Source organism: Epinephelus lanceolatus, chromosome 12 (assembly GCF_041903045.1).
Source record: "Epinephelus lanceolatus isolate andai-2023 chromosome 12, ASM4190304v1, whole genome shotgun sequence".
NCBI lineage: Eukaryota > Metazoa > Chordata > Actinopteri > Perciformes > Serranidae > Epinephelus > Epinephelus lanceolatus.
The window spans coordinates 23,380,068-23,668,425 of NC_135745.1; the positions used below are offsets into that span (position 1 = coordinate 23,380,068).

The following is a 288,358-nucleotide window of genomic DNA, read 5'->3' on the forward strand; positions in this document are numbered from 1 at the left end:
AACACAAACAAGTGTTCCCAAAGTGCTAATATTGCTCTACGACACTGTGTGATCCTCAGAGTGTAACAAGCATGAACTATGTACTAATTAGTCGGGTTACATTATTTGTTTATAATTTGATGTGCGTGTATTGTTAGAGATCCTCATCTAGTGATTCAACACCTGCAATGGTAGGGAGAGGGAGAGGATCGGTAGGAGGAGAATACTTTTACAAAAATAAGTCAGATTTTTGGTGGAGGTAATTGTACACCAATGATGACATTTATGAGTGTAGACATCAATTTTTGCCAATAAATAACCGAAAACGCTACACAATGTTCCTTTAACTTTTAGACATGGATATTATTATTATACTAACCACATTTTCCAAACAAATATAACATGCTAACGTTATTAGCACAAGCCTGTGGTCTTTTACATTGTATAAATTAGCCTTACAGCTAGCAGACTTTTTCTATTCTACTCTTTGAAACCTGCAACCTCAATGTGTTTTCTTGATTTTTCGACATGGATATTATGTAGTATGAAAAATGACTTGAGTATTAATAAATAATTGTATGAATAAATACAGGTATGGATAAATATGGAAATAAATTAAGACTTTTCCTCTGCTCATATGAAGCCAGGATAAATCACACACAAGACATTTCTGTGGAGGCTTTACTGTCTTCACAATTTATTGTTTCTTATCTGTGAAATAAAAGTAAATAAAAGCTTCCTTGCCACTGAGGGAAATGGTTTCAGCTTACAAAAAAAGACTGGAGGTCTGCTCGTTATGATGTGTAGGTGCACAGCAAGCTAAGGCCTAGGCCTTACCCTACACTGTAGCTTGATGTGCTACAGTTAAAAGAAGAAATGTACGCCAGGGGTAGGGACATATAAGTCTTACTTCTACCTTCTCCTTTTTGGACATTATTATATTTGTCTTGTTTCTTTGTGGTTTTTATTTTTGGTACAAAATAAAGTAATTCATTCATTCCTGTGCTTCTGTGCTGTACAGCTACATGTGTTATCACATGATCTGTTGGGCTACCACCTTTGGTTGTATATATAGAGGTGTGTCTCCTTACCTGGGCTGGTGCCTGAAACGTCACATGTGGTGATACGATTAACACTTCCAAAAGGAGCAGTTTCTGGTGTGCAGATCTGCTTTTGTATTTTTGCAGTTCTGGAGATATTGGGCCTTTCCTAACCGGCACCTACCCATCCCACTCTGTCACAGAGTGTCACTCCCATTTGTAGTCACCTTCACAGCTGAATGAAGCACCCTTTATCAATGTGTAGGGTATAAACACAGCGGAAAGCTTTGGGACAAACTTCCCTCTCTGCGGCAGAAAGTGGAACTGTCGTAACTTTTTGTAACTATGGAGAAAAATAAAGCTTGATCCAACTTTATGTCTTTAATAATAGAGGAAAACAAACTCTCTGCCGTTTTATGTTCTACATATGTATTTGTAGCACTTAAATTTGATCTGTATGTGCTGCTGTTGTTTTTCTTTATTTTTGTATATAATGTTTTTATCATTAACTTGATAGATTCATATAATAGATAAATAAATAGAAATAAAACTTACTCCTAATCTTCTTTGGTAGCATTTCTTTTCTTTTTTGTTAGTTGAGTTATGGTACAGTTCTTGTAAATATACAGCGCTACAATCAAATCAACGTAACACGTTTCTACAGACTAGGAAATTATATATTTTATCCTAAATACAACGTAACCCTTAAGATGTTAACATCTGTTTGACAATAGGACAATAAATGTCTACCTTAGTGTGAGCAGGTTACGTTTGTAAGGGTAGTTACAGAACTTTATTTTCTACAGAGCGTCTTTCCAGGATGAACACAATACGGCGTTGCACATGGTCAGTAACTCGGCTCACTGTCAAAAAGCTTTACAACTCACTTCCACTTCCCACTAGTTGGTTTGGGACGGCACTCAATGTGGCTGACCCTCTGCGTGAACACACAAACGGAGTGACAGTGGGTAGGGAGAGGGCATAGGAGGTGGTTTGGGAAAGGCCCTGGATGCAAGGTCACAGTGACCTTGATCTCTGACCACCAAAATCTAATCGGTTCATCAGAATAAAACGCAATGACTGTCCCAGCTCATTCAGTGAAGAAGTCCTGTTTGCCCTTTCCTTGAAGAGCACCTGACTTGTTTACAGTTTACCTGAACCTGGTGTCTTGACCCAGCGCAGCACCCCAAATTTGTTTTCTCTTAATCAGTTCATCGTTGAGTCCAAGTGTCCAAACGTTTGTGCCAAATTTGAATAAATTCCCAAAGGTGTTCTTGAAATATCGCCACTCTCTTCCCATGAGGAAACCTTTACATTCTTTACCTTTCTAGCCGGACATTTGGTGCTACTCACTTTTATCTAGTACCTCCTTCACACACTCTGTGGGTAAGGGAAGTCTTTAATTTTGTCAAACTAGAAAGAATCAGGTGCATAATGAGGGGCTCGCTGAGGAAACTTTGCATGATGTGGGATCCCTTTTTCGACTATGTACGAGCTTGACTTTCCAGATATTCCTGATAGCATTTAGTGTAAGTTTTATCATCATGCACGATTTTCACATATTTTTATATTTTAATTTTACTACTATGTTGTTTTGTTCTTTGTCTCGTTCTGGGTACTGATTTGGTTTGTAGTCTTTGTCTTGTCTTAGTCCTGTCTTGGGTTGTGTATTGTACCATCAACAATTAGAATCTCAATCATATCACTCATTTTAGTTTAATGCCAAGAAATGGCTTGCTGACACCCAAAGATGTGAACACTAATACACGTAATATTTAACGTGGATTATCTGTAACCATATTATATGTGATGTGTTCTTTGTTATAATAGGATATGGTTTGACTTGTTTTACATGCTTTTATTATTGTTTTTCATTTTTATAGGAAGCCTTTTTACAGCTGGCGAAGGGAGTGCCGATGAAAACTAGTCTTTCAGCTAACTCGGGTGCATTTACAAATGTTTAAAATGTTGATTAATGAACACTGTCCCCTCTTAAATAAATAAATGGACGTACAACTTCAGAACACATTGGCTCCGGCTACGCGGAGGCATAAAAATGTGGAGGGAGGGTTTGCTCTGCTGTGATCAATGATTCTGTGACACAGAGAAATGTTCCGAATAATGTTTATTTTCTTGATATGACACTGGAATCATGATGAACATCTCAGGAAGGGCATTTTCTCTGAGTGGCTTCTGTAACATTTTATGTGCCATGATGCTTTTTTTGTTTGTTGTATCAAGAGACAACAGATTCTATAAAGATGCTAACATTCAAATTCATCAAAGCAGCTGATTGAAAACACGCACACACAAACATACACATACACACATACAGCCACAGTCATACACACTGTAGACCAGTCACATCCACGTCGATCTGAATCTGGCACAGTTTCAGCATTGCACTTGGTCTCGGTCAGCTCACACTAGCTTGAGGACGAGCTTCTTGGTGAGGGTGTACTTGGGCTCTGGCATTTGTTTGTGGGTTGCATATTCTCTTCTGCTGACCTCCCTGTTGACACGAGTCAGCACAGAGAGGACATCATCGTTCTCTGAGCTGCACAGAAAACAGAAGAAACACATTACAGATCATACACCATGTTCAGAGTGTGACATCATAAACTATGTTTCTTTCAAAAACCTCAATAGAAGCGTCCAGTGTCAAAACAGACATCCACAGCGAGTAGACAAAAGGCCCAACAAGCATCATCCTAAACTCTGCGAGGGGGCGTCTCTTACCTTTCTGCTGCCTTCATCAGCTGCCTGCACAGCTCCTGGATGTAGATGGTCCCTTCGTAAATGTGTCGAAAGGACTTGCACTCTTGCACAGTGGCCATGCCCAGCAGGAAGTCAGCATCTGAAGGCACCGTCTCTCCATCCACGCGACCTGCGTCTTCTTCCAGGGGGGTCTGTTTGTCCCAGTTCTCCTGCTGTGGCCTTGGGGGACACGGCACGGATCCTTTCTGGTATTTTAGTCCCTGACACGCCTGGATGAAGAACAATTTGGGCTTTCCTGCCAAGGTGGGAGCTGCCACACCGGTGAAGGGCGAGGTCAGTTCTTGCAAGTACACTGGCTGCTCATCAGTCCCAAAGACATATCCCTTTAATCCATGGGACAGCACGCATACCACCTAAGATCAGGAGCACACGCTTTTTACAAATTGGTATCACTCAATTTAACCTGGATTTTAGATATAATTTCCATGACACTTTATTAATAATACTGAAGTTAAACACGAGATGATTCTGTACACAAGCAATTTACAATTGATCACAGAGGGTTAACTACGCTTTACAAAACAAGGTGTCTGACAGGGCTATGGTAAACATACTGACGGTTTTCCCCCTCGCCGACTCTGCCCTCACCACATCCCCTAACTATGACTTACACCAACTGTATCTATACATTAGTGACTGATATCACAGCTCTGAGGGTGTGTGACGCTGCTCACCAAGGCATCATCGTCCAAAAAATTCCTCGAGCCCAGCTTTTGCAGTTCACGTTTCATGTCTCCTGCAGTCAAGTTGTCGTGTACCACCACAGTGAAGCCAAGGCTGGTGAACAGTGTGCGCAGAGCCTCTGTGTCACATAAAAAAGAGAGACAAACTGAAGTGTGCAGGCACGTGATCATGACGTAAGCGGTAAGTACGAACTCTGAGCAGCCCTGAAGGATGCGGGGTAACTAGTAAATAAACACAGCATAAACAAATCAGATCACATGGTTCAAATCAGGGCTGCACGATTATGATTATTTATCACAATTATTCACTGATTTTAGGAACCAAATATTTTTATTGCACTTTCACATTGAAAGGGATAGTTTGGAGGTTTTTTTGAAGTGGGGTTGTATGAGGTACTTATCCATAGTCAGTGTATATCCTACAGTGATTAGTGGTTGGCATGCTACCAGTTAGAAGAAGCAGGCAGGAATGCCGACATGGAAGCTAATCAATGTATTGCAGCAGAATATATTTTTAACCACCTAAAAAAACTCAATATCAATGAGAGTGTACGCTGTAATGAGAGTACTGTTTCAACGGGGAAACCGTTATAGCATATTTATCGTTTGCCCGTGAAATGCGATTTCATTTATTGAGGCCAATATAACATGCTGAATTGACGTAAAAAAGATGGACTAGCGCCACTGAGGGTGAACGGTGCAGGTGACACAGCAGCGACGAGGGCCATGTATGCTCACCGACAGCCCAACACTGACTGACAGCCAACTGTCGGCTTGGTGTGTCAGGGCACTTAGGAGCAATTTGATTTGCAGTGGGGTTTTCCATGAGCGACGTACGCATTTTGAATATCAATACCACAGTTAATTTTTTGATTGTGTGAAGCCAAAATCGTGATCACGATAAATATTCATCATGCAGCCCTGATTGAAATACAAGAATACATACTCGCATCCTCCTGAGTCCCTCTTCGTTTTCCCAGGTCAGTTCCCGGGAAGTCCTCATTGTTGATGACCACACACAAACCACGTGGGATATGAGTCAGGGCGTAGTACTCAGTCTAAAGGGCACAAGCACATCAAACAGGCATATCATAAACATGAATGGTATACTAAATAAATGAATGAGAGGTGTGTGCGTTTGTGTGAATGGTTTACTGGATCAAGAAGGGAGGAGGACTCCGTCGCTGGTTGTGCATCGGAGCAAACACGTTGGTTATCTGAAGAACAAAAATGGCAAAACATACATCCCTTGTTTGTGTGCGATAAAAATAACAGCATGAGAGTGAGTATGTGCAGCAGTGAGATGGGTGGAAGGCTACTCATCATGGGGGATTATTCAATGGCTGTGTGTTCTATTGAAAGGGAAGTCTTGGGATGGGAGACTTACCGCTGGGCTGGGTCTCAGATATCGACACAACAGGCTGTGATGGCTGTCGGGCACCATTGACCCTCTGTGGGAAGAAAACCAGTGAGTCCCAGTCCTCATTAAACTGGCTCATTATAGGATTAAGTGTACACAAACACAGATTTATACACACACCTGGTGATCCATGCTGACACGTAAAGGTCTTGGGGTTTGATGCTGCTGGGTCCTCCCTGAAAACAGTACAATCATTTCATAAAACTTATTGTAATAAAACATTTAAATGTGCACGTGCCTGTGTGTGCAAGTTTGTCTCATACCTTCCATGTGCTGCTGCACAGTCAGTGCCAGTTGTTGATCCAACTCCAGCAGTACCGCATGCAGCTCCTTGAGATTTGTGTTTGACAGCAAACTTTTTTTCTCCATTTCGGCAAACACATCCAGTGCTGTCTGTAATTAACAGAGAAGACCTGTTTGTGCCTGCAGCTGCATCGCAAATCTTCTATGTGTATATCTGTTTGTTTCTGTGTTGGGCTATAACCAAACTACACATGGTCGCGAGACCCAATGTCACCGCCACAACAAGACTGCAAAGATGTTCTGAAATCTCAGTTAGCCACTTGTTGGCAACAGCCTTTTTTAAGACACGTAGAAGCTTCAGAGTTCACGAGTGGGGTATTTACTGATGTATTTTATGCTGTGGAACAGAATGTGAAAGTATCTCAAGCTTGACCTTATTTCAGGCATCTAACCACAACCCCACTGACTTTGAGACGAGGGAACCGTAAGCGGTAAAACATTAACTCATTTCCAGCTGTGTGTTTCAATACCCATATAACCATACCATATAGTATGGTAATATGGCGGTTGTTGTTTTATGTGAGCTGCTGGACCATTGATTTTCCCTTTGGGCATGAAAAATATTCTATCTAATCTATCTATAAAAAGATTTAGCATGTCCCAACATATAGTAGGTCAAATGCAGTATGCCAAATATACCAGGATGTTCTACTACATCCGGTCCAACTTTGCAGTATGCAAGCCAGCATGCCTGTGGATATTCTCATTCATCCAGGTCATAGTTATCTCAAGGCAATTGAATCGAATGCAACTGGACTTCATTTTGTTTCAGAAGACGTTTCACCTCTTATCCAAGAGGCTTCATCAGTTCACGCTTGTCTGACTAGGCTGGAACTAGTCTGACAAACTGGTGTGGGAGCACCCAGGTATTTAACCTCTGGGGAGGTCTTCACAAGGTGCACATTTCTGTCTTCGAAGGAGGGCCATGCGTTTGTTTAGTGGTTGTTTTGTTTCACCAATGTACAATTTGTGTACATTGGTGAAACAAAACAACCACTAAACAAACGCATGGCCCAACATAGAAGGGCTAACTCGTCAGGGCAAGACTCAGCTGTCTATCTACACCTCAAGGAGAAAGTACACTCCTTCGAAGACAGCAATGTGCACATTTTGGACAGGGAAGACCGGTGGTTTGAAAGAGGTGTAAAAGAAGCCATCTATGTGAAATTGGAAAAGCCATCTCTCAATAGAGGAGGAGGTCTGCGACACCACCTATCCCCCACCTATAATGCTGTCCTTTCATCCTTGCCCAGGAGATTTAACAACTTAACCTCTAAAAACAACGGTCGTTCACAAATGGCCTCATGTGACTCTAACGACTCCAGTGACAACCGTTGCAGCAGGAGTTTCAACGACCGTCATTGACACACCATTGGAGCACTAACGAACCAGTGACATCATTGGCCTTGTGAAGACCTCCCCAGAGGTTAAATACCTGGGTGCTCCCACACCAGTTTGTCAGACTAGTTCCAGCCTAGTCAGACAAGCATGAACTGATGAAGCCTCTTGGATAAGAGGTGAAACGTCTTCTAAGACAAGCCAGCATGTTTTCTGGCTAGTCTGACCCACAATCCTCTGCGCAGCAGATGATATGTCACATCACCTGACCCGCAGGGAGATGACAGTGACGGATGACAGTGTATTCAAGTAAGTGATGATCAGTCAAACAGTACTAATAGAAATATTAATTGATTAAGTGAACTAAATAATCATAAATATTACAAACAATAACAGGACATTACTATAAAAATAAGTCATCACGTGCGCCGCATAATCATGATTTCAATTTTGACCAAAATAATTGTGATTGTGATTTTTTCCATCATCAAGCAGCCCTAGTGGACACCCTAGATTAGTGTCACCAATACATTATCTGACCAAATGTATCCCCTCTGTTCTTGAATTATGACGTTGAATAACAGCCTGTGCCTTCAAGTATGAATTCTTGAGTTATGGCCAAATACATTTTGTGAGTTCAGTGACCTTTGTGCCAAATTCAAGGAAATTCCCTCAAGGCCCTCTTGAGATATCGCGTTCACAAGAATGAGATGTGTGTACATACAGACAACCCATAAATATAATGCCTCAGCGTGGAGGCGTATAGCTAATTTCAATATTCACGACAAATGTACGAGAGGTGAATTTCAATTTCACTCATTTACATTTTTATTTTAAAGTTACGCAGAAGTAAGGGCGGAGCCACTTAGAGTGACAGGCTGTTTGTGAGGTGTCACCATAGTTTGAGTCAGATTCACCCCTCACTCCTCCACAGCTCCAGTCTCTTGTCCAAATATGTTCACTTCTGGCTCCAAAAACAAGATGGTGACAGCTGAAATGCTGAACTCGAGGCTTTAAAATGGTAGTCCACAAACCGACCAACCAAACCAATTATTTTATACAGTCTATGGTTTGAAAGGCGTGTTTTCTTTAAATAGAATAGCCAAAATTAAACCATTTACTATAGCAAGAAACTGTAAAATCAGAAACAATTGTTGGATTATCAAATTTCCAACAGTTCCTGAATGCATTATGTGTTACAAATGCTTTCATCAGGAACAATATGATAGTGATATTTCATCAAAATCACTTTAATCTACATGTTTCAACAAAGTTTTGCCAAAAATAAACTGTCTGCACTGACTAGGGACTCATTTATAAACACTTGTACGCACAGAACAAGGCCTGAAAGAGGCGTAAGCCACTTACCACAAAAGTTGTGATCTATAAAAACAGATTTGACTGGAGAAACTTTGACTGATGATTACAAACATTTCGGAGACAGGAAATTGGCGATGCAGATGGGAGGTGGAGGCCTGATTGTAGAAACTGTTGGCACACACCATTTCTGGCTTTTGTTCGTACGAACATTTTTAGAATGAATCCTACTGTCTTATAAATGAGCCACCAAATCCTGTTAAAATGATTAAACTCTGCACTCCATGGTGCAACTGGGAGGCTATGAATGACTCAGCTGAGACCACAAGTCATGTGAGAAAAATTCAGTGAAACTTTGAACTGCAGGCTGTTTACACAGCGCAGACATGACAGGTTGTAAAAATGAAAACAGTGTGTGCAAACTGGGTTGTAATGAAATAAGGTTTTTAAAATGTGATGGCATGTTGTGTTAAGCGTACATACCTAATGAGAATAATAGTTCAGGTTAATGTCTGCCCTCAGGCCCTTAGCTCTCTGAAAATGTGCCCCCTGGACAATATAGTTGAATAGCCCCCGATTAACTGTGTGTTTAGAGTCATATCATGTTCTTTATTTAAAAGTTAAAACTGAGGTCTACATGTCATAATTTCTTATATAACTCTGGGCGTGGGCATGTGGGTGGGTGTGTTCTTACATCGCATGCCTCAATTTGTCCTCTGCCCACTTTGCTGCTCAACAGAAACTTCATCTTTTCAAGATTTTCCCGCGTCATGTCCTCGTACACTCTGTACAGCATCACCCTGACAGAGAGCAGAGGAGGAGAAAGAGGAGAGGAGAGGGACAGACAAAGAAACAACAAACAAAAGACTAAATATTTGGGGAATAAAACTGTATCGTAATGCTGACGTACTGTTATCTCGTCCAGTTACAGTAGATTTCTTTTTGCCTCTACATGTACCTGTATTGTGACAGCATGGGATAGGCGTCGGTCTCTTCTGGTTGCATGCTGTCTGTCTCCAGCAGGCTCAGGAGATCAGCTCGACGGATAGTTTCCAACAGCTGACGAAGGAAGAAATGATTGTCCAACAGAGCCATTTCTTCAAGTCTCACAAACAGCTTTTTTGCATCAGTGATCTGTTTGAGAACAACAAAGAAACATACAAGCACACCTTTGAGAGGACAAACAGTGAGAGGCAACAAGATGCTGCGACGGTTCAAAACACCGTCGCAAAAACTGTATTTTGAGTTAAAACCAAGTGGTGTTTGGAGTCCCCTTGTTTCCTTTAATAACTTTGTCTCTATGGCTTTGTGAATTTTGCTTGGAAAAGCCTTTAAAAATTCTAATAATCTAACTATGAAGCAAGGAAGGTCTTCCTGATCTGGCATTTTATTTGCGCTTGTCATGGTGTGACTGATGCACATGCGGCTTTGCTTGTTGTGCCAACCTCAGTTTTTTCAATTGTTTTTCATATAATAGGCTATGGCTTGGCAGTATATCAATATTAAACCGTGGGGATGCACGACAACATCAGCGCTTCATCAGTATTGGACAATATTGGCTTTAGAATCAGACTACATGCTTTTTCTGATTGATTGGTTTTTGAATGAATATTACTCTGAAAAGTATTATATTTCATGTCTCCATCTACTGTTGGGCCACCAATATAACAGTATCTTTGTAATATTGATATTGAAGTATTTGTTCGTCCAGACCTATGACAGGCCTACAAACACTGATCCCTGTCTCATAAATGATCAGACTTTGATCCTTGCCTTTTAACATATTTGGACAGTTCATCAGTCATCTCAAGTTTGGTGGAAATGTATTTGCAGGCCCAGTTTTTCTTCTGGTTGCCATTTTAATTTGCTGGCACTGTGTTGTACAACTCCTGGGACTCAGACACCACCATTATCAGCTCCTCCATCTTGTTGTCTTTTTCTTACGTGATACCTGCCCCCTTCTATTAGATCATCCCAAGCAAGGCAGTTATCACCAGAAATTCAACACAATGAACTCTGCACAACATGGCAAAATCTGTGTGCATTCACGTGGGCGGCAGCTGCTTCATACCCTGACCGCCATGTTGAAAAGTGCTTCCCCTATGCCACCTTCCCCTCAGTGAAATAACTGGAGGAGTTACCACACAGTGGTGTGAAAGCAGCTTAAGTTGCCAGAGTGCATAAAAAAAGTGCCAAATGACTGGACAGAGGTCTGAGCTAAGCCCCAAGTGTCCTCAAATCATAGACATGCCCCTGCTGACTGGCCCCTGGCCTCCTGTCACTTTGCCAAAGTGGCCCCAGGGCAGTGCAAGGTGAGTATCCTTGATCTAGACTATTTAATTGTTCTTTATTATCACACTGTTGTTAATATAAGAGGACGAGGGAGATTTTAACACAGAGTGGTTACTACTGTATGTGAATGCATGAATGGGCTCTGCGGCTTTACAATATCGCCCACCTCAGGATTTTTAATGAACTGCAATGAACTTGGGCTTTGTGTACTTGGACTAGCTGCTATGAAACAACATGACCCTCTCTCATTTTTATAATGCCTAGTTATACCTCTGAGGATGTTTTGGTGATTAGGAACTTTCAAATGAAGGTAACTGACATGCTCACAGAGTACACACCAGAAACACCCCTTAGATCATCAAATAAAGGTCTACTCATTGTACCTAAAATCAAGTCTGAATCAGCTCTAAAAACTATAAATGTACCTTTTTTCACAAGTGCACAGTTAGGTTTTCAAGTGTATTTTTATTTGGTTTAGGAATTAGTATTATTATTGTTATTATCCCCCCCCTCCTCTTTTTTAAAGAATAATGATAATAACAGTACCCTCTTATTTTTGTTGTGATGATGTTTTTTTAAATCAGGTCCTGTTTATTTTTAGACTTTATGATATTTCATGTTTGTCTTGTATGACGTATCTTAAGCACACTGAGAACACGCTTGTTGTATGAAATGTGCTATATAAATAAAATTGACATGACTTCTTTTCCTGGGTTATTAAGCTGAACAATGGCCAGAAAAGTGTTTTTTGCAGAACATCATGACGTCACAGTGAAGGTGACCATTGACTTTTTAAAAATAGAATGTCACCACATCATCATTTTATCCTATTAGACTTTTGTGAGAAGAAATATAGGATAATAAAGTACTACATATATAGAAACAAGCAGGACACAGATGTACTATCATTATCATTATTCTAAAAAAAAGGGGAGATAATAACAACAGCAATAATACTACTTCCTAAAATAAATTAAAACACACTTAGAAACCTAACGAAAAACTTGCGAAAAAAAGTTAAGTTTTTAGTTTGCTTTTAAAGAAGATTTGTGAGAATTCTTGAGTTATGGCCAAAAACATGTTTTGTGTGTGACCTTAGCCTTTGACATCCAACCAACAAATTCTAATCACTTCATTCTTGATTCCTTGAGGATGTGTTAATGCCTCTGGTTGCAGCTATCGCCGCCATAGAGGCACAAAAAATGTAAAACCTAAACAAAAATCGTCCACGGCTGCTGGTCAATGAGACATCTCCACTTAGACGTAGGGTAGAGACAAGTGCAAAGGCAACAGTACAAGCTACGTGGTGCTCACCCCCTCCAGACGTTTCTTGTTGACAACATCACGACACAAGAAGCAGAGAGCTGCCACCTCAGAGGACTCCAACTCCTCGTCTATACGGGAAAGCTTCAGCCGGTCCATCACAGACACACTCCCTCCAACACAGGCCTGCTGCTAAGCTCACTGCACACTGGGTAGAGAAAGACAGGCGGTAAAAAGGAAAAGTGAGCATTTGTTGGGGAAACTCAAACAAGTGAAACATTAACATGAGTTTGAATGACCAAAAACCACCTCTACACTTGATGTGGCTGAATATTATAGAGATATTTACTCACACCATAAGTCATAAACATACCAGAGAGTACAGTAAGATAACTTTAAAACTATTGTTAGAGCACTAATTACCTTTAAAATACTTTGAGTTTAAGGTTTAGGTTTAAGACTAAAATGTATTTGTAATTGCTTATTAATGAACACTATATTAAAAGGGTGGGTATAATAAGCTTGAGCTTCAGCATTCACCTTTTCAGTCAGTGTTTAAGCGTGTGATAGCTACAACGGGCCCCAGTGCACGTTATTATGACAGGCCATAAGGCATGCTAGTTACTTGTTATGCACCTTAACTAGCTACTGTATAAACTTACCGTCATATGATTAAATAAAGAGTTGACATCGGATAACACCAAAAGACCCCCATGTTGAAAACTTCATTATCAAATGCGATATTCAAATCATTGTTGCATAATGTATATGACAATATTACCAAAGAAAATGAGGAATTATTCATTTCATTATAGTTTTTTATACCTTATTTATAGTTCATGAAGAGTAAGCATATATTCTATGTTTTATACCATATATTTTAATTTAGACTGCTACTGGCTATTTTACCAAAAAAAGGGGGAAAAGGAAACCATGATGGAGATGGGTCTGCCTTTTCAAATGTATATAAAGCATATGGCACCATTTCTAATTAACTGCATTTTTTTTTTTGAACACAGACATATTTCTAAAGGTGGCAATTTAAAATACTCACAAGAGCCCGTCATCTGCCTAACATATAGTTGGAGGGCCCACTCTCTATGGGCCCCCTCACCCCATGAACCCCAATACAACTACCCTGCTACAATGTCTGTTATTACGCCCCTGATCAAATGCCCTGTTGTTTTTGTTAATGTTTTAAATTGTTAAGACTAAGAATAAAATAATAGAATAAATTACAACTCCTACTACTAACTAGGGCTGGACAATATGAAAATATAAGAGGAGACTATATATCGTCTTAAATTTTGGTTATTGTATCGTGATATGGCATAAATGATGTCTTTTCCCCTTGTTTTAAAGGCTACATTACAGTAAAGTGATGTAAATTTATCAACTTACTAGATTTTTTATTTGTTTTAACACTTGCCTTTACCCACTTAGTCATTATATCCACATTATGGATAATTATTGACCAAAAATCTCAACTTTTTTGTATCACAGAGGGTTTTTGGTCAGAAATATTGTTATGTTGGATTTTGTCTCCCAGTACTTGCATTAATTAAGTGCTTTTGAGGATATATAATATCAATATGTACGTCGTGTATCAAGATATAACTTAAAGACGTATCGCCCAGCCCTATTACTAACGTACTGCCTTTTCCTTATGTTGTTTTGTATTTGCCTTTTGAAAACCACTGTATTATCTGGTACTGAATATATAACATGTACTATTATAACCATTATTATATTAATCTTGTTTTTTAGTCACTGAGTGAAATCCAAGCGCTAAAACCATTGAAATAAAATTACATTACTTTATTTTCATGGCTTAAACGTATTTATGCTGCGGTGACGTCACTGAAAACACCGGCCGTGACGTTTGTTTGACTTCATAAAGTGTTTAAAAAGTTTCAACTTAAGTCTGGACAGCACAACAACGACAACAACACCACTGTAACTTGAGTCAAATTAGTTTAACATTACAAAATGGTCAACAGCCAAACTTCTAGGTTACTCGAGAGACGTTAGGTTACGTCCTTTAAAGTTAGCCAAAGTTGTAACGTTATCAATGAGCAGGAGAGTCAACTTACCCTACGTCCTCGCGTCCAAAAAGCAAAAAAAGGTGCGTCTTCTGTTATTCAGAAGATAATTAATCTTTATAAAGAGCGAAAAAAAATCACAAACTCTTGTCTTAATCGTAGTAGTTCTTCGGTTACCAGTGCGACCGTTTCCTCCTCAACTCCGTGGTTTCGCTTCGAGAAAAATTGAGCGCCATTTTATAGAGACGGCGACTTCCGTTTTGCGACTTCAAAACAAAATCGCACTTCGGATTGTCCGACATGAAGTGGTCCGAGATCGGTCCACGCAATTGTCCCATATCTTGATTTTTCTTATTATGTAACAATTTTCTTAGTATTTCGCTGTCTCCATCTCTTCCTTGTATCTTTTTTTGTAGTTTAACACTTTTATTTTGAAGTCAGACTTACGTTTCTAGCATCCGAGTGGTGTCGGAGAACTCGGAGAAACGAACTCGCAACTGGGAAAAACAAAACCACCTCAAGTCGGAGCAACAACTCGGAAAGTCGGCGCTTGGGATACGAGTTGCCGAGTTAACGTCATATATGCAGAAACAGAAAGTAAATGCTCATTTGATGGTAATAAACTTTATGTTAATTCACATATTGCATGTCATGTGTAGTATGTATCTGCACCTTTTTTGATGGTAATAGGATAATCTTTATGTTAATTCACATATTGCATGTCATGTGTAGTATGTATCTGCACCTTTTTTAATTTGTGTGTGGACAGACATAGTGCTGTCTATATTGTTTGTTTGTCTGTTTGTTAGTAACCCGTTGTCTGTTTTTATCATTGGACCTGGAGTCTGTAAATAAAGGTATATATATATATGGTGTTAGGTTGTTTACATAGGCTAGCTACAGTCTTCTGAAGCTCACTTCCGCAATGCTTGTGTTGTGTATAATGTAAAATGTATTATGCTCATCAAGAGATTCTGGGACCTTATTCCTATTGTGTTTTTGTTCATACATATTAGACTATAAAAAGCATCTTATAAAGAGTAAAAACGTAAATTTAAATGTATAAGCTGTAGTGTGATTTGCAGAGACTGATAACACTGTAAAAATGTCATTATCTGCATCTGTTTTCAAAAATATGTTAAAGCACGAACACCCTAAACAGCTGGGAAAGTCTAAACCTGTTACACTCATATCCTTTTACATTGACTCTTTACCCTTGACTGCTGTAACACTGGAATTTCTCAATTGTGGGATCAATAAAGGTGTATCTTATCTTATCTTATCTTATCTTATCTCACATATGAAACCAGTGTTTAGACTGATGGAATAAATGGAGTTTCGAAGGTTACAAATGTTACTGTATATTACATGTATTTTCTTGTCTTAAATCTAGACAACATGTTAATAAACACATTGTAAAATACATGATGATGTGATTCATGTCCCTATTTTCAAGTGACATCAGTAGTTTTATTGTGGTTAATCTATTGTTTTTTTCTGCTTATGTTTTCTGATTATTGTTTTTTTTCCTGTTTAAAATAGTGCAAATTTAGAAAAAATAGGGATAAAATATAAATAAAATGTGAAATAAAGTAGTATAAGTCATATAAATTTGGGATAGGCTGTTATTGCAAATGTTTTTGTTTTGTTTTGTTTGTTTATGGGGTTTTTTATTATTGTTTTGTAATTTTCCTGTCTTTTATGTTGTATTTTGTTTCTTTTAGCTATGTTTTTTTTAAATTATGTACTTGTTTTACACTATACTGTAATGTTTGCTTGTGTGTGACTAATGGGGATCCAAATAACTGAACTAAATACGTAAATAAATTAACAAAGACATAAAAACATGTTCATATGAATTGTATTTGTATTTTTAATCAGTTTTTGTGACTAAAATTGTGAATCAAAATTAACGTGTTGTCCAGGTGGAGTGACCTAAATTATTTAGAAGAGTTATTTACTTGCATTAGTCATTTAAAGATATTTTTTGTTGTTTTTTGGGGATGTACTGGTGCAACAACAAGTCTGGGACAAAATCACTCTGTAATATAAAACTTCAAACTGTTTCACCATACTCGGATAACAACATGAACCTTCACTGGGATGTTAAACGCTGCGAGCAGTAACGTACAACGCATCCTCTTCACCAGATTACGACTTGAAGGTTCTTGAACACACCAAAGTCGGAAGTGCGAACTCGCAACCTGGGAAGTCGGACCATCCGAGGAGTGCCTGAATGCAGCAGAAGGTATCGAAAGTCGTGGGTCACAGGGTGAAATAATTGTTTCACCATACGCGGAGAGCAATATGAATCCTCATTGGGATGTCAAATGCTCCGAGTAATAACATACAACACCTCCTCTTCACCTACATTACGATTTAGAGGTTCATGAACACACCAAAGTCGGAGGAACGAGCTCGGAAAGTGGGAAGTCGGACCATCCGAGGAGCGCCTGAATGCAGCAGAAGTTATCAAGTCGTGGGTGTCAGGGTTCCTCCAAAACAAAAATGCTATTTATAAAGTGAAAATCACACAGTAAGCATAAAATGAGACTTAAAACATAAAACAGTGCAAGTAAAAAAACGGGGATAAAATATGAATGAAATGTGAAATAAAGCAGTATTATTAGTAATATAAATTTAGGATACACTGTTATTACAAATGAATAAACAGAATGTTAAAACTGGAGGAAATAACTGTTTCACCATACTTGGATAGCAACATGAACCTTCACTGGGATGTTAAAGGCTCTGACCAGTAACATACAATACACCGTCTTCACTCAGATTACGACTTGAAGGTTCTTGAACACACCAAGGTCGGAAGAACGAGCTCGCAAACTGGGAAGTCGGAACATCCGAGAAGCGCATGAATGCAGCAGAAGTTATCTGAGTATCATGGATCTCAGGGTTCCTCCAAAAATGCCAATTATAAAATGAAAATCACACATTGAACATAATATCAGAATTTAAAACATAAAAAGTAGGGACAAAATAGTTCATAATGAGGAACAACTGTGGTAGGTCATACTGGATACTATCTGTAAAATTAAATACCTTTCCAAGAATCCAACATGAATGCCCCAATATTCCTTTCTGTTTTGTCTAGTTTATCTTTCTTCATTTCTTTTCCAAACCGTGAGTTGAATATTGTCTTCTTTTTCTGTTTGTTGAGAAAATCAATAAAAGTAAATGTACATAAAATGTGAAATAAAGTAATATAAGTAGAATAAATTTGGGATAGACTGTGACTGCAAATGAATAAACAGAATGTGAACAGGGATGTAATCAAATGTGTTTGCATATGAGTAAACCACCTCTATCAAGACTAGAGGAAACAAATAGAGTATAGTATGTGTGTATATAGCATGACATATATCACAATCAACTCTAGACAAACTCAGTGCATGGAAAAGTGACATACAAGAACATATTGATGTGACGGATTTGAACGTGGCTTGCTTAAAAGCACAAAAACAGACAAGGTTTAAATTACTTCAGTATAAATGGTAAATGTGCATAACTTCTGTCAAACTTCATCATATGTCTGCCAATATTTCTGATGATTAAATCAAGTGCTTGAATGAGAAAGGTACCATAAAACTTCAATTAATCTAGATCAAATGAATGATTCATCATCAATGTGTTATCTGAAGCCTACATTTTATACAAATAATATTACTACTGGTTTAAATGAATATTTTGACTGTATTTCTCGATCTTTGATAAGCAATAGTTTTGCGTGACATGAATTAAAAGACTGTCCCAAATATAGGTCTGTTGATTTCACTGATTTAAGCTATTATAGCCTGGGCTATTAAATTAAGTTTTACGGTATTCTATTTCACTGTCTGCAGGGGTCAGCAACCTTAACTATCAGAGAGACATTTTTGATCAAAAATAATTTTAAAAAATCTGCCTCGAGCTGCAAAACATATTTGAGCCTTAAGGTAACTCTGTGCATTAAGTCTTAATTAGCCTATGGACATCATTAATCAACACATCCTCACTCCGACCTTGTTACATATCAACGTTTGGTCATGGGCCAGATACTCTGTAGGTACTCTGGGTGTGTTGGTTGTTGACGTTCTGGGACGGAGTGTCAAGTTCTGCCTGTTACATGCATTGTCTTCTTTCAAAATACACTTCAAACATTGCAAATTGTTGTTTTATTTTTCCTCCAACAACAAATACACGTGGTTGGGTGAAGGCAACAAAAGCACTTAGGTTTAGGCAACGCAAACACCGCTCTCCCAGGTGAAAGTCAATGTTTGTTGGACCCAACCGCCACCCCTCCCACCCCACTAGGACTTTCGCCACCTTAACTATCGTTCTTGTCCTACTGCATTTCCCCCTGACGCCGTGCACTGTCAAACTATAATGGCAACCGGCCACGTATCACGTAGACGACTTTTTTCTTCTGTGTCTGACACCGCAAGCCACTGCCAAAGCGCCGGATTTCGATGACTTCGGAGTGAGGATGGGTTGTATTAATAGGTCTAAATGAGCATTCAAAAATATGTTTTACCACAAGATGGCTTCTTTGCAGCGGGCTATTTATGATTATTTGGTACTTCTAACTTTGCAGCATTGGCAGTGAAAGCAAACAAATCTGTCCACACACTATTTAATTCCTTCATTTTCCTCTGAGACTTTGACTCTTATGGTTTTGGCGTCCATAGCCAGCCTAGGTAGGGAGGCTCAAGACTAAACACCACTGTTGAGGTTTGGCAAAATTTAGAGAAAAAGGCGCCAGGTTGAAGACGTGTGACGCCTGATTGCTTTAACTGCTCTGACCAAATACAAATGACAGGGTACCAAAACAAAATTACAAATACTGTTTGAAAGACGCCATTTTATTCAGATCACTTTTGTTTTTTTGGTCACACAGCTCAGGTGAAGTCTCAGGTTTGAAAGTTATTGTTCATCTCCACCATGTTTCATTACATATTATTAGTCACCTGTCACTCAGGAAAAAATACGTAGCCAAATGCAGTTTAAAAAATCCAATATAAAGTTAAAAGGATTAGGGAACAGGAAGCTGTTAAAGTGTGTTTTCAGGGCTTTGTTCTGGAGGACGGCGGGAGGCGAAAGGGAGGAAGTACTCTCTGGCAAACTGGAAAGTGTCCTCTGGTTTCTTCAACAGCAAAAACTGCAGGAAGTCAGATATGAGGGCACGGATCTCTGGATGCCGTCTCAGGTACGAGGCATGGTCCGCCTTCAGCTCCTCCTGCCACAACGAGACATCAACACACATTCATATTCTGTGGTGGCTGTGACGACAAGTACAGTTGAAGAGAGAGGACCAGTGGTCGGACACACAACATGCTCTTAATTGAGAACTGATGCCACGGGCCAAATTAAAAAACTAAATAGAAAATGATTGAAAGAAACAGAAAAAAACATCTTGCAAAAAGGGCACTTATCTAGACAGAGAGCAAAAGGGCAGGTGCTTGAGCATCTGTGCCTGGATATACATAGGATAAAATGTACAGGAGTTCAGGTACAGTCGGTTTGAATCATTGGTTACCTTTCTGTCCACGAACTGGGAGTGCATCTGCATGTCTTCTTCCCAAACTAGAGGAATCTTCTCAAAACCTAACACACACACACACACACACACACAATATATGTAGCTGACTGTTTCATTAGATTAACAGTTTTTATGAGTGTGGGAATCGTTACCTTTCTCCAGCTGTGATGGCAGCTGCAGAAGCCTCATGGTGACTGGTGATCCCACCTGCACTCTGCTGGCCAAGTGCCTGATCACAGAACATACACTGCTCAAATATTAAGTCATATTAACATTTTTTTTACAAAGTGATTTACAAAGCATGGAAGACACAAATGCATGTACTTCTCGCTGAGGATGCAGCCGTGTTGTGAAGGGCACTGTTTTTTAAATTTTCTGTACCCAAAAGCACACCAAAGGGCAAACCACAATCTCAAGGCACACCTGTATTAATATCTGTGCACAATAGCTTCTGGTAAGATAGTATAAGATAGACAGACAGCTCAGATAAAATCAGGATATGCTTTCGGATAGAAGTATGTTTTTAGGAGACTTAAACAAAAACAGTGACAGACAGCCTTACGTGTATCCTTGCCGACAGAAGGTCTACTAATGAAATAAGTTTAAATAAATCTGTGTATTGGAAACACTGGGTTACTGTATGAAGCTGCACGAGGAGGGTGTATCTTAAATCAATCAACAGTTGTGCTGTTTGATCCCTGAGTTGGGCAGAACTGTCCAACAAGTTTAGGAACCTGAATATGTGATGTCATCATTGAGCTTACCCATCAGCCAGGAAGTAGCACTGCCAGGTGGTGGGGCTGTCCTCCACCGAATGAACAATCCTCTCCACCCCAAACACCTCCACAGACTCACCCCCGACCTCCAGCTGCTTCAGGCCCAGCTCGCTCTGACCACAGAGAAACAGATCATAAGAGTTCACTATTTAAACAGCACACAGAATGACCCAGAGGTCTCACTGGCAGAATCACTTACAAAAGTGGTGTGGATGATGTGTAATCCCTGGTCGAAGGAGATGAAGGTCATGTGCTCTGGCATCTTCTTCCTCAGAGCGATCAGGCGCATCAGAAGCAAGTTGGACCCCTCGGTAACCAGTCCTCTCAGGACAGACATGGGATAAGAAACACTCTCCTTCTTCGTCTCCTGTACCCACAATTACACCTTACAGTGACTTCACAACAGCAGGTTTGTTGACATTTTGCAGGGTTAATGTTGGTATGAAATCGTTTTTAACAGTTATCAGAACGATGTTCAGATTACCGCCCCATGCCTCAGCAGACCAGACATGTTTCTCTCACAGTTTACATCCATGTCTGTAAAAACATAGATGCTTCACATGCATCTTCCCCCACCAGCACAGAAGATCTACAGTCAGCACAGTTTCAAGGTGGACGCCCAAGATTAGAGTCACAAATTCAGTATCTGACCAAATGTTTCCACTGCTGTTCCCGAGATATGACGTTGAGTGATCGCCAGAGAAGTGTTTTAACTAGGGGTGTCAAAATAACATGTTAATTCCAATTAATTAATCACAGAAAGAATAATGCATTCTCTTATCCTGTTAGGGGTTGCAGGGGAGCTGGAGCCTATCCCAGACCCAGCTGTCACTGGGCAAGAGGCAGGGTACACCCTGGACAGGTCACCAGACTATCACAGGGCTGACACATAGAGACAGACAACCATTCACACTCACATTCACACCTACGGACAATTTAGAGTCACCAATTAACCTGCATGTCTTTGGACTGTGGGAGGAAGCCAGAGTACCCGGAGAAAACCCACGCTGACACGGGGAGAACATGCAAACTCTGCACAGATGGGCTCCCCCACTCTGGGTTCAAACCAAGAACTGTCTTGCTGTGAGGCGACAATAGTAACCACTGCATCACCATGCTGGAGAAGCTTGAAATATCACCTCAACACAAAACATCTAGCAGCAACTCCCCAGAGCTAGCACAGCCTCTGATGCTAGCGCTTAGCAGCCAGCATTGTCAAGTCACACTCGACCAGGTGTTCAGACGCAAACTGAGTAGAGGAAAGGGGAACAATTGTGTCCAAAATCTGCCAAAATTCATTTGAACTAAAGTTTTTTAAATACTTTCACAGCAAAAAATGATGCATGCAATTATTTTAGATTAATTAATCACCGAGCATGTCAATAATTAGATTCAATTTTTCAAAATTTCTTGTCAGCCCTAGTTTTAATAAAATACTATGATGTCATAGTGAAGTTGACCTTTGACCTTGTGGATATAAAATGCCATCACCTCATGATTTTATCCCATTACATATTTGTGTTAAATTTTGTCATAATTAATGTAAGAATTCTTGAGTTCCTGCCAAAAACATGTTTTGTAAGGTCATAGTGACCTTGACCTCTGACCACCAAAATCAAATCAGTTCATTCTTGAGTCCAGGGGGATGTTTGTGCCAAATTTAAGGAAATTCCCTCAAGGTGTTCTTGAGATATCACGTTCATGAGAATGGGACAGACATGCAGAGATGGTCGCAAGCCGGAGTTGAACCTGCAACCGCTGCAGAGAGGAATCGCCTCAGTGTGTGGGGCACCAGCACTATCCACTACACTACCGACACCCCCTACAGACATTTTTGAGCATAAACCTTTAATTTCCTTCATTCTGGAGATTGTTTGTGCACCAATTTGTGCCTTTTCTGCATCAATTTATGTTATAAATTTCTTTAATTCTGTCAGAATAAAAGTCCTCTGCTACCTTTATTTATCTGGGGGCATGTGCACTTCCCCTGTGTCCCCCCCAAATCTACACCTCTGCTAATGTTGTTTAATCAGTTGATGCCCACTCCATAGTTTCTGCTCTCACCTCGCCGACAGTGGTCACTTTATCGATCACCATCTGCCCGTCACGCTGCACCATGTGATACCTCTTGTCCAAACTGTGGCCCTCGAGCTGAGAAGGGGATTCAGTGAGAGTAAAAACAGACACGTGGTTTAAGAATGAAAATTAGGAGAGTGCCATGATACAAAGTTTTCACTTTCATGTGTGTTAAAGTCAAACAGGATGACCCACCTTGACGTACTCATGGTAATCTTCCTCCAGCACCTCCAGGTCTGTTGTTAGGTAGGCTTAAACGGACAAAGAAAGCAGGACATGAAGATAAACTACACTGTCACAAAACAATGGAGGTATTTACAGCTCCTGTCTCTCCTCACCTGTCACTGTCGTCCCACAGGGGGAGTCATCAATGGCTCCCTGGCTCTGAGCATGCAGCAGCACACAAGGCTGCTGGACTCTACGGGCAAACTCCACCATCACAGTGAACTTCCCCAGGTGTCGGCCGCCCTCTGACACAGTCACCAGAGAGTCTGGAAACACACACTGCAGCAGCTCTGCAGGCTCTGAGAGCAGTAGTGGAGAACATGAACCACAATTAGGGTGTTGGGAGGTAACAGACACTTAACTTTAATGCTTTTTAAAACCTTTTCAAGATAATTTTTAACCAAGTTCAAGACTGATTTCTGGACTAATCATCTTTTTCTTGTTCAAGCATTGCAGTTGGTGCTTCTTTTTAGTCCAAGGAGCTGAGTTCTTCTTCAGTGGATTTCAGATACTGTTCCTACGGATTCATTTTGGATCCGGAGCACCATGGAAGTACCTTTAGAAGCTGTGAGCTTCTGGCTCAAGGACCAGCTGTTCAAGGTTTTTCACATTTGGGACCCTTTTGTGGACTATACTGAAAATGATGGGGCCCAGGCCCTTAGGAGTGGACTGTATGGACTAGCATGGACTGAGGTCTCGTAACACATCTCCATGTAGGTTTATGTGCTCAATATGTCACAATCTCTTCAACATACCTGATTCCCCCTGAGAACTGTGCTGCTGTGAACCTTTACACTTTTATTTATTTTTCTTTCTTTCTTTTTGCTTTGTTTTGTCTGTTGTGATTTTTGTTTATCTCGGTTAGGTCATATTGTTTGATTGATTCTTTGACACACACAAACACACACACACACATATATATATATATATATTTATTTATTTATTTGTTTATTTATCAGGGACAATGCATATTAATGAAAAGTGAACTGTAAATATACCGGAATTAGCCAAAAAGCTAGTTTTCATCCGCAGTCCCTGGCCAGATCTGAGTTGGCAGCCTAAGTAATAAAAAAGTTAGAAGTTTAAAACAATATCATTGCATGCAGTTTAAGATATAATAGATATCAGTGGCGGCTGCTGCTCTTTCAAACAGGAGAAGCTCACTTTAAGTTGACATCATAAAATTTGTCATACTGTAGCGAGGCAGTAACTTATAAAAGGACGATTTAAAACATTTATTACAAGCTAAAGGCTGATGTGTGTCCTCACAACACTTCTCCTTATTCTCTTTCATCTGCTTTTTTATAAAGTCTGTCGTCTCTTACATGACAGGTTCAGTAGAGTGGGCTACACCCCTCGGTAGGGGTCATCTCCTTTCACGATAATACCAGTAGTATTTTTAATATCATAATGAAAAAAACGTCATACTGTTACCCACAGCAACAACAAGCATGGCTGAAAGCGAAATTATTACCGACTCTGCTGTGGTTCCAAAAAGATGAGTAGCTTCAGTAGTGTGGAATAAACTGTGGCGTCCTGAATGTTTTATGAACAGCCCCGGACTTCTCAGACTCTTTTATTGTCTTACTGCTCAGAGGGAACTCATTCAGCGGCTCCTCTGGCAGCAGCACAGCGTCTCTCCCTCTCCTCTCTCGCCGTGAGCACACGGAACTCGGTGTCGTCAAGTGATTTTGTCATAAAGCTTTGGTAATGTAAACCTATGTGACGCTCATGGCTCAACAAAAAAACTACATATATGTGAATGTGTGATAGTTGTGGTATCATAACAGCCTGTCACAGGTTACAGCGTGATGATTAGAGGTGAAATGGCAGAGCATAAAGGTCCAGGTGGAAAAAAACCCAACTCAATCATTTAGGATTTTACTAAAAGAGAAACTCAAGCAAGTCCAGTGGCCTACAATATAGCACCTATGGTCACCATGACCTGGATAACTGAGAATCTTCACCAACATGCGGGTGACTAGTCGAGTAATGGCCCTAATTGATGACTATTCATCGACTAGGAATATTCTTAGCAGGGGGCAGGTCTAGAAGAAAACAACAACAACAACAATTAAACAGTCACAGTCCCCTCCTCTTTCTCCATCTTCCACTCTTGATTCAGTCATCAAAACTCCTGCCATTCATGCATGAACAACCAGCTGCATAAACAAAGAAGAAACAAACAAACAAAAAACATTGCTGAATTGTTGAGAACCCAACCTGAGGTCAATATTGTTAAATTACAGCCTGGCCTGAACCAAACTCGGTGGGTCAGGTTTGGCCTAATTGTGCAGAGAATCAGGGCTGTGACTGGAAATGGGCCCCCTAATGCTGAACAGGTGATTACGGCCCTGGTCTGGGCCAATTCAAGATGTGCCACCAACAGGTGGTGAGCACTAACTCCGCAGATTCTGTCTCCTGTTGACGCTTCAAACCAGCCTACAGAGTTTAGTGACAGACTCACCAACACTGGACATGAACCTGACAGCTTCGTCAGAGGCTTTCGGCTCCTCTTCTTCAGTCCCGGCTGAAGCCCCGGCAGCGGTCTCGTCTTCCAGCAGGGCTTCCATCATTAGCCGGTGTTTAACGGCAGATACTCCCGATGGTTAAATCAGTCCCAGTGTTGTCGGGACAGCTTCATACGAGAGACTTCTGTGGTGACAGCTCGGTTGTTTTTGTTATTTTAACGGCAATAGCCCTTTTAATGAGAAGCTGCGGAGTCTACACAGCCTCTTTTACGATACGGAAGAGAAGACAAGTTGTCATAGCAACGACGCTGCAGTACCGTAAAGACGGTTGTATGTGCGCAGCCGAATGTTATAATTTTAAAATTAAACTACAGTACCGTAACTAATAGGGGTGGCTGATATGGCCCTAAAATAATATCACCATATTTCAGGGTATTTTTGCAATAACAATATTCTTGACAATATGATAAAATAGTAAAAAAAAAAACCCAAAATATTAATAATTTAAGAACATAAAATTGCAACCATAAGTGATCTAGTTTTACAGTTTGCCTTCAAATGTTCAGTAAAAAGTAATCAAAAAATATTTCTAATTTCTTTAGTTAGTACACAACAACATTAACTCAGATTCTGTATACAATATTAATAGTTCAACTAAATAAAATCTACCTCAAATTACACATTTAAACAGCTCCCAAATACAAAAAATGTCCCCTGGGATCTATATATATAAATCAACAGGTGATTTCCTTCTTTTAGCAAAATCCTAAATGATTGAGGTTTTTTTTGTTCCCGTCTGGACCTTTATGCTCTGCCATTTCTCCTCTAATCATCACGCTGTAACCTGTGACAGGCTGTTATGGTACCACAACTATCACACAGTCACATATAGTTTTTGTCATATACTTTTACATTACCAAAGATTTATGACAAAATTACTTGACGACATAGTTGATAAGTCACTAAAAGAGTCTGAGAAGTCCGGGTCTGTTCATAAAACATTCAGGACGCCACAGTTTATTCCACACTACTGAAGCTGCTCCTCCTTTTGGAACCAATGCAGCGTCGCTGATAATTTCACTTTCAGCACAGTACAACATCAGCATGTTAGCAATTTGAAATATGGCGAGGATCACGATATAAATTTTACATATGATGTTAAAAATAATACTGGTATTATCGTAAACAAGATACACCTCTATTCAGATTGCCACCTTGGAAATATACCTGTGTCCAAAGATAAATGATAAAAAGAGAGAATATTATTAATTAAAAAGAGGCAAATCCATCTGCGTCAGTTTTCTTTTTTATTTGTATTTTTTCTTTTTTTTAAATAGCCAGTGGTTATCTAAAAACAAAATGATATGCTTTTTCTTTCTAGGCTATAAAATATATAAATAAACTATGAAAACAATTCTATCAAATGATTAATTTATTACTTTCTTTGATATTTTTGTCAGATATGCTATGCAGTGATGATTGCTGGGTAATATCTACGTTAATGTTGTCCAATGTCAAGTCTCTATTGTCTGTCAAGACAATACATGCACAACAGGCCCTTCTTAATAGTGAGCACTTGGGCCTGTTGTAACTTCCTTACACCACTGAATAATGTGCTTAAATACTCAAAATGTGAAACGGTAAATCTCTCTAAAAAAAAAAAAAAAGAAAAGAAAAAAGAAATAGCTTAGGGAATGGGACTGTACTTTGAGATTGACATTCTTAGTTATATTTACAACATGATCAAAAGTACAGAAAATAAATTGAGAGAACGTTCTAAACTTTCTTTATTCAATCATCATAAAAAGGTACAAAAGGATGGAAGAATACACTTATTATCAAGAATAAAGAACTAAAGCAGTCAAAGAATCAACTATTGGTCTTCCAATGGCCTTCAGGATTTACCTGGTTGAAAATGGGTGAAATAAATAAATACACAAAAGTTTGTTGGCTATGCAAATGTCACTAATATTCTGCATTTAGGGCTTCTGTTTGTAAAAATTTCTGGTGAAACAGTATAAATCCATAAAGCTTTTATTAATAGAGCCTCACTCTGAAGTCATCACAATCCGACACTTGGGCAGTGACCTGCAGCGTCAGAAACCAACGAAAAAAGGCATTGTTGGACGGTGGTGTCAGGGGGAAATGTGGCGGGACAAGGATGAAAGTTAAGGTGGCGAAGGTCCGACTGGGCAGACGGGAGGGGTGGATGGGTCCAACAAACACCGACCTTCACCCGAGAGAGCGGTGTTGGGTGTCCTATAAGATTATAAAGCCAAACCCTGTTCTTTTTTCCTAAACCTGACCATGTGTGGTTGTTGTTGAAGGAAAAAAACGTCAACTCATGGTGTTGTACCAACATAGTGTGTTTATTTTGAAAGATACTGTATGTAAACGTTAAATTTCCTGTGAAATTGAAAGTGTATTTTGAAAGAAGAGAACTTGACACGGTGTCCCAGATCATCAACAGCCAACACACCCAGGGTACCTTGCACGTCGTATGCGGATGTGGAAAGTCCATGACCAAACGTCGATATGTGACAAGGTCGGAGTGAGAATGTGTTGCTTAATGCTGTCTCATAAAAACCTAGACCCTCCAGTGATCCTCATACTTGGAGCAAAAAACAGATTTATTCTGTATTACAAATCAGTGACAATACAAAAGACAATAATTCAGTGAGATGATTTAAAAATATAAAATTTTATAATGATAAAAAAGACAAAAGAGCATGTTTTAAGAAAACCCTTCCCTTGAGTTAATTATCCATCCTTAACTAAAAGATACAGCGTGTGTGTGTTTGCATCATTTTTAGTGATTGACGCTTCAGTTGCAATGTGGGGCCAACACAAGTGTCTTCCTCAGGGTGAACCTCACTTCAGGTATCTGCTTCGCTTTACCAGGTTGACTGCTTCCCTCTTTACGGGCTACCTCATCGTTCACTCGGTGGAGGATGGTGGTAATGTCTTCACTCCTTGAACAAAATACAGAACAATAACATATTACAATCCCTTTCAGGCACATTATGATTAAGTCAAGTGTACAGTATACACTACATGATGACGAGCATATCATTAGATCTACAAAACACTGTGGATATTTCAATCTACAGTTATATAATCAATTCTGAGTTTCACATTTACCTCGGACAGCCTTCCCGCAGCGCCTGACATATGCTCTGGATAAACCAACTCCCATATGTTTTGTGTCTAATTGACGTATGGTCTTCAACAGTGGCAATGGCGACCAGAACATCAGCTTCCTCAGGGATGGACAGTAAGGGAGCATCATCAACCTGCAGATCTTTTAATAACACTCCTCGCTGCATTAGTCCTCCCTGGCAGGCCTGGATCAGGAACACTTTGGGCTTCCCGGTGAGGAGTGACTGATCGGTCGCCTTGAAAGTTCTAGTTATTTGTTTAATGGGGAGGGGCTGCCCATCAATCCCAAAGACGACACCCTTGTGTCCGTGACTGAGAATACAGCAGATGAAGGCATCGCCGTGCTTAGGAGCCTCCTGGAGATCAGTGAATCCGCTGCCAGACCACTCCTGAACACTGAACTCCTGCAGCTGAGAGAGGTCACTCTGGGCAGCAAAGCAATGCAGGGCGCGATCCATCTGGTCTTTGGTTTGGTCTTTACACATCAGCACTCTGAACCCAAGCCAGCTGAAGACCTCCGCCAAACTTTCTGTGAGAAATTTAATAATAATAAAAAAAAAATCCCTGGTTAAAGGAATACTTAGGATGTTTTGAAGTGGAGTTGTATGAGACTTATCCACAGTCTGTGTATCACCTACAGTAGATGGCAGTTTGGAGAAGCAAGCAGGAGTCCAACACGGATGCTAAGCAATCCACTGATGTGGACGGGGTCAGCAGCAAAACCCATTGTAGCCACCTAAAAAAAAGTCCTACCTAAAACCATCCATATCAGTTTGAGTGTGCACTATATTGAGAATATTTTCTGTCAGACAGTGATTTTCAACAAGGAACTGAAGCCATTATATTTCGCTGTCAGTGATTTAACACTGCAAAACCAGTTCAAAATAATGAACAGGGTATATTGGGCCCCCCTAAAGGTTATTTAGGGTGAAATTAAGAGACAGCCCGAATTGCTGGAGGTGTGATGTGAGCGTTGGCACACTCCACCACATGTTGTGGTTCTGCACTGTTGCACAAACATTCTGGTCCGCCGTACATGAGAATATCAAAATGATCCTTAAATCAGACGTGATTCGTTAAAGATCCTTGATGCAACTACATGATAACATACTGCCCTAACCCTTAAAAAAAACATTTAGAAATGTGTCATGTGACACTCAGGGTGCTTTCAGACCTAGAATTGTCTTGCTTTGTTCCGAATCAGGGTCTAATTTTATGACAAAGTTGTATAATTACCAAGAGTTGGTTTGTGTTCTCACGGCAGCATTAACAAGAAGACCAGATATAATGCCTTGAGCGAGAAAGCTGCTCTTGATTGGTCAGAATTTCCATGTGGGAAAAATCCAGGAAGTAAACAAAACATTAAAGAAGAGTACACTTGCAAGATAAATGTGACACTTTCTAATGTCACAATGGAGGGACAGCTACGCAGGTTGATTTTAGCGCTGGTGTCGGACTCCAGACTGGAGGCGTACTGACAGACATCTACTGTTGCTAACACACCGACTATAGATAAGTACTTCATACAACCCCACTTCAAAAAATCTGAACTGTCCATTTAAGCTTTAAACACCAACAAACAGGAAAATAGTGTAAAACTGTGAATTTGTCGACTGTGAAACATACGAGCATCTTTGTCAGTTCCGCTTCTTGATGTGTTATCCATGAAAAACTCGTTGTTTATGATCACACAGAGACCGGTAGGCTGGCTGTTCAACTCATACTGCTCATCCTGAAAACAGGAAACGGTTTGGCACAAACACATAATGAAAAAAACTAACCATTACAATAATTCATGCTCAAAGACTTAAAAATCTAATGAGGTATGACTTTATGACAGAGCTGATACTTTATTTGTTAATACAGGATAATAAGCATGTCTTGTGTCTCTTAAAAACTGAGGTAGGCAGAAATCTGGAAGAGGGCAAAGAAATCCCAGCAGAATTTAAAAATGCATCCTCCTCCTGCAGCTCCCCCCAGCACTGTTTCCAATACACTGATTTATTCAGCTAGTAGTGAACAGCTCATTCACTCAGCCCCTCTTTGCCTGCTCTCTCTCTGTTTAAAGTCCAGTTCAGATTAAAGAGTCACAACGAGATGAAACTGTTTTAGGCCCCGATCACACAGAAAGTGTTTTGCTGGTTGTGAAATGCGAGGCGTGTTGCACTGCCTGCTTTTTTTTTTTTTTTTTTAATTGAATGCCACTATGGGAAAAAAAACAAAAAAAACAACAACGCTTGCTGTGCCTTTTTATTGTTGCCAAGCAACCATGGACTCACCTCCTTATTCTAACCTTCCTCTAACTTTGATTTATTTAATTTAGTTCTTTAATAGTAATTTGTATCTAGTTTCTAAAATGTTGAGGCAGAGGGAAGTTGCTGTAGCTCTGGTTGAGGGTGAGAGGCTGTCAGTAAACAGTTAGCTGGGCACAGGGAAACAGAGATCTGTGTGGGTACATGAGACCCTAAAAAGAAGGTGGATCATGGGGAGTACCACCATTTGGTCCAGGAGCTTCTCCTTCATGATGGCTGTGTCCAGGCATATTTAAGGATGACTCGGGGGCAGTTTGACAACCTGCTGTCTGTCGTCGGGCCGTATAGCTCTGGGTATCCAGCAACAGCTACCACCAGTTTCTCCTCCATTGTTTGCCAACTGTAAACTTGTTATCGTGACTACCACAGAAGGCCTGCCTCTCAAATCACCCGATTAGACAATGGGAAAAACGATGACAAAACAACATCTGTATAAACCTTTTGATGATGTAATAAGAGTGCGACCCACTGCTGGAAGATTTAAAAAGTAGCTATTTGTAGTCAGCAGCTAACTCAAAGAAGAAAAACAGCAGTCGAAAATGTCCGCAAATTGGGAAAAACAATGAGGTCCAGGAGCTCCTTACCCTCTGGCTCCGGTTAGCATAAGGCTAATGTGTTAGCAAGATTTTCTCTCCATTTCTGAAACACTTTGCTGATATTTTTTTCGTTTAGAGTCTCTTTTTTAAGAGTCTGTCTTCCTGTTTTGGGTACCTTTGCAGTGTAGGCAGTTGATGCCAATGCTGGAATAACAACTTTCTCCTCAGGATTCTCCACCATTGGATCAGGCTTTCACTAAAGGGACGCACATCTGCATTTTGAGAACAGACAAAAGGAACGCCCTCTCTCTGCAATGACCTCCCATCAGTTTTCAAAGTTATGTTTAAAGTTTATGATGGGATTATTATGTTGTTATTTATTTATCCTTATTATAGAGTTTATTATGGGTTTTCTTGCCCACTAACCCCCAAATTAAATGCCTGCCTCAGCTTTAACAAAGCCTAATTAAAAACACAGGCTCAAGCATTTGTTATTTCAGCATCAGTTAAAACCCTCACCTCCTTTCGCCTCTTGTTGTCTCGTGGCAGAACATCTGAGGAAATCAGAGGGAAACAGAGTTACACCTCCAAACATAAAACCTCTAAGACTTAATGTGAAACACACAAATGGCTGGCACATGAGTCATATCTATGCCATAACTTAACTTACCACTGTTGTCGTCAACTGAAGCAGCCTGGACAGGCATAGGTAAAAGGCAGGGGTCATTCAGCTGTATGTTCTTCAGCTCCGGGAAAGTTGTTTTAATGTCGTCATCAGTTTGCAGAAGGTTCAGGAAGGCTTGGCAGCTGTCTTCTCCTTTGTTCATGATCTTATCCACCAGCTCAACGACGTGACCCTCTACATCTTCTTTGTTGATGCTTTTAAGGTTGTTGTACTCACGACTAGTTATCAGGTTGTTCTCATGAACTTTGTTGAGGACAAGCCTGTGGTCTCCACACAGAGTCGTCTGGATGGTTGTCTTATTACGTCTCACTGTGTCTTTGGCTGACATGCTGAATCTGACATTGAGGAATAGAGACAAAAAGAACGAGTTTCAGGGGCGAAAATCCCATTTCATAGTTGGGGGGGACAATAAACAGTAAAATTTTAGAGAATAATTCCGGGGGGGGGGACAAGGAAAAAAAGTTGTAGCCTGTCTTTTATACAACATCTTTTACCGCAATTTGACGCTTTAATCTTTTCTCTATCTCTCCAACAGGCAGGCATAGGACCTTTCTTAGCACTGGCTGAGTCCACCTGCACATGTCCAGATTTAAAACAAAATGATTGAAATCAAATTAACATGTACACAACGACAACAGTCAGGTGCGCCGTGCTGTCCAAGGTGCTGAGTGTGTCTGGAGAAGAGCAGGTCTCTGTCTCCCCGTGCGCAGTAGTGTGAATATTTATGCTATTAAGTAAACAGAGAAAACATGTCTCTCATTGTTTAATAGCAGCAAAACAATAAGGCTTCATTCATCAAAGACAGAAACTCTCTCCTTCTCTCCCTCTTTTTCATCTGGCTCAGGTGTGTGGAATGGATCCTTCATCAGTGGCTGGCTGCAGGAGCAAACCGTTTTGTTTGTTTTTTTTCAGGTTTTTTACCGGCAGTGAGATAAACATTTCCTGCAATTAAACTGGTGAACTGGTTTATAAACAGTGTGCTGTGAGATCTGCCACTGCGCACCTCAAAAGTGTGCGTAATAGTCGTGCGTAAAAGCCTGAGCCTGGGGCTTGTTGTAACAGTAAATGGGATGTGTTGTAACTTGTGTAAGTTAAACTGTATCTGTGTGAGTGTACATCTTACCCGGTGATGCACGATGTGGGAAACGGTTCCAGCCACACGCTGCAACTGCTGCCAAGTACTAACGGCTGCTAGCCCTGCCTGTTGGAAAGAGTGTGGGATATACCACTACTAGGAATGGGAGGGGGGGACTAAATCTTTTAAGATTTAAATAGCACATTATTGCGCGATTATAATGAGCACCGCTTACATTGTGCTTTTAATAAATACTACTGCATTGTTCAAAAATTATTAATTGTGTCTCAAATTATTCTAGGGGGGGACAGCTTTACTGAAGGGGGGGTCATGTCCCCCCTGTCCCCACCGGGATTTCTGCCCCTGATGAGTTTAGTAAAGCACACCAGTCAGTGCTGTTTTTTTTTGGTTGATACAAACTGTGAAAGATTTTTGTAACATATTGTGACAGTACGATTAATCATTTTGTACTTTACTCATGAGTAACATAGTAACAGAGTTTTAATAACAGTATTGGTCAACAATACTGACCATTTCGTTACAATGCCATGCTCTGCTGGGAAACCTTTGGTCCTGGCATGGATGCCACTTGAAGCACTTCACTCATCCAAACACCGCTGCGGACCCCACTTCATGGCAATAACACTCCTCGATGGCAGGGCCCCTCCCTCAGCAGAACATGCACCATTCCTCACCACAAACAATTGCCCATGGAACATGACAAAAAGTGCAAGGCATCAACCTGGCCTCCAAATTCCCCAGATCCCAATCTGATCAAGCATCCATGGGACATGCCAGTACCCCACCTAACAACTGACAGGTCTCAAAGGATCCACTGCCAACGCCCCAGTGCCAGACTCCAAAGCACACCCCAGAGGTCCCATGTCCATGCCTTGGCATATCAGAGCCAAGTCCGTACCAAAAAGGCCCCACTTTGGATTGGGGGTACCTCTGGGGTACAGGCACGTCCCACGAATACTCAATCAGATTGGGACCTGGGGCATTTGGAGGCCAGGTCGATGCGTTGAGCTCTCTGTCACATTCTTCAGGCCACTCCTCACTAGCTTTTCTGTGTGGCATGGCGCATTGCTCTGCTTGGGGGGCCATTGCCATCAAGGTGCATTGTTGCCATCAAGGGGGGTGTACTAGGTTCACAGCAGTGTCAAGTGAGTGGTATCCACATGAATACCAGGAGCCAAAAGTTTCCCAGCAGAACATTGCACTGAAACAAAATGGTCAGTGTTATTCACTAACCTGCCAGTGGTTTTAATGCTTTGGCTGATCAGTGTATACATATATTGCATATTGTCCAGCCCTCCAAAAAACTCAATGAGTAGATTCTCATGAACAACCTACTACATGCATATATGCAACACATACAGTTTCTAAATACTTATCCAAATTGTATGCACAACTTAACCGTCATCACTCATCAAGCACGCCTGTATCCAAACAAGTCAACACGTCTTTAACATATAGTTAACTAGCTAGCTGAAATTCCTGCTAATTTGGTTTTGTATTTTGGGATCAGGTCCTTCAAACTGACGTTAGTAACGTTACAGTCTGAGCGGAAGTAAACCATTTCTACGATTATGGCATGATAATTATCACAAGTTAACTTGGAAACTCTCGCACAGCTCCAACAATAATAAAGTGATAATTACATAAAGCTTTAGTCACTTAAGGTCAGAAGTCTTGTCTCCACTTTAGGCGGACTGTACCTGGAAGATCCCGTGTCCTCGTGTCCTCGTGTCCGTCACAGCAGCAGCAGCAGCTTTCGTTTTCAAACCTCGGAGGTCAGAGATCCGTCTGAAGGTTTTGTTTGATACCCGAGGAAACCTGGCGTCTCTGCAGGATTACAAGTAACTTCTACTTAATTCTGCATTCATACACTCAAGTTTTATCTGCCGTGTGCAAGCGATGCCTTGGGTCAGTCAGTTACAGTGAACTGACAATGGACAATGGAGGTGCGTGAGTGTGGTGCTTGACCACCACCTAGTGGAGGAGTGGTGCTATCTTACTGTTGGCTGTGGAGTATTTACAGGAGACAGGAGTCAAAGCGAGCTGGGCTCAATGCTGCCTGTACAGGCTGTTGATGATGAACAGCAACCATGTTCCATGTGAGAAACATAACGTGTAAAATAACCTCCAACCATGTTTATTGTGCTCCTATAAATGAAGCTGTTTTCAGAGAGAAATACGTCTGTCCCTGGTGGTCTAGTGGTTAGGATTCGGCGCTCTCACCGCCGCGGCCCGGGTTCGATTCCCGGTCAGGGAACTTCTTTTTTTTTTTTTTTTTTGGCCTCCGCTGAGCTAGTAAAGTAGCATCACTCAGAGACGCATGTGGCGGCTCCTAAGCCTGTGGTGGTTTTTGAGGACCACATTCTAAGCAGAACCACATGATCACATGGATCCTTTAAAGGGATACGTTGGATTTTTGGCAGTGGTGTTGTATGAGGAACTTATCAACAGTAGGGTACTCTCTACAATAGATGCCGGTTGGCATGCCCCCAGTTTATTTAGCCACCAAAAAAAAATCACTATCAGTTTAAGTGGATGCTGTATTTAGAATACCTTTAATGCTTTAGTATATAGTGTTGCACATTGTAGCGTAATACACATTTTTTATACTTCTAAATTTTACATACTAATTTTATATACTGTAACATAGCGTAACACACATACTGTTATATCTTTATATACATATGTTTATACACTAGACATATAAAGTGTCAAACACTAACATCATTACCTCCGCCAAGGAGGTTATGTTTTCGCGGGTGTTAGTCTGTTTGTCTGTTTGTCTGCAAAATAACTCGAAAAGTTCTGAACGGATTTTCATGAAATTCTCAGGAAAGTTGATAATGGGAGAATAAACAGATGATACAATTTTGGTGGTGATAGGTTGAAGAGAAGTGGATAAAATAATAAAATGGCGGGAATCCAAGCTGGTTGGTGGAGGCCTGCGCTCTCCGAGTGCTCTAGTTTTTAAAATAGTTTTATGTACTTGTGTAAATATATATATATGTAGTGTGTATCAGCCATATCAGTGTTATCAATTTTTATTACAAAGTGTCTGATTTGGTAAAGATCAAAATTTTTAACATTTTAAATAAAGAAATAAAAATAAATAGATATGTAAATTATAAATCAATTTAATATTTAAAAAATAAAAAATTAATTAAAATAAAATAATAATAAAAACCATAATAATAATAATAACTCAAATGTTTCCAGTTTCACAAAAAAAAAACCTACCAGATTTATTATTAAAAGTTATTGACTGAGTCTTGGTGTACTTGTAGCCTACCTTGTGTTTGTGTGTGTGTGTGTGTGTATTTCTCATCAACACATTGCTTTGGACGTAACCAGAAAAGCCGAGTAGCCTACAAAGTGTTTAAAGTGTTTAAAGTGTTTCGATGTTGCGGTGTATGTATGAGAAAATAAAGAAACAGGAAGAACCCCTTTGTTTCCTGAAGCTTTGTACAGTACATGACGTCATGCTTCTTCTTTCCACAGAAATGTGTCTTCAGACAGCACTGACAGTAAGTGACTGTGGAGGAGCAGGCGGAGGTAACAACTTTTGAGTAACGCTATCTACGATCACAGAAATGTAATGTGTAGCTGCTGTAGGAGGATTATTTGTTAGATTATATTTATAAGCAGCTAACACCTGTAATATCTTACCATAGGTTTATCCATTTAGCACTTTTGAGAGAGGGTAGTATAGCTGATTGTGTAGGCTAAATAAAACAAAACACCGCTAACTTTTTCTTGCTTTTCTTTTTAGTGTGTGGAAAAATGTAAAAGCTTTTGTAGGCAGTGGATATGTATATGTTGTTAAAACTCACATTTTAATATAAGCGAGACGAGAATCAAGACTCATTTTAGAGAGCTGTTTGTTTGTTTGTGTTCGATTACCCACTGAGATGTCTTACCAGATGTTGTTCACTAAATTTAGGCTTTTAAAAAGGGGAAGTATAAACAGTCAAGAAATAAGTTAGTGTGGACTGATACGACAGCTTCTTCAACCTACACAACATGCTGTATGCTCAGGAGTGTGTGTTTCTGTATGTGTGAATCCCCCAGGTTGGTAATGGAACTGCTTCCTCTCCATCCAATACTTTGGTCCGGTCTTCTGGTTTTGTGTGCCTCACAAAGTGGTGTGTATCTCTTGACATGACTCTCACACACACACACACACACACACACACACATACTTAATGGATATACATTAATGAATGTTGGACTACAGGTATTACTGTAATGTCGCATCTTTAGAGCACCAGTTTGATTCGTCAAATACTTCTGGCTATCTTGTTTTTATCAGGGTGGTGTTGCAATTTCTGCTTTTCTTGTTTACAGTATTCGAGGAAACCAGCTTCCTGCACCCAGTAAAGGGAAATGACTCAGAAAATGTTGACATATTAAACCAGTGGATCCCAACTGGTGGGTCACAGTCCAGAGGTAGGACGCAATTTTTTTTTAAGTAAAGTGAATTTCTGGTACAGAGCTTTAATTCTGACATGCTGTAGAATGAGTGACTGACAGACAGCTAGTTGACAGAGACAGGAAACTAGCTCTACGACATGGCCAAACGCAAATATGATGCTGACTAAATAAACCTGTGTGGATCGCAAACTAATGACTGAGGAGAAATGTGGACCCCGTGGCTGGTCCAGTTGGGAACCACTGTATTAAGGCCTCGATCACACAGAAAGTGTTTTAGCAGCTGGAGGCGGTCTTTTGTAATTGTTTTTAATGAGAATTCAGCTTTTTGCTCACTATTTTTGCATTGCGACGTGCCTCGCATTTCTGCTCTCTAGGCACCTGGGACCATATTCACAAACTTTCTGAGAATACTCCCACAGAGCTCCTAACTTAGCCTAAAAACTTTTAGTAAGGAGTTTAGGGGTGATGTAGGAAAGTTCTCAGAGGAACTCTGAGCGAGGAAGAGACAGAAACTTGTATCTTAGTGAGGAGGTGTGGTTGACTCTGTTGCTAGGTGTGATGCTTTCTTCTGACAGGTGTGATTGGTTGTCACAGACACACCCCTTTGTGAGCCTGCAAGATGTGGGGACACCCAGTGGAAATGAAATTGACTGCATCACCATATGAGATTGATAGTGTTGTCTGTTAGAGAGAGAGAGAGAGAGAGAGAGTCAGATATGAGAGAGAGAGAAATGGCTACAGGTTGGGGGTTGCAATTCACACATACAGAAAGAGAGAGAGAGGGCGGGTGGTCGAGATAAGTGGGAGGGACAGCAGCTGCTGTCCATGCCTGCAAAAAATATGCCCTATTCATTCAGTGTTTACCCAACACGTTCAATACATGGACATGCAATGACAAATTGTCATTAACTTATTACGTTATAAAAAACGATGAAAATATGGACTTACCCATGTTTAAAATGACCTGGTGAAGTGAAAAAACGAGTACTGACGGGAACAGACGAGTGGAGTCGATGTTTAACCGGCGCAGAGAGCGCAGGAGAAATGCGCTGCCTGTGTGGACAGTCAAGCGCGGCACTAACGCGCTCGGTGTGTCCTTAGCGTTAATTGTAACGCCAACTTATTGAAAAATGTCGGGTTTAAATCGGGCTCAGGCCCATGATTGCAGTTAATTGGACGGGCCAGGCCGGTCTCGGACATAACGTGCACTGGCTTGGGCCGGGTCGGGCTGAATTTTTTGGGCCCGATCTAAGCTCTAGTCTGTTAGTGTGATCACTCTGCTGATGGAAGGTTGAGACAGACCCAAGTCATCACTGCTGCATTGTTTCATGTTTCCAGTTATTCATATAGCCTAATGCTATTTATCAGTCTAGATTGTTTTGGTGTGAGTTGCCGAGCAATGGAGATAACTGCTGTAGAGATGTCTGCCTTCTTTCCAACATAATGGTGTTATATTCTTGTGTGGTGTAAGAATAACGAGTCTCACTTGGTTTCAGTCTTGCATGAAAAAATAGCTGCCGTTTACTTCGCTGTGCCATTTGTACCGCCAACGCAAACACATACACGTAAAGCTCAACAACCCTGACGTAGAACGTTGTGATGTCGTAAAACAGAATAGTGTCTTACTCATACATAACAAATGGAACTGTATGGCACTTGGCTAGTGGTGCTCAAAATGCATGTATTGCTGGCTCACCTAGCACCACTGTGCTAGCTAATGTTAAAGCTCCAGCCTCTTGTCCATGAGTAGATGCAAGGTTCCCTCTGTGCATTGATACAGTTGGCAGGAGTTGTTTGGTAGAAAGAAAATAGTTCCTACATGAAACTGCTCACAACAAGGTCTGTGGATTATCTTGAGTAACCAGGTCATGATTTCTGGAAAGAGACATTGATGTTGAGTTTTTCAGATGTATTTTTTTGGCACTTTGAGCACCACAAGCTGAGTGCCATCTAGTTCCATTATATTGGAGAGAAGACAGACATCTCTACGGCTGATATCTCCAACACTGTGCAACTCACACCAAAACAGTCTAGACTGATAAATAGAACTAAAGAAGAAAAATATGTATTTTGGATTTTGGGGTGAACTGTCTCTTTAAGCATGGTGCACTGCAGAAAAGAAAGTGCAACGTGTTTTAAATTTTGATAGACTGGCACTGATGTTCAGACTGGTCTGCAGGTGACTGTGTGTCAAATGAGAACTTGATGGCTTCTAATTATGTTTTCTCTCGTGCTATAACTCTTCATGTGTGTCCTCTTTTAATAGAGACGGAGGCCAACAGTCAAGATGTCTGCCAGCTGGAAAAGATTCATGGCGATGTGAGAATCAAAATGTTATTTCAACATCCAGAGGCCACACAGGCTCGACAAAAGCTTCCTGCTTTAATGAAGATTACATTTTTGATTTCTATAGTCTGTTCTTTATGTTTGAACTGTTTCAGATATATCCAGAGAGTACTTCAAAGGAGGGACATTATGTAGAGGTGTCTGAGGTGAATGATAATTTTCACTGCCTCCTTTATCCAACAAATACACTGAACTGCTCCTGGTCATTCCACACTCTACAGAAGGACACGCAGCTCTTTGTCCATATCAGGTATTCATATTTTTTAAATGACACATAAAGCTTTGATGAATACTTATTGAAATAAATGTACACTTATAAAACCGGCATTTAAAAATTATAATATAGAGTGTTAATTTCTGTCTCTGTCTTTTCAATCAGTATTTGTGATGATGAGAGAACAGTTTGCTCTCTGAATGCTTCGCCTGGGGAAAGAGTCGGATCGAGTTCCTTACGTCTGCACAAACATGGGAGCAGTGTAATCCTCCACTTTAACTTAACCCTGCACCACGAGTGGACGGTCTACATCTGTGCATACGACATGGACATGATAGGTAACACTCCAAGGCAAACACTGAGTAGTTGCTGAGGTCTTCATGTGAATCATTAAAATTGTGGCTGAGTTGTGGCTGGTTTTGAGGCTCATGCAACCACTGTTCATACTGTGAAGAGTTTTATTACTGTTACTATAAATGAAAGGATGTTTTGCTGCCTCTTGCAGCAGCTGTACTTTAGTTTTTATATGACATACACTTTTAGTAATGAGTGGATCTTCAAGTGTTTATATATATTAATTTCGACCAGATTATGCGAACTACATATATTCTAATCCTCACTCTGAGAAAAAAATAGCAGCGCAGAGCGTTGTTCCTGTGGAGTCCGGCCACACTAAACCCCAGAGCTTGCCTGAGAAGGACAAAATGCACAAACCTGCTATTTTTAAATATCCCATGGAGATAGACTCTCACTGCAGCCTGTTTTATTTTGTTCTGAAAATCTCGGTGTGCAGCCTCATTCTGTGGACGATAAAAGAGGCGCAGACTTCCCTCTGTGTCTACGGTAATGAGGAAATACGGTGAGTTCTGGACAGAGAAGTGAGTGACACCATTCCCGCCCACATGAAAGAGTAGGTTTGTAGTGGAAATGCCAGGGTCTAGGTACCATGTCTGGTAGGTAACTTTTGATTCCAAAGGTACCATACTGAAATGGTTTGGAGTCACCAATCAACCTGCATGTCTTTGGACTGTGGGAGGAAGCCACAGTACCTGAAGAAATCCAAGCTGACTCGGGGAGAACATGTAAACTCTGCACAGAGGGCTCCCCCACCCTAGGTCCAAACCAAAAACCCTCTTGGAGAACCCTGTGAGGTGACAATGCTAATCACTGCAGCACCGTGCCGCTGCTGTTGGATCAGCAAATAGAAAAAGAGACTCCTTGTTGAATGACGCTGTCCAGGATTTAGCCAAGTTTCAGTGAAACAAAGGATATTTCAGTTCCTGATATCCCGTTGGAAACTGATGCAGCACAGATGTGGTCCAGTTTATTTTACAACACCTGTACAATAGCTGGCAGGATGCTGGTTCAGTTGGTGCCCATCTTCTTCACCTTTTCCTTGATGTGTACCGACTCCTTTGCTTTGAAAGGGACAGGTTGAGTTTGTTCAGGCATCTGATCAGAATGCCTCCTGGGCACCTCCTGTTAGTTTTCCTGGCCTGGGAACACCTTGGGATCCCCCTGGAGAAGCTGGAAAATGTTGCTGGGGAGAGGGATGTCTGGGGCACCTTGCTCAGCCTGCTGTCCCCGGCGAACCGGCCAGGCATAAGTGGATGGAAAGGGACAGATGGATGGATGTTTGAACTGACTGATGAGTCACTTTCCTTGTTCTGATAAGTGACGCACAGCCACTCTAACACCAACAACAAAAAGCACCACCAACACTTACTAAACAGACAACTCCTCCCCCTGTCTCTAAGGGCTGAGCCAAGCCACCCCACAGAGGAAACTCATTTTGGCCACCTTTATCCACAATCTCATTCCTTTGGTCACTACCTAGGTTGGTTTTGTTTGCAGTTTTTAATTTCTATTTAATTATTGCCATAATTGAATTAAAACTGGCTTAATAAATCAACTGAAAGACTGAACTTTGAATAAAACAATAGTGAAAGCTCCCCTCTCGCCCCTTCAAGGCATAAAATAGTTTAGTCCATCCTTGCACTTAGATTCTTTTCTATACCCAGAGTGACTGAATTCTTATGCTGCTGGAGCACTAACGTACACCATCATGTCTTTCCACAAAAAAGAAAAATTGGGGTTCCAAAAAGGAGAAGAAAGAAAGCAAACTGACTTTGTTAAAAAAAAAAAAAAAACTTCAAAAGGTGCATGAGATAGACATGTATCAAGAGAGAAAGGGCACCCACAGAGACTGCTTATGCAGGGGACTTAGAATATGGTGCCCCACTCCTGGTTAGTCCACCCGCAGAGATCATAATTTTTTTTTTTTTTTTTTTGGTTTTAACCGAGAAACTGTGGTTTCCTGTGACAGTCCTGTGTACAAAACAGTCAGTCAGATTCCAAGACCTGGACCCTAGCAACTTAGGGTGCTTTCAGACCTAGAGTTGTCTTGCTTTGGTCTGAATCAGGGACTATTTTTTTTTTTTTTACAAAATTGCACAATTGCCTAGAGGTGGTTTGTGTTCTCACTGCAGCATGTACAAGTGGACCAGGTAAAATGCCTGCACCAGGAGGCTGCTCTTGATTGGTCAGAAATTGGCTGGAAAAATCCAGGAAGTAAACAAAATATTGAAGACGCCTGCAAGATAAATGTGACAATTTCTAATGTCACAATGGAGGGACAGCTACACAGGTTGATTTTAGCGCTGGTCATCGTGGACTATATTGCTGTCATTGTTCATTTTAGTCAAACCATACAGTTTGAAAACGAGGCGCGGCTCCAACTAGAAAACAATGTTTTGATGCATTGGATGTGCTGAATGTGCATATTAAGGCAGTACAGGAGGAGGTGCACATTAATAATCCTCCAGGACTGTAACATGCTCATGTTTAACCCAAACAATGTGTCATGCGACTGCAGTTGGTTCGGATCACCTCTTCAAGAAGGTCTCAGCCTGGTTGTTTTGATAAGCACCTGAGTTCAAATGAACCAAACCAAACAGGGCAGGTGTGAAGCACCCGTCGACTGTGGTCACATTACAAGCAAATGTGGTCCAAATCTGATTTGTTGCTCTAATGTGACACAGATCTGATCTTTTTAGAGTAGTGTGGACACAAAAATCCGATATTTTTCCAATCAGACCTGAGCCACTTTCATATGTGTTCTTAAATCTGATACATATCTGATCACTGGCCATGCCATGGCTGTGAGAACGCTCATATTGGAACTCATGTGGGTTTTTTCACCTCATACTTCACTGTGCAGAAGGTGATCACTCACCATACAGTGTCGGAGCGGGCCGTTGAAACCACTGAAGCCATAAAGCTGCTGCAGTAGGCTGCCCTATTCACCAGGCGATAGAGCTCGACTCCCAGATGCTTTCTGACAGGGACAGCTTGCCTACATGCCATGACAGCATTGTAGTGATGGGTTCTTCCTCGGCCAATGCTACATCCTTCCACCAAGTTCCATGAAAATTGGGCCAGCAGTTTTTCTGTAATCCTGCTGACATACAAACAAACCAAACCGAAAACATATCATCCTTGTCGGAGGGAATAAATCAAATATCTCAACAGAAATTGTGATAATCAGGTAAATCAAATATTAAATAAGTAAATGAACTCACAGGACGCACACATCATGGCTGAGGTCAGCCTCAGCCCCTTAAGGCTGAGGCTGGGGACCTTTGTCACTTAAATTAAAACTTTATTCTTATGACATTATGACCCTGCTCTTAAAACCTATAGTTAGGTACATAAATTAATTTGCTAAGCTTAGACTGGAAGTTGTAGAGAGTCCACAGCATCCCTTCAACATGAATGATCAATTATTTAACTAACTTTGTGGTTGTGTGTGTCACAGAGGTCCTGTCTCCACCCCAGAACATCAATGCATCAGTTAAAGATGGAGACCTGTTGGTGACATGGGATCTGCCCCACAGTCGAGCAAACTCTAACCCCTCGTGCTTTGAATACCAGCTGGACATGGGTGACCAGGTACGGTATGTCTGTGTGTATGGATACAGATGTTGATTATTCCATATCACATATACCATTTAGTGCGTTATTTGGTGCACGTAAACAAGACAAAGTTTCCCTGCTTCCCATCACTGCTTCCCTACAGCAGGGTCAGTCTTTTTCTCACTGTTATAATCATTAAAAAGCAAAAGCAGCATGTGTATACATTCAGTAGGCTATATCTTCAGTAGCTAGCTAGCTAACCCTACAGTGAAAACTGTCTGATTTTGGATTTGGAACAGGGAAGAAACGTTTATCTTTTTCCAACCTCTCCAGGTAACGAGTATCATTAATACATGACGTGCCCCAGGCACAACATTTAGCTCCAAATCCACAAAACCAGCCTGAAAATGAAGGAAATCTGAAACGATTGTATTAGAGTCAATGGAGCACAGCTGTGTTGTTGTCAGACTCTGGTCTGAGCCAGCCCAATCCTACGTTATGATTGGCAAGTCTGCAGGGGCGGGACTTAGCAAGGGGTCAATTCTGTCTACAGTCTCCCAGGAAATGAAGGCTCAATTTACGGCACAAAAGAACTGTGTTTCTGTGGTAGTTATCAGCAGCTATCCCCAGTTACCAGAGAGTATCAATGTCAGTTCTTTGCAGTCACTTTCCCCATGAGTAAAAAAGGTGGATGGTGAAACAACCAAAGTAACTAAAAGGAAACAAGAAGGAAGGAGAATTGTTGCAAGGCTCTGAGGATACCACAAAGTGATCCGGTTGTCTTTGCAACAGCGGCGCCAACAATCATACCAATTAGAAACGCAATAGCTGGGAAAAAGTTGAAAACTTGTTTGTTTCCACATTAAGGCAATAACAATAAACATTAAAACTAAATAAGATTGACCTACTCAGTGTTTTCTGCTGAATCTTTATCATTTTAATACAGGAAAGACCCAGAAATGTGACCGAGGGGCTGTCTTATACAGAGCCCAATGCAAATCCTACCTGCACCTACAGTGTGAGGATGAGGGCGAGAAAGAAAAGCGACTGCCAAGAAGCTACTCAATGGAGTGACTGGAGTCACACCGTCAGTAAGTGCCGTTTGTTAAAGTTGTCTCTAATAGTGGTCTAACTAAAGGCTGATGACTTTTTATTTTCTCCATCCATCGGTCGACATCTTTAAGTCTGAGTGCACTGTTATATATTTAGTATAATTTATATGTGTGTGTCTGATTTCAGCGGTAGAACAGTCGATATACAAACTCAACACTGTGGTGATCATCTTAATATCACTTGGAATACCCATGATCCTCCTGGCTGTGCTGCTGCTGGTGCGCTATCAGAGGTATTGTAACTAAAGGGGATTTATACTTGTGCCGCAGACCCTACACTGTAGCCTACAGACGTGGCCTGTGCTGTTGTGAGCATTTAAAGTTGTGTGGTGGTGTGTCTGTGTCACTCTGCAGTTACACCTCCAAAACACTTGCCGGTGGCAGTGTTTCTGTGAAATGACGAAAAGTTTAGTCAATTCAGAACACACATTAAACACACATTAAACATGGCTTAATAGCGATAATTTCAAACACAAGTACACAAATCAGCTTCACTGTAACTCACAGCATTCAGAGACAAAGCACTTGTCTTTATCTGGACACATTTCTCCCACCAATACAACATGCTAATGTTTTTAGCGCAAGCCTATGGCATTTTACATTGTATAAATTAGCCTAGCAGCTAGCAGACTTTTCCTCTATCCACATGAAGCCAGGGACAACAGCAACATTTAACAAAGGTAACGTTACAAAATTCGGCTCAATTACAACTCACAAGGTTCACTGACAAAACAACTTTCTTATACTAAACACATTTTACAAACAAGTATAAGATGCTAACGTTATTAGCACAAGACATTTTACATTGTATAAATTAGCCTAGTGATGAGCAGAGATTTCCTCTGCTCATATGGAGCCAGAATAAATCACACACAAGACTTATAATGCTATTTTTGTGGGGGTTTTATTGACGTTACAATATATTGTTTCTTATCAGTGTAATTTAAGTAAAAAGCTTTGTTTCCACTGAGGGAAATGGTTTCAGCTTACAAAAATAGACAGGAGGTCTGCAACGCTGAGCCTGTAGTTACATTTCTGGGGAGGCGCACGTCAGGCTACGGTGTGGGCTCTACATCAACGCAGAGCCTCACACATGCACACATCTTCTCACAGCCTTCTTATCTCTCTTCACACCTGATTTTTTTGTATCTGCCTAAGATGTTTCTAATCTGGTAACAAACTCTGTTCTCTGTTCAAATGTGAAAGGGCGACAGACAGCAAAAATGACCCTGAAGTCACCAGAGGCGGTTAGATTAAGTGAAAAAACAGAACAGAAAGGAGAAGTGAGAGGTGTGAAAAGGTGGTGGTCTTTTTGCTGAAAAGCCACGGCAAAACATCCACGCTAAACTTCCTTCAGGCTCAAACAGAAATCCCCGTTTGAGTTCCAAAAATAGCCAAACAGGGGAAAAACACAACATAAAGAAAATGCAAAACGAGATAACGGAAGGATGCACTTCTTCTTTCTGTGGCAGTTTCACTTTGACAGACAAAATATTTATCAAAATCACTTAACCGATGCAAATGGCATGAGGATGAGTTTAAAATGTGTACCGACATTTGTGCTTAGAGGAACAGTTCATCCAAAAATAAGACCATTTGTATATCTATTACTGTGTCACTGTAGGCTGTATATAAAGATGGATGACGTGTCTCATAGGGGTGGGCGATATGGCCCTAAAATAACATCACAGTATTTAAGAGGTAGATAGAACAACAGTAACTCAGAGTGAGATTCAGATTCTGTTTACAATATTAATAATTCAACAAAATAAAATCTACCACAAATTACACATTTAAACAGCATCCATATGCAAAAAATGTCCCCTGGGATCTATATATATAAATCAACAGGTGATTCCCTTCTTTTAGTAAAATCCTAAATGACTGAGTTGTTTTTTTTTTCCCACCTGGACCGCGAGCGTCACATAGGTTTACATTACCAAAGGTTTATCACAAAATCACTTGACGACACAGACTCCTGTGTGCGCACTGCGCACGGCGAGAAAGGAGAGGGAGAACGAGGCTGAAGTTGGTACCTTATTCACAGCCTCTTATTGGAATTTTCCAGTCCACCTTAAAAGTGTCATTACACCTGTAGATGGCGGTATTCAGTTGTTTTCCAACTAATTCATGAACTGACGACGCTGAAGTTAGCTTCCGATTCGCCAGCTTCCGATTCGGCACTTAAGGGGAAAGTTAAGGGGAAATTAACTTAATGTGCAGTGCGACTGTTTGTCCACTGATTTTCTGTTTTTTGTGACACTTCTTGATGTGAAAACATTTTAGACATTTTAGGTAAGACATTAACTTTGCCTGACACCCACTATTGTATTTGTGAAACATTTATTTTATTTGTGAAAATGTTAAAGGGGATATTTCACCGTTTTTGTTTTATACCTAGACCTCATTAGACCAGGTCCAGATAAAAAAAAAACCCCACTGTACCTAGACTTGTGAAAATGCAATAAAGACACATTTCCCCATTTTTTCAGCATACAGACCACAATAGACTGGGTCCAGATCAAAAACATCTGTAACCAAGACTTCTCAAATCTGGCCTAGATTATCCTACAGAGGCTAAACGTTCATTCAGACACAGTTTTTGATTTGTGAAACCTTTATTCTATTTGGCAATGGACCTGGTCTAATGAGGTCTAGGTATAAAACAAAAACGGAGAAATATCCCCTTTAACATTTTCACAAATAAAATAAATGTTTCACAAATACAATAGTGGGTGTCAGGCAAAGTTAATGTCTTACCTAAAATGTCTAAAATGTTTTCACATCAAGAAGTGTCACAAAAAACAGACAATCAGTGGACAAACAGTCGCACTGCGCATTAAGTTAATTTCCCCTTAAGTGCCGAATCGGAAGCTAGTTGGAAAACAACTGAATACCGCCATCTAAAGGTGTAATGACACTTTTAAGGTGGACCGGAAAATTCCAATAAGAGGCTGTGAATAAGGTGCCAACTTCAGCCTCGTAGAGGGAGAGACGCTGTGCTGCTGCCAGAGGAGCCGCTGAATGAGTTCCCTCTGAGCAGTAAGACACTAAAAGAGTCTGAGAAGTCCAGGGCTGCTCATCAAACAGTTTATTCCACACTGCTGAAGCTGCTCCTCTGTCTGGAACCACCACGGAGTCTGTAATAGTTTCGCTTTCAGCAATGCTTGTTGTTGCCGTGGGTAACAAGTCAAAATATCGCAAGTATTACAACATGAATTTTTCATTTGATATTAAAAATGATGCTGTTATTATCGTGAACGAGGTGATATGGCACACCCCTAGTCTCTACTGACCCCCCTGTACAAAAATTAAGCCAAAATATCCTGCATACGTCAGCTGCCACCAGTTCTCACCCATTCACCTGTTAGACCCATCGCAAGCAGAGCATTAATTGCAAGCACACCAATTGGCTCACACAGCTGTCAATCATGACGCCACAGCCCCTTTTTATAGCATCAAATAACTAATTAAAACCAAACTCATCACACAAGTAAACATTTGAACAAAAAGCAGCATAACAAAAACTACCTGAAACAACAGAAACCATCAGTGGGGGGAAAAAAATGTATTTTAAGTGTATTTTGAGTTTGCAGTTTGGCCCCTGTCCCATCCTCTAACACAGGGTTTATGATCTATGCTGCTGCCAACCTCCAGGGGGTGATCCAAATATTCTGGCTTCACTTTTGGGGAGCTGTCATGTTGTCCATCTTTATTTTACAGTCCGTAGCCCCTTTTGCACAGAGATGACTCAATAGAGTGCTCCAGGGATGATGTTTTTTTTGTAGGCTAAGGCTGAAGTTAGGGTCGCCCCGGTTCCCTCATCAAAAAGCAGATGGGATTTTTCCATTCCATTTCCAGTCTTTGTTTTTGTTGACGGGCAGTGGTGGCTGGTATGTGATAAAATGTAAGTTTTGAGCCATGACTCCTTCTATTCTGGCTCCCAATAACACAACAAGATGACATTTAAAGACTCCTATGTAGCCTACAGCCCTGTGGTGGAGAGTATCAACCTAACGAGCCCTAAAAGGGTCTTTAGTCCAAGTCTCACTGGATAAATGAGGCTTGGATTATACTGCACGAGTTGTGTGAGAGTTTGTAAACTGATGCTTTGATATAGTTTTGCTGTTGTTTAACGCGGACCCTGTTTACTTCAATTCACAAAGAATGTTCACCTGTCTTGGGTTATCTGTTCTCTGTGGAGGCATGTGAGAAAAACATTCCTTTCTTCAAAAACACAAAGGTAACATGCAGTGACTAACTGACACACAAGTGGTCATTTTGTGGGTGAAGTATTATTTGTGTGTGTTTCAGGGTGTCTGAGGTTCTGTTTCCACCGATTCCTCGCCCCCCACCAAAGTACAAATATTTCCTGGAAAAAAATGACGCATTCAGTGTAAGTACACACTCATATTGCACAAACTGATATCACTCTCTTTACCACTCACCCAACCACAAACACGTGTACAAAGGGTGCCAATGTTTTGTCTTTTTTGTGTGTTGTGTTGTCTTCAGGTCTTCCACCCTGCCCCGTCAGCTGAGCCTGAGATCACAGAGGTGAGAGAAGGAGAGGAGCACACAGAGCAAAAATCTGGAAAAGTCATTATAAAAGCAATATAACGTTTAATGCCATGCACAGGTGCTTTGAATGCATGCAAAGTATGTATAGTTAGAGCTGGGTGATATGGACAAAATTCATATCTCTGTAATTTCAGGCTGAAAGGCGATACATAATATATATAGGCTACATGTTCAGTTGCAAGTAGCAAGCTGATCCACGGCTGAAGGCCCCTGTTAGTGTTACTGCATGTGTTTTTCCACAGCAGGGCAGGTAAAAGAAGTTTATCTGTTGGAGGTGAGCTGTTTGCAAAGGTGCAGTAAGAGCCTGTTGTCTGCAGCTCTTCATCAACATCTCACTGTGGCTGTTTATGATTTTACTTTCCTCGCTGCGGTATTATTACACTTGTCTTAATTGAAGAAAAGCCGCTAATAAAGTTCTGCTAATTCAGTGATAAACACATTTAATTTCCTATAAATTCTTCACAAGAAAAGTCCCTTGTTATTTTGTGTTGTAAAAACTTTTATTGTGAAGCAGCAAAATAAGGAAATGTTGAGTTTTCGAGCAGCAACTTCACATAACTTCTAACACAGCTGGTAGTGAACATGAAACAAAATAAAGCAGATGTCTGAGGTAAAAACAGGACGCAGGAGAGAAACTAAACTCCAAACCACAGAGATTCAGTCAGAAGCTATAAAAGTACTGAAAGACTTTTAAAAACGTCTTTCTCCCTGGTCTCCTGCAGACAGAGATGAGGAGAGTCTCACAACACACGGCTTGTTTGAGGGGGAGAAGGATGGTTGTCAGGAATTGGCTGTGGTCGGTGAGACTTGACTCAGTGTGGCCATAAGTGACAGTGGAAAAGGCCCACAGTATTGTACGTGTGCTGCTGTGGGAATTTCATTCATCTCACAGACTGATTTAGCATTGTTGTGCAAATTAAAGTCTGATGTCGCACTGTAGACAAATAACAGACAGATTTAACAGAGGAGCAGCTCTGTGTCTCTCTTAAGCAGGATTTATACTTGTGCAGCAGACCCTACACACGTGGCCTATGCCGTTGTAAGCATTTACACTTGTGTGGTGGTGTGTCTGTGTCTCTCTGCCATAACACTAGTTGGAGGTGGAGGTTTCTGTGAAGTACTGTAAAGTTTAGTTGATTCAAAACACACATTAAACACGGCTTAATAGAGACAATTTCAAACACAAGTACACAAATCACCTTCACCATAACTCACAGCATTCACAGACAAAGCACTTGTCTTTTGCTGAATACATTTTCCCCACAAATACAACATGCTAATGTTTTTAGCACAAGCCTATGGCATTTTACATTGTACACATTAGCCTAGCGATGGGCGGAGATTTCCTCTGCTCATATGAAGCCAGGATAAATCACACACAGGACTTATAATGCTATTTTAGTGGCTTTTTTGTCTTCACAAATTATTGTTTCTTATCAGTGAAATTAAAGTAAATAAAAGCTTTGTTTCCACTGAGGGAAATGGTTTCAGCTTACAAAAATAAACAGGAGGTCTGCATTGCCGCTACATGTAGTTACATTTCTGGGGAGGTGCGCGTCAGGCTACACTATAGGCTCTACGTCTTTGCAGGGCCTATGCTGTAGGTACGGCATCATTCAACACAAAAGAATAATTTTCACCTTAGTTTAACTAGAGAACTTGTGAGTGAGCGGGCTGGAGCTGTGTGGAGAGTGTGAGAGAGCAGGGGTGCACTCTGGTATACGTTATATATCACAACTTGACCCTATATTGATATAAACAGTGTTATCTAAATCTATATCTTGCTTGAAAATATATTGATATATTGTACATAGTCGTCATATCACCCAGCCCCATGTGTCGGTGTGTATATGTGTGGACATTGTGGTTTTATGTCACTCATGTCTTTTATAGCCTTATTGCTGCTTCAGCACTTTAAATACATTTTTAGAAATGTAAAAGTATACCAACATGACTGCAAAACATACTAAGGATATTATAAAAAAGGCAGATTTTGCTCTGCATAGTCATTGACTTGTGAACTGTTTTGTATTTGACTGAAACAAAGGGTTCAGTTGATGAGTTCGCTCTGCCTGAACTCGCTGGCCCTGAAATGTAGATCGTGTGCTTCTACACAATGTGTACACCTTTTTGCCTTTTTGGGTGTGAAATAAAGTTGAGTGATGCACTATATTTTCACGTGTTTATTTAAAGTCATTTCATTTATTCAACATTTATGTACACAGGGTGGTCCAGTGAGAACACTCTTTACGGGAGCCTAAACAGGACAATAACAGATTAAAAACAGACACAAAAAAAAAAAAAAACACAAAAAGCCAATAATACTCAGACCAGCCTGTCTGGCACCAACAACCATGCCACGTTCAAAGTCACCTAAATTCCCTTTCTTCCCCATTCTGATGCTGGGTTCGAACTTAAGCAGGGTGTCTTGACCATGTCTACATGAGCAGTAGATCAGTAGGAGCTTGTTGTAAGACCCAAAAATGTAGGTCGGGTATCACAGTGAATGAGAAGAACCTTCTGTTGCAAAAATGAATACGTAAAGTCACATGGAGAAAAATGAGTGTAGATCACGAGAGATCACGATCACTGTACCTGAGTATGACTTCCCCATGAAGGCATAAAACTTTTCTGTCTGTTTGTAGAAGAAAAAAAACATCTTAAAGTATGTAAAAATGTCTTTCTTTTGCAGCACAAAAAAAATCATAATGCACACAGATGACCTGGCCACTAGTTTGAAACCCATTTTAGTACTGACAGGCAAACACAGCCTCCCTCGCACGCACAGACGGACCACACATGGTCGAAATAAAACCACAGCAACAGAGATAGTGTGTGATAGCATGTATTTCTACAACAACAACAAAAAAGTTTCCACACTCACTTGGACAACAATTTTAAAAACATTTCAGTGACTTTCATATAACGCCCCGGGGACGGAAAGGGCACCAGTTTGGCGGTATGTGGCCCACATGGGGAAATACTTAACCTACTTGACACTGACATGGTTTGCACAAACTACAGTGGCCTCTTTTTCATATTGTTGTCAAGTAACCTGATTCTAAAGCCACATAAACACTGATTAAAAAAATAAATATAAAACGTCTGACAGACAGAACACAGATTCTTGATGTGCTGCATGTTTCTGCCGTCTTGTTTGTCCACCTGATAAATGGAGTCAGCCGGTGTGCCGGGCTAAAGGCATGGCCTCAATAGACAGAGCGGCCGCTTCTACATGTTTCCATGTAGACAAACTCTGTGGAGGACACCATTGAAAATGTGTTAGAGGTGACTGACTATGTCTTTGATGTACGTCTCTGTGTGTGTTTGTCTATCTGCGTGAGTGTCTGGACCAGATATAACTGTAGTGTAACATAACAAGTGTGTGTGTGTGTGTGTGTGTGTGTGTGTGTGTGTGTGTGTCATACCTTGTCCCAAGCTGGGGTACTGTAGCTGTGTTTTGTACAAAGGGTCTGTGAGGGGGGTTATACTGACATCAGAGGCTGTACCCCTTCTGTAGCTCTCTATCAGTGTTTCCAAGGTCTGAAACCTCTGAAGTCTGACTCCTGAATCCTGCTAATCTCACACACACACACACATACACAAACCATTAATAACATCCTGGTGGGAGTGTACATGTGCATGCAGACGTTCACCCACCTGAAGACCCCAGCCGTCAGTGGAGTGCACGAGCCTGTAGGTGTACACAAACGGTGCTCGTCTGCAAAACACAAAGTATAGTTACGGTATTTCAGTGGTTTGCTGTGAATGTGTAAAATCTGAAACAGCACAAATGTACGTACATGTTGCAATGTGATGATTAAACAGTGTGTACTATTGTTAAAGGGACAGTTCAACCCAAAATAATAAAAAAAAATGCACATTTTTCCTCTGAGCTGTAGTGCTGTTTATTTATCATTGTTTTAGTTTAAGTTGCCACGTGTTGGAGAGATCAGCCGTAGAGATGTCTGCATTCTCTCCAATATAATGGAACTAGACGGCACTAGTGCCAAAAAATACATTTGAAAAACTCAACATCAATGTCTCTTTCCAGAAATCATGACCTGGTTATTCAAGATAATCCACAGACTTTGTTGTGAGCATTTTCATGTAGGAACTATTTTCTTTCTACTGAATTACATCCGCCAATGGTATCACTGTGCAGAAGGAAGCATGCATCTACTCATGGGGAAGAGGCTTGTGACAGTGTGAGATGTAAACATTAATGGTGTCCATTTCGGTTGAGCTGTAACATTAGCTAGCTCGGTGATGCTATGTGAGCTAGCAGTATTGATAGATGAATATTGACAATACTGAAACTGTGTGTCAGTAAGATACCTCACAAATTAAAAATACAAAGTATATTTCATTTAATTAAGGACATTCGTTAAAACCAAAAAGAAGTTTGAAGTGCAAAAAATGCGCAATAGGTGGCTTAAGCGGGATTTAAACTTGTGCCTACACCGTTGTGAGCATTTATACTTGTGCGGTGGTGTGTCTGTGTCACTCTGCAGTTGCACCTCCTAAACACTAGTTGGAGGCGGAGATTTCTGTGAAGTGCTGTAAAGTTTAGTTGATTCAAAACACGCATTAAACACGCATGAAGTAAGGCTTAATAGTGACAATTTCAAACACAAGTACACAAATCAGCTTTAGTATAACTCTCAGCATTCACAGACAAACACTTGTCTTTATCTGGACACATTTTCCCCACAAATACAACATGCTAATGTTTATAGCACAAGCCTATGGCATTTTACATTATATAAATTAGCCTGGCAGCTAGCAGACTTTTCCTCTTATCATATGAAACCAGGAACAACAGCAACATTTAACAAAGGTGATGTTACAATATTCGGCTCCATTATAGCTCACAAGGTTCACTGACAAAACACCTGTTTTATACTAAACACATTTTCCCGAACAAAAATAACTTGGTATGGTTATTAGCACAAGCCTATTAGCCTAGCAGCCAACAGACTTTTCCTCTGCTCATATGAATTCAGGATAAACACACATAAGACTTAAAATGCTATTTTTGTGGAGGCTTTATTGTCTCCACAAATTATTGTTACTTATCTCTGAAACTAAAGTAAATAAAAGCTTTGTTTCCACTGAGGGAAATGGTTTCAGCTTACAAAAATAGACAGGAGGTCTGCTTCGCCACGATGTGTAGTAACATTTCTGGAGAGGTGCACGTCAGGCTACGGCGTTGGCTCAGTGTTGACGCAGAGCCTACGCTGTAGCTACAGCGTCTCTTCAACGCAGAACTATTAATTCTGCCTCAGTTGTAATACCTCGTTACAACTAACCCCACCGGGTGGAAATTTTGTCAAGCCTAGCTAACACCTGTGGGGAGTTGGTTACATAGCTCAAAGTGGTGCTGTGTTTTAGGCAACAAGACAGTTGTTAAGATGACATATGGTGGTGAGTTGGTGAGTTACACGGACAGCTCAGTAATCACAAAACAAGTATGACAAAGAAATGTACTTGTATTGGCTGAAAACACTCTTTGTTACTGAACTCAGCTGAAACATGTCCAATCTCTGTGGAATTTCACAGGTCATTGTTTGGTCGTATTGTGGTCAACTGGCTGGAAGCAAGAAAGGATCGACCCTATGTAACCACATAATAAGTCCATGTAGCAATTAACCTAGGTAGATAGGTTACGCCCAACGCCCCCCTAATGAGTACTTTTACTTTGGTCAGTTTAAGTATTGCTACTGACACTTCAGTATGTGTATCAGCATTAGATTTTGAATGCAGGACTTTTATTAGTAACACAGTATTTGGTCGTTGTGGTATTGCTACTTTTACTAAGTGAAAGATCTAGAAGATTTCTTCTTCTACCACTGTCAGAATATTACTGTGCATGTTCATGTCTACTTTAGTAAAGTGAACACACTGTAGTTTTGGATTTTCAGTTATATTTTATGACGGATTATTTTATTTTTCAAAGCTCACTGCGATAAACAAATGCATTTAGATAAAAAAGTCCTGAGTCGAGGTTAACAAGTCGCAAGTCGAGTCCCACGTGTTCAACTTTGAGTTTCAAGTCCTAAACAAGTCATAATGCACTCTTTACCAAATGAAGGGCCATTTTAACAACACATTAACAATATATTAAAATCATGAATGCTTTTTAAAATCTGTATTTTATTTGTTAAAACAATTTTGTTAAATAAGTGCAGGTGCACTTCATAGCATTTAGCACTTTTAATCAGAATGAAATTTGTATGTTTTTGTCCTGTCTTGTATTTATCTCATCTCACATTGGGAAAATGTTTCCCTTTCCAAATTTGTAAGACATGTTTTATGAGACTACTCTTCACTTAAAGCAACATCAAAGCGATATTGTATATATATATATATATATATATATATACATATATATATGTATGTATGTATACATATATATACATATAAAGAGATTATATATAATCTCTTTATAAAGCACTTTTCAAAATAGTTACAAAGTGCTTTACATGTCAATAATCAAGACAGACTGGACATGAAAACAACAACTTTTAAAAGAACTGATAAAAACACTTTAGCCTATGAAAACAGAGGAAATAATAGACATTTTAAATGAACTTAAAACTCCAGTAAAATCAGGAAAGGCTCTCTGATAAAAGTATGTTTTAAGAATGGACTTAAAAGAGATCACCGACTTGGTAGACCTGATTTCCTCGGGCAGACTGTTCAGAGCCTCGAGGCCCTGACAGCAAACGCTCTGTCCCCTTTAGTGTCAGCCAGGCCTTGTGAAGAGCCTTAAAAGTCATCAGTAATCAGCTGGTTCTGGTTTATATATATATATATATATATATATATATATATATATATATATATATATATATATGTATGTAAGTAAGTCAAAAGGCTCAAGTCCAAGTGAAGTCACAAGTCACTGATGTTAAAGTCCAAGTCCAGCTGCAAGCCTTTTTTGATTTTGTCAAGTCGAGCACAAAGTCATCACATTTATGACTTGAATCTGACTTGAGTCCAGGTCATGTTACTCGAGTGCCCACGTCTGGTACAAAGCTGCCAGGGAGCCAAAGTACGAGAAAAATGACACAGGCGCCTCTAAAAATGTACAAATACTAAATAATAATCACTCAAAATATTGTCATAGAACAATTCAAGGTTGTAATGAATATTTTCACTTTTATACACACAAATACAGCAGAAAAATGTAAGAAACAAAACTACAATACAGTCTATTTACATGTAAACTTATTTTATCCCACCTCTTAAAACACTAGTATTTTATTGTTTTATAAATTTCCTTCAAAAGATGCGTAAAAGCCTCACATCAGCACTTCTGACTGTACTTTGCACAATGTATAAATACATTTATGCTAATATAAATAAAACATGCTTGATAGTGTATTCACCAGTGAAAAGACAGCTTCAGTGAACTGATGAACAAATAAAAGTGCAACATTAGTGAACGAAAAAGAGCCACCTTGGGTCACATTTGTAAAACTCACAACTCACCTCACACACAGACAGTAGGCCCCCTGCATAGTCTCGCTGTCTCTCAGCAGAAAGCTGCCATCGTGTCCAAACCGTTCCAGCAGCCTCTCTGTGGCCTCGCTTCCAATTCTCCCGTAGTAAATAGACCATACCAGCATCCCCTCCCTCTCCATGTTGCCTGCAAGATGGGCACCTGTGTGTGTCGAGGGTTGGTGAGGGTGCAGCAGGCTGCAGCAGCAAACGAGTGTGTGAGAGACTGTCAGGCAGGAAAAGCTCTTCTGGTTTTCACACTTTTCTGTCATGCAGCTGCACCTCGCATGTCTGTGCACTTTGACCAAACCAGAATAATGGCTTTTATCTGCTGAATGTGAAAGTATATTTTTGGCTCCACTTTGCTTTTTACATTTTTACATTTCCTGCTTTGCAAGTCACAAAAGAGAGAAATACTCTCAAAAAATGTGATCAATTGCTCAGTCCCGCTCAAGCATTTTGCCCTCTAATAACGCCTGTATTATGAAATTAAATGAAATATTGTCTGTAAGGCTCTGACAGCAATAGCTTTATCGTACCAGGATGTGGTGCAGACAAACACTATTGGGATTTAATAGCTTTGTGAAAGTGGTTTTTAACAAAGTCTGAACAACTTCCAGCAAACAGAAATGTGCTTACAGCAATGTCCCCCCCACATTAACCACCAGCCAACTCACCCACACATGCACGAAAAAAAAAAGACATCCAACCGAGTTAGTTGTGGTTTGATTTGACGCTGTCAGCAAAGCCAAACAAAGACAAAAAGTATTTCAGAGCATAAATGTTGTTTAAGTGGTTTCATGAAGTCTCAGACTCAGCTAGCAAGAATTCAGGCAGAATTTAAAAACATCCAACATAAGTAGTTCAAACTGAAACTATTAAGTTATGTGAAAATATTATTAAAGGTACAAAAAGTCCTTTTGAAACAGAAGTTAGAGTGTCTTTAGCTTCTGTGCAGTGACATATTTCCCACTAAAGCATCCTACAGACTGAGATTTTAGCAATCATATAAGATCAGTGCGGTTACACTGGGCAACATGGATTTAATAAACCTGGGTACGACATCAAGTTTAATGTATGCAAACTGTACGATGGCAGCACCTACTAAATCGTATGGAGGTTTTTATTGGACCTTTTTATTTGTAACCCACACAAGACAATCTACAAACATGTACCATGATCCACAAATGCTTATACCATTATACAAACTACATTTGTGTTGTTTAAAGTCATATCCACAAAAGTACAGCGTGATTTGCAAATGCACATAACTTACTCTGTAAACACGTACTTAAATTACACATACAAATGTCCAGGTATTACCAACATAAAGAGTTTCGCCATAGCAACTACACATGGAGTCATATTTATACATTTGTGGATCTATTTTTACACGTGAAACTGGATTTGCACATTTGTGGATCGCTTCCTGTGAGTTTGCGGGTCATATGACATTTGTGTCTTCGCATAATTTTGTCCAATTCCTACTGCAGCAGGATCTGTAAAAAAATATATGTGTGAGGTGCAGTTACTTGCCACATCAGCAGGTGGTACCTGTCATGCAGAACAGTCCATTTCAGATCAAATAAAACTACTGATGCATTAATGTGTTTATCACTTTGATGTTGAGGCTGGTAAATGTGGGGCTTTTTTGCAGGTAGCAGGGAAGTCTTTTGTTCGTTATTTTTTTTTATTATTAGTCTGAATCTGCAGTTTGCAGTGGTGGTGGAAGGTAACGAAGTACATTTACTCTCAAGTACTGTACTTAAGTATAACTTTGATGTAATTGTTCTTTGAGTATTTCCATGTTCTGCTACTTTGTTCTTCTCCTCCATGTTCTTTTCTCTACCCTACATTTATTTGATACATTTAAATACTAGTCAAACTACAGATTCACACTCACACTCGTTAACTGCTAACTAACAGATTCATTTTTAAGGAAAAAAAAACAGAAATAGAAGCCTTCATTGACTCTGTGAGCTTTAGGGCTGCATCTCAAAGCAATAACCATTCAGAAATGGTAAAACTATAATGTTTTCCGATGTAAATGTTGCCTTTTATTTTATTTTTTGTTGGCTTTGCTGACAGACAGCCAGCTAGCCACGTTAACATGAGGAAACATAGTGCCCACCATCCAGTCTCCACTGATTAGCTAGCGTTAGCCTTGGTCGCTCTGCAGCACGCATCACCCTGCCTCTCAGTCAGTGATTACCACTAGTTAAACCCATCCAGGTGATGGCATGACATGCTGCAGTACATGGTGGCCACCCTTTGGTCTCTATCCAGGTAGCCATGGTGAGTAAGTGGCTTCATTTTCAGCTGCTAAATCCCTTTGGCACTGTTAACTCTGTTAGCACCACTAGATGTGCTGTCACTGCTAATGGCACTAACAGAGCTAACAGTAGTTAACCATGCTAAAGGGGATTCATGGCTCAAAATTGAGCTGCTTTCTCACCAGGGCATCCTGCAAGGAGACCAGGGCTGTGTCCGAAATCATTCACTCCCTACTCACTACATAGGGAGTTCTATGTAGAGGACTGTAAAGTGAGCTAACCTGCCACATGAAAAAACACTAGGCTCATTCGAGAAGAGCCAGGCCTGCGCAGAATGAGCGCGGCCTCACTCTGAAGTCGTCGAAATCTGGCGCTTCGGCAGTAACTTGTGGCATAAGAAACCAATGAAAACAGGCGTCCTTTTAACATCGGCACAATAAGCGGCTGGTTGTCATTATAGTTTAACGGCGCCCAACAGCATCAGGGGGAAATGCAGCTGGACAAGGACGAAAGTTAACATGGCTATCCAAGTGGAGCAGGCAGGAGGGGTGGTGGATGGGTTGACTTTCACCTGAGAGAGAGCGGTGTTCATGTCCCATAAGATTCCTCTTTTTTCTTAAACCTAACCATGTGTTTTTGTTGTTCAGGGAAAAAAGCGTCAATTGGCGGTGTTGTACCGACATGGTGCATTTACTTTGAAAGAGACTGTATGTAAACGTTAAATTTCCTGTGAAAACAGAAGTTCATTTTGAAAGAAGAGAACATCCAGTCCCAGAACATCAACAACCAACATGACCAGGGTACCTTGCATGTCATATGTGGACATGGAAAGTCCGTGACCAAAACATCAATATGTGACGAGGTCAGACTGAGAGTGTTGGCAGAAACGATCACTGCCGATCGCTGCACAGAGTATGCTGGTTAGATTTGTGTCTGACTTCATCCCTACTTGCTCTGACAATTCTTTTTACAACTAGTCATAATGGTTAACAAAACACCTTGCCAAAGGACTGCAGTTGAAAATTAGCCTAATGACAAACGCTGGCACATTTACAGAGATGTTGATTAATGTGCAATGTCCTTTTAAATGAATAAATTAAATGAAAATGATGTCATGCAAAAGTGAGCAACCATATTCTCACGAGATCGAGTTGGCTGTAGTTTTTGGGCCAGACGCTGCAGTTGCCCTCCACCGACTGCAAAACCCAGGGCGTGATGGGAAACGTCAGGCTCTCACCTTATCTATCCCAGCGAACATTTTTCAGATGGAAAGATGTTTAAATAACATCTATGGTCATTTGAGAACGTTGATTTAATGGTTACATTTACACCATATTTCACTGGGATTTGCAACAGCGAAATGTTTCATCCTCAACAGTGTGCAAATAACTGTCTGTTATCATTTCGGAGCTTAACGAAGGATTCACATCCAAATTTCTCAGTTGAGAGTCATCACCATGATCGATTTTTAAACACCTTTTAAACCTCAAAATGCTATCTAACTTGCAAGCTAGGACTACTGAGTCACCAAACCTTCTGATTTTATTTTGTGCTAACAAAATAAAAGAGGTGTTGGTTTACTTAACACCAAACGTGTGACCACAGTGACGATGAGGGAACCTTTAGGTGCTGGTTGTCTGGATGCACAATCTCCACAGGCTCCGGTAAGATGGGTAATAAATCCAGTCCACACTCATCGACATGCCACTCCTTAATCGTTGGATGTGATGTGGTTACTACAACAGAGGGAATAAACAGAGAACATTTACATTTGTTAATAAAATGCAGCAATAATAAAAATAAACAGTGTGGCATGAAATACACAAGGCAAAAATAATCATTACAAAGATGAATAAATGAGAGTACTGCCCTCATAACTGTAAAGGGAGTGTTAACATGGAGCAATCTTAGAAGTATGGCTTTTTGGTGGGCGGGACTTAGCTGGAGGCAAAACAATTCTCCACAGACATTAAGTAGTGCTAGCTAGCAAGTTCTGTTAGCTTGTTTTAGACAATGGAGGAAGATGATGCGAATGGTGCATTCAGAAATATTCATTCTGAGTGCTGGAGCACACTCTGGCACAAACTGGACTGTTTGTCAATTCGGGGTGCTGTCTGAATGTGCCGTTCAGTTATCCAGAGCACCGCACTCTCAGATTTGCAAAGTGCACTCTGGGCACTCTGTCTGGGGAGATGGAGGAGCAGAACGCCATGTGGAGTGAATGTGTGGTTAACTTAAATGTTTATTAAATAGAAATATAATGCTCCGTTTCTTCGACCAACAGGGCCCTCATTTTAGTGTAGAGCATCAGACTGAATTTACAAACGCACCATGTCAGGTCACTCACTCTGGGACCGTGAGTGTTACTTGAATAAGTAAACACTGACCAACGGGACCAGACTGGCCGACCCGTATGCTCTGACTGACCCGTATGATGTCACAGGAAGCTTTGTGGTCGATTACTATGCCAGTCTTACAAAGGAAGACGACACTTGAACGGTTTCCTCCAGTTTGATTTGCTATCAAAGCTAACATTAGCTAATGCACTAAAAAGTTAGCGTTATGGAGAAATCCAATATTCCTCTTAATACCTCCCCAACTTCTGATGAGGTGGACATGATAAGCCTTAATATACATAACGTCATTCATCCCTACAACAGGAAATACTTTTTCCCTAACCTGATATCACGTGAGTATTTTTGATGATCGCCTCCGTCCAGTCCTTTGGTCTTATCACATTTAAAGTTAACCATCGTTGTCTTTGTTTTTGTTGATGGACAGTGGCGGCTGGTAGCCTATGTGATCAAATTTAAGTTTTGAGCCATGACTCCTTCTATTCTGGCTCCCAATAACACAACAAGATGACATGTGAGGACTCCGATGTAGCCTACAGCCCTGTGGTGGACCAGCTAAGAAACTGACGCCATTGTGACGTCTGCCCATATCCATTACTACTGCGCCAGTGCACTCAGAGGGTAAACTAAATAAGTGCAGGACCGTCCCTTAGCAGACGAGTCAGAGCGCTCACTGTGCTCCTATAACACAGCAGTGTAACTAATTAAACAACATAAAGGATCATATTACAGAGAATGACAGTTACAGTATAATAACGATAAATTCTTATGGACACACCGAATGATAAACCAGGTGCAAAAGACTCCAGACAAAATGCAGCATTGATGAAATCTTGCCATGTGAATTCAGTTAGCAAAAGCCACAGACTTCAGGACTGTGCATGTGGACAGTGAATGTTTAGGACACAGAAATACAGTACATACACACTGGAGTAAAACTGGAGAAGATTTTATTTAGGAAACTGTGACAGTTGACAGAAATATGAATACTCAATTACAGATTCAATCCTCCATTCATTTCACGTATCCTCTTGAGGGTCGCAGTGAGGTTGAAGCCTATCCCAGCTGACATGGGGCAAGGGGCAGGATAAACCCTTGACAGGTCACCAGACTATCACAGGGCTGAGACAACCATTCACGCTCACATTCACACCTGCAGCGGCCAGATACTTCCAAAAAATACCTCAGTATTGTAACAAAGTATTATTACTATGTTACAGCACAACTTGTCATGACGCACCACTATGTTTCCTCAGTAGCCCAGAGTGGACAAACCAAAACAAAGGCTCCAGATAGGGCCATTTGTGTTATCAGCCCCTCCACGATGGGCAGTATCAGAAAAACGCTATTTTTTTTTTTTTCAACATAAAACGAGGAGGCCGAGGACGAGGAGACCTATGTAGATAATTTCCCCTAGTAAAAACCTCCTGAACATCTGGATTTTAGGTAATCAGAGAAAAAAAGTGAGCACACATTAGCAGGTGCTAGGCTAACAGCCATCTCTGAGATGCCTGACGCACGCTCTCTGTCTGCTGGTGGAAATGTGCTCACCTGTGTGTGTGCGCGCGCACCTCGGGGCGCAACCTCACCGTGTGCGATGCAGAGAGCAGAAGAGAATTGTAAACACGCGACGATGTAGAGACAGAAACGACATATTGTCGTGCAAACAAGGGGGGATAATAAAGACATAATGCATAATAAGCTCCTCTTTTTTACCACCTCCTCCTCCTTAGTTTCTGGCCTCCAGTGAGTTGATGGCTTGAAGCTCTGCAGAAAACCTCTCGCCCAGATCTCTGTTGGCCTGCAGGAAACCACCCAGCCTCTTCAGCTGCTCAGCATCCTGAGGAAGAGACAGGGTTGGTCAAAGTCACATGACATCTTTCTTTATATGTGTCATTTATAAGTGAGCAAGTGAACATGGACATATTTGTTCTCCACACCTGCGTCTTTGTATCATCATCAGCACCATGCAGTAACTCCTGCAGACTCTCTCTTAGTAGCTCAGTCTCCCATTGGCTGATTAAGTCGGCGCTCGTCTCCCATTGGCTGACAGAATCCGACTCTAATCCATCCAGGCCAGCAGAGTCAATTCGGTCCAAACCAGAGACACATATTGACAAATCAACGGTCAGCATCTGGACGAACAGAGTACACATGAACACAAAGTGTGGCACAAAACAACACGGATGCAGCTGGGACTTCCAAACACGGGACGCACTTCAGCAGCAGTGGCACACACGCAGACAAACATGCTCACCTCCTCAATCTGTCGTCCAACTGTTGCCATCTCTGGGATGTGGCTCAACTGCTGCACAAGATTTTTCACTGCGGTCTGGTACCGCCTCATCCATTCGTCCGTCACACGCAACTCACAGGAGTGCATCAAGTCGTTCCTAAAACGGATGACCTGGAACCGCACAAATGAAAGAGAACCACACATTATTTTAGACGACAACTTTATAAATTTTTAAAAAAGTGTAAGCTTCTTTCAACCTGTGTATATTAGGGCTGCCCCCACTATGAATTTTCTTAGTCGACCAATAGTTGTCATTTAGGGCCATTAGTCGACTCGTCAAATGTGTAATAACCGCAGGCCACCTTAACAAGCATCGTGTAGCCTATTTACCTGAAATCCTGAGTGCAGAGCTGATCTTCTTCCAGGCGCTGTTTATAAGTGTGTGGGCCTATCAACTGTGGGACAGATGTAAAGCTCTGGGTAGCCCTGCACTAACATGATCAACTTCTCCATATTTATCAGAATGAATATTTACAGAAGAAGAGAAAGATATCTGTCAGCTGTGATTGGTTTGTAACCTGACTCCTGTCTGACTGCCGAGCGTGGCCACTTCCCGTGTTTGTCCAAACAAAAGTAGCATGGCATGCCCATTTAGACAATATGACTATTTACCTCTCTCACAAATTTTGGATCCCCGTAGCAGAAACAGTCGCAGTAGTTGATTAGGTTGAGCAGAGCTGAGGCATCACATTGATCTGCACTCTTCAGTTTCCCCTGACCTCGTGGCATGTAGGCCTGCAGAGCGACAGAGAGAAGAGAGACACCTTCATCAGACTCACACATTCAATCTTCAGATCCTTCTGAGAACTTTCCAGTCTGTTTTAGTGTCATAGCACGATGATGTGTGCTGTTAGTCAGTGTTGGGGGTAACGAATTACAGTAATGTATTACATTTTACCAGTAATGGAGTAACATAACGTTATCGTTCAATTTTCAAATAGCCAACATTCCTTGGGCACACCATGTCCAACAAACACAGCTGTAAGAAAAAACACATGACCAGATCTGAGCTTAAAACAGTGATGCGTCATCAGAATCACTTTATTTTATGTTTCATTTCACATTTTGCATGAAATAAAATATTTTCACTAGAGCTGACAAAGAATTTTCCTAGTCCACCAACAGTCGTCATTTAGGGCCATTAGTCTGAGAAAGAACAGTATAAGTAACATTGTAATGACACTGTTGGCAAAGTGGCTAAAGCCTAGTTCACATTACACGATCGTAATCTTTTGAGTGTTCTGGCGAGTGGCGACCTGTGTGTGCACACCACAAGATTTCTCCACCGAGCCCTCGCCGACAGAGCCCCAGATAACGCGGTGATGTCACCAAACTTGGAGACGACACATCGTAAAGACATGGATATTCTTCCCAGTGTTGAATCAAATCTGCCTGCAGGGCCTGGGTCCAAACACAACGTGCTCCCCGTGATCCTGTGGACACCGCCATTGTTGTTGTTGCTTGCCAGCTTGTCAGTGTTGCCAGATCTTGGGAGAGAAACAAGCAACCAGGGCTATGGAAACAAGCCCAGAAGAAGCGACTATCATGCCTTTAAATAACTTATTAGATGGATATAGAGAAAGGTGACATTTAGAGAGCAAGCCCAAATAAGCAACTCTACTTTAGAAACAAGCCCAAAGTTGCGGCTAATAAGCGGACCTAGCAACCCTGTGGCTTGTCCTTCTCACATTTCTTCCCTCCTCCTGCGTGCTGATGTGGGACGTATCCCGTCTCTCATTGGCCGATGCTCTTTGTCAGTCGTGTCACACTTCTCCAGTTTTCTAGCATGCCAGATGTCCAGTCCCAGTCGCAGACGAGGGGGTGACTTGCTCGTCGGCTTGTTCACACATGATCATGGCAGACTATCTGCCGACTCTCCTCCGACCCAAAGTGGCTCTCAAGATCCTCTGCGACGTCAAAATCTCGGTGAAAATCATGTAATGTGAACTAGGCTTAATGGACACGTAGCTACTTCCATGTTTCAGATGAAACAAAATTTGTGGCCGAAGCCAAAGCCGAATAATATTAAACGCTTGGCCGAATACCGACTATTGTTGTTTAGTTTTCCATTAGTTTTTGCAAATGAACCAGATTAGTGTTGTCACGGTACCAAAATTGGATCCCACTGCACGATATCAGTGAAAATATCATGGTTCTGAGTAGTATCACGATACCACAGCGTAAATGAGGCAGATGTGCCTTTTGTCATTTATAAAAAGATAAATCACTTTTCTATAATACATCAATGATATTTCAATGCAATAAATTACTTACTGACTTATTCATACTTCAAAAACAGCATCAATAAGTGATGAACATAGGGGGGATCAAAATAAAATAAATAAATAAAATAAGAACCAACCAGCCACCCTCCTCCCCTGACAAGAAAAGAACAGTCCCTAAAGTGCGGTGAGGTTTGTGGGCCGTGAACGGCTCGTTTCTCCTCTGACATGTCACATACCTGTGTTTGGCTAGCTCAGCTGTTCAGGTACTTCTGGGCAGTCCACACGCCAAGAAGAGGATATTATTGGAGCCGACTTCTCCATCGTCGGTAAGCCGATGGCCGCCATATTTGACAGGAATACATTACTGTCTGTGTCTGTGACCCCCGTTCAACCCACAATCGGTGGGATTCGCCTTACGTTTCTGCTGCTGGTTGAAATCTGTAGGCTGCTCGCACAGCGTGCTGAATGATTTAAGCATATTTTGCTTGCTCAAAACTATTTTTAGTCACAAATGCGAGTGCAGTGAGAAACGGATCGTCACACTGCTGACATTTTACACCACGCGTCACAGCACACTGTTTGATTGCATTATCAAAACACGCCGCTATTATTCGGCCTTGCTTTTAACTTATTCCACCGAATACCGAATGTGTGTTTTTTGCAATATTCGGCCGAATATATTCGGTTACCGAATATTCGGTGCATCCCTACTCAAAATGATCCCACGCTTTGGATTTCCTGCCTGACATGTTATTAACTAGCCTGTGTAATAACAGCAGGTACCAGCCCTGGAAATTAGTCAGACTCCTGTCTGACTGCTGAGCATGGCCACTTCCTGTGTCTGCCCTTTCAAGTTCAATTCCCACATGGTTCACTCATATAAATTTTGATTTATTTTGACAAGGTGCAGCTCCTTAAAGAGTTTCACATTTTTTGTTTTGTTTTTGCAACTAAAGTTGTTCTCACCAAACACTTTCAGTATGGTACCTTTGGATCCAAAAGTAACCTTTCAGACATGGTGCCTAGACCGTTGGTCCGCTTAGCGTTTCCACCACAAACAGTACTCTAACATGTGGGCTGGGTTGTTGTCACTCACTGCTCCATCCAGCCCCCACTGCATTTCTTCATCACCGGTAACACAGATGGAAGTCTGCACCTCATTTATCGTCCACAGAACGAGGCTGCACGCCGACATTTTCAGAACAAAATAAAACAGGCTGCCATATCCCGACGCTCTGCAATGCTATTTTTTTCTCCAAGGGGAGGATTAAAACGTATTCTGTCACTTAACCCGACCTAAATTAATATTTATAAACGCTTGAAGATCCACTCATTATTAAAAGTGTCTGTCTAAAGTGATGGTCAAAGTTGTCACAGTGAAATTTAAGGTGTGTTGATGGATTACATCTTCACCTCATGCATTGAGTAACATTACAAGTTGATGTTCCACCTTAAAAGTTGCCGGCAGTTGGCCCAGTGAATTAAGTTAGTAAAACATCCTTTCATTTTATAGTTATAGTTTACTAACTAAACTCTCCACAGTATGAACAGTGGTTACATGAGCCTCACAACCAGCCACAGCTCAGCCCTGAGCAGAGTGACGTCCTCTATTGACCAATCAACAGACTGCAGTGTTCACAGCTCCACCTTTTAGTACCAGATCTGTGTGCTAGGTACCCCAACAGAGGGGGGACCAAAAATGGGAATAGTATGGAACTGTTCTATTGGTACCATCCACAACTTTTCACAGTGGAAACAGGAAAAAAGCGTACCGTACTACTTGGTGGAAACAGGGCTTAAGCGACCAATGAAATCTCGCCAACTAATGACGTCTCTGATGGACTAATGTTTGGTCGACTATTAGGGGGCAGGTCTAAATTTTATCAACTAACCAGCATGCATAACAAGAGTTAAAAACCAAGGCTTTTTTCAACTTCAGGACTTCAGCCTTCAGCTCTTAACTTTTTAAACATCAAAGGGTACATTTTAAAAACCTAACACTCAGGGTGGCTCAAAAAAAAATATTTGTGTCTTCAGTGAGGGGATAAGTAAATAAGTCAACAGTCCCTTCCGTGAAGTGAGTGTGTCTTCAGTGGCGTGTACCTTGGCCAGTTCCCAGTGATCAGTCCTCCAGTTGGGAGGGAAACAGTTGTCCCAGTTCACTGTGGCGCCCGGCTGTCTGTGGTGACTCAGGATCTCTATCTGCCACTTTGAACACACCTGGCAGGGTGAGGAAAGCTACACACACACACAAAGTAATGCATCTTATGCAGGAAGTTACAGTGAGAATAAGTGGTAAATATTACAGTGATTAATATAATATAGTCGCAGTAAGCTCATAATAAATGAGTCTCTTTGTGGGCCCACATAAAAGATACAACAGGAGATCCACACTGAAGTGCTGCAGAAACGAAGTTTACAGGCTAATTTCACCTTATTCCCTCTGGGTCTGCATGAAGTCTGACATGGTTTCCGTAGCAGAGGGTTTTTATTGAGCAGATCTCCGTGGAAAGCTCTCATGTTGCGGGCGATGAAGGGATGCAGCCCATCCTTGAGGATGAGCAGACACCGTCCAGCCTTCAGCCAGTTTTTATACTCCCTGTCGTTCAGACGGGTCGCCAGATCCTCATGGACCATGTCGGATTTACTTCCCGATACAAACACCCAACAAAGGGACAAGTCCAGGCGGAATCCTCATGCTTAGCTCCACCCTCTCGGTGCGAACCACACAGCGACCACGAGATGGCGCTGTCTACCTGAGAGACTCCAGGATGTGGCTGGTTACTGCTCCTGCTGGTCCAAGGGAAGTGTCAGGGCTCCGGAGAGCAGGGCTGCAGCTCCATTCAGCAAAGCACAGAGATCCACCTTTTTTAGGAAGATCATCAGTGTGCTGAACTGTTTAAAGACTTTTACCCCTCAGGAAACTGCAGGAGCTGATTAAACGAGCAGTGTGTAAGATTTAGGGGGATTTAGTGGCGTCCAGCTGAGAGGATTGCAGAATTCAACCAGCTGACAGTTAGACGGTTTGAATTCCTTCAGTGTTCATTGTTCAGGAGGTTTTTACTGTCAGCTAAATTATCCGCAGAGGTCTCTTAGGGTGCTTCACACCTGCCCTGTTTGGTTTGGTTCACTCAAACTGAAGTTTGTTTGCCCCCTAAGTGTGGTTCGTTTGGGCAGTTTTGAATACAGCACTCAGGTGCGCACCAGAACAACTGGACCGAGACCACCTCTTCAAGAATGTCTCGGCCTGGTTACAGAGGGGGGGGGGGGGGGGTCCTTCCTCAGGTTGAGAAGTTTAAGTATCTCGGGATCTTGTTCACGAGTGAGGGTAATATGGAGCGGGAGATCTACAGGCGGATTGGGGCGGCGTCAGCAGTGATGCAGGTGCTTAACCGGTCCTTTGTAGTGAAAAGGGAGCTTAGCCAGAAAGCGAAGCTTTCAATTTACCGGTCGATCTACGTTCCAACCCTCACCTATGGTCACTGGCTCTGGGTAGCGACCGAAAGAATGAGATCGTGAGTACAAGCGGCCGAAATGAGTTTCCTCCACAGGGTGGCTGGGCTCAGCCTTAGGGATAGTGCGAGGAGCTCGGACATCCGGGAGGGACTCGGAGTAGAGCTGCTGCTCCTCCACATCGAGAGGAGCCAGTTGAGGTGGTTTGGGCATCTGGTAAGGATGCCTTCCGGACGCCTCCCTTGGGAGGTGTTTCGGGCATGTCCAACCGGGATGAGACCTCGGGGACGCCCCAGGACACACTGGAGGGATTACATCACCCGGCTGGCCTGGGAATGCTTTGGGGTTCCCGTGGAAGAGCTGACGGAAGTGGCTGGGGAGAGGACTGTCTGGGCCTCTTTGCTGAGGCTGCTGCCCCTGCGACCCGGACCTGGATAAGCGGAGGACGATGAGTACGAGTACGAGTACGAGAAAACAAATGAACCCGGTGATTTAAACTTGTAAAAACACAGAGTAAAGAAATTATATGTTAAAAAAAATCTGTCTTTCCATACTGCTCATCACGGAGGGGCTGCTAATCACAGTGGCCAACGCATTGTGGGCTGCTGGAGAAACATCGTAGTGCAACATGGTGATCTCCGTAGACGAGGACCTGCTCCCTACGTAGATATAAGCAGCTCATTCTAACGTAAGGAAAACATGGTTCTTATTGAGCCATTAGCCTTGCACCTGCAAATGAATACTCACCTTTTTTCTCTGATAGCTTAAGATCCAGACGTTCAGGAGGTTTTTACCAGGAATCAAATTATCGACAGAGGTCTCTTCTTCTCCAAAACAAACAACCCAGGTGATTTAAACCATTAAAAATAGAGATGTACCGATACCACTTTTTCCTTCCTGATATCGATTCTGATCCCTGAACCTTAGGCATCTGCCGATACCGAGTACCAATCCAATACCAGCGCGTAAAATAAAAATGGATGGGATATGAATTGTTGTATGTCTCAACTCCTAAAATATTTAGAAATAAATACATAATAGTAGAATGAATGCCATAAAACTTATTATTACTATTATTATTATTATTATTATTATTATTAGCCAGTGTTGACACAGATCAAGACACAGGTTAAAGTGCAGCCACACAATTTGGTAAAAAAGACATTTTAAAGGCTACAGTAGAATGCTTTTTAAACTCCGCTCCATTTCCGTTTTGTTTGCCTGTAGCGTGCGTATGCGTATTGACGTGAGGCATTACGTGGTATTGGATTGGTCATAGGCTGTACTTGCCAATACCCGATACCACATTTTAGGCAGTATCGGAGGCGTTTCCGATACTGGTATCGCTATCGGTACAACTCTAATTAAAAACACTGAAAAAAGCAGTTTCACGTTACAAATCCGTGTTTCTTCAGTGTTGTCTGGCATGTCAGAGATGGTTGTTAGCCTAGCAAAGGGGCTGCTAACTACAGTGGCTGACACAAAAATGCAAATGTCCCTTTCTAGAACCAGTGTTTGGTTTGTCCGTTCTGGGCACCTGTAGAAACATTGTGGTGCAACATGGCGACCTCCATCGATGAGGACCTGCTCCCTATATAGATATAAACAGCTCATTCTAATGTGATGAAAACACAACAAATCTTATTTTCAGGTGATTACACACTAAAGAAAACATACGTATGTTCCACTTCTGCTAACATATCCCCCTAAATCCTACACACTGAACCTTTAACATGCTTCATGTATTTGGTGACAGTAGCTGGTCTTATTTGTTCAATCCAACCAGTAAATATGTCTGTTACTGATATGGAGTCAGGACAGTGACATCAGATTTTAGCATCGAAAACAAAACCTGAACTGTAAAATGAAAGATTGGCATTATTTCCACTGAAAATAATAATAGGCATTTATTTTAAATTCACCTCAAAGGAAATTGTAACACAACTATTCCTCATATTTGAACTTTGAAGAAAAACGTTATGACTCTACATATCTTCAAAACACTGACCGAAATTGTACATTAGCAGTGTGGCGGTACAGGAAACATCGGAGCACGGTGGGTCCAGAAGAGTGACCGTAATCATGCCTCCCCTTCACGCCAAACCAGGGACAAAAAATTTACACTGAAAACCGCCGCCAGTGGTAAAAAAAACTGTTGAAGTAAGAAAAAAGTGCCCCTGAAAAAAGAGCAACATTAAAAGTATCTGAAGATTGTCATGGACAACCAACCCATAATAATAACTATCAGAAAAATACATTTTTAATGCCTCTATTTTATTTTTCAGTGGAACTTTTTTCAGTGTTTTCATTTGTTTCACAGCCAGTACAACTTTTTTTCCAATACCAGTGTCTCAATGCCAATGTTTCCTTTTTCAGTTCAGGTTTTGTTTTCAATGCCAGATTTTAATGTCACTGTCCTGGCTCCATAATACGGCTGCAAACATTAAAGGCTGGCTGATGAACGCTGCAGCTGATGCCTCTTGACTGAAAAAAGAAAGTCTACAGCTTGATTTAGTGGTGCAGGAGTGGATAATGATTAGGAATTAAATGTTTTGAGTTCAGTTGCTTTGATTTTGATCTTTGTTTTTCTTAAACTGTCCATCATGAGTCTGACAATGTTATAGGAGTGCAATGATAAATCAATGGAGTCCTCTTGAGGGATTTTTTTGTCCACTTGGGAGTAGGATGTAAAAACAAGCTGGAAACACACTCTCTTCGTAGTTCTGTTTTTGGTCTCTACCAACTCCTGAGGGAATTATCTGGCTCTTTAAAAGATAAATGCTCCACTATGTTCAGCTACACTGTAAAATATCTGACGGTACATTTACAGTAAATTACTGGCTACAAGTTGCATTACTTTCACTGTGTCATTTTTACAGTAAATTGTTGTAAAATAACTGCTGAATACTGTGATCTCACAGTAGTTATGCCTGGATATTACTGTGATTTAGCAGTATGCTCCCTAGGGCTGCCCCCTAATAGTCGACCAAATGTTAGTCGACCAGAAAGGTCATTAATCGGCAAGATTTCATTGGTTGCTTGGTTGCAGAAAAAAAAGTGCCTTGTCAAAACAAATCAAAACCTGTATGACTGGACCATGTGGGAATTTAATTTGAAAGGACAGACACAGGAAGTGGCCACGCTCAGCAGTCAGACAGGACTCACGTTACAAACCAATCACAGCCGACAGATATCTTTCCCTTCTTGTGTAAATATTCAGTCTGATAAATACGGAGAAGTTGATCATGTTAGTGCAGGGCCACCCAGAGCTTTACATCTGTCCTACAGACGATAGGCCTACACACTTACAAACAACACCTGGAAGAAGATCAGCTCTGCACTCAGGATTCAGGTCAATTGGCTATACAATGCTTGTTAAGGTTGCTTAGCAACCTCAGACACAACCTGCCACTGCAATCTTGAAAGCTGACACAAAAAAGGCACAACAGTAGCACCCAGCGTCCGACCTCGTGGTGTTCAGGTGGTTAAAGACGCACCATGTGTACGGCCCCTAATTTCCAGGGCTGGTACCTGCGGTTATTCCACAGGCTAGTTAATAACATGTCGGGCAGGAAATCCAAAGTGTGGGATCATTTTGAGAAGGTGAAGGACGAACCCAAGGTGATATGTAAACTCATCTTCATTGGTCGACTACAAACATGACGTATCATCTGAAACATGTCAGTAGCTACATGTCCATTAGCCACTTAGCACAATCATTACTGCTTTGCCGACAGCGTCATTAACAGGCGGCTCGCTCAGTGTGTGACGTGTACTTGTAGATAAAATATAGGCCTATATTAATGAAGGTTCATTAGTACGGTTTTGTATTTCTCTGTAATGTAGCACAGTGTTAACAATGTTACTGATATTTTTTCTTTCTCACACCTTCAACTCAAACCATTGTGTTGCCCCGCCCAAATAAATAATTTAATAATTACATTAATATCATAAACATGTGGGCGACTGGGAAAATTCTTAGTCGGGGGCAGCCCTATTTACAGGGTGATAAAAAATGAATATTCCATTAATATTCCTGTTTACATGCAGCTGTGTGTACTCTGTTATGTTGTTTAGCACATCAAATTATGGAAAAGTGGAACGGCAGTCGTGTGCCATTTTGCTTCCTCGCATCAAAATAGGACTTTTTCAAATTTTCCCACCGATGGCGTACTTGTTGGACCGTGCAAACACAGCCTCCCTCTTTCCTTCCCTCAACCACCATCTTGAAAAGGTTGGCATTGCGATACTTATGCAAAATCAAAACATGGTGATGTTCTTCATGTTTAAAAGTAGGTGTGTTTCTCCTTCCGACTTGAAACATGAGCTTTTATTTTGGACATACATCTCTCTTCCCTGCAGCACTGCAAACGTTGACTAGTTGGTTTGCATAATTAAGACTGTTCCTGCTGTACAGGAACCAGTGAAGGGAAACTTTGCTGATATTCAACCAGCTGTTTAAACACCACAGCCTACCTGAGTATTGTTCCTGGATGTACAATTGACAAATCTGCAGCAACTGGGTGATGCTAACATGTTAATATGAACCAAAATCTCTGATGATTGTTTCCAGCATGTTGTTGAATCTATGACACCAAGAATTAAGGCAATTCTGAGTGCACTCTTGTTATTTGATCTGCTCATAGCTACAGTACAGGCCAAAAGTTTGGACACACCTTCTCATTCAATGCGTTTTCTTTATTTTCATGACTATTTACATTGTAGATTCTCACTGAAGACATCAAAACTATGAATGAACACATGTGGAGTTATGTACTTAACAAAAAAAGGTGAAATAACTGAAAACATGTTTTATATTCTAGTTTCTTCAAAATAGCCACCCTTTGCTCTGATTACTGCTTTGCACACTCTTGGCATTCTCTCCATGAGCTTCAAGAGGTAGTCACCTGAAATGGTTTTCCAACAGTCTTGAAGGAGTTCCCAGAGGTGTTTAGCACTTGTTGGCCCCTTTGCCTTCACTCTGCGGTCCAGCTCACCCCAAACCATCTCGATTGGGTTCAGGTCCGGTGACTGTGGAGGCCAGGTCATCTGCCGCAGCACTCCATCACTCTCCTTCTTGGTCAAATAGCCCTTACACAGCCTGGAGGTGTGTTTGGGGTCATTGTCCTGTTGAAAAATAAATGATCGTCCAACTAAACGCAAACCGGATGGGATGGCATGTCGCTGCAGGATGCTGTGGTAGCCATGCTGGTTCAGTGTGCCTTCAATTTTGAATAAATCCCCAACAGTGTCACCAGCAAAACACCCCCACACCATCACACCTCCTCCTCCATGCTTCACAGTGGGAACCAGGCATGTGGAATCCATCCGTTCACCTTTTCTGCGTCTCACAAAGACACGGCGGTTGGAACCAAAGATCTCAAATTTGGACTCATCAGACCAAAGCACAGATTTCCACTGGTCTAATGTCCATTCCTTGTGTTTCTTGGCCCAAACAAATCTCTTCTGCTTGTTGCCTCTCCTTAGCAGTGGTTTCCTAGCAGCTATTTGACCATGAATGCCTGATTGGCGCAGTCTCCTCTTAACAGTTGTTCTAGAGATGGGTCTGCTGCTAGAACTCTGTGTGGCATTCATCTGGTCTCTGATCTGAGCTGCTGTTAACTTGCGATTTCTGAGGCTGGTGACTCGGATGAACTTATCCTCAGAAGCAGAGGTGACTCTTGGTCTTCCTTTCCTGGGTTGGTCCTCATGTGTGCCAGTTTCCTTGTAGCGCTTGATGGTTTTTGCGACTCCACTTGGGGACACATTTAAAGTTTTTGCAATTTTCCGGACTGACTGACCTTCATTTCTTAAAGTAATGATGGCCACTCGTTTTTCTTTAGTTAGCTGATTGGTTCTTGCCATAATATGAATTTTAACAGTTGTCCAATAGGGCTGTCGGCTGTGTATTAACCTGACTTCTGCACAACACAACTGATGGTCCCAACCCCATTGATAAAGCAAGAAATTCCACTAATTAACCCTGATAAGGCACACCTGTGAAGTGGAAACCATTTCAGGTGACTACCTCTTGAAGCTCATGGAGAGAATGCCAAGAGTGTGCAAAGCAGTAATCAGAGCAAAGGGTGGCTATTTTGAAGAAACTAGAATATAAAACATGTTTTCAGTTATTTCACCTTTTTTTGTTAAGTACATAACTCCACATGTGTTCATTCATAGTTTTGATGCCTTCAGTGAGAATCTACAATGTAAATAGTCATGAAAATAAAGAAAACGCATTGAGTGAGAAGGTGTGTCCAAACTTTTGGCCTGTACTGTATATTGCAGCTTCTTTAAGTAAATATTTATCTCATATAAAGCTTATAATACTTGATATTTTGTTTTTTTAGAGGCCTGTACCTGCTGGAGTCTAAGCAGGTCAGATCATCTATACCTTTGTCTGAGCTAACTCTGTATCTGTTTCTATAACCCGCTGGAGTTGGTGCATTGTGCCACCCTGAGGCAGCCCCTTATGAGAGATGGCATCACCAAGCTGCTGCCTCTGCTGTGAAGAGGAGGGTTGGAAAACCCAGAAGAGTCGGGCCAGCAGCTGCATGCACTAACGCCCCTGAGGCTGCTGCTGGAGGTGTTCATCAAGGAGAAGCTGGAGCTTTTTGACAGATTCCATGTATCAACAGAGACTAGGGGTTTGCAGGAGGAGGGAGGCGAGACTAACCTTCTGTTTTTAAGCCTGAGCAGTGTGGACACACAAGCTAAAACACCTCAACTCAACGACAGAAACCCAGGGAAGCTCGGGGGAGCAGCTGGGCTATGTTAAAATTACAGAAATTAAAAACACCATCAGTACATTAAAATGCTTGCACACAGTAAAAGGTATCCCAGAGCAGGTCGGCAAGACGGCAGCTCCTCAACTGCTTATTAATATTCCCAGTGTAGGCGACTATGCAGTAAAACCAAGGGCGTAGGTTTGCATATGGACGGTAGATACATGTCCCTATCAATATTTAACTGAACTCATTGGGGTCGTGCCTATATTCGCACAGCCCTATGTTCCCACAGCCATATGTTCCCACAGCCCTGTGTTCCCACAGCTCTATGTTCCCACATTTCCTTTTTCATAAATTTGTATCAGATTTTATCCCCCTTTCTCCCAATTTGGTAGCCAATTACACCCAACCTATTATCCCCCCCTAACCCTAACCCTTGTGGGAGGATAGGGCTTAAATTGAAGGGAAATGTAGGAACACAAGACCTAATTTTGAAAATGTCCTAGAACTGTGGGAACATAGGGTTTAATTTTGAGAAAAATCTTAGAAATATGGGAACTGTGGGAACATAGGGCTGACCCCAACTCATTCCCATTATCCTCATTATCCTCAACAGTTCTGTGCACCAAATTACAAAACAAACTGTGTCTCAAATTGGTCCAGTGACGGACAGTGCATTTTATTTCAATATGGGACAATTACATATTACGGTAAATTCGGTTGATCGGTTAGTTTGGGTATGCCACCTCTGATGAAGCTCACTGCCGCTTAAACTTTAGGTTGAGTCCCAAACAACGCTCTGCGTCTGTCAGACAGTCTGAAGGGGAAACTACCACACCAGCAGAGCAGAAACGTTATAACTACAGAGCGGGTAGATTTTCTTCTTAAAAACATTATGACTTCGCTCTCATTAAATTACGAGTTTATTTTAGTAATATCACAACTTATTTTTCTCATAATATTATAACTTTCTTTCCTTGACCTCTAAGAGAACACCAGAGGTGAGACCAAGTCATTGTTTTGCTCACTCGCTCACCAATTTGGAACAACCCAGATTTTACAATAAACAGGAAACCATTAAACTTCACATCATGGAAACACAAAGGTATCACACATCTCCACCATATTGTACAGGATTCCAAAATCATCAATTTTCAAGAATTAATCCAGAAATTTGACATTTGTAACAGTCAATATCTCCAATACTTATAGCTTAACACACAAGATCAAACAATTATTATAGATGAATTTTCAAAGATTTCCAGCTCTGTTAAATTACTCTCAAGGATTTATACATTTCTAAACACTACTGACACTTTAATTTTTCTCCCAACCTCAGAGTGGGAACAGGATCTTTCTATCACTCCAAATGCAGATTTCTGGTCTCAAATATGCAAAAATAACTTCACTCACTGCAAAATCCCAAATTTACAACTCATTCAATTTAAGGTTAACCACAGAACACACTACACAGGTGAGAGATTACATAAAATGGGTTTCACTACATCAGATCAATGCACTTATTGCACACAGCACACCACAGACAATTACATGCATGCTCTCTGGCACTGTACACCAATTAGACAATTTTGGACACAAGTCACAGATCACCTATCACATCATTAAAACTACACTGTTCACAGCCCTAGTTGTCGCCAGGAAAACAATCCTCCTAGAAAACAAGAAATCAGCTGAACATCACACACTGGAAGAATCTGTTAATAGATCAAATCACAATAGAAAAAAATGTCTGCATGAATTAATCACAAAAAAAAAGTCATTGTTTTGCAAGTCACAAACCAGCTTATCAAGCAATCAACTGTGGATATACACATATTGTAAATACATATGCTTAGTGGATAACAGCTGGGGATTATCTAAACTCACTTTGGAACAGTTGCTAATCCAGCATAGGCAACAACTGCCGACGCTGCAGAACAACCCGAAAAAGGTATAGGGACTTATAGAAAATGGAATAAGATTAAACAAATCAATGTATGGGGAACACTGGGTTATTGTAAAGACCCTTTTACTGTTAGTAAACAGTATGATGTTTTTAGTGGGCGGGGCTTAGCTGGAGGCAAAAAAATTCTCAAGAGACATTAGTTAGCCCTCGCTAGGAAGTTCTGTTGGCTTGTTTTAGAAAATGGAGGAAGATGATGCGAGTGGTGCATTCAGAAATACTCATTCAGAGTGTCAAAGCGCACTCTGGCACAAACTGGGCTGTTCGTAAATTCAAAGCGCTGTCTGAATGTGCTGTTCTTGGAGTAGCAGAGCGCCGAGCGGAGTGAACGTGTGATTAACTTAACCGTTGGTTAATTCATGTAGAAGTATAACGCTCCGTTTCTTCTTCCTGTCTTCTTTCTCTGTAAAGTGTCAGACTGAATTTACGAACAGGTCACTCACTCTCCTGGACCACGGGTGTTATTACTTGAATAAGTAGGCTAAACACTGACCAATGGGACCAGACTGGCCGACCCGTATGCTCTCACTCAGTGGATGGATGATGTCACAGGAAGCTTTGTGGTTGATTACTATGCCAATCTTACAAAGGAGGACCACACTTGAGTGGTATCCTTTGTTTCGTTTTGCTAACGAAGCTAACGTTAGCTAATGCGCTAAAAAGTTAGCATTACGGAGAAATCCAATATTCCTCTTAATACCTCCCCAACTTCTGATGAGGTGGACATGATAACCCTTAATATACATAACGTTATCCATCCCTACAACAGGAAATACTTTTCCCCTAACCTGATATGAAGTGTGCGCTGCACATGTGAGCATTTTTGATGATCGCCTCCATCCAGTCCTTTCGTCTTATCTCATTTAACCATATTTGTCTTTGTTTTTGTTGACGGGCAGTGGCGGCTGGTATGTGATAAAATGTAAGTTTTGAGTCATGACTCCTTCTATTCTGGCTCCCAATAACACAACAAGACGACATTTTAAGACTCGTCGTGTTTTGCCTCCAGCTAACAAACTGACGTCATTGTGACGTCAGCCCTAAAAGGTCTATGGAGAGCACCCATATGACCATGGTAGTCTAGTGGGAAGAGCTTAGCACAAAGAGGGTAACTGTGTGTTCACACCAAACGCGATGGACGCGATGTCATCGCCCGTAACGCGAGTATCGCGTCGCTTGATCACAAATGTCACCTTTTTGATCATCGCTTCATCGCTTCAATCGCGATGACGCAACCCTCCTCCTGCAATTTTCTTCACCTCCTGCCATGGCTGAGTTAATTACCGTAGCTGCTCTTTATTTGTTGTGGACATCTGATTTGGATCGGAGACCTAAACGCCGCCATGTCTGGGTTCACAATATCCTCCAGAAGCTCACACAGCTGGGTGAATATCATCACCTCCTGCAAGAGCTGCGTCTGGATGACGGTCGTTTCCAGCGGTACTTCAGGCTGACGCTGGCCCAGTATGAGGACCTGTTGGCCCGTATCGGTGCGAGGATCTCCCGCCTGGACACCAACTACAGGCGCTCCATCCCAGCTGCGGAGCGCCTGTCCATCTGTCTCCGGTTAGTTGCTTATAATTTCTTTATGAAAATGGACGCTGATTGGATGTCGCAGCACAGCATCACACGATGTCGCTTGAAAAGTTCAAATTTTTCAACTTCAAGCGACACACGCGATGAGGCGATGGACGCGTCATCGCTTCATCGCGTCGCTCTTATCGCCTGAAACGCGTCGCCAGAAGCGACATCACGTGTCATCGCGTCATTTGCATTGATTTTGAATGGAAACTTGTGGCGTTCATCGCATCCATCGCGTTTGGTGTGAACGCACAGTAAGGCTGCTGGAGGAGGGTGTTCCAGGTTTCAGCCAACCCCAGCTTTCTGTTTTTATATTTCGCCACTTACGCTGTCTCCTATTGTAACACTATACGCTATTGTAGTTATGAGGGGAGACAAAAGAGTGAGGAGGTCTGAAAAAAAACCCCTCAATAATACTGAATTTTTTATTTGCCTGTGTGTGTTCTTTGTTTGCTCTCTGATTGACTTCCTTCTGCCCAGTGCATTCTGGGATACGCTCTTGTTCCTATGACCCCAACTCTTGGAATAATGATGAAATGATAGAAGAAAGAAAGGTAGGTAGAGTACGTCCCCATTCTGTTTTTTTTTTTTTTTTTTCTGTGACCGGTTTAAACGTTGTACGGGATAATAGGCTCGGAAATGCAGCTGAGGTGAGCAGAAACAGTCACAGGATCCCCAATTAAAACATATTACATTACAATTATGAAAATGAAAAGACGTTTGTGTTGTATCAAATAATTTCATCTTTACATGAAAATTTAATTAGTCTTTTAGGATGCATAGAGAAAAACAAATATCCCTCTATCTTTGTAATTGGATCTCTATGGATTTGATGATAGTTAAAGTAGATTAGACGCCCTGGAGTATGTGTGTGTGTGTGTGTGTGTGTGTGTGTGTGTGCATAAATGAGTCCTGCTCAGCAGTCAGTCGAGGGGACACAACAATATTAATGTGGGTGTGTGTGCTCGCAGGTATGTACGGGCGTGTGCTAGCTTCTATATAAATACATATGCATTGCGTGCATGTGTTGGCGTGTGTGTGTGTGTGTGCGCCCATGATCCCAGCAGGGTGTTTTTTTAAGCAGAGGAGATCAAAGAGACATTAGTATTCTGAAATAAATCACATGCTCAGGCCTCACTGTGTGGGTCCCCAAACACATACACAGGAGACACACACTCTCTCTCTGTGTCTCATTCTCTCCGTCTCCTCCCTTCTCTTTCCCCCACCATCTCTCTCTTCAAAAGACCCCACCACCACCGCCGCCGCCGCCACCCCTTCCCTCCACCCTTCCTCCCTCCTCTCCCCGGCCCCTAGCGGCCTTCAGAGCTATCTGCTTACTGGCTCTGAATCCTTTGTTACATCCTTTCAGTTTCTCACGTTCCAACTTGAGCCCCGTCTCCTCCCTCCGTCTGCAAATAAGCAGGAAAATGCTTTGTCAGAGAAAACTGTTGTTCATCGCTGAAGAAGTCAGAAACGCAAAGTAGGGGTTTTTGACAAGTATATCCTTAGGGAGAGACCTCTCATTCTCTCCCCTCTCTCCATCTTCCTGCTTTTCTTCCCCCCTCCATCTTTCACACCTTTCTTTCAGTCTCTTCCTCCAACTTCCAACCTCAGCAGCAGAATGATTCCTGGTTATTTTTTTTCCTTGTGTTTTTGGCACTTGAATATCTTTTTTGGGGACGTGTGAGCACTTCTTAAGGGGCTTTCACACCGATGCGCGGTAACTCGCTGCCTCCAGTCATTTCAATGAGGGTAGGGCGACAGAGGGGAGGCAGTTTCAAATGTGTCGGTCAGGGAATGAAGCGGTTGCTGCCCGTGTGCACCACACAGATTTTACTATGCAGGGCTGAGTCCACCGTGTTGAACTTCTGGTGGTTGCTGCCTGGCTTTGCAACGGGCATCACCGAATCAGAAAGAAGACAGACGGAGGAGCTGATAATTTTGGTGTCTGAATACCTGGAGTTATGGTGTTAGCAAATTATAAGGACAACCAAAAGAAAAACTGGGCCTGGAATTTCAACACACTCCCACTCTGACCTCGTCACATATCGATGTTTGGTCATGGACTTTCCATGTCCACATATGAGGTACAAGGTACCCTGGGTGCATTTGTTGTTGACGTTCTGGCAATGAATATTGCGGAGGGCGTGGCTTATCACATAAAGGTGTATAACATCTCAAGGGTTTCACCGACCACCACACAACTTTGTAGGCATATGACCACACATAATCTGAGGGGACCCCTCCATTATTGACCCCATCAAACAAAATGGGGGCGCTAGAGAGCTAATTTCTTATCTAGGCCTAACCGCCATATCGATTTTTACTAAACTTGGTAGATATGTAGAACAGGATGCCTCAAGGTGACTGGAGAAATGTGACTCTAATTGGCAACTGGGTGGTGCTATAACAACAGAAAAATGCTTAAAAATGGCTAAAATGCGACCGATCGCTGTGGCTCCCCCTGTGGCCCAATGTTTGTTTTTTTTCTTCTAATTTTTGGTATGACTAAGTCATGGTATGGTATGCTGTACATAATCACAGAAACTATCAGTGTGTCATTCTGTCTGTCCCACGTTTTTCTACTCGCTGACGTGGTCAATCTATGTGAAACTGCACATAGGCATTGAGGATTGGCACAGGCAGAAGGTGACGAAGCTACTTTTTACCAAAATTACACTATTAGTATATTCTTTTACAAAGTCGCTTTTAATTGAATTGTATGCATTCACCCCACAAGTTACTGCGCACACGCGTTGATATACTTATCCATCTCAAACGGACATCAGCTGTAACTGAGCAATCGTACTATCAAATTCACAAAAACTCTGTCTGAATACATTGCTCTTCTTAATGGGTTCAGTTGACTATTTAATCTGCAATTTCCTATGACCTGTATCCCAAACACACACCATGTGAAACTGTACGTGGGCAACTGTGCACTCAATGGGTATGGACTAGTTTTTTTAATCGATTGGCAGCCCTAGTTATTACAGATATTTGTTTTTACCCAAAAACAAGCATGGATCAACTATTAATGAGACCACTGCATTCTCTGTTTCTCTGAAGAGCTCTAATTTGACTTCTCCGCTGTTGGCTTCTCCATCCTCTCTTTCCAGCCTGTATAATATGACACAACCACTGATGTCGTCACGGCTTGCACTTCAGGTTGAGAAAAATCTGCTTTTTTTTTTTTTTTTGGTTCTAGCCGAGAACCAACTTGTCAGGTTCTGAACCAATTTATTTTTTATCAAAATGCTCTGAACGGTTCAAAATGGTGCAGAAACCAGAACAGAGCTGGTTCCACGTTGGCTGAAAAGCACTATCAGTCTCAAGTTGTGAAGTAAATGTTCTGCCGGGCAGCCGGACTTCACTTTGTTCTGAAAAATGGCTTTTGCCGGCGGGAGAAAGAGGGGGAATGGAGGATGGGAAGTGAAAGGAAAAGGAGAAAAATGTTTGACAGGGTACAGCTGGGAGAGGAAGAAGCTCATTTTTAGCCACAGAATTAGAATGAGTAGAACATAAATGCCCCCTGTGGCTCCTTGACAGTTGCAATATCCATGAGATTCAGGGTTTTCTTTGTGCTTTGTTGTCTGTGTGTGTGTGTGTGTGTGTGTGGGCATGTGGGCACGTGTGTGGGATGGATAAGTTTAGGCCAATGTGTACATGCATGTACTTATTTATGTGCGTGCATGTATCTGTGTGTGTCTACTTGTGTGTGTGTCATTTTGATAGCCACCCACATGAATATGCAGATCAGTTTTAGAGAGCGTATGTGCTCAGCATTAAAGCCCACTCTCCACTGCTGACCCAATTTCACACTGCAGTGTATGTGTGTGTGTGTGTGTGTGTGTGTGTGTGTGTGTGTGTGTGAGTGTATGCGCACACTTGCTTATCAATGCATTTCGCCAAGCTTGGAAAAACCGTGTGGTTAAGACGGAGGGGTGTGTGTAGGTGTGTGTGTGTGAGTTGGCCTATGAGTGTTTGTGGTGTTTATGAGGCGAAAAACACATGTGATAAGTCTCATCCAACACACACACATCCACAGTTGGCTGTGAATAAAAAAACATTAATACACGCTGACCAAACCACACGCCTCTACAACCTGAACCACATTCTCGCTCCATCTTCCTATCTCTTTTATTTCCCACACACAGTGGTTTGTGTAGTGGTAGCGCCGGCCCCACTTTGACCTAAGCCTTTTAAATTTAATATTGTTTTACCTACTTTTTAGTGCTTTAGAGAAAGTAAAAATTAAAGGAGCTGTATGCAACATTCAGAGCATTACTTTTTGCATTAATACTAGCAAACACCAATCTGCTGTGTAAAGATACAGTGGAGTAATGGCATCCTGAGCAGAGAATGAAATCATGCTACCTTTTTGTGTGTTGTAATTGACCTTTCCGCTAAGCCCCGCCCCTTTGTGATGGTCCGACAAGCTGTCAGAGTAAGCATGGAGTCCACACTGTAACTAACTGCACTTCCTGAAGAAATATTATCATATTGTTGTAAAAATGAAAGAGTGATTCCAGAGAGAAGCAGACAGAGGGGTCTACAGTCTGTGTTTGAAGGATATATCCAGGATGTCAAACTGACTCAGCAGCAACAACAGGTTAAAAAGACAAAGATAGTTAGAAGCTAAAGCCGAACTATAGGCTACAGATCACAGTGTAAAAGTGAACCACCACATCACTGCTGATCGCCACAGAAGACAATGAATATAAAGGGAAACTTCACTGATATTGAACCAGCTGTGTGGCATCGCAGTGTGTGCAGATGAACAGTGTTTGGCTTCAGCACGTGCTGCTGCCAGCACCCAGACCTCTGCCGCAGAACGGGCAGGGCTCTCCAGGGGAAGTCAAACAGCATTCATCTACACACACTGCGATGACACACAGCTGGTTGAATATCAGCAAAGTTTCCCTGCTTCCCTTCACTGGTTCCTGTACAGCAGGGTCGGTCTTTGTTTCACTGTTATAATCATTAAAAAGCAAAAGCAGCATGTGTATACATTCAGTAGGCTATATCTTCAGTAGCTAGCTAGCTAACCCTACACTTTTCAGGGTTTGATTTTGGTTTTGGAGCAAGAAACGTGTATCTTTTTCCAACCTCTCCAGGTAACGAGTGTCATTAATACATGACATGCCCCAGGCACAAAATTTAGCTCCAAATCCACAAAACCAGCCTGAAAATGAAGGAAATCTGAAACGACTGCATTAGAGTCAGTGGAGCACAACTGTGTTGTTCTTGGACGGCCCAGTGCTACGTTATGATTGGCCAGTCTACGTCTGGGGGTGGGACTTAGCAAAGGGTCAATTCAACTCCTATTTAAAACCTCCTGAACTATGAAGAAATCCTAACCTGGAGTTCACACTTAGCATATGGGAGAAGTTTCAGCTGGTTGCAATCTGCAATCCACACCGCTAGATGCCAATACAGGAAAGGAAAGGAAAATTCAAAATAATATATCTTCTTTGTCCGGCCTATTTCTCCTAGAGAACCCTAACCCTTTTTAAATTCAACTCCTGAGAAATGGCTTTCCACTTGTCTCAGCCGGATCCAAATTTAACATCTCAAAATCTCACTGCAGTAATCTTTATTTGTCTGATATAATCAGCTCTTAAGATAATACCGAGATCCAAAAGAAAACTTGATTGGCTTATAAATGAGCCGGCACAATTTCAGAAATTAGTCTCAGCGATCAAATTTAAGTCTCAGCGATGTGTATTTTATCTTTTCTCAGAGTTGAGAAACCTCTGAGCACAGCTAAAGAACACTATCCCCACTGGAAAACAGCGAGTGATCACTACAAAACACATGCCTAAAAAGACCACTTTTCATGGCACTATCCCCGCTGGAAAAATAGTGATGGGTCACTACAAAACATCCGCACTGCTGCCTAAAAATACGCTGGAAAAAGAGCAATCCCTCTGTAAAAATCAAACGCTTTTCGGGGCACTATCCCCGCCGGAAAAACAGCGATGGGTCGCTAAAACACACCCACGTTTCCTGCCTTAAAATGTCTATGTTAAAAAAACTGCTTTTCATGGCACTATCCCTGCTGGATAAACACTGAAAGGAAGCAAAAAACAACATACGTTTGATGCCTAAAAAGATGGTGGAAATGCAGCAATGTTATGGTAAAAAAATAACCACTTTTTGGGGCACCATGCCGAAAATGACAGTTTTCCTTTAAGCAAAAATTGCAAGACATGTATTTTGAAGCCACAAAATGACATGCAGATTCAGGACTGATGTTCCTTCAAAGATGTGTGACTTTGGTGACCTGTGTTTTAAATCTTATCACCGTGAACAAAAAACAACAACCGTCAGCAGCTGCTCCAATTGTCCCTAGAAATGTGTTTACATGGGCTAAAATCCATTGGTGGTTAAATGATGTGAAATGTAACGACTTTATCTGTTTTTTAAATTCGGGTGCTTATTGAGTTACAACAGACTTGATATCAACAGACCTCCATGTTGTCAACTCAGCAGTGCCAGTCAGCAGAACCATCCAAGACGAACCGGCAGTTGGTTGAGCCACCAGTAGATGGAGACCTTGAGAAGAGGGAGGCCCAGTGGCAGAGCTGAGGTAATGGCTCTCTGGTCTATTGTTCCCTGTCTTCATCCTCACCCTCCACCCTCTCCTTCTGCCTTCCAGTCTAACTCCCCCACTCCTGGACTTCAAAGGAAAGGAAGGAACTAGAAAATAAGGTGAATTAATTTTGCCTGCCCCCCCGCAACCCAACCCATGCCTACATGTTGCAGCGGATATGCTTTTTAATTGCTTGTGCTAAATACATAACCTATTTTTGTATCCTTTACAAAAGCCTAAATGATGATCTGGGTAGAATCTATGCAAATGCTACAAGACCTCATAAAACATTAACATTACCTTGTATAAGCAAAGCACCTTGAAAACAAGTTGGACACTGTGAAGTGCGCCTCGGCCAGCGTATGGCTTAATGAGATCTGGCACCCACTGCTGCAAACTCTGACAGACATTCCTCGGCATCTTTAACCCTCAACCCAGAAGCCTCGGTGCAGACTGAACTCTGTGAAGTAGATCAATGGGAGGATTATCGCAGGACCAAGATGCCAGTTATAGAGCAGCTCTGTGCTGCCTCAGTGAGGGGAGAAGATTGAGAGGCTTTCCTTTGATCTTGTGCTGGCGCATCTGAGAGGGCCCGCTGCTGATGATAATGATGCTGAGGCCCGTTGCAGAGAGCCAGGCTGGGGCTCGGCCCCGCTCTTGCTCCCATTCCTGTAGTGGCGACATAAAAGGCTGGCCTGTGGAGGGTTGGACGGGACAAACGGATTTAGTCGGATGGATTGTGGATTCATGTGAATTTATCCCAACAAATGTTTTTTTTTCTTTTTTCGCTTCCTGGAGAGGAATGTTATTGATGCAACAGTGGTGTGTGCGTGTGTGTGTGTGTGCTCCAGTTGTTTCCTCCATCACATTAGATCCAGCTGAACACCTCTGTCCTCTCTCAAGGACACCCCTCCCTCCTGTACGTCTCCATCCCTCAGTTTCTGTCTCCGTCTCTCTCTCTCTCTCTCTCTCTCTCTCTGTCTGTCTCTCTCTCTCTCTCTCTCCCACACACACACACACACACACGCACACACACACACACGTACACACTTCACACACACTCACACTTTCTCCTCTCTCACTCTGTGTGACAGGCCACGGTGCTGGAGATGGCTGCTGACATTCTGGACAGTAAAAGGCTTAAGGTGGAACATGTGTGTGTGTGTGTGTGTGTGTGTGTGTCTGTGTCTGTATGTCTGTGTGTGTCTGTGTGTCTCAGGCAGATAGACGAACCTCACAATTCTCCCTTCAGTGTATCTCTACATCTTATCTGAGTGAATGCTGATGTCACACACAGAACCTCCGACAAAACACCGGCGCTGGTGCCTGATTCTTCACTGCTGCCGTCATTTCACTGACTTACTTTTTTAGTTTCTGTTTGACCGTTTGCCAGAGCTCAATGATTATGATAATAGGATGTGAGGTCAATAATCTCTTAATTAGTGCTAAATGGGAATTAGATTAGGCTTTTGTTCATTTCAGAAACAGCTCTAGTTAACCAGATTAGCGCAGTGCGGATTAGGCCTGGGACGAGGACAGGCCTCAGGTCACAGCAACCCAATCGCCAAAGGAAATGGTTGGCATGTATGTTTCTGCAAGCCACCGATACTTTACATTTGCACGTTTTTATGGAGCAATTATGCTGAAACTTTACGTTTCGCTGTGGTTAACGTGTTGGTAGGTTTAGGGCACAAAAGCCACTTGGTTGTAGTTAGGAAAGAATCATGTTGTGGCCTTAACATACCTGGATTTGTGGGCACCATCCCTGCAGGAAATGCAGCAATGTCTCTGTAAAAGACAACTGCTTTATGTGGCACTATCCCATTTGGAAAAACAGCGATGGATCCCTTCAAACACCCATGTTTGTGGCTAAAAAGCTGCTGGAAAAACAGCGACGAGTTGCTACAGCACACCCACATTTGGTGCCTTAAAAGATGCAGGAAACGCATCAATATTTCTGTAAAAAAACAACTGCTTTTCATTTCACTATTCCTGCTGGAAAATGAGCGACAGGTCACCACAGAACACCATTTGTTGCCTAAAAAGATGCTGGAAAGACAGCAATTTCTCAACAACAAACAACTGTGTTTCATGCAACTCTTCCGGCAGGAAAGACAGCAATGTCTCCATAAAACACAACCCTTTTTGATGGCATTATCCCTGCTGGAAAACAGCGATGGGTCACTACAAAACACCCACATTTGGTGCCTAGAAAGACACTGGAAACATGGTAATATCTCTGTAAAAGAACTGCTTTTCATGGTACGATCTCCGCTGGAAAAACACTGACAGGAAGCAAAAAATAACAGAGATTTGGTGCCTAAAAAAGTGCTGGAAAAAGAGCAATCTCACTGTAAAAAACAACTTTCCGGGGCACTATCACTGCTGGGAAAACAGCGATGGGTTGCTAAAACACATCCATGTTTCCTACCTTAAAAATCTGGTGTAAACAAATGTTTCAGTAAAAAAAACCTGGCACTATCCCTGCTGGAAAACAACAATGGCTCACTACAAAACACCCATGTTTGGTGCCTAAAAACATGCTAGAAACACGCCCATACATCTGTAAAAAGAACTACTTTTCTTGGCATTATCCCTGCTTGAAAAAACACTGACAAGACGCAAAAAACAACATATGTTTGGTGCCTAAAAAGGTGGTGGAAACGCAGCAATGTTGCCGTAAAAAACAACTGTTTTTCATGCCATTATTCTCGCTAGGAAACAGCAACGGGTCACTACAAAACACCCAGGTTTGGTGCCTAAAAATACACTGGAAAAAGAGCAATCTGTCTGCTGGAAAAACAGCAATAGGCACACCCATGTTTCCTGCCTAAAAAATGGTGTAAACACAGCATGTCTCCGTAACAAAAACAGCTTTTCATGGCACTATCCCCGCTGGAAAAACAGCGACGGGATGCTTTAACACACTACTGTTTGGTGTCTAAAAAGATGGTGGAAATGCAGCAATGTTGTGGTGAAAAAACAACCACCTTTCATGGCACTAACCCCCCTGGAAAAACAGCGATGGGTCCCTGCAAAACACTTACGTTTGATGCCTTAAAAGACACTGAAAACAGAGCAATCTCTCTGTAAAAAAACAACCACTTTTCGGGGCACTATCCCCGCTGGAAAAACAGCGATGGGTTGCTAAAACAGATCCACGTTTAGTGCCTAAAAAGACGCTGGAAATAACAATGACAAAGTCAGCATATATACTACGTTACTTCAGAAATGTTGATATGATACATACAAAAAGTGCCAATGTAACATATTCGTGGTTTGCAGATATGTACAACGCCAACATTTTCTTTTAACGACTAAGTGACTGACAGTCAGGTTTGATGAAAGGATGGCCTGTTGGACAACAGAGTACTAGTAGCTCAAAAAAAGACACGTTGACGATGCACAGAGTCTCATTGTTTGTGAAGATAAGTTTTCATTGGTGTTGTGTGTTATGATCTCAGACTAACACCCGTCTAACACCTCTCTCACACACAGTCACGCTCTCCTCCAGTGTTCTGTTATTTCTTTACTCTCCTCTCTCGGTCTCATCCCTTTGCTCCAAAAGAGCTTTTCTGTTCAGCTGACCTCCTATCCACTTCATTTGATGGGCCCCCGCTAAGAGGACTCCATCCCCTCTCTCTTTCTCCCTTTCCCTCTTCTTCCTCCCTCTCACTCCCCCTTTTCTCACCATCTTTGCTCCCTCTCTCTCATCATCGTCCTCCCCGCCTTCCTTCCCTCGCTACCCCCGTCTATTCTGTGGCCCAGTGTGGGTGGCTGAGTTTAATGAATTCTCTTTTCTCTCTGCAGCCAGGCGCTGATTTCTGATTGTGAAGAGGTGTGCGTGCGTCGTGAGTGTGTGTGTGTGTGTGTGTGTGTGTGAATGAGTGAAGAGCACATGCGCACGCACACACACACATACACACACACACACACACGCTCACATATTTTACTTACTCACTTTCACTGCCACGACTGTGATCATTTTATCAGTCTAAATAAATCTCGGCCTTTATCCCGATCAAGGCTTCAGGTTGCACTTCCTCTTTCTTAAAGGAGAAAGTCGCCGACTGTCAGCTTTAAAATAAATTTGCCCCGGGATGTGTCTGTTGTTGTTGTTGTGAACACTACCTGCTGTCTCCTGAAGCCAGAAACATGAGTCAAGAGTCTGTTTTGTCCTCCGCCTGTGATGTCTTACTAATGCACAGGAAAACAGAAAACAGTAAATGACTGCAGGAAGTGTCTGAGACGAGACCGCGGATGATTTTCAGTTGACCAGATTCAGTTATGTTGAGCATAAATAATAAATGTAAAGGTTGTTTGGTTGACCAGATTTCATACAGGCATCTATGACATGTGCACAAAGTCAATGTACCATTTTGTTCCAATGAAACATCCACAACATGCAAGCTTTACGTCAGAGACATGTTCTCAGACTATGTAGGATTGTCATGCTGCGGTGACCTGTCATACACAGCTGTGACTGCAAATACAGTAAGGTAACATGATGATGCTAGTCTTTACGGGTTCATCTGCAGTACGAACGTGTTTGCACTTGAGTACTTCTGGCCGTGCAGACTGGTTTCCATTACCAGAATAGACAAACCGAAACACTGGCTCTAGATAGCACCATTTGCGTTTGTCACACTTTGTCGGCAATCTTAGTTAGCAGCCTCTTTGCAATGATTTTTTTTTTTTTTTTACGTTTAACTGCTTTTTTCAGTGTTTTTTCCTGTTTAAATCACCAAATCGGTTTGTTTTGAAGAGAAGGAGACCTCTGCGGCTTCCGGTAAAAACCTCCTGAACGTCTGGATCTGAAGTTATCAAAGGAAAAAAGGTGAGCACACATTTGCAGGTGCCAGGCTGAGGGTCGTTTTCTACATGCCAAACAGCGGCAGAGAAACATTAGCCATTTGTACGCAGACATCACACTATAGGGCTGCTACGAAGTCCCTTGTTTTGCATGTTTACACTGAACCGAACAACAGTGGCATCATGCTGCCCCAGGGTGTGATTTTAAATAGTATGCCGGCATCATAGAGGCAAAAGAGACATGATGGGCATGACATGTAGCACAACTGCATCGGCCTCTAGTGTGACATATAATATACGCGTTAGTAGCACTGTCCAAACAATAACAATGGCATTAACATGGCAATAACAATCATTTACTGTCCCTGTTATATGGCGGGTAAGGAGCTCCCGGACCTCATTGTTTTCTCAATTTTCAGAGATTTTCAGCTGCTGTTCATCTTCTTTGTGTTAGCCACTAACTGTTATCGGCTACTTTTTAAATCTCCGGCGGTTGGTCGCACGCATAACACACTGTCAAAACACCAAACTGGGGCTGCCCATGATCCATGTAACACAGCAATTCTGGGCTCTAGTGTTACGTAAACATATGTGTTGGCAGTGCTTTCTAAAAAACAACAATGGCGTTAATATGGCAATAACAATCATTTAGCATCTTTGTTTTATGATGGCTGATCTCGTCCTCTGCTCGGAGGGTAAGGAGCTTCTAGACCTTATGGTTTTCCAAATTTGTCACACTGTTCTTTTCCTCGAGTTAGCTGCTAACTGCTATCAGTTACTATTTAAATCTTTTGGCGATGGGTCACACGCATAGCACGTCATTGTATTGTCACACTTGTGCCACTCCTGTCCTGCCGGCTGTCCCTTTTATACAGCCATGGTTGTGGCTCTGTTACTACCGCTGATGCTGGCTTAAAGGCGAGAAAACTCTGTTCCCCCATTCTGCAATTGGACGCTTATAGAGAACAACAAGGTGGCATAATGGCGTGAAATTCCCGCCTTGAAGAAGCAGTGTAAAAGGGGCTACAGATTTCTAACTTGAAACTGATTTATTCCATTTTTTTTCACCAGTTTAAATCACTGGTTATGTTTGTTTAGGAGAGGAAGGGACCTCTGTGAATAACTCAGCTCCTGGTGAAAACCTCCGGAACAATGAACACTGAAGGAATTCTAACCAGGAGAAGTTTAAGGTTTTTGCAATCTGCAGTCCTCACTGCTAGACAATACAACATCTCCTTAGATCTCAGACATTGCTCCTTCAACATGAAAAGATATTAAGGCTCATTTTTACTCCCTTTACGTATGAAAATAGATGTGTCTGTTTCAAACGTAAGTGTCACTGCCCTCATACTTCCATATGTCGACGTTTGGTCATGGACTTTCCATGTCAACATACGACGTGCAAGGTTCCCTGGGCGCGTTGGTTGTTCACATTCTGGGACGCTGTGTCACCTTCAGCCTGTTACATGCATTGTTTGTTTCAAAATACACTTCCATTTTCTAAAGAAATTTACAGTTTGCATGCAGTCTCTTTCAAAATAAATGCATGTTGGTCCAACAACAACAACCAAGAACTGGATTTGGCTTTATATTCAAACAGGAAGTAAACACCAGTTTCCCAGGTGAAGGTCAGTGGTTGCTGGTCCCATCCACCACCCCTGCTATCCACCCTACTCTGACTCTTCACCCCCTTAACTTTGTTCTTCTTCATCCTGCAGCTAAACGATAACGGCGACTGGTCATGTATCACGTCGACGTTAAAGGACCCCTTTTTTTTGTCTGTGTCTGACACTAAAATTCACTGCCAAGCATAAGTTTTCAACGACTTCAGCGTGAGACTGGGTTGCACGATGGCAACGATACAACCAAAAGATGACACTAGAGGGTGGAGTCAAACGTTTCACACAACAACAAACGAGACAATGGTGTAGTAGGTCGTAACATTGTACCTTGAAACGGAGACAGTGCTGTACATGGCAGTGGTCTGTGCTGGCATGAAATACATCTCAACATGGGGACGGAGAATTCTTTTCACTGTCTTTACTTTATGTTAATGTATATCACAGATTCGTTCTGTTCCGCCTTTAATTACAATTCCTTGTCTGTCATCTCCAACGGTCGTATCTTGCTGCCTCCACAATCTGTGGTGGTGCTGCACTGTTTCATCCATAGAAGTAAGCTTTCAGAAAATGTGCATAAAAATGGACGGAAGGATCGTTGGTTCAATTCCCTGCACTGGCCAGTCAAATATGGCAAAATGCCCAACTTACTGTGACTGTGGCTGTGTTACAGCACCAAAAGGTAAATCTACGGTATTAAACTGAGGCAGAACTTTGCTGTGAAAGTGTGCGGTGCTCAATCAACTTTCCAAATAAACGTGAAAAGTAGACTTTGTAAACTGGGTTGCATTCCCCTTTTCATGCCAAACGCCAGACATCAAAAGGATGAAACAATCCTCCCTCGGATCTGAGCAGCGACTCTGAAAAGTGGATCATCTCCACATCTCCACATCTCCACATCTGTCTGAGGTCACCGCTGGGGAGCAGGTGTTGCTGTCTCTGTGCCGCCTGCTGATTGGACGGACGGATTAGCTGCTTAACGAGGTGAATTTGTTTTAATCTGATAATTGTCTCGGCGATGAAAACATATTCAGTAATTCTCTGTGGCCTCTGTTTTTCTGTCCTCCTGATTAAAGACACTTTCATTCTGGCACACACTCACAAATAATGGAACAGTTGTTGTTATGACCAGAAGACAATGCTCTGAGGTGCACTGGCGCACACACACACACACACACACACATGCACACTCAGACACACACACAGTCCCCAGTGTGTAGCCCCCCTGTGGTATGGTAATGAGCTGCTAATCTCTCTGGTTTACACAGCCAGAATGTGTGTGTGTGTGTTTGTGTGTGCGCATTAAGGTGCAGTGTGGAAAAGCCTGAGGAATTCTCTTAGGCCGTCAACCTTCTGCTCTCACTTGGGCGCAGGCTGTCAACACATTAAATAGTTGAATCTATGTGTGTGTGTGTGTGACGGAGCGAGAGAAATAGAAAGTGAAAACTCGACAATAATACACTGCAAAGGCGAAAAAGAGAGAAAAGGAAGAAATTAGGGTAGAGACAGAACGGCAACAGTATGGATCAGGCAGCACTGGCGCATTTGTTTACTTCCCTTGTAAATGTACGCTTCCTTCATCTGATCTGTAAATCCAGACTCTCCTCTAACTCTCTCTTCTGTGTTCTTTTTTTGTGTTTTGATGCTGCATTGCACGCATTTGTGTGTGTGTGTGTGTGTTTATTTATTATGCCGAAGTCACATCACTAATTAGTCCCTGGGAGAAGCCCGAGGCCATTTGCAAAATCCCACTGATTAAAAACAAGTCCAAATCCAACCTTGTGTCGCATACACACACTCAGACACACAGAGGCGCATATACAATTTGCACTCACACATCCACACAGCCATGTATGCTGAGGAAAGCTACTTACTGTCAAGGCTGGAACACATGTGGGCGAGTGTTTTTGCCAAGCAGAGCTCGTGCATGCATGTTGAACGGCTGTTGAACGGGTGTTAGAGAGCTGTCAGTCGCTAAGGCCAGTTTAATATTTAAACTCGCCGTCTAAAGTTATCATACCCCAGGGTGGCTCCTGTCCTGTCACACAGGAAACACACACACACACACACACACACACAGACACACACTCGGACGCTCAAAGCCTTCAGGAGCTCCAGCTTGTCACAAATCACACTCAAGATGTCAAGGGCATCGTGCATTAGCAAGTGTGACAGACGGAGGCAGAGAGGGTGAGAGACAGACACATACAAGGCAGAATAAGAGATATTTGTATCTTCATTTTGAATTATATTTACATTTTTGCACCTTGCACAACCTGCTTCAGCCAAAAAACATTAAAGTTCCACCAATTAATCCTATTTAAATTTTAATTCGAGCAAAACAGGGAGAGCGGATGGATGTGATGGATGGAGACTGGAAGGAGGAGAAGGAGGAGATAGTGACAGCATGGGGAGGAGGAGGAGGAGGAGGAGGAAGGAGTGAGGCACAATCCCGGCAGGAAACGCAGCAACGTCTCGGTAAATAACAACTGCTGTTTGTGCCACAATCCCGGGTGAAAAGACAGTGACAAGTTGCTACAAAACACAACACATTTGATGCCTAATAAGTCGCTGGAAACACAAAGTCTTGGTGAGAAACAACCGCTTTTGGTGCTACAATCCCGGCAGGAAATGCAACAATGTCTCAGTAAATAACAGCTGCTGTTTGTGACACTATCCTGGGTTAAAAAACGCACATTTAGTGCCCAATAAGTCGCTGGAAACACAAAGTCTTGGTAGGAAACAACTGCTTTTAGTGCTACTATCCTGGCAGGAAATGCAGCAATGTCTCGGTATAAGACAAACTCTTTTCATGCCATTATCCCGGCTTGATGGCAGCAATGGCTTGCCACAAAACATTTAGTGGCTAAAAATCCGCTGGAAACACAACGTCTCGGTAAAGAACAACCGCTTTTCGTTCCTCTTTCTCGTCAGGTAACGCAGCAATGTCTCTGTAAAACACAACTGCTTTTTTGTGCTTCTATGTTTGGCAGAAAATGCAACAACATCTTGTTTAAAAAATGCCAATACTGGCAAGAAATGCAGCAATGTCTTAATAAAAAAACAACTGCTTTTCATGCAAATATCCTGGCAGGAAATGCAACAATGTCTCTGTAAAATACAACCGCTTTTTTCATGCCACTATCCCAACAGGACACACAATGATGTTTCTGTAAAAATGCAGCAATGTCTCAGTAAAAAATGCCCACTTTTCATGCCACTATCCCCGCAGGAGATGCAGCAACGTCTCGGTAAAATATGACCACTTTTCATACCACTATCTTGGCAAAAATGCAGCAATGTCTTTGTAAAAAATGCCCACTTTTCATGCCAGTATCCCGGCAGGAAAGGCAGCTACATCTCATTAAAAAACAATCATTGCTGGTGCCATTATCTTGGCAGGAAATGCGGCAACATCTTGGTAATTAACTGCTTTTCGTGCTACTATCCCAGATGAAAAAACAGTGAGTTCCTGCACATTTGGTGCCTAATAAGCCACTGGATACTGTGAAAAACCAATCACTTTTTGCTCCACTATCTCAGCAGGAAATGCAGCATGTCTCTGTAAAAAAAAACCTCTGCTTTTTGTGCTTTTATCCCGGCTGGAAAAACAGCTATGGGTTGCTACAAAACACTCATGTTTGGAGTCTAAAAAGCTGCTGGAAACCGCAATTTCTCTATAAAAACTGTTTTTCGTGCTATTATGTATTATGTATTATGTATCTTGTTAAAAAAACGACTGCTTTTCGTGCAACTATCCTGGCAGGAAACGCAGCACTTTCTCTGTAAAATACAATCACTTTTTTCATGCCACTATCCCAGCAGGAGATGCAATGATGTCTCTGTAAACTGCAGCAACGCCTCAGGAAAAAAACGTCCACTTTTCGCACCATTATTCTGGCAGGATATGCAGCTACATACCAATAAAAAACAACCACTGTTCATGCCAGTATTTTGGCAGGATACATAGTAACATGTTAAATAACAACTGCTTTTCGCGACACTATCCCGGTTGAAAAAACAGTGACATGTTGCAACAAAACACCCATGTATGGTGCCTAATAAGCCGCTGGAAACACAATTTTGTTTCAGTAAAAAACATCCATTTTCATGCTACAATCCCCGCATGACATGCAGTGATGTGACTGTAAAAGGCAGCAATGTCAAAAAAAACCCATCCACTTTTCATACCACTATCTTGGCAGGAAACGCGGTGATATCTCTGTAAGAGGCAACAACACTGTCATGCCACTATCCGGGCAGGAAACGCAACAATGTCTTGGTAAATAACAACTGCTTTTCCTGCCACTATGCAGGGTGAAAAGACAGTGACAAGTTGCTGTAAAACGCCACCCATTTGGTGCCTAGTAAGCTGCTGGAAACACAACGTCTCCGTAAAAACCAACTGCTGTTCATGCTACTATCTGGGCAGGAAATGCAGCAACACCTTGGTATAAAACGACTGTTTTTTGTGCCACTATCTTGGCAGGAAACGTGGTGATATCTCTGTAAGAGGCAACAACATTGTTGTGCCACTATCCGGGCAGGAAATGCGGCTACATCTTAGTAAAAAAACAACCACTGTCTGTGCCACTATCTTTGCAGGAAACACAAAAATGTCTCTGTAAAAAAACATCCACTTTGTGTTTCTATCCTGGCAGAAAACCCCAAAAAGTCTTGGTAAAAAAAAAAAACAACCACTTTTCATGCAGTTATCCCGGCTGGAAAAAACAGTGATAGGTCGCTATATTTTTCATGGCCTATCCCAGCTAGAAACACAATGATGAGTCGTGACGAAACACCTATTCTTAGTGCCTAAAAGACCGCTAACACAGCAATTAGTCACTAAAAAACATCTATTTTTGTTGTTTGTTGGTTGCGAACAGTGGTCTGTGGCTTGGCAGGCGTCCCACATAGGTGACACACCATCCACCACCTCCTCCACCTCCAGATGACAAAGTCAGCTCATGTACTACGCCACTTTTGAGCGGATGGATGTGATGGATGGAGACTGGAAGGAGGAGAAGAGAAGAGAAGGAGGAGATAGTGACAGCGTGGGGAGAAGGAGGAGGGAGTGAGGGATGATGGGAGACGTAGCGAGGAGGAGGAGGGAGATAGTGATAAATTGCTTTGAACTTTAATGGATGTCTCAGATGCTCCTCTAGTGATGTGTTCGGACAATACACAACATTACTGGCACACGTGAGGGCTGATTGTAGCTGACAGCCAAAGAGGCCTGTCCCCATCGACCTCCAACACACACACACACACGCACACACACACACACACACTCGTGCACACATGCTGCACCATAGCTTTCCAAAAAGTCAGCTAGAGGAAGAAGGCAGGGAAGCAACTTCTGAGCAGAAAGTGCAGACGAGAGGGGCTGAACAGATGAGCTGTGGGTGAGGGAGAGGAAGGGAAGAAGGAGAAGAAGTCCAGAGGGAGAAGCAGAGGAGGAGGAGGAGAGGCTGGGAGGAAGAGCAGCGAGCAGGGGAAGGTGTTATTGCCATATGGTCAGGGTTGGGTTCAGACAAATAAAATGTTGCCTTCTCTCCACAATGGTTAACTACACACAAATGAATCACTAATGGAGCTCTCATTCACGGCGACAAACCCATAGACACACTCATGCGTGCACACACACACAATGGCAGACATGTGAATGAAACTTGGAGACATTCACACAGAAGGAGTAATAAATGTCGACGGAGGTGGGCGGGCGGTTTGGGGAGTATGGAGGGTTGTTTGTGAGGTTCGAGCAATGTATGTGTGTGTGTGTGTGTGTGTGTGTGTGTGTGTGCGGAGGAGTGTATCGTTGGAACCGCCCCTCTTCCCTTCCACCCGGCTGCCTCTCTGTGAGTGTGTTAGTGTGTGTGTGCAGGCCCGTCTTTGTGTGCTCTTGAATGGGGGGTTTGTCCCTCAATCTGTGCCCCTCTACTTTGCCAGATTTCTAATGATTTTCCAATGATGATTTAGTTGTGTGTGTGAGTGTGTGTGTGTGTGTGTGTGTGTGTGTGAGTGTGTCCAAAGGCTCACTCAGCCCCTCTCCCTCCGTTCTCCGCCCAGTTATTCTTCACGGTGTCGCTTTTTGGTTCTTTCTCTCCTGAGAATGTTTCTCACTGCAACACTAACACTACTGTAGGACCAATTAGAAACCACACTGATGTCACACAGCGGAAGTATTGGTTTTATTTCTTTGGTTATATTATATTTTGTGTATGTCGTGGCTATTTTATGTTGCATGGTTTTACATGTTGTTTTAAAAAAAATATTACTATGCTTTGTTTTGTTTGCATGCTTTTAATTTGAAATTACATATTGCTTGTTTCAATGTGTTTTACTTCCTGCCGCTAGATACGTGACCTGATCACCCCCTGCACCTGCACCTGTTCGGGTTTTTACCTTTATTTATTTATTTTTTTACATTTTTGTATAGACCTTTCCTTTAACCAGCGAGACACAAAGACTTAGACACAGACCTTTTAAGGGTGCTTTCACACCTGCCCTGCTTGGTATGGTTCAATTTAACTCACGTTTGTTTGCTCCCTAAGTGCGGTTCGTTTGGGCAGGTGTGAACACAGCAATCACACTCAGGTGTGCACCAAAACAACTGGACCGAGACCTTCTTGAAGAGGTGGTCTCGGTCCGGTTACAAACGAACGTGTTCAGGCCTCGATCTGAACCAACTGCAGTCACATGACACATTGTTTGAGTTAAACATGAGCATGTTACAGTCCTGGAGGATTATTAATGTGCACCTCCTCCTGTACTGCCTTAATATGCACATTCAGCACATCCAATGCATCAAAACATTGTTTTCTAGTTGGAGCCGCGCCTCGTTTTCAAACTGTATGGTTTGACTAAAATGAACAATGACAGCAATATAGTCCACGATGACCAGCGCTTAAATCAACCTGCGTAGTTGTCCCTCCATTGTGACATTAGAAAGCGTCACATTTATCTTGCAAGTGTACTCTTCTTCAACGTTTGGTTTACTTCCTGGATTTTTCACACATGGAAATTCTGACCAATCAAGAGCAGCTTTCTCGCACAAGGCATTTGATCTGGTCCGCTTGTAAATGCTGCTGTGAGAACACGAACCAACTCTAGGCAATTATGCAACTTTGTAACAACATTAGTCTCTGATTCGGACCAAAGCAAGACAACTCTAGGTCTGAAAGCACCATAAGTGACTTTATTCCTAAAAATGGCCGAGCGACAAATTTAGCAACTTATTCTCAACATCAGGGTGAAAGCAATAAATGTATTTGTTTATCTTATACTGTGATTCATTCCCTTGCACACTGCGTAGAATAATCACAGTCCACTGCTCCTCTGCTATGCTGAGTCGCTCCCCCACGCAGGTACAGGCTGGGCTTGGGGCATCAATATCACGCTCCAAGTTTGGACAGACAGACGAGAACCAGCACGGTTAGGTCATTTCAGAAGGTCACACAGGCCCTGTTTAGACCTGGTATTAACATCCCATCTTTGCAAGAGTACCCAAACCAGTCACTACTGCATTTCTAGTAACCAAAGAAGTAACAGAGGTTCAGTGGTGGACGCATTACTGCTGCTCTGTGTCTCGTTTTTAACAGAGTCTCGGCCAGACAGCAGCAGAGAGTGACAGCAGTTGGCGAGGCCGTGCCACGAGGTCAGCGTCCTGCAGCCAAGTGATAGTTGAGCCTGTTTCCAATTTAAGGACATTTTATTTTTTCTTTTATGAGTATTGTTGAAGGACTGTTTTAATCTTGCCCTTCTTAGGATATCTAATCCCTTTAAAGTTTTTTTTTCTGATTTATTTATTAATAAATGTATAATTTATTCATAAATTATTGTCATTTTAACTTGATTTTAAGTCGTCACTCCTTAATTATCCAGTGTTGCTCTCCACCCAGTTACACCCTTATTACATTTATCTATCCATCAATCTATCTGTCTGTCTGTCTGTCTATCTGAATAAAACAAAAAGTTTTTCCATTTCCAGCTCCTTTATAAATGCTAAAGCCCAGTTGCTACAAATTGTGTGTACAGCACTTTGTGTTCCTGCTGATCATTTCCCAAAGTTTACAGTAAGATTTGAGATTAATTTCCTACCTTCCCCACAGCTGTTGTTTTCCATTCATTTCAGATGGAATTCAGCTTGCTTAGGCTTACCAGCTTAAGATAGGTAAGTTACCACAGAGAACATTTTGGCTGTTTCAGACTGCAGGCAAATTAGATCTTTAAGACAGACTTCCTTGACTGTTATGGCTGATTTATAGTGATGCATATACTCTACATAGAGCCTAAGACGTAGCCTATGCAAATGACCTACGTTGTTGTGAGCATTTGTACATGGTCAGTGGTGTGTCTGTGTCACAAACCAGCCCGTTTTCACTCTCAACTCGTCAAACACTGGCGTTTGCCAGCCATATCTGTGTCAGACATAGACTTACAGAGGCACCTTTCGTAGCGGGCAACAACCCAACTCATCAAATGACGCTTTTAAAGGACATCAGTGTCAGACACAGATGCACAGATGCACAGACGCACCTCCATAAGTGGTATGAGCCAAACAATGTTCTTTTTCTTAACCTAACCACATGCTTTTGTTGCCTAAACCTAAGAAAATAAACCTAAAGTTGAAGTATTTTACCTGTGCTGTAAGTTTTATTTGAAAAGGCAAAACACATGTAACAAGGGTGTCTTGGCCAAAATGTTGCGTTTGAACACACTGCAAAGACTACAGCCGATGGCCAACTAGCTCACATTCTCACTCCAACCTCGTCACATATTGACAAGTGGTCATGGACTTTCCACATCCAAATACAGTGTGAAAGGTACCCTGGGTGTGTTGGTTGTTGACGTTCTGGGACAACGTGTCAACTTCTGCCTGTTACATGTGTTGTCTTCTTTCAAAATACACTTCTGTTTTCACAGGAAATGTACAGTTTGCATACAGTCTCTGTCAAAACAAACGCACTATGTCAGTACAACACTGCAAATTGACGTTTTTTTCCTTCAACACACGCACATGGTTAGGCTTAGAAATAAAGAACAGGGTTTGACTTTAAAATCTTACAGGAACTGAAAGTCGATGGTTGTTGGACCCATCCACCACAACTCCCGCCCACCCTACTCTGACTTTCACCACCTTCATTTTCTTTGTTGTCCTGCTGCATTTCCCCCTGATGCTGGCAGGCACCACTGAACAATAACAGGGACCAGCCACGTATCATGCCTATGTTAAAGAATGGACAACTTCAGTGTGAGACTGGATTGGTTCTGCGCCTGTGTGAGAGGAAATACCTCTCCATAGCAGCAGGAGGAGGTCATCTGTATTTGTCACTCAAAAAGGGAAACCAGAAGACCGACAGGACAGATTCAAGATGCTAGTTGGCCAATTAGCACAAAACAACACAATCCGATGTTTAACGAACAAATGTTATCTAACGTGCTCTAGTGAACAATTACGCAACTAATTATGAGGTGTTTCTACTAAAGAGCTCAACTGCAAAAAAAGAAGAAAACTCAGTCTCACTCCCTCTTGACTTAAGTGGTCTGTTTACTTTCCTCACTTCCTTTTCTCTTTGTGTGTGCTGAACTGAACTGCCAATCAGAGTGATTTCATTCACTGAAGGGCTCTAATGTCTCTGATGCCAATTCAATCTGCTGACCTTCTGATTGACACCTCACTTGAACCAATGGGAGCCTACATGTCCTCTCCACAGCCTTCAATAGCCAACAAGAGCATCTGTTGCAAAGAAGGGTCTCTGTTTTCAGTCTATAGATCCAGCCAATAGCAAGCAGTTGGTTTAATGACTGCTTCTTATAGCCAATGAAATTCAACTGGGATATATGCATTTTGGGCAGTTTTTTGTCAACATAGACCATTATAAATATAAATAAATAATAAACAGATGGTTCTTCTATTGTCTTAAGGGGAACAACTCAGTTCCTGTTGTGTTTTCTAGTAAGCTCCTAAATAGACATTTATGCCTTTGTTGATTTGTTTTTTTCTCACAATCACACATTTAGTAGATTTTTTAACTCCATTTTTTGAAAAGTACCTGGACAAAACCTCAGAAAAACACGTGGGAAATGCATATTTTCTGAGATACTGTTATCTACTTTGAATTTGGACCAGGTGAGGTGTCATGCTATGGTGCCATTGTGTTTTCCGGCTAATAAGTCTCAGTTCTAGTCATCTGCAGCATCTGTTTTCAAGAAGCAAAAAAAAACTTATTTCAGCATGTTTAAACTTCTCTTACTTAATGAGAGTAGCACTTACAGTGATTCTGACTGTTGGGGGAAAAACTTCAGAGCGTTACCTTTCAAATGAGGCCATGTATGTCCATGTGCTAAAAACGGGACAACAGCTTTCAATTTGTGTTAGGGCTGCCTTAGATAGGCGTTTTAGATGGGTTTTACAGGAATGGGAAGAGGCCAACTCCAGAAAACTTTGAAAGTTGATTCTTTATACGAGAAGGAATTGAGGGTAGGATGGTAGAAAATCTGAAAACTTGTGGCGTCATTCAGAAACTGGTCAGTAGCCATGAAATGTTTATGCAGATTGTAGTTAACAGAATAAAACATAGTACAGCCCTTCATTGGGATACATGAATTGACAGTGGACATCTCTGTGGTTCTGTTAAGTAGGTCAAAACTTCTTTTTTTTTTTACCAAACAGCAGATAAGACAACTTCGAGAAGTCAAGGCAAGACATTAGTCGAGACAGAGGTGGCAGACGAACCCCCAAAGCCTCCAAATGTTTAGTCCACGTGAATAGAGGATGAGCGCAGAGAGCGTGTATCAGTCTGAACAAGAGCCTGAATATTTTAGCGTAAGACAATGGGGATATATTTGCATTAATGTTTCATAACTGTACGTTTATCAAGGCGTGAAGGCCCCCATGTGGGCTTGCGCGTGCACGCAGGCGGGCGCACACCCACCGCCCCTGTTTTAATGTTTGATGAAGGTTTGAGGTTTGAGGAGGGAGGTGTTGTGTGGTTGTTTATGCCTCGATGCATCCTCTTTGGGTTTATTCACAGGAGGGTGACCTGTGAGCTCCAACGTGTGGCAGGCATCTCAGTGTGTGTGTGTGTCAAAGTGTGTGTGTATGGGAGGGGGCTTTTGGGGGGCCATGGGAGCCATAAAAGATTCAGCCCCACTGGCTGTATTGTTGTGGAGATAACAAATGTTTCCATTTAGTGATCATGCATGAGTTATAACTCACAGGACGTTGCTTATGCTGTTTGGGTGTGTACGTGTGGATTTGTGATGCTTTCACAGCCTCCATATAGCTAACGAGTGGTCAGACCCCGGCGAGATGAACACAACACAGTTAGAGCAGTGTGTAGTGTGAGTACAAAAGAGCTGTTCGTGCCGCGGTGAGGTTTTTTATGCCTCAGGTGAGCACACAGAGACATTTCTGCTAAAGAGAGCTCTGTCCAATTCTTCAGCTCTGTTCTCCACACACAGATGGACGGACACAGACAGGCAGATAAAACACACACACACACACACACACACACACACAGAGCTCTATTATGCAGTAGACCTCTCCATCCAATTGATCACAGGCATGAATTTCAGAACAAAAGGGAAATATTCCACCTCAAAGAGCAGAGAATTTCTAACAGAATGCCTAAGCGCGGCTCACTGTCCTCACCGTATACTTCTAAAGCCTTTGTACCACTGAATGAGTTATAAAGTGTGAAACAATGTGTGTGCGTGTGTGTGAGCGCGCGCACTTCGACAAGGGTAAGCCGCTGAGCACTTCAAACCAAGGGCCTAATCAGCACCCCATAGCCCACCCACACAACCTCTCGCTGTATCCCTCTCCTCTGCTCATCTTATTTTCATTCCCTCTCCCCCTCCTACAGACTTGCCTCTGCACTCTTCCGCTCTCCCCTCTTTCCAGCCCTCTTTCTCTCCCCTTCCCCTCTTCCTGCTCGTCCCCCGAGATGGCAGGGGCGGCGATGGTGGGGGTGATGGAAGGGTGTGTGTAAGGGGAGAGGAGGGGAGGAGGAGGGGCGACGACTCCTGGGAATGTTGGGCACAGCGCGAGCACAGCTTCGAGGTCAGCTGAGTGCTTTCCCCGTCCTGGTGGTGATGTTGGAGGGTGAGGACACGCCGGGCTGATCTAGGATCTGTGTCCCTGGGGAGCAGGCGGTGACAAGGCCGCTGGCGAATGCTATGACGCTGCTGAAATATTAAAGCTAATGGGATCGTAGAGCTGCGTGCTGCATATGTGTGTTTGTGTGTGTGTGTGTGTGTGTGTGTGTGTGTGTGTGTGTGTGTGTGTGTCAGTGTGAGCGTGTGTTGCTCATAAGTTGCAGCTACTTGAAGTGAAGTGGAGTGAACAAAGTGGAATGGAGATGGATAATGCATTACACTCTAAACAATGGCACGGAAGAGAGAGTTTGGGCCGTAATAGAACAAAACCTACTTCTGAGTGTGAAAAATGGTGGAGGAGAGGAGAGGAGAGGAGAGGAGAGGAGAGGAGAGGTATGGGAGTGATGAGAGGCGAAAAGAAGAGAGAAGAGGAGATGGAAAGTGAGGAGAGAAGGAAAAGTGGAGGATATAGGATGAGAGGACACAAGTGGAGGAGAGACGGAGCGGAGAGATAGAAGGAAAGGAGAGGAGGGGAGATAGGAGGTGAGGAGAGGAGGGAGAGAAGATAGGATGAGAAGAAACATGAAGAGGGAAGATAGAGGAGAGGAAGGGAGAAAGAGAAGAGGAGAGGAAGAGGGGAGACAGGAGGAGAGGACAGAGGAGAAGAAAGAAGAGGAGAAAAGACGAGATAGGGTGAAAGGAAAGGAGGAGAGATAGGAAGTGAGGAAAAATATAGGAAGAGAGGGGATGAAAGGAGAGAGGAGGAGATAGGGAGAGAGGAGAGGATATAGGATGGGAGGAGAGCAGATAGGTAAGGGAAGGGAGAGGAGATTGTATGAGAGGAGAGGAGAGGAGAGGAGGGAAGATAAGAGGTGAGGAAAACAGAGAGGAAAGGAGATGGGAAGTGAGACAAGAAGGAAAGGTGGAGGATATAGGATGAGAGGAAACGAACAGAGATGAGATAGAGAGAGAGGAGATAGAAAGAAAGGAGAGGAGGGGAGATAGGAGGTGAGAAGAGAAGGGAGAAAAGATAGGATGAGGAGAAATGGGAGGAGGGAAAATAGAAGAGAGGAAGGGAGAAAGAAGAGAGGAAGGGGAAGATAGGAGGAGAGGACAGAGGAAAAGAAAGAAGAGGAGAAAAGATAGGCAAGGTGAAAGGAAAGGAGGAGAATTGAGAAGTGAGGAAAATGGATAGGATGAGAGGTGATGAAAGGAGAGAGGAGAGGAGATAGGATGATAGGAGAGGAGGGGAGGTAGGGAGAGACAAGAAGAAATAGGTAAAGGAAAGGAGAGGAGGTGAGGTAGAGAGAATGTAGAATGGAAGATGACAGGTGAGGAAAGCAGAGAGGAGGGGAGATGGGAAGTGAGGAGAGAAGGAAAGGTGGAGAATATAGGATGAGAGGAAATGAGCAAAGGGGAGACAGGGAGAGGAGAGATTGAAGGAAAGGAGAGGAGGGGAGATAGGAGGTGAGTAGAGAAGGGAGAGAGGATGGGATCAGAAGAAACAAGAGGAGGGAAAATTGAGGAGAGGAAGGGAAGGGAGAAAGACAAGAAGAGAAGAGGGGCCATAGGAGGTGAGGACAGAGGAAAGGACAGAAGAGAAGAAAAGACGAGACAGGGTGAAAGGAAAGGAGGAGAGATAGGAAGTTAGGAAAAAAGATAGGAAGGGAGGGGATAGAAGATGAGAGGAGAGGAGATAGGGAGAGAGGAGATAGGATGATAGGAGAGAAAAGGAGGGGAGTTAGGGAGAGACAAGAGGAGATAGGAATGGAGGAGATAGGTAAGGGAAGGGAGAGGAGATAGGATGAGAGGAAAGGAGAGGAGGGAAGATAAGAGATGAGAAAAGCAGAAAGGAGAGGAGATAGGAAATGAGGCGAGAAGAAAAGGTGGAGGATATAGGATGGGAGGAAACAAGCGGAGGGGAGACAGGGAGAAAGGAGATAGAAGGAAAGGAGAGGAAGGGAGATAGGAGGTGAGGAGAGAAGGAAGAGAAGAAATGAGGAAGGGAGAATAAATAATACATAAATAAATAATAAAAGGAAAGAAAGAAAGAGGAGAGGAAGGGAGACAGGAAGAGAAGAAAAGAGGGGATATGGGAACTGAGGAAATGAGATAGGAAGAGAGAGAGGAAAGGATAAGAGGAAACAAGAGGAAAGGAGGAGAGGAAAGGACACAAGAACAGAGGAGAGGACAGCAGATGTAGGGTGAAAACAGAGGAGGGGAGACTGGAACTTAGGAAAGGAGATAAGAAGAGAGATGGGAGGAAAGAAGAGAGAAAGGAAGACAGGTGAGGGAAGGGTGAGAGGAAACAAGAGGAAAGGAAACAGGAAGAGAGGAAAGGAGATGAAAACAGAGGAGGGGAGGGTAGATGTAGGGTGAGGAAAGGAGATAGGAAGAGAGGAAATGAGTGAAGAACAGAGGAGAAGAAGGGAGATGTAGGGTGAAAGCAGAGGTGGGGAGACAGGAAGGGAGAAAGGAGAGGATATTAGAAGGAAACAGGAAGAGAGGATAGAAGACAAGAAAAGAGGGGGGCAGATGTAGGGTGAAAGCAGAGGAGGGGAGATAGCAACTCAGAAAAGGAGAGGAGAAAGGACGAGAGGTGAGGAAAGGATAAGAGGAAAGGAAGAGAGGAAAGGAGACAAGAACAGAGGAGAAGAGTGGAGATGTAGGGTCAAGGCAGATGAGGGGAGACAGCAACTGAGGAAATGAGATAGGAAGAGATGGGAGGAAAGGAGAGGATATAGGAAGTGAGGAAAGAGAAGGAAACAGGAAGCGAATAAGGAGACAGGAAAAGAGGAGAAAAGGGGAGATGTAGGGTGAAGGCAACTAGGATGAGATAGGAGGAAAGGAGAGGAGAAAGGAAGACAGATGAGGGAAGGATGAGAGGACCCAAGAAGAAAGGAAACAGGAAGTGAGGAAAGGAGACAAATACAGAGGAGAAGAGGGCAGATGTAGGGAGAAAGCAGAGGAGGGGAGATAACAACTTAGGAAAAAGGAGATGGGAAGAGAGGGGAGGCAAGGAAAGGAGAGGATATAGCAGGAGAGGAAAAAGAAGGAAACAGCAAGAGAGGAAATGAGAAATGAGAAAGGAAGAGAGGAAAGAGAAGGAAAGGACAAGAAACAAGAGAGGAGAAAATAGGAAGAGGCGAGAGTAGCACATAAAAATTAGAAAAAATGAGAGACTGTTAAGATCCCTCAGCTGCCAATAAGTATGCACGCACACGCACACACTCACACACACTCACATGCACACGCACACAGCGGCTTGAAGCTATCACACACATCGCCTGGAGCACAATACAGCTCGTTAGTGTGGGTACATGCTCGAAATGAGTCCCTCTCCCTCTCTCAACCCCTCCATCTCTCAAGCAGTTGTCAATGTTATTATTTCCAAATGAATACACACAAATGTAGTACACTGTCTGACAGAATGTGCTATAAATACACTCCGTGTGCCGTATGACAAACACACTGAGTGAGACGGAGGGAGACAGTGCCACGCTGCAAAACACAAAACTCTATGATGCTATATGTTTGAGGGAGGGAGGACATGAGCAACAATTAAAAATACGGTACAGTCGCTTGTGTGTGTGCGTGTCAGCGTATGAACATGTGTGTGTGTTAGAAAACACCCACAGCAAAACTTGCTCATGTGAGACCTGAGAGAGGCGTGTTGAAATCAGTGTTGCTGTGTGCAGCTCGTGGGCATGCGGTTAAATTATGGATTTCAGCTCACTGTCTCTGTCACTCCCTCACACACACACACACACACACACACACACACACACACACACACACACACACACACACACGAGCTCACACAGAAGGCGGATGTGGGATCTCGTTGCTGTAAGATATAGACAGAGCGCTGTTTTATCACAACGACTGTGATGTTAATTAAAATCAGACAGACATTCGCAAAGAAATAAGTTGAGCTCATTTCCATTCTGTGTGAGAGCGGGAAAGTAGGCCACGCTTTGGAGGCGCGCCACCTTCGCTGTCCTACGGATGAGAAATGACTGACAAGCCGGCGGAGGAGAGGAGAGGATGGGAGTGGAGAGGAGAGGAGGAGAGAAGAGGAGAAGGAGACGGCCTCCCTTGTTTGTTATCCCCCTGACAATCCACACAAACAGCCGACTGCCAATGTGTCACACACTCTGGTCGTCACCTATCAAGGCTCCACAAGCCAGATGTGGGCCACAGCCTCGACTGTTGCTAATTCTTCCCGCCGCGCCTCATTCTCAGACTCAGCAGCCCCTCTTACACTGCCTCTTCAAGGCGGATAAGTCACACTGTTATTCCGTCTCGCTGTTCTTTATAAACGGTACAATCGCAGAATCGGGGGACGAAGTTGTCTCACATTAGAGCCGGCAGCATCGGTAGTAACAGCGCTGAATTGACGTCTGTGTAAAGGGGACAGCTGACAGGGCAGCAAGGGTCTCACGTTTTGACGACGTGTTATGTGCGTGACCCACCACCGGGAGATTTGAAAAGCAGCCAGCAGCAGTTAGCAGCTAACTCAAAGAAGAATAGTGGCTGCAAATGTCCACCATATAGCAGAGATGGTACATGATTAGCAGTTAGCAGCTAACTCAAAGAAGAACAGCAGCCAAAAATGTCCACAAAGGAGATGGAGGGGACAGGGTTGTCTTGAGTATAGGCTGGCAGCAGAGGTAGCAATAGCTCTGAATCGATGTCTGAGTAAAAGGGACAGCCGACAGGATGGGACCATGGACGGGACGGGTGTGATGTTTTGATGACATGTTATGTGTGTGACCTACTGCAGGTAGATTTAAAAAGCAGCTTGCAGCAGTTAGCAGCTAACTCAAAGAAGAAGAACAGCAGCTGAAAATGTCCACAATTTGGGAAAACAATTAGGTCCCAGAGCTCCTTACCCTCCAAGCAGAGGATAAGATCAGCTGCCATAAAACAGGGACTGTAAATGACTGTTATTGCCAGGTTAATGCCATTGTTATTGTTTATAAAGCGCTGCTGATGCATATGTTATATGTCACACTAGAGGCTGAAGATGTTGTGTTACATGTCACGCCTGAGAACCACCCTTTTGCCCCAATATGGTCACTTATGGCTCCCAAAAAGAAACAAGATGGTGACGAAAAGCAGCTGAACTCGAGGCATCAAAACGTTTTTCACAAACCAGTGAGTGACGTCACGATGGCTACGTCCATTATTTTAACAGTCCGTGATCATGCCCTCCATGCCTCTTTTGCTTCTGTGTTGTCGGCATGCTGTCTAAAATCACACACTGGAGCAGTAAGATGGTGTTACTGTATTCGGTTCTGTGTAAAAATGCAAAGGCAGCATAAAAAAGGGACTCTGTAGCAGCCCTACAGTGGGATCTCTGTGTTAAAAGGGTTTGTGTCTCCTCACACGAGGCCCGCTGACTTGTCTAATGGATATGAACGCTGCTGCTCAACCCTGATGGCACTCTGTCTCTGGTAAAACACTGGCACACATTAAAACTCTGCGTGAGGCGCTGCTGTCGTCCCTCGACTTGGTCACACGAGCTCATTTGCATAAGCTGCCTTTTATTTAAACGACACGCATACATGTAACCACCTACAGCAACCGCGCATATGCACACGCAAGCCTCCCATCAGCCCTCAGGGAGACACACACACACACACACACACACACACGCATACACCTAATTTCCCAAAACCCACCCCTACGTGCCTGCTGAGATGCAAGGATTTAAGGGAATTTGCCTGCCAAGGGGAATCGTGCTGGATTTCATCATTCAAATATGTTATTCTGACGCCTTAGGACAATTTGCCGTGTATTAGTGAGCGTTCACTACTCGTCTCCAGTGCCAGAAACAAGATAGAAAAGTTTTCCGCTCCCGTGCATCCGTGAATTCACACTGAAAATAAAGTGGAAAAGGTCACTCTGGCAACATGACAGAGGGTTTCTTTTTTCCTGCAGATAACAGTTCTGGTTCAGAAGTGATAGATGATGTAAATTTCATTCAGATGAAAAGATACTCCATTATTCCACCCAGTTTCTATCTCCTGTGCTTTATCAAGGAATTGGCCTCGGGAGGTTTACCGGTCACTCTTTTTGTACCAGAAGCACTTTCTATAGTTTCTGGATTCAGCAGAGAGACTTTCATATTCACACAGCTTTGACTGCAGGTCAGTGAGAATCAGTGTGAATCTGGGATTTAGGCGAATTGTTCCTCTTTGAGATGCATTTTATAGCTGGAACCAGTGCTGGAAAGTAACATGACATTCAGTACTCCTAATACTTTAGTGCTCCTTCCTCCAACAACTAACACACGTGGTTGGGTTTTAGGAAAAAAGAACAGGGTTTGGCTTTAGAATCTTATGGGACGCAAACACCGCTCTCCCAGGTGAAAGTCATGTTTGTTGGACCCCTCCACCACCCCTCCTCTTCGGACTTTCGTCGCCTTAACTTTCATTCTTGTCTCGTCGCATTTCCCCCTGACGTTGCCCAGTGTCATTAAACTATAATGGCAACCTGCTGCATATCATGTTGATGTTAAAGCATGCCTTTTTTTGTCAGTGTCTGATGCTGCAAGTCACTGCCCAAGCGCCGGATTTCGACAACTGCAGAGTGAGACCAGGTTGCCCACTCTCTTTGGGCCCCCTCCCTCAACTGCCCTGCCTGCACTGTCTATATTTACACCCCTGAATGTAACATATCCATGTTTTGCAGAAATGTGCAGTGATTTTTCTTTACTTATTTATTTTTGAGCGATTGGGTTGGAAATATGCCTCAGTGGATTTTTGGTTAAAGTTCTGTCCTCTGTGTGATTGGTCAGACCTAATGAATGCGTGTTATTTGGGCACCCACATCACTGAACTGCAGGACACTTTTGTTTAGAGAAGCACATTCCCATCATTTCTTAAATAAAGCTGCCCCTAACTGTTGTCATCACTGTTGCCTCTCCTTATTTATGACTTTGTTACCACATGTGGATACCGCTGGTTGTGATGAAACACTAGTAATGTTTGAGATAAGTTATAAAACCATGACTTATTATGTCAAATCACTTTAGAGGAGATGTTTATTTCTCTCATTCCTTCTTAATGTATTCACTTCCTGAATGGATCTGCACACTGACATCATGATGCCAGTCCTTCCAGAAGACCATGCATTGCTGTCCGGCCAATAGCAGACGTTTCATCTGTCTCGTTAGAGTCTCAGTTCATAAGACTTGGCTGGTTAGCCCGGTGCAGTCCGCGGGGGTTTGCGGCGACAATACAACTCCCGCTGCTCGGACCCATTCGGCACCGTTTAGCGAGGAAAACTCTCTGATGGCTTTTGTCTAGTATGGACTAATGGTAGAAAGGCTCAGCACGACGCTCCTTTGATGCTTTTGATGCGCCTCATTAACAGTTTAAATTTACACCTGCCTCATGCATTCCTGCGGGATCCCTCCTCCTCACATGTGAATGGGAATGTTTGCTCTGTATAACGAGCCTCCGGAACATCTCAGTCTCTGATGTCTTAATGGAGTCGCACTTATTGGTTTTAGACATATTTTGCATGTATATGTGATTCCTGGTTGTCCATTTGGAGCAATGTGTGCGCCTCAATAATGCAAACAGTCTATAATATTCCCGCAGAGGCTTCTGATGTGATATTTAACAGCAGTGACTGTGTTTTCTGTCCTCCCTGACCCGCAGCATCCCTCTCATATTATAATTTAATAGAGTTTAGGTTTGAGGAGGTTAATTAGACTTGATTGATCCAGATACACTGAGCCGCAACTAGCCTAAAGTGATAGTTTCACATTGGCCCACGCTTAAGAATTCAACCCAAATGGGAACCCGGGCTGTGGGTTCACTGCTGGGAGCTATTATCCTTAGTTAATAAATGCAAACATTTGTTCCTGATGGCTCACTTAACCTCTTAATTTATGTATGACCACCAGAGCCCTATTCAGCGGAGAGCCATCGGTCAAGCAGGCCTTCACAGAAAGGCACCACATGGCCTCTTTCCCTCTTTCATCTCGGCTGTAATCACTGCGTGTTTCACGCAACAACGAGCGCCGCTGCGCAGCCAGAGCCGGCGCGCAAACGCGCCTAATTGTCCTGCGTATTGACAAGCCGGTTCCGGTGTATTACTGATTTTCCACCGCTTCGTGACGGAGCTGTGCCTGAGTTTGGGACATCTGTGGGGGGTCAGGGGTGAGGGCAGCCCCGGAGCTGCGTCCATCTGCCCAACAAATACCCACGTCTTCAGACACAAGCCTGCTAAACACCTCTAATAGCCTGTATAACATTTGCATTATTAGGCCCTAATGAGCGAGCCGACATGAACAGAGAATAAGCCTATTTAGTTATCAATGAAATACCGCCTATAATAAATGATTGCTACAGAGTGAGATGAAAATAATGACACAGTGCAAATTTCTCCCCATTATCGTGGCTCAGAGCTCTATAGCCTGAGTGGCTTTCTTTGTGCAATCAAAGGATATCAAGCTGAATCTAGGACACAGACATGAAACAGCAACTTCTAGATGGTTTCCTAATCCTCTAATCTTTTTTAGGAGGACAACTCTGAGATGTGTCCTTAAACTCAGGCTGTGGATTTTTTTTAATATTCAGTGCCTCTGCCTTCTGGAATAAGAGCTGCTCTTAAAAATATAACTGAATATGAAAAATATATACACTGGCCCCACTCTCACACTCTACATATATTATTATGGCTGTATAAATGCTATGAGTGAGTGACCTACATTGTTTCAATGTTGAATTGATGAAAATAATTAAAAATGTAAGTTTTATCTGAAGAACATGCACATGTAAAGAGATCTCACATCCCAATCACCAGAAAAAAATTAACAAAGAACAGTGTACGTTGTCCCACTGCACCTGATATCAAGGTGAAGTTGCTCACCTTGATATCAGATGTTGGAGCCCGGCTGGTCACAGATCACAGTGAGATGTTTTCAGCTCACTGTGACCGCCTCTGTTTCCTTACTGCAACATTTAAAACTGATCTGCTGACCCTATAGACCCTTTTAGGGCTGAAGTCACAAAGGTGTCATTGTATTAGCTGGAGGCAAAACACGACTCTCCACCACAGGGCAGCTACATAGGAGTGTCATCTTGTTGTGTTAGTGGGAGCCAGAATAGAAGGAGTCATGGCTCAAAACTTAAATTTCATCACAGCTGCCACTGCCCGTCAACAAAAACAACTAGGCTATGGTTAAATGTGATAAGACGAAAGGACTGGACGGAGGCGATCATCAAAAATGCTCACATGTGCAGCGCACACTTCAAATCAGTTTAGGGAAAAAGTATTTCCTGTTGTTGGGATGAATAACGTTAGGCTATGTGTATTAAGGGTTAAAGTTAGGGTAGGGTAATAGGAATGGTTACATCTCAGATAAGGATAAGTGTAATGGGTAGGCTACAACACGTTACTTACGCTAATGCTAAGTTAGCAATTAGCGAACATTAGCTATGAAGTATTAAGCTAAAAGAAAGGTGGTTAAGGTTAGGGTAAGGGTAATGGGAAAGGCTACATCTTGTTACTTACGCTAATGCTAAGTTAGTGATAAGCTTACGTTAGCTATGAAGTATCATGATAAAAAAGAGGTGGTTATAAGGTTAGGACAAGGATAAGTGTAATGGGAAGGCTACATCTCGTTACTTATGCTAATGCTAAGTTAGGAATTAGGCTACCTAACATTAGCTATGATGTATTATGTTAAAACAGAGGTTATTAAGATTAGGATAAGGGTAGTAGGAAATGCTACATCTCATTACTTGCACTAATGCTAAGTTAGCAATTACCTAATGTTAGCTATGAAGTATTACATTGAAAGAGGTGATTAAGGTTAGGGTAAGGGGTATGGGAAGACTACATCTTGTTACTTACGCTAATGCTAAGTTAGTGAGTAGCTATTGTTACATCTCATAACATATAAAGTGAATCACATCTTCATGTATTATGTATTATGAATTATAAATTGGATTATTGCTACATTTGGTCTAATTTTTTCACTACAGTGTAACAGGGTTCAGATAGCTGGGTTTTGTGCTAGTGGTGGGCGAGGTTTGAAGGGGCGTGTCGTGTACGCTACAGGTGGAATGCGTCTGCAGCTACACATCTCAGAATTAATGGCAGAGCTGAAATCTCAGCACTTGACGTCATTCAGTCATTGTTTTTGATCACCACCTCCAGCTGAAGTATTACAGCTCCTTTGTGCTACAGTGTGGGAACTAATACACCTGCTGTACTTTTCACTTCATGGTATCAGATATCAATCTGGGTGTCTGCAGTGATGTAACCAACTGGATTAGATCATTTAAGGACAAGCTGTACAACTTCAAATCCTGCAGGGTTTTTTATGTAGTCCATTACGTACACTCCCCTCCTAATATAGTCCGCTCAGCTGTGGTGAGATCCAGGTTTTGAAGGACCTGCATGGCCCCTGTACCCCAGCCAACCCCACCCACCAAACACAAACAAAAGGGCCCTTGCTCTGGCGGAACGAACCGAGTTTGGCCCACTCATTGCGTTTGTTAGCCCCACAGAGACCCTGAATATAGAACAGCTATTCTATCTAATGAGGCAGAACTTCATGGCTCCCTCTATAAAACTTTGTGAGCCTTCTGTTCTCTGGCAACAAAGCCTGAATTTTTTAAAGTTTCACCCATTTTTTTTCCCCCTAGTGACACACAAACTGTTAAGATGAATCGAACGCGGGCTTTTTCCTCTTGGTGACGCGAGACAAGTGTTGCAAACAAAGATGACTATGTGGAGAAATAGGGCGCTTAGACGGGAGGAGCGATCAAGAATAACGCCTCCGCAGGGAGAGCTTTGATGACACGGGGTTGTAGTTTTATGAAATAGCCTACATTTGGCTTTGTGTCGAGGGTCTGTGAGGAATAGTGAGTGAGGATGTTTTCCTCCACTTTTTATATTCTAATCTATGAAGATACTTCCCAGACCCAATACTAATTTGACTGTTTCTCATTTATTGTGAGCAAAGATAATTGGGTGTTGCCTGCTGTGTGTGTTAGTGTGCCTGCAAGGATCTCTGTGTTTACATAGCTTGTTTTTTTCTCTTTGATGGCAACGGAGGCCCAAAATGTAGCACTCTAACAGCGTTTCATAACGATGCCACTTGAATTTATAGTCCTGCGAGCATAAGCCTTTTCATTTCAGCTTTTCATAACACAAGCGTGAAGTCAAAAAGGTTCTCTCTGGATGGAGAGCCCATCAAAGATTTAACATCACATTTAGGGACTGTACAAAAATTATTTTGGTGGTGAGGTGGGCTGAACCTCATAAAATAAACTTCGAACTGCAACATGATGTCAAAATAACATACAACTTGTTAAATCCTACACCCTGATTTAAACCTTGATATCTTCAGGATATCTTGGGGCTGGCTGTTCTCATGCACTCTTCATATGTACACAGATGAAAAGTAATGTGCCAGGAATTTGTATATAACCAGCCCATTCTCATTCTGAATGTGTCAAATACCTCTGCTTTGTCAGTGATTCCGATGTCAGACACCCACGCCAAAACCCACCTTTCGCGGTGGTGTGACACGCCTCTGGTCGGCTGGACGGCACCTGTCATGACAGTATGATAAGTGGATGGGTGGCATCAGTTAAGAACATGGCCAGATGGCACCTGGATAGGATAGGACAGGATAGGATTCACTTTATTAATCTTTAAAGGGGAAACTGGTTTGCCACAGTAAACAAAAAGACATACACAGTATGTAGACAAAGACATCGACACAATCCACACATTAGATCACTTCAGGCAGAGGCATTGAATGGAGGTAGTTCCACTGCGACAACAATAACAGGGACAGTAAAAACCAATAGAGCTAATAAGTGAAAGTGCAATGTGCCAAAATGTGCCTGTCATAGTGAATTGACAGACCACTGGATGACGTCAGTTTGAAATGCGACAACGTAACATAAGGAGCTGGCATGTCCCTGTGGGGTGGGCAGGAGGAGGGACGGATGGCTCCAACAAAGCCTGGAATTTTCACCCGGGAGGCTGGTGTTTGCTTCCTGTATGAATGTAGAGCCAAACTATGACGTTTTTTTTTCCTAAACATAACCACGTGTTTTTGTTGCACAAGGAAATAAACATAAATACGAGGTGTCTGATGGACGTTATAAGTTTATTTTAAAATAAGACTGTATGCATCGACGATTTTGAAAAGACACATTTTATGTAACAAACATACATTGACATGTCGTCTCGGTACGTCAATAACAAATGCAGGAGGATACCCAGCGTGTAGTATGTAGACGTGAGTAACACTGACAAAACAGCGATATTTGACAAGTTGGGATGAGAATGTGTGGATATAACGTAAAGTTAAAGTTCCACTGATTATCACACACCTGAGTGTGTGAAATTTCTTCTCCGCATTTGACCCATCCCCTGAGGGAGCGGTGAGCAGCAGCGGTGCTGCAGTCGGGAATCATGTGGTGATCTAACCCCCCAATTCCAACCCCTGATGCTGAGTGCCAAGCAGGGAGGCAATGGGTCCCATTTTTATAGTCTTTGGTATGACCCGGCCGGGAATTGAACCCACGACCTCCCAGTCTCAAGGCAGACTCTCTACCACTAGGCCACTAAGCTGGTAACCCATGTAACCAAGAAGGCAGCGATCATGTGATGAATGCGCTGATGGGAGGAAAGAAGGAAGTAGTATTAAGAGTGAAAGTCAGGTTGGGGCAGCTGATGGGTCAAACAAACCAAGTGAACTTTCAGTTATTTTAAGCTGCATCACCACCATGTTTCTACTCCCTAACCTAACCTACATAACTTTACGTTAAATATGTAACATGATGACACCCAACCAGGATTCTTTTCCTAATCCTAACCTTGCTAGAAGGGGTGCTAAATCGTTAATCAGGGTGTTAAGTTGTTAAATATTATGTGAACCACTGTATGAGGATATGTTACTTGGGGAGTACTGTCATATATCAGTAGCATGTGGTCCTTCGCAGTTTCAGTTTCAGTTGTTACCCTGCAGTTGTAACTGTAAAAACATCAATTAGTCAATCAGTTTTATTTATAAAGCCCAATATCACAAATCACAGTTTGTTTCACAGGGCTTTACAGCATATCACATCCAATGAAACATGCAATGACTAATGCAAAAGTGCTGCCTACAATCTTTGTTTGTGTACCAAAGAGTGTACTTTTCTTTGCCCGATGGCGGTGTTTAAATGTTCAGATATTATTGGCCATCACCAGAAATGTTCTGGATCTGAGGGGGAAAACTTTACACCAAAGAAATGTTGCCAGATTGGTCAATTTTCTGTCCAATTCAGCGACTAAGGGCCCTAATCACACCAACATAAGTTGCTAGAAACAGGAAACCATTGAAACCCTGAAACCTTTAGCCCTTTTTACACAAGGATCATGCTGCAGGGCCACTACAAAGTCCCTTCTTTATGCTGTCTTTGCATTTTTAGCAGCATCACACCGCTGCCTTGTGTGATTTGACCAGCAAAGTTGCAGGTGACACCATCAGCCGGCTTGAGTGGAGCTCAGACCAGCCAGTTCACACTGATGCAACTCTTCTCTGCAACGTTCTACAATGGTTTCTTCCCATCACAAATCTTTGGTCCGAACTGGGCTGAAGAGATAAATAAACAGAAGTAACCACTGTAAGGTTCTCACTTTCTACTGTTTACTAACCTGCTTTCTGGCTTGTCCATGACATTGAATGAGACAATGAAAAAAATCTGGTGGGTATATGTTTATATTTTATCAGAACTGCTTAGTTTTCCTGTCTGATCTGAGTTTTCAGAGAGCAAGAGAGAGGAGCGGCTTGTGTCCTCTGTACAAATGAATGTTGTCTTTTCAAAGTCAATATTTATGTGGTTATTAAGTATATTACAAAAAGAAGGCTGAAATAAAATATATATTTAGAGCTAAAAAACAAACTAAAGATCTAATCCCAGATCATTTATGTACAGTCCCTTTGTAAAACTGGTGTGAACGATTTGTCTTTATAAATATTCAAATGCTCAAATGGCACAACTTACAACATCCAAAGCTCTATTTGTGGTTGACTAAACTTTGATTAAAACCTCATAACTCCAAGCTCTCAATTTGGTGTCAATCCATCAAGTGTCATTTATTTGCACCCCACATTTGCCACATAAAGTGCAATTCAAAGTGCGCTGACAACAAACAGCATGTGAGGCGTGAGGACTTTGACACACCAGATCAGAGGGAACCACATCTGTGCTCCCTCTCACACGGATATGCCTACTCATAAGCTGTCATGCAGCGGAAGGTCTCAAGTGGCTCGCTTCAGTGGCGTCTCATTCCGGGCGGAGCGCGACTCATCCAGGAGAGATCTGAAAGATGATTTTGTCCTTTAGTAGATAGCCTACTTTGGTGCGCAGATTGTCTTTGCAGCTTCGCCTCATTAGCCCTCTCATGGCCTGCATGAACAATCAAGGCTGGGCTGCTGAAATATTGATTAGCTCTATAGTGAGCGGGGAGATGTTTTTTGGTGTGGGGCGTTTTGGTGCATATAGACTATTTGTTGAATATAGTTATTTGTCTTCAGTGGCTGTTTACTCCTGAGGGAAAACAATGCCTTCCCTTCAAAGTCTTGCTGGCACATGCAGAGAGGACACACTGATCGCATAATGCTGTGGTTGTGTGCACGTGTGCTGCAGCCTGCCTTCTGTATGTGTGTGTGGAGCCTGTGTACTGTATGAGTGGGTGTGCATGGTGTCCCCTCATATTTTGCATTGTTTTATATGAGACATGTGCTGTAACGTTCAAAGAGAATTATATAGTATTGTTTATGGAGGGTGACTCCATAAACAGGGGAGCTTTAATGCTCTGTGAGAGAGGAACCGCACCGCCGAGTTTACTGCCAGCTGGACTTGTGTTACCTGTACAATCCTCTTTAGTCACATTAATATAGCCCCGCGCCATGCTCTAAATAGCACTGCGGGGACTTGAAACAGCACGAAAAAGTCGAGAAATCGAGAGAGAAATGGGAAAAGGTAAGATGGAAGAGGAGTGGGAGAGGAGATAAGAGAGAGGAATTACAAAGTAAGTGAGAGTGGGAGTTCTGTTGCCTATCAAATAGGCAAGTTTAAGAAGCGTTTCCACCTTGGCTGCTAATGCACTCGGTGATTGTCTTGTGTGACTCACAGAGTCTATAAAGTAGGTTAGTGGGTTATTGCTTAAAGTTAAAGAGCTAATAAGCCTTAAAATGTTTTTTTCTTCATGACGGGGAGTAAAGAAGCCTGTCGCAAAGTTTGTCTGTGATGATGAAATGTGTCATTAAAAATAAAGTGCTGTAGACCCACACAGCATAAACACTACTTATTTGTTTGCTAGACTGCAGATGAAAATCTTTGATCTCATCAGGAGCACTTTATGTGTCTGATCAGTATAAAGGAGGTGTTTGAGCAGAGCAGCGCCTTCTGTTGTGACAAATGTAGCAGTTCACAGCCTTTTCAAACGGAGGCTCTGACACCAGAGCAGAAATTCAGCAGAGAGTGAAAGCCTGGTCGCCAGAAGAAAATGTTGGCGTTGTACATTTCTGAAAACCATGTATATATTTGTATGTTTCAAACATATCATATAAACATTTCTAAGATGATGTAATATATGACCTGACTTTGTCATTGGGAGGTGGAGGTGGTGGATGGCATGTCACCTAGACAAGAAGCCTGCCAAGCTGTAGACAGACAACAGATCTGGTTGTTTTTTAGTCAGTCACTGTTGTGTTTCCAGCAGCTTTCAGCCCCCAGACATGGCCGTTTCTCAGGGATCCGCCACTGCTTTTCCAGCTGCTTTTCAGGCATCAAACATGGTCTTTTTGGCAACCTGTCCCTGCTTTTCCACAAGGGATAGTACCATGAAAATCAGTTGTTTTTTAAGCAGGTCACCGCTGTGTTTCCAGCAGCTTTCAGCCCCCAAACATGGGCGTTTTTCAGGGACCTGTCACTGCTTTTTCAGTCGCTTTTTAGGCACCAAAGGTGGGTTTTTTTGGCGACCTGTCTCTGTTTTTCCACCGGGGGCGGTCTTAGGGCTGCTGTGAACCTGTGCCTACTTAGGGCAACAAAAAAGTTTTTCATGGGTGCGTCGGTACAATGGACAACCAAGAAAGGATGGCAAGAGAAATACCTGCACACCAATTCAACTGGACTGGACGGCCACAAAAAAAGGTTAACAGGCTGAGATCAATCCCAAAAAAATGTCAATTTATTCAGAACATCCTTGCACAAAAAGAAGGCTGTTAATGAGCTAACAGGTTACTTCCTTTAATTCAGTTGCCTGTGTTGCTTACATTTTGTGAATCTGAGTATTGTTATTCTGATAAAATTTGGTTATACATTATATACAGTCAGACTGTCGTTATGACTCTCGTTTAATTAAATATTTCAAAACATGCCACGTGCCTGGCAGGTCAACATCTTCATTTGTGTGTTGCCATGTAATATTGGTCCTGTTTTTGACCCAGTAATGTTCAAAGTGCATATTCCAAACTACTGGATTACAAAAATGGACAAAATTAGCCGCTCCACCATGGTTACAGGTAGTTTCTGTCAGGTTTCTATCCATCCATAAAGAAATGCACTTCCTTGTGATGGACACTAGAGGTATCATCCATATATTTAAGGATCTATGAACATCAGTCACATATGTAAGTGGAAACAGGGCGTAAGCATAAATGAGGCCTTAGTGCTGCTTGTTAGCATGCTAACATTTGATAATTAATACTAAACACAAGGTATAATCAAAGCTGTCATATGTTTTTCAGGTTTTTGATCATAAGTAACAAATAAAAAATTGGCCATCGGATGACGCGTAAAGGAATTACCAAAGTTATTACAGTTCTTCCTGAGTCCATCTGTGGAGCTGCAACTCTCCTCCTCAAAGTAGTCTACTGACATAGAGGGACCACGAGGTGCATGAACTAGACACCTGGTCTCTCCAAAGTTATCAAAAACCGGCGTTTGGTTAGTGATTACTAGCGTCAGACACTGACGAAAAAGCCGAGACAACAACATAAATTAAGGTGGCGGAAGTCTGAGTCGAGGAGGTGTGTGATGGATGGGTCCAACAATCGACTTTAATGCAAGGGGCCAGTGTTCACTTCACGTATGAATGTAAAGCCAAACCCTGTTTTTTTCCTAAACCCAACCACATGCATTTGTTGTTGAAGGAAACAACGTCAATTTGCAGTGTTGTACCAACGTAGTTCATTTATTCTGACAGAGACTGTGTGCAAACTGTACGTTTCCTGTGAAAAAGAAGTGTATTTTGAAAACAGACAATGCATGTAACAGGCTGAAGTTACCACAGCGTCCCAGAACGTCAACAACCAACACACAAAGAGTACCTTGCACGTCATATCTGGACGTGGAAAGTCCATGACCAAATGTTGATATGTGACGAGGTTGGAGTGAGAATGTGTTTAATGAGACAGAATACTTTTGTCATATGAATGTTAGCATTACATATATTGTGCTGTTTTACCGGAATTTGTCTCAAATGTGAGGAAAGTGAGCTGAATGTTCAAAATATCACAGCTAGAAAACTTTAATCAGATGTAGCACTCCTAATCTTGTTGTATATTCTTCTTACTATGAAGCCTTTCTATTAACCACATTTTTACATTAAGAGTCGGAAAAACCTGGGACATGTCTGTTCAAGATCTGATGACTCAACATCCACTAGTTGTTGATATGCATGACTGAAAAACTTTTACTGTTCAGTGACTGCCTCTCACTTGTCAGCTCTAAATAACTGTGTGTGATGGAGCTGATCTGTTTGCAGAGCAGCTGTTAAGAAGTGTTCCTTTAATACTCTTACATAAACACTGATCTGATGCTCACAACTGAGCTGCATATTCATCTTTCATGCGGTGATGCAGAGCGTTACGCCTCTGTTACGGCTGTGTCTACAAGATTACTAATTTCTCATCACCAGGCTGTTAAGTGAGCCATTTGGCCAGGACAAGTCTTCCCTATAGATCCCTGTGAGCCTCACACAACGTCCCATTGATTGATGAATTATCACAGGCTCTTATGGCGACCAACCTGCTTTGGGCTACATCAAATGCAGCTCATCTGCATGCTGGGGGATTTTTCTTTTTTGTAAGCACATGGAAGCGCATGCAAGTGGAGAGAAGAAGGGGAGACATAACTTCACATGAGTGATACGCAGACGCCTGCCATTCCCTTCCTCCATGCTTCTCTTAACTCATCCACCCCCATCTGTTCATCCAAAGCACGGCACAATCTGGCGCAACCATCAGGTGTGCGCACAGAGCCCCTCCTCCAGCCGTTCCTCACCTCACGCACTAACTTTTACATCCTGTTTGTCTTCACCCCAACGAAATAAGGAGAAACCTCTGCCACACCGAGGCAGGGGCCACACTTGGTAACGTGTAACTCCCCTATATATGGTCCCTTTATTCAGGCCTGATGTGTGAATCTTTATGTGCGCTCCTCCTGACCTCCCCTGAATCGCGCTCCAGAATGCCAGTGATGGAAAACAGCTCCAGACAAAAGCGGATGAGACTCAAAAGCAGTGAAAGGAAGAATGAGAGGGGAGGTGGGAGGAGTTTGAAGGGAAACGATCCTGCGAGCTTTTAAATCATCATTGAAAAGTCATTAGAAAGCTGGCGGGGCCGGGCGGAGACGGCCGCACAGATTGCGCGCTCCCGAGCACAATACCGGTAATGAAGTGGAAGCTAAGAGGGAGTGTCCCAGCACAGATTTCTTTGCACTGGTTACTCCACTGGCCCTAAAGTTTCCCCACAATCTGTGTGTGGGGTGTAAAAAGCTGCATTCATGAGATGTTAACCGCTTTGTTTGTCGGGAGGAATTTATTCAAAGTGTTGCAGCTATCAGCGACAGATGGGCTGGAGGGTGATGGATCGGAGCAGAAGTTAACTAAAGGAAAAAGAGATGGAGAAAAGAGAATAAATGTTTAATGTAACTGGACGTTATCAATCTGGTGGCGTTCTGGTGCCAGTCCGTGCCTGCTGCTCCATTCAGATCTGCCTCACTGCGGTTCACTGCCTGTTGCACCATTACATGTGCACTATTGGTCCCCTGCTGGCGCAATCAGCATGCAAAGTGCTCTACCAACATGTCTGTTCAATCTGGCATCAACAATTGTGTTGTTTGCCTTAAAACAAGCATATTTACACTGCAGTTTGGTGTGTTTTGTTGTCTTTATTATTCTTCTATTGTGAAAAATTCCATTTAGATATTAAGGTTTAAATTGGGCTGACCAATTCTGTCAATTAAACACTTACACTCACCGGCCACTTTATTAGGTACACCGTGCGTGTACCAGGTTGGACCCGCTTTTAAATTCTTGGTGGCAAAGATTCAACGAGGTGCTGGAAACATTCCTCAGAGATTTTGGTCCATATCGACATGATAGCATCACACAGTTGCTGCAGATTTGTCGGCTGCACATCCATGATGTGAATCTCCCGTTCCACCACATCCCAAAGGTGCTCTATTGGATTGAGATCTGGTGACTGTGGAGGCCATTGGAGTACAGTGAACTCATTGTCATGTTCAAGAAACCAGTTTGAGATGATTTGAGCTTTTACACTGTGGTCATAAAGGGATGGAGTCAGCAACAATACTCAGGTAGGCTGTGGCGTTTAAACCAGGCTCAGTTGGTACTAAGGGGCCCAAAGTGTGCCAAGAAAATATCCCCCACACCATTACACCACCACCAGCAGCCTGAACCGTTGATACTGCTATGCATGCTCACCTTTTTTTTCCCTGATAACTGAAGGTCTGCTCACAATTTTTCAGGTCCAGATGTTGAAGAGGCTTTTACCGGGAGCTTAATTATCTGCAGAGGTCTCTTCCTCTCCAAACAAACGGACCAGGGGATTCAAACCTGTAAAGACACAGAATAAAGCAGCTTCATGTTACAAATCAGTGTTTCTCTGATGCTGTTTGGCACATCGAAGCCAGGCAGCTAGCCCAGCTCCTGCTAATCTGTGCTCACATTTTTTCTCTGATAACTTAAGATAGAGATGTTCAGGAAGTTTTTACCAAGAGCTGAATATTCTGCTGAGGCAACACATTCTCACTCCGACCTTGTCAGATATCAACGTTTGGTCATGGACTTTTAACATCCAGATATGATGTGAAAGGTACCCTGGGTGTGTTGGTTGTTGATGTTCTGGGACGCCGTGTCAAGTTCTGCCTGTTACATGCATTGTCTTCTTTCAGTTTTCACAGGAAATTTACAGTTTGCATACAGTCTCTTTCAAAATAAACACACTACTTCGGTACAACACTGGTTACATTTTGCCAACACACACACGTGGTTGGGTTTAGGAAAAAAGAACAGGATTTGGTTTTCCAATCTTACAAGACGTGAACACCGCCCTCTTGGGTGAAGGTTGGTGTTTGTTGGACCCACCTACCACCCCGTCCACCCGCCTTACTCTCACTTTTGCCGCCTAAACTTTCATTCTTGTCCTGCCGTGTTTCCCCCTGGTGCCGCCGAGTGCCATTAAACTATAACAGCAGCTGGCCACGTATCATGCCAAGGTTAAAGGAGAGCTTTTGACATCAGAGTCTGATGTTGCAAGTCACTGCCCAAGCACCGGTTTTCGACGACTTCTGAGTGAGACCGGGTTGGCAGAGGTCTCCTCCTCTCCAAATCAAACAGACCCGGTGATTTAAATCAGTAAAAACACTGAATAAAGCAGCTTCATGTTAAAAAAATCAGTGTTTTCTGATGCTCAAATCATGAAGCAGCTTCTAACTACGGTGGCAGATACAAAAATGCAAATGCCCCGGCCCCTATCTAAAGCCAGTGTTTGGTTTGTCCATTCTGGGCTACTGTAGAAACATGGCAGTGCAACATGAAGATATCTGTAGAGGAGGACCTGCTCTCTATGTAGATATACACAGCTCATTCTAAGGTAGCAAAAACACAGTAATTCTTATTTTCAGGTGATTACACTAAAGAAAACACGTTTAATATTATATTCCATTTCTGCCAATATATCCCCATAAGTCCTTCACACTGGGTCTTTATTTTCCTGCATTTTCTGTATTAATTTATGATGTAAATGTCTTAAATGTGATCAAAACAAAAGTTTCATGTTTGTATTTGATGCACATGTTAAAATAAAAAATACTGAGGGGATATGCACCTCCTGAAATCTACACATTTGACTCTGGGAATGGCTTTTTTTTAATACAAGGTGAAAGAGGTTCAGCCCACTCACCAACTTAATAACTGTCATACAGTCCCTTATAGAGACGCATAGAACCAACGTTTAGCTTTATAAGAAATAACATTATATGTAGGCTACAATTCAAGTGGATATTTCACTGTGAAATGACCTTAACAGAAGTGCAGTCCTCAGGGTCTCAGACAACAGCCTTTATGTTTCCTCTAAAGTCCACACAAAGAAGCCTAATTAACGTGCACACCACTTAATCATGCCTTCAATTTTCGCCAAGAGTTCAGGAATAATAGGCCTACAGGTTGAATGCGTGCGTCACGTCTAGTGCGCTCCTGTCTTAAAGACCTCCATACAGGGGCCGTGACACAAGTTTCTCAAGTGTTGCACTCCGGAGCTGATGGGCGCATTCACTTCTAATCATTTCCATCAATAGTGTAGAGGATGAGGCCATTACCCAGACGAGCCCTGGAGTGCGGTGCTCCGGTGGAGAGGCGATAATTGGATAATTAGTGCGGGGAACCAATTAGGACTCTGTGCTTGTGATGGCACGCGAGTTAAGCAAAGGTTAGCAGAGAGGGGGGAAGGTGGGGGATGGGGGTGAATTCAGTGCTCTGATCGATTATCTTAGACACCCCCCTCCTCTCCTATCCCTCCTTTCTCACCCTCCTGCTCCCTCTCCTTCCACCACCGCTTATCTGCTGGACAAAAGACACCAAATCGCCTATTTCCATCTCAATGAGTTAAGCCCCAACGAGAGGCAGGGATCGGGCGACCGGCTTCAGACCCCAAAATACCCGGCGATCACTAGAGCAAATGGGAGCACAATGGAAGAAGAGAAGAAAGAAAGGAGGGGAGGGGGGAGCTCTAAAGATATATTTATATACGTTAAAGAAAATGCTAATAAGTCCCGTGAAGAATAGAAGGGATTTTGGAGACTCTCTCTAATTCTGCTATTGTTGAACTCGCGTGCAGACGGGCGAGATGGACACGGTGGTCACGTGAGAGAATTATTTTTTTTAGGTGTGTGTGTGTCCTTCAAATGACAGCTTTGCTTTAAGGAGTAAGGAGTCTGTCTAATGCACGCGCACACGCACGTGCAGGGGAGTTTAATCCGCGAGGCGAGACTCAACAGTGTAATTTGCTTTTGATTGCTGTGTCTCTCAGTGTGTGTGTGTTTGTGTGTGTGTGTGAGAGAGAGAGAGAGAGAAAATGCAGAGCGGTGTTAGAGGCCTGTGTGCTCTAAACACATACAGTCAGGTCCATAATTATTTGGACAATGATACAGTTGTCGTCATTTTGGCTCTGTACACCACCACAATGGGTTTTAAATGAAACAATGAATACCTACTTAAAGTGCAGACTCTCAGCTTTCATTTAAGGCTTTTTTCAAAAATGTAGTATGAACCGTGTAGGAATTACAACCATTTCTTCACACAGTCCCCCAACTTTAAGGGCTCATAAGTATTTGGACAAACTAACATAATCATCAATTAAACAGTCAGTTTTAATACTTGGCTGCAAATCCTTTACAGTCAATGACTGCCTGAAGTGTTGGACACATAGGCATCATCAGATGCTGGGTTTCTTCCCTGGTGATGCTCTGCCAGCCCTTTACTGCAGCCGTCTGCACTTCCTGCTTGTGTTTTGGGTGTTTTGCCCTCAGTTTTGGCTTCAGCAAGAGAAACGCATGCTCAGTTGGATTCAGGTCAGATGATATGACTTGGCCGTTGCAGAACATTCCACTTCTTTGCCTTAAAAATGTCTTTGGTTGCTTTTGCAATATGCTTCAGGTAAATGTCCATCTGCACTGTGAAGCATCGTCCAATGAGTTTTGAAGCATTTGGTTGAATCTGAGCCGATAATGTAGCCCCAAACACTTCAGCTTTCATCCTGCTGCTCTTGTCAGCAGTCACATCATCAATAAATACAAGAGAACCAGTTCCACTGGCAGCCATACATGGCCATGACATAACAGTACCTCCACCATGCTTCACTGATGAGGTGCTGTGCTTTGGATCATGAGCAGTTCCTTCCCTTCTTCCTTCTCTTGTCTTCCCATCATTCTGGTAGTTGATCTTTGTTTTATCTGTCCATAGTATGCTGTTCCACAACTGTACAGGCTTTTTAGATGGTTTTTTGACAAACTCTAATCTGGCCTTCCATTTTTAAGGCTAACCAATGGTTTACATCTTGTGATAAACCCTCTGTATTTATTCTAGTGAAGTCTTGTCTTGCTTACAAGAGCAGCAGGATGAAAGCTGAAGTGTTTGGGGCTACATTATCTGCTCAGATTCAACTAAATGCTTCAAAACTCATTGGACGATGCTTCACAGTGCAGATGGACATTGACCTGAAGCATACTGCAAAAGCAACGAAAGTCATTTTTAAGGCAAAGAAGTGGAATGTTCTGCAATGGCCAAGTCATATCATCTGACCTGAATCCAATTGAACATGTGTTTCTCTTGCTGAAGCCAAAACTGAGGGCAAAACACCCAAAACACAAGCAGGAAGTGCAGACGGCTACAGTAAAGGGCTGGCAGAGCATCACCAGGGAAGAAACCCAGCATCTGATGATGCCTATGTGTCCAACACTTCAGGCAGTCATTGACTGTAAAGGATTTGCAACCAAGTATTAAAACTGACTGTTTAATTGATGATTATGTTAGTTTGTCCAAATACTTATGAGCCCTTAAAGTCGGGGGACTGTGTGAAGAAATGGTTGTAATTCCTACATGGTTCATACTACATTTTTGAAAAAAGCCTTAAATGAAAGCTGAGAGTCTGCACTTTAAGTAGGTATTCATTGTTTCATTTAAAACCCATTGTGGTGGTGTACAGAGCCAAAATGACGACAACTGTATCATTGTCCAAATAATTATGGACCTGACTGTACAGAAATGAGAATAAACAGGACGGTTCTCACACGGCCACACAGTGAGCACATTATGATGTCTGAGGTGCAGTGGAGGCTCTCTTCAGCTGGGACACACTGATCTTCTGGATCAGCTGATACAAATTCATCAGTTCTATATTACATATCAGTTATAACCTTTAATAAGAGCACAATTTCAGGGTTGACAGGCTGTGAAAAATGTCTGGTGCATATTTCCAAATGCCCATAACACAGTTATAAATGTATATATTTTCAGATCATTTTAAGTGGGGTTGTATGAGGAACTTATCCACAGTTAGTCAGTACATTTACATGTAACAGGGTCCATTGTGCAGCAGTAGCAAGGTCAGATGTGCATTTGTTATATTAAGTATTGTAATGGCACAAAACTAGTTTCAGTCATTATCACCTGACACGCTCAGGCCTCCATAGTCAGTATGTGGAACCTCTGACACTCAGTTTCTGTATCCCTACGTTCACCTTTGGGGGTACCCCACCTATGAAGGGGTGTCTCCCGCCTTATCTCTCCCCTTTCACTAGCCATGTTTCCATCAGCCTGTTTAGATGCGCATCTAGAAGTATGGCATCAGAAAATTATGATGGAAACGCCAAAATTCGAATTAAAATCCCCTGATTCGCATAAACTAAAATACGCTCGCTCTGGTCGGGTTTTGGTTGATTCGAAAAAATGCTGACTCGCAAAACAGGGAATGGAAACAGTTATGTTCGAATTAAGTCTGACGTAGTGCAGCTCTCTCCATGGTGATATCCACACTCCAGGTTGGGGAGGCGGTAATGCATTTACAAGCTGGTTGCCAACCGCCAGAAAACGTAGAAGAAGAAGAATGCAAGACTTGTTTTGTTTCCGGTTCTGCGGAAAACTCGCGCGAGTTCGTAGTTTTCACCAAAGTCCGTACATTTAATGGAAACACACAGGATTCATATTTCTTTTAATGCGCATTTCCCATGCTGAAGTTAAAGGACGGCTTTTGTTCGTCGGTGTGTGACGCCGAAAGCCACTGCCCAAGTGCCGGATTTCGACGGCTGTGGAGTGAGACTGGGCTCCATGGTTATGTTTTGCCACCACTCACATGGTTGGATTGAGGACAAAATAACAGGGTTTGGCTTTACAATCTTACTGGAAGCGAACATCGGCCTCATGAGTTAAAGTCGGTGGTTGTTGGACCCATCCACACCCCTCCTGCCTGCCCTACTTGGACTTTCGCTGCCTTAACTTTACTTCTTATACCATTTCAATGCTGCCCCCATCCACAGCAGTACATTGCTCAGGTTCGGTGTTGATACTCCTGTCTGCTTCTCCAAACTGGGGGCCTGCCGACTGCCATACTGTAGGTAATACACTGATGATGGAAAAGTATCTCATACAACATCACTTCAAAAAGTCCTAAAATGTCCCTTTAAAAACGTGGACTGTGGGTAAATTATTAAACTCTCCTCTTGAGTTAGATAGAAACTGCAACATCCTCCAACAACAAAAATGTTTTTAATCGTCAATTTAAATTGTAATGTCTGAACAGGAGTTCTAATACTAATAAAACTTTAATCATCTGTCTTTTAAGTGCAACATAATGAACCATCCTGCAGGTTTTGATGTAACTATTATTGCAAATGAGGGCTGAAATAACATGTAAATGCAGGAGGAGAAAAAGGGACCCTCCCTTTCTCTAATGGATCATAACTGATCTATAAAGTTAGATTTATTAACCATTAATAACCCCATTAGTTATAACATATAAACCCTTGATTAGTGGTACCAATATTTCTGACAGTTCAGCTGTGATGTCTTTAATTAATCACAGGATGGTGTCTTCTTATTGCCGAGGACAGCCCTGACTGTGTCTAACTATGCAAGCTGCCTGACTAGATGTTGTCCATTCAGGTGTCTCCTATTTGACTTTCTGTGGCAGATGGGTTCTTTATAGAACATGCCAACTGATATTAGCTTCTACTGCAAGGCAAGTGTTGCCCCCGAAAGGCTGTGTGTGAGTGTGTGTGTGTGTGTGTGTGTGTGTGTGTGTGTGTGTGTGAGGGGGAGGGAGGGGTGAGTGAGGGAGAGAGGGAAAGAGTGAAAGAGAGTCCAATGGGAAGAATGAGAAAATCTCTTAAAGAGCCGTGACGGGGCCCCGGTTGCTCTCTAAATGTATTTTAATAGGAGGGACCCTGATGTCCAGGGCAATTCATCTCCCATCTCCCTCTAATGAAAGGAGTCGTGGCCGGGGCTGGGGCAGGTCTGGGGGAGGAGGGGGGGAGGGATGGTACAAAGGCTGCATGTGGCTTTGCCTCATTATGCTGCAGTTAGACGGAGGGCTGCATGGAGGCAGCGGGGGTTAGGGTCCCCACAGACCAGCTCAGGGGCCACAATACCGGCATGGACGGCTGCAAAGGGAGACCCTGCCATGCCATTATCCCGCCGCTGCTAACGAGGGCTTCATACGCCTTTGATATAATCTCACTATTGAAATCCTGATAAATCCCCCCTGCGTTTACAGCCAAATCCCATTTGTAACGGGTTCGTGGAAGACTGTGTGAGTGCGTGCGTGCGTGACCGCCTGTGAGTGTGTGCGTCGACTTCACCTGCGCCTCTCTGTTCTGGCAGGCGAGGCCACGGAGAGTCGCATGTTAAACCGGGGCCGTTACACCGGCTTTAATTAAAAAATCCCCCCCTCTCTCAGTCTCTCTCTTGCGCACAAGACATCTCGTGAGCCGATCTGAGCTGAGACCGAATTAGAATAAAATCAATGTTTAAGTGGATATAGTCCTCTTCTAGCCTCAGATATGATCTGATAGGCAAACAATTACTGGATTACAACACACTGGGGGGATGAATAATAGAAGACAGAGCAAATTTATGGAATTTATTAATGAGAATAAAATGAGCAATAAAACGACGCTATTACCACCAGTTACACCACATTCTTTGAATCCCCGGCCCAGTCATTATTCAGCATGTTAAGCTGTCTCAGCATTATGGGTCCATCACAAGTGCATTATATGAAATCTTATCTGTCTGGGTGAGTGGATGAGGGCGCGCTGAGGCTGCACAGAAGGACAAATGGCGTCATATTTGAGCATGCATGAAGTTATTTTGCAATCAGAGGTGGAGAGGTCACCTCAGCCTGACTGCTTTTACGCCACAGGACACGCGCGTGGGGATGCAACCGAGCAGTGTTTAAGCATAAATCTCTTTACACTGAGAAGTACGCCTATATATGGTATCCTGAACAGACACTCCTATTCAAATGCTTTGTCCTCTAGCTCAGGGACACTGCGCATCTCTCCCGGTGCGCAGACTCATTTAACAGCCCGAGGAACATAAACAAGCAACGGAAACTATAGCTGTATTAAATCAAGCCGCGCGTTTAGCCCACATATTGGGTGCCAAGTTTCTCCGCACAGTCCAGGAATCTCTAAACAGGGTTTAGAGGTCTTTCAGAAGTCCCCCTTTTTTCCCCCTCTCAAAGCCCGGATTGGTCACAGTGCGGCTCATTTGCATGCCTCGCCGTATAAACCCTCCTGCAGACACTGCAGCCCTCTTGCGCTGAGAGAGCAGCACACCTCCAGTAGAGAGAGAGAGAGAGAGAAAGCGGAGCGCATCCAGAGTGCGCATTGAAAGACATATGGAATATTTATTACTGGCTTTTTATACAAAATAAACAACCCCGGAGAGTCGTGGACAACCGGGGAGAAGCAGCTTTTTTGTTTTAACTTTAACTCGGACTCAGAGAGGACAGTTTGCTGAATTTCAGATTATTTTGGAGTGAAGGTGTCAAGATGGGAGAAATAGGGTGGAACGGGCTGTTGGTGCTAGTGTGCGTCTCTTTGGCGAGCCTGGCTGCTGTCACACAAGGAAAGACGGTGAAATATCAGACATTTGAGGAAGACGCACCGGGGACAGTGATTGGAAACTTGGCCAAGGACATCGCCTCCTCTGTCTCCTCCTCGGGGGGCTCCAGGACCAATTTCAGGATGATGAAACAGTTCAACTCCTCTTTCATCCGGCTGAGGGAGAGCGACGGGCAGCTGACCATCGGGGAGAGGATAGACAGGGAGCGGATCTGCAAACACACCCTGCACTGCCTCATCGCTTTCGACGTGGTCAGCTTCTCCAAAGAGCAGTTCAAACTCATTCACGTCGAGGTGGAGGTCAAGGACATCAACGACAACTCCCCCGAGTTCCCCCGGAAAGAGTCGAGTCTGGACATCTCCGAGAACACAGCGGTGGGCACGCGGATCCCGCTGGACTTTGCCGTGGATGAGGATGTTGGGGTGAACTACATCCAAAGCTACCAGATCTCCGTCAACAGCCACTTTTCGATTGACGTGCTCAGCAGGGCCGACGGGGTTAAATATGCGGAGCTGGTGCTCATGAAGGAGCTGGACCGGGAGACGCAGGCTTCTTACGCGCTGGAGCTGGTCGCCATGGACGGTGGCAACCCGTCCCGCACCGGAACAACGCGCATCAACGTCAAGGTGAAAGACTATAACGACAACAGCCCGGTGTTCGACAGGAACAGCTTCTCCGTGGACCTGCCCGAGGACGCGCCGGTAGGCTTCCTCCTGCTGGACCTGAACGCGGAGGATCCGGACGAGGGGCTGAACGGTGAGGTGGTGTACGGGTTCGGTAACCAGGTGCCCACAGAAATACGGCAACTCTTCAGAGTGGACAGGAAGACCGGACGGCTCACACTGGAGAGCCCGATTGACTTTGAAAGTAAGAACACGTACGAGTTTGACGTCCAGGCCACCGATCTGGGTCCGAACCCGAGCCCGGCCATCTGTAAGATCGTAGTGCAGGTGCAGGACGTTAACGACAACGCACCGGAGATCTCCATCACTCCTATGACGTCCATAACGGCGGGGATAGCGTACATCACCGAGGCGGCGGCCAGAGAGAGTTTCGTGGCTCTGGTCAGCACCTCGGACAGAGACTCTGGCGCTAACGGGCAGGTGCACTGCACGCTGTACGGACACGACCACTTCAGACTGCAGCAGGCGTACGAGGACAGCTTCATGATTGTGAGCACCAGCCCGTTAGACCGGGAGAAAATCCCTGAGTATAACCTCACAGTGGTGGCGGAGGATCTGGGCTCCCCTCCCTTCAGGACCATCACTCAGTACACCATCAGACTGACAGATGAGAACGACAACGCTCCGGTGTTCAGTAAACCGGTGTATGAGGTGTCCGTGGTGGAGAACAACGCACCTGGCGCGTACATCACCACCGTGGTGGCGCGGGACATGGACATGGGGTCAAACGGGAAGGTCAGCTACAAACTGGCGGACACATACTTCATGGGCTCCCCCATTTCCACATTCGTGTCTCTGGACCCCGCCAGCGGCTCACTTTACGCGCTCCGGAGCTTCAACTATGAGGTGGTGAAGCAGCTGGAGCTCCGGATCACGGCCAGTGACGGCGGGTCCCCGCCCCTGTCCGGCAGCGCTAACGTCTATGTGAGGATAGTGGACCAGAATGATAACGCGCCGGTCATCACTCAGCCGCCTCTCAATAACGGCTCCGCTGAAGTGCTCCTGCCCCGGGACGCACCGACCGGCTACGTCATCACCCGGGTGGAGGCGCGGGATGCGGACGATGGCGTAAACGCAGAGCTGTCCTACGGGCTGGCCACCGGTGAACCCTCCGTGTTCTCCGTTAACAAAGCCACCGGGGAGATCTACCTCAACCAGGTGCTCAGCCACGACGTGGACGAAACTCTGAGCGTGACCGTGACGGTGAGTGACAACGGGAGGCCCGCGCTCACCTCCACCGCCACGCTCCACTTCCTCATCATCGCGGGCTCCCCGCCGAGCGACAGGACAGTGTACCAGTCCGGCAGCGGGGACGAGGTGCACGCGCAGTGGGACCTGTCCGTGGTGATTATCGTTGTCCTGGCGGGGAGCTGCACGCTCCTGCTGCTCGCCATCATCCTCATCGCCACCACCTGCAACCGGCGCAAGCGGGACAAAAGCGGAGAGGACAGTGACTCGTACGGGGAGAAGGGCACGCTGGAGAGGGGCAGGACCCACGTGGCGGACAACCCGCTCCTGCCTCTGCACGGCGCCGGCGCGGGAGCCGGGTTTGACGGACACTCGTACAGCAGCCAGCCCGGCGGGTTCACCTCTGCTCACCCGGGGGGCAGCGACATGTGTTCGGCCTCAGAGGACGGCAGCGAGGTGCCCTGTGTGTATGACTCAGACAGCAACAGCAAGCCTCGAGGGAATAAACACGAGGTGAGCTGCACCTTTGTGCTCGAGAGGGGTGGGGAGGGGAGGCGTGGGGTGGCGCACAACAATGAGTAATCTGCGATGAGTTCATCCAGCAGACGCTAACCTCTGTTTTCTTTCTCTCCTCTCTCCTCCTGCAGGGATACTCCACTCTGCCTGGCTATGGCAACGGCAAAGAGGCGGTGAGGCCCATCACCATCTGGAAGGGGAACTCATACACCACCATCTCTGCCAGGGATCCAGCCTTCAGTGGCAAAGACAGCGGCAAAGGGGACAGTGACTTCAATGACAGTGACAGTGATGTCAGTGGGGACACTGGGCTGAAGAAAGATGGAGCAGTGGTTCCTCCAATGGGCGGCCAAAATGGTAAGACTAACACATATGAGAATATCAATCAGTGTCATGCTGTGGTTCCAAATCTAACTCTATCCCCTCCTCTATCTACAGCTCTGTGGGCGTGCACCAGTGAATGTAAGGTCCTGGGTCACTCAGATCGCTGCTGGAGCCCCTCAGCAGTAAGAGCCAACGCAGCACCATCTCCGGCCCCCACCCTCTCCTCCTTCAGCAGCCTCTCCAAGACGGCCTCTCTGCCCCGGGACCCCCACCGCAGGGACAACTACTACCAGGCCCACATCCCCAAAACAGTGGGTCTGCAGAGCGTGTACGAGAAGGTGCTGCACAGAGAGTACGACTACGTTCTGGTCACCCCACCCAGGCCTGTGAGGGTGCAGGAGATCAGCGATATAACCATCCCTGTCTACACCCCCACCCCAACACACTGTCCCAACGATGACGTCTAAAAACACACGCACACACCTAAAGCTCAAAGAAATGTATAGTGTATTCAAAGTTTTAATTTATGATTCATTGACAATGAGAAAACTGTTGAAGTTATTTGTTGCTGTGGGGAGTGTGCATATATCAGTTTATATCCTAATATTTGTGTGTGTTTTTGTTTTATTGTAAGAGCCACATTTGATGGCCAGTCAATCACTTTGAGACATTTTGTTGGACATGATGTGTAACATATGCAAGTTTTGTACATAGAGAGATTATATATTTTTTATAAAAGTAATAATTAAGCAAAGATATGTACATATGAATTGTAATTATTGAACTTTACGCACGCTGACTATTTAAAAATGGCCCCAGAAACTGTGCAGTTGGAGGGCCGGTGACCCACAATGTATCAAGTTGATAACGATGTATGGAGTTATTTGAATGCAATAAGTAATTGTACAGATTTTTTTTAAATCATCACGATATTCTGAGGGAAAATAAACTTTGAAATACTGTTCTGAACATGCGAGTGACGCGTCTGTGCTTTAAGCTTTAAGATCCATCCAGGTGAGGTGAGCAGGGTGTTAAAGTGAAAGCCTTGCAGGAACATCAGTCAGGCCAGTCGCTAGTAAAAGCCAACAGGCGTCGCTGTTATTGCAGCAGTGAGGTCCTGTCCTTGCAGCCCACCATAGAAGGTCAGTTTAGCTTTTTTTTCCCTTTTGTGAATACGATTTTGTTGGTGAGCTGCCAGAGCAGACGCCAAGGTTTTCTAGCAAATCACTCTCACACCTCATGCATATCAAGAGCGAACACCTTCAGAGTTATTCTTTCTCATTTTCATGGACGTAATAAGTGCCTAAGACCTGCATGTTAATACAGAAATTAAAGATATGCTCAGCAGGTTTCCATTACATAAATCATTACCACCTGAAATGTGCGCACAGTAGAAACATAATGAGATGCGTAAAGGCGCGTTTACTGCTCGTCTCCAAAGCGAGTTTACAAGCATCAGTCTAACAGCCTAACAACCTAAGTTTGATAGACAACCAAACTCAGCTGATTTCTGTCAAAGAACAAGAAGTCCTTGTGAGCAAACCCTCCTGCTATCCTGTCAGGATGTTTTTTGTCTATCTGCCAAATGCGCACGCTGAGTCCCTTACGTAATCCCCCCCATTATCATTCATGGGTTCAGGGCATTTTTCATAACAGCAAAGCGGCTCTGGACTCGGATAAAGAAGATATGGAGGAATAAGGCCCCAGTCTGTCCAACAAGCTGCCGCGTTTACACACTGTCATGTAAATATAGCGTCTGCGAGCTGGAGAAAACACGCGACATTCCGCCAGAGTCACCTTTGACCTGCAGCAGACTGAGGAGGCATTGAGAGAGAGGAGGGAGGGAGAGGAGGAGGAGGGGTGTGCGCTGGGGTGATCTGAGGAGACAGCCTTACCTTTCCTTCATCATCTGCTTAATTGCTGTAAAGTCCACACACAGATGTTGCCATAAAGCTTAATCCAATCACTCCTGATGGGCGGACCGTTCTTTTCACAGTATCGGTTCCTTTGAGTTGATTCATGCAAACATATCGAGCCTTTTTGAGTTTTGATACTTTTTGCAAGATACAAAATCAGTTTCACCTTGAGCTCTGTTACGGTACATAAACGTTCAACAGCGAGAGCAGCCTGCCCCCACAAAACTTCTCTTCAATGCATTATCAGTCATCATGTATAAACATCCTGCTTGTATGTAGATAGGCTAGTTAAGCTCAGGATGTGTTTTACCACCCCGTTCTCATTTGGAAGTCGTCAAATGCCACCACTTTGTCAGACACCAACGCCAAAAGCCACATTTTGCGGTGGTATGATACGCCAGTGGCAGCATCAGTTTGTAACACAGACGGACAGAACCATTCCGGGTGTTAATATCAGCCTCGTCTCATTACAAAGTCGTCGCATACCGCTGCTTTGTCATTAATTTTGGCGTCAGAAGCCAAGGCCAAAAGCCACCTTTTGCAGTGGTATGATACACGGGGGGTGGTGTCAGTTTGTAACGTAGATGGACAGAACCTTTCGGGGTGTTATGATCAGCCCGTTTTCATTCTGACGTCGTTGAATACCACTGCTTTGTCAGCAATTTCTGTGTCAGACACCAATGTCAAAAGCCACCTTTGCGATATGCCACCCAGCAGGTTTGTAACATGGCCAGACAAAACCTTTTGGGCAGTTATGAGCAGGCCATTTTCATTCCAAAGTCATCGAATACGCTGCTTTGTCATTGATTATGGCGTCAGAAACAAATACCAAAAGCCACCTTTTGCAGTGGTATGTTGCCGATGGCGTCAGTTTATAACACAGACAGACCAAGCCTTTCAGGTTGATATGATCAGCCCAATTTTGTTGCAAAGTCGTCAAATACCACTGCTTTGTCAGCAATTTTGGCGTCAGTGCGATATGCCACCCAGCAGGTTTGTAACATGGCCAGACAAAACCTTTTGGGCAGTTATGAGCAGGCCATTTTCATTCCAAAGTCATCGAATACGCTGCTTTGTCATTGATTATGGCGTCAGAAACAAATACCAAAAGCCACCTTTTGCAGTGGTATGTTGCCGATGGCGTCAGTTTATAACACAGACAGACTAAGCCTTTCAGGTTGATATGATCAGCCCAATTTTGTTGCAAAGTCGTCAAATACCACTGCTTCGTCAGCAATTTTGGCATCAGAAGTCAACGCCAAAAGCCACCTTTTGCAGTGGTATGATACACGGGGGCAGTGTCAGTTTGTAACGCAGATGGACAGAACCTTTCGGGGTGTTATGATCAGCCTGTTCTCATTCCGACGTCGTTGAATACCACTGCTTTGTCAGCAATTTCTGTGTCAGACACCAATGTCAAAAGCCACCTTTGGCGGCAGTGCGATATGCCACCCAGCAGGTTTGTAACGTGGCCAGACAAAACCTTTCAGGCACTTATGAGCAGGCCATTTTCATTCCAAAGTCATCGAATACCGCTGTGTTGTCATTGATTTTGGCCTCAGAAACAAATGCCAAAAGCCACCTTTTGCGGTGGTATGTTGCTGGTGGCGTCAGTTTATAACACAGACAGACAGAACCTTTCAGGTTGATATGATCAGCCCAATTTCATTGCAAAGTCGTCAATTACCACTGCTTTGTCAGCAATTTCGGCGTCAGACACCTGATGCATAAAGCCACCTTTCGCAGGGATATGATACACAGCCAAGCGGTGTCAGTATGTGACGTGGCTGGACTTAACCTTATGCAGCGTTATGATATGCTGCCGGTTGGCCGGACTGCACCTGTCATGGTAGCATGATATGGTGTCAGGTTGAAACGCCGTCAGCCCATTGGAAACCACTGGTCTAATTTACTAGATTCTCACTTGTTCATTCACTGCCGCTGTTACAGCACATCAGGGATTAATGAGCACTCAGGTGTTAGACAGGCTGACCCTGTACACACCATACACTTAAAAGATTCATTCAAAAATACTAGTTCGTCCATTTTCGCCCATCACTCCAAATTACATTCTGAGGATCATAGCAGGAATCAAACTCATGAACTTCAAAGAGAAAACATGATGAAAGAAAGATTAACTTTAACTTTAAATGAGAGGTTTCTCATAATGCGGTGATCTCCACCTGGATTTAACTTTAATTTATCATTTTAAGTCACAAAACTTGGAAAGGTTCAACAGTTTCAACACTACAGCGTCAAACACGACCCTCCTGTGTGAGAGAGCAGGAGTGACCATCCTCCTCCTCCTCCTCCTCCTCTTCCTCAGGAGGGAGGGAGAGGAGTTAGTGGACTGACTGGGGTTCCCTCAGGTGTTTGGCTCCAGTCATGGCCGGGAGCTCAGAGAAAGTACCGATCGCCTCGGCGGGACCGGAGGACCTGCAGCACTTCATGCCCCCGGTGAGTTTTCATAAAGATCAATATGGAGATCAATATCATAAAACACGGTCTGTGGATGCCAGTCAGAGGCCACCTCCGTTATTGGCCTACAACCCACTCCAGTGTGAAGTTGTGTTCATGGACATGTTGTCATATTTTTTGGGGGGTATGTTTGTTTTACCGTGCAGGCCTACTCCGCTGTGGCCGTGAAGCCCGCCGCCACCGGCCGCCTCCTGAAGGCCGGGATCGCGGTGCTCATCGCCGGGGCCCTGCTGCTGCTGCTGGGGGCAGTCGGAGCTTTCTACTTCTGGAACAACAACGAGAAACACGTAGGACAAATATTTTACTGTTTCTTTTACTTACACGGCAAAAAAAGTTTTCTTTAGGGACTGTGCGTAAATTATCACGGAGGGAGGAGAGGCCGTCATTTCTCTTTATATTTATTGAAGGGTAGATTGAAAGGCATATAAGCACAGAGCAAAAATAACCACAGACAAATGCACATAGTAAGGCACATGAGCAAAAACAAGATATAAGCACTGTTAATGAAACAATGACATTAACCATACAACCAAAACAGTACAGCTGAAGATAGGCTGCACTTTTTGGGGGGAGAACCGTGGAGGGTGTTTTTAGTTTAATCTCATCCTAAGTTTAGATTTTCTTTCAGCCTTCTTTTGCAATATTAACAGCTACGGTTACATCAAAAAGTCAACAGTCACTTGGTTCATAAAGGTGCCACATGCAGAGGAGAACAGTTCTGACACTGCGTCAGACAAGTTCTGTCAAGATATTGCTAATAAATTATTCACAGGAAACAATAACATCAAGGAAGGCCTTACTTTTTTTTTTTTTAGAAAGTCAAAGATAAGGTTTCAGGACACAGTTTCTCATTTCATCTTGAATCTTATGCCGAGATGCTTCTGTTGGTTGTACATGTGCATCTACTTTTTATAGAATTGTTTTTCTGTCTGTTTTTGAAGGCATATAGATTTTGTGCTATATGTTCTTTGTTGTTTGCTTGTGTTGTTTTTGATGAGTAATAATGTCCTTTTTAAAAATGTATTTAAATAGAGGAAGACTCTAAATGAGGCTTTCAGGCTTGCTTCCTCTCTTGCACTGTAAAAACTGTCTTTCTAATGTTCAACAGCTGAATCAACGTCGTACACCACGGCTGAATCTCTGGTGAATTATGTTTTGATTGTGAAAGATGAATCAGCTTGATTTTGCAGTGTTGTTTCGTGAACTGTAATTGCTTCAAAGTTGATTCAACGCTGAAACAGAGCTGATTTATAAGAGGGTTGTTAACCTTTCTACAACCATCAGAATACAACTGACATAGTCTGAAGGTCGGTTGTGTGCCAGCTGGGTTGTATATTGGGTAAATAAACTAATAACACAGCCCTGCTCAACTACAACAATAACTTCCGTACAGTCCCTTAGCACCTTTCAATCAAAAATCAAATCTAATGCAGGCTGATCTGCTCGATATATACATATACATATATATTTTTTTTGTTTCACTTTACTTGCACAACTTTTCCAACATGAGCGTCACTGCTGCAGCAGAAAACACACTTGCACCCGCTTATATTAATGAAGAAATCCTTCAAACAAACTGTTTAGTTGTACCATTTTTAACTTTTTTGAATTTAAAGGAGACTCCAGAGTAAAGTAGTTTCTCCAAGATGGGTTTTTTTTTTGCAGTGTAAGCAAGAAGTAAAATGTAAATTAAACACCCAGTTCCATGGTGCAGTCTGCTTGGTGAATGGAGGCGTTGTGTGTGTGGTGTGTGTTGGAGGATCCTGGCAGGGTGCAGAGGGGTGGAGGAGGGTGGGTGTGGGGGCTGTTTGGTCCGGCTGATGCTCCAGGGGCAAGAGGTGGAGGAGACGAGAGGGTAAAAGCAGCTTTCTGAGTGTTTTTTTTTCCAATATAAAGTTAGAAAATGCCATTAAGACGTGATGAAACGGCTGTGTAGAGGGGTCATCGTCACCTGGAGCTGTACAGATTGTGTTCTTGTGATCAAGTTTGAATCAAAGTGTGTGTCTGAAAGAGAAATCCAGAAAAGAGAGGCTGTATGTGTGAGATTGGAGAGGGAGGGTGAGGAGGAGTGTTGAAAGAGAGGAGGCCGGGGGGTGGGGTGACTCTCAGGGCTCTCATACCTTACATGCCACTCTGAAACTGTGTGTGTGTGCGTGTATGGTTGCAGGTCTACAATGTCCACTACAGCATGAGCATCAACGGCAAAGTGGAGGAGGGTACAATGGAGATCGACTCGGCCAACAACATGGAGAGATTCAGCATGGGCAGCGGGGCCGACGAGGCCGTGGAGGTCCACGACTTTGAGATTGTGAGTTGAATGTAATAATGTAAAACATCAGGATGGTTCTGGCGAATCTCGTCGACACACTGATCATCGCCATTCAGAACAAGTCAATCAGATTTGTTGGAACTTTAAAGACCCTTGTGGGAGATTGGCTTGCTGCAGACATCTTATCTTGCTTTGGGCCAATCAGTGTCAAGATGCATCGTCCCTCCAATTTTCATTAAACGCAGACTGGTGGTTTTTGACCTTTAATTATTGCACCCCAATCAGGCCAATCAGACTACTGAAGCAGCAGTTTTGGCCTTTTAACTATTAAAATTTTGACCTTTAATCACAGTGTCCCCGTGAGTGTAATTTTTAAAATCTAGAACATAAGGCAGCAGCGTCGCCCAGAAATGTCTTCAGAATCAGCCGCGATATTACATTTGATGTTCACACCTATAGTCCCAGATACCTCCAGAGTGCTGAGGACAACACCTGGAGCAGCACTGAGTTCTAACCTCCAGTATTTTATGTCTTCCCGACCTCTCCAGGGGATCACAGGGATCCGGTTTTCAGGAGGAGAGAAGTGCTACATAAAGACCCAAGTGAAGGCTCGACTGCCTGACGTGGAGACTCTCAACAAGGACTCGATGACATTTGACCTGGTGGGTTGGTCCTGTCCTAAATGACTGAGTTGTTGTTTTTTCCACCTGGACCTTTATGCTCTGCCATTTCACCTCTAATCATCACACTGTAACCTGTGACAGGCTGTTATGATACCACAACTATCACACAGTCACATATATGTAGTTTTTTGTCGAGCCGCGAGAGTCACGTAGGTTTACATTACCAAAGGCTTATGACAAAATCACTTGACGACACTGACTCCTGTGTGCTCACGGCGAGAGAGGAGAAGGAGAGATGCTGTGCTGCTGCCAGAGGAGCCGCTGAATGAGTTTCGTCTGAGCAGTAAGTCACTAAAAGTCTGAGAAGTCCGGGGCTGTTCATAAAACATTCAGGACGCCACAGTTTATTCCACACTACTGAAGCTGCTCCTCTTTTTGGAACCACCGTGGTGTCAGTAATAATTTCATAATTTCGCCCATTTTTGTTGTTAGCCTGGAAATCCAGACCCAAATGTAGAAAGATTTAGGGTCTGGCTATGAGTAATGCAAAGGGGCGGCACCAAGCATGCATTTGTAGATATCACTGCACGCAACTGGATAACACTACGACCAATCAGAACAATACATGGGGTGACGTATACGCTTAGCTACCAGCGGAGCTAACTGGTAGATTAGACTCTTGCTGTATCCGGTCGGCAAAACAGCAAAAATATCCTTCTTGCAAAGGAAAGACTGGAGCGCCGTCTTCTGTTCTTCTTTTAGAGAAAAAGCCAAGTCTAACTCGTTCATTGTAGCGGCCAAAGCCGTTTCAAACAACTAGTGTTCATCCGTAGCCATTTTGCAATGTTTACTGACTGATTCTGGACTTCGTCGTTGCAGCACGGTCGTCATCTGTTTAGCTCGCCTCTGGCTGGTGATTGGTGCAGCTTGGTTCCAAGGACATGGGTAATGAGCATCATTACTGATTGCCAGAGTGACTCACTAAGCAAATTCAAATTGTGCTCTCGTGAGAACTCTGGATTTCCAGGGAATTTTTTTGTTGCCGTGGGTAACAGTATGATGTCAATATGTCAACAAGTCGACATATCGTGAGTATCACGATATGAATTTTTTATATCATATGAAAAATTATACCGGTATTATCGTGAACGAGATGATATGGTCCCTAATTTTAGAGAGCATAACTATTGGCTGTTGACAACATTCACATCATTTAACTTTGGTCTTTGCACAAACCAAGACTAAAAACTTACCCTAATATTAAACATGTTTGATTTTTTGTCGAAACGTCAACGAAACAGCTCATTCGAAGACAATGATGACAACACAATGATTCTTATTGTCAGGGGATAATAAACTAAAGAAAACATACTCATTATATTATATTCCATTTCTGTCAATATATCCCCCAAAATCCTACACACTGGACCTTTAAGTAGACAGTGAAATCGCTTGAAAAGTTGTTTGGTGTAAAGCCGGCATAAGCCTAATGAAGAAAATCTAAATATTAACTATACCCTATGTTCACAGTTTATTTTGAAAAGACTAAATTCATGTAACAAGCAGAAACTGACACGCTGTTCCTGGCACGTCCAGAACTGACAGTGTCCTAGTCGGACACGTAGGGCCACTGAGCTCCAGTATTTGAGGAGTTGGGAATGAGAATGTTTTGAGGATATACATCAGGGGATATTTCAAACATGGCAACCCAAACATTATTCTTAAAACTGTCTTATTACTGATAAATCTTTAATAAATAAATCTTTAAAAAGCCCATTTAAAGGCAGTAGCTACAACTTATAAACAGTTTACCCACCATTTTCCCTCCTCTGATCTAAAGCCGGCGTATGCTGAGGTATTAGCATGAATCACCCAAGCCAATGATAAACCAGGAACACACGGGTGATTTTTATGTGGGTTCCCACATTGTAACAACTTGGTGGACTGATGTGTGTGTGTGTGTGTGTGTGTGTGTGTGTATTGTTGTCACAACACACCAACACCACCGCCTGTGATTGTTCAATTGAGGCTGTCTGATAATTAAAATCATTTAGCTCTGCATAAGCCTCACATCCACATAAATCCACATCACCAGAATTACCCTCATGATCGCGCACACGCATACACACACACACACACACACAAAATTAATTATCACGCAGGGCTGCTCTTATTGCCTCTCTCTGCCTCATAACAGATCATTTATTTCACGTTTGTGCTTTTGTGTGTGTTTGTGTTATTGCCTCTCTTTGCCTCATAAATGATCGTTTGGCTCACATTTGCGTGTGTGTGTGTATAAGTGTGTGTGTGTGTAGACAGGGAGATGTTGTTGTAATGGTTGCTGCAGGCTGGTCATTTGCTATAATTTAGAGTGATGGCAAATATGGGTTAGATAAGCGCGCACACACACACATATGCGTCGCCATCCAGAGAGAGTGGGTCAGATAAACTCTTATCAGTGGAGCAGTGGAGAAGGACCCCCGCTTTTATTTGTCCCTCCAGCAAATCATTTGAGCTGGGGAAAAAAAACAGCATTTCTGAAAGGTTGGAGGATAACGTTCCCTAAACATGGCTGTGGCTAGTGCGCCGCAGCCCTCAGGAACAAATGCCGCCGGGCAAAATCATCCCTACAGAATTCCCTCTTTTTTTTTTACCTGCAGGCTGTGGATACACAGGATATATGTTTACACAGTCTGGAAACCTCATTAGTTTATCTGCAGAAACCTGCAAATTTAGGCCATCCAATCTCTTCCTCCCTTCAGATCTTGATGAGTCCTGACACTGAGTGTACAGCTAAATGTTAGAGCAAAGGAAATCTGTATACTCAAGCCTCAAGGGCTTCCTTTTTACAACTTGATTTTATGTTGTTTTAAGGAGCATTAACAGCACGGCATTAATGCAGATTAGACTCGGACAAGATGCAGAGACTATGGGCTATTTAAAAGGGAAGGCTAGTAACAAGATCCATAATCAAGTGTGATATTACGCCTTCAGCAGCGTGAGATGTCTCCAGATGCTTTGTTGTGATTGCATCAGCTCTTTTTTGTCATCTAAAGGAGGACGAGGTGATGCCGGCCAAATTTGAGGACGACCTGATCTGGGTGGCGGCTGACACTCCCCTCTCAGACTCCGCCTTCCTCAGCAACAAGATAAAGGACTTGTGTGGAGAGCTGCCAATCTTCTGGCTCCGTCCCACCTACTCAACCAGTAAGCAATCAGCTCATGGTAAAGATAGAAAAATCCAAAGACAAGTGAAAGTAAAACACTCATTTTTCAAGGCTGTGTGAGGTTTTTCTTCCCCCCACAAAACAAAGAGGATATGGGTCAAACGGTCTCTAGAATTTCCATTTAACATCGCAGTTGTTTAAGCCATAGAAAGAAAAACAAGCTTAAAAGAAAAGCAGAAGTCCTTTTGAAGTTTCAGAGCGATTGAGTGTACAATTTTTAGCGTGCTGGGGGGTCAAAAGTTCTCAAAACACAATTTTATTCTACTACATCTGAGGACTTCTAAAACGCTGCCAGAGAAACGGCTGTGCAATCGGGAGCTGTGCCACATTAGTGCCACTCCACTCCTAAATTTGGTCTGCTGTCAAATACTGAGGCTGTGATGTGTGCAGGCGGACAGAGGAAGAGGAGGGCCGCCCCCACCCGCCAGCGCCGCCAAGCAGCCGAGGCCGGGCCCGGAGCCGGGGAGGAGGAAGAGGACGTGGAGGCAGAGTTCAACCCAGAGAACCCTTATCACGTGAGTCACACAGACAAACTCACACACTCTTCTTCTTCTTCTTCTTCTTCACCACGTCCCGCCGCAGCATTTGCGACTGTCCGTTCAGATCTGAGGGATACCTGAGGAGGAGGAGTGTTTCTCGCAGCTGTGCGAGCAGCAGCAGATGCTGGGGTCATGGCGGAGGGGCCCGGATTGTCACTGCAGATCTGAGTGTATGCGTGGGTGTGTTTTCTGTGCATGGGTTTTCTATGAGAGCCTGTCCAAAGCTTTCCTTTCAGGCTGTATGAATAATTCCACACAATCCACCCCCCCTCCCTGTGCGGTGGCCTCTTTGCCCTGCTGAGCACACAGACTCCCATACATACACACCCCCGTGCCCTCCATCCTCACCCCTCATGTTGGGCCCCATTTTCCCTAATTCCCCCGCCTTCCCTCTCTAAGCATCCCCCAACCCCTGCTACACACTCCTGACAACCACAGAGGGGGGTACACAGCAAGCACTGCATTGAAAAAGAAAATATTTGACAACAAAAACCAACATCTGACAACATCCCCTCCTCCCCATCCCGCCTGTCGGAAATCCATTTTTAATTGGTTTGAAAACGAGTCTTCTCTGCTGCTTCAGTATCATACGGCAGAATCAGAGGCACTTCCAAGAGGGGCCATGGGATGTCATGGCCATCCTGATACACCCCACACTTCCCCCCCGTGGTGACAATAAGTGGAGGCTGACATTACTGCCTTTAAGAAGCTGTGGTGTGCTCACTTTGTCAACCCAGTCTCACTCCGAAGTTGTCAAAATCCGGTGCTTGGGCAGTGACTTGTGGCGTCAGACACTGACGAAAAAAGACGTCCTTCAACACTGACATGATACACGGCCGGTCACTGTTACAGTTAACACCACTTAGCAGCATCAGGGGGAAATGTGGCAGGACAAGAACAAGCGTTAATGTGGCAAAAGTCCAAGTAAGGTGGGTGGGTCCAATAAAAACGGACTTTCACCTGGGAGAGCGGTGTTCGTGTCCCATATGATTGTAAAGCCAAACCCTGCCATTTTTTCCTAAACCCAACCACGTGCGTTTGTTGTTGAAGGGAAAAAAAGGTCAATTTACAGTGTTTTACTGACGTAGTGCATATACTTTGAAAGAGTATGTAAACGGTAAATTTCCCGTGGAAACTGAAGTGTATTTTGAAAGAAGACAATACATGTAACAGGCAGAACTTGACACACCCAGGGTACCGTTCACGTCATATCAGACGCGGAAAGTCCATGACCAAACGTCGATATGTGACGAGGTTGGAGTGAGAATGTGTTGATCTTTTAAGCAAGCGAAGGTAGCAGTATCTTGTGAAACTAGACAACCTTCTAACCTTTCTTCATCAAAATTAACACGTGTGCAGATTTTTTTATACACTGGTACACCTGCTAGAAAAAGGCAAGACTCCTTTACCATTGCCACCGTTGGGCCAGAAAAAAGGTTATTAAACAGCAGAAAGCAACATGGAGGCCGGTAAAAATGCTATGTCTTTTCATATGTCTCTTACTTATTCAGTCAATTTGAAACGATGTTTGAGCACTGCTTGGATGGAGATAGAAGTTATTTTGTGGTGGCTTGTCCTTGCATCACACCGGAGTTGTGTCAAAGTCTGTTTCCCCGTCGATATGCCTTTCCCCCTTTCCAAGGCTTACCCAAACCCTTAACCCTAACCCTGACCACCAAGGGGTCACAACACATTAACAACGCTACTGGATTCATTGGTAAAGGGGTTATAATAAGCGTAACTACCTGGGTTTCAATCACTGCCAATCAGAGCTGATCAAAGCTGACAAATACCTGTGACTAACAGTGAAAGCAGCATGGAGGCCAGTGAAAATGTTATGGTAGTTCTCTTTTATACCTCACACTTGTTCAGTCTCTCTTTCAGAGTCAGTGCTGACTAAATTTGGGACAATGTTCGAGTGCTGCTTGGACAGAGACTAGCAGTATTTTGGGACAGTCTGCCATTACATCAAACTGGCCAAGGGGCTTAAATTAGCGTGTTCACCCAGATGTCGTATTTCCATCACTGCAGATCAGAATCGATGGGAGCCAGAGCCGATAAATACCTGTGACTACTGCAGAGTCATTGGACACGCGAGTGAATGCTGATCACAACCTTTCCCACTGTATATAAAAAGACGATATTAGTGGGTGATTGTGGGTTTTTTGTCCCATGAGAAGGGACTTAAGGCATCGATTGGTACCAACCATGTCATGCTATCTTGTTGGGAAAGAGGTTAAATAAACTCCTCAGTTCGACTAAATTTTGACAAAGGAAAACCTGGCATGCCGATTTTGAAAGACGTCCCTTGAACTCTAACCTCAAGATACCTACAGGTACCCACAAGTCTCGCCTTAAGTTGAGTAGGCTTTTTTCCAGTAAATGTTTTGTTCTAGGGCTCTGACTCCAAATTATGCCAGCTGAATCAGATTTGACTGTTCAATACAAATATTCAACTCTTCATAGAGTTTGAGAGTTGGAACCTTTAGTGTCATGGTGACATTCATGCTATATAGTAAACAAGCTAACTGTGCTAATGATATATCGGTAATGTGCAAAACATTTTTTGCCGACACTAGATATCAAACAAAAGCCAGAGACTGAATCGTATTATGTTTCTGTGAGCTGTAAACTCACCACTTCTAAGCAGAAGGCAGAAGGTAACATTATCTCGGAGCCTGACGGGGCAAAGCTTCTCCTCCTCTGGGCAGCTGCCTCTGCATATGCAGCTACCTGAACCTGAAGAGTGCTTACACTGCAGCAGAATCTGGGGACTAAAACGCCACACATATTGGCAAAAAAAACAAAAAAACAAAAAAAACCTAGACTTAAAGCAACCTCACTTGAATGAGGGGTCTCCAACTGATGATTCAAATCCCATTTTTTGGGGACAACCCCATTTCCTTCCTTACAATCACTTAACAGAACGCCACACAAACACTGTGCACACTGACCACTGTCCTATCTGTCTCCTCTCAGAGAGGCCTGGAGGGTGAGCAGGGCAACATGAACATCGACCCCATGCTGGACCACCAGGGTGTTTGCTGCAACGAGTGCCGCCGCAGCTACACCCACTGCCAGAGGATCTGCGAGCCGCTGGGAGGGTACCACCCCTGGCCATACCACTACCGGGGATGCAGGGTGGTTTGTAGAGTTATCATGCCCTGCAACTGGTGGGTGGCGCGCATTCTGGGTCTGGTGTAAACACCCCTGCTCAGCAGGGGGAGATGGAGGGGGAGAAACTAGGGAGGGACAGGGTTGAAAAGAAGAAGGGGAGGTGAAGGGAAAGTTTTAGGGAAGGAAAACGGTGGCTTCTTATTGTCACAGACTGTAGTTAACTATGGGTCTGAGCAGATTCGTACGAAATGAACGGCGTCGGTGTGTGCCCACACATTAGAAATGCATGGTACAGAATCTAGGACAGACATGTTCTCACATGTAAAGGTACGCAGTGGCTGCACACTGCACAGCTTGTCTTATTAATAAAACATACCTGCTATGGATTTAGATCCTTCTGAACTACAGCACAGAGGTTATGATACGCTACACCCATATCAACACACCTGTTTCCACCTGCATTGATTTCAAACATGTAGAACGCCACCTATTTATCTGTAGGAAAAGCAGGTACGCTTGTATTTATAGAGCTGGTTTTTCTTGTCTTTCATTCTTTGCTTGTTGATGTAAATAAATGTATAGGGTGCAACATATTTCAGTAGCTGGCTTAAATAGCACCTGCTGTTTGTTTCACTTGTCATCACTCTAGTGAGAAATATTTTTGACTCCTGTGTTTTAACTCTTTACTTTTCCTATTTTATCTCCACAAGTAGCTCTCATTAAAACAATGTACTGTATGCGCACTCTCTCACAATCTTTCATCTAGATGTACTTTCATCTGCGTTGAAGAAGCTCTCTCAAAGTGCAATATCACTGAATAAACTTTTTTAAGTAACTTTAAAGTGTCACCCCTCCTTTTTGTGTCACTGACCTGATGACTTTATATCCTGTTTGTAAATACATGTTGCTTATTTGGTTTATCTGGGAACAGCCCCTCTTTCTCTCTCATTCACACTCAAAGACAGTTTTCAGTTTTGAGATGTGTCACATCTGCTAGCTGCTCCAAAGGGATGAGCAGAATGAAGTTTCCAGAGTTCTTTAATGTGAGAGTTGCAGCTCTAGAACTCTTTAATGAGACTAAAGACTCTGTAGCCGTCACGCTCCCAGATCTTACCCACGATGCAAAGCGCTTAGCTCCTTTTGATGTCACAGAGCCGCCTCAGGCGGGGGTAGGGGGTAAGGATGGGGGCGGTGTGTTTGTGTGTGTGTGTCAGGGATAGTGGAGGAGTGTGTGTGTGTGTGTGTGTGTGTGTGTTATGAAGCTCAGAGTTCCATCCAGAGCCACAAACGGGCGTTTGATCGTCACGAGAGATGAAACGATGTGTGATGAATTTAACACTTAACTCAGTGTGAGAGGCTTGATGATGCGGTTAGGAAGCTGATCCATATTAATGCTCTCTTGCCGCGGCAGGACGCCCCCTCACTGTTACAGCTGCCGCATATATGTGGTTGGAGAGCTGGGAAGGTGGCTGCTCTCCAGCATCTCCGACTGTAAATCACCACTCCACCGTGGGGCTGAATCCTCGCCTGCTGGCCAAACAACTCGAGGCTCTCCGTCTCGATACCAATCGAACCACGATACGTAAACCACATCCTCAAGCTGTCAGCCGTATCTGAACTGCCTGCGCTCGTATCAGTGATGCCACATTTCATTCCCCCCAGCACATAATCACAGAGCACGGCTCTCTGTCATAATATACTGCTGTTTCTGCATCTGGTGGATCCCTTCCTCGACTCTCCAACCTGTCCAAAACAGTTTCCAGAGACAACAAGCCGTAAAACACGAGGCAAAGTTTGTGAGCCAAACAACAAATCTTTTATTTACACTGAAGCTTGAATCACACTGAGGGAACGACCTGTGCTAAGCCACTGGCTGACATGTCACACGCATCCCAGACAAGTCAGTTTGCAGAGTATTGCTGTTGACTTTTTACTGTGTACAGAAAAAAATGCATAAGCCAAGAAATGTAATCATAGATATCATTTAAACATTTCTCACCTGCTTCTTCTTTTTCACAACTTTACAATTTTATACAAGTGTTGATAATAAGTCATAAAAGGCTCCAGAATACGAAGGCTGTGGGCATTTGAGAGAAAATCAGGAGAGGCAGAGGACAGAGAAGAAGCATTAAAGTTGATTTGGAGCATTTCAGGTCTGTCAGTCTTTTTTTTAATCCAAACTTCCCTTTGAGTCCTTTGGCCTGTAAAAATCAGATAATGTGCATCAATCTGTTCAACAGATTTTTCAAATTAATGTGGTAGTGAGTTATTGCCGAGAGTGGGCCGTGAGTGGTTTGGTCGAATGAAAGTGGGAACGCTGAGGCTCCCTGCACTTGGTGAAAATAGAAGCAACAGCACAACTGAGGGGCTGGGAAGTGGAGGAAGTGGACAACCGCGGAGCCTGCAGGGCATCGAGGACTCCTGTTGGAGTTGAGATGGACAAATGTGCAGAGAGATGATGTCAAACAGAGGAAGGAGAGAGAAAGAGAGAGTTGCTCAGTACTTCTTGAACTCTACGTCGTCTGGTGGGTTCATCTCCACTCTTCTCTTGCCCACATCTATCCAGTTGGTGCTCAGGACTGTACCACCGGACTCCATCTGCACAGGGAGGACAGACAGTGCTGTAGTTACGCAACACCTACTCTCTGCTTAATAAGGCTAAAAAGACAGTGTCATTGATTTAAGAGGTTTTGATTTTGATTGTTTTTATTATTTCATATTAAAGTAAAAGAATTCTGATTTCCATAGGAACTGAACTTCAGGTATAGTCCACACATACCGGCGTTTATCTAAAAAAAGGTTCTTTCTGGGTTCTTCAATTGCTGCGCTGTTAACCCTATGAAACCTGGAGCGAAATCTTTTTTCTTGTGCTGCTTTCAGACGCCTTTTGCAAGTATCTAAACCTTTGAACCTTGAGCAACTTGGTGCCATTTCTTTCAAAAACATGGGAAAAAAGGCAATGAGCAAGTTGGTAGGTCTCGCTCCGGTTGTTTTGGTGCGCACCCGTGTGCGATTGCTGTGTTCACACCTGCCCAGAGGAACCGCATTTAGGGGGCAAACAAACTTGAGTTCCATTGAACCGAACCCAATGGGGCAGGTGTGAAAGCACCTTAGTCAAATAACTCTCCAACAGCTTTTGATGGAAGTGAAAAAATGCAAAAAGTTGAACCCATTCTGAAAATTTTAACGATGGAAGAATGTTTGGGAGTCAATGTTGTGTCAACACAACAAGGTCGTTTTTATTTTTAAGTGCGCAAAAAGTTTGGATGAAAAAAAAACAACAACAACAACAACAACAAAAAAAAACAGACTTAGAGTGCAAAGGCCTTAACTGTACATCTACGTGAAAACATGTTAACTTAGTCCTGATAGCTTGGACCACTGAACAAAATGTCACCTCACAGAAGAAATAAGTGACGTAAAAATGCAGTTTGCATGCGGACAAAAGGACGTATAGAAAAAAGCTATGTTTTCAAATACCCCCGAGTAGGTGTGGACTGTCCTTATTCTCTAGCCTTCTGTTCTGGGTTGTTTAAACCAAATGCATAAATGACATGAATGTTAAAACACCATCAGATTTAGGTTGTATGTTGGAAACAACAACAAAATCATTTATCTAGTGAACTGTTGTACTCGAGCATCATGAGCTCACATTGCTAGTAACACACAATGTTGATTCATCCCAATCATCAATCAACATTTCGTTGCAATCATTATACTCTCATCCTTCAGTGTGCATAAATACACTCTCACGGAAGCTCATTAACTAGATAATCAGTCCACACTACCTGCGTTGGATTCCATCCCTCCATAAAGTGAGCAAGTGTTCACAACTTCCACAAAACAACTGAAGCCTTTCAGAGCATTTTTAGCCACGCTAACGGCACAGACAGTCCATCACTGTGGTTCAGACTGAAATATCTCAACAACTTCTGGATGGAGGATGGAGCCTAGTGACTTAACTGATCTTCTGCCTTTTGTTCTAGTGTGCCCATGAGGTTGATATTTATGGTTTTGGGTGAAACATCTTCACAACAATTGGATGGACTGCCATGAGATATGGTTTACACACTGGTGCCCCCCTCAAATGTGTCCTTAGTGAGTGCAGCGCCAGCAAGTGAGAGCGACATTGTTTTGTGAGTGCATTGTTTTCGACTGGAAATGTCCAAACCGGTTGAGAGCGAGTCTTTCGGACGCCCTGTTTCTGTTTATTGCCCCATCTAATTATCACAGCTGATTCATGACTTTAAAATGAGGAGTTATCTACACAACACCTTCTCATTTCACCACAAAAACCAAAATAAGGTGGCAGCTGGCTGGAGGGAGATCGCCATGGAGCTGAAAGTTTTTGTTAAATGTCTGTCGGCTCCATTGTTTGTCATTTCCAGTAAATATCCCAATATAGTGAAAATGTGGGAAGATAACAAGTACTCACCCGTCTTTTGAGTGGTTATGTCTCCAGTCTGATCTCAAATGCACAGCTGATAGGTACGTCATTTGTTTACATGACGTAACAGAAGTGCATATTTAATGCATTCGTTGCGGACAGAGCGTCGGATGTACAACGATGCAGCACGATAGAATGTAAATCACTTGCTGTTAGGACACGCTTTCAGGATGACCTCGGGTCAGGTCAAAATTTCAATGTGTCCGACACTTAATGAACAGATACCATCAGCCTCAGCTGTACTTTGTGTTTAGTGCTACTTAGCAATTTTAGCATGCTAATACACTGAGCTACAATAGTAATGATGGCATGGATTACACCTGCTTAGCATGAGCATGTTAGCATTGTCCTTGTGAGCATATTAGCATAGCAAATGTTATTAGCATGCTGAAGTTAGCATTTAGCTCAAAATGAATTTTAAGTATTAAATGTTTGTTAGTCCACATGAATAGGTAGTTGGTTAATCAAACAACAAGCTGGGTTAGCATTCATTCTTTCTTTGGAAGTTAGCATGACTGTAGTCAGAACATCCACAATTACAAGAAAAAGATCAAAGTGAAAAAATAGGAAATTTTTGTTATGAAAGCATTTCATTTGTTAATTAAGAGAAGATGCATCTGAGGAACATGCTGCTGCGCTCAATCTCACTGGATCATTGTGCGCAAAATACGGCTGGCTGCTGTGGCACTGTGGTTTAAGTTATTACAAGCAAAAAAGACTTGTCACTAAAGTATAGCTCTTAGTAGAGGTGTAAAACAATAACACGATATGATATTAAATAGGGATGCACGATACTGGATTTTTTGCCGATATCTAATATGCTCATATATAACATACAGATATCGATTCGTCCATTTTTCCCCACCCACATTTAGTGATCATCAAGTCTCTTCTGTAGTAGAACTGACATCATATTATACATGCATACTCTTATCGTGACGTCACACCAGCAGATAGAGACATGAAATACAATACTTTTCAATGTATGTGATATTTATCCAATGTGCAAAATAAGAAAAAGCACGTCGGTCGATTCTGATAGTTCATTTTAAAGCCAATATCGGCTGATACCGATGACATGCCATTATTATAATGTATTCTTTGGACAACAATACAACAGTTGCTACCAGAATACGATTCCGACTTAATTCAATTCAGGGACCTGCAATCGATATAAGATGATTTCATATGACCATTTAACACAGGTTGTTACAGAAAAAGCTGACACCCCTTTCATTTTTGCTTTTGGCAATAAAAGAAAAAACATAAATAGTTAACTAATAACTAATAACTAACTAACTGGTTAAGTTCAGTAAAGTTTACTTGTAACTGTCTTCACTAACACACACACAACTGTTAGGGTTCACAGACAGTCACCATTATTATCTTAAGCTTTTTTACATTGCATAAATTAGCCTAGCAGGCAAGTGGACTTTTCCTCCACTCTTACCTTGACAAATTACCTGTATAATTTATACTTCCTCTTATTTTCAGTTAGTTTAAGGTCACTGCATCGCCTGACAGAACATGCACTTAAAATCGAGAGCAACAAGTTAGCGGAGTGAGATGATCAGCCAGGTTCATTATTTTTCTTGTGTTTTATCTTGTGATGGTATTGTCTACATGCGGCATGTGCTTTTTCCGTTGACCTGTCTTTTCTCTGAAATCCAAATTATTTCCAAACTTCTGATTTATTCCAGAGACGGGAGTAAACATCGTCATCTTCTTTTTTTAGCTACTTGCTATTATCTTTCTAGCGCTAGCACTGTTTGACTGTGACACAAACATGGTTGGGGAATGTAAAAATAATGTCCGACTTACAGATGATATAAGCAGATGTTTTCAATCCGTATCAATGAAACTGGCTCACTGATTAGTGAATAGATACATCAACCGTGATACTTACAAAAGACTTGTTCATGGCTCGCTTGACCTCATCTGAACCATCGCTGTAGATCTGCTGGAAGAGCTTATTGAGCGCTGCATCTCCCTCCAGCTTCTCATTTTTCTCCTCCTCGCTGATGTCAACCACCATCTTGTCCCATTTGCAGGAGTGGTGGGACGATGTCGGGTACTGATCTGCTGGAGAAGTGAAACTGTGTTAAAAAGGCTTCAGTTTATAATAGTTTTAGTCCAGACCAAGTCAAAGGGATTTTAATCTCTTCCTCTCTACAGGGACGTTGGCGTTCTCAGCAGACAGCACTGTCTTTCAAAGGCTGTAGTGGGCTAAAACCAGACTGAAGATGATGGTATCACATGAAAGTAGAAGACGTAAAGAATGCAAGTCATGCTAGCTCCGAAATTAGGCTAAATTTTGGCGAGGGAAAAAAGGGCATGTCCATTTTCACAGGGGTCCATTAACCTCTCACCTCAAGATACCTGAATGGGTTCTGTGGGTACCCAGGAGTCTCCCCTTTGCAGACATGTCCACTTTGTGCCAGTGCCATGAAGTTTTGGGCAAAAACCATGCAGCTTTTTTCACAATGTATTATTTTCACCTATTGTATTTGAATATTTCTGCGTACAGGAGTCCCTAAACAGTCTTGGCATTGCAGACACTGACAGTGAATGGGAAGCTGAGACTCAATGGATTCATCTTCAGGATTCAATGAGCCCAACTGTATTAATAGGTGATGATGTTATCCTCCATAGCAGCCGTTTCATTAGTAGCGAGGCCATGTTTTAAAATGGGACTTCATTGTATAAACTTACTTATTGTGACCTCCAGGATAATCACAGCCTCGAGAAACTAATTGTCACAAACAAGAGACCTTGAGCATTCAGAGGACAGATGAAGGTTTTATGTATTTATTTTTTCCAGTTTTCAGAAAAGAAACACTCACAATCCAATTGCCCAAAAGTTCTTCCAGAAATCTTCAAATGTCAAAGGTTTTTGATATCAAATCACAGCATGGATTTTTCTACAGTGGTCCTCAAGGTCTTGGTGTCTTAGTTTGGTATTTTGGAGGGATTTTCGACCATTTTTATAAATTCTCAAATGGTAGAAAAGGCTCAATTTTAGCGCCAAATGTATGTAACAAATGGTATCAACCCAAAACATGCTGCAACTTAAGAGACATAATTGAGCATGTAAATGGACATTACATAGTTCCATCATAATGTTCTAAGCCCCTACACACTCTAAACTTAAAAGTCTGACAAGACGTCGCTGACCAAAACACATTTACTACACATCTATGACTAGAAAAACTTGACACACTGAGTTGAGCTGCATCTCAAAATATTGTTCAGGTTCCCAGCTCTCAGATGAAGTACACCACTTCTATGGGATCTGAAGACTGAATCATTGTGATCTCACACAACCAACAACAATCACTTCCGGAGATTTATTTCAATTTTGGGGATATGTTAAATTGGCAATATTGTTAATTCTGTTGTCATTTTAAGCTGTAACTGTAACAATTAAAGACCAATAGAGGCAGCGGTAGACCAGCAGCTTCACTGTCTAAGTAAAATGACCCTTTTTGTCAACAGAGTCTGATGGCTCTGGTGGTAAAGCACTGAAAATATTCTAAATAGAGCATACACTTACACTGATTCTGATTTTTTTGGCGGGCCGTATTTTTAATGGCTAAAAACTAGGCATGAGCAAGTACACCATTATCTGTATCTGTGTCTGTATCTGTTTATCCAACTAAGTTATCTGTATCTGTATATGTACTGGAAACAGGAAGAGTTTAGATCAGAGGTGGATGGAGTTAAAATTGAAAGTGGGTGGGACCTAATCTGAAGTTGTTATTATAAGCCTGAAATTGATATGGGTTGATCAGAAGTTGTTATATTTATTATTATTAGAAAACTATTCACATACAACAATCTCGGAATTGAGCTTTAGGTCATTTTTGATCAAGACATTAAACACGGGTACCCAAATGAGGATTTCCCCTCATCAGGAGCACAGATATTGACACATTTTACCCATACAGTACTCGTATTCTTATAAAGTACATTATCTGTACCGGATAATCATTTATTCTGAGTATTCCGCTCAACCCGTCTAAAGACAAAGCAACAGAGGCAGCGATGTTTGATTTTAATCTATGTTGGGCAAGGTTTTTCTACCCAACTTTATTGTACATAAACACTGCAGTTAGGTCTATTCTGTTGCTGTTTTCTCCCCTTACAGATCCCCAGTCCCTCCTAAAAAAGACAACAATGGGCCTATGATAGGGAGAGGTGGAGTAGAGGAGGGTGAAGCAGCTGAGAGTCATTTGGAGAGACGGTAAGCAGAGCTCTTTAATCACACTGAAACAAACAGCTCAATGCTTATGTGAAACAGTACAAATGTTCATAAATGTTTTTCAGTGAGATTTTAATTGAATGCCGTTCATCACCTTGACTTTTATCACCTCATCACACGAATATGTACTAACTGAATTCATTTCTGCTCCCGGATCATCCGACACAGACTCTGACGGATCACATTGTGATTTGATTTCTATATTTTCAGAATGAAGTACGCCCACTGTAATCCCAACAAGAGATGGAGAGCGGGGAATGTAATCCAGACGCAGATTTACATAAATACAGCACCAGACGCACAGTAGACATATTCAGGCCAAGTGTGGACATGCAGCAACATGATCCCATGAAATCAGATGTCAAATATCATGTTTAAATGTAACAGTAGCCCCAGTTATAAGCAGGCACTTATAAACAGGGCGTCCTACAGGCTGAGCTGGTTGCAGGAAAAAGATGGTTTGGCTGCCCACTTAACTTTTACTCCCCCTTCCGCACACACACACACTTACATAAGTAATTAATCCTGTCAGTAATGGGAATGTGTGGGCTAAAATACTGAGTCATATTTCGCTGTCATACCTTTGCCTCTCTCTGTATACTTTTGCCGTCAGACTAATGAAAGACTCTAGCAGGGCTTGACTGCCCACTCATTTTAGTGCAGAACAGACAAACACAGGAGCTTATATTGATCTTTGCAGAGAGGGAGAGAGAAATAAGAAGAGGGTAAGGGAGGCAGAGATGAGAGCAGAGACAGGAGGATAGTTGGGGGGAGAGAGTGTAAATGCAGAAGCTGTGGACTGACTAGGGTTGAAGTGTTTGATGTTGGACTCCTGTCCTTCTCCCTCCAGCTTCTCCCATCTGATGGCATCTGTCTTCTTCATCTTGAACTCCACCTGACAGAAAAGAGGGGCGATAAGAGGGGGGGGAGAAGAAGAGGAGGGAACAAGGGAGATAACAATGTTAAACAAAATGATCTTCTTTGGTGCGCGGGACAAAAATAACGCTTCCATTAGAGTGACATCTTAAAAGTACAGGACATCAGATCATTACTGAGGCCAGAGAGGCTGCCTGTTCAGAGCCGACGTCAACTCAGAACTCAGCCTGCGTGTGTGTGTGTGCGCGTGTTTGTGTGTGTGAGAGAGACATCAGGGATATGCGGGGGCACAGCTCAATCTCGAACCTCACTGACAGACATACTGCACTAACGAGATGCCTGTCAGCCAGAGGGCCAGTGTGAGAGACGGAGCGAGCGGGAGGGAGGGAGGGAGAGGGGGAGATCCTAATTCCACACAGCAGCATCTGATCCAAATCATTACACCAGGAGAACATGGGAGAGGAGGAAAACAATGAGGGGAGAGAGGACATGGACACACGCTTTTAACACTGAGCTGCATTGACAGGGCACATACCAGCGAGACACGCAAGCTGCGGCCCCCCCATCACCCACCCTGCCTCCCATTAACAGTGTGTGCGTTTGATATGCGCACACGTGAAAGACAGCGCTAGTTATGTTGGTGCAATTAAGGAACATTTCTGCTCTGCTGGGCGATGTGATGATTCATTTATGAGGGTGCCAGAGGAGAAGAGGGAACCAAGAGGTAGACAAGGTTAGAGGAGAGGAGGCAGAGAGGCTGAAGTGTGAGTGAAAAAAGCAGATTGAGGGGAAGAAGACAGTATGATCGCTGCTACCTCCTCCACCGAGGTGATGAGCTAGTGCGAGTCGCTGTACACTGATAGATCACTTCGGTGTGTGTCAGCGCTTTCTGCCCCACAAAGGGCCTCGTGCACAGCGAGGCATCTGTGCAGTGTCCGAAATTAACTTTTTGGCTCACCTGCGAAGGGCTGTGAAACTAAAAAAAGACGATCTCTGCTGAGAATACAGGTCACTGCCCGAATAATTCATATTCATCCTTCAAAAGAATATGTCTCCAAACTTTCTGCAAGTTTGATCTGATTCTGTGAAAGAAATGGGAGCTGTGTCCGACAATTTTGGTTACTTTCTGGAAGCAACAATCTGACATTCACACCCACTTCACACTGTGATTAATGAGGTGTGAAGAGGTCAGAAAGTGAGCAGGTTTTGAAATGTACAACTGAGCACAACACTCGGGCCATACATACAATACATTATCATTTTGTGAAAAACTGCAGTTCTTGGAACGGTGACGTGATGCTGGCTCCAATCCCTGCAGACCCCCATGTTAAAATGCCCAACTTTACAGCAGGAATAAACACATTTACAGCCTGGTACAAGAAACAGTTTTGGTCTCTTGAGCCAATTTAAACATTCATGACAGTTGTACGGGGGAGAATTTTTATATAACTCACCCACAGACTCTTCATTAAGGCTTTAAGTTGAGCATAAATAAGGGTGGGACACTTTGAGTGACAGGCTGTCTGCTGACAGTGTCCTTGACCTCTCAGTAAGATCCACAGCTCCAGCCTCTCGCCCAAATATACCAAATACCCAAAAAACCAAGATGGTGACAACTGAAATGCCAAAGTGAGGCTTCAAAATGAGAGTCCACAAACCAGTGGGTGATGTCATGGTAAGTACATCCATCATTTTTACAGTCTATGGTACATGATCATTCACGTAAACTGGGCATGCGTGTGCCGATGTAAACAGGAAGCAGAGAGTGTCTGGCCTGTGGCTGGTTGCTTAGTTACAAAAAATACAAAGGAAGAGGAACAGCAAGTAAGACTTTGCTTGGACCAATGACGAGGTGGAACTGCTACTGAAGACATGTAAAAGGCGGCTAAGGCAGCGGAAAACAGGTTCGGAGTCATTACAAAGGAAATATGGCTACATATCAAATGGCATGGGGTAAAAAAATGACACATTTAAACAGTAACCAAATAGAAAAAAAAATGTATAAATCAATACACAGATGTTGAGTATTGATTGTTTTATTATATATATTAATAAAACTGCAAATACAAATAAAATTTTGGTAGCCTACTAAAATAATAACTACTGCTTTTTCAGTCCACTACACACATTTTGCTGCAGAGTTTCAAACTGACACACGGTCAGCGGCATCTTCAAAAGTCTCCATTTCAGGGGTTCGGAAACACCAGAGTAGTGTGGAAGCTAGGTGTAAATGTAGTAATGGTTGTTGGTTTGACAACATATTAGTGTGAATGCCTTCTAGGTGAGACTACCTGAAAACGTGTGTTGTTATATGCATAGATAAACACATCACGCCCCTCATTTTAACTCGGGGTTTTGATCAGGTGTACACACTGTTGCCTTTCAATGAAGTCAGTCAACATGTGGTAGAGACAAGTTCTTTCGAGCAGAGCCCAGCCTCTACAGTAAGCATATTGTACATATGTTTTGAAGTAACCAAATAATCACTGTAAACACTTACAAAAGTGTGTCTTATTAGTCAATGCCTGTAAAGTGTGAGGTGGGAGAAGTTATTTTGGGAGTCCAGGGTTCAGGAGGTAACACTTGTTCATTGAATTCATTTCATGCAGAGACAATGTTAGGCTACCATCTTTTGGAGCACTTCAAAAGCTTAGATTTGCATCAAACTCTCTTGGCTGAATCATCAGTATGAAAGATGAGATACCATTTTACAAAATATCTGGTTCTCTGATAAAAGTTTAAAGGTAACCCCCAGTGTGTATAAAAATGTAAGGTGAGACGTCTTCATGGTGTGCTTTGGTATAAAACATCCAACTGCCGAGTTTAAACTTCAGTTGCCTTGTTGCTAACGGCGAGCAGAAAGTTAAGTTTGTGTTCATGAAACATTCAGCAACTTAAATCAGTTCACTTTTGGATTTTGGTTCTATTTGGCAACTATGGTGCTGTTTTTTGTTCCTAAATGCAACACTACGGGCAACAGTCACACAACCTAGGTCACGGATCATTTAAATACAGCTTTAAACTAAATAGGAAAGTGCATTTAGGGCGTGTCCAACCACTTCTGCTAGTTAAACAGAGCATAATCTGAGTGAACTTTTTAGTGCAAACTAAAAACTGTAATTATAAACTTGACAGAGGAAACACAACTTAACTTTCAGCTTAAAATAATCAATGAAGTTACGCTGCCCCTCTTGCGTAAACGTGCACAGTGTCTCTCTTAATAGGGAGTCGGACAGCAGCTCTGCTCTGCTCTCTGCTATGTTCACATTTTAGAGATTGTCATTACTATTTTCCTCATGAATGTGGTTTTATTTGACCTACTCCAACCCACCTGCGCCTCCCTGAGTGTGTAACAAGCAGAGTGTATGTGCACTGTGGACCCGTCTATGTAGGCTATCCGAATAATGCGCCCTTTAAATAGCCATAAAATACTGCACCATTCTGACTTAAGTTTTTGTCACTTTCTTCTGACCACTTGCACCTGACCACACTTCATTTTATGACCGACACGCCCATGGGCACACAGATGGGTGTACTCACACAACAGAGGGTGCTGTCCGTCAAAACAGCAACTGCGTTGGTGCGAAACTAGCATTGACAGTTGAGCTGTGTGCTGCTTTGCGCCAGCTCTAACATAGGCCCCTTAAAGTTTAGCTTCTCCCAGTATTATCTGGTATATTGATAATGAAAATAATTGTTGGTTGCAGCCTTCCTACTGTGGCAGTATAGCGCTAAGGCTCATGGGAAACATAGTATTTAGATCACTGTTTACCAACTGGTCCAGCCACGGGGTCCAGATTTCTCCTTAGTCATTAGTTTAAGGTCCACACAATTCAATATATTCAGCGTCATACTCACATTTGGCCATATCATCAAGCTAGTTTGCTGTCTCTGTTAAGTAGCTGTCAGTTAATTGCTCACTCTACAGCAGGAAACAGCGCTTCAAAATAAAAGCTCTGTGCTGGAAATTCACTGTACTTCAAAATAAAGTGTGTTTTTTACAAACATGTTTGCAAATAATTTGCGGCCCATTCAGAATAAACCTGCGAGCCACCTTTGGATCATGACCCACCAGCTGGGAACCACTGATTTAGATCACCTGCCATCACAGACTGATGACAAAACATCTTTTCAGGAATAAAGTTAAACACTGATGCCCACTATACAAACCTATAGTATTGTTGAATTACCCAGAATACATCAGTGTCTCTATGTAGATTTATTAAACCCTGCTCATCAGTTGTGACTGCTGGTGTTTGATTATCTAATTTCAATCGATTTTCTGAGACAGCTCCTCTTGACATGTTAAATAATTGTTATTTCTCTGACGGATGCACCTGCAGTCTGGGCACAGAGGCTCCTAAGAGCTCTGTAAGAGGTCTCGTGGTGCTTTCAAGACTTCAGCGCATATCAAAGTGTTGATTTGCTGACCTGCTCTAATAGCTGACAAATACTGCTAATTGGCGTTCAAACTAATACAGCCTTTGTAGTAGTGCTTGTAATTCTGATTAGAGGAGGCTGATGTCTTTTTTATTATGCATCAGGTTTTTTTTGTGTGTGTGTGTGTGTACCCCTGTGGATAAACAGTTACAGATATTAACTAAAATAATACAGCTATTATTAAGCCAGCAGTTTTCATTTTTAACAAGGCAGCAACTCAACAGCCTTTCTGACTGCTTTCAACTGATTAGTTAATGATCATTAAGGCAGAGGCAAAAGACCCATTTACCCTGCCCATTATTCCACCTACTGTTATTTATAAAAGGCACAATTGCAGAATGGGAGGTCAGAGCTGTCTCACCTTTAAGCCGGGAGCAGAGGTGGTAATTGCACCGAATCAATGTCTGTGTAAAAGGGACAGCTGGCAGGACGGGATGAGTGCGACCCACAGCGGGAGATTTAAAAAAGTAGCTGTTAGTGGCTAACTCAAAGAAGAACAGAGGCTGAAAATGTCCACAAATTGGGGAGACAATGAGGTGCAGGATAGCAGAGGATGAGATTAGCCGCCATATAACAAGAGACGGTGAACGATTGTTATTGCCATGTTGGGCCATTGTTGTCTGTAAAGCGCTGGCGACACCTAACTTATATGTCACACTAGAGGCCGACGCTGTTATCATACATGTCATGCCAGTCACACCTCATTTGCTTCCATGATGCCAGCATGCTGTCTAAATTCACACACTGGAGTGACATGATGCCGCCATCATTTGGTTCTGTGTAAAAATGCAAAGCCAGAGTAAAGAAGGGACTTCATAGTGTCCCTATGGTGCAATCTCTGGTCCTTGTCTGTTCTGAGAATGTAGCCCTTTTTACACAAAGACTTCAGACCAAGCAAATTAAATGTTCTCATCTTAAAATCACCATCCAGTGTTGCAGGTGCTGTTAATTCTCTTTAATGTGTCTGTAGTGTGAAGTGCAGCAGGACTCACGCCGCGGCTCTGTGTGCGCGATTGTATGCGTGCTCCTGGGCCATACAACATTAATCTGCTGCCACATCTGTGTTTCCTGGCTTTTAAGGGACATGGCAGGCCAGGCGCCGCCTGTGTGTCTCTCTGTGTGCGTTTCTGTGTGTGTGACAGGCGAAGAGATGCCTCGTAAAGGGATGTGACAGCAGAGGCACATACAGGGGCCACCACCCACAGGACCCCAGGGGCTGGACTATACAATACTGTGCTACATACACACAGACACACATGTGTGTGCACACACACACACATGCTATTTACAGAGGGGCACAGGGGTCCCATGTCATTTGTCACATGTGTTTTGAGCCATCATCCTCCCTCCGCCCCGCCATGACTCCTCACCCAGCATCTTTGCCTTCTTTCTCCAGATCCCCGCGAATTTCAAAACAAACTCGGCGAGAAAGACGCATAAATGAAATAAATATAAACATTCTCAGACGTTGACAGGCATGAAAATTAAAGAGCGGAGACGCCACTTTAGCTATTTGCCCAAAAGAGATGAGTTTGGAAGTGAATGAACGGGCGAGCGTGGATCCGAAACAGCATGTAGTGTGTTTGCGCGCATGCATCTGGGTGTGTGTGCGTCAGCCGTCTGTTCTGATCAAACACACTGGTGTGTAATTGGCTCCCCGTTGTCGCGGTGACCCCTGCGGTTGGAATGTCTGTCGTGGTGGAGGACAGGAGGAGGTCGCGCTGACGATAATGTGCTACAGACGACACTCACGCACACACTGCAAATACTTTGTGTAAACGGCACAAGTGTGTTGAAAGATTACTGTTCAGCCTCTGTGTGTGTTTGTGTGTGTGCATGTGCATGTGTGTGTACATGCTTGCACACTCACGCCCGGCTTAGCCTGCCCCTGCTAAGTTGTCTTTAAAGACAGCGAGGAGATGAAGCGTAAACATTGTGGAGCGAAGAGTGCAGGGCAGCCTATTACAGAGACAGACAGACCGACATTGGTTGGGAATCAACAGCTCCAAGGCAATGCCTTTTTTTTTTTTTTTTTCCTCAAACGCTCATTAGGGATGCATGCCAATCTGGAGAAACTTGATTTGCTGATGCCGTTGTTCATTTGAATGTTTTTTTCCCCCCAGTGGCTCCTTGGCTTCAGGAAAATGAAACGGCTCCAAAATATTTAAATGAGACACGCATTGAGAGCTGCTCAGTTCGCCGGGGCCTCTCACACTGTCGTGCACGTGTGCAGACACATTTCACCTGTAGAGTTTTTAAAGACTTGTTATGCCTTCTTGAACATTTCAATGCTGCAATTACCAGTGAGGGCTCATGAGCTCGTTGTGTGTGAGTGTGTGTGTGTGTGTGTGTGTGTGTGTGTGTGCGTGCGCGTGTGTGTGTAGGGGCCATGTGTACCGGAGGAGCCCAGTGGACCAGGGAACAGTCAGGGCTTTGTGGGAGAGGAGGTGGGTTTGAACACCCCTGTGTGTGTGTGTGTGTGTGTGTGTGTGTGTGTGTGTGTGTGTGTGTTTGTATGTGTGCAAAACACAGAGACAGACAGAAGGTCTGTGTGAGGGGCCACGGAGAGATTGACCAAACAAAGACAAAGACGATAAATGAGGAAGAAAGAGGAAAAAGACGAGAGACTGTAGAGAGATATGAGAGAGAGTCTAAGGCCATCTTCAGCTGTGGTCTCTCTAAGACTGAGCCCTTGTTTAAGCTGCAACCCACGTGCACCTCTGGTATGCAGTGTCTGCTGTTGCCATGGAAAAGCGAGAAAGTGAGTGAGAGTGAGAGTTTTTTGAGAGGGGGCAGTTTCTGTGCAGGTCAGTCTCCACTCGGCACAGTGTAGCCGCTGGATATAATGCACACAATATAGATGTCAGGTTATGTAACGCCACTAATCAAATTTTTGCCACTGTGGCACCATACAGTGGATATTTTCAGCACCTGTGATCATGTGCTGCCCTTTCGTTCCCCCTGTGGCCTTGCTGTAAAAAAAAAAAAAAAAAACGAGAATAAATATCGTCAGTGCTTTCAGAGGCACTGTGGCTCGACTTGTTTGGAGATGTTAAAACCATAGGATGTTTTTAGCCACTTGATGTAAACCCCTTTTTTTTCTTTATGCTTTTTCATCCATATTACAAAATTATAAATCTAACAGAAAAACATATAGAGCTGGGTATTATTTTGTTTGTTATTAATTCTCCTTCTGTGTCGGAGAAACAAAGAAATCTTCATTACCGTTTTGAAATAATTCAGCCCTTCATTATACTACCTTTGAATTAGGGCTGGGCGATTTAGACAAAAGCTCATATCTCGGTACTATGGCGATCCACGATTTGTATCTCGGTATCTTCTACGAAATGGGCTACATGTTCAGTTGCATGTCAAAGCCACATTTGAGATGTCACAAGCACTTTTATAAAAACAGACTGAGATCAAAATAAAATGCAGAGACAGGGATTTTAGTCCCCTGTTTGAAAACATGCAGCTGCACAATAGTTACACCTCCAATACACTAGTCAGCGGCAGGGTTTCTGTGAAGTGCTGTAAAGATTAGTTGATTCAAAACACACCTAAAACACACATTAAACATGCCTTAATAGCAACAATTTCAAACACAAGTACACAACCCAGCTTCACTGTAACTCACAACATTCACAGACAAAGCACTTGTCTTTATCTGGACACATTTTCCCTACAAATACAACATGTTAATGTTTTTAGCACAAGCCTATGGCATTTAACGTAGTATAAATGAGCCTAGCAGCTAGTGGACTTTCCTCTTCTCATATAAAACCAGGGACAACAACAACATTTAACAGTGTTAAAATTTTGCACCGGTACAAAATTCGTCTCCATTACAGCTCACAAGGTTCACTGACAAAACACCTGTGTTATACTAAACATGTTTTCCAAACAAATATAACATGCTAACATTACTAGCACATGCCTATGGCATTTAACATTGTATAAATTAGCCAAGACTGAATTTTACATTGTACATATGAGCATATGATGGTAATATTATAATTTAACTTGAACAGAACTCAATGCATCATTACGTAACTAAGTGCAACCACCGCCAGGTGTTAGGGGCCGTACACATGACGCGTGTTTTGTGCAACGTTAAATGTAAAATGCTGCTGAAACCCATCCAACAATGTTAATATTCTTTTCCTGTATAATTCTAAATTAAATAGTCAATAGGCCAAATTCACTGAGGCTTTTGTGGCTGTTTAAAATCACTGCAGGCTGCACTTCTGAAATGACATTTATATAATGCACAAGACATTAATAATGTATTTGACTGCATTTACGTCAGTATTTGAGAGGCACGTCAGCTGAATCAATACCATCTTCACTCCGCTCTGCTCATGTAGGTGGCACATGTGTATTTTATGCGTCTTTTTCATCTCCCATAAAGGTCGTCAGTCTCCTGCTGGATTAATTACACAACTACCACTTAAAATTGCCATTGACTAATAAACTTTTTTATTTTTTCTACTGTGGAATTCAGCTTTAGTGGAAGTAAACTTTGTGGAGTCAAGATCACTGTATTATCATAGACTCTGTACTCATAAGCTCCTTTCACACATGCAATCTATTCCTGAAATGTTCAGGTACTTTCCCTGCATGAGTCCATGTGTGAATGGACGCAGGGATCGATACTCGGGAAAATCTGCCAATTTCCAAGCTCAAGACCATTTTAGGGAAATTCCAGTACAGCTGTGTTGTGAATGACAGCAGAGACATTGCAGGGACAGGCAGGTGAAGGGTTACATCCATCTGACAAAAGAAACAATTACAAGAATCCACTGATGATGTATTTGTATTTTTGTCATTATGCGTCGCCGCTGAAACGTTCACTTACAGCCTCTCTTTGGCGTTTGAGCAGCTTTATAAAACTCTTGAACATGAAATGGCTCCTTAATTAGCAAGTTGGCTTTACATAGACGGCATATCTTTTCAATTTCTCCTGACATTGTGTTGTTTGGTTTGTTCACTGCTCCGCGACATGCGTGTTAAGGCCCGAATGTACTCGGGCGGAACATACGCGGAACGGATTCTGCGGAGGTCCGCGCGGACTCAAAGCGGACGTCCGCAAGCCCTGTGCGCGCAAAGCTCAGATTTTACGACCACGCGGACTCCGCTCCGCGCACCAGTGACTGCTCGGCATGTATTTTTCACATCGCGGGGATTTTTCACGGACATTTTTACAGGAACCTACAACGCGGAAGTGCGCTCGACTATGAAAGCCCGAATGACTGCAGACATTCCTCGCGGAGTCTGCTCCGCTTATAGTATGCCCGACTATGCTTGTGTTGAGCGGGCGGAGGCGTTGATCTCCCCCACCCTCCGCTCTCTCACTAAGCAGCCTCCCTTTGTCTCCTCTCACTCAGCCTCGTTCAGCCTCGATCTCGTCAGCATGCTCCACACACGCGCTGTTTCCCCCTCACACCTCGCGGCTGCATCGTCATTTAAAAAAGACATTGTGAAACAACCCTTCTATCGCCGATGGGCGATTGGATCACCTATCGGCACAACCCTACTGATAATGCTACATTGTGAACAACAAATCCATGTTGACATCAGGGGGAGAGCTCATTAATGTTAGCAGCCGAAACTAACAGCTGACGAAGGCTGCATCGAGTTATGCGTTCAAGCTCTCATTGTAACAATAGTATTACACAAAAGGTAAATTATAACATTATCATGATGTGTTCAGTGTAATCTTGTAAAAAGTAGTTCTTCGAGAGAAACTTGAGTGAATACAGTTGTTTAAAGGAGGAATTTGTGGATGTTTTCACAGCAATATAAAATAGAAAAGGAATTATAATATACCATAAAACTCCAATTCATAACCCAGGCTATTATTTGCTTAAATCATATTTGGGACAGGCCTTTAATTCATTTCACACAAAAGTGTTAATCAGCAAAGATCTGTAGAATTTTACAATGCAAGTGTAATGAAATGCTGCCTTGGTTGAAAACCAGTCAAAGATATGCAGTTAAAACGACAAATTCATTTAAAATTGCAATTCATATTTGCATTTTCTTAGCAAATTTGGCCTAATATTGTCAAAATGTCTGATTTACACAAGGAAACCAAGGAAGTATTTTGCCATGCAGTGGTTATAAAAACACTACATTAGGATTAACTACCTGGTTGAAGTGACAATAAGTGGTTAATGGTGGTAAATTATCATTTTACTAACTGAAAATTTCCATTTAAGAGTTTTTGTTCAGTTACTTCTAACAAGATACAGGTACAGATGCTTTGGAAGATTCTGTGTGCCAAAAACTGCAAAGATCACCCCCCACCATCAGAATAATACTTCTTAGGAATTCACAGGATCCCCAGGAACAAAGCAAAGCTTTATGTTGAACTGTATTGGCAAGACCTGAGTGATCGATGGCCAAAAAGACGAATTCCTCCCCCCTTAATGATTAAAAAAACAATCAAAACAACTCACACAAAGACCTGCCTCTTGATCCTCAGGCTAAAACCTGACAGTGGCCTAAACCCTGAATCAGCACACACTCAGCCAGCACACTCATTAGCCAACATCCTCTGTAATACACGCTAATTAGTCTATAGTAAAAAGTGCCCTTCCTACTCATTAGGCCCATAATCACCTTAAATAGTGCTGAGGAACACTCGGCGAGTACAGCTCTAATACATGCGTGTGTGCAGGAGTGAGGATTTGTGCGAATCTCATGTTAGCTGCTCAGATGAACTTCGCTAACGTCTCCACAGGAGCCATAGTGTACACAGCGAGAGTGGATTTTCTCATTTCCACCGCAGCTACAGTAAGCTTTAGCAGCATTAAGGAATTATAGGTAGTGACAGCCTACTTTACAGTGCTTTAAATTATTGAGGAGATTAAGATGTTAATCTCAGAGTGGTAATGATCAGTCACAATTTCAGTGAGCTGCTTAAACTCGCATCGGCGTGGTTTTCTTTTTTCCCTTTTTACTGTTATCTGACATTTGAGTCAATAACACTTTCAACAAAGACACAAAAAATAATCAGTTACTATTGTGCCTGAATACACAGAGATAAAATCATGTCTTTTGATGCTCTACAGCAAAATTGCAGTTCAGAGATTTGAAGCCCTGTCAGAGAAGAGCCACCATTTCTCCAGTGTGCGACATTACCACATCATATTTTCTTTATGGGGACATAAAAAATGTTCCTTGTCATGTTTAATAGTCTGCCACTTTATTGTTGAGAGTAACTACTGGGACGGCAAGGCTACATGTGGTGTTCTCACTGATCCTGAGTGAAAATCTCCTCGACTTTTCATCGACTTTCAAAAACTTAGTTGGAGTACTTCCATGACCCAAAAAAATGCTGTCTCTTCCTTGTTTGTTTATGTTTTTCAGTTCAGAAAAGTTGTAAAGTGGTAAACAGTTTTATATTCCTCTACAGCTGGGCGTGCTGTGAAGAAAAACATCTGAGAGCCACCACTTCACACTACTGTAAGTCTGAAACAGGTTGTGCGGAATAATCCGTAAAATGACCCATTTGTTGAACTCCTTGTTATTTCATGACTCCCCACAGAGGTAGTAACATGTTCCCTGACTCTCCCTCCACTTAAACACACCTCTGAAAACTCAGATATTCCAGAAATTTGACAACTGTGACCGATTGTGTTCTGGCAGTCATGTCATCTGCTTAGTTTGAGGCTGTTTTATCAATTCTAGTTACTATGTGTTGGTCAGTCGTGGTCACTGTGACCTCAGAAAGAGAAAGCAGATTTATTTCACTGTGTGATCCAACATCAGAGAGCGAGCATCACAAAGCTTTGATGTTTCTTTTAGTGTACAATGGACCATTAAACACAAGAGGTGTTGTTGAGAGCATGCGGGTCTGACATGTTTGTTTCTGATTCATGTGTATGTTATCTGTCAGAGTAAAACGTCTATTAAAGATGTCAAAAATCATCTTTAATAATGTATGCCAGAATGTAAAATATGCAAAGGTTTAAATGAGGGATGGGTATGAGTACTCAAGCATTCAAATTAGACATCCTGACCTCCCGCATGTGAATATGACTTTTATATTTTATATTTTTTACCATTTAAATTGGGTAAAATCTTATTTCACCGTAGAACTGCACACATCTTATTGTCTCCTTACCCCGCTGTCGCTCTGACGGTATATCATGAGACAGCAGGAGACTACTGCTGCGGGTGTGTGAGCTCCTTGTGAGTAACACGCACACACACAGGGACAAGGCTAACTGTTAGCATCACACAGCTAACATTACCTTATGGTTATCAACGGATTAAACAACGGAGCTGAGACTTTTCGATGTCAGTGTGAGTTTACGGCTGCAAATGGCTCGGTGTTGGATGGTAACTGCTGCTGCTAGGTTAGCTTGTGCTAACCGGGTAGAAGTTGAACTGACCGGGATGAGAGCGGCTCCGAGATGGTCTTTAAGCACTGGGACTAGTTAAATTCATGGTTTAATACGTTAATTTAAGCCTGGCTGTTCAAAAATTTAATTTCAAATTACACTTTTTTTATGTTTTCAGCCAGTTCAGATTACCATTCTTCAGTCTTACGTTACATTTTCATTCGTAATTCAATACGAGAAATCAAATATGGAAATTACTTCACATCCCAAGCTAAAATAAATATTTCCTTCCTAAAAAATGGACTCCCTGTTGATTTAGATGTTTCAACAACACATGAAGCCAAAGTGCATTGATACCTTGGTGGTGAGGATCTTGAAGTTACACTGTTCAGGGATCACGGGATGCATGAGGTGGAGGTCGAGGTTGTAAGTCCCCCCTGATGCCAGCTGTATCGTGGCAGAGAGCTGAAAAGACAACACACCAGACATTAGACATCACCCCTCATTGGCTGCTAATAAGTTAGGCAGTAAGCAACTAGGGAAACATACAAATATGTAACACAGTCTGATTGAAGATGGTGCCATGATTATAAAGTAAATTATCCTTCCAGGCCGGTCATTTTTGTTCTTGTTAAATAATAATTTAACAATCCCTGTGTTGAAATTGTAGCGTAAGTATTTTAATTTGACTCAAATGTTGTTTTTAGAAAACACAAAAAACAAAGAGAGAGATCAGGAGTGAGGAGGGAATGAAGGTGTCAGCCTGTCCCTGAGAATAATCATCTGATGTGGCTGCTTTGTCGGCCAGGAGTATCCTCGCCCTGTCCCCTTCAGCCACAGAGTGACCAGTGATGAAGGAGGGGTCAGACAGCTCCTAACAGCCTGTCACTCACTGGGACTGGGTAGGTGGGTGGGCGGGTGGCTTGTTGGTTTGGAGGGACATGGACTCGGCTGTGGCCCAAATCCTCACACTCCTTACACACTTGTCACTTGGCAAATGCTGCCCTCAAACAGAAATCACTTGTCCAGACCTTGGTGTTGACCCACTCCACTGAGTCTGAGTCGACAAATTTGTCTGGCATTGCAACGTGAGCCAGTAGTTTCTCAATTTAAATAATAAATTGACCAATGAGCTCTGCGGGGGGACTAATGATTAGCGGGACTAACACCATTGTTAAGTGTCGGCAAGCGATACCGGAACCAATGAGGAGTAAAAACAACAACTGCAACTGCTATAGACAGGTTAGACGCTGCTATCGAGACTGTCCTAAGTTGACATGTCTTCTTAATATTGTCTGACATCATAGTATGTTAACTTTGCCCTGCTCCACTCTAAAAACCCAACAAAACACGTATGTCAGCATGACTAACCAACGGTGTGGACTTAAATCAGCATTAAATACAAGCAGATATGTTTGTTTGTAGTGATTTGTTTGCCCATGGAAATCAGTTGTACCTTTTTTCTCCCAACAAAATTAGCGTGTGTATGCAGGTTTTTTAGACGCAGGAAAACCTCCCCATGAAGTGCGCCAGGCTTTAAAGCCAATTTTCGCCATGGCCAAACAGTATAATTACACCGTCACGTGATGCCCAGCATACATACATTTTACACATTTTTGTGAGCATCACAACCCCTGCAAAATGACTTGTTACACTATCAGGATTTATTCCATTTGGTTTGATAGCATTTTGAAAGTACAGAACAGCTACATGATTCAATCGTTTTATCCCCATTCAAGTTAACAAAGCACTAAACCGGAAGCAGCTGGCTCTGCCGGTGAAGTCTCTAGTGCGCCTGCTCTATGGGATGAACAGTGCAGAAGCAGCACGGATTATATGGGTAATTTTATATGTGGCAGTTGAACCATTTTGACTTCATGCACCACTGAGCAACTCTCACAGGAATGAACCGAGTCTCGCCTCCAACATTGTATCCAGTCCTCTTTATACATTCATCGTTAAAAGAGGTGATAGACTGCTTTTCCACTGATATACAAGTATGCCTTCTTTTTTGCTTTTCAAGTGTGTCATGTTCAACATCACGGATGGGCCAGAAAACAGGTCAGTAAACAGTAAAGCAGCATGGAGGCCAGTGAAAATGTTACGCTGTTTGGACGGAGATGGATGGTATTTTGTGGCAGTCCGTGATTGCATTTTGCAGTAAAATTAGGGTGTCCACCCATGTATCGTATTTTTAGCACTGCCGATCGGAGCTGGAGCCGATAAATACCCCTGACTACTGAAGTCATTTGTCCCTGGACTTATTGTAACCTTTCCCGTTAAATACAAAAGCCAGATGTTCGCAGCTGTTAATGTGTTTTTATGCAGTGGAAAAGGGGCTTTAGAGTGGAGGCAATATCAGACTATAGATGGAGTGTAACAAGTTGACAATTCTGTCTGATATCAGGCGAGAGAAGCACTAAAAACTGCCCACATGAGGAATAACTCACTGTTATCATCTCATCATCAGATCTTTTCACAGAGGAACTTCAACTTGTAATCGTTTGCAATTCAACACCTACCACTTCTCTAAAAGTGGACTTTCTGATTTGGGACCAAATGTATGCAAGAAGTAGTTCACCGGGGATAAAAGCTTAGAAAGTTAGCTAAAGTAGCTTTTGGGCAATTCCACAAAACTATCAAAGCCTTAATATTCATTTCCAGTTGAGTTCCTGCGCCGTCTGTAGGTATACAGCTGCTGCATGCTCAGTCACCAGGGAAAAGAACTGGAACCACTGGCTTTTATCTTTAATTTCTTTTGTATATACTGACCTAGTAAAAAATATATGAACTTCTCTGTACTTCGCACCACAGAGGGAGCTTAACAAGTGACTGTGTGATTCGGAGCAACTGAACTATTTCTTTTGAAATGGGGTAAACTCAGTTTGTTATTCTATTAGAAAAGACAAAGCCGTTCCCTGGGGTGCCCTGCAGTTACCCCTCAGAGAGAGGGAAAGAGGAGTGGAAGGGAGCAAAGCAAAAGAGAAAAAGAAAAAGAAAGAGGGTTGTCCCCAGAGGGCTCTGCAGCTGATCCTAGATCAGTTATGCCTTCTATCTACAGACAATTAGGAGGTTGGAGAAGCTGGGGAGGGTAAATTGTTCTTAGATCTGTACTTTGGGGGCAATGTTAACAAGGCACCACTGGAGGCATAGTTGGGTCCATGGGGAGTGCGTGCGTGTGTGTGTGCATGTATATGTGTGTGTGCGTGTGTGTGAGACCCATCTAATGGGCCCCCCTGAGGAAACACCCGAAAGCCAACCCATCTCTGTTCCACACACACACAAACACACTCTCTTCACTTCAATGCTGCACTTAAGTGTGTGTTTATACCTCTTTTTCCATGAAGTTGACACACACACCATCCTTGGGTACGTTTTTTGCCATGACTGTGACGATGACGTTAGCCTCTGTTTGGTACCAGTCATGTCTGCAAGAAACAAACACAGAACACTGATTAAAAAAGTCTGAAGACATTTTTTTAAACCACCACTACAAATATGAATATCTAAACTTCATGAAACTGAAAACTTCAAGTAATAAAACACAGCTTGTCATTATCAAGTCTCGTCTTTGTACATTGTATTCAAAGTTATACAGAATGGGCCGGCTGAGGCTGAGTTAATCATTATGCTGGTATAATAAATAAAATAAACAAAAAAACAGGTGCCTGGATACGGCATGTTTACATTTATGCACTTACTTCACAGTTGGAGCCGCTGGTGTCTGCTGGGTCATTCAGCCCCCGAGACGGGATGACAATTAGAGAGGCGGATGTGGTGATGAGGCAGAGGGATGAAACAAAAATTAAAAAAAAACACAACAACAAAAATAAGCTTAGTAAGACTCTCTTCTTTGAAACAGGAGCACACATGAAGCTGCTGCTCTCTGCTGATGCTGAGAGCAACAATGCCCCCAGGTGGCCATGCAGAGAAACTCACCCTGTTGGCACCGCTGCTCTGTCTCTTCTCTAGAAAGAGAGGAAAAAATTTAAGCAAGTGGCAGGTGCAAACATTTAATACAGCGCCTTAAGCTCCCTAAATCAATCTCTAGTCTCTAAACTATGATGATGGCAAAGCTAGAAGAACTTAATACGCATTTGTCAGCAAAGAAATTACAGCAGACAGATTCGCCCCCACATAGACAGACACCCAGACACTATCCCATCCTCCACCAGTTTGTTTACTGGTCCATCCACGCCCATTAAAAGCCCTGTGAGCCCAAGCAAGCCTGATCACCGTTTACCAGCATGCTATCATACATTATTCACTGACTTCATTACAGAGAGGGAGAGAGCACAGAGAGGGAAGAGAGATGAGATGACGGGAGGCGTGTTAATGTTGTCTTAATGAGGTCGCGTTTGAAATGGTGAGGAGGGGGGTGTTTGGAGAAAAAGACTGTGTGTCAGAGTTTGTGTACTTTTAAACAAGCAGGGTGCCACATGTGATGAAATAACCAGGTGCCGTGTGTGTGTGTGTGTGTGTGTGTGTGTTGGTTGGTGGTAAACACTGTCACCGGAAGAAACAACTGCTGCTGGTGTGAGCAAGCGCAAGTAGGGTACTTTCAAGTTTTAGTGGGGGGGGTGGTGGTGATGTGCACCCTGGTGTGCGTTTGTCTGTGTGTGTGCACACGCGCCGTCTGCGAGCATGCCTATGAAGGAGCTGGGTCTCATTGGGGGCTTTCAAACATCAGTAGCGTTAACTCTGATGAATCATACCGCTCCCGGGAGTACGTGTGCATGCGGGTGTGAAGCGTGTTTGTCAAAACTCATGCTCTTGTTTACTTGAGATGATCCAGAGGGCCCAGGCATCACCAGAAAACAGAAACACACCACCCAGACATGGCATGCATCTTTTATTGGACTGAGCAGCTCTGCCTAAACACTCACACTGTAGATTCATGGATGTGTGCGAGCTCATTTGTTTGATCAGATGGCCTGATCAGCTCCCTGACTGAGCCATTTAGCTTAGTGTTTGATAGCATGGGGTAAATAGCATATAGAAGTTAGAGGGTAACTGGTAATGGAGTCTATAGCTCTTTCTTTAAAATAAAAAGGCCATAGGTAATACTGTTGACCAATATTCAACATTGAACATTGTCAATATTTTGAAACAGTAACAGGATCAGTGTGTAAGATTTAGTGGCGTATAGTGGTGAGGATTACAGATTGCAACAAGCTGAAATTTCTCCTGCTTAGAATTCCTTCAGTGTTCATCATTCAGGAGGTTTTTTACTGGGAGCTGAAATATTTGCAGAGGTCTCTTCCTTCCCAACGTAAACAGACATGGTGATTAAACCCAGCAAAACCACTGAATGAAGCAGTTTCATGTTACAAATCAGTGTTTCTCTGACGCTGTTTGGCAAGTTGAAGACGAGCCGCTAGCCTAGCACCTGCTTATGTACGCTCGCCTTATTTCTGTGAAAACTTAAGTTCAAGAGATTTTAACCGGGAGCCGAACTTTCTGCGGCGGTCTTGTCCTCTCCAAAACAAAAGAACCGGTGATTTAAACCGCTAATAACTCTCAACAAAGACAGTTTCATGTCCAAAATTTTTTTCCCCCACACTCTTGGTGCAGAGGGGCTTCCACCCACAGTGGCTGACATGAAAACGTGAATCATGAATCTATCTAGAGCCAGTGTTTGGTTTGTCTGTGCTGGGCTACTGTAGAAACATTGTGATCTCCGTCAACGAGGACCTGCTTCCTTTGAAGATATAGATGGCTCATTCTAAGGTTACAAAAATACAACTGCTCTTTTATTCAGGGGATCATACACCAAAGAAAACACTTATGTTCCATCTCTGTCCAAACATCCCCTCATATCCTACACACTGAACCTTTAAATTAAGGACGTTTAGATCTGATGTGGGTCTATAATTTCAGGTTTATTAGGATACTAAGTACCGCTCTAACCTAAAATAAAGACATTACAAAAGTTTCAGTTTAGCTACTTACCTGGCATCATCTCCTCACATCGCCTGATCCAGAGCTCAAATGATTTGTCAGAAACTGTGGAAATCACAGAAAAGAACATTTGTTGTCTTGTTGTCTTAACGGGACAGTTCACCCCAAACAAAAATACATATTTTTCTTCTTACCTGTAGTTCTGTTTATCAGTGTAGATTGTTTTGGTGTGAGTTGCTGAGTATTGGAGATATCAGCTGTAGAGATGTCTGACTTCTCTCCAATATAATGGAACTAGATGGCACTCAGCTTGTGGTGCTACTGCCTAATTTATGGTGGACGGACACACTGACCACATCCTTTTCTCGTGCTCCTGATGTTTTCTCAGGAGAAGTAAGATTAAAATCTGTAGTGTAGTTCAGTAGAAAGAAAATAGTTCCTACATGAAACTGCTCACAACAAGGTCTGTGGATTATCTTGAGTAACCAGGTCATGATTTCTGGAAAGAGACATTGATGTTGAGTTTTTCAAATATATTTTTTGGAGCTTTGAGCACCACAAGCGGAGTGCCATCTAGCTCCATTATATTGGAGAGAAGGCAGACATCTCTACGGCTGATATCTCCAACACTCTGCAACTCACACCAAAACAATCTAGACTGATAAATTAGCCTGGTTCCAGATCATAGACCCCGCCCACTCAACTGAGTAGGCTTGCATTTCTGGTCTGGCATACTGCAATGAATTTGCGATTTATCTCGTCCAAACGATGGAAGGACCAATGAATGCAGGGGGTGGGGGCGGGTCTAGCGATTAGCCAATCAGCGCCACGCTGATGTCAAGCTGTACGCCAGTGGGTAACTGGTGAGGATAGCAACAATGGCGACCGCTACAGATCCTACAGACCACATTAACGATGCTATCGAGGTATGAGATTTATGGATTTAACGGCGATGCAGCTGGGCGTGCACGACGACAGAGACATTTTAAACGGGCAATGCTCGCTTGTTTTCAGCACCCCCGAGGCATGGATACTAATGACGTCAGATTCTGGGTGAGTCGTTGATCTCTACTGATTGGTTAGGGAAAAATCAAATTCCCTCCCCCTTGTAAATCGCCTTCAATGGAAGCATTATCAGACTGAAGGTTCTGGGAGCTTCAGTCTGACACTCAGGCTACTGATAAACAGCTCTACAGGTAAGAGGAAAAATATGCGTTTTTGATTTTGGCATGAACTGTCCCTTTAATTAATATACGTTGATATAAAAAACAAGTTCAATTACAGAATCTAATACAAACATTTGAAGGTGTCAGTGATGTTAATTAAGTCTGAAGTGGTCTGACTCAGCGCTGGAGAAAGCTGCCGTCATGATTTAAATGAGATTAATTTCCAAAGCAAAAACTGCAGAGGATGTGTTTAATACATTACTGGTGGTTAAATCAGCAGCTCATAGACGATGCACATTTTACAGGCAATCATCTCAAAATGTGTTTAAAAATGGATTCAGGCTCTTTTGACAGCGCTGAGTATTTTAGGACCTTGAGATTTTAAAATCTTTTTCATGCAGTCATTTTGATGATCAGTTTGGAGACACTGTAGCAGCAGTAAAAGAAATTAATAGTTGTTGCCATTCTTACATACAAACACACGTAAACACGAGGGCAATATTGTATGATGTATGGACATGACCTCCATCAGTAATTATCATACCTGGCCTAATGGTGTCTAGACTGACAATGGCTACTATAGTTGTGAACAATGTGTAAAGACACCGGCTTCACTAGCTTGCGTGATCTGCACTTGTACCAACACTCACAGTTACTGGTTTAAAATCTTTAAATCCTTATCTGACTTGGAGGAGGGATCCCTTGAGCCAAACCCAGCTCTGACTATTTTTGGTCTTAAAAGCCCAAAATGCACAACAGCTCTTTTGTAACATCATCATGTGGCCTGATGTTACTTAACTGAAAACAAACAAAGACATCAACATATTCAGCCCTGCTGAAGGATGTGTTGCAAAACCTCCAGCTGGAAAAAAGCAACCTTTTGAAATTACTTTAATAAGGCTGCACAAACAACTCTCCCAGAGGACATTTGCAATCTACTTTTAACTTCTTTTCTTGTAGTCTGACATTAATTCACCATTTCTGGACAAAACTATTTCAGAAAATAATCTGCAGATGAACTGATAATGAAGAGAATTGTGAGCTGGAGCCCGACTACAGTATAAAAGACCAATTGAAGCTCAGTGTGAAGAGTGAACTCTGTCATGTCTAAGTACGGCCAATATTCTGGTTCACGTGGATCGACAACATGTGGTCAAATGGAGTTAAATGCATTTGCTTTACCTGATTAACTGAATCCATAATGTCATGTGACTATGATGTAAATAAATGCGTAGTCTTAGGGCGCATTCACACCAGGATAGTCGATTGGTTCGATTGAGCGGGGAATGCCAAAAAATTTCACACCTTCATTTGGTTCGGTTCACTTTCACACTGCACAGGAAGAAGAAAACCCGGCTCACTGATTGGCCAGGACTGAAAACGCAAATCCATCCCCTTCACTCCAGGGCCACACCACCCGCGGAAGCTCCGCGAATAGCCTCGAAGCACCGAGAAGTGAAGCCAGTTTCCTTTTGGTGCCCATGTTAACCGACTGTGTCATCCACACCGGCTGCGCCGCGCAGCTCCGACGGCCCTGCAGTGATCATTTTGGCGTCTGGTCTATTTTCTGTGCGAGCCGCGAGCGAATGTGTCAAGCCAGGCAGTTACCCATGATGGAAAAACAACAGCTGGGAGCAGAATCGCTTGTCGACCGGCGCGGAGAAATGCGCATCTGATGTGAACGGAGGTGCTCCGGCTCGCGCGAGAATTTCGGTGTGCTGCGCTTTGCAGGCAGTGTGGCCCTGGCGTCAGTCGGCAGTCAGCAAATGTGATATATATTCCTCTGACCATATATCAATAAGCACCTGCACTTCCTCACTACTCCACGTCTGCCCATGAGACATTTTCCAACTTTTTCTTTTTTTACTTCTGCTTTTCCCAGTTTGCGCTGTTTTTTTCCCTGCCCAAAATGCACTGCGCTCTACGTCAGTTCCTCTCTTTGGTTCGCTGGATAATCCGTTTGCATGTCCCACAGTAAGCGAACCGCACCCGGGTTCACTTGCAAGTGAACTGAGTCACTCAGTTTTCAAGTGGACCAGGATTCGCTCGTTTGGTCCGCACCAGAGTTCGAATGAGAGTTCACACTACTACAAACAAACCGAACTATCCATGGAAGCGGACCAGGGTAAATTTAAAGTGGACCAAATAGCGCCAGTGTGAATGCATCCTTAATGCAGCAAGATCTGCAGCAAAAAAAGGCGACTGCTAGCATCAACTACGGCATCAAATATAAACAACAAGATCTCCTGTTGTACAAAAATGGACGAGGCAAGGTGGAGTCAAAGAATAACTTGAAGAGTCTAGTACCACAACTACAGCTTTAATTTCAGATATAAAGTGTTTAATAACAAATATTGTATAATATAATATATTGTATTCAATGAGGAGAGTGGAATAGAAGGGACACTGATGCAAACAGCGGTTGGTAGGGAGCAGGATGATGGAAAGTTTGTACTCAAGGTCGAAACAAGCTGTACTCACCATCCAGTTGGTGTCCCTGAGTGAAAGCTGCCTCAGCTGACTCATAGTGGTTCAGGTGGTATTCTGCTATTCTGCAGTTGGGAGAGAAAAACATGCCACATACACTTAGATCAGGCAGGCCTAGAGTTCTGACACATGAAATTTGGATCATGTACCTTGTTAAAGAAGTTAAGTGACTAAAACAATTCTTGTACAGAGAAAAAAGTTGAACTTCTCATCACAAAACTCTTGACGTTGGTCGTAGTGACTCAAAACTTCCCTAACAGGTATAATGTGTTTAACTTTAACAGCAGATGTGATTCTTCCTTATTTATTTATCATGTTATATTATACACACCCTGTTCGCATGAAAGCAAGGGGAAGGCTGGGTTTTAGCTGCTGGGCTTTTTTGGCATCATCAACAGCACCTGCAGAAGGAAAACAACACTATGTTTATCATCCACATTCATTTATCCAGCCTGTACCACTTAAAAAATTAAGATTCATGCATTCCCAAGTTCCTTTAGTGACTGATGGCAGATTACTAATTCAAGGATCTTATAGGAAATGTTCTTTTCCACAGTCTGTACCACAACCACAGTGTTTAGGGGACAACTATGTTATGTTTGTGTATTGTACATTTATATTTCCTGCAAACTAGTGTTAAAAATATCAAGTTATCCATACACATTGCTTCTGAATATTTTCCGCAGCATCGATACACTGGCACCAGCTGTGCTCTCTCTCTCTTACTGTTAGTGTTCACTACAGTCATTCTGCTGTTCTCTGCTACTAACCAAGAAAATAAAAGCTGTCGTTGTCATGTTGCAGACTTGTTATATTTATCTTGAAATTAAAATGGTATCAAATATTGACATTTTTTTCAAGGTATTGCATTGAAGCTAGAAATTCCAGCATCATGACAAAACTACTACAAATGAGCACAATCATACATGTTCACTCAAAATGATTGCATTATCACAAACATGTCTGTCAACGCAGATGTCTGCAGACTTACAGCGGTAGTTTTTGAGAAGTATGTGGGCATAGGCACGCTGGCAATACCACTCAGCGTTTTCAGGGTCTCCTCGCAAGGCTTTATTAAGTTCCTACAAGAAAAGAGATGGAATTTAGAATGGACAGCTCAGAGGGCTGTTGTGACTCAGAGAGTTGTGATAATGATGGAAAAGTTACATAAAAAAAAATCTGACATGTCTGTCTCTTCTGTTTCTACACTGTCAACACCAACCATTATTTTAAGAAAATATATTATTATGGAATTTATTAAGAAAACAGTAGTGGGAAGGCTGGTTTCTTTTCTTTTTCTTCTCCCTCTAGAAATAAGATAAGGCTTGTTGCCAAGTAGGCTTCCACTTACAAGTCATTTGCCTTGGTGTTTGGTGCATAAAACACAAACAAAAGCAACAGTCAAGAACATGCATAAGGCTTAAAAATATTACAATAAAAATACACTATGAAAATGCTATAATAATATGTACAAAATAATTGTTTTACAATAATAAACCTACAGTTTTGTAGAAGATGTGCAAAAAATGAGATATCATGGAGTGTCTACATTACTCACATATGAACTTAGAAAAACTAGAATGAAATATGTTTAAGTATTAACAAGGCAATAAAACTATTAGAGAATTTATTAGAGAATAGTTGAATCTATTGAAGATTACAGTGTACGCTAAATACATGCTGTTAGTCCTAAAAAAACAATTATCACTAATGTTATATCATATTAACACATTATGAATAAGAAAAAGACGTGAACTGTAACAAAGTAATAATACTTAATTACAATACTTAAGTATTTTTGGGAGTATATGTACATAACCTAAGTTCTTATACCTCTCTCAACTTTCACATAGATTCAACTACATTTCCTAAACAAAATGTATACTTTTAGTCAGATAATTTTTTTTTAGTTACTTACTACAAAACAGGGAAGAAAGGGAGGATGGCACAGACAAATTAAGTAATTTGAAAAATTTGCTTATTCACCCTCTGTTAGCATTTCGTATCTAACCTTCTGTGCTTTTATATTTCATATTTTCCAGCGTTCCTTATTTAATACAGTCTTTACTTTTAAGCACCTTCTACAAGAAAAATCTGTACCTGCCCTGGTATCTGTACATACATTTATCTTCAACTGCATTCATATCATTGATAGCAAAGTATTAATTACTCCTGAACTGAACATTACAATAGCTGCAGTGTCAACCACAAATTTGCACGACCATCGTAAGCATATCTACTGTCGTGACAGCTCTCTGTTGTCGTCCTGGGACTCATTTCACTGCTGTGTTTTAATTCTTTTTACCTATTACTTCTATCCATGTGTGTATCTGTGTCTGTGTATGTGTTGTGTAAAAAGCTACTGGGTGCCTTAATTTCCCTCTGGATTAATACAGTATCTATCTATCTATCTATCTATCTGGACAAAACTGGATTTCATTCTTTAAAGCCTCTAAGTTGTGAAGAAGATCTACTTTTTCTTCAAGTGTAAGGTAGGCTCCATTTTAGTTAGTGTACATGTAAGGATGAAATAAAATTTTGATCACTTGCTGTTCCAATAAGAGCATTTACTTGTACTTTCAATACTTAATTACATTCAATAAAACACTACTTTTGATACTTGAGCACAGTAAATATCAGACACTCGACGACTTTTACTCAAGTAACATTCGTCATTCAACATAGTTGACTTTTACTTCTATCAAAGTCATTTTCTTTTAAGATATCTTTACTTTTACACGTGACTTCCAGGTTCTTCATCCACCACTGTTTAGAAATGTTGCTTGTATAATGGTGGTAAAGAACAACAAAATAAATGTGCTGCTAAAGTAAAAACTGTATTGATAGACTGTTAATAATAATACAATGTACAATAAGTTTTGACGCTGTTCTTGCAGAGTAAGGCTAACAGGAAACGTTAGCTAACTCGGCTAGCTAGTTACAGTGTCAAAGTCGGTGCTAACATCGGAAACGTTAACACCACCGAGCAGCTAGTCAGAATAAGTTTAGGCTATTGTGATAAGACAGAGCTACGTGATAATAAGTGTGTGTTCACGGCTAGCTAACGCTAATGTTTACCTCCAGAGCTGTCTGTGGATCCTCGTCAATGACGCTATCGAGGAAGCTGCTGTAGCGAGGGAACAGAGCGACAGTTAAGAAGCTGCTCACACACACAAATGAATGAAACTTTAATAAAAGCTCGTGTATATGTTGCGGTAAACTTGCCGTTCGGCTGCCATGGCTTTGCTGCGGACGTGGATGCTGTTTCTGGAGTGGCAGGAAAGTTCTAGCAAAATGTGGAGACTTCTGGAAACGTGATAGCAGCAGCAGCAGCAGCAGCCACAGCTCGAGCCTAGCAGCAGGCCTGTCAACATCCGGCTACACACAGCACTCACAGCGCCGCAGCGCCATCCGGCGGCTTGGAGGAGTCATGACACGGCAGCTTTATAACACAACACCTCTGAGCTCTCGGGCATGAAAACACACGTGGGTAAAACAGGATTGCCAATGTCGTTGCTAGGCCTGGGCGTCCAAGGCTTCAGCCCCAGATGATTAATGACTAGGCTTGGGTCTAAATAGGCTGTATATAAAAATAATAATGATAAAAATCCCCGGATCTAATCATGTGCCATATTTCATGCATGCACTAAAGTTTTGGGTCCTCTGTGTCATACAAGACAGAGAGTGCACCAATAAACATTTTAATGTTGCAGCTAGTAAAGGTGGAGCTCATTTTAAAGAGTAACTATAAACCACCCAAACCACCTTTTTTGAAAAGCAATGTATTTGGGTATTTAGTACTGTTTTTGACGATTCAGGTTTCAAACCTTGACATTTGAGTGTAAAGAATTTGAATTCTACTTATTGTGTTAAAAATATGCATAGTGACTTCCCTCTACAGGTTGAAATCTGGCTATAGGCTGTTCTGATGCCAAGTGACGTATACGGAGGCAGCTTTGTCAGCAACGAAGCCCCCGTCACCACCCCATCATAAAAGAGCAAAATCTTCTGACTCTGCAGACTGTAGCGAGTAGTGGATTGAGCGGACTAAGAGTCGTGATTGTGTTCCTTGATTTAGCTATAATCCTTATTAGTTAGTTAGTATTTATGAGTTAGTTTTGCAGAATGGGCGGGCACTGTTGCTTTCCCGGCTGCAGAAACACCTCCAGACTACACAGCTTTCCAGTAGACCTAGCATTTAGGCACCAATGGTTGCACGCTTTGTGGCAATCAGACTGTGATCTCTCGCCTGGAGCCAGAGTTTGCAATGATCATTTTTCCAGGGACTGATTTTCAAGTCTGATGGAGGTGGATGTGGGTTTTACCAAAGGACTCATGCTGAAAAGCAAAGCAGTCAGTGCCTAGCGTTGCTCTCCCAGTGTCTACAACACTTTCTATAGGCTACTGCTGGATAGTTTAAACTAGCCCATAACTACACAAATATTTTTAGTTGATTACGTGTTGTATTAATAATCTAAGTTTTAAAGTAACTGTAGCAGAGTCAACCGTACAATATTTTCCTCTGAGATGTAGAGTAAAAGTATAAAGTAGCATAAAATGGTAATACTCAAGTGCAAGCATTGCAAAATTCTTTAAATTTTAATGATGGCAGTTGCAAAATATTCTGTTTCCACTTAATTCTAATTACTAACAACTACTAATATTTTTAACATGACAATTCATATTTAGTCTGGAAAATAAAATATTTTAAAATAAATAAGTAAATAAATAAATAAGTTTTTAAGTGTAAATAAGATGCCAGAGTGTATTAAAAGGCAATAAAATAGAGCTTATTCATAAAAAAAATAAATAATAATAAAAAATTCCAGTGGAGGATCCCTCAGACTCCCCTTCAGAGGCCCACACTTAGCCCCTAATATCCTCAAATCCTAGAAACACCCCTGAGGACTGCCATTCCTTAAATACCACATTTCTTGAACATACATCAATTATTATTATTAATCATTAATTATTTTGGATATGGGTGATTCTTCATCTATCGAGATATTTGCGTCCCTGTCAGAAATAATAAAAACAAAAGCATAGTTCTTTCTTTTTTTTATTTCTTGCACACTTACTTGGCACTAAAAGTTAAAATTAAACAAAAATTAAATGATTATATAGTCATTATTTTTATTATGTACAAAGTGGGCTTTTATTTGTGGCTTTTGTTATATGACCTTTGTCCCTTAGCCAGATTTTAGACATTCGACCCTGCTTAATTTTGAACTTAATATTGATCTAATATTAACGTCAAATACAAATGACACATAAATTAATTACATTTATCAGGTGTTGTAAAATACATTGGTATTTTACGTTATGTTCAGTACCTCCCAAACATGCATTTTCACTTAAAAAAAAAACACAAACAAACAAAAAAAAACTTAGCATGTGAGTCTGACTCTGAGCATAGATGAGTTTCATATAAAGTTTTGGTGAAAATGCATTTGTTTGGGAAGTACTGAGCATAAACCTGGATAAATGAGACAGATTATACTGCTTAAATTCGAGTCTGCAAACGGGTGTTTTGATAGTTTTTCTGTTGTCAAATGCTGTCTTCAGTCAATTAATAAAACAGTATATTGGCATTTTCTGTGGAGGCATGAGAGAAAAACAAGTTTTCTTCACAAATTCAAGGTAACAAGGCATGACTAATTGATTTATAAATGGTACTTCTGTGGGTGAAGCATTCCTTTTTAGAAAAGTAAAAGTATTGGTGATAATAACGTAAAAATACTCCAAAAAGTGCAACTACACTCTCACAAACCCCCCCCCCCCCCACTTTGTCACATTTACGAGGGTGTTTCCACCCCTGCTACTTCACCCACTGACGATGGTAAACTGTGTGCTGTAAAGTAAATGAGTGACGACAGTTTTCACAGAGACAATGACAAAATTAAGTTTATTTCATATAATAGACCATCATCTTTTCAACACCTCCGGACTGCGTGAAAGCAAACACACCAAAATAAGGCAACAGAAACTCCAGCTCTCCCTCTGCTACAAGCTTTCATATCAATATCAGTAAAACTTACAGTATCAACAGACCTCCAGATAAAGCAAAGAGAGGGGATTCCAAATAAATGCTTTACTCATTCATAAAGTGAAATCAGTTTTGCATAGGGCTCCCTGCTGGGGGCGAAGGCACAGAAGCATCTCCTAAACCAAGTTTAGCCTCACAGAAGCCGGCCTAAATCTTACAAACTCAGTTTTCATTTGGAGCGACGTGTGTGAGGCTGAACTAAGATCAACTGAAGAGAAAACACTGAACTCAACATTACTTCATTATAAAAGGGCCAGACGCTTTACTCCTTGCATAGAGTACACAGTCTGTGCGGTAAAACTAATTTTGTGCGAAACCTGAGGGAGAAAATGGCAACAAGGCACAGAGTCAAGCATGTTCACAGACATACAGTATATAACACACAATACATAAAGATATAAAGGCTTCAGAGGTCCATATATGCATTTATATATGTGTAATAAGTAAACAGAGTGAGTGCATAGCAGAGAGGCTAAATAGTAGCAGTGTGAAGACGAGGCAGCTAAATAAAAAAGGCCGTTTCACTGGTGATTGTCGACAAAAGGAAAATCCACCGTGCGGATACATACAACTACAAACAGCAGCAGTGCTCAATTACTATTCTAGAAATAACAGTGATCCCTTGTTTTCAATATTTCACAATACAAACATAATTCAGTAATCTTAAAAAAACAACAATAATAATATGGAATGTTTTCCCTCAATAACCTCGTGATTACCAGGAACACAGGAAGCAGGGACACGATGGACTGAGATCATCAGGCGCTGAGAGAAGAAACGTACAGCAGGCGTAAACATTAGTGCAAAGCCATTTTCAAGGAATGATTCAGCATGTACATAAAAATAAAGAGCGAGAGTGAAGGCAGAGAAGGAGGGCACAGTGTGCTGATCGGGTCATCTGCTCCGTGACGCTGGAGGTGAAGTGTGTCGGCAGAAGGTGCAGAAAGGCTGTGGATTCCAGTGCATGTCTGTCTTGGTTGTCTTGTATGATTACAGGCCAGAGAGAGGCCCTGTTTACACCTGGTGTTAGTATGCATCCTGGGTGATCGGATCACAAGTGGACAGCTCTGAGTGCAGGTGTGAATGCATCCAATGCGTCCTCAATGCATCTTAAGACTGAACGACCACACTGAAGGACGGCCGTCTCAGCTGACGTCTGTTTATCTGAGCAGTTTCCCACACATTTGTGTAATTGTGGCCACGATAACAATATCTGCCGCCATCTACTGATGTTCTATTTTTGGAGCTGGAATGCTCATTAGGAGGGCTGCTGGAATATATACATGCTTCTATTATTCACTGCAGCACACTCTCTGACTGCAGAGCGACTCAGACGGAGCAGCAGAACGCCAGGCGCAGTTAAGTGAAACTTAACCATGCATAGCGCTGGGTCTAAAAGTTTGCTTTCACTCGCCTCTGCAGCAGCTGCTCCTCTCATCCATTGATTTGATCTGCTACGATTGGAGCGACTGACTGATAATCAACCCTGCAATTCAAAAGAAAGATCTCATGAAGAGTTCAGTCTGTGCTGCGTTCACATACCCCGCAGAATTTAGAGAGGGGACACAGAATAATACAAAATGACCCGAGCTCTGATTCTCTGTTCGAGCCCGACTGGGCCTGACTCGATCTGCGGCGTGGGGCCCATCACTGCAAGGCAACTTGGTTGGCAGTGTAGAGCCGTGATCATCTGTTCGCCGCACTGCCATGAAACACTGCACACTAGACATACCAGGGGGCGCAAACCAAACCTGCCCAACCTGTCACACAGCTGTCACAAGACAGACTACTGAAATAACAGCAGGAGGCGAATTTGGAGAAGTGGTACAAGGAAACGTGTCACCCTTAGCTTTTAATAAATGTTTTAACTTAAAAAAAACGTTATAATATATAAAATATATTTTTACAGTAGAAACTCAGGGTTTTAAACTGCTGCCATGAGCTGGGCTCGGGTCACACTTGAACAGGGGCCAGATCAGAGCTCTTTAACAAAAACGCAGTGCTAAAGGACCGTCTCTGGAGCTGCTTTCCTCCTGCCACTGAACAGCCACTTCAATGTCTGCCCAGTTAGCACAAGCTCACATAGCAGCAGCTGTTCAACAGTCGCAACAAACTCACACTGACACCCAAACAACTCAGCCTTGTCATGAACCTGTTAATAACCGTTAGCTGTGTGATGCTAACAGTTAGCCCTGTCACTGTGCGTGCAGCTATGTGGACTCTCAGCAACTGTAGAGGGAAAGGATTCACGTCTTTTCTTATAGAGCGAGGAAGAGAGATCTGATCATAAGGTGTTACTCTAGACGCATGTGCACTTGTCCACTTGTGCTCTGATCACCCAACATGCACGTTAACACCAGGTGTAAACAGGAGAGTGGCAGAAGGCAAAGCACAGGAGCTTTTAAAGTCTCTTGGAAAGTAAACTGCTAAATGCGGTGAGTTTTTGGTTCCTGCCAGTTTCCTGCCGGCTCAGGTGTCAGGGAGGAAGCAGTGATCTAGAATTACTGTTGTTACAAATTCACAATATCATCTAAAATACAAAAATAATCCCAGATCAATACTCCCACTCTGACACACTTGAGAAATGAAGGCCCTGGTGCGCAGAGATTGCCACAGCAATGTGCAGCTCTGTAACTGGTCCTGAGTTGCTGGAGTGTATGTGTATGTGCGTGCGTGTGTGTGTGTGTGTGTGTGTGTGTGTGTGTGTGTGTGTGTGTGTGTTTGGGGTTGACTGGTCCTTTTCTATTGGTCAGAGCCAGTTAGGGGGACCAGCTGCGGAGTCTCCACTTGTGAAGTTTTGTGTCCTGGGTGTGACTTTACATCAGGTATCTCCCGTGCACCCTCACTGTCCACAGCCACCTGAGCGGCGGCCTGCCGCTCACACAGACTCCCCAGCAGCTGAGCTGTTTTGAAGACAGAGGCGTGACCGGCGGGCTGCAGGGACTGGACCTTCTGCAGGTTCTGGAGGGTCCGCAGCATCTCGGCGGACACGATAGGCAAATGCTGCTCCTGGATCAAGCTGGTGCTGGCAGGTCGCAGGACGGTGTCACGCTGGCATGAGGGCCTGGGCGCCGGCCTGGTCCGCTGGGTCGTTGAAGCTCGGACAGAGCTGAATGACATTTTCTTCTGTGGTGGGTGTGACTCTTCCTCCTCCACTGATTGGTCACTAGAAGGTATTGTGCTGTCATCGGAGTCATCACTCACGCCCTCATCGTTGTCGTCGTGATCATCATCGTCCTCCTCTTTGGTGCCATCTCCGTCTGTGATATAGATCATGTCTTTGGGCAGAGAGGTGAACTGGTAGACCAGACGCTGGCCTTCCACCTTATTCAGTATGCCTCTCTGGTAGTAGTACCTGCAAGGACACAGAGGTTAACAAACCACACATCTACACAGATATTGTTCTCAAACACATGAACACATTATGACGGCATTTGCGGTTAGCCTTAGCCGACTCTTTGTTTTGTACCTGAGTGCTCTCCCCATCGTCTCATAATTCATATCTGGCTTGTTCTTGTGTTTGCCCCACAGTCTGGCCACTGCCTTAGAGTTGACCAACTTGAAGATTCCTGCTTGGGGATTAGTCCATTTAATGTAGCGAGGGCAGACCTGTCGGTCTTGCAACAGCTCCATCAGGAACTGCCACAGGTACAGTGTGTTTCCTCCTGAAGCACAAACACAGGAAACGTGATGGAAAAGAAATGAAACAACGTGGAAAATGACTTCTGTAAAAAGTGATCCCCTGTGATTGATACTGGTCTGTGCTGCTGCAGCCTTTACGTCAAGGCTGATTAAAAGTTGTACGTAGGCTCTACATAGTGTCGAGCAGATGCTACTTTACTGTGTTACAGTTACTTCAGGGGCTTTCACATCAGGGACTCGAGCCTGGATCACTTGACCCCAAAGTCCAGTTCCTCTGATTGGTGTGAACACTGGGTACCCTACACCAACACGGTATGCTCACAAACAATATGCTATGACTCACAAACATGTCAAGTTTGTAAAAAACACACTTTATTTTTAAGCACAGTAAATTTCCGGCACAGAGTTGTTATTTTAGAAGTGCCTTTTCCTGCTGTAGAGTGACTAACAGACAGCTAGTTGACAGAGACAGCAAACCAGCTTGACAACATGGCCAAACAAGTACAATGGTGAGTATATTAAACTGTGTAGACCTTGAACTAATAACTAAGGAGAAATCTGGACCCTGTGGCTGAACCAGTTGGGAACCACTGCTCTAAAAGGAGTTTTTAAACAAATACAAAGTTTTAATTTAATACTGATGCCTCTATGTCAGACAGCAATGCAGCCTGCTGCAGACACACACAGATCTGTCTTCTCTGTCGCCTTCGACCTGCATGCAGAGCTTCAGCAGGAGGCGGGGAGCTCCACACACAACATTATCGTGCATCCCTAGTCTGCGGCGTCCTTTTCTACACTGTAGCACAACAAAAATGTCACATAGATGAAGGTGCAAGTGTACTCGGGTACGTAACATTACTAATGTGAAAGCTGAGTGTGCAATACTACTTCTCGTTGTTATATCAGATTTAATGTAACATTGATTAGCAGGCGCAGTCTGTTTCTCTTTCACCATTTCAGTTCATTTTTAGAAACTCTTGTACTTATATTACTCCTACTGTTACTGTATTAGGCACTGGTTTTTACTTTTGCTCCTAGAAAACACCTTTATCTTGTACGTTTGTATATTCTGTCAGATATTTAATACTCTATTGTTATAAAACTGGGCCCAGTGAGTGACCCTGACTTGGGGAACCCACTGGTTGTCTGGTTGGGAATTGTTAAAATTGGGGTTACTCCACCTATTGTTACTGTAATTTGAAGCATTCTCCGGCACAAGAATTTCCTACAGGGTACATAAAGTTGTATTGAACTGAAGTGAACTGAGTGGTAGGTGAATGGAGGGGGAGTAATCGTACTCAGGCGCGGTACAAAATCAATCACACCTAATATGAACACCCTTACTACTCTCTTTGATTTGGTTCATCTTGTCGTAGAAGAAGGAGCAGCCATAAATGTGCAGGACAAAATGCAATGCTACCAAATGGACCAATAACAGGTGTTGCAGTCTGCATTGCTGCAACGTGTGGTTCCATTTCATGCCCGTTAGGCTGCGCCGTAAGATACGCACCTACGGAGGCCTTACAACACAGATTCAATGCAGAAAAATAAGCCGGCCTTTATTCTGGGGGCTTTAAATTCAGACTTGTGCCGTACTGAGAGCGTAACTAGGTCTGACCTAGTGAGATCGCTGACTTTCTGCACTTCTTCAGCCATGAGACCACCACATAAAGTTGTCATTACAGTGACGTACGTTGCCTGTCTCAAGGGAAGGGGCTGAACTAATTTTGTAATGTGTGAAATTACCTTTGTTGTATTTGTCCTTCTTCACTATAATATCTGGGGTGGGAGACTCCGCCCGTCTGTGTCGAGGTTTTCTCCCTGAGTGGTTCGAAATTCAAAGCAGGTAATTTAAAAAGATATTTAACATAATCACTCAATTATTTACAATTACCCATAATTCAGTTTGAGACGAGCTGATAACCCAGAAAGTGACTGACCTCTCTTTTTGGACTGCAGCTGTGCCGCGGGCTTCTTTGTGTGCAGCGAGTGCCACTGTGGCTGGTCGACAGCTCCCACGATGCCCTCCGCTGACACAGTCACCTGGGTAACAGGAGTAGTGATGACATCACCCAGTGATGGCAAGAAGGTCTGGGCTGCGGGGGGGGGGGTAAACAGATTTAATGAAAGAGAACAGTGCTGTGACCACCGTGTCTAAAAATAACATCTCGCAGTCAGACGTGTCCTACATCAAAAAGCGGCGGGGAGGTTTTATCAGGGCATCTTCGCTCTGTTCGCGGGCATGTGAGTGGTGTTAGCTCAGGTGAGTGTGCTTACAGTAGTGTTCCAGCGAGAGGGTGTCAGGACAGTCCATGTTGAGGAGCGAGTCAGCAGCAACAAGTGTCTCCATGGTCTCCTCCTCGCCACTTTCACATTGTTCCACTGCAGATGAGAAGGCAACATACAGGACAGTTTCAGCAGGTGGAGGAGGAGGAAAATCAAACACTCACTGTGAGCACCATAAATGAAAGTGACAACACCTGCCTCTGAATGGCAGATATTTAAGGGACAGAGGACAGTGGAATAAACTTTTGTATCTGACATGCCCCCACAGCCGAATCAGACGGGTTCATGTACCCCCCAAATAGATAGGCTGGGACAGAGTTACTGCTCCGAGTGAAGGAGTTCAAGTATTTGGGTCAAGTTGTTGGAGTCCAAGTAAATGGAGCGTGAGATGGACAGGTGGTTTGGTGCAGCATCAGCAGTGATGTGGGTGTTGAGCCAGAAGGCACCAGTGATGCACCAGTCAATCTACATGTAGACCCTCACCTACGGTCACGAGCTGTAGGTAGTGACCCAAGAGAACGAGAATGTGGATACAAGTGGCTGATGGTGTGCGTCAATTAGGGCTGTCAACGAATATTCTAAATTCGAATTTAAATTCGAATTTGAAAAAAAAAATGGACCTTCGAATGTGAAAATTGATATTCGATTGTGGAGAAAAAAAAACACACCACTGCAGCTGCCCTCTTTGCGAGTGGGTGTTGGCCTGGGCCACTGCACTGAACGCACTGGTGCAGCCGGTGTGGAGGACACAATCGGTTAACATGGGCGCCGAAAGGAAACTGGCTTTGCTTCTTGGCGCTTCGAAGCTATTCGCAGCACTTCCGTGGACAGCGTGGCCTGACGGTGAGAGGGGGGGCGAGTGAGAGGTCCGCGGTCGTTTATAACGTAATGTTATAGACAATGTGTTTTAATGTGTAGGTATGTAAATGTTTCCAAAGACGATTATGTTGAAATAAAAATACCTACAAGTAGTTATGTTTCCTTGTATTAATACATATACAAGTATGTTTCCTTAGTAGTTTACCCTCTTATGGACATAATGTGAAAAAAAAAAATTCGAATGGTTCGAACCTATGATTTATTTTTAAAAGGAATATTTGAACGTCATTTTTGAGCAATTTTGACAGCCCTAGCGTCAACTTATTTTAAGATCCTTGTATTGGTTTATAAAGCTCATAATGGTCTTAGTCCTACGTATTTATCAGATTTGCTTTTATTGTATGAGCCCTCTAGAACCCTCAGGTCTTCTGGTCGTGGCCTTTTAATCATCCCCAATGTTAGAACAAAAACCCACGGTGAGACATCATTTCATGACAATGGTCCACGTATGTCGAACAGCTTTCCTGAGGACCTGAGGGCCACAGAGTGTTGATGTTTTTAAAAGCAAACTCAAGACCTACCTTTTTAGCTTGGCTTTTAATTGAAATTGTCTCTTATTTTTAATTTTTATTTTATTTATCTATTTTTTTTTAAATTTCCTTATCTTTTTAATTATTTATTTGTTTATTATTATTATTGTTTTTGCATATTTATTTTTAGTAATCTGTTTTTCTAGCTGGCATATTCTTCTATTTTGTTACATATTTATTTTAACTTATTTATTGACTGATCTAAAATTGTTTTCTATACTGAGTTTTTATCCTGCCTCTGGTGTTTCCCCTCTCCTCAGTTCCCAGTTTTTTATGAGTTATAAATTTAGTCTTTCCGATTACAGTCTTTGTTTTGTGTGTGTGTGTGTGTGTGTGTGTGTGTGTGTTGGGGCAGTGGGTGGGGGTATTGTTTAATTGTTTTCATTGTGTGAAGCACTTTGTGTTGCATTCTGTTTGTATGAAAGGTGCTATATAAATTAAATTTGATTGATTGACAGATGTGAGTTTCCTCCGTAGGGTGGCTGGGCTCATGTGGAGGGAAATCTGAGTAGAGCCACTGCTCCTACATGTTTGAGGTGGTTCTGGCATCTGATCAGGATGTCTCCTGGGTGCCTCCTGCCCTGGCTCATCCGACTGGTAGGACGCCCAGACCCAGAACACGCTGGAGGGATTACATATCTCATCTAAGATTTGACAGTGGTCTGGTAATTGTCAATGTTTAGTCTCAGGCTTTCTTTTCTTGGTATGTTCGGTCAACTCTGCATTCATACCACAACCCGCTGGAGAGGCTGGACGCTATCTACGCTTATCTATTTCAAATTTTCCACTTCACACGCTCTCATCTGCCAAATAAGCAAAATGAGCTTCATTATTTTATGTTCCAGTAAAAATTCAAAAAATGTTGAACATGTTTGTATCAGAATAAATTATGAAATTAGTGAGAGTATGACTCCAACCAAATTCCTGGGGATACATACTGATGAATCTTTAAGCTTCAAGTGTCATACTGATGAACTGACAAAGATATTGTCCAAATATGTTGCCTTATTTTTCAAGCTGAGGCTTTTCCTTCCACTTAAAGCACTTTTAACCTTATACAAGTCCTGGTCCAAGGTAAATGCTCCTACTGACCCTCTTTCTCATAGGTACAGTCTTCTGGAGCTCACTGAATGTAACATCTTTTATAATGCTTGTATAATGTATAACATTGTATTTATGCTCAACAGCAAACTCTGACCTTATTCCAGCTGAGTTTTCCTCTTATACAACTGACACTACAAAAAAGCATCTTATAAAAGGGTAAAAAACGTACACTTAAAAGTACAAGCTGCAGTGTGGCTTGCAGAGACTGATAACACTGTAAAAAATGTCATTATCTGTTTCTGTTTTCAAAAATATGTTAGAGCACGAACACCCTAAACAGCTGGGAAATTCTTAACTTGTTACACTCATATCCTTTTACACTGTACTGTTATTACCACCTTCCATGTGTCTCTATTTATGTTATCTTACATATGAAACCAGTGTTTAGACTGATGGAATAAATGTCTCCAGTAGTTAACATTAGGGTGGTTAAGTCACAAGGTTTTTGGTTAGTCTTAGGTTTTTTTTTAGGTAATACATTTTACTGTGTGTTACATGCATTTTCTTTTCTTAAATGGAAATAGACAACGTGTTTGTAATAGGGATGCACCGATCAGATATCTGGATCGAATATCGGCCCCGATATCATCAAAATAGATGGATCAGGTAACGGAAAATGCAACCTATACCTGAGGCGATCCTTTCCCTTTAAATCTATTGCGACGTGAACTACATACGTCATGGAGCGAAGGAGATAATCTGCTGTGTGGAGGTATTTCACACTATTTCAACTGCTGTTGCACAATTGTTTATGTTAAAAATAAATAGTTCATCATTGCATTAATCTGTTTCATCTTGTTTCATTTTATCTTAGAAAAGAACTGTGTAGTAATCAATGCATGATGCCTCTAGTCTGTTCTACATGTAAAGGTATATAGCTTTGTAGGTCAACGATGGTATCGGATCGGTATCGCGTATCGGCTGATACTCAAAGCCACAGCATCGGGACCGGTATCGAAACTGAAAACGCTGGATCGGTGCATCTCCAGTTCGTAACCACATTTGTAAAATACAATCTCCTTCATGTCCCTGTTTTCAAGCTTTCGATTGCTTATCAGCGTGTCCCATTTCACATTGCCACTATTTCCTATAAACTGTGCTTTTTAAAAATCTGTTTTTGTGAATAAAACTGTAGATTGATTTGAGTCTGTGGTGCTACAACTGACTCATATTGGTAAGACAGTGACGTGTGGATGGGACACAGTTAGTACAGGTACATAGCCTCAACAGGGTGTGGAAGAAAAGGTGGAACAAAACACAACCATGTTTTTTCATAATCCCCTGTAATGGATGGTCGTAAAAAAAAAACTACTTCATACAGCAAAAAGTGATTAAAAAGTTAAAGAAAGGACAGTGCCCTAATTTCTGCCTTCCACCTCAAAGCAATGTGAATATTATAATATGTACTTATTGTAAAACTAGAGCCTAGAGGGTTTTATATACACAGTTATCACAGAAAGACACCTTTTTTAAAAAAAAAAAAAAAAGGCTACTTTAACTTAAAGATATACTCTGCAGGATATTCCTATATTCCTATGTATAGACTCGTAATCCCTCTTAATCATCACTTATGACTCATTACAAGTGTGTGGCGGTGTGTTTATCTGCAGAGCCTCTGCCTATATTTTCTGTGTTCTGCATGTTTATGAGTGTGTACCCCCACAGCGCTCAGGTGAGGTCGAGGCTTTATAAAAAGGCAGCAACCAGGTGCCAGACTACAACCAGCAGGCTTCCAAGAGACACAGTGCCAAAACAAAATGCAAATATAGCGAGACAGAACGCCAAAATGGGTGACTACGAGTGAATACAGGGCTGGCTTTTATTTTCACACTCGCTAGTGAGCCTGTTTACAGACTGTGAGCTCAGTATTTCAAAATGTATCTCCTCTTAGGTTTAAACTTGACTTTCCAAGCTCCAGTGAAATAGATACTGTTATAGGGTTGCAGCGATACACCAGTTTCAAGGTGTACCGTGATATTAAAATGAACAGTTATCGTACTGTGTACATTTGCTTATCTGTGATATTGAAAAAAGAAATGCAACTGAACAGATAATCTGAACTGTATTTAAATTTTTTTTAAAAGAGAGACTTTTTACATATACTTCCATTATTGGTTTCAAGTTTTAATTACAGTAATACAGTAATAAAACATTTGTTTAACCAAAAATAACCCTTCAATTTTCATTCCTTTAGAGTCATTCTGACTGATAAAGTAATAATAATTCTGTAATACCGTGATACCAAGAAACTGCAATATTTTCTGAGATGGTTACCGTACCATGAAAATATCATACCGCCGTGACCCTTCACTGTTACCACTTTGAAAGGTTTAACACAGCTCTTCTAAATTAGTTTTAGTTCTGATGTTAATCTCGTTTCCATTACACTCCATCTGCTACAATGACATCATTCTGAACTCCATGCAAGGGATGATAATGATCAATCAACGATACGAATGTAATGTAAAATTTAATCAATGAAATACATACAGAAATAAATAATAAATACAATTTGTAGTCTCCTTTTACAGTATAGTGGTCTATTTTGAAAGCATGTTTCATTGACTAATATTGGCAAACACAGAGTGCACATATTTGATGACACGGCGGGCATCTTGGGGTTTAGAAGAAGAACGCAGCACTGACATTGTAAAATCAAGCAGGCAAAGTAAAGCATTGTTCAGTTATATTTTACGTTTCATTTGTCTGGGCCTCTACATCATCATATGTTTCACAGGTTATGTAATGCTCTCAGAGAATATGCAAGATGTTGCTGTGAGCTTTGGTTGAAGAAAAAAAAAATCACATTTGGCATAAACAAAGTGTGTTTTTTTTTTTTTAAATCACAAGTAATAGATTGATCATTAATGTTGCCAATGACTGTTTAAGGAATGTTCTGACAATTTGTAATTCTATTCCAAACTTTGGATGTACACACATTACGTTTTGCATCGACATAGAGCCTACGCCGTAACCTACGCCATAGCCTGACATGCACCTCCCCAGAAATGTAACTACATGTAGCGGCGATGCAGACCTCCTGTCTATTTCTGTAAGCTGAAACCATTTCCCTCAGTGGAAACTAAGCTTTTATTTACTTTAATGTAACAGATAAGAAACAATAAATTACGAAGACAGTAAAGCCTCCACAAAAATAGCATTTCAAGTCTTATGTGTGATTTATCCTGGCTTCATATGAGCAGAGGAAATCTGTGGTTGTCGGTAGGTTAATTTATACATTATACAATGTAAAATGCCATAGGCTTGTGCTAATAACGTTAACATGTTGTATTTGTAAAACGTGTTTAGTATAACACAGTTGTTTTGTCAGTGAACCTTGTGAGTTGTAATGGAGGCAAATTATGTACCGTTACCTTTGTTAAATGTTGCTGTTGTCCCTGGTTTTATATGAGAAAAGGAAAAATCTGCTAGCCGCTAGGCTAATTCATATAATGTAAAATGCCATAGGCCTGTGCTAAAAACATTAGCTTGTTGAATTTGTGGGGAAAATGTGTCCAGCAAAAGACAAATGCTTTGTCTGTGAATGCTGTGAGTTATAGTGAAGCTGATTTGTGTACTTGTGTCTGAAACTGTCTCTATTAAACCATGTTTAATGTGTATTTAATGTGTGTTTTCAACTAAACTTGGAGATGTAACTGCAGAGTGACACAGACACACCACCACACAAGTATAAATGCTCACAACGGCCACATGTGTAGGCTACGGCGTAGGGTCTGCGGCACAAGTCTAAAAATCGCTTAGGACTCAAGGAGTGCTCAAAGAAATATTTGACATGCCTCCACCTTTCTGCACCACACCTCCTCCTCTCATAAATACCGAACAGTCCCTAAGAGAGACTTGTCTGTAGTTTGGGTGAACTGGCCCTTTAATGATCCAAACAGATGATCACATAGGTAATATTTTTTTTTAATATTGGTCTTCACTTCCAAACAGCTAAGATTAAACTACATTTTTTCACTTCCCTGCAGTGCACAGTCAGATAGATAATATCAGTGATGGTTCACTGGCTGTAGAGCTGCCTCCACACAAACAATATAAGCAGCTGTGGGCTTCTGTAATTGATCACATCCATCAGCATACATCTTACCACATGTTTGTCCCCGAGGCCAAATATTATCAGAGGGAAATCTATTGTTTTGTGCCCATTTATTTGTGTGACGTGAGCAGTCTGTGCAGCAGTGAGCTAGTAAACATCTGCTAGCTAACAGCTGTTTGTTTTGGGCTCAAACACTTTGTGCCGCCGAGCAAAGCAGCGAAGCACCTGTCCAAACAAACAGCCCCGTCTAAAGAAACACCGCAGGTAGTCTGCTGTCTCCACAACTGTTGTTAGTCTGGAGTAAATTGTCCATGACTGTCCGGGAGCGCTGTCAGTCACCGTTAACGTTAGCTAAGTTAACCGAGCCTCGCCATGCCCAACTTCAAACTGCTCGCTCTAACCGGGACACAGTGGGAAAAACAACCCGGAAACAGAAACGTAACTTACTTTCAACTCGCAGCACTGGTGAGGAACAAGCCATAGCACATGTGCTGTAGCCCCGAGTGACCACGTCTACATCCTAATATGATTCATTAACGGTCTTTCCCAGGCACAAGCCAGAAATGTTTTGTTTCACTTCCTGAATTTTTGCAGAGGGTGGTCCATGTGCTCGTGCGAGCGGTGCGACTGCGCATGTGCAGGCCTAGGCCTCTGATTCTGGTGGGACTTTGAATTTACTAAAATTGAAATTATATGGAGGATGAAAAATTACACAAGTATCAATAAATAAATACTACATTAAAGTTAAATAAATAAATAGCAAATAAATAAATAAATAGAGTAAATAAATGCTGAAATAAATTAATAAATACACCTACCCAGTTGACACGCAGGCACAGAAGTACACACAGGTATATATAGTTGTATAAATACAGAAATTTAAGAATTTATTTATTTATTTCGTGTTTAAATATCAACTTTTATTAATTTTTTTGTTTACTTATTTATGCATTTATTGATTTATTTCTATATATTTATACATTTATTTATTTATGCATTTATTTGTTTATTCCTATGGTCACTGATACATTTATTTATTTATCCACATATGTATTTATTCCTGGAACTACTTATATATTTATTCATTAATTTCCATATTCATTGTTTTTTCCTGTATGTGAACATTTGTTATTTATTAATTTATTTCAGTATTTATTTACACATGTATTAATTTCTGTATTTATTGATCTTTTCTGTATATATTCATACATTTATTTATTTATTTATTTATTACTGTATTTATTTATACATGTATTTAATTGTTCCAGTATTTATCAGTTTATTTATTATTTTCTATATTTATTTACTTATTTATTCATACAGTTTATTTATTTATTCAGTGATACTTGTCATTTTTCATCCTCCATAAAATAAAACCTTCACAGAACAAAGCTTGGACTGTTTACTTATCATTTGATTGGACTATTGGACAACAGGTGGGCTTCAGTCATGACATGTGAATGGAGCAGGTAAAGAAAGGCTGGAGCGTTTGTGTGTGTGTGTGCGTGTGTGTGTGTGTGTGTGTGTGTGTGTGTGTGTATCTCTGCCTGTGTTGTACACACTGACCTTTGAGCAGCTGCTGGTTATGCTCTGTCTGTGACTGTTCACATGCTAGGCCTGCATAGGAGAGCAGGTGTGGATGTGGAACCTGCTCCACAATCACTGCAGGATACTCTGAGTATCCCCCCAACTGCAAAGAAAATCAGATTAAATCAGGTCAGAATTTCTCTGATTGAAATTTGTTTCACCACACACAACAAAATCCATCACTGCTTGACATTCACTTACCTGTGACATGCTGACGTGGTCACTGGCAAAGTCAAAGATGAGCTCTGACTGTTGCAGCATGGCTGAATATCCCAAACCCACACACAACCTTTAACTGTGTGAAAACAGCATTGCAGCTTTCCTCTGAAGACTATCAATAACTGAAGAGGTCAGATGTGTTTTTTTTCTTTTTGTCCTGACAGATCCAGTTTTTGGAGACAATCCTCAGATGAACAGCACTTGACTGTCAGTGTGAATCAACCAGACAGCTGCCCCCAGGATACTACGAGGCCAGTCTCTGTCCATGCAGCGCAGTTCAACAGTGGAAGAGTGATGCGAGTAAACTAATTGACCAGAGACACAGAGGCGTCACAGGAAACCCGTGTTCACTTGCTCTGCTTCGACTCTCGATGAGGAAGTGGGGGCTGCTAAACTGTCCTGTGGTCTGACTGAACCTGTCAGATAAGAACACAGAGAAACAAGAGCAAATGTGTTAGAGGCAAAACACAAAGTGTGAGTCTCACACCTGCTGCAAATATCAGATGGTAACCAGCTGGACTTTTTAAATAAAAATGTCCAAATAAAGTAAAATGTTGTCACTCTGTTTCGACAGGCAGAGAAAGCTGCACAGCCTGCTTCCCCCTTTCATATATCTTGTTCTTTTGCTCTTATCTTGCTTCTAAAAGAGGCCAAACCAGCAACAGGAAGGAAGCGTTTGCACTGCAATGTGTGCCTGGGCGTGTGTGTGGTATGAGTTGGGGGGAGGCAGCTGGCATTGAACTCGAAACATCATGTCTTTGCACAACGTTCAAGGTTTCAGGGGCGTTACGCTCACATTCCTAACAACATGACTGTGAAAGGGACATTCAGAACAAAACTACAAAACCTACTCCTCTTCTGGACTCCCCCTTATTCTCTCCTCATCGCTTGTTTTTCTTTGCCTCCTCTCTCTTGTCCTCTGGCCATGTTAGTTCCTTTAATCGCTCGGCCCCATTCCCCTGATCATCCCTGCTCCTCTGTTTAAGTAATCCTGAGGTTAAAGTCAAGCATTTTGTGAATTCAGTCTCTTTTGTTGCTGCTTTACACCGGCCTCCCCCTCACAATCGTCAGATTAAAGTTGTAAACACTGTTGGCACACCTGCACTTACCTTCAGCCCTCCTCTGTCAAAGATCACACCAGCATTAAGGTTTTGTGCACAATAGATCTCCCACTGTGAACAAATCGCCTCCAAGGAAATAAATATAATCACTGAGCTCCTACATTTTAATCCCATTAATCCTCAGTTTGGTAGTCTCACAGTTCCTGAGCGCGCTTCTTTGTCTTTATATGTTTGTGTGTATGTGTGTGTGTAATAGAGGCACAACATGTTTGGGTCAGTTATCACACAGGAAGCACAGCTCAGTTAGGAGGCACCGCTTCCTGAGTTCCTGCGCCAAACTGCTGCCAACATCATCTGCCAGCAATGGCCTTCTCATTTTCAACTTCCCTCTGATGTGCACAGTTGTTTGGTGCTCGATGATTCACATAGGACGTGAGTGAAAATGGCGGATAGTTACTTTCTCTGAGCTGTGTTTTAAAGTTAGTGAGGAGAAATGTTCTGCCTTTTTAAAACCATGCTCTGTATGCAGTGTGCAATGCTCAGTTAGAGGAGACATTAGAGCTGAAACTGAAAAATGAGCAGCATCTGTAACAGTTTTCATAATTGATTCATTGTTTCAGTAAGTTTTAAGAATTAATATAAAGAATTCTCTGGTCCCAGCTTTTTAAAACGTGAATATCTGCTGGTTTTCTTAGTCTGTATTGATGGTATGCTGAATATCTTTAGGTCTAGACTGTTGGTTGAACAAATACATTTGAAGATGTCACCTTGGGCGCTTGGAAAATGTGACCATGGAAGAAATTACACAGGCTCAAAGTGTAAGGGAGCCCCTCTGGGTCTCACCTGCAAAATGTCATTCAAGTTGGTCAAAACGTACAGATCAGGAAGAGATTCAAAATGACCACAAAGGAATTACCTCAGAGAAACACTACCATCCACAAAGAGACACAAAAAAACAAAGAAGATACAAAATTACCTGAGAAGGACACAAAACATCCACAAACAGACATGAAATTACCTGTAAGAGACACAAAACCCAAAAAAGATGCACAACTAGAAAGCAATGCAAAACAATGTCACAAAAAAGGCCAAATAACTAAAGAGTGTGCGTCTCTTGCTTCTCTGTGGGGGTGGGTGGGGGCTTTTGCATTGCTGTCTCCAGGGCCCCATTGTCTGATAATCCGCCCCTAAATGTGATGGGCAGTTTTACTATTTCATGAGAAAATAACATGTCTAGGCCAAAACCCACTGGCCTTTATGGCTGGACTGTGTGTTAAACACGAGAAGTCTTTTAATTTGAAACAGGAAGCGGCAGCTTTGATCGGCTATTGTGGTCCAGCCCAAAAATTCATACAAATACTTCTTGAAGTGAAAAACAAGACAGTGAGACGCAGTCACACAGCAGAGGGGAGCTGCTTCCTCTCTGCAGCTGTACCCACTGATCATTTAACACAACCTTCGTCTCTTTCGCTCCACTCAGTACATCCCCACGGGACTAGTGGAGGCTGCAAAGCCATCGCCCACTATCAGAGCCAAGTTCTGCCAATAACGATAGTTTGTAAAATGTCCTGTCGGTGCAGATTAATTGGCCACACCAATTATTTGGTTGACCTCGCGTTATGGGTTGTTAGTAAGGTGGCACACCCGTTCCGACATTGTAACTAGGCTTGTCATGATAATTATGTTATTGACTTATCAAGGTCTGTTCTCGGGGGTCTTTGCTGCTGCTTTCCCTGCCCTCCATGTAGGTACATGGTGGGGGGCAGGGAGGTGTGCTCTCTCTGCCTTACGCAGAATTTATACTTCTGCATCGAATTGATGCCGTACCTACGGTGTAGGCTCTGCGTCAACTCCTTTGGCGAGTCATACCTCGGGATTTAACCAGCTTCGGGAAATCTCTGCTCGTTGCTAGGCTAATTTATGCAATGTAAAATGCCATAGGCTTGTGCTAATAATGGTAGCATGTTTTATTTGTTTGGAAAACATGTTCAGCGTAAGACAGTTGTTTTGTCAGTGAATCTTGTGAGCTGTAATGGAGCCAAATTTAGTGCCGTTACCTTTGTTAATTGTTGTTGTTGTCCTTGGTTTCATATGAGTAGAGGAAATCTCAGCTAGCTGCTAGGCTAATTTAAACAATGTAAAATGCCATAGGCTTGTGCTAAAAACATTAGCATGTTGTATTTGTGGGGAAAATGTGTCCAGATAAAGACAAGTGCTTTGTCTGTGAATGCTGTGAGTTATAGTGAAGCTGATTCGTGTACGTGTGTTTGATAGTCTCTAATAAGCCATGCTTAATTTGTAAAGCACTTTGGGGTTGCACTTCACAGAAACCTCCGCCGCTGACTACTGTTTTGGAGGTGTAACTGCAGAGTGACAAAGACACACCACCGCACAAGTAAATGCTCACAACAGTGTAGGCCATGTGCGTAGGCTATGGTGTAGGGTCTGCATAGAGCTGATGTAAATCCTGCTTTAGGCTTACTGCGTAGGCGTAGGAAAGGCAGAGGTCCCGAAACAGAGCCATTCCACCAAATATAAAACTGCAAATTGGAATAAAGTTTTCTTTGACTACATTGGTCCTGACTGAAATATAAATTCTGTAATAGCGTGATATGTTCTGAGACAGTTATCGTACAGTGAAAATTTCACACCGTTGCAACCGTATTCTGATTTCCTTCCCCATATGTTTATTCTGACTGTCTTTTCATGTGAAGTTGTAGACAGGTTGAAACATAACAGCTACTCTCCACTTAACCTGAAAACCCAGTTCTGGATCTACAGAATGGGAATCATGCCATGCTTCTTTTTTTTTTTTGGAATCAATAAATGTAGCACAGATGACAAAGACTGCTGCATTTGGTGCTTTTTTTTTTCTTTCTTTGAGTGGTAGCTGCCGCTGCCTGCCATTGTGCCATGTGTACATACTGTATGTTCATTGTTAGTGTGCCCTGCAGCCTGCTGCTTCTATAGAGTAACAGCACAGAGCCTTTGTTCATTAGTACTCTGGTCACATAGGTTTGTCTCTGTGGCCTCTGCGCTGGGATCTGAGTCTGTGAAGTGGTTGCCAGGCCCCTGAGGACACTGATAAGCCCCCATAACATTCATTCCCCAGTTTGTGTGTGTGTGTGTGTGTGTGTGTGTGTGTGAGGGAGAGAGCGACCGAGATAGAAAGAGTGCGGCTGTGTTTGACAGAAAGGGGCAGAGAGTGTGTATGTGTGTGTGAACTAGGCCAGGCTGATAACAGTATGGCAAGTGAGGGAGCAGCTGATAAGCTCCTCTTGTTGCTTGCGGTAACCGGGCCTTATTAAATGAACACAGTGAAATGTGGTGTGTGTGTGTGTGTGTGTGTGTGTGGAGAGGAGCAGATTGGGAATCGGGGAATGGTGGAGGTGGTCACAACACACACCTCTGTTTTTACAGCCCCCCTGCTGTGCACATGTATTTGTACTTTAGCTGCCATTAATAGTAAATCATATATTTTTTTTTTACATAACATTTCTGGCAGTGTGTTTAAACTGCGTAAAACTGTCGCACACACACTCCCTGAAAAACACTTTCACTTTCTCTTCAGCACATGTCAAGCAACATACAGTCACCCGGAGAGCTTCTGACACTTTCTTCTGCTGTATGGAGTACTTGTCATGAGACAGAGCAGTGGGCCTGTCCTGTGGAATAATAAGCAGTGGGCTTACCTTGTGTTTACAGCTTGTGTCTGTATGTGGCAGAGCAGCAGCTGCCTGGAGGATCCAGAAGAGGAACGGAAATTGTTCTCATCCCTTTTGGCAAACACAGAACCTTCATCTGCTCACAGACCTGGGATCAGTTTCCCCTCGTGAATCCCCAGTCACCAAGGAAAGTGCCGCACGGGCTTTAGATCACTGTTGATTTTTTTTCTTCTTCCCTTCAGCCCTTGCCAGTTATTGCTTCCTCTTTTTTTTTCCAGAGAACTGCCCCCCCTGTGAGTCCTGATTGGTTACCTGTGTTGTGAGTCAAGGTAACCCATAGTGACCATTGTCAGTGTGGAGCAAATGTAAACACGGGAGTATTTGCAATGTAAAGCAGCAGAGAGCCAAGCAACCGGTCTGCAAACAGCCCAGTGGGTTAGATGAGGGTGGACAGACTGGATGATGATCTCACTAAATATCAGATTAAATCAGCAGGTCAGCTTCAAGTAAACAACAATGGACTTTCAATGTATGACGTTAATATTAACATATGTGAAAAATGTAGACATAGGCTTATATGGACAAACAGGCTGACACACAGGAAGATAGATGCACAAAGTAAAAACAAGGCATCAGTCTTTCTCCAGTCCCTGATGCTCCCTAGTGGCAAAACTCTGCACCAGCACCTCAAAACAAGTTTGATCAGTCTTCTCATGTCCTGTCTCTTTTTTTAAACAAATGACAAATGGAAACTCTTACGTGAAAATCCATCCCACAGTCACAGTGTGGCTCAGCAATACTCGGGGGTCTGGTAAAGGCTATGTGATCGCTGTCTCCTCTGTTTCTTGGAAATCATCAGCTCTCTCATGAGAACGGGGCCCTCTGCAGCCAGCCATGCTGTCTCTGTATACTGTCACTGCTGCATTGCATAACCACTCTGTTTGTGAGCTTTATATAAGAGGAACAAGCTTGCTGTGAATAACTGTCATGTTCACAGAGGCAGGGATGGAAACGGAACATGTAGTGATACAAGTTCTTTGACAAAACACATTAAATATGTTGTTTGCTGTGGTTCGACCTTTATATTCAGCCACACTGAAGAGTGTGAAGTGATCTACTGATGGGTTAAAGGGACACCTCAAATCAAAAATGCATATAGTTCCTCTTACCTGTAGTGCTGTTTATCAGTCTAGATTGTTTTGGTGTGAGTTGCAGAGTGTTGGAGATATCAGCCGTAGAGATGTCTGACTTCTCTCCAATATAATGGAACTAGATGGCACTCAGCTTGTGGTGCTCAAAGCCCCAAAAATAAAAATACAGCGATGTGTCTTTCCAGGAATCATGACCCGATTACTCAAGATAAACCACAGACCCTGTTAGGAGCAGTTTCATGTAGGCAGCGCTGCTGCTGGCCATTTGGGTGCCCCAAGCAGGGGCATAGATATAGACAAGGTGCACTGGGGCCCCTGGGGTGGGGGTGGGGCCCTTGCAAATGATTCAGACTGCCACCTTGGAGATACACTTGTGTTCAAAGTAGAACTCACACTGAATTAAAATGGTGCCATTTATTATAGGCTACATGCCCTCAAATATGCAAACCCATCTCCATCATGATTTCTCTTTTCTATAGTAGCAATCTATAAAAAACTATATGCTTACTCTACATGAACAAGAAAAACTATATATATACAGCTATGCAATGATGATTGTTGGGTAACATGTATGTGGATGTTGCCTCATGTCAAGTCTCGAAATGATCACGTTACAGGACGATACGATACTGTAGCTAGTTTACGCACACAATCTGTCAAGACTGACAAGCTGACAGGTAACAGGAAAGCGGCAGTAAGAAAGGACAAGAGAGAAACGAAAAGGAGGACAAAGTATTAGGGAGCATGCAGCGGGAAAAGCATTCACAGGGACACGTGGTAACTACCTTATGCCACTGGCCCTGAGCATGAAAAATTGGGGGCTCCCAAGTATTTGTGTTTTTTTTCCAAAGCTGGGAGTGCAATCCTCTGAAATAAACTAAGCCAAAAAATGTTTTTCATTATCAATATCACAGCACCTCACAACAAGAGAATCCCTGGTTTGAACCTTGGGATGAGGGAGCCCTTCTGTGCGGAGTTTGCATGTTCTCCCTGTGTCAATGTGTGGGTTTTCTCCAGGTACTCCGGCTTCCTCCCACAGTCCAAAGACATGCAGGTTAACTGGTCACTCTAAATTGCCCGTAGGTGTGAATGTGAGTGTGAATGGTTGTCTGTGTCAGCCCTGTGATAGTCTGGTGACCTGTGAAAACCAGAACTATACAATAACAGTATATATTACACTATAGAGCAGTCATGTCTAAAATCTGACCCACGTACCAATTTTAAAAATATACTATATGTGGCACATTTTGTTGCTTCACCTCAAAATGGCAGGACTATCACATTGTTTGTAGACACACATCAAGAAGGAATAAAACAGCTTGAGCCAATGTGTTTCCATACACAGACAGTAAACAAGCAAACAAAATGGTGACTTAACAGCAGATATTTCCTGCGAAGTAGCAGCCAAGGCCACGGCAAAGAAGCGTAACGTCAACAGAGAAGACCGCTGATTTTAGGAGAGGAGGAACGTTGAATACATTTTTACTGGAAGATGAAACAGCTGCGTTTGTTTGTTTGTTTGTGATTCTTCCTTTTAATAATATATTTGATGCGAGGAAGCAGCTACCCACCATTCAAAAAAAGTTTGGACACCCCTGCTATAGAGCAAACACACAAACACACACAGAGTCATATGTGTACAATCTTCTTCAATAAACCTAAAAGAAGAATATTTTCATTACCAATGTTACCAATATTGTTAAAATAAATACAAATAAATAAGAAAACAGAACTCAGAACATTACTCACATTACAGAAGACGTCGCAAAACTTTACAAACTCTGCATATATGTTCCAACACAGAAGAAAATATTGGACAAATTATGTGCAGAACTGAAATAGTGTAAAGACAACATGGCTGTCAACTCTGTTTTCCAGTTATACCTAATTTATGTAATTGCAAGACTGTTTAGGGACCACAGTATGCAGATATCATTTTAAAAAAAAAAAGCAATGTTTCTTTTTCCCTTGCCAAAATTTAGTGTATCTTTGGAGAGTTATGTTATGTGGCCCCTTTTCTGACATGATAAGTTAACATGGCTGGAACCAGTGGAGGCCTAAGGTCCTTTAAGCCCTGTTTCCACTGAGCAGTATGGTACGGTACAGTTCTGTGTGCTTTTTTTCCATATTCACTGTGAAAAGTTGTGGATGGTATCAATGGAGCTGTTTCTTACTGTCCCCATTTTTGGTCCCCCCTCTGTTGGGGTACCTAGCACACAGATCTGGTACTAAAAGGTGAAGCTGTGAACACTGCAGTCTGTTGATTGGTCAATAGAGGACGTCACTGCGCTCAGGGCAGTTGTGACAGGTTTTGAGGCTCATGAAACTACTGTTCACACCATGGAGATTTTCACTAGTAGACTGTAACTATAAAATGAAAGGATGTTTTGCTGCCTCTTGCAGCAGCTGGAGTCTGAGAAATAAATAACTTAATTCACTGTGCCGACTGCCAGCGACTTTTAAGGTGGAATGTTAACTTGTAATGTTACTCAATGCACGAGTTGACAAGATGAATCCATCAGCACACCTTAAATATTCCACATGACAACTTTGACTATTACTTTAGTTTTTATATGACATACACTTTTAGTAATGAGTGGACCTTTAAGCGTTTATATATTAATTACGACCAGCTTATGTGAACTGCATATATTCTAATCCTCACTCTGAGAAAAAAAAGCGTCGCGGAGCGTAGTTCCTGTGGGCTACGGCAACACTAAACCCATGAGCTTGCCTGAGAAGGACTAAATGCACAAACCCGCTATTTTTAAATATCCCATGGAGAGAGACTCTCACTGCAGCCTGTTCTATTTTGTTCTGAAAATGTTGGCGTGCAACCTCCTTCTGTGGACGATAAACAAGGTGCAGACTGATAAAGGAGGAAATACAGTGAGTGCTGGACAGAGCAGTGAGTGACAACAACCCCGCCCACATTAAGAGTACTGTTTGTGGTGGAAACGCTCAACAGACCAAGGGTCTAGGTACCATGTCTGAAGGGTTACTTTTGGTTCCGAAGGTACCATACTGAAAGTGTTTGGTGGAAACAGGGCTTAAGTTTAATATGATACCTTTGTCTTCACTGTAGCTTTAAAACTGAGCCTGATGCAGCAGGTTTTTTTTATTTGCTAAAAATGAGTCCGTCCCATTTCTCACCTTCAGCTTTGCTGTCATACCTGCTGCTTCTTCACACTGACATGTGTTTTAATGATAAAAATACATCATGTAAATACATGTAACTGGTATTATCAGTGATATAAGTCAGTAAGTAAACTGTTGTGCCAATTTAAAGGTCAACCACAGACTGTGACCTGTTGATGGGTGTAGTTCAGGAAAAAGGTTCCTACATGAAACTGCTCACAACAAGGTCTGTGGATTATCTTGAATACTGAGTGCCATCTAGTTCCATTATACTGGAGAGAAGGCAGACATCTCTAAGGCTGATATCTCCAACACTCTGCAACTCACACCAAAACTAGACTGATAAACAGCACTACAGGTAAGAGGAAAAATATGTATTTTTGATTTTGGGGTGAACATGTGCAAACAACATGCAGATGCATTCATGTACAATGGATTGTGGTGACCTGTTGTACATGAATGCATCTGCACATTGTTTGCACGTTAGATGCTGCATATCAAAGTGAAGTGAGATTTATTACAAACTGTAAAGTCCGCACTCATCATTGTACGGTTTATGCCGGGCCTGGTTGGCCATCTTTGACCTCTCGTAGAATAGAATAGAATAGAATAGAATAGAATAGATCTTTATTGTCATTGTGCAACGAAATTGCAGAGCAAACCCATAGTCTCAGTTACTGGTATTTGTTTATTTATAAAGCCATACTGGGTAAACTCTCTTCATACATCTGTACTCTGATTGAACAGAGATCTGACTGCAGCTACAGTCTGAGATCTAAAGACTTAGTTTTGTTGTCTGTTCCTGTTCCTGCTCGGACTGAGCTGGGAGAAAAAGCTTTAATGTGCTCTGCTCCTCTCACCTGGAATAACCTTCAGAAAGAGTTGAAACTACGTGTTGGTCTCTCTGTTTGATTTTAAAGCTCTCATAAGTACAAGGATGAATGAATCTGTTTGTTCTTGTCATTGTGCGTAGGTGTCCTAATATTTCTACATGTTACTGTGTGTCTTTTGTTTTTTATTGTGTTGTTGTTTGGCTGCAACTTTTTCATGCGCTGCTGTCTTGGCCTGGTCAACCTTGTAAAAGAGACTGTTGATCTCAACAGGACTTACCTGGTTAAATAAATAATGAATAAATAAAAATTCTATAGTCACTTATTTATTACAAAATTAGGTTTTGAGAAACTTAACACCTGCATCTTTCAAATATGTGCAAGGAACAGCATTTCTGAAAAGATTATTCCACCTTTAATCTGATTCATATACATCCCATATCTGTGGGTGGAGATGAGCTGATAAAGCCGAATAAATCAAACCTTGATTCCTTCTCTTCTTTTTGTCGTTTTTCCCCCCGTTTCTGCAACAGCAGGCAGCTTCAGGAATGTGCTGGTTTGGCTCAAAATAAGGTTTACTCCCATAATGTTCTGATAAAGTGCTGGGCCCGCCCTTTGGCAGTCCCATGGGGCCAATAACACACCACTGACCCAAATCAACCACAGAAAAAAACCTTCCATGAACTTTATCAACATAATTAACATAAAAACTTACCAACAGAGGCAGCTGTGAGGCAGAAAGGCCGGCAGTCCCCACGTCAGAGTCCTCCCTCCTCTGCTGCAGGCACAGACGCTTCTACGCACTTCCTCCCCAGACCAGGTACACCTCACTGGGCAGAGCAACAGGAGAGGGAAGAGGGACAACACCTGGAGAACCTACAGCCTTAACAATGTGATAGCATTTGAAATTCATGTACACTCTGTCACCTGTTTTACAGATGTTTGTCTTCTTTCCTTCAACACGGAGATCACAAACAGCATCATTCAAACACCAAATGTGTCATTTAAATTTGATTTAGTTTGGACCCCAAATTAAGGAAAATCAAATGATTCAAACTTCTGTTTACTTGATGTCCCCACACTGCTGCATGACAGTGAATACTGTCCATGTTACTGACCATTCTCTCCTCAAATACCCTTTGATTGTGAGTTTGTTTTCCAGACCAGACAAGTGTAACTAACCCTCGATCATTACTGAACCACAGCCGTGCCATTGGGCTGTAAAACATTTTGGGACTTTTTCGTTGGGTTCTCTGCAGTCTACTCAGTGGTTAGTGTTCAGCTGATATTCCAATATTACTAGCCTTAGACAAACCTTCTGCTTCTATTGTTCAGTTTGAAGAAGAGTTTTGCTAAAGTGACATGCTGCCTGTTAATCCTGGCTTGTTTTAGACATAATTATGCACTTGACAGTGAAACAGGACCCTGTTCGTATTTAAACCTGCACATATTTTGATGCCAAGCTTTCAGTTTCTTTTTCCAGTGACTGCTGAGTTCTTCTTTCTAATTCAACTGTTGCTCAGAGGGATCTTTGTCTCTCAGTTGTCAGTCTGGTTGTGCAGCATTTTGTTCTCCATGTACAAAACAAAACTTCATACAACATAACATCTATTTGTTAAGAAGACTTTCTACAACCTAAAAGCATAAAAGATCATTCAAACATATAGTGTCACCTCTCGGACATCTGACTGGACCCAATCAAGCTTTTGTGACCGGAGATTACAAACTTTAAACCACAGTCTACGTTAAAAAGACAACTTGCACTTTGACCATGGTTCATAAAGGGGAAATTCTCTGTATGCAGGAAACAACAGTTCTGTCTCTGTATCAGGATTTTATTAATATGAACAGTGGCGATGCACATTAAGAGTTCCATTAAGATATTTAAGTTTATACTGAGGTTCACGAGATGTATTCATTAAAAGAAGCAATGTCTAAGATTTTTGGGGATTTAGTGCCATCTAGTGGTGAGGACTGCAGATTGCAGCCAGCTGAAACTTCTCCTGGTTAGAATTCCTTCAGTGTTCAGTGTTCAGGAGGTTTTGACCAGGAGCCAAATTATCCGCAGAGGTCTCTTCCTCTCCAAAACTAACAGACATGGTGATTTAAACCAGCAAAAACACTGAACAAAGCAGTTTCATGCGAAAACACAAAAACAAATTGCCCTCTGAGTCAATAAGTTTACATGACATCAGAGAAAATCAATTTATTGTGCTACTTTGACTAAAACCAGACTTTAAAGAAACATGTAAACATGTTAGTCTGACTGAAATCGTACTTAAGTCGAACTAACGCACCCTGATAATGCGATTGGGAGTCGAATTCCTCCTGCATATACACAGTAAATCAGACGTAAACTGGCCAAGGTGCTCTGAGCATGCTCCACAGTTTCCGCCCTGGGCTTTGACCTGGAAGTCAAAACCATTAAATGTGTAACAACAGGGCGAAATCTAAATCAAGAGCTGTGCACTTTTGGATGGACTATATGTACAGAGCTGTAAAGTTGTCCACCATGATGGTACCCGTTTGCTGCTAGCTAACCATAGCTAACTTGTTTGCCGATTGTTTGGTCTGTGACGTAATAGGTCCACAGGAAAAAGGGCCAATACTAACAAGCTGAAAGGCATACTTCGGTTGATAAATTGATTCCCCTCTTGTGCTTGAATACTGGGACAAGGACAGTAGTCCAATTAAATGGCCTAGTCGAGCTATAAGCGTAGCTCTACTTAACTGTGCATGTAAACGTACGGGTGATTCAGGTGATTACACACAAAAGAAAACATACTCATTATATCATATTCCTTTTCTATATTTAATATCCCTTTAAATCCTACACACTGGACCTTTAAACAAGTTGTACAAATTTAACACATTTGACATGTGGGGACAATAAACAAAAGAGAACTGAAAGAAAACATCAACTACAGTGAGCGGGGCTTTGCTGTTTTACAAAGGTCAACATAAAGTTCGGCCCCCCTTCACCACCCAAATAGTTTTCATATAGCCCCTTAATCGATTCATTGACAGAAAATTTATTGGCAACAATTTTGATTACTTGTTATTTTTTATGAGCAAATGTTAAAAGTTATCTGGTTTTAGCTTATCAAATGTAAATATCTGGTTGTTTCTTTTAGTCTTCTGTGATAGGAAACTCAATATCTTTGGGTTTTGGTCAAATAAAACATGCAGTTTGAAAACGTCGCTGTGGGCTTTGGGAAACTATGACGGGCATTTTCACTTCTTTCTGAGATTTTGTGTCGTAAACAGTGAACCATAAAAATAATTGGCAGATTGACTGGCACTGAAAATAATCGCTATAATACTATGTGTCTGTTTGGAGTATGGCTGTCACACATTTGACGTCACTAACAAACACCTGCACACCTGAAGTAAGCTTCATGTTGATAGTCGTCACATTGCAGTTTTTGGCTCTGACCGCTCAGTGGACTCCGGCCCTGTAGATTTGTAGTCACATTGTTAGTCAAGCAGTAAAGAAGAGGTACAGTAACAGGCCTGAAGGAAAGAAATGCTCCAGAGTCCATGGTACGTCAGTCTGATGAATTCCTTCTGTTGGCTGCGTCTGCTCACCTTCTACTGCTTCTCCTGCCACACCGAGTGTGTGTGTGTGTGTGTGTATGGCGTGTGTTGTCTCTGCATGTGTTCAACTGTGAGACATTTGTACATCTGTGAAAATGAGTGATGAGTCGCATTGTTGTGTCATTTATCAACCATTCCTTGAAGTGTGAAATCAGTGGTGTGTGACCAAAAACAGCTCATCAAATTAGACAAAAATGCAGACAGCATTTTCACACACACGTGCACGTTCGCACGCATATGGACCCCGGTGTCAACACACACTCTCGCATTGATAACAGAGACTTCAGCTCTCATACCTTTTTGTTCTGTGTCCTTAAAGGCAGTGAAGGTCTGAGTTTGAGTTTGGTTCAACATTTTTCCCTTGAAGTATTTCCATGGCTGAACTACACACAGGCAGCAAACACTCACATATAATAAAAGCATGTTTTCTTTGCTCTTCCCAGATGCAAGTGGAAGCTTTGCCCAAATGAAAGCTCTCCTCCTTGTGCTATCAATCCAGAAAACATTTTCTAAAACGAAGGAGGAAGCCAGCAAATCTTGCACATCAAGAACTGTGCGTATGCTTTTGAATTATTTCATTCCTGTCAGATGGAGCGCATTCAGATGAGATAAAAAGAAAGGAGTGAAACTGTAATCTGGATAACAGATAAGCTATGTGTGTCTAAGGTTTATATTTATGTACCTACGCCTGCCATAATAAAAAAAAAAAAAATTACATATGCACCTTAAAGGAGACAGTGCTGCCTGTCAAATATTTGGAAGTAAATTCAAACATCATGTTCGTACAACTGCTGCTAATTGTTCTGAATTCAGTTTACTGGCAAAAATCTGTTGAACAGGCTGTGTAAATATGCAATATGGTGGATTGTTGGAGTAGAAAAACATGAAAGAATGTTTGGAAACAGAGAGCAGAGAGGCCAAATCAGGTCTGTTCAGCAGTGGTGCAGCCAAGAGGAGGCCTAAGGGGCCACAGCCTCCCTAACACAATCTGTGTGGGGCTTTTAATCTTGAGTAGACTTGTTCCCAGTGAGTGTTTTGTACCTTAAGTCCAGTTCAGACCCAAGATTCACGACAAGATGAAACCGTTTTAAAACATTGCAGAGAAAAGTTGCAGTGGTGTGAACTGGCCGGCCACATAGTTTCCAACACACATGAGACCTGTGACTGCAAAATAAGAAACAGCAGTATATCAGTATGTGATTCTTCAATGCTCATATTGACATAGGTTTCAACTAGCCTAAATACATGTACTACAACATCCATCCATCCATCTTCATCCACTTACTTGGGGCTGGGTTGCGGGGGCGGCAGACTAAGCAAGATACCGGTATTTCAGATGTCCCTTTCCACAGTAGCGTTTTCCAGCTCCTCCTGGGGGTTCGCGAGGTGTTCCCAGGCCAGATGGGATATACAATCCTTCCAGCCTGTTATGAGTCTACCCAGGGGCCTCCTACTAGTCGGATGTGCCTGGTAAACCTCTAACGGGAGGCGCCCCAGGAGACACTCTAAACAGATGCCCCAACCACCTCAACTGGCTAAACGTTGTCTGAGCTCCTCACCCTATCTCTGTGGGACAATTCATGGTTTCCATGTCAGCGTAAATGCTGTCATCCACCCATGTCCATGACGGTCCGCATGAGCCCTGTGACAACAGTGTGCAACCCATTTTTTGTGACCATGCGAATTGTTTGCATAGCAAGCGAAACAAATGTGCATACTTCAATCTCTTGTGACAAACTCCATTCAAGTCAGGCACTGCAGACATAGCAGCATCTTCTTAACTTTACCTTTACCCAACGTTGCAATGTTGACAGTAGGAGGAAGGTACGGTCCTTTCCCAGACCTCCCATTACAGCTGGGGGCTGATGCGGGCCCCCAGTTTTGGTATGCTACCTTTGGATCCGAAAGTAATCCTTCAGACATGGTACCTAGACCCTAGGTCCGTTTAGTGTTTCCACCATAAACAGTACACTTAAATGTGGGCGGGGTTGTTGTCACTCACTGCTCCATCTAGCACTCATTGTATTTCCTCATCATGGACCAGCCACAACTCAGCCCTAAGCAGAGTGACCATCTTCTACTGACCAATCATTAGACTGCAGTGTTCACAGCTCCACCTTTTAGTACCAGATCTGTGTGCTAGGTACCCCAACAGAGGGGGGACCAAAAATGGGGACGATACTGAACAGTTCCATTGGTACCATCCACAACTTTTCATAGTGGAAACAGAAAAAAAAAAATGTACCGAACTGAAATGAACTGAACCGGACTGCTCGGTGGAAACAGGGCTTATGCCCAAGCCTCAAGGCTGAGCCCTGCCACGCTACGGAGGAAACTCATTTTGGCCGCGTGTATCTGCGATGTCATTCTTTCAGTCACTACCCAAAACTCATGACCACAGGCGACGGTTGAAATGTAGATGGGCCGATAAATCAAGAGCTTTGTCTTCTGGCTCAGCTCTCTCTTCACCACGAAGGTCCGACGCAACATCCACATCTGCTAATGCCGCACCAAACTTCCTGTCGATCTCATGCGTAATTTTACCCTCAGTCATGAACAAGGCCCTGATAAACTTGAACTCCTTTGCTTGGGGCAGTAAATCAATTATGGCTTTTGGTTTTGGGGTGCCATCCCACAATCTTCAGTGGCCCCCTCCAGCCACCCCTACGAAAAATATCTGGGGGCGCCACTGCTGTTCACACCCCAACCCTTGAGACCCTCAACCCAAACACTATCAGCCCTCCAGTCCTGCCATGTTCCAGCACTTTATGCTGGTGTCTAAAACTGTGGGGAGGAGAAAACAAACTGTGTGCACTGGTATGTGGTCTATTTGAGCATATGTGGTGTCCAAATGTACTGCACATGTTGTATTTGGAGAGACAGTGAGTGTGTGTGTGTGTGTGTGTGTGTGTCTGTATGGGCTGTGAAGGACATGCAGTCTTGGTGTTGTAACAAAGGAAAAGTCCTCGATGAAGCTCTCAGCCGAGCTAACATGATAAGTCTATTAAAAGTTTACAGTGGTTTTTATTGTTAAATGAGGCGCTTTCACTCATTAACCTTTTGGCATCAATCTGCTGCAGGTTTTCATCTCTAATTTCTGGCTCCTAATAGCAATAAAACTGACATTAACTCTCTATAATGGACTGCTGTAGCATTACGTTAGCTTTGGCAGAACTGTGGGGAGTTTTCCTCCATTAACTGTGCTGAAGTCTAGAAAGAAAGTCAAAGTTGCATGTATAACAAGAAAAAGGATGAATGACCGTAAAACTGAATCTGGTCACAGTAAAGAAGGGATAAACTAATAAAAAGATGAACTATCCATTTAAAGCAATAGTTTGACATTTGGGGAAAATGCTTAATTTCTTTCTACGCAAGAATTAGATCAGAAGACTGATAACAAACAAATCTGCCCCCCCAACACCTCTAAAGCTTCCAAATTAACGAATTACATCTAGTTATTTAATCCCCACAAACAATGAAATAAACAAATAAAAAGGGGTCGGCCCTATAATCCCTCATGTTCCCTCTACATTTTGCAAACATATTCCAGTTTGTAATCTCACCCTCCCTTAACTTTTTCTCAGCAGCTGGGAAGCAAAACATGGGACCTTCTTGGGTAACGGTGAGCTGCAGTGTTTATTCACGGACAAACTGTAACCTACACCGCACAGATAGTTTAATTGGTCCTTCACTTTTACGCCTTGAAAAACGCAGACAAGATAGAGCCGGTACAGACAGTCACTTCAGTGTCAGTGAAAGTGTTCTAGTTACGTGAGCACAATGCTGACGTGATGTTTGTGGTCTAAACTCGGGGTGAGTCAAACTAAACAAGAGAATGAAAGAAAACTAAGAGTAAACCGAGAAAATAACTTCTGAACAAATCAGAAGGTCAGCCATAACGTGGTTGCCCATTTCATTACAGGGGTGAAAACATTACCTCATTAGCAATAAGGTCATAAGGGCTGAGTTGAGGAAACATTGAGCTGAGGGTAAAAAAAGGGTTACGGGATCATTGGGCAGAGGGAACAATGGATGAAGAGAACATAGCAATGAGGGAACATTGGCTGAGGGAACACAGGGTTGAAGAAACGTAGGGTTGAGGGAACACTGGGCTGGGGGAACATAAGGCTGAGAGAATGTAAGGTTGAGGGAACATTGTACAGAGGAAAAAAGGATTAAGGGAACATTGGGCCTAGGAAACATAGGATTGAGAGAACATTGTGCTGAGGGAACATTGGGTTAAAGGGTACGTAGGGCTGAGAGAACATTAGGTTAAGTAAACATTGTGCTGAGGAACAAAGGGTTAAGGGAACATGGTGCTGAGGGAACACTGGGCTCAGGGAACACAGGGTTGAGTGAGCATTGGGTTGAGGGAACACAGAGCTGAGGGAACATAGGGCTGAAGGAACACTGGGCTGAGGGAACAAAGGGCTAAGGAAACATTGTACTGAGGGAACATGATGCAAAAGGAACATAGGGCTGAGAAAACAGGGTTGAGGGAATATTCTGCTAAGGGAACATAGGGCTGAGGGAACAGTGGCTTGAGGGAACACAGAGTTGAAGGAATAATGTGCTGAGGGAACATAGGGCTAAGGGAACATTGTGCTAACAACACAAGGCTGAGGGAACACAGGGTTGAGTAAACATTGGGGTGAGGGAACATAGAGTTGAGGGAACACTGGTCTAAGGGAACATAGTGCCGAGAGAACATAAGGTTGAGAGAACATCGGGCTGAGGGAACAAAGGATTAAGGAAACATCGTGCTGAGGGAACAAAGTTCTGAGGGAACATAAGGTTTAAGGCACACTGTACTGAGGGAACAAAGGCTTGAGGGAACACAGACCTGAGAGAAAATAAGGTTGTGGGAACATTGTACTGAGGGAACAGAGGATTGGGAAAACACAGACAAACTTCTGTAGTAATGGGAATTGCCAGTACTAGAAGGTATTTTTTCTTACCATTGGAAAGACCTTAGCAAGCGGTTTCCCCATATGATTGGTAAAGGAAGCAGTGCCTGCAGCCTGTTAGCTTAGCATAGACAGCTACCGTGCTGGTCCAAGTAATGGTCACATATGCCTTCATTTTTTTTGCACAGATTAAATAGCGTTAAGATGGATTAAAAGGTACTGGTTTTGATTTTGTTACCTTTGGACAGTCGTCATGCTAAGCCAGGCTAACTGGCTGCTTGCATTGGTGCAGTTATCGTGCACACATTGCATGGTTTTAATCTTTTCAAGTAATTTCTTGCAGAAAGCACTTGCCCAAAGTTTTGAACTACTCCTTTAATGCCAGTTGACCTACTGAGTCTCTAAGGTGTCAGTGTAAACTCTGTGATATATAGATTACTGCTATTTCTTAACCTACCATAAATCAAGGCTGCCTGGGCCAATAAATGATTTTAATTTCAAACACAAGCTTTGTAGAGCAAAATAAGATATTCTAAATTGACCCTGAGCTAATTACACTTTGATTTATAGACTGTTCAGTATGTAGCTCACTACACATTTACTTTCTTTGCAACTTTCTATGCCTGTTTCTTTTTGTAGTTGAAGATGTGATCTTAGAAGACAATCGGTCTGATGCCAGTATCCACAAGCAGATGCATCAATCCTGTTGGGAGTAGGAAAGGAGGTAATTTAGGAAGGAATGCACTGAATGTGATTCCTTTCACTTAAGTCTGCTTACAGCACTGGGTTTAATTTAATTTCAAACCACACTGAATTGTTTGAAACCATAATGGATGAACAGAGGCAGAGGGGGTTTACTGCGAGGAGTGGAATGCAGGGAGGGAGACGAGGGTAGAGGACGGGGACGAGGTACAGAAACAAGGATAAATAGGCAGATGAAGAGGAGAGAGTGAAGGCGAAGGGGCGTGGATGAAGAGATGAGTTGAGGAGGGGTGGTGAGAGATCACAGGACAGAGAGCTTCTTTGACAGCTAACGTGACATGCGTGACACTGGTTTAGCCTGAAGGAACATTCCCAGGTCAGAGCTGTGTGTGTTTGGAGTGAAGAAGTGAGGAGAAAAATAAAGAGATCACAGTGATGTTCTGTTAGCATTCGCCATCACATGATGCCGCCTGCCGTCACACTTAACTCAAACACACACACACACACACACACACACACAGTCAGACCATGATGACAGGCAAAGCTAGAACATTCACAGTCATAAATGATTATGACCGTATGTCTGAACACATAATTGCTTGAAAATGTGCGATTTTCTTTAAAAAAACAGACACAACTGACCACTTCGTTATCTATTATACTTATTTTTATTATTATTTGCAAAAACAAACTCCTACCTCTTGTCATACCTGCTCAGGTAAGGAGTGAGATTAAGATAATGTGGAGCAACAACAGGTTCTCAACCCAGCTCGTCAAATCTGCCAGTTTGTCAGTGGATTTAAATGTCACAATATGACAAGCTACGTGGCCTCCTGCGTCAGTTTTGGACGCTCAGTGACGTCGTGTCAATTTATGCTTGTTACATATATTGTGTCTTTTCAAAATACACTTCCATTTTCACATGAAATTTACAGTTTCTGCTCGTTACATGAACGCAGTTATTTTCAAACTAAACTTACTATGCAGGTAAAAGACTTTGTTTAGTGAACAAGGGAACAAAAGTCCCTGGTTAGGTTTAGAAAAAACATCATGGCTTGGCCTGAAATAAATATGGTCATCATGTCACGTTACATACATCATGAAACATAAGCCCCATTTCCACCAAACACTTTTGGTATGGTACCTTAAACAAAAAGTAACCCTTCAGATATGGTACCTAGACCCTAGGTCTGTTTAGTGATCCACCGTAAACAGAACTCTTAAATGTGGGCGAGGTTGTTGTCACTCACTGCTCTGTCCAGCACTTGCTGTGTTTCCCAACTCTTCAGCAGTGACACAGATGGAAGTCTGCACCTCATTTATTGTCCACAAAACGAGGTTGCACGCCAACATTTTCAGAACAAAACAGAACAGGCTGCAGTGAGAGTCTCTCTCCATGGGATATTTAAAAATAGCAGGTTTGTGCATTTAGTCCTTCTCAGACAAGCTCGGGGGTTTAGTGTTGCCGTAGTCACAGGATTGACGCTCCGCCATGCTTTTTATTCTCCAAGTGAAACTTAAGGTGTGCTGATGGATTCACGTCGTCAGCTCATGCATTGAGTAACATTACAAGTTAACATTCCACCTTAAAAGTTATTATATTCTCAGACTCCAGCTGCTGTGAAAGGCAGCAAAACATCCTTTCATTTTAAAGATACAGTCTAATAAAACTCTCCACGGTATGAACAGTGGTTACATGAGCCTCAAAACCAGCCACAACTCAGCCCTGAGCAGAGTGACCGTCCTCTATTGACCAATCAACAGACTGCAGTGTTCACAGCTCCACCTTTTAGTACCAAATCTGTGTGCTAGGTACCCCAACAGAGAGGGGACCAAAAACAGGGACAACTTTTCACAGTGGAAACAGAAAAAATGTGTACCGAACTGTACTGTACTGCTTAGGGTTGGGTACCGTTCATAATTGAACCGATACGGTACCGGTACCAAACGGTACCTTATTTCGGTACTTTTTAACCCTATGGGCCCTAGGCCTTTTTGGGGTATTTTTATATTCCTTTATTTTTAAGCTCATATCACAGTCATTATAAAGGCTACATACACATGTTATATTTTGTTTTTTTCAGGTCAATCAGGGCTAACCAGATTTGCCATCATTTCATGTTCTTCTATGTGCCTGTATTTTATATTAATTTTTATATCAATGAAAAAAACAAATCTGTGTGCCTAAATTCTTACATTTTTACATGTATCTCACCATAGCAAGTTGGAAAATGACATATTCTGCCATATCTGAAGAGGGAAGACTCTCTGGAATCTGGCAATATAAGAACCATGATGCTGGGACATTCTGTCACTTCACAGTTGTCCAAAACATGTGGTTTGTGCCAGGCGGACATGATTGCCAGTATTTTTTCATTATTGCAAGAAATTCCATTAACTCATTCACAAGTCAAAAATGTGTTTTATCTGAAAGAAACATGCAATATTTACATCTAAGATCATAGAAAAATAGTCAACCAAGTGCAATGATGTCCTCCAAGATAATATTTGTTTCTCAGTTTCAGTTATATATTGGGGAGACATTTTGGGCATTGGTGGGGGGCACGTGTCCCCCTCAATGTATATGGTGACTACGGCCCTGTCAGCATGCATTAGGCTGCAGTTGTCTGGGTGCGCAAAGGTGAAGTGGCTGGTCTTGTCATACAAAGTTTGATGGAGTGTCAACTGGACAATATGGAGATATTTGCATCTTGAAAGCCGGGCTACACATGTGGATAGACAGGGAGAAACACACGCAAGCCTAAGACGTGGTAAGATACGATATTCCTCACTATATGAAGTGACTGATAACAAGATCTGTATAATGGGTTGTGAAGAAATTCGTCAGGTTTTTATTTTGTAGACAATTGATCTGTATTTATAGCATGATGGGATGACAGCACAATGATGTGTGTGGTCCTGCGCTTTCATGTGATATGCATGGCATTTCTGTGCGAGCCTGCGTTCGTGAGTAATCCATCCAAGAGTAATGTGTGTGCAAAGCTGTATGAAAGCTCTGTTATATCATTTTATTGTAATTTTTCGCTGTGAAAACATTGGATTACCAACAAGTGCTTGGCCTTGTCGGAAAGCTACAATTCTGCTGTTTCCGCTGATATGCGTGGCTTCTCGCTATGACGCACAGTCGCGGAGAAAATCCACAGAGCAGAACGGGTGTGAATTTGGACGCATTATGCGTCGTTCGGGCCCATAGTCTAAACTTCTCAGTTTCAACATTTTATTGAGAACATTTAGGAACAGTGCTGCACGTTAACTTTTGTCTGCACATTGTTTTTGTCGCCATTGTTGCTGAGTCTGAGGTGTGAGTCATGCGCTCTCACTCCGCCTCCACCTCAGGTACCGAAATTTGGCACCGTTTCATTTTAAGTGAATCAGTACTCGGTAGTACCGACGTGAATCGGTACCAAGTACAAAAAGTACCGAGTTTCGGTACCCAACCCTAGTACTGCTTGGTGGAAACAGGGTTATACGTTACCAGTGTAGCATGCTAAACATTCTAGCACTCTACCTTGTTACTGAAATAACTACTGACCTAATGTTTCACACAGGAAATGAACAGTGGGCTCCTTGGTGAACTCCACCTCCCCTGTCACCCATCTTATACGGGCTTTCCTACACCTCATACTATGGTAGCTGACAGAGGCATCAGAACTAGCTGCTGCCCGGTGCGTATCACACTGTCTTAAATAGTGTTTCGGTGTGTTGGTACCTGAGGCCAAGATCCACTGACAAATTGGATGAGTTCCGTTGTCAGAAATAGCTGTATCATACCGCTGTGAAAGCTACCTCAGTATCTGACGCCGAAATCAACGACAAAGCAGTGATATTTGATGAGCTGGGAGTGAGAACGAGTTTGGAGCAGACAGAGTCACAAAATGTATGCCCAACAGGCCCAATACTGAACAATATAATACAATATAGTCACACAGCTGAAATCACACAACATCAGTAGTTCATTAACTAGTGTGAAAATAACACAGAGACGATACATTTAAAGGGACAGTTCACCCCAAAATCAAAAACACATATTTTTTTCTCCCACCTGTCTTCTATTTATCGGTCAAGAGAGTGAGCTGAGTGTTGGAGATCGTATCACCTCCTACTCAGTGATACAGTCTGCAGGTGTAGTTCAGTAGAAAGAAAACAGTTCCTACATGAAACTGCTCACAACAAGGTCTGTGGATTATCTTGAGTAACCAGGTCATGATTTCTGGAAAGAGACGTTGATGTTGAGTTTTTCAAATGTATTTTTTTTAACGCTTTGAGCACCACAAGCTGAGTGCCATCTAGTTCCATTATATTGGAGAGAAGGCAGACATCTCTACGGCTGATATCTCCAACACTCTGCAGCTCACACCAGATCTAGACTGATAAACAGCACTACAGGTAAGAGGAAAAATATGTACTTTTGATTTGGGGGTGAACTGTCCCTTTAAAGGCTCTAATGTAACAAATCGATACATACATATATATAATAAGGAAATATGTAACAAAATAACATAAACAACATCAAACAAGAGCATTAGATTGACTGTTTAAACTCGTCCAGGCTGCTGCAGTATGTGGCAGCAACCTGTGACACAGCGTCACGCTTTTAATATAGTCCGTACAAATCAGAACTTATTGCAGGAATCATTCAAAGTAACATTCAGTATCCAGGCTGCGAGCCTGATGAGCTGTCTTTGCTAATCGACCCTTGACCCCCAATTTTAGAAAGAACACTTTCTCTGAACTTCGCCCCTGCTCGGTTCTCGCTGTCTCTGGCTGCTTCACACACACCTCACACTTGTTATCCAAGGATACAGCTTTACAACTACAACTGGTGCGTATTTCTTCTGTGACAGGGAGAGTGTGCGGCAGTCTGTTATGGCAAGTGCTCAAAGTTTTAGGTTAGAAGGAGCTTCATCTCACTGATTTCCAAAAAGACGTCTGGTAAAAGTTGAAGAAGACTTCATATTATGTTGAAGATAAGGCAAGAAAGGGCACTTATCCTCATTCAGTCATTCATACTTCAATATTTATGTTTCTTTGACATCATAACTCCTCCTCTCTCACCTCTACGCCCCTCCTCAGGCTGTGGTGGACTTGTTGGTCATGCGGGAGTTGCTCTGGTCGGAGGCCCGTTCGGTGACTTTGAGCTTCATGCACGACTGCTTCTCATCCATCAACATCTCAGCCGGCAGGCACCAGCAGCACAGGCACGACTGGAGGAGGGAGAAAAATGGTGAGACAGATTGTGAAGTGTAGAGGCTGAGAGAAATTCATAAGTGTGTGTGCAGTATTCACAGCTAAAAGACAGAAGCAAGTGCTTCCTTCTTCTCTTTTTTGCTGCCTAAAAGATAGTCAGATATCTTTTTCACCACCTGGCTGAGAGATGGATAAACAGATTAATACCACTCTCATGTTTGTCTGTTACGAAGTACGAAGTTGGAGCCAGCATCAGTTAAGCAAAGTTTATGCTTGCGTAGTGTCTTCCATGCAAGGTTCATGCACCAAAAATGACCACATCTGATCATATTTTTCATGTTGAGTGCAGATGCTCCAATTGTGCACCTCATAGTTTTTGTAACTAGGCACCTACTGTGCACGTTCACTTTTCAGTTCAACATGAAAGACAGGCCAAGCAGATTTATAATTATATTCTACATTTTGCCAACAGGTAAATGTTAAGTATGACATAAAATGACTGAATTACAGTTTGGTTTTTTTAAGATTTGTAACATTAGAAATGTGGACTATTACACAGAAAGGCTTCACTCATTTTCACAAAAATAAATTAAAACATGTATAAATGCAATTAAATAAAATGTCTATAGTAGTTAAGACCTCACAAATAATAATAATAATAATAATAATAATAATAATAAATTCAAGTTTAAGACTATTTAATGACTCCTAAGGCCTTATTGTTAAAAATGAATTACAGACATTTTAAGACTTTTTAAGGACCTGTAGACACCCTGGGGTTTTGAAGTATTTATCATCTTTATCATCAACAGCTGCTACCGGTTGTGCTAACTAACTGGAGCTAGCAGCTAACAGCTAACTAGGTTTACAGTACAAGAGGTAGCTGGAATCAAGTGACGTGACCACGGTAAACAAGGAGGCTCCGTGCTCTGAACCAGCGTGAACCAAGTTAGCAACAATCTTTATTATTTTTCACATTGACATTACTGCTTCACTCCCTCCACTGTTTACTTTGCACAATAACAGAATGACTTAAATTACTCAGAGCATAATGCTACAAAGCAACTCAACAAAATAGCTTACACAAGTCCAAAATTCATACTTTCAGGATTTACCATGTGAGCTTCACTCAGTAATCTTCGAGCCCTCTCCTTTTTTGTTTTGTCTCCGTGCAGATCTGATGTTGAGTCATAGAGCTCCAGGTGCACACAGACGGCAACATTGTTTGTTATCACATCATCACATGAATAAGGCCTACTCGCTAAATTTCCAAAACTTTCAACTTGCAAATAACAAATAGAAGAAATTTCGTTTCTTAGTGTCACTCGCGTCGCATCATGCACGTCGCACAGCACAAATTCGCATCTATTTGTGTCTTTGCGTGTAGTGTAGTGTAGTGTGAACACACCATTAGTCAGCGAGCTTTAGAGGTGCTGGTAAGCTAATTTTGTTAAATTCAGACAGAGCCAGGCTAGCTGTTTTCCTCCATTTCCAGTTGTTACGCTAAGCTACGCTAACCAGCTGCTTCATATTAATCGTATAGAAATCAGGTTTTTTTTTAAATGTGTCATTTATCAGCTGGCCGGATTAAAAATGGATAAATGACACGTCAGCAACTCATCGGATGTCACTTCTGAGGAAGACTGGAGTCACAGTTGAAACTATCAAGCAGGTAAAAGAAACATCTTCTACACTTTTTTTGTCTGAAGATAAGAAAATATTGAACAAGTATGGAAATCAGAGCGGTATCAATCCTCTCATTTAACTCTCGGCACAAATAAGTGCATTTCCCACAATGTCAAACTATTCTTACAGATATTTTCACTCTGCACGTGGCATACTGTATGTTAGGCCTAAGTTGCATCTTACCCTGAAGCAGTTCTTGAAGCGCTTGCTGACCATGTAGAGGGCGATTGGGTTGATGCAGGAGTTAACAGAAGCCATGTTGATGCCGATGTAGTCCAACACCAAAAAGAAACTAAAAGGGTTACAGAGACACATTAGTCTTCTACCTCTCCCTTCCTGTCGGGTGATTCATTCTTTTACTAAATCATCTCTAGTCTAGTCTGACATCAATTTTTTTCTTGTGCAATGTGAAACATGTGTTTTCTCCCATACCTGAGCAGTTCGCAGCGGTTCGGATCTTTCTCGTCGTAGATGGTGAGCTTCAGGATACGGCTGAGGTGCAGAGGCAGCCAGCACAGAGCGAAGACCAGAACCAGACAGAACACTGTCTTCGCCACCTCCCTTCGCTGAACACACACAAACACACATAAATCACTGTATGGTTTCTCGTGACAGATTTTGGCTCAGATAGGGACATGGTGAAATCTGAATCACAAAGAAGTCTTACATCATCGGAAACTCTTGGTCTGAAAGGTTTTTTTCAAAAATCAAAACTAATTAAGTAACATTGAAGAGTGTCAAGCTGGGCTGGTGTTAAGTTTGTGGCACAAAGGCTCAACAGTATTTTTATAGCTTTGATTGAACACACTTGTGGATGTATAACTAGTCTAATGTCAAGAAAATAAATGATTCCTTTAGGTCAGATTTGTTTTTTGCGCTTCCTCGTTAATTAAGAAAAATATAATGTTAACTCCAAACACTCGATATGAAGACACTAACGCTAAGAGATGAAAGCCTTTAGCGAACCTGTTTGAGGTGGTCACTGAGAGCGATCTGGACTCCATTTTTCTTCCTCAGCATCTCACAGGTCATCAGGGTGTAGAAAATAGCAGTGCAGACCAACGGCAGGCAGAAATATGCACTGAACAGCCACCAGTCCTTCGCTGATTTGTAGAACTACATAGAGGAAAAAAACGAGAACAGCACTGAGTTACGCACAAGCATCTGCTCCAGAGAGCTTAAAGTTAAAGGTGAAACATTTCAATAGTAAATTTAATGGAGTGTATCCCCAGTCTGACCTGGACCAGAGTGAGGGACTCTGGGGTGTGTCTCAAATTCAGATTCGTTGACTTGCATTTAAAAATCAATTCATCAAAGCACCTCAGTGGAGTTAAAATGTTATTTTAAAGTTGATGCAAGACATGTGAACACACTCGCAGGCGCTGCAGTGTTTTCTTTCAGCCCAGAGAGCGATTACTCCTGTGATACACCTTTTTTTTTTCCTATATGGCAATTTCTGTAAACTCTGTCCAACCCCGATCTAGCCAGGAAGTCTCTCACAGTATGTTAAGTATGCACATATATTCATACTGGAGTCAGCATGTGCCAACATCTGCATCTCCTTGTGTGTCTGTACGTGTCAGTATGTATTATGAGTGCAGGTTTGCAGCGTGCACAGCTGTGTCAACACACAGTTTTTCTCCACATTGATTTATTTGCCTCTGACGGTCTGTGTGTCACAGCTCACCTTCATGAAGTCACCTTTCTGCATGGGGTGCAGCAAACAGATCCTCAAGTGTTCTCCTTTGTAGTCCATGGTGATCATGTCGAAGGCAATTGCCTCTGGCACAGCCAGGATGATGGATAATATCCAGATGAGCGCTATCTCAATGGCCATCCACTTTGGAACTCCGATCCCTTTGATGCGGCTCCATGAGGCCACGGCACGATACCTGGAAGATCCAACTTGTGCACTCAGTCAACCAACAAATAAACATTAAATAAAGGAATAGTTTGTTGTTTTGGGAAATACACATATTCACTTTCTTGCTGAGGGTTGGCTGAGAAGATTGATACCACTTTCATGTCTAAATATGTCTAAAGCCAGCAGCCTATTAGCTTAACTTAGCAAACCAGCACCTCTAAAGCTCACTGAATCCACAACGTGCTGTTTTTACACTTCGTTTTCTTTCTGATTAAACAAACAAGATGTAATATGTGAATTATTATGCTTTAGAAGTGCTGACAGGCAGATTTTTTACCTTTGGACAGAGCCAAGCAAACTGTTTCACCCTGCCTCCTGTGTTGGTGCTAAGCTTAGCTAACCCTCTAATGGCTGCAGCTTCATATTGGCCGCACGGACGTGATGAGAGTGGTGTCAATCTTCTCATTTAAGTCTCAGCAAGAAAGCAAATGAGTGTATTTTCCAAAAAAATGTCATATTATCCTTTAATTATTATCATTCTTGAGTGTTTAATGCTGTTTGTCTGACTGTCAGAAACCTTAACAGGGTCTATCTTGGTTTAAAGCAGAGATATTGAGTATCACACATCCCTCTCTTATCCCAACAAAACAGAAACACACATTCTAGCTTTTTAACGTTTAAAGGCTAAAAAGAAAAACCATACACGATGCATCTATATAAAGTAACATTTGAATATTGTTAATATAAATTATTTCCTTATTTCCTTATCTGCTGTGAGGGTCCAAAGGACAGAGGGATGTCGTGTGGTGTAAAGCAAATTGTGATTTGTGATATTGGGCTTTAGAAATAAGATTGAAATTAAATTGAATATAGCTCCATTTTAATAGAAAATATTCGATTTAACATCCTTATTCCAAATTCACAATGTAGTTGACAGTCGTATCCATACTCATCTCTATAAACAGATATCTGCATATCTATGTGAGAACTGTAAGAACAGTACAAAAGTTTTGTATTGGAAGTGTTTTGGTTTCTGAGGTCCAAGTAGTATTGACCAGTCATGTTTGAGCGGCAGATTGACAGTCTGTGCGGAGAGGCGAAACACATTGGAAACTCTGAACCCACTGGCTATCGTCTGTTGAGGCTTTTATTACATGTATCTATCTGTATTCATATGAAGATATCTGTTTGTAAAGGAGTCAAAATGACTGGCACACAGAAGAGGAAGTCTTGGCCCAGATATATAAAGAGGCGAAGTCCCTCCCCGACTGGTGGATCACAACAGGACCTTTTTATCATAAAAAATACGTCAAGTAGAGAAAGAATTAATCATTTTTTATCCCCTTTACACCGTGCCATGAATTACACATATGATGTTTATCAATTTAAAAGATTAAAATTTTGTGAGTCAAAAATGCATAATTAGAATGACTATAAACTATTATTACTATATATATCTATTATCATGATACTTAAGTCACAATACAATATTATTGCGATTTTAAATATGCTGCGATATGCTGAGTATTGTGATAAAACATATTGCCATTTATTCCCTTTTTTAAACTGTAAATTACGTCCCCAAAGAAAAACTTTGTCAACATCTGTTTTATCTAATAAGGTAAAGTTTTCAGTCTGTCTCACTTCAGCCATTTTTTTTTTTTTTTTGCATCAGCAGCGTAATGTATCTAGTGCACTAAAAAAGCAATTGATTATATTATTGTCGTAGGCTACCTAAAGCAGAATTAGTATTTGTAATATTACTAACTTGTAGAATAAAAAAAATCAGTACTTGGCACTGTGTAATGATACAATATTACCACAAAAAAATATTGCGATACTATGCTGTATCGACTTAAAACCCAAAAGTCGCATAGGTGGCCTCATAGCTTTTTTTCTTGCTGAAACTACGATGCCTGTGTGTTTCATACCAGGATGTACTCACACAAACAACGGCTGCTCATTCTTTCACCTCCCAGCTGATAAAAACAAAGAAGTCACTGGCTATAACAAATCAGGTCAGACACATTACATCTGTGCGTGGAGCAAAGCTAAGTTACCTGGCTAGTTAGCTGGTGTTGGTGACGTATATCAAAAGGTAATAGTCAATGTACTGAAAAGCAGCCAGCAGCAGAGATGTCAAAACTCTCCGCTCTGACAATGTTTCTGTGATCTCTGACTGTTGATGTAACCTTAGGAAATGAAAACAGGACCAAAGTTGAGAGGGAGGGTGAGTTTGTGTTGTCTGCTGGTTGTGGCCATGACTACCTGTCAATACTCAAAGCACACAGGCTCAGCACAGTGATCCCCACTGAGGCCTTCTGGACAAACGGGACCAGCTTGCACAGTGTCACTCCAAAGGGCCAGTCTTCTGCCAGGAGCTGGAGGGAGAGACAGACAAGAGTCGATGACGGAGTTAAACCAAGAGAGAGAGTGAAGCAAATCGTCTGGCTCCACACTGTTCTCCCCAGCCCCAGGCATTCAGTGTTGACCAGATATGCGTGAACCTGAACTTATCGGTTTCTGTGACTGTCCAGAGCCTTTTTTCCCCTCCTCCTCCTTCTTGTCAGGTTTTATGTTTTGGTCTTGAAAACATAGCAAGGCCTCTGTTTGGCCTCAAGGCATGTCGACCCAGACAGGTACGGTAGCTCCTGAATAACAACAAAACTCTAAACTAAACCTGTACAGTATTAAGACTTTTCATGTGTGCTTTGGATGAGTGACTGGAATGTGAGTGCAGATCAATTGGAATCATATGGAGCCCCGTATCTCTCCATACCACCCTGTATCTCCTGTGTCCGCTCTGGTATGCAACAGCAACCAGTTGTTTTAACATGCTTGCCCTCTTACCCAAATATACAGACACTTTGGTCCTCTCTTTCTCTTCCTACACACACACACACACACACACACACAACGAGCCCAACAGATAATAACATGCCAGAGACATAAGGGGATATAGAGGGGCTCAGGATCCAGTAAAGTAATAACACGGAAAAAGCCCCCTTTCAAGAGTGTGTGTATGTGTGAGCTCCTGAGTTCATGTGTTAGGAGGGTGTGTGTGTGTGTGTGTGTGTGTAAAGGATTTAAACTCCAATAAGCAACATAATATTTGCATATGACCTTAAAAAACATTGTATTAAACTTTACAACATACACAACATCACAAGAGTGCAACAAAAATCAGTAAAAAGTTAAAGGGGTTTTGAAGTGACTGGAAACACAAAAACCAGCCTGTTTTTATTACCAACTCGTGATCTCGGCGTCACACAGAGGCAACTTTTGCATCAGTATGATAGGCATCAGTTGTTGATACGGCAGTCAGTGACTAAACTCATCAAATACTGCTGCTTTGTCAATCATCATCCACATCCATGTGAGATACCGATGCAAAAAGGCACCTTCGTGGCATTATGAAGTGCACCATCTGGCGGCAGTTTGTAACGCCACTGGCAACTACATGGTGTAAGGAGAGAGAATATCTCTACAGGGTCGGTGGGAGGGGAGGTGAATGGGTCAAACAAACTCCAGACTTTGACACGAGAGCCTGCTGTTCGTTTCCTGTGTGAAACCAAAAGTCAGTGGAGTTATTTCACCAACAAAGTATGTTATGTGTCGCATACCATGGTAGTTTCATATGTCACCTGACGTTACATGACGTTTGTAACAACTGTACTTATTTTAAGCCAAACCATGATTCTAGCTAAACCTGACCATGTGCTTTTGTTGCCTAAACTTAAGCAAATAAATGTAAAAACAAGGTGCTTACCTGCAGTATTTTGAAAAATTGAAAAAGTGTATGCATGTAACGAGCAGAAACTGTGCATTTCCTGTGAAAACTGAAGTGTGTTTTGAAAAGACACAATGCATGCAACAAGTGCAAATTGACACGCCATCACTGACCGTTCAAAACTGACGCAGGAGGGTACGTACTACATCATATTTTGTTGTTTAGTCCACTGAAAAAGCACTGATTTTTGATGAGCTGGGATGAGAATGTGTTGAAAATGCTGTTAAGGCCAAGATTATCACTATATGGTCTAACTCACCTTGTAAACATTAATAGGAATGCCGATGATGATGTGCAGCAGGTCTCCGAGCGCCAGGCTGCCGATCAGGATGTTGGGTCCGTTACGCATGCACTTATTCTTATAGATGATTCTCAGCAGAGTGGAGTTACCAATAATACCCACGACAAACACCAGGCAGGACACCACCGTGTTGATGTACTTAAAGGTGTCTCGGATTTCCGTGGGCCCAGTGCACATGGGAGGTAGCCGACGGCGGGGCTTAGTGATGTTAGGCCTCACCGGACCCTGCACATCTCTCTCTACGAGGCCGAGTCTCTGGGTGACAGCGAGAAGGTCCTGGGGCGTTTGTTTCTTAGGCACCAGCTGCCCGTCGGCCACAAGGATGTAACCGGCCAAGAGGAGTAACTCCAAGCAGAGGAGATTAATCTTCATCCTGGAGTTAGTTACTCTGGAGTTTGTTACCCAACAACTGATCCTCTTTGAGTGTGCCTGGAACACAAACATCAAGAACATATTCAGGTCTGTTATCTAACCATGGGAATATTATTATTCTTTGAAAAAACAACCTCAGAGTAGAGCAGGGATATTAAACTCCTGGGTTTATTATGTGACTTTGGCTCCCTCAGCTTTCATGTCTACATAAACTCACAAAAAACTGCCAATTGAAACCTCAGACACACCCTGCTGAAACATTTTAGTCATTTTAACTTAAGGGACCATACAAAAGTTATGAGGGGAAGAGAAAAGGGAAAAGATATTATAATTTTACGGGAGTATCTTATATTTTCATTATGTCAACCTTCCTTTGCAATTTCATAGTTACATAAATAGTACTATCAAAAAGACACTTGCACTTGTGACGTGTTTCATAAAGGATTCCATAAGCAAAGGATGGCAGCTGTCTCTGTATCATGGAGTTCTTCGTATGTGCATTGGGGATGCACATTAATGCAAATTTATTTATTATAAGCCCCTTGAGATCTCATTATTCGAGGGTTTCCAACACATAATATAAAGTAACAACATCAACATGGAAACAAACAAACAGATAGATAAACATGCAGACAAAAGAAAAACTGACTATACAAACATAGTGAATAAAAAAGTTGCCAAAGACATACATATGACCATTAATGTTTCTTAAAACATAGAGATCGGAGCATTCTTAAACATGCCAAATGATGTCACAGATAAAATGTTACATGTAAAATATTTCCATGAGGGAGAGGGAGTCTAACACATAAAAGCTTGTTTTCCAGTTGCTGTTGAAATACAGAAGTTATATAAAGGTTATACGGTTTAATAAGAGGTGCATGATAAAACTATCTGTAGCAATTTAAAACTTATTTTTAACATGCATAGAGGATTGTATTGCAGTCGAGAGGAGTTTAAAGTGAACAATAATTAGGAGAGCCTTGTTTGTTTTTAACAATATGAACCCTCCCTCACCACCCAAATAAATTTTATACAGTCCCTAAACTTGTCAATTAATGTTCCAAAGTCACTGCTTTTCAAACTCTTACTTACCAAACTCCAAACTGAGGCAGAAATCCTCCCAATATTTGTGCCTCTCAGATCAAACTTCCCCAGTAACTCTCAAGCTCTCAGGACAGAGAAAAGTTCCCAAATTGGAGGGATGCTGCTCCTGCAGTGACAGTCCAGGCATCTCCAACAGCAGCTGTCCTCTCTGTCACTGGTGTCAAAGTGAAAAAGCTCCAGCTCTGTGCTCCAGACGTTCCTGGCAGTAGTTCTCTCCTCTCCAGTACTGGCCGCTCAGTCTCAGTGTTCAGTCTGAAGAGTCTGCTGAGTTTGATCCCTGCCCTCCAACCCCTCCTCTTCTAATGTGGAGGAGGGGGTGGAGGAAGACAGGGGAAGTTTTTCAGTGTTCATCAAAGTGCCCTCAGTTAAATGGAGGAAACGGTGAAATCATAAATCAGTTCATAAGGAGTGTGTTGTTGGTACTCAGTGGTGACTTTATAGTGCTTGCTCTATTTTTGTATTTTATCCCCAAATGGCTTCATCCAATAATAATCCCACAAGCACTGATCATAGCTAAGTTACGATAAATCTAAAAAAGGCTCTTTATCCCTTTTAGATCACATCCTAGGTCACATTGTGCACCAATTTAACAATATGTGCCAAAAAAGCACAAAAAATCTAATCATATTTTCTTCCTGTAAAACAGAATATGATGTGTGCTTATGTCAGTTAGTACCAACCAATGTAAACCAATAATATCATGACATCCACCGTCAATCAATCTGTAACTTTTAGCCACAGACATAAGGTTAAGTTAGCTAGCTAGCAACAGCAAGCAACATCAGTGTGTCTTCATTTCCCCCCCAAAAACTGGTTACAAGTCCGTTGGCTGGAGGTAACTGACTTGGGGAAAGTGGTATTTGAGACAGCTCCAGATTATGAGCGAGGCGTTTTACAGTACCTCAGCAAGTAACGTTACATGGGGCATGAGATGCTTCGTCTTACTATCCAATCAGCCTTACACAGTCAGGGCCTCTCTGTTATGAAACGTCCACCCAAATCAAATTCCTCCAAACCACCTGCCTATCCTGTTTCAGATACTCTCAAAATGCCATTTCATCTGGATTTGAAATAAGAGTCTACACTAGCTGTGACATCAGCACAGCAGTGCTAAAGCTAAACGCTAACAGCATTTTAACATGGTCACGATGGGGATGCTAACATGCTGTTAATCAGGTTCAATGTTAACCATCTTCACCACCTTAGTTTAGTGTGTCAGCATGCTAACACATGCTGATTAAATACCCGCACTTCCCTGAAGTGCACTTGCCGAAAGTGCAGTTAGGGGCCTAAGTGTGCAAGGGACCAACGCTGTTTAAAAAGGAGAATTGGGACAGCTGTGTACACGTCACTTCCGTTTGGGTCCAGCTGGTCCATCTCCTAGGAGACGAAACATGGCGTTAGAGGAAATAACGTTGTTCACAGCACTGCTGCTGCAAATGATGAATAGATACAATCAGCGAATGATAAGGAGGATTAGGAGCCACAGGAGAAGGCGGCATCTACATCAGATCCAAGTATTGATGCTGATGCCCAGCCAACTGGTAAATTAAATTTTACTCTTGAATTTACCTGTTAATAATGTGTATATTAGCTGTCACGTCTTTTTTACTCTACCATTAACGTAGCCTAGATTACCGTTATTCCTATTAAAACGTTTTTTTGCTTGGATAAATTGTGGTAAATTGTGATATAAAATAAACTATAAAGACATACGGTAATAAAATAATAATAATTAAAGACATAATCAAAACTGTAAAGTGATGTGGACTGTCATAACTTGTATATTATTTCATTATTAACGCCCTGTCATGTATTTTTAAGTCCACACAGCGTGTTGTTTGACGTCCTCTAACTGCTGTCAGTTGGAGTTAACGGCTCACGGACACGTTTTAACGATGCTGCGCTTTAGCCAATCACAATGGAGGGGGCGTGGCTGTGACGTGCAGGTGTCTAACTGGAGTAGTTTCATGTCATATCCGACAACAGGAGGCTTTTAACAAATGACATCCTGATGTTAGCTTTGCTAACTGTCCCGGTCAGCTGCAGCCACTGATGCTTTCTAGACATCGTGATTTCCCACAACTGAATAAATACCACACATAGCAACACAAAACTGCTTTGCTAGCTCAATCATGTTGTAACTAAGATATCCGCTGGAAAAAATATTTTATTCACGGACCGTTTATTGAGTTATTACCTTATTTTTATACAGTCTGTGGTTATTACAGACACCACTAATGGCTAACGTTAACAGCTAATGGTTAGCCCAGCCAATCTACAATAACCATTACAAAATGTGCACACAGAAATAGTAACGTTTGTTCAATCATTGTGTTTATAGACTTAACAAACATCAGATTAGTCTACACGGTGATATAGTGACGTGAAAAATGTGACATATAGCTAAACTCTGCTGGTTTTCTATCCGAAGTATTTGTAAACAACACGGCAATTCCCTGGGGGCACCGCCGGAAGTGAAGGCCGTGAGCGATCGCAGAGGCCCCTGCACTTCCGTTAGTCGAAAAACTCCGGGCTGTGCCTCCAGAGGTAAAGGAAGGGAAAAAAAAAAAAAAAAAAAAAAAAAAAATATATATATATATATATATATATATATGTATTATTATTATTATTTTTTTTTTTAATTACCGATGGATTCCCAGATTGGGACCAAAGTGGTGGACGGACTGACACTGGCATCTCTACAGCTGACAGCATTGCTAAAACCACTGTATCTCCCTATATGTCAGTATTTCCTTTATTCTTTATCAAACACTATCTGAGTTTTTCTAAAGCGAGAAAACTTCAAACATTTCGTACTCTGAGCATGTTAGAGTTATTTAATGTCACATTTTTAGGCAACACATCAACTACCTTGGGACTTTGATTTAATTGACAAATAGGACAGTGGTCAGAGATGAACATCTAGCTTCTATTTTGAACCAGGTTTCCCATGAAAATGTTTGACTCCTGTCACAGTCAGGGTGGTTCTCCTTTCCCATCCCTCCTTTCACACTGTGTCACTTCATGTGCGTTTCTTTTCTATCTTCGGCTCCACTGACAAGGTTAAACATGTTGGAGGGGATTTTTCTGTCACCCTTTCACTTGCGTTGTAAACCAATTTTTTTGGTCATATATAGATCCAGTGAAATGCTGTAAAATGCATTTAATATGAAAGAAAGCGTTAACTGTGTTTTGGTTGGTTTGCTTTATGATTTAGGCAACCATAAAATCAATGTGGTAATGTCTTTTATTACTGTACATTAATGACCTGGGATGTGTCTCATGTACTGTCTAGGCCACACTTGTTTTGGCCCTGTGTTGATTCTCCCTGTGAGGCTTGGAGTATTACTCAAAGGCCAGACAGCCATCAGCACCAGATGTTTTCTCTGTTGATAGATTACCATCTAGGTGGAGCCTTAAGACTTGTATTAGATAGACTGTGTGTTTTTCTACTGCTTGACTGCCGCATGTGCACTTCAGCAACAGAGTTCAAGGGAAAGAGATGCTTATCTTTGTTAAGGTGTTCTGCTACTTACTAAAACTACATAGTCTGCTTTACCTTTTTCCTCTTCTTCAGATAATGTGATACATTTAGGGACTGTATGAAAAGTAGTTGGAGGGGGTCAGAAAAAGGGAAGGGTATTTTAATAATGATGACATCGAATCATCAGAGTGCAATTTTATGAGGTACTTATCCAGAGTCAGTGTGTTATCATAAGTGGATGGCAGTTGGCATGCTCACATTTTGGGGTAGGAGGAAGGAATACTGTCATGGAAGCCAAGCAATGTACTGCTGTGGACAGGGGCAGCAGCAAAACGTATTTCAGCGACCTAAAAAAAAATCAACATCAATTTAAGTGTAGGCTACATTTGGAAAATATTCACAGCTTTACCTTGTGGTCAGACAGGACTTTCTGACAGAGAACTTAAGAAGTTATCTCTGCTCTTTTCATTGGCACCAGACTCCTTTGATTAAAACAGTACTTTTATCTTTCAGAACTCTTGGTGTTTTAAAGAGTTAGTTTGGATCCACCAAAGTCACACAATAACACAAACTAACGGATCGAGGTAGTGGTAGACCAGCAGCTACTATATTCAGCAAGATAAAATTACTATTTCTGTCGATGGAATTTGGTGACTTTGATGAGGAAATTGACGTCCCCATCTCAAAGGGCTGTCTGATGGCAAGGTGTAGCAGTTGAAATATTCCAAATATAGCATACACTTATATCCCTTTTCCACCGAAATAAGTGCATTCGCATATTTTTTTTTTTTTTTTTTTTTACACACGAGAAAACCCTCTTAATAGGCTTTAGACTCATTTCCCATTGCCAGTCCTCTTACAACTTGAGTTCGGTAACAGATTGTTAGGTGACTGCTTTCTTTGCCTTATCATTCTGTCACTAGAGCACTGTTTTTGCAAAAGTTATGTTAAAAGGTGATTTTACCATAAACTTGGTCTCTTAAATGTGTATTTGTAAGTATTATCAACTGAGTGCAAATTATTTCCACTCTATCCCGTATTATTTATATTGTTAGTGTATCTATCCGCCCAGTTTTTAAGATTTGTAAAATATCTATATCCCACAGATAACTATAAACTTTCCCTTGTGCCCTTTTGTCCTTTAACAACATTATCACCATTTGTCCATTGACCACATGTGTGCTTCTCTCCCGTTTTGTCGCTGCTTGGAGCTATGTTCATGTTTAAAACTGTGAAATGTGCTACATGCCATGTGATGGCAAAGCTATCACAATATCACGCCTGAGATGCGAGGAGCAGTGGGCGAGCCTTGTGAGTAGGGAGACAGTGCTCTGGCTCAGGTTCAAACACCCCGAGGCAACAAGCATCGAACACTGAAACCCTACATGACTCCGAAACTTTGGACTGTTACAAAGACTAAAATGTTCTCTCTTGGGGTCATTTACATACATTTTAAAAAGCCCCCAAATTCCACAAAAACACGGAGTGTTTACAAGACTTTGAGTGAGAGGGGTTTAATAGAGTTTGGCCAAACTTAACAGTACAATGATACCCAACGGCACAACAACCCCCAATGTTGACAACTTAAAATATATTTTGCTAATAATAAATAACCCCATACTATGAATACACAAAGACAGCTAACACTCAGCATCTCCTTAACAGCTATTTAAAGCAGCCCCAGCTTCATGGCCGTTATCAGTTGTTGTCAGCCCCACAGATTTGGGTTAGAAACCTACTAGTGCTACACCTACTTGTACGTTCGGAAGGTCATTGTCAGCTGTCATGGGAAGCATAGACGATAACCATAGTAATTATGGGAAGAGCAAACATGAAACTATTTGGTCTATTTTGTCAGGTTTACGTATTTCAATTATATCTAAAATTTCCATCCAACTGAGTCAAGTAATTCTAATATAACCCAAAAATACCATTTATGTAGGCTAATTAAAACAAATTAAAACTGAGATTGATAGAAATGAGAATTTACGTGACTATAGCTCTTAGAATTTGCCTATTTTACTTTAATTAAGTTTATGTAATCACTAATAAAATCTATGTAATTTAAATATGTATCAATGTATTTAAAGTGGTGTGTCATAGTAGCATCTAGTGGTGAGGTTGCAGATTACAACCAACTGAAACTTCTCCCGTGTGCCAAGTATGTAGGAAGACAATGGTGGGCAACATGAAAATGCAAACACGCAAACAACCTTATCTAGAGGAATTGTTTGGTTAGTCCCTTCTGGGCTACTATAAAACAACACGGTGGACTCCGTGGAAGAGGACCCGCTAGATATAAACTGCTCATTCTAAGGTCATAGTCACACTACAATTCTTATTTTCAAGTAAAATAAACTAATGAAAACATAGTTATAAATAAAATATTCCATTTCTGCCAACAGATGCAGCCAAATCCTACACACTGGACCTTTAAGTAAAGTTATTAAAATTTATCTGTATTGCTCTTTTCACAGACATAGGTCATACAGTGATTTAAAAGGGCAATATACACCATACAAGAAAGCGTAGAAGATAAAGCTACTACCCAGGCTATTTAAAAGTGCAAAACTACACAATGGAAAAAAAAATCAGAAAACAAAAAATACACAAAATACATATAAAATCCAGGAAATGTAAGACTATTACCTAATAAATAGTCTTGAAGCAGCATTCTGGATTGCCAGTAGACAGTCAAGAGCAGACACACTAAGTAAGGAGGAAAGTGTATTGCATGAGTCAATGCGCGGTGAAATTAAGGCATCTCTAGTTCAGCAGCTGAAACTGGAGCAACAACCAGAACCTCTGTCTTATAGGCATTGAGCTGTAAAGAGCTTTCTGTCATTCTTGATAACCTATGAGGCTGACTAGGTTTGAAAGAGAAGTGTAGTTGGATGTCATCTGCACATAAATGATATGCAATATTATATTTGTTTATGATCCGTCCAAATGGCGGTAAATTTAAGAATCCCAGAGGCCCCAGAAACTACCCCTGCGGGACACCACAAGACAGTGGAGAGGAATCAGACACAAGTCTCCAACAGAGAAACTTTTCATTATATCTCAGTGAGATACGATGAGAGTTGCCTTTGCACACTTTCACACTTATTTACATCTGTCATCTACATTAAAAAAGCGCTATGCAGAGAAACCTTGAAACCTTGCTGTGAAATTCACAATGAGACAGAATAAACAGATGCAGTTCCTCCCTTGCTTCTCTCCACTGAAGTTACTTATCTGGCTTTCACCACTCCCTCCCTGTGTGTTGCATTTGGAACAACGGCTGAGGTGGCTGAGCTGTTTTCCCTCTCTGTCTTCACACTTTTGCACTCTCTCTGTCTGTGTGCGGTCCACCACCTCCTCCTTGTCTCGGGGTGGGCGATATATGGAATATACTCCATGTATTGTGGCTTGTTCCACGTAGGACATGTGAAATGATTATATCAGGATTATCGAGTATAAATGGTTGTGTCATTTTCTTAAAGTCACCGGCATGAGACTCGCTTCAGCATTTTGGTTCTCTGGCTTTCTCCTTTGTCTCTCTCCCTCTCACAGACAAACACACACATTAAGAAAGACACACAAATATGATGATACATCACACACACTCCACCCTTCCTTATCATTTTCTCCTGAGCAACAGCGTGTCTTTGTATCTCATATTTTCTTGCTTACAGTGAGTAAATCATCATGTTTAATCGCGTCGCAATAACAGTTTCACTTAATGAGATTAACGATAGTGTGAACAGACGGAGCGAGTGTATTTATACCTGTAGGGCTCCAGACCGTGACTACTTAGTCACATTTTGCAACCATGGAGCACTAATGCGACCTGCAAATACTATTAATATATGAACTGGGGAGCTGTAAGTTTGTTTCCAGCTCACAGTGAATAAATCCTCACGCTTAATGGCACCTTGGTAACGGTTTAACTTTACGTGAACTGCTAAAACCAACTGTTGATCCAGCCTGTGATGAGCTGGGTGTTTCAAAATAAAACAGCGATTTATTTAACTCTGTTATAACAATACTTTATTATGACAGTAGCTACTTTATTTAACTTTATTACAACAGTACTTTAACTGTTTAACGGTACTATAACAATGTTTTATTTAACTCTTCTATAACAATACTTGACAGTAGGTACCTTATTTAAAGTGATAGTTCAGGTTTTTGGACATGAAGTTGTGTGAAACGCTGACCATCTGTAGCTCTGATGTGACGTGTCACTACTGTCAACGAGCCTCCTGCATCTGAGAAATCGCCCGTAGCTTACCGGAGAAAAAATAGTTCTGAAGATATAAGGGGGACATCTGTAACAGGAAACCGATGGAATTGGGAGCCAGCAATGTTTTTATTCCCACAGCTGGGGAAATCACAAGTTTGCACCATTTTGGTATTCCTCTGTTTACCTACAGCAGCTGACGAGGGTGTGTCGTGAGCCTGAGCCGGTGTTCACGCTGTAGTAGTAGGTATATATAGGGCTAGTACATCTTTTTCCTCACTAATAATAGCCTACTGGTTCTCTATTGGAAACAGCCGATGAAGTTTTCGTTAGCCGTTGCTATCCTGCACACCTGCACGGCGTGGTGATGAACTGTCTACTTAATTTCTGTTCGCGTGCTGTCTTGTGGGCCTGCATGGCGGAGTGATACTGGCCAGAAAATAGTCCCAATTGAGAGCAAGGTCTGACGTAATGCGGGGATGTTTTAAAATTATTGAAATAGTCTAACAAAACACATGCATACTTTTTTTGTAGCTTAAAACCTTTTGGTTACGTGTCCCCCGTACATCTTCAGAACTACTTTTTCTCCGGTAAGCTACGGGCCATTTCTCAGAGCAGGAGGCTCATTGACAGTAGTGACACGTCACATCAGAGCTACAGATGGTCAGCGTTTCACACAACTTCATGTCCAAAAACCTGAACTATCACTTTAACTTTGTTATAACAGCAATTTTAGAGGAGATTTCAAAATATCGAGATATCTATCATGTATCGCGATATAGCCTAAAATTATTCATCACATTCACCTGTTAAAAAAGGTTACATGAGTTATGAAATGATACTGTGACCCAAGTTCCTCTCTCTTGTTGCAAATATGTCCCACTGCCACATTTTCTTCACTGCGTCTTGGTCAAACAGCTCTCTAAAGGCTTTTGACAGATGCAGAAAATCAAACCTGTTACAAAAACTTTAACGACTTGTGAAACTTTTGGAGTCAGTGTGAAAACGTGACAGACACAACATGAGATTGAATTTGTTTTCAGACGTGCGACAACTTTGGACAAAAAAAACAAACAACACAAAACAAAAAAAAAACGGACTCAGTGAATACCTTGCCTGTTATGCCCATCCAATGACGTAACCTCTTACAGGATATGATGGGCTACTGTGTTGAATGCAGAACTGAGGTCAAGAAGTACCAACACAGAACAATCACCTGCACCAAAGGACATTACAATATCATTTAAAACTCTCAGAAGAGCAGTTTCAGTAGAGTGCTGTTTCCAAAACCCTGATTGAAACTCATAAATATTTTGCTTCTCCAACACAGCAGTGAGTTGACAAGATGTATTTGAAATACACTAGTAAATGAATAAAATTTGAAATACATAAAATGTATCACCAGTAAATGTTAATATGATTTGTATGAAATGTATAATTTTAATGTATTCATGGTTTGGAAAAATCTCCTGGTGGCTTGGCTGAAGCAGAGGACCAGGTTTGATTTTAACCTTCAGCCCTGTGCTGCATACCACCCCCATCCTGTCTATCTCCAGCTGTGCATCTAAGAAAGGAAAAAAAGAAGCACCTTAAATAAGTAACTTGCCCAACACTGCTGAGGAATCTTTTAAGTGCTAAAACAGTCTATGTGACTCCAGTAGTTTACTACTTTCAAAGAAGCCCTGACATCAGTGGGTTAGCTGTCACTCAAACTCACGTTTTACCATCTCCCATATTAGCAACAGACTTTTACCGCTGTCACTCTGACACTGACTGATGTCCCAATAAACGGATTTACAATCTTAAAGCGGGGCTCACTCTTTCTTCTCAGCATTGTCTGAACATTTTTTATGACAGCATTTCACCTGCGTTGGTTAATGTGTAGAAAACCCCCCTTCGTCTCTCAGAGCCGTTTTTTTAAAAGCAGAAAATCGTCCTCAGATATAGCAGATCCAGCAAGGACAAAGGGCTGACTTGTTTTGAACAAGCAGGGATTCATCCCTCTTAGTGTCAACAAGAGGGCACCTTAGCTAACACACAATACTTCCTCTGAGCTCACTCTGCAGGACATACTCACTTTACAGCCGCATTATGCCTGCCGGTGTGTCATCTTGTGTGTGGCGCTGTCCCCAAGAGTCAGAACAGACTGGCCTTTGCCCTGCAGCGTTGTGATCTGGGTGGTGGGTTAATAGAGAGTAATTAGCTGCCACTTTATTAGATCTATAAAAGAAGCATCCCTGGCAGAGTCCTTTCTTCCCTCTGCTCAGCCCTCAGGTGCCTTTGTCCTTTCATTTCCACTGGTGCCTTCTGAAAAAATTTATTTGCATATCCAAGTTTCATTCAGAATGAAGCATCTGTTTCTGACAACTAAATATTTTCTTTTTTGGAAAATGAACCCTGGATTCCCTTTGATCTTGGACTTTGTGGAAAACCACAGAGAGTTATGTTTTTTCTATGAGCATCACATCTGTTCACTCCAAGTGGCTGATTAGTAATTCTGGCAATAGACAAAAAGTGCATGAAAACAAGAAACTACAATAATAAAAAAGCAATTTCAAAAATAAATGTCTTCAAGGTGTTTACAATCTGCATCAAGGCCAGAGGACATGTTTTCATCTTCTGCGATATTGCCAGAGGTGAGACATGTTGAATTTGAACCCACAGAGTGCAGTGCACAGTTTTCTGTGTGTAATTTACTGTTAAAGATCCCCTCCACTCAACAAATGTGTTTTTTCTTATGTTAATGTCCCTGAAAATGTCTTACCTTGAATATGCTGACTTTTATCAGTGCAAAGTTTGTCACTAGAGAAGTGTTTTCACATTCTTCTACTGAGGTTGGGCGATGTCTGTGTCCTCCCCTAAAATCTGAGATTCCAAAGTACGCCAGGCAAACTAGATTAGGTACATCACTAATATGAAAGCCAATCAATTCAATTCAATTCAATTCAATTCAATTTTATTTATAAAGCCCAATATCACAAATCACAATTTGCCTCACAGGGCTTTACAGCATACGACATCCCTCTGTCCTTAAGACCCTCACAGCGGATAAGGAAAAACTCCCCAAAAAAAAACCCTTTAACGGGGAAAAAAAAAACGGTAGAAACCTCAGGAAGAGCAACTGAGGAGGGATCCCTCTTCCAGGACGGACAGACGTGCAATAGATGTCGTACAGAACAGATCAGCATAATAAATTAACAGTAATCCATATGACACAATGAGACAGAGAGAGAGAGAGAGAGAGAGAGAGAGAGAGAGAGATGCAGGTAATGACAGTAGCTTACAACAACATTAATGAAAGTAATAATATTATAGTTATAGTTCTGGCTACTGTGGTACAATATGTTGAAAGTATGTATTAGTATCAGACAGTATACTTGTGTGACAATAGTCATATGTGTATAATAACAGTAGAAGTATGACTAATGACTAATGATGGCAGCAGCAGCAGGAGGCATCTGGCAGGACCACGGCAGCAGCACAACCACACACGTCACGCTGTCCAGGCACCGCTGCGGTATGAGTTATTCTGAGAGACAGTGGAGCACAAAGGCTCCGGAGAAGAAGCCGAGTTAGTGACATCCAGAATGGCCGAGTTAGCAAGATGCAGTAATAGGATGAGAGTGAGAGAGAGAGAGAGAGAGAGAGAGAGAGAGAGAGAGAGAGAGAGAGAGAGAGAGAGAGAGAGAGAGAGAGGGAGAGAGAGGGAGCCCGGTGTATTATAGGGGGTCCTCCGGCAGACTAGGCCTAAGTCAGCCTAACTAGGGGCTGGTACAGGGCAAGCCTGAGCCAGCCCTAACTATAAGCTTTATCAAAGAGGAAAGTCTTAAGTCTAGTCTTAAATGTGGAGACGGTGTCTGCCTCCCGGACCGTAACAGGAAGATGATTCCACAGGAGAGGAGCCTGATAGCTGAAGGCTCTGGCTCCTGATCTGCTTTTGGAGACTTTAGGGACCACGAGTAACCCTGCGTTCTCAGAGCGCAGTGTTCTGGTGGGATAATATGGCACTATGAGCTCTCTAAGATATGACGGAGCTTGACCATTTAGAGCTTTATAAGTTAACAGTAGGATTTTAAATTCAATTCTGGATTTTACAGGGAGCCAGTGCAGAGAAGCTAAAACAGGAGAAATATGATCTCGTTTCTTAGTTCCTGTTAGTACACGTGCTGCTGCATTCTGAATTAGCTGGAGAGTTTTTAAGGACTTACTAGAGCTACCTGATAATAGAGAGTTACAGTAATCCAGCCTTGAGGTAACAAAAGCGTGGACCAATTTTTCTGCATCTTTTCGGGTCAGGATAGGCCTAATTTTCGCAATATTACGCAGATGAAAAAATGCAGTCCGTGAGGTTTGCTTTAAATGAGAATTAAAAGACAAATCTTGATCAAATATTACTCCGAGGTTTCTTACGGTAGTGCTAGAGGCCAGAGCAATGCCATCTAGAGAAACTATGTCATCAGATAAAGAGTCTCTGAGTTGTTTGGGGCCAAGAACAATAACTTCAGTTTTGTCTGAATTTAACATCAGGAAATTGGTGCTCATCCAATCACTGGGAAACATATTGACAGCGGAACAGATTTTGACACAACACTGGCAAGGAAACCCGAAACCACCAGAGCAGAGCAGACCTGTCAGTACTGAGGGTACAGTTTACATGAGCATCAGGGATGTCAGTTTGGGTTAATTTTGCTTTCAATATGCTGACTGCCATTAGCTAATAACTTGGTGGCCATACGCAACTCTCGCCTCAGGTAGTTGTAGTGAGTAAATCACTTTATTTTGAGCTGCTAGCCCTAGTAGCTAGAGGTGCTAACAGAGCTACAGTGACATTATTGAAAATAGGGTCTGCCGCTCAAAATTGTGTCACTTATACTGTGTTAACACTACAAGCGGCAACTAGGGGTCATATCATCTTGTTCACAATAATACCGATATAATTTAATATCATATGAAAAATTCATATTGTGATACTCGGATATTTAGACCTGTTGACGTATGACATAATGCTGTCACCCACGACAACAACAAGCATGGCTTAAAGCGAAATTATTACTGACTCCGCAGTGGTTCCAAAGAGGAGCAGCTTCGGTAGTGTGGAATAAACTGTGGCATCCTGAATGTTTTATGAACAGCCCCGGACTTCTCAGACTCTTTTAGTGACTTACCATTCAGAGGGAACTCATTCAGCGGCTCCTCTGGCAGCAGCACAGCATCTCTCCCTCTTCTCTCTCACTGTGCGCACACGGGAGTCGGTGTCGTCAAGTGATTTTGTCATAAACCTTTGGTAATGTAAACCTACGTGACGCTCGCGGCTTACAGCGTGATGATTAGAGGAGAAATGGCAGAGCATAAAGGTCCAGGTGGAAAAAAAACAACTCAATCATTTAGGATTTTACTAAAAGAAGGAAATCACCTGTTGATTTATATATATAGATCCCAGGGGACATTTTTGTGTTTGGGAGCTGTTTAAATGTGTAATTTGTGGTAGATTTTATTTTGTTGAACTATTAATATTGTATACAGAATCTGAGTTACTGTTGTTGTTCACAAACTAAAGAAATGAGAGATCATTTTAGTTTTTACTGAATATTTGAAGGCAAACTGTTAGGTTGACATGAACACTACATCACATATTTTCTAGCAATTCTATTTTCCTAAATAAATCATGTTTTTTTTTTTTTTACTAATGTGTTATATCGTCAAGAATATCATTATCGCAAAAATCTGTGAGAGTCGCCACTGCAGTGTTGCTCAAGCGCTTTTTAATGTAGTTACATTGTCACAGGCCTGTGTTGGCTACTTGCGTCAAAGCACCTCAACTTCACTTCATTTAAACTTTGTATTTGTTCAAAAATATATGTGTTTCATCAATGTCTGAGGCTCAAGTTAAGGTCACATTTTGCCGCCCCATTGCGAGTTGAAGCCAGCTCAACTTTGATTTGTAATGACTTTGGTTTTATACCGACTGTATCTATGAGGTCCCTTTGCAGAGATTTTTATGTGGGAAAACAAACAAAATCTTAATCATAGTAGAGTATTTTACATACTTTATAATGGGTCTGAAGGGGAACTTTAATTTTCCTTTTCAGAGGAGGACCTACTTCATCACTTTCAGACATTTGGATGGAAGTGAAAGGCATTCAAGGTGCTGCACCCAGCAGTCAAAGTGCCAGAAATAGTTTTGTAAAGACAGAAAACAGGGCTTGAAGAAAAGGTCACACCCTGCCTACTTTTCACCACCTGCTCAGTCATGAAGTAGCTGAGAATGTTGGATTGTCTCTTTTGGAAAGCTGCAGACATTGTCCACCAATTCTGCCGTCTGAAAGAGGATTTCAGACACTGTTTGACCGACCGACAAGCACTTCAGCTGAAGCATGCACATCTTTCCATAGGAATGCTCAACCAACTTGTCATGATGTGTGTACTGATAAATACGTCACAGTCACAGTGGGGGCCCATCCTCCTCTCTAAATGAACCCTGATTTAACTTGAAAGGCTAGCAGACATATTGTAATTACAAGGCTGTTCCACAATGATAGGTGCTGCTGCGGTTGTCATTACAGAATAGCCTTGTTACACAGCCTGTAAAATGTGTCCTTTACCCCCTCTAACCATCTCCAGGGTCTAACTTTTTCCTGTGTTGAGAGACAAAAAGGAAAAGATGTGCCCTTCTGATGCTCCTCACATCCACATGAAATGACTAAACTGCCGCCCTCGGGCTTCCCCTGCACTCAGGATGCAGCGTGTGTTTGTCACTGTGCGTGTTTATTCCCCCTTAGGCCATCCTCTTCTCTCCCTTTCCCTCTTCTTTCTGGCCGTCCTCCTGTGATAATGGCCCATTAACACTGAGCCCTTCTTGACATCAGCACAATACACTCTTATGTGCGTTGCCACTGTCTAAAGGTCTTCCCAATTTTTCAAAAGAGCAAATATGCACGAGTACCAGAACAACGCAGCTAATGGGGAGAAAACCTGCTGATGTTTCACAAGCGCCACACAGAGAGAAGAAAAGAAGCTTCTCTAAAGAGTGTCACATGTATCTGCGCTGTTGCTTGGATACATGTGTATTTTTTTATGGCGCCAAGCTGGAGATATTCCATATGACACTGCACATGAAAGGAGGCTGTTGGTTGGCATCTGTGAGCACACACATGCAAAGGTTACACAGAAGCAGAAAAACACATGAGAAGACTCAAACTAAAGAAAAATGTAGACTATGATAGAAAGATATGATAAGTAATCAGCTTTCACATGATGTGTGTTTTGCATGCATGAGTATTAAATCTTAAATGTCCATGTGACCGTCTAAACAGAACCTGTCTGCAATGGTTCTCCTCCTTCCCCTGTTATTTCTCTCCTCCACACATGAACTCCTGCACTCGTGCATTTCTTCAACCAGCCTTTGGACTCTCTCCCCATAAAGCTATCAAACCACCTGCCTCCCTTCTGCGTATATTATTTCTTCTTCAGTCCCTCCCTTCTGAAAGGAAAGATTAATCTTTACTGTCTCCGTTGCTCTCCTTCCGCCTCCCCGGAAAGCCGCTGTGTTTATTTGACATGTGGCCTCTCGCGCACACACAACAGCAAATTCATTAAAGACACACTTTCACCTTGGACGGGGTCAGCATCACCACAGCAGCCGTGCTTATCTTTGCGAAAGACGTCGTCGTCTCATGCGGTGGGATGAAAGCGGTAAAACAGCAGTTTTGCTTCAGTGTCAGCCTCCTCAGGACTGTGCAGGGAAGAGCAGCATAAAGGATTCACTGTGGGGGAATGTGACTTTTCCTAATTCAGTTTTCTCCCTCCATCTCCCTCTCTGTCTCTTGTCCCTCAGTAAAACCCTCACAGTAATTAAACCAGTTCAGAAATAATTATTACACCATTCATCCCTCTAGCAGTGAAACTTAACGCATGATAGTCTTCACATGGTGCAAGCAGTGATAGAGCAGCTTAGTGCATGTAATACGCCACAAAGGAGGCTCTCTCTCTCTCTCTCTCTCTCTCTCTCTCTCTCTCTGTCTTCGTTCAGTTACTCACACACATGGCGCACAGTCGGTTGTCAGGCTATCACCTTCGTTTGCAGAGAAACACACAACATATTTATTGTTTTTTCAGACAAACAGCGCAGCTTTCTCTCTGTCTCATGACTGAGCCACTCTCTTCATCTTTTAATTATTTATGGTGTTTTGAAAATGTTGGAAAAAACCCCACATAATTAGTCCATTATTTGTTTCTGCTATGAAATGAATAACCATTGTAAATCAAATGGAGTACATTAATTAAAAAAAGTTCTTATGCTAAGATGCGCTTGACACATATGGGTAGTCAGAGTGTAGTGTAGTTTAAACTACTCTGCCCACTGTAGCTAATGACCAAGCATGGTCTACAGTGCATGGCACAACTGCATTTAGAGCATTTCCAACTCCACTTTTGTTTGTTAAACGGTGCATAACCTGGTCACAAAGAGAGGCTGAAAAAGGCAAAGGGGTTGTATTTAGTCCCTTAATTAATCATAGGTATATTTTGGGTGTGACATGAATTCAACCAATTAGTGTGTCACTTTCCATTTCTTTTAAAAGCCAGGTGTGCCTGCACTTGGGGCACGTTCAATCTGATAACAGTGAGCCTTGTTTGCTATGGTTTCCAGGTGGAACGACACATTTACTCATAACAGTGTGCAACAGGCTTTGAGGTATGTTTTCTCGTGTTTGGTGGGTGTGTCAAAGGTGCACCCAATTAGAAGCGACGTGTATAAGCTGAGTTCTAGCAGATCTTTACCTATTGTACATACAATTTTTTTTATCTCATATTTGCTTTGGCAATGTAAATGTAAGTGAGTACGTTTTCCCAAGCCAGCAAAGCTCTTTGAATTGAACTGAATTAAACCCCACAGCACTGAAAGGCAGTGCACCTGTGCAACAAACCATAGTGCTGAACTCACCACCATCTCCATTTAAAGAACATTTTGCCACGTTTTGTTGGGGCTAAGCGCAGCCCTGATGCAAAGCTCCTATTTATACATGTTTTTATTTTTTTATTTGCATGTGTGGGCTCAGTGCTGCTTGATATATGTGCTCTGATGTTTTTTCTTATATCTTTATTCTATAAATATTCTAATCTGAAAAGCACTTTGTGCTTAAGCTTGAAAAGTGCTATATAAATAAAGTTATTATTATTTTGCTGAGAGTGATGCAGTAAAAGCAGTGATGTCACTGCAGCAAATATGGTGGGACACTTAAAGGGATAGTTTGACATTTTGGCAAATTCGCCTATTGCTGTAATCCCTATAGTCATATGAGTAGGTACATTACCTTTAATTGTCAGTGTGTGCTGTTCTGAGATCGGTGGGCAGAGCTGCCCGCTGAAAATGGAGGTGAACGGTACAGGTCCCTCTCTCCCTCAAAACTAATCAAATACACCATCAAATGACTCAAAAACGCTCTTGTGGACAACTTGTAGCTTACACATTCACCACGCTATGAAATAATAATGTAATATTACGAGACAGAGTTGTTTTGAAGCCAAATGCAGAGCCGGAACTACATTCCAGACATACAGTACTTGCTGGGCGGAGTGATTTCAAACAGCGTATGTTTAGTGCGGTTACTCCCGTCATCAAAACAACAAGTTTGTTGAGAAGAAGCCAGAATATACAGAGGAAGAGTTACAGGTTTTGGAATAAGAGAGAGCAAGAAGAGAGATTGAGGCTGCCGAACAACCAGGGGCTGAGGGGAGACAGTCACTTCACTATATGCTCTGGGCAAGCACTTATCCATAACATAACCACAACAACATTTGCATTTTAGCCTTATTTACCATACTTGGGTTGTAGGCTAATGTTACTCAACATGGAGGTAAAGTTACAGCGGAGGGATTGCTGAGCAAATACATAACAATCACGTACCACGTCTGCTCGTTTTGTGATGCCGACAGATGGTATGACAGTATCTTTCAAGAAAAGTGTTTGAACCATTCCTGAGCTTCTGCACTCCATCCTTTCACTGTAGTCCTCCGGTAAAAAATGTCAGGAGCACACAAACATTTTCCAGACCATTTCCACAGGCGTGTTGGGGTCGATGTCCAACACAAATAGCCATTGTTTCATCCTGTCCATATTACTGGTTGGAACTACATGAAACTTCACTTTGCTCCATGTCTTCGGCTTATTGCTGCAACCTTTTACAATACATGTGTAAACCATGATTTACAACAACACTTGTAAACTTTTCTCAAACCTTCTGGTGCGTCCAGTTGACGATACCGCAAATGGCTACAAGCAATAACAACGGCACTGTCTCAGCTGCACACTGTGTCACTCAGCCCAGTGGTTTACTCAAGAAAGTAGTTCTGAGTATTTGCTTCATGTGTCGTAATATTACTTAATTATACATTATTATTTCATAGCGTGGGGAATGCGCAAGTCATGTGTTTTCTACTAGACCATTTTGGAGTCATTTCATGGTGTATTTGATTAGTTTTGAGGGAGAGAGGGACCTGTACCGTTCACCTCCATTTCAGCGGGCAGCTCTGCCCCACCGATCTCTGAACAGCACACACTGACAATTAAAGGTAATGTACCTACTCATATGACTATAGGGATTACGGCAATAGGCGAATTTGCCAAAATGTTGAACTATCCCTTTAAGCAGGAAAACAAAAACTTCTCGCTGCTTCTCGTGCATTAATGTGCACAGTGTCTCTCTTAATGAGGAGTCAGACAGCAGCTCTGCTCTGCTCTCTGCTACGTTCACATTTTACAGAATGTCATTATTTTCCTCATTAATGATGTATTATATCACCCACCTGCACCTTCCGTATGTTTTTTAAGTGAGAGTACGCTGTTGTGAACCCACGTACATAGGTGCATCTGAATAACGGCCTTTAAATAGCCAGAAAATACCGTGCCATACTGAGTCAGATCAGCTTTTCATTGGCCAATGATGCATCACTTTCTGCTAATTCAAAACAGTAATATGCCAACAATGCACCTGACCACACCTCTTTTTAAGACCTACAAGCCCATAGGTGCACAGATGGGTGCAAGTACATTTGCTACTTACACAACTTGGCTGCACTAAAACACAACACTGTTGATGTCGACATGCTTACATGCTCACAACTACAACGCTAACATGCTGATGTTTATTAGAATGTGTTTACCATGCTCACCATCTTTTTAGGGCATGTTATCTTAGATGATGAGAATGCCTTTAGTTTTGCACATCATAAGTATTGAACAAGTAAAAAAATTGACACAATGACAGCGCTAGAGGAAAAGTTAAGCCCATCAAAGCTTTTACAACTCATCCTGAGGTGAACATAAATTTTGCACTAAATCTTATGGCAATCCAACTGTTTTCCAGACATTTCACTCAAAACCACAAATGTCAACCTCAAGGTGCAGGGGATCTGTTCCCAATCAGTTTTTAGTATCCCGATGTCTACAACATATAGTGTGTTGCTTCAGGTACTTCAAGCCTGGGTGAAAGGCAGAAGAGATAGTGGGACTGAGACAAACCCACAGATGGTAATCATGTGGGACTGAAGAAATACGAACCAAATGTGCACTTTCTGCATTCCTTTTGGGGGAGTTTAATATGCTGAATGCATAAAGTATCAGTAACATCCTTCTGATATTGATTATTTGCTTGTGCAAAAGCAGATGCATCTCCTTGATTTAAAATATCTCTCTTTGACCAGTATGGTTCTCTTTTTATGCATCTCTTCTTTTGGGATTCTTTTAGACTGATGTGGTGAAATCATTACGAGGACGTTGCTTTCATCTTTGCTGATCTACTCAGAACTGTGTATCCATAATATGATGTCGTATGATCAGGTTAAACAGGGTAATCATTGGGGTTGGATTGATTTGGGAATGTGGTGGGTGTACTGGACAGGCTGACTGTCCATGGAGAGGACTACACGTACGTAAGTACGTTTCCGATGAGATGGAAATGAAGTGAGTTGTTTTGCGCTCATAGCTGGAGTCTGCACATATCAACAAGACAAACAGATTTTCATTGAGCAACCAACCATTTTAGAGTCCAACCATTACTTCCAAAATAGAGGAAATCCTTACACAAATTTTGTTATACCCAAACAATGGTAAGAAATAAATATATCATTGATGGGATTATTTACATTTCATATGTATCTCTTTACATTGCCCAAAGTTGTAGGTAGGGATGGGAACCAAAACTTATCGTTCTGCTTATCGGTTCCTAAACGTGACATAAAAATTAATTTGTGAAAACGAAGACTATGTATATGTGCAAGGCTGTGGCTCATCTAGCTACCTCCCACGACCTTCCGTCATCTGCCAGGAGTCAGGACTTATTACATCACACATCAACACAACTGCAAGCTGGAGAACTAGTGTGCCACAGTGCAAAAGATGGACAGTGAAGAACTGTCAAAGTGTGGCTTCACTTTGTAAAAGAAAAAGATGACAAAGCAAAATGCAATGCATGTGGTAAGTTCATTAGCTGCAGGTAGATGTGCGTAAACCTTTGTTTGCCACAGGGCTTAGTTTTTGCAATAATCCAAAATCCAATGAAAAAATCCCATTGGCTTTTGGGTTGGCCTACAAAAACACCCTGCAGGCACGAAAAAACACTTGGTTATGGTTAGGAAAAGATCAGGTTTTGGCTAAAAACACCCAATTTTGGGGCCAAACTCCCAGCAGGAAACACAGCAATGTCTCTAAAAATCAACCCACCTTTCATAGCACAATCCCCACTGTAAAAACAGTGATGGGTCGCCGCAAAACACCCACATTTGGTGCCTAAAAAAATGCAGGAAACAGCAATGACTCTTTAAATTGTTTGTTGGTTCTCTAACAGTGTTCTGCAGCTTGGCAGGCATATTGCCTAGGTGTCACACCATCCACCATCTCATCCACCTCCTGATGACATTCAGCATATATAATACGTCACTTTATGTATGACACGTGCAAATGTGGCATATTTGAGGTTTGCAGGAACGTACAATGGCAACATTTTCTCCTGGCGACTAGGTTGCGTCATCAGTTAAAGACAAGCCCGGGAGCCCTGTTGATAGAAATCCCCGCAGTGATAGGCTGACAGGCCAAGACAAACTGAGTCAAGCCAAGCCAGCACACGGAAAACGGCCATTTGTCTTGCTTTAATACGGTGACCACATCTAAAGTATTTACTTTTATTGAAATATGACATGGCCTTAAAGCTGCCCATGCTCAACTGACCAATTCTTTGTGTCTTAACTCCTGAGTATCGGTACTATTTTTACATGAGAAACATGACTCAGCGTCATTGTGGCTGTAACAGGCTGGGAGGAGAGAGTGATGGACAGGGCAGAGATAAAGACAAACACACTGTAAGTAGGTTAACACTGGAATGTCTTAATACCAAGATTGGTGATGCATGCCTCCCATTGCAGCTTCGCTCCAGGAGGATAAAAATCCACCATGGCAGTGACTCTGTGTGTATATCTGTGTGTGCACTGATACTGCAAATTAGCACCAGTCTGAGAATGATAGAAACAAACAATGAGTATATACTCTTGTGCACTGCACATCTGCAGGACTAGTGAGAAAAGGAGACACAGCAGTGCAGGTAAAGAGTGTCCATCAATAACAGTTATCCAATCTACCTGTGTTTGTATCTGTGTGTTGAATGCACACCAGTGGTAGGATGGAAAAACAAACAAACTAGATGCTGACCTTTACGATACAATAACAGGCTATTTTTTAACTCAATAATGTTGTCTTTCCTGGACATTGTTTCCATTAGCACTTCTGTTTTTTTGTTTTGGTTAATTTTTGAGAGGTCCGGTTTAAAACCTGCACACACATTACATATAACCCAGGGTTCATACAAAAGGACACTGCCCGAAAAAATTAAGTGAACACTTAAATCACACATTTGATCTTGATAAATCAATTATTCAATTTGAAAATCTTTACTGATGCACATTGTATAATTTGTTGAGAACAAAATGACGTAACAAAGGTCAATGGAAACCAAAACCATCAACCCACTGAGGGCTGGATTTAAAATCACACCAAAAATCAAAGTAAAAAATTGAAAACACAGGCTGATCCAACCTGTCTGAATTTCATCAACTCATAATGTGACTCAGTAGTGTGTATGGTAACCACATGTCTGTATGCACTCCAGACATTGTCTGGGCATGCTCCTGATGAGTGGGTGGATGGTATCCTGGGGGATCTCCTCCAAAACCTGGATCAGGGCATCAGTGAGCTCCTTGGCAGCGTTGGATGCACTGATACATAACATCCCACAGGTGCTCAACTGGACTTAGGCCAGGAGAATAAGCGGGCCAGTCAATGGCATCAATGCCTTTGTCATCAAGGAACTGCCTACACATTCTGGACACATGAGGCCGGGCATTATCCTGCACCAGGAGGAATCCAAGGCCTGCTGCACCAGGAGGAACCCAGGGCCCATTACACCAGGTAAGGTCTGACAGTCACTCTGAGGATTTCATCCTGGTACCTAACAGCAGTCAGAGTACCGTTGGCTATGACATGAAGGTCTGTAGGACTCTCCAAGGATCTGCCTCCCCAGACAATCAGTGACCCACCATCAAATCGGTCATGCTGGATGATGTCACAGGCAGCATAACGTTCACCACAATGTCTTCAGACTCTTTCACGCCTGTAACATGTGCTCAGTGTGAACCTGCTTTCATTTGTGAAGAGAACTGGACACCAAGGGTGGGCCTGCCAGTTCTGGTGTTCTGTGGTGAATGCCAATCGAACTGCATGGTGCTGGGCTGTGAGCACAGGTCCCACTAGAGGATGCTTGGCCCTCATGCCACCCTCATGGAGTCTGTTTCTGACAGTTTGGTCAGAAACATGCACCGCTTCATGCTACCAGTCGTGACAAGGACACTAGCAGAACACAAAACTAGAGAAGAATCAGTCAGGAGGGATAAGGAGAGAGCAACTGTCTGTGGCCACCACATGTAAAACCATTCCCTTTTTGGGGGTTGTCTTGCTTTTGCCTCTCCATTGCACCCGTTGTCACTTTGATTTGAACCAAAGCAGCTGAAACTGATTCACAATCACTTGTGCTTCATAAATGGACACATTGATATCCCTAAAGTTTAACTGACTTGGTGTTATACTTTGACGATAAAGTATTCCCTTCATTTTATTTTATCTTTGGTCAAAAGGATCAAGTCCAAGTGAAGTCGTGAGTCATTAGTGTTAAAGTCCAAGTTGAATTTTTCAGGCTTTTTTGCTTTAGTTGAGTCTAAAGTCATCAAATTTGTGACCAAGTCATGAGACTTCGAGTCCTCTGCTTCCTATTAATCAGCACAAATCTGATCTTGTCTTCTATTGTCACATTATTAGTAATATTTTCTTAGTTTTACATGACTGCTGGTATTTACTCAGATGTGTCTCCATAACACACACAGTCTGAATGGAATAAATAATTTATCTAGGGTGTGATCAGGAGACAGTTTGCCAAGATCACATTTTGGCATGTTCTTTGAAATGTGAGTTTCCTGCTGCACAGGCAATGATTGTGTCAGACTGCACCTGTGGAGCAGAGTGTGTGTCTTTTAAGAAAGAGAGAGAAGAAGAGAGCTGTGATAGGCTTCATCTCACCTCTGACAGTCTGCAGCAACAGTGGTACGATTGTTCCCTCAGCAGATTACTGCGTGATATGAAGCCTCATGCCTTCACGAGACATGTGACTTATTTGGATGAGATAGGAAAGAGTTATACTGTGTGTATCTTTCTTTCTCCTTCAATGTGTACGCTGTTTGTGTGTGTGTGTGTGTGTGTGTGTGTGTGTGTGTGTGTGTGTGTGTGTGTATTATTGATCTGTGAACCCCTTCAGTGCCTGGCCTACTTGGCTAATTTGCCACGGTGGGGTTGAACTCATGGTGGAACCTACGAAGCCTCTCGCTGTGAAAATGTCTTCTTGACTGCAAGGAGACTGTGAAAGTGGCACAAATATACTCCTAATTTTAGCAGTAAGGAGACTGAAATGTTTCTTGAGAATATGCTTTCAACTCCGCCATTATTTAAGAGTGTTTGAGAGGTAACTCGGCAGGCAGGTGGCTGCTTATCCACTCAGAGATGGTGAGTCCGCACACTGTTTATGGGTGTTTAACTCTCAGATGACATGGGACTCAGAGAGATTTAGTGAGGAATTCTTAAATACGTCAAGTACAGTAAAGAATCTGACTCTCACTGGAGCATTAAGGCTGCAAAAGTAGTAGCACAAGGATGAACCGGGTCTTCGCAAACAGCAGCAAACAGTTAAATAACCTTTCAATCATCAATCTATCTGACATAGTGTATAATGCCTTAAATTTGTAAAGGAAAGGTGTGGAATTACATATGTTATAGAAATGAAATCTATAAACTCTAATTTATATGAGTGTTGTGACGTGTTTGGAAACTGAGATTCTCTACGGCCTCAGTTCAGTTCAGTACATTAAAATGGTTATTGCTGCATTTCTATTGTCAAAAGTTGTGAATGGTACCCATGGAACCACTCCACCTGTTTTTTTTTGTCACCCTTCTGTTGAGGTACCTCATTCGATACTAAAAGGTAGAGCTATAAACCCTGCAGTCAGTTGATTGGTTGAGAGAGAATCGTCACTTTTGCTTTACAAGGACTCACAAATCTGCTATTTTTAAAAATGTCCCTTAAATTGCAACAGAGACTGTAAACGCACCAGCCTCTTTTTTCTTGAAATTGTCGGCATGCAACCCTGTTCCATGGACAACCAACGAAGTGAGGATATTCCTCTGCAATGCCCATAAAGAGGGCATATAGCAAGAGCTGGATGGAGCCCAAATTTTAAAGTACTGTACTGTCTGCGATGGAAACAGATCCAGGGTTTAGGTACATGTACGTATACCAGTTATAAGGATACTATACATTGTCAAATACCACCCATCTACATCTGATAGAGAGTCACAGAGCACCCCTTAGCATCTCTACTTGACGCTAGGGCTGCCCCCTAATAGTCAACCAAACGTTCGTCGACCAGAAAGGTCATTATTTGGATAGATTTCATTGGTTGCTTAGTCGCAAAAACAAAAAACAAACAAACATGGAACTCTATTAGGAGCTGCACCTTGTCAAAATAAATCAAAATCTATATGACCGGACTATGTGGGAATTTAATTTGAAAGGACAGACACAGGAAGTGACCACGCTCAGCAGTCAGACAGGAGTCAGGTTAATTTCCAGGGCTTGTACCTGTGGTTATTCCACAGGCTAGTTAATAACATGTCGGGCAGGAAATCCAAAGTGTGGGATCATTTTGAGAAGGTGAAGGACGAACCCAAGGTGATATGTAAACTCATCTTCATTGGTCGACTACAAACATGACGTATCATCTGAAACATGTCAGCAGCTACATGCCCATTAGCCACTTAGCACAATCATTACTGCTTTGCCGACAGCGTCATTAACAGGCGGCTCGCTCAGTGTGTGACGTGCATTTGTAGATAAAATATAGGCCTATATTAATGAAGGTTCATTAGTACGGTTTTGTATTTCTCTGTAATGTAGCACAGTGTTAACAATGTTACTGATACTATTCTTTCTCACACCTTCAACTCAAACCATTGTGTTGCCCCGCCCAAAATATATAGTTTAACAGTTAAATTAATATTGTAAACATGCAGGCGACTAGTCGACTAATGGCCCTAAATGACGACTATTGGTCGACTAGTAAAATTCTTAGTTGGGGGTAGCCCTACGTGACGCACAGCTGAAAGACACTGTAACATGTTGTTAATGTTGTGAAATGGTTGCAGTTAGGTTTTGGCAACAAAACAACTTTGTTAGGTGTAGAGAAAAGATCATGTTTTGGATTAAAGTAAGTATGTTTCTTGCTCTTTATGTTACGTCAGTTGCTCGCAGCGTGAAGTATTGCATCGGGTTAGCTGAAAGCCCAGTGTGTCTCATAAGGTCGCTTATGGGTGCCTTTGATATCACATGTCGAGGGGCATGACAAAGCATTGGCATTTGACACACTGGGAATGAGAACGGGCTGAAATCTCCCATAGGTGTTTAACTGGATTTAAATCTGGCGACAGCGAAGGCCAAGGCATGTGATTTGCATTATTCTTATCCTCTTCAGACCACTGAATTGTCTAAGGAGGATAGAAATGATACAGATGTGATCCTCCTGAATGGAAGCATCTGTATTCATTTTATTTCTCCATCATTCTTTTGATAACACAATCCCATCTCCACGACATCTGAGCAGTGGCCCTTGTGTTGAGACTGTAAGTACTATTTCCAAGGTCTTGGCAAAGATTCCCAGTCATCCACATTTTCAAGGTCAAGAGTTTAGAGGGGTTCTCTGAGAGACACATTAAAACAGAACATTCAGAATTGAAGCTGCAGAGGCAGAGATGTACTGACTTTGGGTTCCTAGTATGAGTCAAACTCCTAAAATGCTTAAGCCTGTATTTCCCATAATGCAACCAAAACCTTTCCTCCATTAGACCTGTTAAACCCCTGTGTCTTACAAACTCCAAATCCCTGGTTTGAAAATCAGTGGAGTTATTTTCTCAGGCGTGACAAAGTTCCTTCTGAGTAGTTTTCAAATGTTTCCATGGTCATAGTAGTATTCCTCATGACTAAGGGCCTGCTTCAACACATTTTATCAGAGAGTATGTGGCCACATGCGGCTGCCTCTAGAAGCCCTCACACCCAGTGACCTTTTTTAAAGTGCACCACATTTTTCGTGCAGCCGCTCTGAACACTTCTAGATGAAAATCTCTGAGCTTCTCAGAAAGACGCTGGTGTCGTCACTGTCCCTCCTCAGGCAACCAATCATATGCGCCAAGACTCATCACCCTGGTAACCAAGAAAATGGAGAAGAAGCTTGGTCCGACCATGTCTATCCAAGCTATATGATTCGTCAGACAAAAACTGCAAAGACAGAAATGCGCATTTGTGGAAGCAGATCCGCTGGAATCGAAATGTTGCTGGTGAGATTCACTGTACCGATACATCGATGCAAGATATCACTGTATCGATACAGTGATATCACTGTATCACTGTACTGATACAGTGATATCTTGTCCGAGCTTGTTAGCTGTGTAGTCAGCCCTCTGTTAACGTAACCCCTTCAAAAAGGACACTGGGGGGTTATTTTTATTGAGTGCTAGGATGAGGCACTCCCCAGAGCCCTGCCACCGCTTTTCTGCTAAAGGAAAGTACTATGTGGACACAGGTCCTTAGTAAACTGACCTTGATGAGTAAAACTGGCAGACTTCCCATTTATGCTCTACCCTGTTTTCTCTATACATTGTAATCTTGTATAATAAGAAATCATTAGTTTAGATCTTATAGGGACAGTTCAACCCAAAAATAATCTGCTGCTAGCACACCTAGCACCACTGAACTAGCTAATGTTAGAGCTCAGCCGAAGATGACGCCATTTTTGTTTACTTTATTACATTTATATCAGTAGCAGGCCCCCAGGAAGTGCACCAGGCTAGAAGCCAAATTTTCTTATTGGCCAAAATGTGTAATTACACTATCACATGTTGGCCTGCAGCCCCAAAAGATTTCTTCCCATAGACTTACATGGTGAGAGAGATGTCTGTAAATCAGTGGATACATTTTTTGAGCATCACAAAACGACTCCTTTCACTACCTGGATTTATACCATTTGGTACAATTATATTTGTAAAGTGTAAAAGATCCTTTCAATTAAATAATGTTACCCCCATTCAAGTTAATGGAGCCTAACATGGCCGATGAAAGTATCCAATGTGCCTCCTCTATGGGGTCCACCTCAACCACTGTATCCAGCTCTCTTAATACTAGGCCAAATCCAAAAGTCCAAATCGCCCAAGCAGTTGCTGAAATATAATCTATACAGGTGATTATGCTAATCAATGCTAATTATGCTTTTTTTTTCAACATATGCAAGTTTGCATCCAGCAGTTTCTAAATACTGGGGACTCGTACTGTACATTTCTAACATAAAACTCTGTGGAACATTTCCAGGGTCATATTGCTGGCAAGTTTCCTCTGATTTGAGGTATAGTAACATATTTAGGCCAAAGCAAGTGTCATTTTCAAAACAGAAAGGACAACTTCAGCTCAAATTGAAGCATATCAACTTGGGAAGTTTTCGATGTGCAAGGGAAGCAGTGCTATAATTACAAAGTGATGAAAAATAATCATTTTTGTTGAGTATTTGTCAAACGGACAGCAATTTCGTTGTTTTTTGGGGATGTTGTGTGTGATATTTTGAAATAGAATGGCAGCAAGCACCAGAATCATATTTTGCTACTTTGCCCCTTGTGTCAGGATACTCCTTGCCAAATTTCATACTCGTATGACTATTTATGCCATCGTAGTACTCTAATATTTGCATTCACATAATTTCGCCAGAAACATGTCCCAAAAAAGGGGTTTTGGGCCCACTGAGACCAAATGGCCCTGAGTTGGGGGTGCATCAACTTATGATGGCCCAAGGTACATCCAGGCTAACAGGAAATAATAATGAAAAAAAAAAGGTAGCAGAAAACATCATGAGGGCTGGACCTGGCTCCCGGCCAATACATCCATGATGAGTAGATGCACGCTTCCTTCTGTGAAGTGATACAGTTGGTGGGTGTAGATCAGTAGAAAGAAAATAGTTCCTACATGAAACTGCTCACAACAAGGTCTGTGGATTATCTTGAATAACCAGGTCATGATTTTTGGAAAGACACATTGCTGTTGAGTTTTTCAAATGCATTTTTTAGCCGAGTCCCATCTTTCCAGCCAATACTACCAACATTTGGCAACTCACACCAAAATAATCTAGACTGATAAACAGCACAACATTAGCATCGACAGCACTTTTAAATTTGAGGTGAACTTTCCCTTTAATGCTTCCCCATATAAGCCAAGCTCACCATTTCACTATAGAAACATCTTCACATTCACTGTTAGGATCTGTTTATGAGTCAGATTCTGGTTTTAATTTGAGTGACTGAGAGTAAAACTTGCACTGGCTAATGTTTACTGGTATCTGGCATCACAAAAACCCCAATCATTCCAGCGTTACCTTCTTCTTAGACTGTTTTCAAGTCAAGAACATGTCAGGGCCAATAACCCTTTGTCTCGCAGCCCATTTGTGTCTTGACTTCCTGGCACAGCGGTTGACAACTACTGTCTTAGAGGCTTCATATGGATGCTAATTGGAGCGCAGCAGAGAATCAGGACATGTGTTGCATCCTCTCCTCTCTCCTACCGATCCCTTCTCTTCTCGTCATCTTCTATTCTCTTTCTTCAGGCACTCAACCCCGGTTCCCAGTTCCAATAAAGTTTTCTCCATATCTCCCCGTTAACTCCATCTAACATCTCTTTCCATCAGTTCATTTTTACCCCGACTCCCTACCTCAGTCTTTCACCTCATCCCACTTTATCCTCCATCCTTCTCCCTTTCTTTAAAAAATGGTTGAGAGCGGGAGATAAACAGAAGTGGAGAACAGCAGCTTCAGACTGCAGTGTATATGTGGGAGGGCTCCGGTGTCAGTGAGCAATCCCACAAACGCCACCAACACACATCAGAGGCCCCGTGTGCTTGTGTGTGTGTGTGTTTGTATGGATTGCGCATGCTGTGTCTGCTGTGCCTGAGGGCAGGGAATTTTAAATCAGGCGTCCAAGGAAACTGATACCGCTGAATATTTGAATATTTATTCCTTATCAGAAGCTGGGATATTAATGAGGGTAGCTGTGACTGAGCGGGTTATGGAGAGAGAGGCAGAGTGTGGTGGTTGGGGACATGCAGATGGTGTGTTTACTCCTCTGTTTTCATGTCTTTGCTGGGAGAAAGCACATGAGCTCTGCCTAGTGTTTATCCTCTGGAATTACATAAGAGTGAACACGTCTAACAAGGACGCTGTGATGTTATGATGGCAGTATTCCCTGCTCATCTGCAGTCTGGTCTGTTTTTTTTCTAACCCAGTTTTTGGATAGTCTCCAGAATTAAAGAGGATAACCCGAGAACAAGAAGGGAAAACCTGCTGCTGATTCCTACAGCAATTTTTAGAAAGCGCTGTGAACATATTGCTGTGTTACAGAGATAAAAACACCTTAAAATGCAACGGAGTTACATTAAAGTCACTGCTAACCACCAGAGACACACTGTGGATCCCTGTAGGCTAAGAAGGATATTTTAGGAAATACGCTTATTCACTTTCTCGCAGAGTTAAATGTGAAGATTGACAGCACCACTCTCATGTCTGTCAGTTAAACATGAAGGCTACAGTCAGCTTAACTTAGCTTTGCTTAATAAAAACACAACTTGTTCTTTTTACACTTAAGTTTTTGTACATATAAAAACAAAGGAGGTGTACTGTGGTGCTTTCTTAGCATTAAATGTGCACGTAGGTAGATTTCTATTTACCTTTAACTGAGCCGGGCAAGCTGTTTCTGTCTGTTTCCTTAAGGCCCAGAAACACCAGACCATCATCAAAGAACTAGCAGCGACGATAGCTGTGTGTTGCAACACCCCACGTGGCCTGTGTCTCGCAAAGACTACAGCCAACAGCCAACCAGCACATGCGTTCTGCACATGTTTGAGAGGAAATAAAGCTTCACATCAGCAGACAGCGGCGGTCGGTATTCGTCATTCAAAAAGGGAAACCGGAGGACTGGAGGACCGTCTTAACGCTAGTTAGCCAGTACGCACATTTAAAACACAATCCAATGCTGACGGACCAGAGCATATTGTCTGTGCACCAGTGAACAAACCACCACCAAACACAAACCATCACGAATCCTTTCTGCTGAAGAGCTAATCCTACCTTAAGTAACAAGTTTGCTTCGATGTCACTCCCTCTTGACATTAGCGTTTTGTTTACTTTCCTCACTTCTGTTTCTCTTCTTTTGCACTGAACTGAACTGCCAATCAGAGTGATTTCATTCACCGAAGGCATCCTCCGTCTCCAATGTCAATTCAACATGCTGAATCAACTGAAAAAAGCTGACTACGACAACAGACACTCACCAACGGCCCGACATTGACCGACAGTTGAGCATCGGCTTGGTGTGTGAGGGCCTTTAAGCCTTCCTCCCAAAAGCAAAACATTTTTAAAAGCAGCTGAGGTAAAGGGAACACAGCATGAGTCCTAAAATCTGGAAATGAGTATGCATTTTTGCATCCAATTCCCTTGTCTGGAAATCAATAAAGTAAGTGGTTAACACAAGCTACAACATGAAATAGCCTATATACCCCACTCATGAATTTTGAAGCTTTAACATTTACACTTACATTGCTAACAAGTGGCTAAATGACACCACAGAGATTGTTGGGGACATTAAACGTCATCACGCCAAACACACACTCACTAGCACAATCAGTGGTGGTGACCTTGGAGTAATGCGACCTTGGTGTAGTTCATCTACAATGTAAAGCTAACTTTTACCTCTGGCAACTTCATTTGTCCCTTAAAAAAAATCATAAATGTGGTGTTCATTTATGAAGATTATTTTGCTGAACAAAGCGTGTAAGTATCATTAACTTTTGTGGAAAAATTCCATTGGCTTTTTGTCGAGGAAACCAGGGAGATGCTAAGTTCCAGTTTGGCCTACCAAAAAACCAAACAACAAAACAACAAAAAAACAAAAACGTTGTCCCTGCAGCACTCTATTTACCAGACAGACATGAGCTTGATATCAATCTTCTCATCTAACTCCAGGCAATTAATAACCATAGTTATTCAAATAAGTGAATAAGCAAATGTCGTAAAGTGTTGAACTATTTCTTAAAAGAACCACAAAGGTCACCACTTAAACCATACAGATGTCACAGGAACATTAAAGCGTCTTCATAAGTGAAACAACTTAACTTTCCCTGACTCTTGGAGTCCCAGAGTCAAAGGAGCCAACACGTGGAACAAATCTCCCCTCCCTTTATCTCCTTTAACATTCACTCTGTTGGCCTGTTCCCGTCTTAATGGAACAATGCAGCAGCATTACCAGCGGCTCATCCTTGTGATCCTGTCTCCCTGGGGTCCCAGTCCCCTTCCAGTGGTGTGTAAATGTAGGTCGACTGCGCTGTGATTTAGTGCGCCTGTTGTTTGTTTGGATGAGGAGTTTTAGTCCAGATGAATCATCGACTCAGGCACTTGAGCGTGTTTACGGGTGTGACAGACATGAACTGGAGGCACCTTTCGCAAACTCTCATTAATGATGAGACAGCTAGCTGACAAAATTCAGCGTGAAGACGTTACAGTGATGTAGTACACTGGGGACTCATGAAGTGCGTATTCATCCATATTTTCAGTTCATAAACACTGGATATTTAAAGAAAAGAGATGAAATATCACAAAATTGTTTTCATGCTTGGTTGAGGTAGAAAAGCTGGTGTATTGATAAAATAAAACATTACAAAGTGCAATGGAAACATGGTGTACATGAAGCACGCAACTTTACTGAAGAGACAAACAGCAAGACAAGAGGAAATAGTAGTGGATCTGTGTGGAGAAATGTGGAGACAATGAACTTCCTCAATTGAATGTGTGAAACAAACAAAATTGCCATATTTTCCTTATGTTTTCCACTTTCTTCATATTTTGAAGTTTGGCTGGCGCTCTTTTAACTACGTCAACACATTGCTCGCTCTTCTCTGCAATGGTTGCATCAGTGATCCACCACTAGTGGATGGAAATGCACAATTTGCATTTTCTTGTGGTGACTTTCTGGAAATTCTGTTAAAATTTGTGCTACATCTGAATGGAAACTTGACTGTTGTGTGTCTGTGTTTTCTCAATACAAACAGGAATAGTCTGGGATTTTGAGAAAGACATTTTCTTGGTTCTGTGCTCAGAGTTAGCTGAGATAGATACCACTCCTATTTATGGCTGGGTATGGGCACTCGCTACCTTTAAGTTATCCAATACCTGGTAGCATCAAAACTCTCCAGTAAGACGATGCCTGTATTCGATGAATTTGTACCCAGATCTAGAAAAAAAACCTATTTGTATAGTTTTGCTCGCAGCCAATCAGTACAAGTGTTCAATTTAATAAATGGAAAAACATAGGGTTTTTTTCAACACTCGGGCAACACAAATAAAATGCCAATTTTTGGCTTTTTCTGCATCAATTCATGGTGTAAATGACTTTAATTTTGTCAAAATAAAAGGTCTCTGCTACTTTCATGTTTTTTTTTATTGGGGGACAAATGCAAATGTTCTATACATTGAGGGAGACATGTCCCCTGCGCCCCTCCTGCAAAAATCTATGCCTATATGCAACATGTGGTTGGTCCACTTTCACAGCAGCTACAACCTCGTCTGAAGTCAAGCATGGTGTATTTATGGAGCTGGCAGTTCAACGTGCCAAGATGCCACCAAAAAGGTGACATTTTAAGCAACTAAATACTTACATTCGCATGATGGGTATCAAATACAATAGAAAAAAGGTATCATGAAGTACTGTGTAGTTTTTACATATTAAACAGTTTCCATACTTTCTCCAGCTACATATTTAATGCACATACATGAGAGCAGTGTCTTCTCCTCTAATTCTCTGCAAGAAAGCTAAAAATTGTATTTCCCAAAATGTCAAACTATTCCTTTAATACTGAAGTCACCATACTTTATATTTTTATCATCTTCCAGCCAGCTCTATAATATTCATTATTATTCCTGCAGGGACTTGCCGTGATTTTTCTCTGTCTCTGAGATTTACTATAGAATTACCTCTGATGTTTTTGCAGAGAAAAGAGTTCCTAAAGCATCATTTGACATTCTTGCAGGATCTATTGCCTCCCCTTGTTTGAAATCCTCACTTTGTCAGCTCGTTGTTCACAGACCAGACGTAGCTGTACAATTCATCACAATATTCACTGCAGGCACAATTTCAAATTGCAGCAGGCTGCACTTTTTTTCTCTGGGAGAGAGATGTTTCACGCAGCTTCCTAAGCAAGGTATTTTGATGTTATGCAGAATCTGTGGCCTGTAAACAATGTATTTTCAGGAAGGAAAAACCATTCATTTTACTCAGACTAAGCACCAAGGCATTTTCTGAGCATCTTTCAAAGGCTGAGAAAGAAAAACTGTTCTGTTGTATTTCGGCCCATATCTCAACTGCAATATTGAGCAAAGAGAAATAGCAATAGGCCTGTGATTTTTTTCTTTGTCAGCACTGTGCAGCACGCTCCTTGTTCCAAATGGATCAACAGACTACGATAGATTTGTCCCCTTGTCTACATTTCCATCCGCTCGACCATTTATCCATCACATTTATTCAGCCATGTGTCGCAGCGAGCGGCGTTCTCATCTGAGGAACGGCTGAGGGAACAAAAAAAGGAGAGAAAAAGGGCAGGGTGTTTGGAGCAGAGCAGAGCCTTATCCCTCTGACACAAAAGCTCACTCTGATCCCTGGAACACAATAGAGCCAGCCCCCTGCACCCTTGGGCCAGGCAGCAAATAATACCCATAATGCAGCATGTCTGTGACTGCCGGAATCCCCCATGGCCATACTTGTCCAGCTTATAGAGGACTGTGCCAGAGACGTGATGCCAGGCAGCGTCCTATAATGCCAACTTATAGATGCCAAATCCTGGCACACACCACACATTATTCTCTCATTCAGCTCGCCTTATGGACAGTGAGGGATGTTTTTCAGCCTTCATCCGACATAGATGTCAGTTGCTCGTGTGAGGCAAAGTGCCCTTCAGGTCTGTGATGTATTTACTGTACACACGTGTTTAAACCAGCATGCAGACCCTCGTCTCCTCCATCACGCTCTGCTGCATTTTTTAGGACTGAGTTATTCAGCACAGTCATGCTTGTCACACTAACAATCAGCAATGAGCATTATTTCAATTAAATGTATTTTAAATATGTAATAGCTACTTTTGAGTATTTTGTCATTTGTATTATGCTGAACAAAAATACACTAGCAGGATTTTCTAAAGAAACCCACCACAGGAGATTTAAAAAGTAGCTAATAGCAGTTAGCAGCTAACATAAAGAAGAAGAAGAGCAGCTGAAAATGTCTGCAAATTGGGAAATTATTCTGCCTCGCCTTTCTATATAAAAAGGTACAATCATAGAATCAAGGACACACAGTGCTCTCGCCTTCAAGCCAGCAGCGAAGGTAGTAACAACACTGAATTAATGTCTGGGTAAAAGGGACACAGATATGTAGAACGGGACCGTGGACAGTATGGTTGTGACAATTTGATGAAGTGTTATGTGTGCGCCAACACCAGGATGATTTAAAAAGAAACTGGCAGCACTTAGCAACTAACTCAACTCACTAACTTCACTGGTTCAACGATGACACGCAATGGGCAGTGGTTAATGTAACGATCTAGGGCTGGATCACTTTCCACCAGACCCCTTTCTTATCATACAGCAGTGTTTCCCCTACCATCATATTGGATCACAACAGAAGTCATTTAAGGTTACCTTTCCTATAGAACAGGTCTCTACCTTGTCCTTTTATTAAACAAACTAAATAGCCTTATGTTACAGGCTGAGCCTGATGTGTCTGGCTTGTGTATGTGTGTGGCTTGTGTGTGTGTGTGTGTGTGTGTGTGGAGCTGTATATGTGTGTAGTTGATGTAGGAGGTATGAGACGTTAGCGGGCCGGGTGTGGTGTGTGACGTCAGACGGATGCGCCCCAGGAAGAAGGTGAGGCATGTGCTATGTTGTTTACATCAAGCAGCCACAGTGAAGAAGCCTACGCAGTTCTGCATGCTGTTTTTGAGTTATTTCCCTCTATGTAAAAGTCAGACACTGATGACAGAGGCTGTGCATCATCCCTGCAGTGCTGAAAATAAAGTGCTGTTCTTTAACGCAGACGAAGTCCCGTTGTGTGGAGCTGCAGTGGCGGATTTTAAATAGAAACTCGATTTTCATTAAAACAAATCGGCCTAAACTACAAATTCGAATTAATCGATAAAATCAATTTATCGCCCAGCCCTATAACGATCCCATATATTGTACAAAGAGAGAGCAAGTCCACATAGAGAGGAGGTCAGGATGGTGGACAGGTCAAACAAACACAGGATTTTCACCCAGGAGACTGATGTGTGTGTCCCTAGTGAAACAAAATTCAACATGGACTTCCTTTAACTTAAGGTACTTAAGTCCTTTATGTAGTTACATCATATTAAGCAAACTGTTGGACTCCTCACTCAAAAAATATAATTATTACTCATTAGTGGCGATGCAAGATAGTATCAGCACGTCATCGGTATCACCCGGTATTGGCTTTAAAATGAATCAGCCAACATGCTTTTTCTTATTTTGCATGCTAGGTGAATATTACATACATTGAAAATCACTGTATTTCATATCTCAATCTGCTGGTGGACCATCACGATAACAGTATGCATGCATAATATGATTCCACTACAGAAGAGACTTAGGAAGTGGAATTATCTATATCAGTGTTTGTTATCGGCCAAATTACTTGTTATATATCGGCATATCGGATATCGGCCAAAAAAATTCCAATATCATGCAGCCCTTCATATTAGTCTTGAAAAGTAATTATTTACTTATTACTTTCTGCCAACAATAATTCATTACACTACTCTTTAAGTTACTTTTCTGTTACACCCCACAAAATTGGTAACTGTGTCCTTTCTCCTCAAAATTCAGACTTTATTAAAAGTACTCCTCTGTGTGAAGGTCAGGATAATCTCTGGGAAGCTAAGATAAGGCAAATGGCTTGCAATTGATTTTTACCTGGAGGTCCTCTGTTGCCTTTGAAAGGTGTTTTCCCAAGGATCTGTCGTGCAGATAGGCACCATTTCATCCACCACATATCCAGCCACAAGCTCCATCACTTCCTTACAGCCCACTATCCATGATTAAAATCCAGTTTGGGTTGTTTAGCCGGTGTATGGGCTGCATCCATCCTCGGCTGCCGAGGACTCACCTTTGGTACAGTCTATTTCCTGGAGCTTCACGTAGTTGTGCTGTAGTTTGTAGTCGGTGTTTCGAGAGGTTTGAGGTCGTATTTGGTGGAAAGTGTCCCAGTACTTCTACCTCGAATAAAAATGTTTTAATAATCTTTCGTAACCAAAACCAAAGTAATGGGAATATTTTCAGCCGTTAACTGTGCTATGAACGTTTCTATCCTCGAAGCTAGCTTGCTTTTGTGTGACGTTCAAGCGCAGCGCGAAAATAACGGTGACAACAAAAGTAGGGTTGTAATTAGTTATTTGTTTTCTAGATAACTAGGATATTATTGCTGAAATTTTATTAGTAATGTGTTACGCTACTCATTACAGAGAAAAGTAATGGTATTACAGTAATGCGGGCCTAACACTGGTCGTGTTACGCACTTATGTCACTTTATGATGTGTTTATGTCCTGTACTTAATAAGTGTAGCTATTTTAATCAAAAACACGTTTTTTCTGAACCAAATTAAAGTAGTTTTGGTGCCTACACCCAACCAGAACAATCATAGTTAAAAGTTCAGTGTGTAGGATTTAGGGGGATATATTGGCAGAAACAGAATATGATATATGAGGTGTGTTTTCTTTAGTGTATAATCACCTGAAAATAAGAATTGTTGTGTTTTCGTTACCTTTCATTACCTTAGAATGAACCTTTTATATCTACATAGAAAACTAGTCCTCTTTTATGGCCCCAATCACAACGAGGCACACCGCACTGGCTAGCTAAATCTACCTTCTTACTTTCACAATAATTAGAAGCTAGTTCCTAATATGTTGGGGCAGAGGGTACTCGCTGTTGCTCTGGTTGAGGGTGAGAGGATGTCAGCAAATAGTTTGTTGGGCACAATGACACAGAGATCTGTGTGGGTACATGAGACCCTAAAAAAGGGTGGATCATCAGGAGTACCACCAGTTGCTTTATTCTGTGTTTTTACCTGTTTTCATCACCTGGTCTGTTTGTTTAGGAGAGGAAGAGACGTCTGCAGCTAATAGGGTCCTGGTGAAAACCTCATGAGCAATAAACACAGAAGGACTTATAGCCAGAAGAAGTTTGTGAACGTAACCACTAGATGCCACTAAATCCCCCTAAATATTACACACTGTTCCTTTAATTTAACCAAAGACACGATCTGTCTCTAAACTTTAGTAAGAACTTTTGGTGCCTGAACCCAACTGTGCCACATCACTGTGGCCTCACTGTTCAGTGGTTTCATTTCATTTGGCTGTTCACTCGCCTTTTTCACTAAATTAGCTCTGGTTGTTGAACCGGTTCTGTTCAGGGTTCTTGGAATCTTGGTGCTATCCAGTGAAGCAGCCTGCGTTTCCACCAGTTTTGAGTTGAACCATTGTATTCAAGGATTTGTCATCAACGAAGGGCGTTGCATAATGCACAACAGAAATAAACAGCAGAAGCAAAACCACTGATGACGTGTGAACTTTTGTTCTGTTATTACAGACACTTGTTTTTACCCAAGAAACAAGTATGGACCATTACACACTCTTCTTCTCACTTGACTTTTCCATCCTCTCTTTCCAACCTGTAGAGTATAACACGCCCACTGATGACATCACAGTTCACACTTAAGGTTGAGAAAAACCTGCTTTTTTTGGTTCTTCTTTTCAAGTTCTGAACCAAATTATTTTTCATGTTGGTGGAAAAGGGGTATCAGTTAGTCAGTGGTCGCTTTGACTGACAGAAACTACCCAGCATGCACCCCTCAATTCACAGTCTCAACCTTTCACTATCCTGATGGGGCACTTCACATCTGAGATGAGGGAAACTAGCGGTGTTCATCTTTTCAGTGTAGGGAGGTTAAAGTCAGACACATATTGAGGCTACTAAATGCCTGTAATAATAATAATGACAGTATTAGCTTGTATAGTGTATTTTTGTACATTTTCACATCAGTAATTTGTATTATATTGATATATTTGATGAGCAAGCATTTCTAATTTGTATTAAGGTAATTCTTAATGTATTTGTGCCCATCTCTGCCAACAATAACATGGCAGTGCAACTCATGGTGGCTTAGATGAAGCAGATACAGCAATAGCAGTTCTCACACAAGTAATAAGTCCCCTGGTGATGCTCCCTAAATAAAAGAACAAGGCACACATACACAGATACTGCCGGTTCACTGCAACATTTCCCCCTGCACTCCCCCGAGCTCCCATCACCTCCTCACAACAGCTCCAATGACGGAAAACTGGGAATTTACCCACCAAAATAAAAGAACAATTACATCTTAGATCCCCCTGAATAATTCATAAGTCATTGTTTGTGGGACGCTGCGTGAACATGTGTGTTTGAAAGAAACTGGGCAATCCCTCAGAAACAACACGACTGTGCTAGATTTGTGGCCTCATAGTTGAGGGCTGGGAATTTAAGAAGACTCATAAACAGCGCTCGGTTTCAACTGGGTCGAGCTGTGGTGGGGCAGTGTGTGGCTCCACAGTGCCACACTGTGGTGAAAACAGAACAGCACTGACTGGGGTTTTTCTGTTTTATTTCAAATATACAAGCAGCCTTTACAACATCAAAAGTTACACTTTGGCAGCGATGGCAGCTCACGCTCACACACACACACACACACACACACACACGACAGCCAGCAACATTCTTTACAACAGAAGCTCACAGTTACAGCGTGCAAATATGAAAATATACCTGGAGTTAACTGTAGAGCATGTATAGTGGTTTAAGTGACTTCAAGCAATAAACATTGTCAGAAGATGCACTTTGGGTATCTGTCTCCGCGGTCTATTCCTAAAGGCGTTGTGGGGAATCGTATGTAGACTTACATAACGTGTGTATATGTTTAAACAGCAACTATTTGGTAACAAGAACCCAGGGAGTCAACCCCCAGCTGCCTCGGGTTATATTTACCGTCTGCACTAGCTGGCATGAGGGACCACTAGTCTCGCCACATATGGGCATGTGATGTGTGTCCTGTCTGAGGAGCCCACACTGCTCTCTGGGCTGTTTATATGACTCTTATTTATTACAGTACACTGTGATGTATTCTTGGCTCTAAACTCTGTAAATAATACTCCAGGGAGACACTTAGAATAATAAATAATTTCACCTTTCCACACACCCAACGCTCAATTTAGAAATGTAGAAAAAACCCACCACATCTTAGTCCAAGTGTTCATGCACACAAACATTTTTCTTTTCAAAAGGGAATGATCACTGCGATTGTCAGCTGCTCTCTGACATTCTCGGTCCTTAAGCGACTCGGCACAGACAAGCCTGCGTCACAAACTAAGGCACTCAGTTTGAAGACCACATTAGAGCCATTTTAAAGCAGTTTTGCCTAAAAAAGAATCTACATAAACAAGAGTCTTGGACTGTTTTTCTTTCCAAAGTACCACATAATAAATTAAGTGACATTAAATTTAAAGGAGCAGTATGTAAGAATTAGGGGGATTTAGTGGCATCTAGTGGTGAGGATTTGGGATTGCAACCAGCTGAAACTTCCACCAGTTAGAATTCCTTAAGTGTTCATTGTTCAGTAGGTTTTTACTATGACCTGAATTATATGCAGAGGTCTCTTTGTCTCTAAAACAAATGGACGAGGTGATTTAAACGGTTTAAACACTGAATAAAGCAGTCTCGTGTTACAAGCTAGTGGTTTTCAGACTTTGTTTTTCAGACGTTTGTCCATTCTGGGCTACTGTAGAAACATGGGGGCTTAATGTGGCCATCTCCATAGAGGATGTCCTCCCTATGTAAATATAAACGGCTCATTCTAGGGAAACAAAAACAAAATAAAACTTATTTATATTTAAGGTGATTATACACTAAGAAAACATAGTTATAATATTATATCCCATTTTCCGTCAATATATCCCCCTAAATCCACACTGGGCCTTTAAATGAGTGGTTAATACCGGCCTTACACAACTTTTTAAGTCATTTCATTGTCCAATGTCAAAATAAAACTGTGAGTTTTATCTCAGTTGGTGCGCACTCCCATGATCTAAATCATATGGTGTAAGGTGGTCATAAAATTCCCTACAAGCTGTCTTAAGTAAGACTTTATCTTGTCTTGATGTTCCGACAAAATCAAACATGTTTAATATTATCTTAAATTTTTTGTCTTGGCTCATACAAACAGTGAAGTTCAATGGCATGAACATTGTCAACAACCAATAGCTGCGCTCTCTCCAGCTCCAAACAGGAAGCAGCAAACTGGTTAGACAGTAGACAAGGAGGGGACTCCAGAGAGGTGCAAGACCGTAACTAAGACCTGGTTCTCTTGGACTTTTGAAAGGGGGAGAAACTTCTGGGGTTGTGGAGTGAACAGGAGTGTGTTTAATTTGGTGTGTATCTGATCACCATCCAGCGCTTATATTAGTGAGAAATCTCAATTTTTGAAATGGTTCGACTCTCATTCTCATGGTCTCTCTCCCAGTAAAACATCCATACCACCTCTGAGCTAACCAATGGCGAGTAGAGAGTTGAGGTGTCAAAATCCAAAATGTGAAGCTTGTACGCAAAAACAGTTAATCTTTATGGATTATATTGATGCAGAGTAAGGAATTGTTAATATGTCATATTTCTTAAAAGGAATTTGGTGTAATATTTTCACCAGGAGTAGGATTTCTAAAGGAATCTAGCTGTAGTCTGCAAAGAGCGATCCCCACTCTTTGCAGCCTGTGACTGAAAAATTCACATTGTCTTTACATGCGCAAGGGTGTCAGGCTCTTAGAAGTATTTTCAAAGTCTCTCAGTGTATGGTAGGCATAAGCTGAACACAGCATGTGGATGAGCATAAACATCAGATATGAGTGTCTTCCACACTTGCCACAGGCTTTACGAGACATGTAGCCCAAACAGGAATCTGGCAAATACTCATGCCGCCCTTCTTACATGGGTCTACATAAACCACCTTCCCCAGTTCAGTGGTTCCATCAAGGATCCGTCATCATCCAGCCATTTCTGATTTTTTTGGTCCTCTCAGCTCGTCTCGGAGCGTGAGCACATACTTGTCTCTTCTTCCCCGTCTCCTTCTGTCCTTCACACATTGATCTTCTTCAGCTGTTCATATGTGAGGAAGAACTGGGCACAGAGTAAAGGAACATTATCGGCCAGAAACGTGGACATATTTGTTGAGCATGGGAGACTCACAGAGGAATTTTGGCTCTTTCATCACTTCAGCTCAAAGCCTCCCTTGTTACCGTTGCCTTGTTACCTCAGACTACTCGGCTGAAACAAGTCAATAATCTCATTACGTTTTTCAGGCCTGGTTGGAGCACGATGACGAGCAGACAGCACTTCTCTTTCCCTGTGCAATTCTTTAGCCTTTACAGGATGACTTTAATAGAGTTCACCCTCCACTCCTTCCTTCCTTCTTCCTCTTACCTCCCATTGAGGCCCCCTGTACATGCTCTCTAACCAGGGGCAGTGGGGTACTGAGGCAGTAGTTGTACAAAGTTACATAACAGAATTAGCTAGCATTAAGCTAAGCTTTCCTCCACTGGGCTTGTAATGCCAGACGTCACTGGATGCGTAACAGAATTTACAACTTTCCCCTACTGATTTCTCCAAGCTCAAAAGATATTGCATCACAGAGGACAGACTGTATGTAAACAGAGTGGTGCACTAATGAGGTGGTTAAAGGATACGATAATGTTCCAGGGTCCCAGGCGGAGCCAGTTGGGAAAGAAACCCTTGTAGAGGGCCATGAAGCCCTCGGAGCGCCACGTCTGAAGAGAAAACAAACATGTTAAAAACCTGTTTTATCTCATTATCCTCTGATTATCCTCTGATGATTGTTCTAAAGTCCTCTCTGGGCATTTTTAACTGGGACTGGGAAATCAGTGACATTAAGATCTTATCTGGATATTTAACATTATTATATCTAATATTCATTCAAGAGGCAAAATTTAAACATACACTCAAAGCTGCTTCTTCATAGTAACACCAGGTGCGATCAGGTCTAAAAATCTAATAATGTGGCGCTGTCAGCTGCTTTAAATGTTAAAATATTTGCATGGTCATCCATAGATAGAGTGGTACATTGCTGGCGTAAATACAAATCACACCTGCAGGTTGGCGTGCCGTTTATACTGTTCTGATGTGCGCTGTGGTGATTTGTCTCACGGCTAACAGGAGAGCAACAAAAAGCCCACAGCAGAGTGTACATCCCTTTCATTCATTCATTTTCTTTAACAACTTATCCTGTTAAGGGTCATGGGGGTGCTGGAGCCTATCCCAGCTGTCACTGGGCGAGAGGCGGTGTACACCCTGGACAGGTCACCAGACTATCACAGGCCTGACACATAGAGACAGACAACCATTCACACTCACATTCACACCTACAGACAATTTAGAGTCACCAGTTAACCTGCATGTCCTTTGGACTGTGGGCGGAAGCTGGAGCACCCGGAGGAAACCCACGCTAACGCAGGGAGAACATGCAAACGCCATACAAAAGGGCCACAGCTGGCCGGTGGATTCAAACCCAGAACCCTCTTGCTGTGAGGCAACAGTGCTGACCACTGTACCGATGTGCTGCCCATGTTATTTATGAAAGATTATAAAGTAGGCTGTAACCCTATCAGTGTCACCCCTGTCTCATGGAGTCTCACTGACAGCAACACGTGCATGTGTTGACAAGCTGAAGGATCTGGAACCACCGAATACGATGTCAGAAACCAAAGAACATGTCAACTGACAGGGTAGAGTAATATTACGAGATTTTACACAAATACGACTCAGCACACTGACAACAGAAGGAGTACCAAAAAAGAAAAACAGAAAGACTTTGTTTACTAAGTAAATGGGGTTGCTAGCGTTTTCAGCCCATATGCATGGTTTGCTAAGCGTTTGAATGTGACTTTTGGCATCTAGAAAAACTAAAACGCTCTGTCAGACAAGGCTGACACTGGTAAGGTTACAGCTTATGTCAGTCTTTCAAAAATAACATTAGCACGGATGTAACCTTTGCTGTGGGATTGTCGTCCTCTTCCTGTCAGCTGTGAGACACATCACCACAGCTCACATCAGGACAGTATGAACAGTTTGCAACCTGCATGAGCTCGCTCAGTTACTAAGTATGATTCATGCATTGCTAATGGAGTAGGAGGTTTAATTCTTTTGTTAACATCATCTTCTGTCTCTCACCTCTGCCATGATGTCAGTACAAAAGAATACCAAGCTAACAAAGCTAACATTACCTTCTTTTACCACATTTATAGACAATTACAGAGTAAGTTTACAACAGGCCTTGGGGACTAAAGGTAGTATTAAAAAAGATAAAACCCAGCTTGCCACTTTTTATTGCTTGCAGGAGATCTAACCAGCTCACCAAAGTTATATAGTGCAAGAAGAACAGGCATTCAGGGTGCAAAGTGGGGATGAAAAAGACACCATTCTCCCTATTATAAGTCAGTGTACCATCACTATAATGTTGAGGATGTTATTTTAAGGTAAAAAGTTGCATAAAATTACTTTAAAAAGGGGCGCTCCAGCTGTGTAATATTGTGTGTCCATCAAGCTGTGGGAGTCACAAGAGACTAATAAAAGACAAAGAAGAGGTAAACTTGAAGCAGAGGGTACGATATCCTGACGTTTAGTCCCGAGTGTCGGTGCTTCATAACACTGGATCCTAAATTTCCCAGAATGCCACCAATAGTATCTTTTTGTTTGTCACACCCTGCCCAGCACACACATTTGTTGGGGAGTTATTTTCTCAGACTCTAAAGGCCCCCACAGAGCCACAAAAGACTTTTTACAACAGAACTGCCTATAACGAGTAAAAGAATCTTCATTGGTGAAAAATCTGTGGGGTGCTTTTAACTGAGTCATCTACAAACACAGTCTGAACAGAAACAAACGTAAGATGACTGACCTGCAGTATACAGTCCAGTGTTCCCTGGTACAGGGCCCCTCCTTTCTGGTTCATCATGCGTGTCCGGACTACGTCCACTGGGTTTGACGCCAAAGCCCCCGCCAGACCACACGCAAAGCTGGACCTGAGGGACAACGAGACATGGTTTCAAATGTTAATCTGTAGATCTTTATATCATGTAGTCTGTTGTCTGACATTGAGACAGTGCCTGGATGCAGGTGACAGATGTGTTTAAAAAATGCAGCGACAACACAGACGTTTTATATACAAGACGTGAGATAATGCAGACAAAGTGTCCCTTGCTCCGTCCCACTTTCGACCTCTCTGTTGATGGTTTGTGCATAAATAACATTAATAGCCTGAATAAATCAAAATATTTAAAATCATTTTCCAGCACTTTAACTCCATCCCCAAAGATTTTTAATTGTGTCAAACTTACTTGATACTTTTATACTCTATGTTTCGTGTCCTGTGCTGCAAACCTTTTAACCTCTGTAGCTCCAGTGCTGTGTGCATAAAGTTAACGTACAACTCTGCTATCTATTTTACATCATATTTCATTTACATGTTGTGCAGCTGTATATTTTCAAACAGGGAAAAAACCCCTGTCTTTGTATTTTATTTTCATCATAGTATGTTTTTATATAAGTGCTTGTGACATCTCAAATGTGGCTTTGACTTGAAAATGAAAACATGTAGCAGGATATATATCAAGTATTGCCAGTCAGCCTGAATTTTAGTCCATATCGCCCAGCCCTACTGTATACTACTAACCCCTTTCCGTGTCAAGAAGCTAAATAAAAAAAGGACAAAGTGGAAGTAACTTTAAGTCATGTTTCTGTACCACAGTGTTCCAGAGATCTGCTAAAAATAGCAAATGGGGTACTCTGACTGTGTACAAAACATTGCTGATCTCATTCTTGAAGTTTGTTAACAAATTACGTGGTATCTGACTGGTCCATAGACTTGCATACTCACTGATACCTGATCCAGCATTTTGGGCAGTATCAAGAGGCATTTCAGATACTGCCATCAGTATCAGAACAACTCCATTTAGAAAATCTGAAATCACCAGTCTATGGGTTAAATGATTGTTGTGTTGTATCAATTGAGTATTGAGAGAAATGCAGAAACAAGCAGAGTGTGGTTGCTCCACTGCAAGTACACAGATTTAAGACATCTCAGCTTAGCAGGTAATCTAATGACAATGGTCAACACATACAGATGTTAAACAGGGCCTCTCCTCTCTTTGTTCCACCTTAAAGGAATACTTCATCCCCCCAAAATGACCGTTTGTATATCAATGACTCCCCCTGTGCTATGTTGACTTTGTGAAGAAACTTTGTTTTTCTCGCATGTCTTCACAGTGATCGAAGAATCTAAAATTGCAGAAAATTGTTGATGAATTGAAGTCATGGGGAGTTGCATTTAACAACAGCAAAACTAGATTTGTCCAGTATAATTCAAGCCTCATTTATCCAGTCACATGCTCAGTACCTTCCCACACAGACAGCCATTTCTGATGGGGAACTGAAAGTGAAACTTATCTGTGCTATCTTCAAAGCCAGACTCCTTTGACAAAAATGCAGACTGTATCTCGTACACAGGAGCTGCTGGTCTACCGCTGCCTCCATCAGTTTGTTTTTGTTATTTTGTGACGCTGCTGGATCTGAACTAACCCTTTAAAGCAACAGAGTCACACGATAATACAAACAAACCAAGTGAACGAGGCAGCAGCAGACAGGCAGCTCCTGTGTTCAGTAGAAGGTAAGTGTGGCATTAAAGAGAACATAGATAAGTTTCACTTTCAGTTCAGTTCTCTGAGCACAAGACTGAATAAATGAGGCCTGGATTATACTGCTAAAGTTGTGTGAAAGTCTGTACACAGATGTTTTGATGTAGTTTTACATGGCCACTTACTTCAATGCATCAAGAATGTTCTCCCTTTTTGGATTCTTCGTTCACCAGAGACATGTTAGAAAATGTTTCTTTACAAATTCAACAACACAAGGAGAGTGTAGTCATTCAGGAAGTGAAGTACTCCTTTAAGTTACTGACATGTGTCTTGCCCTGACAAGCAGTTTCTTCCCAGTGATAACAGGAGGATGATCTCCAGGCGACTCTGCATACTTACACAAAGTGTGTGTACACGGTGTCCCCCATGTGACCCGACAAGATAAGATGCTTTTTGGTGATGTCATACACCGGTAACTCAACCCCAACCACAATGGCCGCCCGTTGAGCTGTTAGGGAGACGCCCTGCAGCAAAGAGAAAGAGAATGTCACAAAATTGAACATTAAAGCTCAGTGTCTGTGCGACCTGTGACCCATTGAAACTGAAGTGATTTAGGAAGCATATCTCAGGGGTTCTGTACCTTCCACAGTCCTCTTGTTCCCTCCTCCTGGTAGATGTTGATGAAGTTGCCCATCATACTGCCCTGGATCACATTTCCCTGAGCCTGCATGCGGATCTGGAAGAACACACAGAGGTAATATCTACAAACTTGAACTTTAGACAATGAAAGCATACACAACTCATGTGGAATGCTGTAAGTTCACCACGCCAAGTACGGGGGTGTATTGTTAAACTGGCTACCATCGGAATGCAAAGGCAAAAAAACGTTAGAGGGGATTTTGGCAAGCGTGATGTCCTGAAGTATTTTCTCCATCCTCATTTCCAGGAAACCTCCGGCCCCTAGTTGACTTGTTTTCATTTCTAATGGCTGCTGTTTGCAGACCAGCTTACTGTGCGTTTGTCTGACTCCATGGCAAGTTGGTGGGTGCAGCTAGAACACACTGTGATAAAAACGCAGTGTTCTGAGCCTGCAGCCACTTCCACGAGTTAACTGCTAACAAACACACATTGTGGACAGGACGCCATAACGCTTAACAGGGCATGGCGAGAAGGAGCTGGGCAAAACACTGAGTACAGATAAGCATGTGTGCACATGCATCATAATCATGCACCCCTATCATTTACAGAACACTATGTTAAGCCGTTAAGGCTTCAGTCTATAAATAATCTCCACAAGTTGGGTCTTGATAGCACGAAGATGCCCTTCACTCCACTCGGCATGCTACCAAGAGACCACAGCCTGGGGCAGTTACAATCTCATCTAGACTGGGAATACTAATCGCTCCGTTTTTCAAAACAACTAAAGTACAGTCCTGCTCAAGGCTGCATGAGCACTTACAGCACAAAAACAAAATGAATGAAGACTGCTCTGTTTTCTTGCTGCAGCTCGAAAAAAAATTGGTCAAACCTGCTCTACCGCTTTGGAGACGACTGACAAAAACAAAGAGAATCTTTGCCTGTGCAAACAGCTACCTTCAGCACATCAGTGGGGTTGGCGATGGAGGATGAGATGACTCCAGAGAGAATACCACACATCACATTAGTCAGCAATGTCTCATCTGAAAGAGAGAAGTGGGAGGCAGACTGTAACTGTGAACAAGCAGCATTTGTTACCACGTGTCAGGCGGTCAGCTGCAGTTTGTTTGTACAGTGTTTAACAGAGGCACACAGAGGTACAAGCAGCTCTTATAGTATGACAACATGAGGAGACACATTTAAGTAGGTCACAAACACATCTGCTCCTCCCTTGTCTTCAAAGAGGAATGTGCACATGTCAATGGGGGCCGTAACCGCCAAAATGTGTGCACATAGTGTGTGTATGAGTGCAAAGAGAAACTGGGACTCACCCTCCGGCCTGTCAACCAGCAGTCGCTTAAAGCTCTGGTATGTGCCAATTTTTATGGTCCCATAGGAGGCCTGGCGCAGCATAGCAGGAGCTATTCTGTAAGTCAAGTTTATTTTTATTACACAGTGCCACAATATCTCAGCGGGCTTTAAATACTTCTAATGCTTTAAAGCCCAAGTACATTTCTGACCTGCTGCTACACTACGAACCATCCAAACCTCTCAGGTCATCAGGGACAGGTCTGTTTTGTGTCCCCAGAGTAAAGACTAAACACGGGGAAGTAGTATTTAGTTTTAAGCACCACATATCTGGGACAAACTGCAGCTCTAAGTTCCTTTAACTCGAGGCTGAAGGCTTTTCGGTTTGCTGCTGCCTTTTATTAAATTAAATAATTCATCTGTTACACTGCACTGTAACTTGTAGGCATTTAGCTTGTTTTTATTTTCTGTTCCCGAGCTCTTTAATGACTTTTTCAATTGTATTTAAATGTCCTTTCATATTGTGTTTCTTTTGCACTTTGTCTAGGGGCTTTAGATGTTTCATGTAAAGCACTTTTAATTGCCTTGTTGCCAAAATATGCTATAGAAATGAACTTGTCTTGCCTTGCAAACAGTGGTGGAATGTCCCTGAGAACATTTACTCAAACACCGTACTTAAAGTTAAACTTTGACATACTCACATTTTACTTGAATATTCTTCTTCTACGCTACACTTCAGTGGGAGATATTGTATTTTTTTACTTCACTGCATTTATCTGACACTGGTAGTTACTAGTTACTTTGAAAATAAAAACACATACATGTACTGCTCATGTGATATAATGCGGAATTATACTACTAATCTAGCAACCTAAAAAATTATATTAAATTGGTTCTATTGACAAACTATGGCATGCAAACAAATCATTTAATATTCTATGAAAGTCTTAATAGGTCATATTTTAATATGTTACAAAGGGACATTTTGCAAAACAAGTACTTTTACTTTTGATACTTTAAGTGCATTTTGCTCATATTACTTCTGTACTTTGCACTCAGGACTTTTACTTGCAATGTGGTATTTTTAGACTGTGGTGTTCCTAGTTTTACTTTATTAAAACGATCTTCTTTCCCCACTGCTTACACACCCACTACTGTGCTTCTCCATCCTGCAAAAGCCCCTTAAGAATAAAGTGAAGTCCTCTCCAAAGTCTCAACACATACAAATAAAACATTGAGACAGACAGTGCAAATCCTAGACAGGCCCCTCTCTTTGAGCAGATGTGGTGCAAAATGGTCGAGGCAAGAAAGAAATAGGAAGTGAACAAGAAGGAGGAAGTGTAAACATTTTGAGGAAATACTACAAGTGCAGCAGGAACAACAATGTAAATGTGTAGATCTGGTACATATGCAGGTAATACACGGTTTTAAGGACAAAGCCATGAGAGTACAGCAGATAAATGCAGCACACTGACCCAGAATACAGTGCCCGGAGCCCCTCCTCTCTTCCTATCCTCACTATAGCATGGAGCATGCCTCGGTACCGGATCTCTCGGTACTTGCTGTCGCCTACTTGGCCTTGAACTTGAAGTCGAGTCTTTGCTAGGTCGATTGGGAAAGTCCCTGCAACACAGAAGTACAGGACACAACCGTATAAGAGTGTAAATCTCACCAGAGGTTTAAATAATTACCGGTAATCCACGCTGCAGCTCGGCCTCCTCCTCTCCGCCGCCGCACCACGCATCACTCACCGCATTCCGCCGTCACGGAAGCGAGCCCGCCGTACACAAAGGGCTTCCAATTGAAGTTGGACATTTTGTCCAGTCGTGTACCGAATCACGGTGAGAACCACCCGGTGGACCTGCAAGCTGAGGGACTGATACTGAAGTCTGAGGCTCAGAGGTGAAGCTGCGTTTCAATCCCCGCCGGCGTTTGAGAAGTCCAGCCCCGCGTGCGCCTCCTCCCTCTGCCGGTCTCCCGAGCTGCTGGCTCCACTGGCCCCGCCCACTCCCTGTTACTAGGCAACGGCCCCGGATTGTAGAGAGGAGCCACGACATCATAAACTCAAGACTGTGGTTTCCTGAGTGCACTTTATATAATAAATAAATAAATAAATAAACAAACTATTTATTTCAATTATATAGAAAGTAAAATTCCACACACATAGTTGTATTTATTTTTATTTGCACACACATAAATTGCAGAAAATCCAAATAGTTAAACAACTATTTATTTTAATTATATTGTAAATAAAATCCCACATACATAATTTTTTTATTTTTTTTTTCAATTTTTTATTTGCACACGCATAAATTGCATAAAATCCAAATAGTTAAGAAAACTATTTATTTTAATTATATTGTAAATAAAATCCCACACACATAATTTTTTGATTTTTTTTTTCAATTTTTTTATTTGCACACACATAAATTGCAGAAAATCCAAATAGTTAAGAAAACTATTTATTTTAATTATATTGTAAATAAAATCCCACACACATAATTTTTGGAGATTTTTTTTTCAATTTTTTATTTGCACACGCATAAATTGCAGAAAATCCAAATAGTTAAACAACTATTTATTTTAATTATATTGTAAATAAAATCCCACACACATAATTTTTGGATTTTTTTTTCAATTTTTTATTTGCACACGCATAAATTGCATAAAATCCAAATAGTTAGAAAACTATTTATTTTAATTATATTGTAAGCAAAATTCCACACACATAATTTTTTTAATTTATTTTTTATTTTTTATTTGCACACACATAAATTGCATACAATCCAAATAGTTAAAAAAATATTTATTTTAATGATATTGTAAGTAAAATTCCACACACATCATTTTTTTATTTTTCATTTTTTATTTGCACACACATAAATTGTATAAAATCCAAATAGTAAAAAAAAAACTGTTTATTTAATTATATTGTTAGTAAACTCCCATGCACATCATTTTATTTATTTATTTTTTATTTACACACACATAAATTGCACAAAATCCAGATAGTTAAAAAACTATTTATCTTAATTATATTGTGAGTAAAATCCCACACGCAAAATTTTATTTATTTATTTTTATTTGCACACACGTAAATTGCATCAAATCCAAATAGTGAAAAAAATAAATAAAATCTTGAATTCAGTGTAATCATAAAGGAAGTAGTAAGGATAAACAGCTCTTGACAACATATACTTTGGTGTTCCACATCTGTACACCACGATATCTGAGGGAGTACTGGCTATGTTTGGTCAGGTGGAGCTGATTAACCTGTCTAGTATTATATGAATGAATGTGGAAATTTAATTTAAGGAAACTGCTAAATGATGATGGCAGAGAAGAAGGTAAGAGCATGTATTTATCTATGAACACACATACCTGAGAAATATTTATATCATATACTGAGGGAAGGTTCAGTTTCTTGAAAGTTGCGGATCTTAGAAATGTTTAGTTTTTGGAGCAAATAAAGTTTATGCAGATTTGAGGGTTATCTATTTGCCCATATATTTTACTATAAATCAAATGGGCAGCTTTCCCACCAGAGAAAATAAAAGGCCTTGTCAACAACTATTGCAAAAGACTGAAGCCAGAGGTCATTGATGCTGAAGGGGGAAATACACAGTATCAAGGACTAAGGGTATGTAAACTTATGAGCAGAATTGTATATTATCTATATCACTATATTAAAGGTGATGTATTGGTAATCCACTGACCTTACTTAACATCACATTTAAAGGTCCAATGTGTAAGATTTAGGGGGATTTAGTGACATCTATTGGTGAGGATTGCAAACTGTACCCAGCTGAAACTTCTCCCTATTAAAATTCCTTCAGTGTTCATTGTTCAGGAGGTTTTTACCAGAGGCCGAATTATCTGCAGAGGTCTCTTCCTCTCCAAAACAAACAGACCAGGTGATTAAAACTGATAAAAACAATGAATAAAGCAGTTCCATGTTACAAATCAGTGTTTCTCCTATGGTGTTTGGCACATTGCAGATGGCTTGCTAACCCAGCACCTGCTAATGTGTGCTCACCTTTTTCTCTGGTAACATAAGATCCAGGTGATTAAAACCGGTACAAACACTGAATAAAGCAGTTTCACAGTAATAAAATCAGTACTTATTAAACTATATTCCATTTCTGCCACTATATCTCCCTGAATCCTACACACAACTGATGAGGAGAAGTTTCAGCTGCTTGCAATCTGCAGTCCTCCCCGCTGGATGCTACTAAATCCTACACACTGCTCCTTTA

The 288,358-nt window shown here is 42.1% G+C and overlaps 12 protein-coding genes, 1 non-coding gene and 2 pseudogenes across 26 annotated transcripts; 5 read left to right on the top strand and 10 right to left on the bottom strand.

Moving 5' to 3' along the window:
• Positions 1-3,129: 3,129 nt before the first annotated feature.
• casp8 (caspase 8, apoptosis-related cysteine peptidase) lies at positions 3,130-14,682 on the bottom strand. The gene is made up of 12 exons (XM_033649666.2): positions 14,507-14,682; positions 12,465-12,621; positions 9,817-9,992; positions 9,553-9,658; positions 6,164-6,293; positions 6,021-6,076; positions 5,868-5,931; positions 5,636-5,697; positions 5,427-5,538; positions 4,472-4,599; positions 3,759-4,150; positions 3,130-3,576 (listed from the first exon to the last, which is right to left on the bottom strand). The coding sequence occupies exons 2-12, from the start codon at positions 12,570-12,572 to the stop codon at positions 3,441-3,443; spliced, it is 1,470 nt and encodes a 489-aa protein (XP_033505557.1). The 5' UTR covers positions 12,573-12,621; positions 14,507-14,682; the 3' UTR covers positions 3,130-3,440.
• A 4,613-nt stretch (positions 14,683-19,295) lies between these two features.
• Positions 19,296-25,795, bottom strand: catip (ciliogenesis associated TTC17 interacting protein). Its single transcript, XM_033651356.2, has 9 exons — positions 25,533-25,795; positions 23,179-23,364; positions 23,036-23,091; positions 22,829-22,915; positions 20,964-21,131; positions 20,753-20,877; positions 20,141-20,217; positions 19,986-20,053; positions 19,296-19,685 (listed from the first exon to the last, which is right to left on the bottom strand). The coding sequence occupies exons 1-9, from the start codon at positions 25,639-25,641 to the stop codon at positions 19,500-19,502; spliced, it is 1,062 nt and encodes a 353-aa protein (XP_033507247.1). The 5' UTR covers positions 25,642-25,795; the 3' UTR covers positions 19,296-19,499.
• A 2,089-nt stretch (positions 25,796-27,884) lies between these two features.
• On the bottom strand, positions 27,885-35,287 carry LOC117271616 (caspase-3-like). 3 transcript variants are annotated; one of them, XM_033649906.2, is made up of 7 exons: positions 35,025-35,287; positions 33,352-33,429; positions 32,214-32,563; positions 32,063-32,097; positions 30,322-30,427; positions 28,678-29,224; positions 27,885-28,508 (listed from the first exon to the last, which is right to left on the bottom strand). In XM_033649906.2, exons 3-7 carry the CDS (start codon positions 32,554-32,556, stop codon positions 28,361-28,363), a joined length of 1,179 nt encoding a protein of 392 aa, XP_033505797.1. In that variant the 5' UTR covers positions 32,557-32,563; positions 33,352-33,429; positions 35,025-35,287; the 3' UTR covers positions 27,885-28,360. The 3 variants fall into 3 exon arrangements, with proteins under 3 accessions (XP_033505797.1, XP_033505796.1, XP_078029258.1); XM_033649905.2 differs by lacking the exon at positions 33,352-33,429; XM_078173132.1 differs by lacking the exons at positions 33,352-33,429; positions 35,025-35,287 and adding an exon at positions 33,835-34,518.
• Positions 35,288-35,509: 222 nt separating this feature from the next.
• On the top strand, positions 35,510-35,581 carry trnae-cuc (transfer RNA glutamic acid (anticodon CUC)). Its single transcript has one exon. It is a non-coding gene; the product is annotated as a tRNA-Glu (tRNA).
• Positions 35,582-36,773: 1,192 nt separating this feature from the next.
• On the top strand, positions 36,774-52,095 carry LOC117271757 (uncharacterized). Of its 4 annotated transcripts, none has more exons than XM_033650121.2 (11): positions 36,778-36,876; positions 37,393-37,466; positions 37,669-37,770; positions 40,022-40,074; positions 40,197-40,351; positions 40,481-40,653; positions 44,133-44,266; positions 45,177-45,321; positions 45,470-45,575; positions 49,657-49,738; positions 49,858-52,095. In XM_033650121.2, the coding sequence occupies exons 2-11, from the start codon at positions 37,400-37,402 to the stop codon at positions 49,960-49,962; spliced, it is 1,122 nt and encodes a 373-aa protein (XP_033506012.1). In that variant the 5' UTR covers positions 36,778-36,876; positions 37,393-37,399; the 3' UTR covers positions 49,963-52,095. The 4 variants fall into 4 exon arrangements, with proteins under 4 accessions (XP_078029261.1, XP_033506012.1, XP_078029259.1 ...); XM_078173133.1 differs by having other exon boundaries at positions 37,669-37,752; XM_078173135.1 differs by lacking the exon at positions 45,470-45,575 and having other exon boundaries at positions 36,774-36,876.
• Positions 52,092-61,440, bottom strand: LOC117271937 (SH2 domain-containing protein 1A-like). Of its 3 annotated transcripts, XM_033650501.2 has the most exons (5): positions 61,323-61,440; positions 57,421-57,627; positions 53,584-53,644; positions 53,352-53,499; positions 52,092-53,179 (listed from the first exon to the last, which is right to left on the bottom strand). In XM_033650501.2, exons 2-5 carry the CDS (start codon positions 57,570-57,572, stop codon positions 53,133-53,135), a joined length of 408 nt encoding a protein of 135 aa, XP_033506392.1. In that variant the 5' UTR covers positions 57,573-57,627; positions 61,323-61,440; the 3' UTR covers positions 52,092-53,132. The 3 variants fall into 3 exon arrangements, with proteins under 3 accessions (XP_033506392.1, XP_033506391.1, XP_033506390.1); XM_033650500.2 differs by lacking the exon at positions 61,323-61,440 and having other exon boundaries at positions 53,352-53,496; positions 57,421-58,397; XM_033650499.2 differs by lacking the exon at positions 61,323-61,440 and having other exon boundaries at positions 57,421-58,397.
• LOC117271936 (uncharacterized protein CXorf38 homolog) lies at positions 61,227-69,276 on the bottom strand. The gene is made up of 7 exons (XM_033650497.2): positions 69,011-69,276; positions 68,681-68,815; positions 64,965-65,087; positions 64,314-64,463; positions 63,997-64,191; positions 63,776-63,896; positions 61,227-61,438 (listed from the first exon to the last, which is right to left on the bottom strand). The coding sequence occupies exons 1-6, from the start codon at positions 69,212-69,214 to the stop codon at positions 63,786-63,788; spliced, it is 918 nt and encodes a 305-aa protein (XP_033506388.1). The 5' UTR covers positions 69,215-69,276; the 3' UTR covers positions 61,227-61,438; positions 63,776-63,785.
• A 26,406-nt stretch (positions 69,277-95,682) lies between these two features.
• Positions 95,683-108,585, top strand: LOC144465049 (uncharacterized; annotated as a pseudogene).
• Positions 108,586-133,086: 24,501 nt separating this feature from the next.
• Positions 133,087-137,076, top strand: LOC117271470 (protocadherin-8-like). Its single transcript, XM_033649636.2, has 3 exons — positions 133,087-135,780; positions 135,915-136,140; positions 136,222-137,076. Exons 1-3 carry the CDS (start codon positions 133,324-133,326, stop codon positions 136,572-136,574), a joined length of 3,036 nt encoding a protein of 1,011 aa, XP_033505527.1. The 5' UTR covers positions 133,087-133,323; the 3' UTR covers positions 136,575-137,076.
• A 3,297-nt stretch (positions 137,077-140,373) lies between these two features.
• On the top strand, positions 140,374-151,111 carry LOC117271701 (leukocyte cell-derived chemotaxin 1-like). Its single transcript, XM_033650043.2, has 7 exons — positions 140,374-140,480; positions 140,648-140,788; positions 142,669-142,809; positions 143,319-143,432; positions 146,450-146,600; positions 147,011-147,135; positions 150,139-151,111. Exons 1-7 carry the CDS (start codon positions 140,409-140,411, stop codon positions 150,361-150,363), a joined length of 969 nt encoding a protein of 322 aa, XP_033505934.2. The 5' UTR covers positions 140,374-140,408; the 3' UTR covers positions 150,364-151,111.
• Positions 151,112-152,069: 958 nt separating this feature from the next.
• On the bottom strand, positions 152,070-185,578 carry sugt1 (SGT1 homolog, MIS12 kinetochore complex assembly cochaperone). Of its 5 annotated transcripts, none has more exons than XM_078173137.1 (13): positions 185,431-185,578; positions 185,284-185,332; positions 183,197-183,287; positions 182,537-182,606; positions 182,200-182,270; positions 178,604-178,657; positions 176,591-176,619; positions 176,353-176,375; positions 175,983-176,079; positions 173,009-173,116; positions 159,789-159,879; positions 156,630-156,802; positions 152,070-152,874 (listed from the first exon to the last, which is right to left on the bottom strand). In XM_078173137.1, the coding sequence occupies exons 1-13, from the start codon at positions 185,442-185,444 to the stop codon at positions 152,773-152,775; spliced, it is 972 nt and encodes a 323-aa protein (XP_078029263.1). In that variant the 5' UTR covers positions 185,445-185,578; the 3' UTR covers positions 152,070-152,772. The 5 variants fall into 5 exon arrangements, with proteins under 5 accessions (XP_078029263.1, XP_033507388.1, XP_033507389.1 ...); XM_033651497.2 differs by having other exon boundaries at positions 156,630-156,805; XM_033651498.2 differs by having other exon boundaries at positions 176,353-176,378.
• On the bottom strand, positions 165,221-169,759 carry LOC144465031 (uncharacterized; annotated as a pseudogene).
• Positions 185,579-188,081: 2,503 nt separating the features above from the next.
• Positions 188,082-207,588, bottom strand: LOC117271979 (ETS-related transcription factor Elf-1-like). Of its 3 annotated transcripts, none has more exons than XM_033650595.2 (8): positions 207,309-207,588; positions 202,538-202,971; positions 202,316-202,439; positions 194,171-194,275; positions 193,834-193,989; positions 193,640-193,714; positions 191,721-191,916; positions 188,082-191,606 (listed from the first exon to the last, which is right to left on the bottom strand). In XM_033650595.2, exons 2-8 carry the CDS (start codon positions 202,595-202,597, stop codon positions 190,994-190,996), a joined length of 1,329 nt encoding a protein of 442 aa, XP_033506486.1. In that variant the 5' UTR covers positions 202,598-202,971; positions 207,309-207,588; the 3' UTR covers positions 188,082-190,993. The 3 variants fall into 3 exon arrangements, with proteins under 3 accessions (XP_033506486.1, XP_033506484.1, XP_033506488.1); XM_033650593.2 differs by lacking the exon at positions 207,309-207,588 and adding an exon at positions 203,665-203,862; XM_033650597.2 differs by lacking the exons at positions 202,316-202,439; positions 202,538-202,971; positions 207,309-207,588 and adding an exon at positions 201,197-201,364.
• A 14,667-nt stretch (positions 207,589-222,255) lies between these two features.
• On the bottom strand, positions 222,256-236,306 carry ednrba (endothelin receptor Ba). Its single transcript, XM_033649914.2, has 8 exons — positions 235,923-236,306; positions 234,414-234,884; positions 232,633-232,745; positions 230,188-230,392; positions 229,467-229,616; positions 228,933-229,066; positions 228,684-228,792; positions 222,256-226,831 (listed from the first exon to the last, which is right to left on the bottom strand). The coding sequence occupies exons 2-8, from the start codon at positions 234,825-234,827 to the stop codon at positions 226,697-226,699; spliced, it is 1,260 nt and encodes a 419-aa protein (XP_033505805.1). The 5' UTR covers positions 234,828-234,884; positions 235,923-236,306; the 3' UTR covers positions 222,256-226,696.
• A 38,744-nt stretch (positions 236,307-275,050) lies between these two features.
• LOC117272098 (kidney mitochondrial carrier protein 1) lies at positions 275,051-286,069 on the bottom strand. The gene is made up of 9 exons (XM_033650850.2): positions 285,854-286,069; positions 285,578-285,725; positions 284,126-284,220; positions 283,752-283,837; positions 282,799-282,894; positions 282,558-282,682; positions 280,424-280,547; positions 278,196-278,276; positions 275,051-277,629 (listed from the first exon to the last, which is right to left on the bottom strand). The coding sequence occupies exons 1-9, from the start codon at positions 285,915-285,917 to the stop codon at positions 277,588-277,590; spliced, it is 861 nt and encodes a 286-aa protein (XP_033506741.1). The 5' UTR covers positions 285,918-286,069; the 3' UTR covers positions 275,051-277,587.
• Positions 286,070-288,358: the final 2,289 nt, after the last annotated feature.

Excerpts from the sequence above, each read along its gene's own strand:
- casp8 (XM_033649666.2), bottom strand. The coding sequence starts at position 12,572 with ATGGACCGGCTGAAGCTTTCCCGTATAGACGAGGAGTTGGAGTCCTCT. Across the intron at positions 9,993-12,464 it reads ACAAGAAACGTCTGGAGGGG|ATCACTGATGCAAAAAAGCT; the intron begins GTGAGCACCACG and ends GTTCTCAAACAG. Across the intron at positions 6,077-6,163 it reads TGTGCAGCAGCACATGGAAG|GGAGGACCCAGCAGCATCAA; the intron begins GTATGAGACAAA and ends TACTGTTTTCAG.
- catip (XM_033651356.2), bottom strand. The coding sequence starts at position 25,641 with ATGATGGAAGCCCTGCTGGAAGACGAGACCGCTGCCGGGGCTTCAGCC. Across the intron at positions 23,365-25,532 it reads CAGGTTCATGTCCAGTGTTG|AGCCTGCAGAGCTGCTGCAG; the intron begins GTGAGTCTGTCA and ends TACTGCTCTCAG. Across the intron at positions 20,218-20,752 it reads TGCTACTTCCTGGCTGATGG|GCACTTGGCCAGCAGAGTGC; the intron begins GTAAGCTCAATG and ends TTCTGTGATCAG.
- LOC117271616 (XM_033649905.2), bottom strand. The coding sequence starts at position 32,556 with ATGTCAGCCAAAGACACAGTGAGACGTAATAAGACAACCATCCAGACG. Across the intron at positions 32,098-32,213 it reads TTCAGTTGACGACAACAGTG|ATGTTCTGCCACGAGACAAC; the intron begins GTAAGTTAAGTT and ends TGATTTCCTCAG. Across the intron at positions 28,509-28,677 it reads CTGCGGGAAGGCTGTCCGAG|GAGTGAAGACATTACCACCA; the intron begins GTAAATGTGAAA and ends ATTTTGTTCAAG.
- LOC117271757 (XM_033650121.2), top strand. The coding sequence starts at position 37,400 with ATGGAACTGCTTCCTCTCCATCCAATACTTTGGTCCGGTCTTCTGGTT. Across the intron at positions 45,576-49,656 it reads CTGCTGGTGCGCTATCAGAG|GGTGTCTGAGGTTCTGTTTC; the intron begins GTATTGTAACTA and ends TGTGTGTTTCAG. Across the intron at positions 49,739-49,857 it reads AAAAAAATGACGCATTCAGT|GTCTTCCACCCTGCCCCGTC; the intron begins GTAAGTACACAC and ends TGTTGTCTTCAG.
- LOC117271937 (XM_033650499.2), bottom strand. The coding sequence starts at position 57,701 with ATGACAGAAAAGTGTGAAAACCAGAAGAGCTTTTCCTGCCTGACAGTC. Across the intron at positions 53,645-57,420 it reads GCCTACTGTCTGTGTGTGAG|ACGAGCACCGTTTGTGTACA; the intron begins GTGAGTTGTGAG and ends TGTGTTTTGCAG. Across the intron at positions 53,180-53,351 it reads GTACCCCAGCTTGGGACAAG|AGTTTGTCTACATGGAAACA; the intron begins GTATGACACACA and ends TGTCCTCCACAG.
- LOC117271936 (XM_033650497.2), bottom strand. The coding sequence starts at position 69,214 with ATGGTCCATGAGGATCTGGCGACCCGTCTGAACGACAGGGAGTATAAA. Across the intron at positions 68,816-69,010 it reads GCAGACCCAGAGGGAATAAG|CTTTCCTCACCCTGCCAGGT; the intron begins GTGAAATTAGCC and ends GTGTGTGTGTAG. Across the intron at positions 64,464-64,964 it reads ATCCAAAATTTGTGAGAGAG|GTCATCCGTTTTAGGAACGA; the intron begins GTAAATAGTCAT and ends GTGCGGTTCCAG.
- LOC117271470 (XM_033649636.2), top strand. The coding sequence starts at position 133,324 with ATGGGAGAAATAGGGTGGAACGGGCTGTTGGTGCTAGTGTGCGTCTCT. Across the intron at positions 135,781-135,914 it reads CTCGAGGGAATAAACACGAG|GGATACTCCACTCTGCCTGG; the intron begins GTGAGCTGCACC and ends CTCCTCCTGCAG. Across the intron at positions 136,141-136,221 it reads TCCAATGGGCGGCCAAAATG|CTCTGTGGGCGTGCACCAGT; the intron begins GTAAGACTAACA and ends CTCTATCTACAG.
- LOC117271701 (XM_033650043.2), top strand. The coding sequence starts at position 140,409 with ATGGCCGGGAGCTCAGAGAAAGTACCGATCGCCTCGGCGGGACCGGAG. Across the intron at positions 140,789-142,668 it reads GGAACAACAACGAGAAACAC|GTCTACAATGTCCACTACAG; the intron begins GTAGGACAAATA and ends GTATGGTTGCAG. Across the intron at positions 143,433-146,449 it reads ACTCGATGACATTTGACCTG|GAGGACGAGGTGATGCCGGC; the intron begins GTGGGTTGGTCC and ends TGTCATCTAAAG.
- sugt1 (XM_033651496.2), bottom strand. Across the intron at positions 176,620-178,603 it reads ATGTGAGGAGATGATGCCAG|AGAAGAGACAGAGCAGCGGT; the intron begins GTAAGTAGCTAA and ends CTCTCTTTCTAG. Across the intron at positions 176,379-176,590 it reads AGAGCAGCGGTGCCAACAGG|CAGACACCAGCGGCTCCAAC; the intron begins GTGAGTTTCTCT and ends TGAATGACCCAG.
- LOC117271979 (XM_033650595.2), bottom strand. The coding sequence starts at position 202,597 with ATGCTGCAACAGTCAGAGCTCATCTTTGACTTTGCCAGTGACCACGTC. Across the intron at positions 191,917-193,639 it reads GAAGGACAAATACAACAAAG|GAGGAAACACACTGTACCTG; the intron begins GTAATTTCACAC and ends TTTGTGCTTCAG. Across the intron at positions 191,607-191,720 it reads ACGATGGGGAGAGCACTCAG|GTACTACTACCAGAGAGGCA; the intron begins GTACAAAACAAA and ends GTGTCCTTGCAG.
- ednrba (XM_033649914.2), bottom strand. The coding sequence starts at position 234,827 with ATGAAGATTAATCTCCTCTGCTTGGAGTTACTCCTCTTGGCCGGTTAC. Across the intron at positions 229,617-230,187 it reads AGAAAGGTGACTTCATGAAG|TTCTACAAATCAGCGAAGGA; the intron begins GTGAGCTGTGAC and ends TCCTCTATGTAG. Across the intron at positions 226,832-228,683 it reads GCTTCAAGAACTGCTTCAGG|TCGTGCCTGTGCTGCTGGTG; the intron begins GTAAGATGCAAC and ends TCCCTCCTCCAG.
- LOC117272098 (XM_033650850.2), bottom strand. The coding sequence starts at position 285,917 with ATGTCCAACTTCAATTGGAAGCCCTTTGTGTACGGCGGGCTCGCTTCC. Across the intron at positions 284,221-285,577 it reads CTCCGGGCACTGTATTCTGG|AATAGCTCCTGCTATGCTGC; the intron begins GTCAGTGTGCTG and ends CTTGACTTACAG. Across the intron at positions 280,548-282,557 it reads ACCGTGTACACACACTTTGT|GTCCAGCTTTGCGTGTGGTC; the intron begins GTAAGTATGCAG and ends GTTGTCCCTCAG.